The 288,358-nt window shown below is 40.5% G+C and overlaps 3 protein-coding genes and 1 long non-coding RNA gene across 10 annotated transcripts; all 4 read right to left on the bottom strand.

Annotated features, from left to right (window-relative positions):
- Positions 1-7,396: 7,396 nt before the first annotated feature.
- On the bottom strand, positions 7,397-29,963 carry ARPP19 (cAMP regulated phosphoprotein 19). The gene is made up of 4 exons (XM_012442196.2): positions 29,914-29,963; positions 29,625-29,679; positions 17,232-17,354; positions 7,397-12,510 (listed from the first exon to the last, which is right to left on the bottom strand). The coding sequence occupies exons 2-4, from the start codon at positions 29,667-29,669 to the stop codon at positions 12,340-12,342; spliced, it is 339 nt and encodes a 112-aa protein (XP_012297619.1). The 5' UTR covers positions 29,670-29,679; positions 29,914-29,963; the 3' UTR covers positions 7,397-12,339.
- A 10,383-nt stretch (positions 29,964-40,346) lies between these two features.
- Positions 40,347-157,299, bottom strand: ATOSA (atos homolog A). 6 transcript variants are annotated; one of them, XR_001105667.2, is made up of 13 exons: positions 128,937-129,262; positions 128,508-128,624; positions 72,507-72,691; positions 70,705-70,907; positions 70,263-70,388; positions 67,678-69,493; positions 64,993-65,106; positions 61,072-61,151; positions 60,108-60,216; positions 53,579-53,737; positions 46,734-46,897; positions 44,391-44,590; positions 40,347-41,344 (listed from the first exon to the last, which is right to left on the bottom strand). XR_001105667.2 is itself a non-coding variant. In XM_012442305.3 (13 exons), the coding sequence occupies exons 2-13, from the start codon at positions 128,521-128,523 to the stop codon at positions 41,191-41,193; spliced, it is 3,231 nt and encodes a 1,076-aa protein (XP_012297728.2). In that variant the 5' UTR covers positions 128,524-128,624; positions 157,208-157,299; the 3' UTR covers positions 40,347-41,190. The 6 variants fall into 6 exon arrangements, 5 of the variants coding, with proteins under 5 accessions (XP_012297728.2, XP_012297725.2, XP_012297727.2 ...); XM_012442305.3 differs by lacking the exon at positions 128,937-129,262 and adding an exon at positions 157,208-157,299 and having other exon boundaries at positions 46,829-46,897; XM_012442302.3 differs by lacking the exon at positions 128,937-129,262 and adding an exon at positions 129,781-129,893 and having other exon boundaries at positions 46,829-46,897.
- Positions 157,300-198,629: 41,330 nt separating this feature from the next.
- ONECUT1 (one cut homeobox 1) lies at positions 198,630-236,335 on the bottom strand. The gene is made up of 2 exons (XM_012442406.2): positions 234,972-236,335; positions 198,630-201,424 (listed from the first exon to the last, which is right to left on the bottom strand). The coding sequence occupies exons 1-2, from the start codon at positions 236,074-236,076 to the stop codon at positions 201,132-201,134; spliced, it is 1,398 nt and encodes a 465-aa protein (XP_012297829.1). The 5' UTR covers positions 236,077-236,335; the 3' UTR covers positions 198,630-201,131.
- Positions 236,336-240,436: 4,101 nt separating this feature from the next.
- On the bottom strand, positions 240,437-251,053 carry LOC105710125 (uncharacterized). 2 transcript variants are annotated; one of them, XR_001105688.2, is made up of 4 exons: positions 250,811-251,053; positions 250,600-250,715; positions 250,311-250,399; positions 240,437-240,879 (listed from the first exon to the last, which is right to left on the bottom strand). It is a non-coding gene; the product is annotated as an uncharacterized LOC105710125 (long non-coding RNA). The 2 variants fall into 2 exon arrangements; XR_001105687.2 differs by having other exon boundaries at positions 250,600-251,053.
- Positions 251,054-288,358: the final 37,305 nt, after the last annotated feature.

Genomic DNA, 288,358 nt, shown 5'->3' on the forward strand with positions numbered 1-288,358 from the left:
CTGGTTGAATAATCTTCATATATATTTTTTTATCCCTGCCTCTTTGTATTGCCCTCATCTCTCGTTTCTTTGAACTAAAACTAGTCCCCAGTGCCTATCATGGTCATCTGGGAGACCGTTTCTATCAAGAGCAACTCTCATGGCTGGGGCCCCTGGTTGTGTGTGTTGTGTGCGTATTTGGAGAAAGATCATTCACTGAAAAGAACAGGGGGCCAGTCCTCACTCGCTGAACTCAGACCTCTCCTCTTGGCCCACCATCCCCACAGAAATACTAGAGGGAATGGCTACAGAGTGAAAAGCCCTACAGATTTGTCTCTGTTCCTTCCCATTCTAAAACCAAAGCACTTTCATGTTTCTGGGTCCCACCCTGTCTTCACCAAGACATAAAAAGAGAAAACTTGGGCAGTGATGAGCAGCAGAACAGAAGGAGTACTGGCTTGAGATTTAGGAGGCCTGGCTCCTACGCCTTGCAGTTTCTTCAGGTTGTGTGCAAGGTGGTAACCACTTTGCCTGTTTTCTCACCTTCAGGTAATACCTACCTCTCTGGACTGTCGAGAAATGCTGACTATACAGAGGGAAAAAAAAACAAAACTAAAAAACTGAAACAGTTCTGATAGGTGTGAATGCTTTTTTCTTTTTCTTTTTTTTTTCAAGTGACAAGCAGAAAAAAAAAAAGGAATTATCCTCTTATAATTCCAGAACACATGCATTCGACCACTCAAATATCTGGCACCATACTAAGAAGAAGGTAATGGAGATGAGGAGGAGAATAGTTTTGTATTTGTATTTTTATTTTTTTAAGACTGAGTCTTGCTCTGTCACCCAGACTGGAGTGCAGTAGCACAATCTCGGCTCATTGCAACCTCCAACTCCCGGGTTCAAGTGATTTCTGGTGCCTCAGCCTCCCAAAGTGCTGGGATTATAGGTATGAGCCACTGCACCTGGCTGAGTTGTGTATTCTTGACCTTACCTTACTTCGTTCAGGAAAAAAAAGCAGAATCAAAAGCCAGAAGCAGCAAAGGGAAGCCCTGAGGGGTGACCTTCCCTAACTTCCATGTTCACATCCACAGACCCAAGCACTCTGCCACTAGTAAGTGTAGAAATCAGCAATAGATACAGCTTCCGAGGGTTTAGGATCCCCCTCTTAAAGAGTAGCCACAGGCCAGCATACTTTATTTTAAGCTAATAAAGTTCTCCATTATTGCTTTATTATTGGGAACTTTTTTTTAGGTTGTTTTCTAATGAAAACAATGTCTAGATTTATGTGAAAAATTCCATTCCTCATTTTCAACAAATAGTGAGAGCTATCATATACCAGACATTGTTCTACATGTTGAGAATTCATGCATGAGCAAAACGGAGGAAGAGCCCTGACCCCATGGAGCTTCCATGCTAGTCAGGGAGAAAGGCAATTATAGAGTTAGAACGTAAAGGTGGTAAGTGGTACATTAGTTTCCTAAGGCTGCTATGATAAAGTAATACAAACTGTGCTTAACCAATGGAGAGGTATTATCTCACAGTTCTGAAGGCTAAAAATCTGATGTCAAGGGGTCTGAAGGGTTGGTTCCTTCTGAGGACTGAGGGATAATGTGTTCCATGCTTCTCTCCTGCCATCTGATAGTTTGTGGACAATCTTTGGCATTTGACATTTTTTAGCTTCGGCTACATCCCCCAACCTTTGCCCTCGTCTTCATGTGGCAGGCTCCCTGTGTGTGTGTGCATGTCTCTATGTCCAAATTTCCCCTTTTTATAAGGACACAATCATATTGAATTAGGGCCCAATCCATAGCCCTCATCCTAACTTGATCATCTGCAAAGATGGTGTTTCCAAATAAGGTCAGTCACAGGGATGGTGGGGTGGGTAAAGGTCAGAACTTCAACATTTTTTGAGGGATACAACTCAAACCATAACAGTGTGCAATGAGAAAAACCATACAGAGAAGAGAGGATCTGGGGAAGGAAGCAATTTGAATTAGGGTAGTCATTGATAAATTCCAATTGAATTGTTTTAATTGAGGGCTTATCATATGCCAGCACTTAAAATAATGAAGCTATAGAAATGAGTGAAACATGGTCACTGGCCTGGAGGAGCTCACTGCAAGGGGTGGCTGGAAGGGTAGGGGAAGAGGCAGTCCATGCTGCATGATCATAGAAAAAGTAACTCTAATTCTGTAAGATTGGCCCAATTCTAGAAGTAGAAGCACAGTACTCTGTTACTGGTTATATATAGCACATCAGTGAGATTGACATATCCTAATATTTAATGCTTCAGAGGACTAGGTACTGCACATAGGTGACATTTAAGTCAGTGAGAAAGAACTCCAAATAGTTCATTGAGAGATCCAAGTGGTGATACGGATGGGAAGTCGTTTATGGTTGAAGGACATATGGAGAAACAGCATGAGGAAACAAAGATATGGAACAGAAAAAGTCAAGAATACAGTAAGGCTGATGGAAAAGACTTTTGAAAGATGGGAGGCAAGTACCAGGAAGTGCTTGGCTTCCCACCTCTTCCCTTCCCCAACTCCAGCTAGTTATCCTAGCTCCTCCCTCACCTGTGAGCTTAGGCAACCCTATGTAAGGAGGATAAAAAAGTGCAGTACTTAAATCCAAAGATACAATACTTAATTCAATATCAAACAGATAATATATGTGAAAATTTTATGTACAAAGTATATTGTAAATGTAAATTATTTTATTTTTTTTATTTTTTAAGACAGAGTCTCACTCTGTCACCCAGGCTGGAGTGCAGTGGTGCAATCTTGGCTCACTACAACCTCTACCTCCTGAGTTCAAGCAATTCTCCTGTCTCAGCCTCGTGAATAGCTGGGATTACAGGGACATGCCACCACACCCAGCTAGTTTTTGTATTTTGTGCTTCAGAGGACTAGGTACTGGGCATAGGTGACATTTAAGTCAGTAAGAAAGAATGCCAAATAGTTCACTGAGAGATCCCAGTGGTGATATGGATGGGAAGTTGTTCGTGGTTGAAGGACATATGGAGGAACAGCATGAGGAAATGAAGCTATGGAACAGAAAAACGTCAAGAATATAGTAAGGCTGAATGAAAAGACTTTTGAAAGATGGGAGGATTTCACCATGTAGAAACAGGGTTTCACCATGTTAGCTAGGCTGGTCTTGAACTGACCTCAAGTGATCCACCTGCCTCGTCCTCCCAAGGTGTAGGAATTACAGGCCTGAGCCACCGTGCCTGGCCTATTACTATTATTTTTATTTCCAATACCTATTACTATAATTCTAGATTCTAATCTCCTGTGTCCTAACATATCTGTCTGATCTCTGTTCTTTTGTCTCCCAGTCTTCTAGCCTGTGTCCTGACCACCTACTATTTGACCAGCTTCTATATCTCTACGCTTAGCTCCATGGCACCTGATTGCTTCAAACAGTTGATTTTTTGGGATCTTTAAATACCTCCAGCCCAATTCCATAGGCTTCATGTTGCCTTGATCTTCCTAAATGACATCATGTTATAGTACTTACCAAACCCGCTCATCCTGTACCTCCAACACCCACAGACACACACTTCCCTTATATGTCATGGTGATGGAAGCTCTTGAGTAGTGAAAATTATTTAGATCCAAATGACCTAGATTCTAGTCCCAGATCCAATCTAGAGCAAGTAAGGTGAATTTTTTTAAAAAATAAAAATAAATAAACTTTTCGCTGGGCGAGGTGGCTCACGCCTGTAATCCAGCACTTTGGGAGGCTGAGGTGGGCACATCACGAGGCCAGGAGATCAAGACCATCCTGGCTAACACAGTGAAACCCCATCTCTACTAAAAATACAAAAAACTAGCCAAGCATGGTGGTACGCGCCTGTAGTCCCAACTACTAGGGAGGCTGAGGCAGGAGAATCGCTTGAACCTGTAGGCAGAGGTTGCAGTGAGCCAAGATCGTGCCACTGCACTCCAGCCTGGCGACAGAGCAAGAGTCTGTCATAAATAAGTAAACTTTTTACTTTAGAACAGTTTTAGATTACAGAAAAATTGCATAGATAGTATAGAATTCCTATATGTCCTGCAACCAGTTTCCCCAATAAGGGCCTTAATATTGCCATCGTATGCAGTTCTTCTCCCTCAGCCTTCTAAGTAGCAAGGAGTACACACCACCATGCCCAGCTAATTGGAAAAAAAATTTCTTTCTTTCTTTTTTAGAGGGGAGTTCTCACAATGCTGCCCAGTTGGTCTGAACTCCCTGCCTCAAGCAATCCTCCCACCTTAGCTTCCCAAAGTCCCGGATTCCAGGCATGAGTCACTGCAGCTGTCCCCCATTAATTTATGTCTAAAGTTAAAAAAAGCAAGAAACAGTGGTATGAAATACTATTGAGAAATATGGAGGCAACTGTCAGGAAAGAAACCCCAAAACACGAAATAGCTTGAGTGTCCAAGTAGTTCTCCCTCTAGAGATCTAAACTTGGTGGCAGAGAGGTATATTTTCTAATTCTTGGGTTTTCACAATGTTCTTCTATACTATTCACTTCAAAATCACATGCAAGTACAATTTTTGATGAAGAAGATGAGAGGAGCAGAAAATGAAGTCTAATGGGAATTTAATTCAGAACCAAGTTTCAGTTCTATCATTCTATCTCATATTTTTCACCCTATGGTTGAGCCCCTTGCTTGATGGCATTTGCTGTATTTGATTCTCTCAAAAAAATAGTTAAGGTAGTTATGGATTTAAGCAGTGATCCCAAAGGAATCACTTTTACATTTTGAGATCCTTTCTGGATCTGTTCACGTACTTACGTGCTTTTACAAAGTTGTAAAGACCTTCTGACCCCTCAGGACGCTTCTCAAACCTCTCCCCTCTTCCCTTCACACCCCACCCTGGAAAACTACCTTACCAACCTCTCTCCTATGGATAAGACTCAGGTCATTCAGCAGGCACTGTCCTGTACTGTCCCTTGTCCCCACCTGACCTCTAGTCACTCACCGCTGACTAAAAAACATGCTAAAGGCTGATCATCCCAGTGCTTACCCCCTTGCCTCCTCTCTGTCCTTGGTTTGCCTTTTATACTTTTTGTTTTGCCTATAACCATAATTAAATATTTCCTACATTTAAAAGCAAAACAAAAAAATTTTTTTTTTTTTTTGAGACAGAATCTCAATCTGTCACCCAAGCTGGAGTTCAGTTGTGTGATCATGGCTTACTGCACCCTTGACCTCCTGGGCTCAAGGGATTCTCCCACCTCAGCCTCCTGAGTAGCTGGGACCACAGGTGTATGCTACAATGCCTGGCTAATTTTTATTATTTATTATTATTATTTTTTTATTTTTTGAGACAGAGTCTTACTTTCTTGCCCAGGATGCAGTGCAATGGCACAATCTCGGCTCCCTACAACCTCCACCTCCTCTGTTCGAGTGATTCTCCTGCCTCAGTTCCTGAGTAGCTGGGATTACAGATACATGCCACCATGCTATTTTTTTGTATTTTTAGTAGAGACGGGGGTTTCAACATGTTAGCCAGACTGGTCTCGAACTCCTGGCCTCAAGTGATCCACCTGCCATGGCCTCCCAAAGTGCTGGGATTACAGGCGTGAGCTGGGACGAAGTGGTGTCCAGCCCTTGGCTAATTTTTAAATTGTTTTGTAGAGACAGAGTCTCAATGTGTTGCCCAGGCTGGTCTCAAACTTTGGGCTCAAGTGATCCTCCTACCTCAGCCTCCCAAAGCATTGGGATTACAGATGTGAGCCACCTCACCCAGCCCCTTTCACTAACTTTGAGCTTGGTTTGATCATGCTTTTCTAGTTCTTTGAGGTGTATTATTAGATTGTTTATTTGGAAGCTTTCTACTTTTTTGTTGGGTTTATTGCTATAAACTTCCCTCTCAGCACTGCTTTTGCTATATCCCATAGGTTTGGTATGTTGGGTTTTGCATTGTCACCCAGGCTGGAGTGTAGTGGTGTGATCATGGCAACACTGCAGCCTCAATCTCCTGGACTGCAGCCATCCTTCCAATGTAACCTCCCAAGTATCTGGGACTACAGGTGTGCATCACTACAACCAGATAACTTTTTGTAGAGATGGAGTCTTCACCATGTTGCCCAGGATAGTCTCAAAATCCTGGGCTGAAGTGATCCTCCTGCCTTGGCCTCCCAAAATGCTGGGATTACCCACATGAGCCACCTTGCCTGGCTGGTATGTTTCGATTTTCATTTGTTTCAATAAATATTTTTATTTCCTCCTTAATTTGTTCCTTGACCCAATGGTCATTCAGGAGCATGTTGTTTAATTTCCACTGTATTTTTACAGTTTCCCAAGTTCCTCTTGTGATTTATTTCTAGTTTTATTCCATTGTGGTCTGAAAAGATACTTGATTTGATTTTGATTTTTAAAAATTTGTTGTGGCTTGTTTTGTATCCTAACATATGGTTATAATATGCTATGCTGCAGAATGTTGCATGTGCTAATGAGTATCTATTTTTTAACTGTTGGACTCAGCTGGCTGGACCCCCTGGATGGTGTGCTTGGACACGGGATGTGGAGGCAGGCTGGGTGGACCTGTTCTTAAGCTTCCTAGTGGTGCAGGTGCTGACTGTGGCAGGAAGGGAAATGGAATTTCAATGGTGATGGGGGAGGGAGGTGAGGGGACAGTAGCTACACTGCAGCCCTGATACCGTGGAGGGCAGGGTTGTTTTCAGTTGCAGCAGCCACACCCAGGAGGCTGTGAGCCTGCACTTCACTCATGCATTGGCCTTGGTTGCAGCAGCTTGCGGTCAGGCCACTGCAGGCAGGAGAGTTTGTCCTCGGGGCACACGAAAAGCTGCATGGCAGCTTTACTACTAAGGCAGCAAGGTCTTTGCCAATGGCTGGCACTTCAGCCCTGTAGGCAGCAGCCAGCTGTGGTAGTGGTGGCTATTGGTGGGGAACATCAATGGGGTTCTAGAGATGTGGAGATGCAAGGGCTGTAGGGCTTCTGGGCAGGATGCAGTCTGGTAGGGGCTAAGCTCTCCATATGGTGCCTTGCTGTAGCTGCTTAGGGTTTTGGGTTGGGGGACAGTGTAAACTCTCTCTCTGGAACAGTATCTTTTGTGGTCTCCAAACAGCTCCCTGTATTGTCTTCGGGCCTGTAAGGGTCTAGAGGCTTTCCTGTGGCTAGGATGCAGGAGTCTGGTGAGAACGTGGACTTCTGGGAGTCACTCATTTAATCTTTCCAGGCCCCCAGAAGATCCTGGCCAAGCAGGCTGCCTTGCTTCCTTCTCCCTTAAGTGTTTCTTGTCCTTTCTCTCTTTAATTCCTAAGTTTTCTCTTGTATGATCTAATTGAGGTGTTATCTCCTCACTATTGTGGCTTTGTGGAGGAGCTGGGTACCAGATGTCTCTAGTCAGCCATGTTGAAGCCCCTTCTCTGTAATGTTTCACAAATAAGATGAAGACTCACAATCTGAAAACATTTAATCCTCTCTTAAGTACAAAGCCTTTACTAATGCAAAAAAAAAAAAAAATCAAAGATTACAAGTCAATTTCTTTCTGCATACAGTAATAGCTGAAATGTAAAGAGATCAACTTCAGAAAGAGCACACTGAAAAACATACCACTTTAAGACAAAACTTCAAGTTAAACCAATAGAAATTAGGTAGATCCATTTATTTTTTTAAATACAAGTATAATTTTGGAAGGGCTATTTGACAAATTCAGCATTAACTGCCAACTCTATAGACATGTTTAACAAAAAAACAAAAACAAAAACAAGGCATTTACTCTTGGCCCTTTGAGTACAGGTGAAGTGTCCTATTGCATCACAAGTGGTAGTGATGCAGTAACAGATCCAAGGGCGTAATACTAAAGATGTTTTTTTCCAACTGCGATTTAGTTGAAAAATAACATAATACATATTAACGGCTATCAAGATCACCAGTAAGCTGCAAAATACCGAGATGCCTACCTACTTAGAAGGCTGAAACTAGTAAAACAGTATTAAAATCAGTGTTTTTATTCTTAGATTAACAATGACAGAACAAGGTATTTTGATTCCAATTTCATAAGGTGTGGTGGGGACCTAAGAGGAGATATTGGGGAGACTGGCAGTGTGTGCTGAGTTGGAGTTGGGAATGTGGCTCAAATTTGTCAATATTCAGATTAGGATATTGTTTTAGAAAATTTTAAATGTGTCCTAAATTGTGGCATATTGAAAATAATATTAAGGATCAATGATTCATTAGTCCTAAACACAATTTAATGAGTGCCATCAATGGGCTTAAGAAATAAGCAGGGATGGGGGATGGGGAGGCAAAATGAGGTGAAAGAGAAAATGGAAAGTGGAAAATATGCTTGAACATTGCAGAATGTGAAAAGGCCACCAGAGAAACTGCTTTAGTTATCATTCAGAAGTGCTCTTCCAATTGGCTACCTGCTCCTGATCACCCAACACCAATTTTAGAGCACAGGAGCAGTAACCCCCTTTATCTGCAATTTCTTTCTGTAGTTTGTTACCTGAGGCAACCTTGGTCCAAACATATTATGTGGAAAATTCCAGAAATAAACAATTCATGTTTTAAATCACAAGCCGGCTGGGCGCGGTGGTTCATGCCTGAATTCCCAGCACTTTGGGAGGACAAGGCAGGCGGATCACCTGAGGTCAGGAGTTCAAGACCAGCCTGGCCAACTTGGTGAAAACCCATCTCTTCTAAAAATACAAAAATTAGCTGGGCATGGTGGTGGGTGCCTGTAATCCCAGCTACTTGAGAGGCTGAGGCAAAAGAATCGCTTGAACCCAGAGGTGGAGATTCCAGTGAGTGAAGATCACACCACTACACTCCAACCTGGGCAACAGAGCAAGACTCTATCTCAAACAAAAATATTAATAAAAATAAAATCAATCACCAGCTATCCTGAGTGATGAAATCTTATCATCTCCTGCTCTGTCCTGCCCGGGATGTGAACCATCCCTTTTTCCTGCTTACCCACACCGTATACTACCTGCCCCTTAGTCGCTTAGCAGCCGCCTTGGTTGTCAGATTGAAAAAAACATAGTCTATAAAGGGTTCAGTACTATCTGAAGTTTCAGGCACCCACTAGGGATCTTGGAATGTACCTCCTGCAGATAGGGGGAGCCGACTGTATTATAAGGGGTTCAGTACTATCTGAGGTTTCAGGTATCCACTGGGGGTCTTGGAATGTGTCTCTTGCAGATAAGGGGAGACTACTGTATTACATTTCAGCTTCCATAAAACTTTACTCATTTGGATTACGAACACAAGCCTGATTTAGTAAAAAATATCCATAAATAATCAGAGGTATAGTTTCATTCCATCAAGTAAAAAGAGCAACTAATTCCAACTGTTGAAGTAGTAACAAGTAAAGGCTTCACCAGGCTTGCCTTGATGAATAGTTAAGACATATTTTTAGGTCAACAGCACAAGATGATTGAATAACTTGTATGCTACAAACATGCTGCTTCCACTCATCAAAACAACCGAACAATCCTTACCATTCCAACTTGCTGAGAACCATGTCAGATGTTACCTTCAAGAATGAAATGTTTCTCAAAACTGTTCTATCAAATGTAGTCGCTATTGGACATTAAAGTGATTTCAGACTTTAGCCAGTTTTCATGAAGTATTTATCTCCAACTTTAGTTTATTCCAACATTAATTTATGATAGGACAGTTATTAAAATTAGCCATTTCTCCGACTGTAACTTCGAAATCATAAGAAATGGACAATTAAGCTCACTAATCAAAATCTTGATTCAAGTGATGATTCAGTAGCTTACAAATGTCTTCAATAAACTGAGCTTTGAGGCAGAACATAAGACAGAAAAATCTAAAACCTCTCTATCCCAAGCACCAATAACGGAGGCTAAGCAATTATACCTACAAATCCTTAATGGCAGGTCTCTCCTAATGAAAACACCTGAGATTTAAGCACTGTGACTTACACAAGGCAGGTTGGCTTAATGAGGAAATTTACTTTTAATAAAAAGACAATCAGCAATATTTAATTTTGGGCACTTAGCATTTCACAGATCCTCAATACGTTTTGAGGTAGGTCAAATATTAAGAGCGTATTTTACAAACAAAATTCAAGCAGATGTTTTGTTACTTGTCCCCAACCACAGGAGCAGTTCTATCATGGTCTAATCTTTCAGATTAATCTTTCGTGTGTGAATTTAATGGTAATCGCTTGCATATATTCATGAAAACAAAAGACTAGATACAGAAATTCTACTTTGGGATATTTTAAACTTCTTAAATTGATCCTATAATGAGTATATTATACTGGCTCTCATTACAAATATATATATATATAACTGATCTTTACAATTACAGATGAGCACAGGACTGTGTTGCTTTTCTGCCTTTTGGGGTGAGTAGAGCAGGAAGATAATCACCAGGCTTTCCTCAGAGCACTAGGCAGCCTTTAACTGAAGGTGGTACGTTTGAGGCACCACTGACTATGATTTGGGATCATAGGAGAGCAGGTATACTAATGGAACCAGGATTCAGAAAAGATGCCTGGATCCAAAAAGGGGAGGCTCTCTCCAAGTCAAAGATGAAGAGAAAAATAGTAACATCTCAAGCTACTGATCCTGAGCATCATGCTACAGCATTACAACTACTTGTGAGAGGAGCTCCTACAAGAACAGTAAACTTGTCCCAATAAAATCTGTTAAAGTTCTTACTAACCAGATAGGCCACAAGTAAAACTAAATTGGTATTTTATTAAAGCAACATCGATAGAAGCAAATATCTAAACATTGTTAAGTTTTACCTGTCATGTATATTATTCTCACTGTCACAAGCCTAATTTAATTAGTTTGTCATAATTCTTAAAATAATTTCCCCAAATTCAGCTCATCTTGACACAGGTTCTTGAGCCAGCATTCTGAACTGTTTCATTATAAAGCTCGTTTTAAGCAATTGTAGAATATTAGTAATAAAGGTTTAAGAATAGTTAACTTGAGCCTAGGAGTAAAGCTGCAGTGAGCTATGATTGTACTACTGCAGTAGAGCCCAGGTGACAGAGCAAGATCCTATCTCAAAAAAAAAAAAAAAGAGGTTATTTAACAACTAAGACATTCAAAGGAAAACATCATTACTGTAATGTGTTATATAAAAGAGTAAGGATACAGACACCTAAGCTTCCATATAGAACAAACAGCCCAATACCATTTGAGTCAAAGAACAAAGCGGCAGGGGTGGGGTAGGGGAGGCAGGTGGCAGGGAGCATGGAATGCAGAGTATTGAAGCCTTTTACTCTAGTGTCTCCAAAGTTGAGTGTGGAAGTAAAAAGTTTCTACATTTAAAAAGTTTATATAAATTATATGAATTGCAACTTTCATACAAATCAAAATGAAAGGTTCTGCATAGGACAAAAGATATGCCTAAGCAACATATCGTATTTGCACAAGGCCACTGAATGTCATGGGTAGTAGTAACAAATGAAAAGCTTAAGTCTATGGCAGATTGAACTAAGATTTCAGTTTGGTATTCTATAAGCCCGAGATTGTAAACTACTGTTATTATACAAAAGCTGTAATAACTTACAGAGTTTTGTGTAAGAACTCTTGTGCTTCTGGTTGGCACATTATCCATTTTTTAAATATGTGAAATTAATACAGACATTTGTGAGAGGTTGTGCAAAACTACTGTATTTACAAAAATGGCACAAAAGTGAATTCAAGTCAATGCACATGCATACTTCATTCACATCTTCAACAACAAAAGGTATTCTAACTCTACAGAACTGAATAAGAGTATTAGCTTCAACGGCAGCTGTTAAGAACTAGAGTCACATAAGTTACACCAGAATGGGCAAATATTGCCCAAGTAAAATTCTACTGTTAAAGCTGAAACAGGTTTAAGGCCATTCAAGTTCAAGCACAGAGATACAAATCTTTCAGAGCCCCATCTGGTTGGTTTGAAATATGTGACCTTTCTTCTAACTTGTGGTCTTAAACTTCTGTTTTACAAAATCCAAAAGGTAAATACAGAATAAATCAATACAATAGATTATATTAAATAAGAGTAACATACAAAGCTATAATTAAGATGAAGTAATGAAAGCCAAAACATTAAAATTTTAAAACTTGCTTGTTACTTGTTAGAACCAGTACTACACTAGGAGTTAGGTAATATATACAGTTATTTTCAAGTAGATTACTTATGTTTCTCTAACACGTCCTCTTCACCAGTGCACTGTTAAACTAATCAAAAACTCTACACATGTATATTCCACATAGCAGCACACACTACTGCTACCTGCAAAGCTGTCAGTCTCAAATGACTTAGTGAATGAAAGGAAATAAAAAGTAGGTAAGTAACATATTAAGGAAAAATAATGGGAATTAGCAGATTCATGCAGTTCAGCTCTTTTAATCAGCCGGCCAGCTTGCTAGCAACAAGGGATGGTTTCCGTTGAGGAAGGTCCTGTGGAGTGGGAATGTGGTCACCAGTGACCTCTGTCTTATCCGGAGCTGCAGTAGGAAGTTGCTTGTTCTTCATTTTTGCTTTAGCCATGTTGTAATCCCCAGAATCAAAATATTTTTGCTATAAATAAAAAAAAAATTCACATTAGAGCTTAGCAATTACTGATGCAAACCCACACTGTCAGTATAAGGTTGGTCTAAAAAAATTTAAACAGAAATATTAATTAGATGAAATAGCTATGTGTCTGTATCGTGTTCCAGCATAAGTCAACAGCTGAGAAGCCCCCCTTCAGGCCGGGTGCAGTGGCTAATGCTTGAAATCCCAACGCTTCGGGAGGCCAAGATGGGCAAACCACTTGAGGTCAGGAGTTCGAGGCCAGCCTGGCCAATATGGTGAAACCCCACCTCTACTAAAAATACAAAAATTAGCTGGACGTGGTGGTACGTGCCTGTAACCCCAGCTACTCGGGAGGCTGAGACATGAGAATTGCTGGAACCTGGGGTGCAGAAGTTACAGAGAGCTACCCTGGCCTGGGCGACAGAGCAAGATTCTGTCTCAAAAACAAAAAAAATCCCACATAATTATAGTCATTAAAACTATTATTTATAGTTCCTGGTATTCTGTCATTTAGAATAAATGTTTCTGCAAGAATTTAAATCATATTTATTTGAACCAGAGCAGTTCACCAAAATAAAAATTAAGGTAAAAACATAAATATCAGAGTAATGAAAGAAATAAACTCACTAGAAATTATTACTTAAAATGTACATCCCTACCCTACACCTCTTCCATCTTTCACAGAGATACTAAGTATTACTACTGCTTTTTTTAGTTGCCCTTTGTCATCAACATGCAAATTGTGAAGAGAGCTAAATATCAACATCAATACAATCAATCTACTTGACTTCTAGAGTGAAAACATAAATTTGCATGGGTTCTGACTTACACCTGTCATGCTGAGCCCACCTTTACTGAGTGCCTGCTATACATGAGGTACTATGTGAGAGCTGGAATCAGATACAAAGTCAAGTAAATCAACAATTACAGTACTGCCTTAAGTATGCACAGTGCTGTGTGGCGCTCAAAGCAGGAGAATCTAATCTTAGTCTTGGGTTGGCAGAGGAAATAATCCAGGTATAAAATGAGGGCTTGGACAAAAGGGAAAAAAACAGGTAACATTTATGGAATATCTTCAGGGATACTTCTTGTGGTAAAACAAAATAGCTAGGAACTCACAGCTTAGTTTAAGATTGCTGAGCGGCCTGAGGAAAAAGTCTCACTGACTGCTTTATTCCACCATTCTTTGATAAGCCGAACCTAGCCTATGGCCCAAAGGCCTAAAGATAGAAACTGCTTTCATGTATTACTGTATATGTACCATACAAAATAGTAACAAGGAACCTTGGACCAGGCTCATTTAAAGCATGCTGCAGCTTCACTTCTGTGTTTCAAAACGAGCAGACAGAAAACCCTTGAAATTTTGATGTACTGCATTATATTAAAAAGCTACTTATGAATTTTGTAGCCTCTAGAGGAGAACAAAGCCGCCTGCCAAATTTCTTTTTTGTCAAAAGCACAAACTGAGAAATTTAACATACATGTAAGTTTTAGGCAGATTTCCCCACAATGTAATAAACTCAGTTTCTAATGATAACAATTTTATAGTAAGCAAAAGTTCATCACAAAGGGATCTCACTTAACTGTAGATTAGTCTACTCTGCCTAGGGGAAAGGAATTAAATTCAGTGTGACTAGAGATAAAACTAAAATCAATGTGTGACAATCAGAATTGCCTTACAAAGGAAAAGGTTACTGCAAAAGGTGGCAAATCCTCACAGAGATTCAGCAAAGACAATGATACAACAAAGACACCAGAGAAAGAAGTAAATGCCTTAAGGTAGAGAAGTGAGCTAAATTGTTTCTGAAATTGGGATCCACAGATAACAAAGATAATGACATTAGTTGTCTTTAATAATCTCTAAATTTCATGAGTTGTAATGAAAGTATTTAAAAATTAATTATGATCTAGATGATAAATCTTATAAAAGCTTCATCTCACCCAAATTTATAGGCCATACTTACATTGGCATTTACAACTACACTGACACTAAGTGATCACTTAAAGTGAAAATGTTCAACTGTAAAGCCATGTTTCTTACAAGTGGATTCTCTGTTTTCTTGGGACTTCACAACCCGTACAAATATGAAAAAATAAAAACCAAAAGGAAATAAAAAGAGTAAAAATGGGCCACACAGCTTCTTGATATCCCTCCCAGTTCTGATAATCTATGTAGTTATGCGTACATGGTCATACTGTTAAAAGCCTAATAACAACAGTAACCTCATAATAACATTAATGAGTACAACACAGAAAGAGACCTATTACAATAAATCATAATATCTAACCAAACCTTCTCAAATGGAGAAGCTACTTAAAGATGCTAAGGTAACTTGTCAAGTTTGCTAATTAGTGACAGAGGAAAATTGAAACCCAGAACCTGTGATCCAGAGTTTTAAAAAAATCAAAACTTCATATAAAAAATGGCTGGGTGTGGTGGCTCATGCCTGTAATCCCAGAGCTTTGAAAGGCTGAGGCGGGTGGATCACCTGAGGTCAGGACTTTAAGACCAGCCCAACTAACACGGTAAAACCCTGTCTCTGCTAAAAATACAAAATATTAGCCAGGCGTGGTGGCATGTGCCTGTAATCCCAGCTGCTCCGGAGGCTGAGGCAGGAGAATCACTTGAACCTGGGAGGCAGAGATTGCAGTGAGCTGAAATCGTGGCATTGCACCCCAACCTGGGCAACAACAACAAAATTGTCTCAAACAAAACAAAACAAACAAACAAACAAACTTTATTTACTGACATTCTGCTACAATACAGAATTATTCAAGAGCTTACTTCTCAAATTCTATATACTTATTTCTTGATTCAGTGGCATTTTCTAATATTTATATCTGTAACACCAACTTAAAGATATAATGTACATAAAATCTGACCTGAAGATACTTAAAAAGTAATAAATAGTTGAAGCTAGAGAGAAATTACAATGACAACAGCCCCAATATTGGAAGAAAGCCTATTAGTCAAAGTTATGCTGGAGATGAGCAAATAAAACATTTCCTAAACAATAATAATCAAATCAAAATAATTTAATAGCCGAAGATTACATAATTTATCTCATAACTAAAAACACAATCCTCATTCTGCTTTTTCTATTTATCCCCCATATTATGATCTTTATGTTTTTAAATAACTGCATACTGTATTTTGTTGACTTACTTCAATTTATTTAGTCATTTCTCTGCTGTTGAATAGTGGTGCTACTACTAATTATAGTTAAAGCTATAAGGAGGATCTTCCAACTTGAAGACTTTTTCCTTGTACTGAATTATACCCTTAATTATACCCTTATAAAAGATTAATTTACAAGAGATTATTCATTTGAAGAACGTTTTTATAAAGCTTGATCCATACCCCTTTAGAAACAAGTAATAATTTTAAATGTTTAAACACAACAAAGAGTGTATTAGTTTCATTCAACTTCAACCTTACCAACAGGTATTATTTGAAACATTTTTGTAATTTAGTTGTGTAAATACTATGATGTAATTGCATTTCATTGATTTCTCTGTTTATTGTATTTCCTGTTAAAATCCGTTATCTAGGAGCACCTTAAGTGTTTTTCTTGTATACTTAAAAGTTCCCTTTTGTATATTTAAAAGTTTCTTTATGTATTTTAGATATTAACTATCACTTACTTCCCTACTTGATTATATATTTTATGGTATAGGAATTTTACATATTTATAAATTTGCTGTAATTATTCCTTGTCACCCTACTATTTCAAAGCTGTGAATGTTATTCTTTCATATGAGATTAAAAATACCATTCTATCTTTTGCCACTTTAAAACAATCCATATGTAACTAGAGTTAATACACACATAGACATGTTTTTTTCTTAGCAAGCAGCTGATACCAGTATATGAATGTATTTAAGGAGAAACATGATTTAGCATCTCACTCAACAATTATCTTCCATAAGTAATATTTCATCCTTTTCTGTATAGTAAATAATTTGAATATGCTTAAGCTGAAGATGGAACTCTCTAATTTTTTATGGCAAAGGAAGGGGTCACAGGACAATATTTAGGGAACAAACAGGCCAGGATTATCTCAATCTCATTATTGAGAAATAATGGTATCTACCTCACAAAGCATGGCAAGAGTTTGAAAATATCTTCAGCAATATGGACTATTAAAATGGCAATGTTTAAATTCTATTAGGGTAAATTTGACTGTGAAACATATATAAAGGAGATAGTTGGGCTTTTATAAGTGATTATTTCATCCAAGTAAGTATTTTAAGTCTTTGAATGTTGTGTGGGAATCATCTGCAAAACAGATTCAAAATCTGTTTCAAAATATGGGCAGAAGGATAAAGACCAGCTTCTGGATAGTGGTTACTTTTGGAGAGATAAAGGAAAGGGCTCATATATACATACACGGTAGCTTTCAACTATATCTACAACATTATCTTTCTTAAGAAAGATAAAACTGAAACACGGCAAAATATAAACATTAAATCTGGGTTGGGGTACCTGGGTTCTGTTATATCTGTAATATTTCTACAAGCTTTAGTTTATTAAAAATGCTGAAGAGTTGTAGATTCTTATGCTTATTTATAAACAGTGCAAAATATTGAAAAAACCCATTATAGATACATATACACATATGTACATTAAAGTACAGCGCTATACGCACAGACATTCGTTTCATAATGCCAGCATACTGAATTTGTAGGGTTTAAGTATCTGAAAATCACCAATGAGAACTTACCCCTTTCTGCAATCGTTTCCTTAAGAAATCTGAACCTCCAGGCTTTTGTCCCAGATGAGGATATCTTGCTTTTAATTTTGCTTCTTCAGCTTTCTCTGGACTAGTTACTTTATCTTCCATTTCCTAAAATAATTTCAAATAAATTACTTCTTTATTACAACTCAGTTATTTAAAATAATTCACCTTTAAAAATCTGGATTCTGAATTCTAGTTGTTAAATGCCAAGTACCACAGCATCTGACTAAGAAATCAAACCCAGAAGCCTTTAAAACATCTCTATCTTGTTTTTCAAAAGATCCATGTGATAGCTCTATTATAGCTGTGATGCATGTATAACACCCCACACACTGGATAAAAATATCAAGATAGCTCAGCTCTGAAGTCTTGCTTCCCATTACTTTTCCAGTCATGTATAATACATTTATAGTTAGTCACCTTCTATGGAACTCTTCAGTTCTTTGCCTATATTTAGAGAATCTTCCTAATACTGTTAAAATATACAAGATTTTTTCTATTTATCCAAAATTATGTATGATTTGAAGTTACTTAGATTCTTTACTAGAATTAACAGCAGCCTCCTTAACAATACATTTCTCTTGAAGAAAGATGATCCAGATATTTGTTTTATATTTTTAATTTTAAATAATAGAGATGGGTATATCTCACTATATTGCCTAGGCTGGTCTTGAACTCCTGGGCTCAAACAATCCTGCCTCGGCCTCCCAAAGTCATAGGATTACAGGCATGACCCAACATGCCTGGCTCATCCTGATATTTTTAAAGAACAGAAATATCATTTTTGTCTTCTTTCAATATCATTGCCTAACTTTCCCCCATGTTTAAAATGACAAACTCTGTTCATATCAAACATCCTATTCTTTAATATATCAAAATCTGTTTTCTGACAGGACTATCAATTTCTTCTGTCTATTCTCTTTGAACATCAGTCTTAATTTAGTCTGCTTTCTTTCAAAGTGCTATATTTTATAGAGGTGCAGTGTTTATTGCTTCATGGCAAATACTGCAGAAGAATGAATCAAGAAAAACAGGCTGGGCATGGTGGCTCACTCCTGTAATCCCAACACTTTGGGAGCCGTGGGCGGATCACTTGAGGCCAGCAGTTTGAGACCAGCCTGGGCAATATGGACGAAACCCAATCTCTGTAAAAAATTTTAAAATTAGCTGGGCATGGTGGTACGTGTCTGCGGTCCCAACTACTCAAAAGGCTGAGGCAAAAGGACTGCTTAAGCCCAGGAGGTTGAGGCTGCACTCCAGCCTGGGTGACAGTGAGACCCTGTCCCAAAACAAAACAAAACAAAAAACAAACAAACAAACAAACAAAAAAAGCTGTCCTGAGATGAACTGGGCAGCTGGCAAGGCACATTTTCTAAGTAATGGGCTCATTTCTGCACATTAAATCAGCAAAATCACATACCTCTGCATATCTTGAGCCTTCCAGGTTACTTAGGAATAGTCAAAGCAGGAATGTTAAATCTATAAATGTCAAACCTATGTTCTTATACAGCAAGCAAATCATTTATCCAAGAATTGAAAAAAAACTTTATAAAATTTTGGCATATATTTCACTCAAAATTATATTCATATATTAAAAAAAATAGAGATGATGATCCTGTTTCCCTTACTTTTTTATCCACAGGAAGGAAAAAAATTAGAGGTCAGGTTATATTGCCCAGGCTAGTCTTGAACTCCTGGCCTCAAGCTATCCTCTCATCTCAGCCTCCCAATGTGCTGGGATTATAGGCATGCACCACCATGCTCAGCTCTCATACATGTTTTATAATCAGCTTCACTGACTTTACCTATTGTCAGTATTTCATCCTGAACTGCTCCTTCATGTTTTAGATCTTCTCATTTTCAGTCTTGGAGAATTTTGAGAAAAAAGCTGCTGCTGTCAAATACTTTGTTTCCTATGGAGCCTCTTTTTATGTTGCAGATTCATACATTTATGTTATCTCTTTACAGTGGTCACATCATTCACTCACTTGATGTAGACAAAATTCAATTATGTGCACTTAGCCAGAAATAGAGAATTTAAATATTAGTCGTGATTCTACTGGTCATTTCATTCAAGAAGGGTATGCCCCAGAGAGGTAAAGTATGAGGCATGTGATGTAAACCTGCTATTCCCACGTTAGTCTCTTGTTGGGTATCTTGCAGAGCTTACGTACATCAACATGCTGTTTATCACTGCAGTGTTTAAAATCTCAGCCCCTGTAACACAAGCCTATTACCTCAGCTAGCACTCAACTTAAGAATCACCCTAACCATCTGTTCAAACAGCGGACATAAAAGTGACTACCTGCTCTACTGAGAATTGATGGGGCAGTCTCCAAAATGATTATGCCTTCTCTAGAATTTTGTCAAGCATGATTTTAGGTATACGTGATTTTTTGCCTAACATTAGAACCTAACCCCGTGTAAGATATGACCACACCATATTCATCACAAAAGCCAGAAAAATAAACACAAATGTAAGATTACCAAGTTTAATGTAGGAAGGTGGGATGAGTCACTGCACAGCTTCTCTGTGGCTCAGCCCTCACTGCAGATATCTACTGCAGCCCAAGTGCTGCAATTTAGAAGTGGAAGTGGGAGAAGAAACCTACTTGGGTTTCTGTGCACAGATGGTTTCAAATAATACTGGCTGAAAAGGACCCCAAGCTAACTGTCACCCTTTAGTCCCTGCACCTGCAAATTAAGGGTGTTCTGGAGTCCTACATTTCCAATAAAAATTCAACTGTCTTGAGCCTAGGAAATGAGAGCTCTCCACTTCTTCCTTTGATTCGAAATAGTTCTCCGAATTGAAAACTTCTCTGAATTCCTTAAAAAATTTTTAAGGAAAATTGTATGGTATGTAGGTAGCAACCTACTCTAGTTTCCAGTGTTTCTGCAGGTTTCCTCCATTTGATACATCAAGGAAAACAATTCTGGCATTCCCTGATTTTCTTTTGCTTGAGACAAGAGTCTGTTCTGTCAACCAGGCTGGAGTGCAGTGGCATGATCTCAGCTCACCACAACCTCCGCCTCGCAGGTTCAACCAATTCTCTCGCCTCAGCCTCCTGAGTAGCTGGGATTACTAATTTTTGTATTTTTAGTAAAGATGATGTTTTGTCATGTTGGCCACGCTGGTCTCGAACTCCTGACATCAGGCAATCTGCCTGCCTCGGCCTCCCAAAGAGCTGGGACCAAAGGCGTGAGCTTCTGGGCCCTGATACATTCCCTTATTGTATTTTTTTTTTTTTGAGACAGAGTCTCGCTCCATCGCCAGGCTCCAGGCTGGAGTGCAGTGGCGCGATCTTGGTTCACTGCAATCTCTGCCTCCAGGGTTCAAGCAATTCTTCTGCCTCAGCCTCCCGAGTAGCTGGGACTACAGGTGCACAACACCACGTCCAGCTAATTTTTGTATTTTTAGTAGAAACGGGGTTTCACCATGTTGGCCAGGATGGTCTCGATCTCTCGACCTCATGATCCATCTGCCTTAGCCTCCCAAAGTGCTGAGATTACAGGTGTAAGCCACCGCACCCGGCCGCATTCCCTTATTTTCTTAATAAGGAGTACACTGATATATTAAGCATATTCAATTCAATTAAAAAATGTTTTGGGCAAAACAGCATCTACAAGTTGCAAATGTCATTTATATTTAGAATGAATTTATAACATGTTCTAGAAAAAAAGCCGGTTCTTGAACTTTCTTGCCAAATACTTCCTAACTGGATTCAGAATTTCAGTTGCATTTAACACTGAAAGGGGGAAAAGATATTATGATCTAATCTAGATTTTTTAACGTAGTAAATATCATTAAGACTTCCACAATACTTTTCATGAATCCTACAGAAACATTCTACATAGGTAGGCAGTTCTAGGACCTTAATGATAAGCTAGTTCAAGTGCTTGGACATGCATTAATATTCTGACAGTTACTGGGTTCCTATTAGGTTCTGCCAATGGCATCTATACCAGATTAAAAGGCATAAAGGAAAGAATCCATTCTGCTCCTGGTGATGCCACCACCACCAACAGACAGCAGTCACCCCTGTGAGCTCCTACATAGGGACATATAGCAGATAAATGGGGGATATAGTAGCAGCTACATGACAATGGAGGCAAATGATGGTGAACTCTGAACAGTACTCATCCTTGCAGGGTCAAAGGCTTTCTGTAATCCTTACCTCTAGAAACATCATCTCCCTCTCTTTTGTGCCTTTTCTATTTTTATTTTTTTGAGACACAGTCTTGTTCTTGTTGCCCAGGTTGGAGTGCAATGGTGCAATCTCGCCTCACCCCAACCTCTATCTCCCAGGTTCAAGTGATTTTGCTGCCTCAGCCTCCTGAGTAGAAGGGATTACAGGCATGTGCCACCATGCCTGGCTAATTTTGTATTTTTAGTAGAGATGGGGTTTCTCCATGTTAGTCAGGCTGGTCTGTTCCTCTATTCTTTGTTATACTTTGTAGCCTTATTCCCTAAAAATCATATTCTTTCCTGTTTAAAACACACAAAGTGGTTTCTGCTCCTGTCTCCCAACAGGACACTGATAAAAGCAGGTAAAATAAAAGATTTATCCGTACAGTCATGTTCAAAAATGCTAATTAGGCCACAATTCAATGTGACTTCATGTTTCTGGACCTCAAGAGAATTCCTAAACATTTTCTTAAGCTACAATGAAAACAAAGGGGAGATAAGCAAATAGTTATGTATTTGCTTATTTTTTCCAAAAATAATCACAGAAAGATGAAATCATAAACCAGTTAATCTTTGGGTTAACTAGGTTTGGATGTAAGGGATAAAGGGCAGGAATGACTATTACTAAACAAAGAAACTGGTACATATGCACATATAAGACAATATTGTAATTTTAATGTCTTTATCATATGGAGGTAAAAAAGGAAAAATATCCTATTTAACAGTACCATATTTTTAGTTTAAGTGTTCTATGGTCCTGTATAATTTAGAAAAGGGCTTATATGATTAGATTTAGTTAAAGGGAAAAAGAAAAAAAAAGTAAAGGTCTTATATTCTTAATTTTTACATCTTGTTAAGAATGCATGAAAAATTTCAAGGGAACCAATTAAATAGCAGAAATAAAAAGGAATGGAGGGGAAGGCAAGAATGGAAGAAAAATTTTAAGGACCCAAAAGAAGCAAAAAGACAGGAGAAACAAATCCCAGTATATTAATAACCACAATAACCATAATGAAGCAATAGACTGTCCATTTAAATACAGTAGCTGAATTAAAGGAAAAAAATCTAGCCACTTGTGGAGTACATATAAAAAAAAATCTATAAATAAGGACATAGGTTGAAAGTAAATAGACTGAGGGTGGGTGGTGGTGGTGACAAACCAGGCAAATCCTTACCAAAACGGAACTAGTACAGTGCACCTATTTTTTTTTTTGGTAGTTACATGGTCTTCCTATGTTGCCCAGGCTGGTCTAGAATTCCCGGACTCAAGCAATCCTCCTACGTTGGCCCCCCAAACTGCTGGGACTGCAGATGTGAGCCACTATGCTGGACTGTGCCACTAATAAAATGGCAAAATATGTAAAGCAAAAACTGACAGAACTACAGGGAACAAGTGGCAAGTCCAGTACCATGGAATTCAACATACCTTCCTCAATTATTGATAGCTATAAAAGATAAAGTAGTTAAGATACTTGATTTTAATTTTACACCTAACAATTAGGAAATGCATATTCTTCCAGAAATACAAACGGAAAAACTAACACTAGGCTATAAAGCAAATCTTAACTATTTTCTTCCAGACCACCGTCTACAACTGCAATTCCTTAAAGTCAGTAACAATAAAAAATTATGCATCTCTAATATTTAGAAATTAAAAACATACTTCTAAGTAATTCCTGGTTAAAAAAAGAAAGCATGAGAATTAAAAAAAAAAATAGTTCTAGACCTACCTGGGCAACACAGTAAGACCCTGTCTTTACAAAAAAATTTTAAAATTAGCTAGGTGTGCTGGCACATGCTTATATGCCTATAGTCCTAGCTATTTGTAAGGCTGAGGTGGGAGGGTCACTTAAGCCTACCCTGGGAGACAGAGTGAGACCCTGTTTCTTTAAAAACAAACTAACAAGACCCTACACATACCAAAACTTGTGGGATATAGCAAGTATCCCTGAAGGGCTTATATCAAAGAAGAAAGCTAAATCTCACTGAGCTATGCATCCAATTTAAGAAGTCAGATAAAGAAAGGAGCCCAAAAAATATGGAAAATTGAGACTCCATGCCCAGGCTGGAGTGCAGTGGCGCGATCTCAGGTCACTGCAATCTCTGCCTCCCAGGTTCAAGGGATTCACTTGCCTCAGCCTCTGGAGTAGCTGGGATTACAGGCGCCCGCTACTGTGCCTAGCTAATTTTTGTATTTTTAGTTGAGATGGGGTTTCATCATCTTGACCAGGCTGGTCTTGAATACCTGACCTCGTGATCCACCCACCTCAGCCTTCCAAAGTGTAGGATTACAGGCATGAGCCACCGCGAAGAAGTATTTTTTACAATTCAAATCTGGTTTTGAAGTTCTATTCGCCAAGAATACTTTGTGTTACACAGCAATTTTACTACATTTTAGAAATAGATGCTATAATGTAAGTGGATTTACTTGGGTAAGTAGCTTCTAAATTGATAATGGGGGCTGAAGGAGGCAGATTTCTGAACTTTTGGCTACTGGCTGCAAGTTGGGGAAGGAACCCAGGATATGGTAACACAGCCGTGTTTACACACAGATACATGTTTACGATATATCCGAAACCAAACCAAAAACCTTAAGAACAGTATTTTAAATAATAGTATTGCCTTGCCATGTGCATTTTTGAAAATTGTACAACTGAAATACATCAGAAATCCTTTCTGTGAGTAGGTGGGGTAATAGTCATAAATATATACACATAAAAAGGATATCCTAATAACTAAAGATCATTTTGTAGTCTACTATAGATTGATGATCATTATGTCTCAATGACTGACACTACTTTTCAGCCTTCAGCAGAGAGTTACACAGCAATATCAGCAATAAAAATCTGACTACTGTAAGCAAATTCTCTATCTGCTCAGCAATATGTTCACTGATGCATGGATTGATGAATAACTAGAACAGATTAATGAAAGTCAACAAATCCTTTGGGATATTGCCAGGAAGGTACCAATACTGTATCAAGCTCTATGGAAAATTACTGTTGTCATTCTATTAAGTCATTATTTGCCCAGTGCCTAGCATTTAATGAATATTCAATAAAAGTTCATTCATCTGAACTTGTTTCCATAAAGCTATAAAGCTCAGAAACTTTTTTTTTTTTTTTTGAGTTGGAGTTTCGCTCGTTACCCAGGCTGGAGGGCAATGGCGCATCTCGGCTCACCGCAACTTCCATCTCCTGGGTTCAAGCAATTCTCCTGCCTCAGCCTCCCGAGTAGCTGGGACTACAGGCATGTGCCACCATGCCTAGCCAATTTTTGTATTTTTAGTAGAGACGGGGTTTCACCATGTTGACCAGGATGGTCTCGATCTCTTGATCCACCCGTCTCGGCCTCCCAAAGTGCTAGGATTATAGGCATGAGCCACTGCGCCTGGCCTAGCTAAGAAACTTTCTACACACTTGGGGATTTCACCATCAGCTCATCTTTAATATTTTATGTTATAGTAAACACAGCTTCAGGATTAGAAGTATCAAAGTCTTACACAAACAAAAGAAGCAACCGTAACAAACTGTTGTATAGCATACTGCTAAGACAGCTAAGAGCAATATTTAAAAACTTTTCTTAGGTTTCCCTCTAGGAAATCAGTGGTGGCAGGGACCAAGCGAGCTTGTTGTTCACTCTGAATAAAAATAGAAAACATGGACTAGTGTGGTGGCTCACACCTGCAGTCCCAGCTACTCGAAGGCAGAGGTGGGAGGCTAGATAAGTCTAGGAATTGAAGGCTGCATTGTGCTATCACTGTGCCACTGCATCCCAGCTTGGGCGACAGAGCAAGACCCTGTCTCAAACATAACAAAAACATTCTTGAGCCTTTAAAGTAACAAAATACAGTGTCAAAAGAGGCCCTAAAAATACCAATTTGAACTCCTATTTTTAAAATACTGAAGCCTGGGAAAACAATTTATATCTCTTCTTTATGACTGATACATTAAAATAATTTAGTCAATAGTTCTTTTCCTCTTCTACCACTCACAAAGGCACCAATATGCATTTTACCTGACAAATAATTTTGTTGAGAGCTTTACTATAGGTATCCTTTCCAAGACATATTAGTTTGACTAGTCTTACAACCTCTAGAAAACCTGCTATTGAGATCTTTAAAAAAAAAAAAAACTAAGGCGGCAACACAAACGAAAAAATATATATACATATCCCTGTAGTCTCGTTCAGGAGTTCTTAAGTGGGCTAAGTCAAGGTTTTCATCCCACCACAGTCTATCCTTCTCTTAACTGTAGTACTAGCATTGTCATTTGTTTTGAAATAGTACGATGGCAAAGGTTTTAACAGAAAATTTCCGAGGAAAATCCAATCAGCCATTTTGTAAATAATGCCAAGCACAATGTTGAGTGCTGTTTGAGATAACAGATATATAAAACAGGGTCCCTGAGCATAAGCTGTTCACAGTGCAATTAAAATTACCATCTTTTTTTCTTTTTTTGAGACAGGGTCTCCCTGGGTTGCCCAGTGGTGCCATCAAAGCTCATTGTGGTCTAGACCTTGACCTCCTGGAGGGCAAGTGATCCTCCCCTCAGCCTCTGGAGGAGGTGGGACTACAAGTGTGGATTGATTATTATTTTTTAGAGATTGGGGTCTTGCTATGTTGCCCAGGCTGGTCTCAAACTCCTGGCCTCAAGTGATCTTCCAGCCTTGGCCTCCCAAAGTGCTGGGATTACAGGCATGAGCCACTCGGCAGGGCCAGAATTACCTGTTTTAAGTTCCCACTTGCCTCTTCTCCTCTCTAGGACTAGTATACATGCCTTTGTTAGCTTACTCATTGATAGATCCATGAGGTCTGTGCTCAAAACTTTTAAATGTTTTATTGTCACTTTAGTGGTTATCTCAAAGACAAATATAAGCTTATTCTGGGACATCTGAATCACTATGTCCCATCTAAGTATGCTATGTGGCTTCTGCATCTGCACTTTCTTTGACACAAACTCAGCAGATTACACCAACTGTCTAGGAAAATGAGAAAAGAATGGAGCTGAACTTAAGATGTGACTGTACCTATGACTCTGGAAACTTAATGACCCCATAGCTTACTATAAAAGGGGAACTGAGCCACCACATGGCCTAGAGGAGTGTTAACAAACTAAAAAACTCCCTTAACTTTTAACAGTTGCTGCCATATTCCTAATATATTGGAAATTTAGTTTCAGCAAAACACCAAGCACACAATCAAAAATTTAGACTGGCTTTGTTTGTATTTAATCTATTTTAGTTTAAATTTTATTTAAAATGGAGTCTCACTCTGTTGCCCAGGCTGGAGTGCAGTGGAGTGATCTCGGCTCACTGCAACCTCCGCCTTCTGGGTTCAAGCGATTCTCCTGCCTCAGCCTCCTGAGTAGCTGGGACTACAGGTGCGCGCCACCATGCCCGGATAATTTTTGTATTTTTCAGTAGAGATGGGGTTTCACCATATTGGCCAGGCTGGTCTCGAACTCCTAACCTCAAGTGATCTGTCCACCTCAGTCTCCCAAAGTGTTGGGATTACAGGCATCAGCCACAGCGACCAAGCCGGACAACTTTTATTTTATTTATTTATTTTTTGACACAGAATCTTGTTCTGTTGCCCAGGCTGGAGTACCGTGGTATGACCTCAGCTCACTGCAACCTCTGCCTCCTGGGTTCAAGCAATTCTTGTGCCACGGCCAGCCAAGTAGCTGGGATTACAGGTGCGGGCCACCATACCTGGCTAATTTTTGTACTTTTAGTACAGACAGGGTTTCACCATGTTGGCCAGGCTGGTCTCCAACTCCTGGCCTCAAGTAATCCACCTGTCCTGACCTCCGAAAGTGTTCGGATTACAGGTGTGAGGCACAGCACCCGGCCTCTTAAATTTTTAAAAATATTTTTAAAGTAGCTCACTGTAGCCTCAAACTCCTGGTCTCAAGTGATCCTTCCACCTCAGCCTCCCTAGTAGCTGGGACTACAGGGCTACAGGCATGCCATCACAGCTGGCTAATTTTTATTTTCTGTAGACACAAAATCTTGCCATGTTGAGCAGGATGGTCTCAAAGTCCTACAAGCAATCCTATTGCCTCAGCCTTCCAAAGTGCCAGAATTATAGGCGAGCCACCATGCCTGGCTGTTTAAGTTTTAGAGTGGTTTACAAGAGATAAGAATTTACACTTATTTTTTGTTTGTACATATTTAATTGCATCCTAATACAAAATAGGAATCTGGTTTTCTCCTCTTACCAAGGGTGCACACACTACTCAAGATAGAGAAAGTGACTTAGCTTTTACTCCCTGCGGGCCCAGCTATCTACCTTAATTCTTCAGAGGCAACAGGCAATCTACCAGTAAAGTATAAAGGTATTTTTCGCTGAATACTTTGGCTTTAAGTGGAAGGTCAATTGGGTACACAGACAATAACTCAATTTTTTAGGTCATCAAACTATCTTCCAAATAGAAGAAACAGATGATTTGGCCGACAGCACATAGAAGTGACTTTGCATATTTTCTTCACGGTTAGGGACACTATCCATGCCACAGACACTTAGAATTTACAGCCAATCCTCAATTTAAGAAGGAACATGATATTCCTAACACACTTTGGTTGGTTTCAATGACAGCAGCTAAAGTCAAAACACCTTAAATGTTTAATGTAGACAATAAGAAAAACGTTCGAGCTACCCTTAATATTGTTAAGAGATACATTAGGCTTTTCCAAGTCAAAGTTTTACACTCTAGAAATCAACACTGCATTCTTTGGCAACATACTAATAGAACTTACCAAAGGAAATTACGTAGCACACTATTGTGCACCTTAAGTTAATGCTAAGTTTGATGTCAGTGTTTACGGCAAAACACCAGATAGGGACTTGTTATTTTTCAGCGTTGCTAAATTTCAAGCAATAATGAACACAAACATTTTACAATAAGCAGCTGATGCTTAATACTACTGTTAACACTGCAATCCTTAATATTTGTACTTTTTGCCCCCCAAATCATTTTTTTTTGGCAATGTGTAAAAATATCTATTTTCACTGGATATTCTCAAATAATGTCGTAACTTAAGCTATTATCTATGCTATTGTTGTTTTCTTGTTTTTTCCTTCAATTACTTTAACATCCTAACAGAACCACACAACTCAAGTTAACACGGTTTTAAGAACATACGGAATGGGCTTAGAAAACTAACCCAATTCCCAACCTAATGAGGACAAGTGCAACATTAAGCAGAAACCCGCACGAAGGTCAAACATTAGACCAAAATCGTACTTTACAACACAACCTGATTTGTAAGAAAAATTATTTATTAGGAAACAAAGATACCTCGGCCCTTTCTCACTTCTCGGCCAGTCATACCAACCCAAGAGGGCAGGGCGGCAGAAATAATTATAATGGGAGAGACAAACGCTAGCCTAAAGATAAATCCTTTACGTTCGTAATTTGAACCAGGCTGACACTCTTGGCCTATTCCCCTACATCAAGAAGACACAAGTGCGTTTACAAAATATTCCCATGTTTCCAATAAAACCCTGATTAATTTCGTGAGTAAAATTTTTAAATTCCACCGTTTCGATTTTTAGTCAAGTACCGTAGGTGAGTCCCATTCACGGAAACCTTTTTGGACGCTGACTGCGCTTAACACTGACACGTGCCTGACCTCCTCCAGGCCTCACCGCCGCCGCGGGAAGCAAGCGCTAGTATTCGGCCTTTACAGGTGAAGACACTGAAGGCCGGACTTTACTCGCTGACGGTGGTTACACCGGTTGGCCCTGAAATGCCAATCCCGGCCCACATCGCGGCCCGCACGCGAGGCACTGCCTTTGGAGTGAACCGCACGCTTATAAGTCGTTGGAGAGTTCTTCAAAGGAAAAAAAATAAAACTTCCTAAGCAAATTGAAGCTCGCAGAAAAACTTCGGCTCTCCGCCCAAGGACTGCGTCCTGGGGTCTCGCATAAATCTAAGTGACTGCGGAACACCCGACCCACAGAGGCGTTGGAAAAGGCACGATTCGGAGAAAACGCGGGGCACGTTGGAACTCCCAATTAGTCGGCGCTCATCACCAGCCAGTGACGGCGGGAAGCCAAAGGTGGGGCGCAGGTGCCTCGGCCCCGCATCCCGGGCGCGCCCCTCCGCCCGGCGCGAGCAGGCCGCCCGCCAGACCCGACCCTGGGCAGGGCCCGCACCCTGGGCAGGGCCCGCGTCCTGCGCACTCACCTTCTGCTCCTCCGCGGAGGCCGCCTCGGGGACTTCCGCAGACATAGTGCTCCCTCTGCAGACGAGACGCCGGGAAAAGATGGAATTAGCGGGTGGCCGAGGCCGCCCGGCCGCCGCCGCCTTAGGCCCGCCCGCCGCCCGGCCCAGCTCTCCCAACGCCCGCCGGGCCGCCTCCGCCCGCGCAAATGGCGGCAGTTTTATGATGACACGGAACCGTGGGGCGCTCTGCCGGTAGAGGCCTCCGCTCGCCGGAGCCCGCCTGCCCGTCTCGCGCCGCGCCCCAACCTACTTGACCCCGCTTCTCCCGCTCGCTGTTGTCCAAGCACTTCCTTTTTTCCTTCAAAGGTCGCGGCTCCCGCCTCACCTCACATCCGTCTGTGGCTACCGAATGCTTCCTGGGAATTGTAGTTTCTAAGTGGAGCCGCCTCTCCCCGCCCTTTCCTGTCCACTCTGGCCCCCTGGTTCTAAGAGCTTTACTGTTTCTACTTCCCCAGCCTTGACTAGTTTTCTGTTCTGTTTGCTCTCTGCACCGTAGCCACACAGGCTGTCTTTTGGGCACACCAAAGTTTCTTCCTCCACTCTGCCACGCCTTCACATCTTCAGATCCGCGTCTCCGCCTCGGAACCTTTCCTTCCTAAGCCTCTGCACTAGGTCAGAGCCCTGAACAGTTCCTCAACAACACGAACTGTATCATTAGACAATTGTTGTGACTTTAGGTTACCTCTTCTGCTCAGATAAGCCGCACCAGGGCAGGGATCTCGTCTGTAATTACTTACCTTTTACTCAAGGTCCAGCACTTCCTAGATATCTAACGAAGGAATTCAGATTCATTTGTCCACTCCCAGGGGATCCACTCCCACAACTTTACCGAAACTGCTAGCCCAATGGAATTGCCAAGTCCTGCAATTAAAAACAACAACAACAACAACAAAACCTTTCTTTTTTTCTTTTTCTTTTTGAGACAGAGTCTCACTCTGTCACCCAGGCTGGAGTGCAGTAGTGCGATCTCGGCTCATTGCAACCTCCGCCTCCTGGGTTCAAGCAATTCTCCTGTTTCAGCCTCCCAAGTAGCTGGGATTACAGGCACCCACCACCACACCCGGATAATTTTTTGTATTTTTAGTAGAGACGGGGTTTCGCCATGTTGGCCAGGCTGATCTCGAACTCCTGGCCTCAAGTGATCCACCCACCTCGGCCTCCCAAAATGCTGGGATTACAGGTGTAAGCCACCATGCCCGGCCTTTTCTTCTTCTTCTTTTTTTTTTAATTGGCTATGCGACCTTGGATGAAAAGAATCTGTTTCTGATAGTGACACTCGCAGGGGGGCAAGTTTGAATTTTTGTGGGGCAGACTTCGGTCAAATGGAGAATTTACCATGGGCAACATTCTACTTTGAGGACCTGTCTGGAAAGTCATTCTTTCCCAACTAACACCACTCTGCATCATTATGAACCTTAATGTGTTAAACGGCACTGTGGTCTCCAGCACCCTGTTTCTTAAAAGTCCCTTCTCTTGGCCTCCAGGATACTATGGTCTCATGGATTTTCTCCTACTTCTCTGGCCTTTCCTTCTTAACCTCCTAGTTGAATCTTAACCTGCCTCTTAATGAGAAGATTCTAACAGTTCCGTCCTTGGATCCCCTTCACTTCTAGATTTACACAGCCTCCAGGAAATAACTTCCACCTTCATAGTTTTTGTTTTCGTTTTTTGAGACAAAGTGTCACTCTGCCACCCAAGCTAGGGTGCAGTGGCATGATCTCAGCTCACTGCATCCTCCACCTCCCAGATTCAAGTGATTCTCCTGCCTCAGCTTCCCAAGTAGCTGGGAACACAGGCATGTGCCACCATGCCTAGCTAATTTTTGTGTTTTTAGTAATTGTAGGCGAGGTGCGGTCGCTCATGCCTGTAAACCCAGCACTTTGGGAGGCCAAGGCGGGAGGATCACTTGAGGTCAGGAGTTCAAGACCAGCCTGGCCACATGGTAAAACCTCGTCTTTACTAAAAATACAAAAAATAGCTGGGTATAGTGGTGGGCACTTGTAATCCCAGCTACTTGGGAGACTGAGGCAGGAGAATTGCTTGAACCTACCAGGTGGAGGTTGCAGTAAGCCAAGATCATATCACTGCACTCCAGCCTGGGTGACAAGAGTGAAACTCTGTCTCAAAAAATAACAATAATAATAATAATAATTGTAGAGATGGAGTTTTGCTGTGTTGGCCAGGTTGGTCTCAAACTCCTGGCCTCAAGTGCTTTACCTGCCTCGGCCTCCCAAAATGCTGGGATTATAGTCTTGAGCCACTACGCCTGGTGGACAGTCATAGTTTAAACTGCCATCAGGCATACTTTATCTTTCTGGGCTTCATTTTATTGTACTTCCTAGATACTACATTTTTTACAAATTGAAGGTTTCTGGCAACCCTGCATCCATAGTCCATAGGCGCCATTTCTCTGACACCATGTGCTCACTTTGTGTCTCTGTGTAACATTTGGGTAATTCTTGCAATATTTCAAACATTTTCATTATTATTATATCCATTATAGTAATCTGTGATCAGTTATCTTTGATGTTACTGTTGTAATTTTGGGGGTTACCACAAACCACTTCCAAATAAGACTGAACTTAACCGATACATGTGTATGCTCTGACTGCTCTACCAACCAGCATTCCCCTGTCTCTGTCTCCTTGGGCCTCCCTATCCCCTGAGACACAACAATATTGAAATTAGACCAAATAATAACCCTAAAATTTCCTCTAAGTGTTCAAGTGAAAGGAAGAGTTGCATATCTTTTCCTTTAAATCAAAAGCTAGAAACGGCCAGGTGTGGTGGCTCATGCCTGAAATCCCAGTACTTTGAGAGGCTGGGGCTGGTGGATTGCTTGAGCCCAGGAGATTGAAACCAGCCTCGGCAATATGGTAAATTTCGTCTCTACCAAAGATACGAAAATTAGCCAGTCTCATAACCTGTTCTCTAAGTAAACAGATGAATAGATTAAAAAAATTTTAAAAGCTGGAAATGATTAAGCTTAGTGAGGAAGGCATGTCAAAAACTGAGACAGGACAAAAACTGGGCTTTTTTTTTTGCCAAAGAGTTAGCCAAGTTATGAAAGCAAAAAAAAAGTTTTTGAAGGAAATTAAATGTGCTACTCAGTGAACACATGAATGATATGAAAACGAGACAGCCTTTCTGCTGATGTGGACCAAGTTTTAGTGATCTGTATAGGAGATCAAACCAGCCACAACACTCCTGTAAGCCAAAGCCTAATCCGGAGCAAAGGCTTAACTGTCTTCAATTCTATGAAGCCTCAGAGAGGTGAAGAAGCTGCAGAAGAAAAGTTTGAAGCTAGCAGAGGTGAGTTCATGAAGTTGAAAGAAAGAAGCCATCTTCATAACATAAAAGTATAAGATAAAGTAGAAAGTGCCGATGGAGAAGCTGCAGGAAGTTATCCCGAAGACCTAGCTAAGCTAATTGACAAAGGGGGCTACAGTGAGCAACAGTTGCCCAATGTGGACAAAGCGACCTTCTGTTGGAAAATGTCATCTAGGACTTTCATACTAGTGAGATGTCAATGTCTGGCTTTGAAGCTTCAAAAGACAGGCTGACTCTCTTCTTAGGGGCTAATGCAGCTGGTGACTTTAAGCTGAAGCCAGTGCTCATTTACTATTCTGAAAATCCTAGGGTCCTTAAGAATTATACTCAATCTGCTCTACCTGTGCTCTGTAAATGGCACCACAAAGCCTGGATGACAGCACATTTTTTTATAACATGGTTTAGTTAATATTTTAAGTTCACTATTGAGACCTACTTCTCAGAAAAAAAATCCTTTCAAAATATTACAGTTTATTGACAATGCACTTGGTCATCTAAGAGCTCTGATGGAGATGTACAAGGAGATTAATGTCACAACATCCATCTTGTAGCCCACAGATCAAGGAATAATTTCAACTTTCAAATCTTAATAAGAAATACATTTTGTAAAGTTATAGCTGTCATAGACAGTGATTCCTCTTATAAATGTAGGAAAACTAAATTGAAAACCTTCTGGAAAGGGTTCACCATTCTAGATGCTATTAACATTTGTGATTCAAGGGAACAGGTCATTGTATCAACATTAACAGAAGTTTGGAAGAAGTTAATTCTAACCCTCATGGATGACTTTGAGAGGTTCAAGACTTCAGTGGAGGAAATCACTGCAGATGTGACAGACAAAAAGAGCAAGAAAAACTACAAGTGGATGCTGAAGATGTAACTGAATTACTGCAATATGATAAAATTTGAATGAAGAGTTGCTTCTTATGGATGAGCAAATAAACTGGTTTTCTTGAGATGGAATTTACTCCTGATGAAGATGCTGTGAATGTTGTTGAAATGACAACAAAATCTTCATCTGTACTCATTACCAACCTCTCTTCATCCTCCTCTCCCCACTTCCTTGGCAGCTTCTGGTAATCACCATTCCTCTCTCTACCTCCATAAGATCCAACTTTTCAGCTCCCATGTGAGTGAAAACGTGCTACATTTGACTTCCTCTATCTGGCTTACTTTACTGAACATAATGACCCCCAGTTCCATCCAATTGCTGCAAATGACATAATTTCATTCTTTTTTATGGCTGAATAATATTCCATTAGGTATGTATATTACATTTTCTATACTCATTCATCCGTTGATGGACACCTAGGTTGACTCCATATCTTTGCTATTGTGAATAGTGCTGCAGTAAACATGGGAGTGCAGATAGCTCTTTGACGTACTGATTTCCTTTTTTTTGAGACAGAGTCTTACTCTGCCATCCAGGCTGGAAAGCAGTGGCTCACAACCTCTGCCTCCTGGGTTCAAGTGATTCTTGTGCCTCAGCCACCCGAGTAGCTGGGATTACAGGCATGCACCGCCACACCTGGCTAATTTTTGTATTTTCATCAGAGATGGGGTTTCACCATATTGGCCAGGCTGGTCTTGAATTCCTGACCTCAAGTGATCCACCTACCTTGGCCTCCCAAAGTGCTGGAATTACAGACATGAGTCACTGCACCTGGCCAAGGATCTGAATTGTTTTCTTTTCTTTTTTTTTTTTTTTTAAATGAAACCTTTTTTTTTTTTTTTTTTTAGAATTAAAGCTTTTTTTTTTGAGAACCAAGTCTCACTTGGTTGTCCAGGCTGGAGTGCAGTGTTGCAGTCTCAGCTCATTACAACCTCTGCCTCCCAGGTTCAAACGATCCTCCTGCCTCAGCCTGCCAAGTAGCTGGGATTACAAGTGTGTGCCACCATGCCTAGCTAATTTTTGTGTTTTTTTTGGTAGAGACAGTCTCACTATGGTGTCCAGGCTGGTCTTGAATTCCTGAGCTCAAGTAATCTGCCCGCCTCAGCCTCCTAAAGTGCTGGGATTACAGGCGAAATGTCTAGTCAGTTCTTTTGTGCATTTTAAAATTGGATTATTTGGGGTTTTCTTTTTTTGCTATTGTTTGAGTTCCTTATATATTCTGGTCGTTAATCTCTTGTTTGATGGAAGTTTGCAAATGTTCTTTGTAGCTTCTCTTCACTTGTTCACTCTGCTATGCAGAAGATTTTTAGCTTGATGTAATCCCACTTGTATGTTGCGTGTGCTTTTTTTTTTTTTTTTGAGATGGAGTTTTGCTCTTGTCGCCCAGGCTGGAGTGCAATGGCGGGATCTTGACTCACTGCAACCTCTGCCTCCTGGGTTTAAGCAATTCTCCTGCCTCAGCCTCCCGAGTAGCTGGGATTACAGGCACACGTCACCATGCCCAGCTAATTTTTTTATCTTTAGTAGAGATGGGGTTTTATCATGTTGGTCAGGCTGGTCTCGAACTCTTGACCTCAGGTGATCCACCCGTCTCAGCCTCCCAAAGTGCTGTAATAAAGGCCATTGTGCCCAGCCTGTTGACTGTGCTTTGGAGGTGCTACCCAAAAAGTCTTTGCCCAGATCAATGTCCTGGAGCATTTACCCAATGTGTTTTTTTTTTAGTAGTTTCAGGTCTTACATTTAAATCTTTAATCCATTTTGACCTGATTTTTGTATATGGTGAAAGATAAGGATCTAATTTCGTTCTTCTGCATATGGATATCATTCTCCCAGCACCATTTACTAGAGAAACTGTCCTTTCCCAGTGTATGTTCTGGGCATCTTTGTCGAAAATGGGTTGGCTGTGTACGGACTTGTTTCTGGGTTCTTTATTCTGTTCCTTTGGTCTGTGTGTCTGTTTTTATGCCAATACTATTCTGTTTTGGTTACTATAGTTTTGTAGTACAATTTGGGTAGTACAGACATTTTAACAATATTAACTGTTTCAATCCATGAGCAAGGGCTATCTTTTCATTTTCGTGTGTGTTATCTTCAATTTTTTCATCAGTGTTTTATAAATTTCCTCCTAGAGATCTTTCACTTCTTTGCTTAAATTTATTCTTAGGTATTTTCCTTTTTTTTTGTAGCTATTGTAAATGTAATTGCTTTCTTTTTCAGATTGATTGCTACAACAAAAGATTAAAAAATATCACATAAACTTAGCTCATAAGGCAGTGGCAAGATTTGAGAGGATTGGTTCCAGTTTTGAAACAAGTTCTATTGTGGTTAGATAAAATGCTATCAAACAGCATTGCATGCTGCAGAGAAAGCTGGTCTCGAACTCCTGACCTCAGGTGATCGACCTGCCTCAGCCTCCCAAAGTGCTGGGATTACAGGTGTGCACCACCGTGCTCGGCCAAACTTAACTTTTATATGCACTGGAAACAAAATAATTTGTGTGACTTACTTTATTATTGTGGTCTGGAACAAACCTGCAATATCTCCAAGGTATATGTGTATTCTGGATTAATGCTGTCTAATAGCACTGTGTGTGATGGAAATATTCTATATATGTGCTCTCTAATACAGTAGCCACTAGCTACATATGACTGTTGAGCATTTGAAATGTAACTAGGACAACCAAGGAACTTTTTTTTTTTTTTTTTTTAGATGGAGTCTTGCTCTGTCACCCAGGCTGGAGTGCAGTGGTGCAATCTCGGCTTGCTGCAACCTCCGCCTCCCAGGTTCAAGCAATTCTCCTGCCTCAGCCTCCTGAGTAGTTGGGACTACAGGCACGTGCCACCACGCCTGGCTAATTTGTGTGTGTGTGTGTGTGTGTGTGTGTGTGTGTGTGTGTGTATATATATATATATATATTTTTTTTTTTTAGTAGAGACAGGGTTTCACCATGTTAGCCAGGATGGTCTTGATCTCCTGACCTAGTGATCTGCCCTGGCCTCCCAAAGTGCTGGGATTACAGGCATGAGCCACCGTGCCCGGCCAGGAACTTAATTTTTAATATTAGCCATACGGAATAGAATCACAGAGTTACCCTTTAGACAGAGATCCTCATTAAGTTTGGGGCAAGGTCCAAGAATTGATGTTTAACCAAAGCTCCCCCTGGTGATTCTGATGCATACATGCACAAAATATTTTTTTGACTTGGAACTTGGTAGGTGTATAAAAGTTTTAAAAAGAACAGAGTTCTTTTTGAGGTTTATTTGGCCTAGTTCAAGAGTTTATAGGAGTAAGGAGATGAAGTAATGTCTCCCTCCATTCGGTCCTCAAACAATTGAGAGAGGAAGTCTATCTGCATCATCAGAGTGTAGCAAACACCGAGAACATAATACATTTTGAATGAAAGGAAGAGATTAAAAAATCAACTCAGGGAAACCAAGTGAGATACCGAACACCAAAAATCCTAGGATGAGTGGTGATTTCTATGAGCAAATCCCAGAGATTATTAAATGAATCAACAGGTCAGATAACTGTAAACAGCAGTTTCAACAACTTGCGTGTTGAAAGTGGAACTTAAAAAGTGGATGATCCCACTTTTCTAGGGACTTAGTGGTTGGAACAGGAAAATTTTCAATAAATTAAAAAGAAAGGGCTAGGTGTGGTGGCTCATGCCTGCAATCCCAGCACTTTGGGAGGCTGAGGTGGGAGGATCACTTAAGGTCAGGAGTTCGAGACCAGTCTGACCAACATGGTGAAACCCTGTCTCTACTAAAAATACAAAAATTAGCTGGGCATGATGGCAGGTGCCTGTAATCCCAGCTACTCAGGAGGCTGAGGCAGGAGAATCATTCAAACCTGCAAGGTGGAGGTTGCAGTGAGCCAAGATGACGCCACTGTACTCCAGCCTGGGTGACAGAGTGAGACTCCATTTCAAAAAGAAGAAGAAGAAAAAGAAAGAAAGAACAGTGAACAATGGGATAAAAGGGGATCTGCCAGAGGCTGGAAAAACTGATTCTTTACCTCAAGCCTCCTGACAGTATATTAAGTTGAATAGCCTCTGAGTTGCATTAGGATATTCATTCCCAAAATCGTAGATTTAAAAAAAGTTGGTCACTTAAGGTAGGCATTTCCTTACGATATCTCACTTATCACATGGCAAGTTATAGACTTTATTTCCAAGAATACTGATGAAAAGTATATTTCTGGTGGAAAAATGTAATGGAAATGAGGAAAAAAGGCAAAATACCAGTGGAGTAGAGTGAAAAAGACAATCTTTAGCCCAGATTTGAATTCTGGTTCTTCTGCTTACTCCAGTATGACCTTGGGGAAGCTGTAAGCCCCTTTTTAACTGGAGAATAACTGTAGAATTTCCACTCTTTATCTGAAGTATGGTTGTAAGAGCATCAATATATGAATGCCTACCACATTGCAAGCATTCATATGTTCTCTTCCTTCTCCCCACGTCCACATTTTTGCCCTGTCTCCCACAGATAGCCCATGATGAAGTAGAATTGGCTGATTCCAATGCTCTATAGGGATAGTCTAGGGATTTAGAGTTAATGCTCACCAATGTGAAAAGCCTACTTCCATTTAGATTGATCCTGTTTTCCTAGGTCTAGCAAACCATATGGTGTATCACGTACCAAATTTTTAACCCTGTTAAAGCAGTAGCTGTAAAGGTCAACTTGAGAGAGGGGACTTTTACATTTACTTTATATACCTATATGGTGTGAACATTGTAAAATAATAAACATTATACATTTAAAAATTAAATTAGAAAAGAATCACCACTTTATACACAAAGTTAATTAGGAAAGAGTGAGGATTTCAAAGATGAGGCCTTTGAAGGAGAAATTTTCTCCTTCCTTAGCCCTCTGGGAATGACAGGTCTGGTGGGGGAAAATGGCAAGGGGGAGAACCTTCTGTTGGGTATTTTCCAGCTAGTCATTTCATCACTTTGATTTTTTTTATTCTCATGACTGATTTTAGCATTCTCATCAAATAAAATCTCCAAAGGTTATTTGAGATCTGTAGTTCCTTTTTAAAGGGAATTATCAGTTATGACTCATTTTATTGATCTACAACACTGCCAAGTGGGCCTGCAGTAAGATCTCTAGTATCTATCACAGGTAACATTGTTAGTTGTCTGCTGGTATCTTTCTATGCATGCCAACAGTCAACTATTATATAATCTAGTGACATAATCTTTGATACAGGTAATAGAGATGCGGTAATGCTTTGCCTATAACTACACGAGGGTAGAAAAATAACCAGTGTGATAGAGATAATGCCAGAGCAAATGAGTACAGACAGACGCTGGGTAATTATACCTCACAGAGGAAAAACCTAAGTGAAAAGGCCCTAAGAAGTAGAGGAGCAAAAGGTCAGCACATTCTTGCTCTGCACAAACTTACCAGGAAGCAAGCACAGGATGCACCTAGATGTTCCACTCAACTTCAAAGTTTCTGGCAAGTGCTCAGAAAGGTTGGAGGACCATGTACTAGGAAGAATTCTGCAAATACTGCAGTGTGGTATCCTTGCAAAAAGACACCTGAACACAAGTATGGGCCTATTTTTTGGGTAAACTTTACTGGAAAGGTTAAAAAAATCATAAAAATGTTTTTGATGTTTTCCAAGTTTTATATAAAATTATCAATATTGACTTTTGCCAAATGTATATCTAGATTTGTGTAATGAAATATTTATTTCAAGGATGAGATGACAGAATTTAAGAAGAGAAGGCACATTAATCATACCGTCACCACATTTTCTTAATCATACAGACCTGGAAACATTAGGGGATTCCTGGAGTCAGTTCCATCAGATACCATTAGAGCTGGGACTACAATCCAAACCTTTGGTCCCTGTCCCATCTGTTTTCCACAGAGTCTAAAGATTGACAACAATCTTCATAAATTTGCACCACTCAAATTTTTTTTAGTTTTATGGAATATAAATAGTCTTTTAAAACTGGTATTTTAAAATAAATTTATAAGAGGTATCTGCTTGCCATTCCACAGCCTGCTGGCCTGCAGCCACACGCTCATCACCTGGACAGATTCCCTTAAGTAGTCTGTCTAATGCCTGGGTTCCAAAGTAGATTTTCCCCTCTCCCAATTCCAGACTGCTTACCAGGTTCTAGATTCCCAGGTCTCCTGGGTGTGGCCTACTTGAGTGGTATGTTTAACCTGCAGCCATAGATTTCTACCAGCATTCCTAGTATTTTTGCCTTGTTACTTAATCTGCTGTTGCCCATTGTGTGAGCACAAACGTCTAAAAACCACCCCATTCTTTCCAAGGGTGTTGGAAGACAGACTTCTGACACACTGAGTGAGAAACTGGGACAAGACTCAAGACATCTTCCTCCTCCCTCTTTGGAGCTGTTGAGCTAGAAAGAAAATGCCTAATGATTAATTCATTCAATCACATAAATGTCTCATCTACAAATAAAAGCGAAATACACGTTTCTTAGTTTTTTGGCATATATTTACAATATAAATACTAATGTTTCCAAAGTACATATTCTTTTAACAATCTGAGAAAATTATCTAGCATAGGACAGCAATTTAATGTAAAGACTCTATAGTAGTGATTAAGGAAAAATAGAACTGTTTTGGGGATAAGGAATCCTGGCTATGAATGGGCATGATGATCTGAACTTGCAAAGGGAATGTGAAGCAGCTTAATCCACATTGCACTGCTAATACAGTATGTTAAAGGGCTACTATGTGATATAGCAACCTGGATATGGTTTTATAAAAACTAAACTTGAGAGATATAAAAAGTACACATGCTTGCATAGTGCGTTAATTTTAAAGAAGCTCAACATTTCATTCTCATTTTCAATAACTTAAATGAACAGCACTTAAAACACATCACACAAAATTAAAGACTTGTGCATATATTTCAGATTTCAACATTAATGTCAAAAATACATAGTATGATTTTACACAGGATTTGTGCTACATTAGAACACCAGAGACAAACATCACTTGAGTACTAAGGAAAACATTAAATATTAAATAACTGAGAAATAAAATGTGTAAACGCTAATCTAACTGGGGGGTTTGCTATTGCAACACGTCCAATGAAGTGGTTTCAACAGTACAAAAAGGATTAGGACATGAGTTTTTCCAGTCTACATGGAAAATATGGATTTCATTTCAGGAATCCTTTCATAAAAACTGGTCCAGGATAACAGGAGAGGATCCACTCTCCTGATGGTTAATTTGGTACACAATCCATTCTATGCTAATTTTTACTTGCAAACTTGGGTACTGAGTAAATACTTTATATCATCACTCCTTATCAACATCTTGGTGAAAACTGAGGGTTTGTTGGCGATTCAGTGTAAGATTTGAGTTCATATGCAGCACCGCTATCAACCTCCATTGACTTTCTAGAGAACAGGAGCCGTACATCTCTATGGAGGTAGATCTTTCCAGATTTAGAACTCTGGAACCTAAACAAATAAACAAAAAGATAAAACATTTCAGAGAATGAGTATTTAAAACAAACTAGAAAAATTAAAATTTGAAAGCAGGAAGAACTAATCTTGCAACAGTATTAGGTCAACACTAACTCTTTAACATGATATTTAAGATCTTTGTAAAGACCAAAGCATATGCTTTTATTTAAATGTTGTTCTCCTACCATTCCCCAAATACCTCATATTCCTTTTTCTTCTTACAATGCCTGAGATGCTTCTTCCTATAAATATGAGTGTCAAAAACAATCTTACTTTTTCTCCCAGGCTCCACAGTACATGCACCTTTCCTTGTCTGCAGGTTCACGAGGCAGTTCACATTACTCAGGAATATTACATTTGGGCTCTGCAGCCCTAGCATTTTCTGCCTACATAGACTGACCCATTTCACACAACAGCCTCCCATGATTTGGGGTAGATGATAATAAAATGTTATAATAAACAGTGGCTAGGCTAAGTAGAACCCAGCCACCATCTAAGTCAAGAGAAAAGTTAGCAGTAACATGAAAATGGCTATCAAAACTGTATATGAAACTGTTTCTATCCACTGCTAATATCTGTAATACAGTACAGGGATTTGGAGTCCTCAGTCACATTAACTTACCTACCAAACAGATGAATGTACCCTGTAGTGCCAATTTCTCTGTTTTTCCCTTGGCGTAGCATAAATACTCTTTGGGTTTGTGGATTTTACTCCTGAACTAGCTGAAAGATTTGGTGGTTACAGTTCTCTATGTTAAAGCAGACTGGCTCTGACTGGCTCACTCTTCCTTCCTCTCTGAAGTTTTCCACCTTCCCAATCTGAAGAAGATTCTTTGGGAAGTATAGCATTTTCCCCAAAAAGGTTTCTTTAAAGTGTCCTGACCTTATGTGGGGATTGTAAAAGCTAGGGTGGCTGATTTTTACTCTGGCCAGTATTGGTTACAAATAGCTATGGTTGTTAAACTTCAACAAGAATGGTGTCAAATGCAAGTTTAACCAGAGAGGGCTGAATCTTCTAGGCTGGGAGGTATGCTTATAGTCTACTATTTCATACCATGTTATTCATTCATTCATTCATTCATTTGTTCATTCATTTATTTTTGAGACAGAGTCTTGCTCCCTTGCCCAGGCTGGAGTGCAGTAGTGCGATCTTGGCTCCCTACAACGTCTCCCTCCCAGGTTCAAGCAATTCTCCTGCCTTGGCCTCCTGAGGAGCTAGGATGACAGGTGCTTACCATCATGCCCAGCTAATTTTTGTATTTTTAGTGGAGATGGGTTTCACCAAGTTGGCCAGGCTTGTCTTGAACTCCTGCCTCAGGTGATCTGCCCACCTTGGCCTGCCTAAGTGCTGGGATTATAGGTGTGAGCCACTGTGCCCGGACATACCATGTCTTTAAATTTTCCAATTGTGTTTTTCATAGATTTTTCATTCCCACAATCTGTGTAACATTTCCCATAAGGCTTACATCAGGTTTGGTTTAAATAAATTGTGCTGGCTCAACATGTCTTTTGAATACAGAACAACAGGCAGAAGACCAAGATGAAAGAACTAATTAAATAGTGCTTTGGGGGAGAATAATTAACAGACTTTCATGCATGGAATTTGAGTGTACAGCTCGCTGCTTATTCACTCCAGATCACCACTGCAAGGCATATATCAATAAAGATAGCAGGTGGTTACCATCAGCAATAAGAGATTAAAGAAGTCTTCTGCCTGAATCCGAGATGAAAAGTGATTCCTCCTGATGAATAACACTCCTTATTATAAGGAGTTAGACTAAGATAAATGTCACCGATGTGACTGAGGACTCTCTATGGAAGGGACCAGAAAATTATTAGAAACAGAGTTATAGGCAAAAGTCTACTGAGCCCTCTTTTAACCAATCACTTGCTCATTGGTCCTGAGAGCTAAACCAGGAGTTCAGGGCTGAAAACATTACCCTAGTATACTGACAACTTTGACCTCAAGAGCAAACAAGTGGCTTCTCACAACCTTAAACTATGAGTTGGGTAGTAAAAGTTAGCCAGAAAGATATTTATAATAGAAGGACTAGAGTATAAGCTCTATGAGAGCAGAGATTTTGTCACTGCTGTTTTGCTAGTGTCTAGAAGCATGCCTGGCCCATAAACATTAGTTGAAGAAATGAATAAAGTTTAAGAATTTCTCTTTCCAATACAGTAGCCATTAGCCATATGTGGCTATTGAGCATTTGAAATGAAACTAGTTCAAATAAGTGTAAAATACATACTTTATTTCAAGGAGTCAGGGATATAAAATAGCTCACTGATAATATTTATATCAGTTACATATTCAAATGATAAAATTTGGATAGGCTGGGCTAAATAAAATATATTAATTTACCTACTTACTACTTTTTAAATGTGGTATTGAAAAATACAGAATGATCTATATGGCTCATATTATCATTATTGTTTTTTGAGATGGAGTCTCACTCTTGTCACCCAGGCTGGAGTGCAATGGCACGATCTCGGCTCACTGCAACCTCCATCTCCCAGGTTCAGGAGATTCTCCTGCCTCAGCCTCCTGAGTGGCTGGGATTACAGGTGCCCAACACCATGCTCAGCTAATTTTTATATTTTTAGTAGAGGCAGGGTTCACCATGTTGGCCAGGCTGGTCTAAAACTCCTGACCTCAGGTGATCTGCCCACCTTGGCCTCCCAAAGTGCTGGCATCAAAGGAGTGAGCCATGGCACCCGGCCCTAATATTACATTTTTAAACAGCATTTGTTGAGAAAATGTGTTTCACTGCCCCACATGCATTTGTTTTGGCATAAAATATTTTACATTAAACAGCTATAAATGAAAACCTCCCTAATTCAACAAGTAATAATAACGACAGGAAGGTATGCTATGTACTTTCTGCATCTTGGCACATCATCAAGAGTTCCCAAGCTAAGCAAAGTCCCTAGGGACACTGGTCTAGTTAAAGTCACAGTTAAAAACAAAAATAAACAAACAAAAAACAACTAAAAATTTTAGAGTTGTTCTAAAGTAACATTTTCATATTTGAAACATTACCTCAGATGTATGAGGTAGCGTAATAACCGTTCTTCTGTGTGTCGGATGTTCTCCTTATTAACACTTCTCTTCATTTCTTGTTTAACAGGTACAGAAAAAGTTCTTTGTCGTAGGAATGTCTGATGATTGGCTGGCATAGCTCGTAAATCATATATCACAACAAACATCTTCACCACAGTCTTATTAGGATTAAATAAGGTCTGAAGAAACAATGTAGAAATTATTCTTTAAAAAGAATGATTCTTTGATGGGACTCAGAATGATTGTGCCAATAATCAAATAAGATTTTAAACAACAAGGTAATACCACTGAATATAATTCAGTTTCAGGGACTACAATTAACACAATTTCAAAAGTTTATAAAATAATATTCAGTATTTTTAAAAGGTTCAATTTGATTTTTTGTTTACAATAATATAAAGCCTTGTAATAAATCAAAATCTTTAGTCACAAATTCCATATATATAAATTTTACTCCTTGTTCAGAGGAGTAACTTTAAGGAATAATTCCACTAGCTTAAACAAAATACATCTTTATTGGGTTAAAATATTCCAGTTCAATTATTTTAAACATATTAGCTTTGCTAAAGAGTATCAACTTCAAACTTCTCGAAATAAGAGTTTTAATTTTTTCTCACATTTTAATAGTGAACAAATAGAATATCTCAAATAAAAATACAAGCTCAGTAAATTAGCATGTTTGATGTCTTAGGTACATAGAATTATTATACAATTTAAAATAGGTGCTCAAAGAAGAGACTTTTTCCTTTCTGGACATTTCCCCAAGTTTAGAAAACAAAGCTCAGTATTAACTAGATCTAAAGTGAGCTAATACTTAATTTACTCATACATAGAATCATTTCAAAATTTGCAGCAACACTAGGCTTTTTTAAAAAAAATCCTCAATATCGTTATAGATCAAAATATGTATCCATGGTGAAGACTGAATTAAGTTCAATTGTCGCTTGGTTATGAATAATTGAAGGAATATTATTTTTAAAGTATTAATTTTTAAACAAAACCCCAAGGTGCTGATCTGACTTTAACCAAATTACCAGCACATCAATAGGTAACTTGGTGCCCATGCTTTCAGAAGCTCATCCGTGGCACTGGACATCACTCACTGAATCAAAATAGAAATATATCAATATCATAATCCAATTTTTGAAATCTAGTGAGTCTTAAGATTAAGGCGAATACATTCAACAACCACAACTCATAAGCCAGGAGTTCATGTTTATACACAGTTAAACTGTATACGGAATAGAAGACATACCCAAATTTCGTACTTATAATTAACTACTAAAGTTGGCAGTCTCCAAACAAGAGGTAAATGTGTTACCTCTGGGTTTATGCCTCATTATTATGTCAACTGACAGCTAGCTTTCCACTGACCCACACTTTCTCATGAGCTACACAGCCAAAGGCAAGAGATCACTGTCACTCCTTTAGTTCTAGAAATCAGTTTGATATAAAATACTTGTGGTATTCTTGTGGTAATTCTTCCTTAGCAAAAATTATATAAATATGAATTACTATATATATGTATATATCAACACACATATACACATATATTGCATAGTTCTGTTTCATTCCCGTGGGATATGAAACAAATGTACAGACTCTTTGCAGTATTGGAACAATGATGATGAGTAAAAGTGATCTGACAAAGTACTGAACACACTGAGGTCAAAGGTCATAAAAAGGCTTGTTGAATTAGACCAGACCTTGAGTATGAGGAGCAAGCCTAGGCTAGATTCTCAGCCTGCAAACTCTGTAACAGATTTGAGGGCTTGCAGGATTATGCTGGGTGAGACCTAGAGTGAACTCAATTTCAAGCTGGACTTCATATCAAATTATTCTTCTGAGAACCCTGGACCAGGGATGAGGAAGGACTGTTCTGGGATAGAAGGACTATCCTGAGCCAAAAGGACATCAATGCCTAGACCAAAAGGAATGATGCCTTCTCTGCCCTGATATCTGTCAGATTACATTTCTGCTTTGTGTGATCATCTCATTAAATAATTTTAGAAACGATTACAGTAGAGATAAAATAATTTTGTTTCCAAGTTTTCCTGCCAAAGCAATACTAATATTTGAGGTCTCCTTTTAAATAGGTTCATCTCAATCTGGTTTATTAAAAAGAAGGCACCAGTAATATTAGGTTCTAAATACACTGAAAAGAGCCCTATTGAAGTTATGCAAACTGTCATATGCTATTTTTCTTAAGTATTCACCTTGATTAGCTTATTAATGCTTTCCTTTTATGGAGGTCCCCAAATGGTCATTCCTGGGGCAGAGCAGGGAAACTCCAAACAAAGCTGCAGCCCCACTGTTACTTACCAAAGTTGTTGCAGCAGCAGTAGCAGGAGAAAGGGCTAAGTTCTATATGTATGTGAGAGAATGATTATTGCAATTGTAGGCTATAAAACACATACCACTTGTATTGTTCCTGAAGGAGGTACTCGATAACCCCTTTTACCAAGGGACTCTAAAGTAATCACACCCTTGAAATAAAAGAAGACAAATTGAGTACAAACTGATACATATGTACATAAAAGACTAAAATAAGAATAACTCATGTAATTTACTAAAATTTCAAATTCTATTTCTATGGAAAAACATTAGAATTGAATTAAGAGAGATATATTCTATGTTTCTACCCTTAAAGAAACACTTTACTGTTCTTCCTGGTGATGTTGCTATAAATAATATATAACATAAATGGCCACGACACTTGAAATTATTATTAAAATACAGGAATAAAAGTCAGAAGTTTCTAACTACAAAGGAAATAAAGGAAGGTAATAGGACCCTTTCCATGTATCTTGAGGGAGAGGAGAAATGAAGAAGCAAATAATTTATTGGTCTTTGGGCCTGTAAAAACTCACAGGTGTAGGAAAATAAGTCTTGGCCAAAAATAAAGTCAATTCTTCAGTCTGGGATTTAAGTTACATATCTGGATTTCTGAATAAAGACAGGAAAAAAAAAAAAAAATAGAAAAGGAATTTGGAAGTCTGTAGTTCCCTGCCCGGTACTACTTTATGGGATAAGAGATGTTTTAAGACAAAAAGTGAAAAACGAAGGTTAAATCAGCAACTTTCAGGCTGTGAAATGTTCTATAGTAAAACTATTAAATCTCACTTTTATAAAGTTAAATATTTCTTCAGAAACAATCTTATGTCGTGTATCTTTATCCAGATATTAAGATATTTTGCTTTTGTTTGGTCATTTACTTATTAAGGAATCTAAGAATCAAAATTGATTCTGAATCAGAACACAATGGATTGAGGGCTGATTGGAGTCAAGGTTAAAGCTAAATTAAGGTCATTTCATTAGAGATGTCTAAAGGAGGATATTAGGAGTCCTCCAGTTAGTCTGCTACTCAAGGAATGATCCTTAGACGAGCATCATCAGCACCACTTAGGAACTCCCTAGGAATGGGAAATGTCTGACTTCTTCCCAGACCTACCAAGTCAAATATACATTTTAAAAAGATTCTCCATATGATATCAATTTACATTAAAGTTGGGGAATCACTGCTCTAGTACATGAAGTAGTTTTTCTCATTATGCTCTCATTACTGCAAAAATCCAGACAATAGGGAAAAATCGTAAGTTAAAACAAGGTAAATTCAAATTGAATGTGCAACAGTTTCTCAATAACCAGGATGACCAGACAGCTATAGGTAGTAATTGTGATACCTAATTATTATTTTTGAGATGGAGTCTCATTCTGTCACCCAAGCTGGAGTGCAGAGGTGCAATCTCGGCTCACTGCAACCTCTGCCTTCCAGGTTCAAGCGATTGTTCTGTCTCAGCCCCCCAAGTAGCTGGGACTACAGGCGTGCACCACCATGCCCAGCTAATTTTTGTATTTTTAGTAGAGATGGAGTTTCGCCATGTTGGCCAGGCTGGTCTCAAACTCCTGACCTCAGGTGATCTACCTGTCTTGGCCTCCCAAAGTGCTGGGATTACAGGTGTGAGCCACCATGCCCGGCCTGTGGTACTTAATTCTTAAACAGCTTTAAATGAATGCTGATTCACTTATTTTAACTGGGCTAATAATTATCTTTTAAGTAGTTACGGTAGTTAAGAAGAACAGTATGTTTTACATTTCATGATTCCATTATTATATATTATACATGCCAAGCTGTGTAAAACCAAATATAAAATAGGACTATTCTCTCAGGTGACATCTCTCTGTTGGGTTTGGAAGTTGGACCAGGGTTAGGAAGTAAAAAGGAGTGGATAAAGGTAAAAGGGAAAGCCACATTCTGACATATGAATTCCTCAGCTTCAAGTGAACAACACTTGACAATGGCTTATTAAATTAACACATTAAGCTTGGGAAATGTTCATGGAAATAGGCACTGAAAAGACATGTGGTTCTCGTGAGAAATCAATTTGTCACATGGTTATTTAAAACATGAAAAAAGCACATCAACAAACTGCAACCCTAACCAAAACAACAATAAAACTTTAACAATTTCTCTCTTACAACCTGCTCTACATGCCTAATGAGGTACTCTGCATACCACTCTTCTTCATGAGCAGAGTGTGGCTATTTACCCTACATGAAAAAGGTATGGTATATTATACCCGTCTTCTTCCTAGTTTCGAAAGAAAAAGTAAAATATACCTAAATAATGGCTCTTTTTAAAATCACATAACTACATGTAATAAATTACGTTTCTTCCTTGCCGGCCATCTGCCTCCCCACCAAATACATACAGTCAAACTGGTAAGACAACTACTAAGTTTATACCTGTTTCCTTTAATATATTCAATTACAATAGTTTTTAGAACACAATAACAGTAATTAAATCAATTTATTTAAAAAAGTAGCTTTTTGAAAATAAAAATTTAAGGCAACAATTTAAAACAATTTCTAAGCAATGTTTAGTAGCATTGGCAAGTTAGGAATTTTAGAAAGGGACTGGGAAATTATTTGGAATTTTATTATTCATCATTATTGTAATAATTTTATCATTTTAATTGATCAGCATATTAATATTTATACCTACAAAAAGTTACCATATTTAACACAAAAAAACACATTTTCTTCTGGCATTTGTATTTTTTTTTTGAGACGGAGCCTTGCTCTGTTATACAGACTAGAGTGCAGCAGCACGATCTCAGCTCAGTGTAGCCTCTGCCTCCTGGGTTCAAGCAATTCTCATGCCTCAGCCTCCTGAGTAGCTGTGATTACAGGCACCAACCACCACGCCCAGCTAATTTTTGTATTTTTAGTAGAGATGAGGTTTCATCATGTTGGCCAGGCTGGTCTCAAACTCCTGACCTCAAGTGATCCGCCCACCTCGGCCTCCCAAAGTGCTGGGATTACAGGCATGAGCCACTGCGCCCGGCCTTTCTTCTGGGATTTTAAAATGGAATAGTAGGGTTAAAATACATACGATCAAAATCTTATATAAAAACTCCTCAAATTATTATGTAATAAATATGCACAAAGAAGTGGAAAACTGAAATATATCTTGATCTGGTTAATTACAAATGAAAGGAAATCACACATGGCTCTGATAATATTATAATGCAAGTCATACTATAAATTTGCTACTGGCACACCTGCCTTAGACATTTCTGCCTGGTTTCACAATGCAACAGTTTCTAAACAGGTAAGTATTGCCATATAACACATGGAGAACATTTTTACCACTGATTCCAACTGGAGAATGATATTATATAGCTTTGAGTTAATCTTTAAGAAATTATTTAATGAGAAGTCCTATATCACCTTTATACCATAAAGATAAGATTTTCTGTGCTATAATTTTACCCTTGAGTTGTTTGTATAATCTGTGATAAGAGGTCCCCAAATTATTATTACAGTAACAAGGTTATGATAAAAGTAACAAATTGGAGTTTTGTGTCTTCGCCCTGCTGGCCTGTGGTATGTATAATCTTATCAAAACATAATCAGTTCTTTGAAAACAGACTCAACTATAAAAATATAGAGACTATTCCCTGAGGAACAAAATTAATTCAAAGCAGGAAAGATTTGTGGTCTAAGATTTGGATTGGGTCAGTTGCAAAAAGAATGCATTCCTAAGTAAACTTTTTATAGAAAAATATAGACTATTTTTCTAATTTTTCAATGAAAATACTCTATTTTCGTAGGAAAAACATAAAAGGGATAGTTTGTTGAAGAATGTTATCAGAGAAAAGAAAGTCAGAGATTCTCAAAAGTATAGATTAAACTCAGTAACCTAATTTACACCCTTGCCAGTATCTATTCAACAATATGCGTGTGTACATCCCTAGTACTTTCTGGAGTGACAAAAATCTTTTATCTCCCAATCCTTCATTTTTTAGGTATCAACTAAGATGAAAGATTAATGTTGTTTTGCTTTTTTTTGAGACAGTCTTGCTCCGTCACCAGGTGCCAGGCTGGAGTGCAGTGGAGCGATCTCAGCTCACTGTAACCTCCACCTCCCAGGTTCAAGCAATTCTCCTGCCTCAGCCTCCCAAGTAGCTGGGACTACAGGTGTGTGTCACCATCCCAGCTAATTTTTGTATTTTTAGTAGAGACAAGGTTTCACCATGTTGGCCAGGATGGTCTCCATCTCTTGACCTCACGATCCGCCCGCCTCGGCCTCCCAGAGTGCTGGGATTACAGGCGTGAGCCACCACACCCGGTCTTGTTTTGCTTTTTAAAAGTATAGTTCAAATTACCTCTTGCTCATTAATTTCCATCAAAGATATTTATATGAGCGATTTTCAGCCAGTTTACCCTTTCATCTTGTTTCCAAGCCAACCTAATGGCCAACAGGGACTCTGTTTACTAATGACAGATCACAGTATTTTATTTTATTTATTTATGTTGAAACGGAGTTTCACTCTTGTTGCCAAGGCTGGAGTGCAATGGCGTGATCTCAGCTCACTGCAACCACAGTCTCCCAGGTTCAAGATTCTCCTGCCTTAGCCTCCTGAGTAGCTGGAATTACAGGTGTGCGCCACCACACCTGGCTAATTTTTTGTATTATTAGTAGAGATGGGGTTTCACCATGTTGGCCAGGATGGTCTTGAACTCCTGGCCTCAGGTAATCCACCTGCCTCAGCCTCCCAAAGTGCTGGGATTACAGGTGTAAGCCACTGTACCCGGCCAGTTCACAGTAGTTTAGACCTTATCTTTCCATCCTCTATTATTGTGTGCCAATAAAAGGTGTGAAACTGATGAGATTCTTGATGTCCTGGTAAGGCAAAACAAGCTGTTGCTATATTCTCATATTGTAAGCATTTGAGTATGATATGCATTTATTCTTGTATTAAACTTATCTCAGTGGTAGTTTCCATTTTATTAATAGTCCAAAATTAGCAGTTATTTTTTCAAAATAACTCTGGAAAAGTGGGTACATCTTTATGGTCAATGAACAGGCAGCATATGTAATAACTGGGCAGGTTTGTTAAGTGGGGGGCCTCTGCTTTTGATAATAACCTATGCTGGACATCTTCACACTTATGACCCACAGATGTGAACACTGTTTGGAAAAGAAAACTTTGAATAAATGAGCAGACACCACTATGCTTTTTCTATCAAAGTGTGAAACACTGATCAAGGTCTTAACTAAAAGCTTCACCCTTAGAATGGAGTAAACCTTCCTTGAGCAAACTGGGCCAATAATGAGTAGGCCATATATAGGTTCCTAAAAAGTAGCTTCCTTTCGTCTCTGTTGTTTCTCAATTACGTACACGTATGTAGATGCCCCTTTTTACAGCTTTTATTAATAACAAAAGTCACTGTTGCTAATGTCCTTGAAAACCTAGAAGGTTGGGGAGAGGGATGTTAGGAGAGGAAGCAGTTGGGCCAGGTGGTAAGTTAGAAAATTCAAGCAGCAAGACTAGGCTGTAAAGTTCAGTGCCTGTAATCTACATTTCTCAAAAGTAACACCTAACATGAAAATCCAGATTTGACTCCATATTTAAAACCATCTCTGTAAACTTTTTACAGAGCTGCATGGCTAGCTACTTATCCCTCTTTGTCTTTTGGAAGAGGGCCGATACTAATCATATTCCAGTACTCATTATCATTTTACAAATGAAGACTAATATTATCCACAAGCTATTGGAATAAAAAATGGGAAAGGTGAAATCTTAAGATTGATCTTAAGACTCAACACTACACTCTATCTCAGAGGTGTCCAATCTTTTGGCTTCCCTGGGCCACGTTGGCAGAAGAAGGATTGTCTTGGGCCACACATAAAATATACTAACACTAGCAATATCTGATGAGGTAAAAAGAAAAAAAGAAAAAAAAAATCACAAAAATATCTTGTAACGTTTTAAGAATGTTTAGGAGTTTGTGTTGGGTTACACTCAAAGCCTTTCTGGGCTGCATGTGGGCCGCAGGCCGGACAAGCTCGCTCTAACTCTTCTCAGTTATCTCACTCTCCATTAAGACATTAGCATGATTCTGAAGCAGCTAGTATCCTAAAGAACTCTAGGATTAGACCAGTTGTGGTGGCTCATGACTCTAATCCCAACACTTGGAAGGTCAAAGTGGGAGCTCTGTTTGAGGCCAGGAGTTCAAGATCAGCCTGGGCAACATAGAGAGGCCGTGCCTCTACTAAAGATAAAAATTAGCTAGGCATGGTGGCGCCTATCTGTAGGCCCAGCTACTTAGGAGCTCTGAGGCAGGAGGATGGCTTGAGACCAGAAGTTTGAGGCTGCAGTGAGCTATGACTACACCACTGCACCCAGCCTAGGCAACGGAGATCCTGTCAAACAAACAAAGAACCCTAGGATTAGAAAAGAATAGGCTCAAAGACAAGCTGAACCAAACAGGAGAAAAGGGAGTGAAAAGGCTGTACAGAAGCCTTAGGTCACCAAACCCTTGTAGGACTGGAGGGCACAGTAAGCATTTGAGAATGTGTGTGAACTCAGCAAGATGGAATTACAGTGTCACTCATCAATTTTTATCACTTTTTCCAGACAAAGAGAAACAAGTAAATTTTTAGTACCATTCTTAAATGCAAAAGAGGTTATCTGTTGTGTGAACTAGCTTAGAAAGAAGTTGTGAGGTAATATTTTGGCATATTAGTTTGTATTCAGCTTTCAGTTTTCTCTTAGGAAATGATTTATACTTTCAAGTATTACACCAAAATACTTAAAGATATTTGTCATTAAGTTGGTTGATTTGTCAGGAAAACACACAATATAAAAAATACTTGCCATATAAGGAGAGGGAGCATTATCATCTGAAACACTGTAGAATGACACTTCAACTGGAAGAGTCAAATGTGTGGTGCAGAAAACACCACTTGCCCCTACCTCGGCAGTAAAGCCATCAACAATGCCAAGAGGATCTAAACGATAGTTCAAGACAGATTCCTGGAAGACAAAATAATTTTTAAAACTCAATTTAAAAAGCTAACACATTGATTTCTTTTCTATTTAAAGAAATATGCATTTAGCCAAAAGGCAGAGAAGCGATTAAAATAAATATATGACTATGCTTTCTGGTACGAACAGTGGTTGTTACTATTGCCATGTCCTCATTTCTGCTTTTCGTCTGACGTGAAGTCAACTCCATCTCCCATCAGTCTTCTACCATCCTACAAAGTTTGGCCTTCCATCACTATTTCAACTTACACTCAACTCTCCTGCAACTTTAGCATCAGTTAGGCCTAATTGTTTACTATGTTGTTTTTATATCTGCAAATCTAAAAATATGCTCTATCAGAGCAGGTATTTATCCCTCGCAGTGCCTGTTCATGGTGCTAGGCACAGAGAAACACTTAAAAACCTAACAGGTTATACATGGAAGTTCTATCAAAAGATGAAGTCAAGCACTTATAATTTTAACTGAGAAATAATTGCTTATTTTAAAAAGGCAGTAGTATGTGACATATGTTTTATTTAGTTTAATTTAAAACATAAAAGATGTGCATTTATAAAAAACTTAAAAGTACAGAAGCTCCTTATCCATCCCTCCCCCAAGGTCACTCACTGAAATAACTACTTTTAACAACTTAGTGGTTATCTTCCCAGTCATGACAAACATTTAAAACTTTTCACAAGCTTCATTTTATATACATTATATATTTTATATGTATCAATACATATATGCATACCTCATAAAATGTGATTAGCATTCCTTTAAGTAATTCTTTGAAAAGAAATGCTACAAAGCTTCATGATTCTAAAAGTTTATGTAGTCTAAATGAGAAACAGTGACATATCAGTAATTCTGATCTCCTGATGAAAAAGATAAAGCCAAAAGATGTGGGTCACAATCAACCTTCTATAGCTCCTTCTTGCCCTGTAATTAATCCAATTCATATTCTACTGATTTTACCTCACGGTCTCATGGCCTCATCTCTATCCCTACCACCACCACTATCCTTGTGACCCAGGTGATCCTCATAAGCTCTCCTCTGAATAAACGCTGCATCTTCTAATCAGTCTTTCCATCTGTAGTGTATCCCCTGTACTATTGCCAGAGTTCTTTTTTTAAAAAAGCCTTATAGTATCACCCACCACTTAAAAACTTTGTTTCCTGCTGTCTATAGGATGAGGTCAACATTCATGCCACAGCCCTTGAGCTCCACCATGCCATTCCTGTTTCATCTCTCCCAACATGTAGAGAGTCCCACGCTCCAGCTCCAGTGGATCCTTTCCAACATCACCATGCTCTTTTACATTTGCGCACGTGCCTTTGCACATACAGTTCCCTTTGTCTAGAGTCTCTGATTCCTGCACAAATTTACTTGACAAATTTCTTCTCATCTTTTGTGACCAAGCTCGAATGACATTTCCTCAGTAAAGCTTTTCCCAATCCCTTTAGCAAAGACAGTAGATATACAAGTACTAGGAAACTTCTATTACAATGATAATTACTTCAGTTTATAAATTATTTACCTGCCTGGGTAAATTATATGCCCACCGTCTCCAATAGACTATAAATGTCTCTAAGGCAGGAACTTTATCATTTAAACTTTGTATTCCTAGCACATAGTAAGTACTCAACAAATGTTTCCTAAATTAGAGGTCTATTCTGAAGATGCAAAAAGTTTTCATAGGAGGGGCACATACAAAAATGTTTCTGGACTAAGGCAAATGACCAGTATTACTTGCTGACTTTATCTGAGGTGATTTAGATTTTTGTAAATTTAATATACAAGCATATATGCTAGGCCCTACTCAGTGCAGTATGACAAGAAAAAAAAAAAGGCATACAAATAAAAAGCCAAAACTATCCCTATTTATAGATGACAAGACTGTCTATGTAGAAAAATCCCAAGGATTACTTTTAAAAATCTACTAAGTGAGTTGAGCAAGATAACTGGTGATTTTTTATGTATATCTACACACACACACACACACACACGCACACTTACACATTCATTTAAAAATATTAGCAATGAACAGTTGACAATTTTACAGTTTAAGTTACAATATCACCAGAAAACATGAAATACTTAGGTATACATCTACAAAAAGATATCCAAAATCTAGGCCAGGCGTGGTGGCTCACACTTGTAATCCCAGCAGTTTGGGAGACTGAGGTGAGAGGATTGCTTGAGGCCAGGAGTTTACGAAAAGCCTATGCAAACATAGCAAGGCCCCATTTTCACAAACTTTTTTAAAAAAATTAGCTGGGGGTCGTGGCACAAGTATGGAGTCCTAGCTACTGGGGAGGCGAGGTGGGATGAATGCTTCAGCCCGGGAGATCAAGGCTGCAATAACGTATGATCACGCAGCTACACTCCAGTGTGGGTGGCAGAGAAAGTCCCTACCCCTATTTAAAAAAAAAAAAAAAAAAGGTCTGAGATATGCATGCTAAAAACTATAAAACACTGATGAAAGAAATAAAAAAAACTTAATAAACAGATTTCATGGGTTCAAAGACTTCATATTTTTAAGATGTCAATTTTCCTCAAATTGATCTGTATTAATATAATCCAAACAAAATCTCAGTATGCTATTTTGTGGAAATAGACAAGTTGATTCAAAAATTTATATGAAAAAACAAATGAGCTAGTTTAAGCAATTATAAGAAAGAACAATAAAGTTAGGACTCACATTACCGAAATTTCAACAGTAGGAAACTGAACACCCATATGCATAAAAGGGAACTTTGACTGCACATCTCCTATTATGCAAAAATTAACTCAAAATAGATCATAGATCTAAACATATAAGCTAAAACAAACTTTTAGAAGAAAACAGAAAAAAATCTTTGTGACCTTGGGTTGGGCCAGTGGTTCTCAACCAGACGACATATGCTAATATATGAAGACATTTTTGGTTGCTAGAACTAGGCAGGGGGTTACTACTGGAATCAAGTGGGTAGAGGCCAGAGATTCTTAACCTACAATGCACAAAGAGTCCTCCAGAAGAATTATCTAACTCAAGTATCGTAAAGAAGCCTTGGGCTAGGCAATTTTTTTTAAGATTAAACATCAAAAGTAAGATTCATTAAAGAAAATGTTAATAAATTGGGAATCAAAAAATTTAAAATCTTTTAGTCTTGTAAATACACTGTCACAAAAATGTACAGTCAAACTTCACACCTGGAAAAAATATTTGGAAAACAAATTTGTTTATTTGGCAAGTAAGTGCAGAAAAAGAGAGTTAACATCAATAGTCATCAGGGAAATACAAATTAAAACCACAATAATTAAGATGAAAATGACTGATCATTGCAAACAATGGCAAGGATATGGAAGAACTAGAACTCTCATACAATGATGATGCAAGTTAAACATGGTATAATCACTTTGGAAAACAGCTTGACAGTTTCTTAACAGTTAAACATACATCTATCCTATTACCTATTCTATTCTGTTCTGGGTAGTTACCCAAGTGAAATGAAAATGTGTGTCCACATAAAAATTCATACACAAATGTTTATAGCAGCTTTATTTTTAATAACCCCAAACTGGTGATAACCCACAAGTCTAAAATAAGGTGAATGAATAAACAAACTGTGGAATATCTATACAACAACAATAAAAAGGAATGAACTCTTGATATACAGGACAACATGGATTATCTTAAAAACAGTGACACTGGGTTAAATAAATCCCCAAGCCACCTCCCTAAGAGTAAATACTGTGTGACTACATTTATATAAAATTCTAGAAGATACAAGCTATTTTATAGTGACAGAAAGCACTAAGATTTCCTCATAGAGGAAAAATAACTCATTTCCAATGGTTGTATTATGCTGGACTGAAATGACAGAAGAAAATCACAGGACAGATGAAGTGAACAGATGATGACAAGGTTTTGCAGTAGAAAACTCTAAATCAGGGGTGTCCAATCATTTGGCTTCCCTGGGCCACACTGGAAGAAGAAGAACTGTCTTGAGCCATATGTAAAATATGAATTGTCTCGGCCACATGTTAAATATACTAACATTGGCTGAGCGCAGTGACTCATGCCTATAATCCCAGCACTTTGGGAGGCCGAGGCAGGTGGATCACCTGAGATCAGGAGTTGGAGACTAGCCTAACCAACATGGTGAAACGCGTCTCTACTAAAAATACAAAAATTAGCTGGGTGTGGTGGCATGGGCCTGTAATCCCAGCTACTCAGGAGGCTGAGGCAGGAGAATCACTTGAACCCGGGATGTGGAAGTTGCAGTGAGCCAAGGTTGTGCCATTGCACTCAAGCCTGGGTGACAGAATAAGACTCTGTCATTAAAAAAAAAAAAGAAAAAAAAAAAATATATATATATATATATATATATATATATATAGAGAGAGAGAGAGAGAGAGAGAGAGAGAGAGAGAGAGAGACATTAACGCTAGCTGATGAGCTTAAAAAAAAATCACCAAAAAAAAAAAAATCTAACATTTTAAGAAAGTTTACAAATTTGTGTTGGGCTGCATTCAAAGCCGTCCTAGGCCACAGCTGGGCAAGCTTGCTCTAAATGGTAGCAAGAAAAGGTGACTATTAGCTATTAGACTATTTGGGTATTATTCTGTGCCCATGTGTTTCCAGACTTTAATTAATGCCCCATAAATAATGTCTAAGGATCATGATTTCCCCCAACATTACAGGGATAAGACTTTGTCCTGTTTCATTAAACAAATCTAATGTGTCTTTTTAGTGATTCAAGTCTAACCCCATCTTCTACTGCCACAGAATATCAAATTCACTAAGCAGAGGAAATATCTTCTGTAATTTACTTAAAACATTAAATTCATTACAAGTAAGACCTATGTGTTGGACAGTCTCAGAACATCTCTATTTCTTAAGTCACTTGAAAAATGTATGTATATTTGCACAAATAGAATCCTCTGATAACTGTGTACTGATCCTTAACTATCTTCTGTGATATGGTTTGGATATGGATATGTTTGTCCCCTTCAAATCTCATGTTGTAATGTAATCCCCAATGTTGAAGGTGGGGCCTGGTAGGAGGTGTTTGGGTCATGGAGGTCGATCCTTCATGAATGGCTTGTTCTGTCCTTGCAATAGTAGGTTCTTAATGAGATCTGGTTGTTTAAAAGCATATGGCACCTCCCCGCTCACTCTCTTGCTCCTGCTCTCACCATAGGATGTGCCTGCTCCCCCTTTGCCTACCACCATAAGTAAAAGCTCCTGAAGGCCTCATCAGAAGTGGATGCCCGCACCATGCTTCATGTAAAGCCTGCAGAACTGTGAGCCAATTAAACCTCTTTTCTTTATAAATTCCCCAGTCTCTGGTATTCGTTTACAGCAATGCAAAAACAGCCTTAATACTTTCCCTGTTCTAAAGTTTTCACATATCAGACTGCTCTTTTTCACTTATACATTTTTTGTAGTATATACCTCAGAAGGAGCCAAAAAAAAAATGTCTTGTAGTACAAAGGTTGCAGAGCACCTGACCCTCATAATGGCCTATGCAATTTTAATTTGATGACAAAGAGGAATAGAGAGCTTGACATCTCCGAAATGATACCTTCAAAGTGACATGAAAAGACTTACTCTTTAGTGGAAATGAGACATCTTTTCATTTCCACTAAAACTTTGAAAGATAGCTTCACTAGTGAAATAGTTACAAAGCATATGGTTAATATATCAAAACACAACTCCTGTAAAACTACTTATCTTAAAAATACAAAATTTTAATTATTTTCCCCTAAAAAACTCACCAGTTAAAATCACTTTAAAAATGTTATTTACAGATTCATGTTTAAGGTTAAACTCATTTCTAATTACAGATAACTGAAACAGATAACTGAAACCCATGATTTCTACTTGACCCCAAGTAGAAATTTTGGGAATAAACACATCAGAAATCTTATTTGAATTTAAAAAAAAAAACACCTCGTGGCTTTAGAATAGCTGTAGATTTACAAAGAAGTTGCAGATGAAGTGCACAGAAACGTTTGGTTTTGCAAACCAACTTCCCTGATTATGAAGGGGCTGCTGACAGTACACCATTATGTTCCCTGGGTCCTAGACCCAACTTTACCAAGTAAGAAGACGACAAATATATCCTCCTGACTAAAGTAACAGATTCCTCAATCCAACCTAATTTCACCAGTCTTCTATTCTCCACTATCAGCTACCCAATTCTAAGATGTCACTGCCAACAACTCTGACTTCTCTTCTTGTGAAAATAAAATTAAAAGGTAACGTCAACACTTGAAAAAAAGACAATTCCTTTTTTTCCCTTTCACGACCAAAGTTAAAGACATAAAATGACACCCTGGAACCTAGGATAAGAAATTTCCATTTAAAAAACAGTTTCAAAGCACATTACCTCAAAATTTCCTAGGAGACTAAGACTTGTTATAGGTGGAGCGCTAGAACTCAAAAATGGTTTTTCATGAATATCTGGATCATCTTCAATGTTTAAACATGGTCGAGGACTATTAAAAAAAACAAATCAGCAAAATAACACATTAGCCACAATACTTTTTTTTTTTTTTTTTTTTTTTGAGTCAGGGTCTTACTCTGTCACCCAGGCTGGAGTGCAGTGGTGCCATCATAGCTCATTACAGCCTCAAACTCCTAGCTTCAGGCAATCCACCTGCCTCAGCCTCCCAAAGTGCTGGGATTACAGGTGTAAGCCACCAAGCCGAGCCACAATATTATTTACTTTGGCACAAAATTAGGAAAATCTGAACAATTCTACTCAAACTACCATAATAAAACTAATGTTACCAAATTTTAAAATATAAAATTTCAAGTTTAAAATTCCCAATCAGATATTATTATCTTTGTTACAATATTTTATAAACACACATACACACATTCTAAAAGGTTTCAGGGTGGAATTTAGAACATATCAGATAGTGGCATCTACTGGAAATAAATAATAATGCAGACTTCTATATCAGTCTTATTTTCAGTTAATAATGAGAATACGAGGGCAAAATTGTGTGACTAAAGAATATAATCAGGGTATTATTTGCCAACATGGCAAAAAATGGCCAAGGTTGTTTTTATCCCCCGCAAAAGAGTAACAGGTAGTAGAGGTTAATGACTAGAAATATATAAAACCACTTAAATGCTAAAACCAATGTAAGAGTTTATGATAACCACTATATAGTTGCTACTCATTGACTTAATTTCTTCCACACTTAATAACTGTGTGTGTACATGGTATCATACTGTAAGATTCCTGTCACAATTCTGCTTTTTAAAATCAACATTATCTATTGTTAAAGACCAGAATTTTGTGAAATTGTTTGATACACACAAATGAATTTTGAGATAAATACCTTCTAGATGAGAAGCTTTTCAGATGCAGTAATGAAGAGTCCAGATCAAAGCAACCCGATTGTGTTTTTCTTTGAGGAACCTAAGGTCAAAATGATCATTTGTGATATTAAAAAAAATTAATTTTTTCTTGAATTGATAAAATACTTTTCAAATGAAAGTTAGGCGTATCTTTGAAATACAACTTCTCCTATAATAGCTTATTTAAAATCATGCTGTTCATTACATGTTGTTCTTATTTCTTATTTTATTAACTAGTGTTGAAAAAATAGATGATTAATAAAAGCACTTTTACTAGGTTTTGATTTTTATAAGAAGCAGAACCAGTTTTTTCCAAAACCAAATCCTGCATAGAATTCCAATATATAATATAAATAGGATTTGGCTTTTTTGTATACTTCTCTATTATTTTTTTTGGCGGGGGGATACTTCCAACTTTAAAATAAAGAGGAAAAAAAACAACAAAATAGAGATAGAAGCCTGAGGTCTTGCCAGCACAGCCCATCTTTTGCCCATTCCATCGACTGCAACATTTCCAAGAACTCTAATGCTTTACAGAGAATAGATTTGAAAAGTACTGCTCTCCTAGGTTTTCAACCATCATTGTATACCAGATTACTTTTAGGGCAAAACACCACCTAGCTCAAAATATCCTACAATGAAAGACCTACATGTTAATAAAGGTAAAATAATATACAACATACAAGTTAGATAGTTTTGTTTCTGTAATATTAAAGATGTGTATCTGACTCACTTGTCTAATTGGTGACTGAAGAAATAGATGATATTGAAAGTCTAAACCACCTCAACATTTTGGAGAGTTGTACAAGTGCACCATTTTATTTGCCGTAGTCAGAATTTACTGTGAAATTTTCAATCTAAACCCTCATGTCTTCAATTCTGGAAAGTTTTCTACCTTTACTTCTAATATTGCATTTCCCTAATCCATTTAGTCCTTCTTTTTAAATTTCTACTAGACTTACATTGAACATCTTATTTTCTTTTCTCTACAGCTTTTTCGTATTTTACTATTTCTCTTCCTTTTTGTGCTTCATTCTAGATGCTCCCTAAATATTTGCCAACTCACTCACAAAATCTCTATTGAGCTGATCCTAGTCTGCTGTTTAATTCATCTGCATGTATATGCTTCTGTGTGTATGGACTTCATATATTTTTCATATCTAGACTTTCTATTTAGTTCAAATCTAAGATGTTTCATCTAAATTCCCTATCTTTGCCTTCATTTATCTCCCAGAAACACTTTAAAGTTATTTTTAACTCTCAATTTGCTCTGATAACAGAGTTCCTATATGTGCAACATCCCATTTATTGCTCCTGCTGATTCTTTTAAGGTGTTTTGTAATTTTTTTTCCTCTAAGACCATCTTCAGTAAGAGGTATTTTCTATAAAAATAAATCCTTGCTGCTCTGTTTACAGATGTGGGACAGTTTCATGTTTCTCCTTCTAATACTAAATGGATTTCAAGGGTTCCAATTTAGTTTTCATGGCTTTTTCTTAGCTAGACATCTCTGAATTTCATAGGCAGCATAAATTCAGAACCCCTACTATGTGTGGCTTAGGTTTAGGCACAATTTCTTTCGGGTGCTTCCTTTTCTCCCACATACTCCACCCGATACACTTGTGAGTAAACAGATGAATATTTTTTCTCCTCCCTCATTTATAGAAAGCCCGTCTTCCCTGTTTCTGGCTTTATTAAGAATCTGGTCTCAGCTGAGATTGTTACAGACTTGTAGCCTGGACTTCTGTCTCAGCAGGGGCTACATATTTGAACCCTAGTAATATTTTAGGTTCAAATATCCTAGGGGACCAGGTTATATTTTAGGTTCAAATATCCTAGGGGACCAGGTTACTCCTTGGGAATTTTTCTTTCTTGCTCTTACATTATGCATTTGGAAATTATTATACTTCTTCCAGAATCTCTGTGTGGGGGAAGGGGCAAGTGTCTTCCTATACTGACTCAGTCCACCAGATTGACCAGAAGTCTGTGGTGCTTTTTATATTGGTATGACGCTGAAATTTTTTCCCCTGATCACTTAAGCATTTTAAATCACCTCATAGGTAGGTCAAACATTTGGAGTTTTCATTTTAAAATGGACAAAAAAAATCTGAACAGTCATTTCTCAAAAGACAACATACAAATGGCCAACAGGTATATGAAAAAATGCTCAACACCACTAATCAGAGAAATGCACATTAAAACCATAATGAGATGTTGTCTCACTCCAGTTAAAATGACTTCTATCCAAAACACAGGCAATAATGGATGCTGGCAAGGAGGGAACAATAGGGAAACCCTCATACACTGTTAGTGGGAATGTAAATTAGTACAGGCACTGTGGAGAAGAGCATGGAGGTTCCTCAAAAAACTAACAATAGAACTACCATATGATCCAGCAATCCCACTGCTGGGCACATATCTTAAGGGAAAAAAAGGGAAATTAGTATACTAAAGAGATAGCTGCACTCCAATGTTTACTGCAGCACCATTTGCAACAGCCAAGATATGGAAGCAACCTAAGTGTCCATCAGTAGATGGATGAAGAAAGAAAATGTAGTACAGATACAACAGAATATTATCCAGCCATAAGAAGGAGTGAATTCCTGTCTTTTGCAATAATCTGAATGAAATGGAAGGACATTATGCTAAGTGAAATAAGCCTGGCAAGAAAGACAAATATTCCATGTTCTTACTCAAATGGAGGAGCTTAAAAAAAATTGAACTAATGAAGATAAAGGGTGTAACAATGGTTGCCAGGGACTTGAAGAATTGTGAGTAGGGAAGGATAAAGTGGGAATGGTTAATGGGTTCAAAAACACTGTTGAATACAATGAATAAGATCTAGTATTTGGTAGTATAACAGGGTAACCATAGTAAAAAATAATTTATTGTATATTTAAAAATAAGAGTGAAATTGGAAGGTTCCTAACACAAAGAAATGATAAAGCCTTGAGGTGATAGGTAACCCATTTACCCTGATTTGATCATTACACATCACACGTACCCCATAAATATATACAACTATTATGTACCCATAAGAATTAAAAAAAAAAATTTGGAATTTTAAAAAGTTGTTTGGACTTCAACTTTTCTAAAATGGAACCCTGAGGTCCAAGTTATACATTTAAATTCTACATCTATTGTTCAGTAATTATTTTTTTGAACATATGCCAGATATTGTATTCTTTTAGTTACTAAAAAACACATACAACTAAAAATACATTTGTAGCAAATTACATAGGCTTTTAGTTCTGCTACAAAATTTACTGCTTACCCCATGTTTAACTGAAATGGTAGCCATACCAACTAACTACTGAGTGCTTATATGCAAGAGGAATGCTACTAATCCTCACAACACTAAGGTAGACATTATCATCCTGATCTGCAGATGAGGAAACTGAGACTCCATGAGATTGTGTTGCATAACTAGGGTGAAGTCAGTGTGACTCCAAAGTGATGCTTTTAACTACTGTACTCAGATCTCTAAATCTACATGTAATTGAGGAGTGCAGAGATTTTTATGTCTCAAAATAAGATGATTAAGTAAAGGGATTCCAAATCAAAAACAGCAATAGATTTAATTTGCAGATGACCCAGTTAGTGATATCATTAAGATACAAATCTACTTTATAGCTTTTGTTTTCACATCTAGTAACAATGAAAATTTTAGGCAAAATAATTTCAGAGAAATTTTGTAACTCTAGTAAATTTCATTTTTATTCACATTTTTGCCTTTTCCTATATTATCACATAGCTGTTAAATGTATTGTCAAAAAATAAAATGTTTGATAACTGGAAATTTATTTTAAAGATAAAGTTTTTCAATTAAAATCTGAATAAAATTATTTGTAAACCTTTCAGATATGTGCAAGTTCTAAGCATGAGATAAGAAAAAAATGCTTACAGGGCTTGAAAGAAGAGGCAATCCAGTTTGAGGATGAAAGGCTCTGGTTGAAGTTCCATCCAAGGAATGAAAATTATGTTTTCGCCAGACATTTGAATGTTTCAGTGTAGTCCTCTGTTAGGAAAATAATTATATTTTAATTATAATAATTTAATACCATTTAAAGAACTTGCACAGATTTTTTGTTTTTAGACTCATTCCCAACACAATCTGAGGTACTGCTGGTGAAGCTGGTGATATACAGGTTGAATATCCCTTATACAAAATACTTGGGGTCTAAAAGTGTTTAGAAGTTTGAATTCTTTTTCTCGATCTTGGAATATTTGCATCATACATACTTTACTGGTTAAGCACCCCAAATGCAAAAATCCCAAATCCAAAACATTCCAATGAAAATTTCCTTTGAGACCTTCTCAGCAATCAAAAGTTTGAATTTTGGAACATTTCAAATTTGGGATGCTCAAACTGTGTATCTGTAGCTTATATCTACACACATGTATATATTCTAATTAGAAAACAATGTCTAAAATGGTTTTTGTACTATGCTGAATAAACTAAGTTCTAAAGAAAATATCCCAGCATTTTGGGAGGCCGAGGCAGGCAGATCACGAAGTCAAGAGATTGAGACCATGTCTCTACTAAAAATACAAAAATTAGCTGGGTGTGGTGGCACGCGTCTGTAGTCCCAGCTACTTAGGAGGCTGAGGCAGGAGAATTGCTTGAACCCAGGAGGCGGAGGTTGCAGTGAGCCGAGATTGTGCCACTGCACTCCAGCCTGGTGCCTGGTGACGGAGCGAGACTGTCTCAAAAAAAAAAAAAAAAAAAGAAAAGAAAATATGTCCAAATGTAAATGCCTTACATGGTTATGTTTGTTCAGAATTTATCATCTAGCAAGCTAATATTTTATTATTTGGATTTGTGAAAAAACTACTATGGTAGTTCCCCCGAATTCTCAGGGGATACATTCCATAAACCCCAGTGGATGCCTGAAATCACGCATAGTACCAAACACTATATATATTTTTTCCTATACATACCTATCATAAAGTTTAATTTATAAATTAGGCACAATGAGATTAATGATAATAATAAAATATAATTATAACAATATACTGTAATAAAAGTCATGTGTCTCAAAAAACAAAAACAGAAAAAAACCAACCAACCAAAAAAAAGCAGAAGCACTCAACTTTTTAATATTTGACCTGTCATTTCAAGAGAAGGAATAGTATATAATATGTATAAAATAACACTTGGATTTTGTATGTTGCTTGTATATAATGTTCAGCTATAGTAGATAATAGGTTTGTGCAAAAGTAATTGAGTTTTTTGCCACTGAAAGTAATGGCAAATTGCAATTACTTTTGCACCAACTTAATAGAATACTTGGTTCTTTTGGTTTCACCATGGGACAGGGAGGACAGTTATGAGGAAACTGGGACTCAAAGAGAATAACAGACATACCAGTAGATGTACAAAGTCCTTAGTGATTCAACTGACAACCCCACCCCAGTCTCTTGACTCCTAATATGGACTTCTACTACCTCACAATAACCCAAGGCAAATCTGTGGACTACACAAGTCCTTGGTTCATTCCTCCTGTTGAGAAAATGAATGAATTCCTCTTGTTGCCTTTTTTATTTCAGTACTTATAAACAATTCTTGGAGAGTACACAGGAGTCAGAAATTAAATTTGTATTAGCTTAATGTATTATTTGTCAGCAAGTCGGACCAAATACTAGCAGTGTGACCACTGCGCTATGCTGTTGGTCAGTTAATGACTTTGAAAATATATACAGGGAAATCACTAAGCTACTGGTCCCAACACCTGAGTTATAGTCCTGGCTTCACAGTTTAGTCCTTGGGTGACAGTGAATTACTTTTAAAAACCTGATTTTATAAGACTCATGATAAATCTCTTTTGCCTATCTCAGAGTGGTAACAATCAAATAATTTGGTAAGTGTCTTGTAGACCTTAACGTACTATATGAATAAAAGATATCTTGTTATTTCCATTTCGTTTTTTGAGACAGGGTCTCACTTTGTTGCCCAGGCTGGAGTGTAGTGGCACAATCATAGCTCATTGCAATCTTGAACTCCTGGGCTCAAGTGGTCCCGCCACCTCAGCCTCCCAAATAGCTAGGCCTATAGGTGTGTAGCACCATGCCTGGCTAAATTTTAAATTTCTTTTTTTTTTTTGTAGAGACAGGGTCTCACTATGTTGCCCAGGCTGGTCTCCAACTCCTAAGCTCAAGTGATCCTTCTGCTTCAGACTCCCAAATTGTTGAGAGCCACCATGCCTGGCCTGGGTGCTTCTGACTAGAAGAAAAATAGGCTTTTAAGATGGAGGAGCAGGGAGAGAACAGAGCTAAAAGACCTAAATAATAGACCTAACACGTCATGAAAAGAATTACTGTCCTATTAACGGTTTTTTAAAAAAAGGTACCACTTCCTATTTTTTAAACCGCAAGATCTTCATTTCCTCCATTTACTTAGCATTTGTTCTTAGGAGAGTGGGTTATTTGCAAGGATGTTAATACTAGTTCTGTAGGTTTATTATTGTATCAGATTGTGTGTCCCATAGACAATGGAACCTTGGGCCTTTATAACTAGATCTCTCGCAAACAAAATTTAAACCACAACAAATATTTGAGAATCATATTTGACATATTAGATGCTACTTACCAATACCTCCGTATTTTTTGGTTGCTCACATGTAGACAAACAGTCTTTGAAACTTCTTCTCTGAGAACAGTTTTGGGACTTTTCATTAGTTGGATCTTCTTTCTTATCCTGTTCATTTTGTAATTGGTCTGACTTTTTACATTTGAAACCTTCATTATCTTTATTGAGATAATTTTCTGTGCTATTAAGTTCAGTATTTTGCTTACATGTCTTAGGCCTTTTTGAGTCTTTATTTGAGCACATGCTTTCATGTTTGTTCAAATATTCAGACATTTCCAACATAGTAACTTTTGTTTTTGAGTCATTTTTTTTTGAATCATCAGATTGAAGATTGCCAAAGTATTTTAGATGATCATTCTCATGTATTAATTTTTCCTTATACTTATTTACACAAATCTGTTTTTCAATACTATTGCAGTATGAATACTGTTTATCAATTCCATTGCTCATTTCTTGCTCCTTAAATCTGCTTGTCAAATCTAAGTTATTTTCTTTGCACTGAGACGTAATTGAGGAAGTCAATAAACTAGTACTTTTGTTCTGTGTCTCCTGATATGTATTTTGGATGATTTCACTAGGATTGTTTTGACACTGATTTCTTGTTTCAGGTTTCAAAGAACACTTTTCTTTACTATTGTATTTAAAGGAGCTAAAAGATTTATTAGGTATTAAGTTTTTCCCATCACTGGTGTCTCCTAAGAAGGAACATTTTGTGTGAGAAATGGAAACAGAGGACTCATCCTTATTTTTCTTCAACAAATTTTTGTCTTCATATGAACTCCTAAACACTTTAGATGCAACCGAACTGGAGTCCTGCATGTTGAATGACTGCCGGGGGATATGTGATGCTGCTGGATCAATGTGCTCCAAGTGTTGAGCAATCCTTGCAATAACATCTTGTCGCTCCTGGAGTAAAGAGCCTATCAAAGGATTAGTCTCTCCAACAGACAGATGAGAATGAAAGCCATTAGAAATACAAGTTTCACTTCGAGGAGTTTCTGGTTTTAGTCGAATTTTCCCTTCATTGGTGTCTTCTGGGGAGGTAAACTCTGGACTACCAAAAGACATGGAGAAAGTTTCTTTACATTTTCCCACATTCTCATTTTCTTGTGAAACCCGGAAAAATTTTGAATGACGTGAACTAGACTCTTGAGTATTAAATGGATGTCCAGAAACATGTGAAGTGCTTGGATCACAATGAATCAAATGCTGGGCAATTCTTGCAATGATTTCTTTCCGCTCCTGAATTAAACAGCCTATTAAAGGATTAGTCTCACCAGCTGCTTGCCAGAAACTCTGGCGGTTAGAGACACTGGAATCAATCACTGGAAATGATTTTAAAGTTCTCACTGATGTTTCACGTGATTTTATGTCACCTACACCACTAAAGCCCAGAATATTGGCTTGAGATGTCCCATGGTCAGAGTTAATGCCAGTGCCTGGATATAGTCTGACATTTTTGACAGCTGCAGTATATTCTGGAGTTGGGCCATTTTTTGCATGTAATACACTTTCAGGTGCCATGGTCCAAGTTTGTTTGCTACACAGACGCTGTGAACTGTTTGTACCACACTGTTCTGCTTCATTTGAATGATGGTGCTGATAGGTTTTAAGTTTATGTTGTTGAATTCTTTTCTCATAAAGGCCAATATTAGTGTGAATACTACAGGTCAAAACTGGATAATTAGATTGTCTGGGCAAGGACTGAACACTGACTTTCAAGGCAACACTGTGAGAAACATTGGGAACAGGAAACACATGCTCAGTCGGAGTCTGTGAAAAATTCCATTGTAGGTCTACGTCAGCAGCACTGATTCTAGAATCACACAGAAAAATACTGTGTTAACGGATTATAAAGGTTATATCCTTATTATTGCATATTATTTTAAAGGTAAAGCAGTCATACACTTATTTTTGTTTGCACTAATTACCACTGAAGCTTACTATTAGCCACTTTATCACGCACATCATTCTGATAAAACCAATGTAAGTGATATAATAGTTTATGCTTGGAAGAGATGATCTTTTTAAGAATATCAGATCACTTAAACATTAAAGCTCAAGAATATTATAATTTAAAAATATTTGTTAAAACAGAAAAAAAGACCTCATATTTACTAGTAGATATATGGATTCAGCTAATTCTATTGTGCAAAGTGATTAAGAGACACCCAATCTCACGGCCATCTGCCTAAAAAGCCAATCAGCTGTTTAGCAGCCTATACATTTACATTATTCAAGATGCCAAAAATTAAGTAAAACTAACATAGAAATTCAGCAGCTCAGAAAACTTTTCTACTTTATAACAGTAGCATTAAGTCTACTGGTTCTCTAAAGTAAGCTTAAAAGAAAGTTCTCTTGATATTACTCCATATCAAATTTAACACAACAAAATTCATACTGATTCAATCTAAATTTCTCTAACTTGTTTTGAAAAACCTCAGTAAATTTTATCCACATATATTTATAAGTGAAGGAAATGATCTATTTAAAAGATAAGATACCATTTGGTTGCTAACCAATGTGGCTGAATACGCAATGTCCTTTTTTTTTTTTTTTTTTTTTTTTTTTTGCCCTAGACATACCTGTAGAGAATATTTCGTGGAATAGCACCATGAGAAACACTCAGCCATGCACTTAACTGAGAAAAAAACACAAATGAGCGGACAGCCAACAGAAGCGTCTTCTCTTCAATAAATCGGTCACCATTCCTAAGGGAAGTAACAAAGCATAATTTAAATGTCAGCAAGTACAAAATGACTCAATTTTAGAATGGTAGAAGCTGACATAAACTTATCACTCAGGATGTGTGCTTTGAAGAGCATAGGAATGCACTTACGATGTCACTTGAAGTCACAATTAGTAAATGTAAGTACTATATTTACTTATATTTAGTGCCAAATATAAATACTATCTCAATTTTATTACACAGAGGAATTCAAAGATATATACTTAAATAATTTATCAGAATTAATAAAAAAAACTTGATTTACCAAGAACAACTTCGAACTATGTTCTACAACTTACTGTCGAGGAACTGGCTCCAAGATCCATCTTTCTAATAATAATGCATCTTGCTTAATGGCAGGATCATTTAGATCAATTCCTTCTGTGGTGGGCCCATCATCGCTGTAGCAGCAGTCTGGGAGTAGCATCACTTCCACCATGATTGGAAGGTTATTCTTCCACAACAATGTGACCTCAGACCTAGTTCGTCTGGCTTGGCGGCACTTAGAGAAAATGAATACAAGCAAAATGTCTCAAAAACCCACCTAATTTTGTATTTAAAATAGAAAATTATAATTGTAAAGTAGACATCTGTATGAGAAATGAGTCATCTATTGCAGAGTTTTGCTCAGAATTGGCTATCTAGGTGTCCTCATTTAATAATATATCTATGCTAGTGAGCTCTAGAGTGCAAGGATTAGTACTGAGCATTTATTTTATTTTTTTTATTTGACGCTAAGTCTCGCTGTGTCGCCCAGGCTGAAGTGCAGTGGCGTCATATCGGCTTGCTGCAACCTCCGCCTCCTGGGTTCAAGCAATTCTCCTGCCTCAGTCTCTTGAGTAGCTGGGATTACAGGTACCTATCCCCTACACCAGGCTAATTTTTGTACTTTTAGTAAAGATGGGGCTTCTCCATGTTGGCCAGGCTAGTCTCAAACTCCTGACCTCAGGTGATCTGCCTGCCTCGGCCTCCCAAAGTGCTGGAATTAGAGGTGTGAGCCACTGCACCTGGCCAGTATTGAACGTTATAATGCAAATTATCTTGAGGATTTTATCTTTGCTCTATCTTGTGGAAAAAGAACTACTATATATAATGTCTGAGAGGCCTCTCAGTTGACTCAGCCTTGCCTACTTTATTAATTTCATCATTTCACAGGAAAGATTACTACTTAAATCTGAACACCAAAATATTAAAAACTCATTTTCATTAAACACTCAAAGATACATATTTTTTGAGACGGAGTCTCACTCTTGTCACCCAGGTTGGAGTACAATGGCATGATCTCAGTTCACTGCAACCTCTGCCTCCCGGGTTCAAGCAATTCTCCTGCCTCAGCCTCCCAAGTAGCTGGGATTTACAGGCATGTACCACCATGTCCAGCTAATTGTGTATTTTTAGTAGAGATGGGGTTTCACCATGTTGGCCAGGCTGGTCTCGAACTACTGACTTCAGGTGATCTGCTTGCCTCAGCCTCCCAAAGTTCTGGAATGACAAGCGTGAGCCACTGTACTCGGCCTCAAAATAGACAAGATTTTTAAAGTTTAAATATTTGGACCACATTTGAGAAACTAGTAAGTGGAAGAAAAATTCTTAAAGCAAAGTATATGCTACCTGCACCAAAATATGTTTAACAATGCTACACAAAAACGTTAACAAAAAATATCCTCCCATTAAAAAAAATGAATACAAAAGGGAAATTGGTTAATGTGGGGAAAATAATCAAAACAACATCAGTTTACCAAATGAATAAGAACACAAAGTGGATGAGCCAGGGCTTAGACTCTAAAAATAACGCAAGCAAAATTCAACAGCAGAGAGTCTGAAATCTAGCTTATGAGATGGCAGGTATGAAATTGGGTACCCACCTCCCCACTGATCAGCAAAGCTATCTACCATGCCTTCAAGAGCCTTATTTGAGAGCCAAGGTTATTATCTATGGTCCAGGATTCAGATTTTTTTCCTTTATGATTATCATAAATTTTATATTGAAATGTGACAATTATAATTGTAATATAATAAAGATGATGATGGAACATAAACTAGTTTATATAAAAGATAAGGTTATATAAAAGATAAAAAGCATTCAACACAAGATTCTCACCTGGGCCAGCTTGTCACTACATTCATGTTTGGTAGTTACAGGATAACAAGACTGCGCTGGAGGGCAATGAAAGCTTTCTGTTCGACCTTTTACGGAACATTCAGGTGTTCGTCCTTCTGTTATCAGCAAGGCCAAAGAGACCAAGAACTCCTCTGCATCATATTCAAAATATTCATCCAGAGTATCTGAAATAAAAAAGGGACAAAGGGTTCTCAGTTTAATGTACTCTTAATAAGAACTCATCTGGCATGCCTAGAATAACCAATGTCACATTACACATTTAAGTATATTGATTAACAAGGAGTGAAAATAATAAAAATGAGATAATCAAAATATACTAAACTTTCGATTCACAAACTATTCAGAAGTGAGGAGATGATGGATAATTCCAAATTCTAGTTGAACTGGTTAAAATTATGGAATAAAATTGTTTTTATATGAACGTTAGTTAAAGCACTGAAGGTTTAGAAATACATTTATCGTCCTATATTACATGTTTGGATGTCAGGTATAATAGTTTTTGCACACAAATCATCACTAATAGTTAAAAGGTTAAAATGTCTTATGTCGTATTTTTAGCTAAGATGTTCTATTGCTACTATTTACATATTAGAAAAAGACACAGATCCAATTGCATGTTTCTCTTTCTCTCCCCCTCCCTTCCTTAACTAGTTCCTTATGCTCATACTGCTAATCCTGTGACATGAAAATTCATAGTCATGGGGTGCTCTGTGCTTTTACTGTATAGTAATAACGGTTTCTAAGGAAGAAATGCTATAATTATCAAGCAGTGGCAGAAAGTGTGATTTGTAATATATGGAGTATGGTATTTTGGTTATTACAGTTTCAAACAATCCAATCTGTAGATTTTTTTTCATGTAGTTATGGTAATTTAAGTATTTCTCATGAGTGCTGTTAGTTTTCTAACAGTTAATTTTAAAAACTGTTAACTTGCTATACAAGTTGAACATTCATACACAAAACTGCACACACTATTCAATTTTTTGTATAATTATTGTATAAAATGTTGCTCTTATCTCTGCTAATTAAGCAACAAATATTTCAAATGCCTATTATACCTTACCAGGTGATAGGGGAACACAGAGTCATATGTACATAGTTCCTAATTTTGTAACCTTTAGGATTCAGAGAATTTTTAAAACAAACAGAACAATGCAGCATGGAATGGGCAGAGAAAAGATGCAATTTGAGCAGAGATTTCATGTAGAGAAAGCATGCAAAAAGAAGGACTGGAGCCAGATTATGAATAGCTTTGAAGGGTATGATGAAGAATGGTCTTTTCTAGTTTCTGGAAGGCTTATCAGGAAAGGAAGAAGCCTTGGGAGTAAACTTTATTGAACTGGTATTTTAAGACCATTCTGTAAAGTTTCTCTAAAGTGACCATTTACAACATAAAATATAGCCAACATTTGCTAACTTATCACTGTCAGTTCTTAGTACTTTCTACACATCAACTCATTTAATCCTCAGAGCAGCTCTAGAAGGTGAGGACTATTACGTCTATTTTTCAGATAAATGAAGCATGGAGAGGTTAAGTAACTTGCCCAAGATCACCCAGCTAGGAAGTAGCAAAGGTGAATTTTTGGAGCTGGACAGTTTAGCTCCAGAATCTGGGCTCTAGTTCTAGTCTTAGTCAATTAATCCACTTTATCATACATCCCCAAAAGTTAAAAAATAAATGGATCATATACTTTAAAAATTCTTAGAGCAGTAGACACAACAAATACATATTATAATGTACTGTGATAACCACTAGTACAGAGGTTAGCAGTCTATATTATAACAGCACAAACTGATGGTCAGTAGTTGAGCAGGGGTATGTGGTGGAAGACAGTGGTGAGGAAGGGTTCTATGGTAGTGTTATGTTGCTTGAGACAGGCCACTTAATATTTTCTCCTGTTAAATGAAAGTAACAGCTGCCTAGCTATCTGAAAGAGCTTTAGGAAGACCACATAGAGCAAGGCTTTAACTGTGGCCATTGTCAAGAGTGAACACCGGCTGCCTTCTTTAAGTTGTGTGACCCCAGGTTGGAAGCTGAGGCAGGAGAATCCATTGAGCCTAGAAATTCAAGGCCAGCCTGGGCAACAGAGGGAGACCCTGTCTCTATTTATTTAAAAAAACAAAAACAAAAACAGTATGACCCTGTTCCCCAACCCCACCAAAGCCAATTGATTCAAAGTGAGCACCTGACCCATCCCGGGTCAAAGTCTCTTTCCTAGGACACTGGAGTTAGGATTCAGAGATGTTAGTTTTTCCCTGTCTGCTATGACTTAAACTGAGGCAATATACACCCAGGAGCTAAGCAATGACCATAGACTGCCATGGCATGGAACAGCAAAAAGGGGAGAATGAAGTAAGCTAGATAGTGAATGAGAGAGACAAGAGACTTTGTAGCCACAGAAAGCCAGAAAAGGTAGTAAAAGTAGGCTGGGTGCAGTGGCTCACACCTGTAATCCCAGCACTTTGAGAGGCCAAGGTGGGCAGATCACCTGAGGTAGAGAGTTCAAGACCAGCCTGACCAACACAGAAAAACCCCATCTCTACTTAAATAATACAAAATTAGCTGGGCAGTGGCACATGCCTGGAATCCCAACTACTCCAGAGGCTGAGGCATGAGAAGTGCTTGAACCTAGGAGAAGGAAGTTGCAGTGAGCTGAGATTGCACCATTCCACTCCAGCCTGGGCAACAAGAGCGAAACTATGTCAAAAAAAAAAAAAAATGAAAGAAACCCAGAAAAAGTAGTTGCCTGATTCCTCACAATGTTCCAGTCCCTCATAAGACCTACTGAGAGAGAACTCTGCATCCCTAGTAATCAATTCCTTTAAGCTTGTTGAGTAAATTATTTGCAATCAAAAGCACCTTGACTAGTAACTAAAATATACTGTTATGAAATTAGAGAAGATACTCATCAAAAAAAAATTGCTAGTCTGTAAAAGAGAATTTTGAGTGATGGGCTAAACTGAAATTCATATGTTGAAGCTGTAACTGCTACCATGAAGCTACTTGAAAATAAGGCTTTTAGGAGGCAATTACAATTAAATGAGGTCATAAGGGTGATAACGCAGGTGGCTTTAAAAGAAGAGAAAGTGATCTCTCTCCCTGCTCTCCCCCAGCTCCCACAGCCTGCATGTGACTCTCTCTTCCTTTCTTTCTCTTCAAGGAAAGGCCACATAAGCACACAGAGAGAAAGCAGCTGTCTGTCAACCAGAAGCGCTCTTGCCACGACCTGAACATGCTGGCAACCCGATCTTGGACTTCCAGCCTTTGGAACTGTGAGAAAATAAATTTCTGTTGTTTAAGCCACCCAAGTCTATAATATTTTATGGCAGCCTGAGCACACTAAAACATAGGGAAAAATAAAACTTTCCAAAAATGTGACTATTTCAAAATTTAAATAATGATTTTCTAATTAAAAAGTAACACATTCACTGAGAAATTTATAAAATTCAGAGAATAAGACAAATATAACTAATTATTCAGAGATATCTATTGTTAACTTTATAGCCTTATTTTTAGCATGTATACAACTTTTAAAACAAACTTGGGGCCAGGTGAGGTGGCTCATGCCTATAATCCCAGCACTTTGGGAGGCTGAGTGGGGTGGATCACGAGGTCAGAAGATCGAGACCATCCTGGCCAACGTAGTGAAATCCTATCTCTACTAAAATATAAAAAACTAGCTGGGTATGGCGGTGTGTGCCTGTAGTCCCAGTTACTCAAGAGGCTGAGGCAGGTGAATCGCTTGAACCTGGGAGGCGGAGGTTGCAGTGAGCCCAGATCGTGCCACTGCACTTTAGCCTGGTGACAGAGCAAGTCTCCGTCTCAAAACAAAACAAACAAAAAACTTAGGTTCATACAATATAGCTTTTAATCTTATTTTAATCTTAACATAAGACATAACATTATATAGTCTCTACTTTTGAGTATCATTAAACACTTTAAAGATGTAAAATTTGGCTGGGTGTGGTGGCTCATGGCCTCTAATCCCAGCACTTTGGGAGGCTGAGGAGGATGGATCATTTGAGGTTGAGAGTTTAAGATCAGCCTGACCAACATGGAGAAACCCTGTCTCTACTAAAAAAAATACAAAATTAGATAGGCATGGTGGCTCATGCCTGTAATCCCAGCTACTCGGGAGGCTGAGGCAGGAGAATTGCTTGAATCCAGGAGGCGGAGGTTGTGGTGAGCTGCGATTGCACCATTGCACTCCAGTCTGGAGCAACAAGAGCAAAACTTTGTCTCAAAAAAAAAAAAAAAAAAAGGTGTAAAATTCACTTTGTAAGATAGCCCATAATTCTTTTAGATCCAAATCCACATAACTGTAACACATAATTGGCTGACTACCTCTGCATTATCACCTTGGAATCAACTGTAACTCATCTGCAGGCCTCTAACCAGAGCATAAATGTATATGATCTCCCCAGATACTGTGTACCAAAGCCTGGCTAAAAACTCATCATTTCCCTCATCATTTTTTCTTTACTCTTAACAAGGATGTCTCTTAAAACTACTTTTTAAACACTACCACTACCACTGTACATATCCTAAAAGATCACCTGATCATTTCTGCAAGTGACAAAACTATGGGAAACTAACAGGTCAGGTTAGGAAAGGACATACAAAGTGGGGATGAGGTTGGGGAAAGTGCAATGAGAGAGCAACAGAAAGACAGGTATCACCAGGACTCTAAGACTTGTTATCCTTGTGCCTGCAAAACTGTAATGTATCTCCAAAGTTCCTAGCAGGGAGTGGCTAACTCTTGCAGCAGGAATTATCAAGTTTGAAGTAATAAAAACCAAACAGCTACTAAAAAGTATTTTCTTCTTCTTTTTAAATACACAGGGTCTTGCTTTGTTGCTCAGGCTGTAGTGCAGTGGTGTGATAATAGCTCACTGTAACCTCAAACTCCTGAGCAATTCTCCCACCTTGGCTTCCCAAAGTGCTGGGATTACAGGTGTGAGCCACTGCCCTAAGCCACTTTTAAATAATGTAACATTGACTAAATTTTGGTTGCTTTGGTCATTATCTCTGTAGGGAGTCAACTAAACAAACCCATAATTGGAGTTTACAATCCCTCAGATGACTTGCTGAACTTAGGGTATTAAATGTTTGGATGGAAAATATGAAACAAAGATTAGAGATGATACTAATTATCTGTTAATTACCAATGTAACTATTACATAAGTATTGAAAGGAATACTATGGATTATATAATGGTATTTTCAAACATATAAAATATTACCTGAGTACTAGCGATTTGTGATGACAAATTTTAGAAATTTGTCAAGAAGAATGTCTAATTTTAATAAATAAGAATACTAAATCATAGTAGTTCTCAGAAAAGTTACATAGTTATAGATTGTCCTTGAAAACTGGCAATAAAATTTTTTTTAAAGAAAAGTCACATCATTAAAATTTTTATAATGTCAACCTCTAAACACAAGAGCAGAATTTACTGAAGAAAATGACTAATAACTGAGAAATATGTCAGGCTAAAGACAATTCAATAGATATAACTTGGTATTTTGAGGACATAGAAATAAAGTCTGATTTTAGAACATCTGAAAAGGTCTACTTTTACAAAAACAAAATGTTTCAAATCTAGACAAATATGAACTGCTGGCCTTCTTACCAGTTACACATTAGGAGAAATAAATTATTTGGCCAGGTACAGTGGCTCACTCCTGGAATCTCAGCACTTTGGGAAGCTGAGGCGGGTGCAACACTTGAGATCAGGGGTTCGAGACCAGCCTGACCAACATGGTGAAACCCCATCTCTACTAAGAATACAAAAATTAGCAAGGCATGGTGGTGCACACTTGTAATCCCAGCTACTTGGGAGGCTGAGGTGGGAGGATCACTTGAACCCAGGAGGTGAAGGTTGCAGTGAGCTGAGATTATGCCACTGCATTCCTGCCTGGGCAACAGAGCGAGATTGTCTCAAAAAAAAAAAAAGAAAAGAAAAATTATTTGACATAAAATATTGAAGAGAACAGAAAGGATGTTATAAATTTTCATAGGCTATGAAGGACAGATCACTGGACAGTGGTGATTGGTAACCAATCAAAATACAGTTCTCGGGGTCCCTCTACCTAAGCCCCTCAATGAGGACTGTGCTTGCACCACGCTGTCTCAGAGCTATAATCAGACTGACTGCTTTTGCATGCTCTTCTGGTTCTGGAGTTTAGCAGCTTCTTAAAATTCCCAACCTGTTCTGTCCATCAAGAAATGTTAACAACTTTAGCCACTGGGAAAACTTTGAACAACTGGAGTGGTCCATAGATGAAGTAGACTAAGAAGTAAACTCTTCATTGCTAGAGGCGTTCAAGGAAAGTTTGATAAACACTTGGCAGAGTGTGGTTGAAGAGATTTATGTAAGTGAGTGGTTCAATTAGGCTTGTTGTCAGGTTTTTTCAACTCTGATAATTTATGATTCTTTGTTCTTCAGAAAAAACACAGGAGAAAGACCAGAAGCACTACCTCCTTCTTGAGAGACTCTAATCAGCAGCCCAGCTGAATCACTACTCATCATACACACATATTTCTTGATTTAGGAAAAAAACCCAGGATGGCTCAGAGCTACTTCAAAGCTATTTCAAAGAGAGTGAAAGAAGAGTGTCTTTCCCATTGCTGGGCTGTTATATATCTGTTTATTTCTAAAGCCTGCCAGGGTAGGAGAAAGAGTCCAGGCATCTTATACCATGGATTAACATGGAAAAGGAGGCCTGGGAACAACCTAGGGAATTGCTACTAAGAAAGTTTATCTAAAAATAATGTCCGGCCAGGTGCAGTGGCTCACACCTGTAATCCCAGCATGTTGGGAGGCTGAGACAGGCAGATTGCTTGAGCTCAGGAATTTGAAACCAGCCTGGGCAACATGGTAAAACCCCATCTCTATAAAAATTAGCCAGGTGTGGTGGCATATGCCTGCAGTCCCAGCTACTTGGGAGGCAGAGGAGAGAGGATCACTTGAGCCTAGAGGTTGAGGCTGTAGTGAGCTGGGACTGTGCCACTCCAGCCTGGGCAACAGTGTGAGACTCTATCTGAAAAAAAAAATTAAAATAATGTCCTTTTAACTTCATGACGTACAACTGAGTATTGTGAATAAAAATTCTCCATGAATTTATCCCCAGGAAATATCAGAACAAGTACACCAAGCCAAATGTTCAAGAACATTTATGAAAATATTTATGCCAACTTAAAAAAATTGGCATCAACCTAAATATTCAACAATACGAGACTGGTTAAATATACTGTGGTCCAGTTATATCCAAAATACTGACATATATCTACTTTTGACAAGGAAATGTGTCTACAACCTAAGTAAAAACACAATGCTTAAGAACAATGTTACGATTATGTGTCTGTGGAATCACGAGCATATACAAGCAATAGACAGACATATACACAACAAAATATTATCAGTCCTATAAAGCAAACACATAATCACATATATTAAATTGTAAATAAATCACTATTCTCTGGCTAGCATTAGATAAGTAACTCCTATTAACTGAAAAATAACATGTAATAACAGCAGTTCCAGTGTCATATATTTTTAATTAATCAAAGTTATTACTTTTTGTAACCCCTACTGATATGGTTTGCCTATTAACTGAAAAATAACATGTAATAACAGCAGTTCCAGTGTCATATATTTTTAGTTAATAAAGTTATTATTTTTGTAACCCCTACTGATATGGTTTGCCTCTGTGTCCCCACCCGAATCTCACCTTGAATTGTAATAATCCCCATGTGTCATGGGAGGGTCCCTGTGAGAGGTAACTGAATCATGGGGGTGGGTTTTTCCATTCTGTTATTGTGATAGTGAATAAGTCTCACGAGATCTGATGGTTTTATAAAGGGGAGTTCCCCTGAACACACTGTCTCTTGCCTGCTGCCTTTCACCTTCTGCCATGATTGTGAGGCCTCTCCAGCCATGTGGAACTGTGAGTCCATTAAACCTCTTTTTCTTATAAATTACCCAGTCTTGGTTATGTCTTTATTAGCAGCATGAGAACGCACTAATACACTTCCTTTTTTTTTTTTTTTTTTTTTTTTTTTTTTTGAGACAGAGTCTCACTCTATCACCCAGGCTGCAGAGCAGTGACATGATCTTGGCTCACTGCAACCTCTGCCTCTGGGGTTCAACTCTTGTTTCAGCTTCCTGAGTAGGAATCACAGGTGTGCTCCACCATATCCAGCTAATTTTTATATTTTTAGTAGAGATGGGGTTTCACCATGTTGGCCAGGCTGGTCTTGAACTCCTGACTTCAAGTGATCTACCAACCTCAGCCTCCCAAAGTGCTGGGATTACAGGCATAAGCCACTGAGCCTGGCCTACTATTAAAAGTAGGTCATAGTTTGGTTACTTAATACTGGCATTTGTGAAGACACACATAGGTAACAGTGTTCTGGTATTGAGAAATTGGAACTCAGTATTTCAATCACTTCTTCTTTTTAAAAACAAACATTTAAAAAATTAGGTAAGAACTGGAATCTCATACTGATAATATGAGAAACACATAAAAGTGAGTTGAGGCATCTGAGAAGGGATATTAAGAATGGATATAAGAATGGATATTAGTGGAAGAGGTTATGCTCAAAGAATGGGACTCTCAGTTAACATAACTATGATGTAGGTATTAAGACTTCATTTATTCAACAAATATTATAAAACTACCAAGTCCTGGGCACTTTTGTAGACACTGGGGCTTGGAGCTTATATTGTAGTGGTGGCAGAGAAAAACAAAAACAAACTAATAAAATATCAGATGCTAAGTACTACGTCATAATTATTGAAAGGGTGATGTGATATGAGAATGACTATGGCCATGCTTCATATCAATCAGGTGGTTAGGGAGGGCTTTTTGAGGCAGATAACATTTCAGTTGAGATCTGAATGACAAGGAGCTAGTCATTCAAAAATTACGGAAAAGAGCATTTTGAGCAGTGTCAAAGGAACAGACGAGTCAAATCCCAGGAACCAGAAGGTGAATGAGGCTGAAATTGCAGTGCGGGGAGAGGGAAAGCGGTAAGAGATGGACATTTAGCCAGGCATGGTGGCTCACATCCGCAATCCCAACACTTTGGGAAGCCAAGGTGGGTGGACTGCTTAAGCCCAGGAGTTTGAGACCAGCCTGGGCAACACAATGAGATCCTGTCTCTATTAAAAAAAAAAAAAAAAAAAAAAAGCCAGGTGTGGTGGCATATGCCTGTGGTTGGGAGGTTACTTGGGAGGCTGAGGCAGGAGGATTGCTTGAGCCCAGGAGTTCAAGGCTGCAGTGAACTATGATTGCACCACTGCACTCCAGCCTGGGCAACACAGCAAGACCCCGTCTCATAAAAAAAAAGTTTAGAAAGGTGGTCAGGGACTAGGATTTTGTAAGTAGGGTAAAAAGTTTAGATTTTATTCTAAATAGAATGGGGAGCCATTAGAGGGTTTTAACTAGAGAAACACATAATCTGATTTACATTTTAAAATAACCCTGGCTGCTATGTGGATAAAAGAGTAAGGGGAAAGAATGAAAATAGCTGTACTAATTAGGTTATTATAGTTGTCTGGGGTTCTAAGTATAGATCTGGAGATCACTGGCATTTGGATAGTATTTAGAATCAAGAGTTACCTAGAGGAGTATGTAGCTAGAGGACAGCAGGGAACTCATGACAGAGCTCTGGGGCACTCCAACAATTAGGGAAGAAGATGAACAGCAAAAGGAGCTGTCAGGTATGGTATAACAAAAGCTTCCAGAGGAAAAAAAAATTCAAGGAATGCATGTTCAATGGTCTCAAACACTGGTGAAGTTTAATAAAATATAAACAAAGAAGTGACCATTGAATTTGACAATAAGGAAGTCATTGGTGACCTTGAAAATAGTGAGCTCAGTAGATGGTGACGATGGAAGATTAGACAAATGTGACATACATTGTCAATTATTCTGAAGAGTATAAATGATAAATACAAAAGCCTACTTTCTTAGTCTTCTCTTAACACAATGGTCATTCATGTAATACAATAGCCCTTTCTAGAAAAGTATTAAATATGCAATATCATTACTCAGAGAATTATTTCCAAATCTCAAAATGAGACTAAAAGAAGGTTTAACTGCTTCCCTTCTAAGTCTATGGCACAAGTGGTAGGAGATTCTCCTGTATAATCCTGAAATTACTAAATCTTAATTTGTTTTAAATTGTTATTGGAATTAAACTCTTCCTTTTTATCCCCCAAACAGTTACCTAGTTAGGTTATTATTATTTTACACCTGAATTACTACAACAGTTTCCTAGCTATTGTCTAGGACTCTAGGCCTCTCCTTATCCATCTTGAACCCTAATGCAGATTAATCTTCCTGAAAAGCCATTCTATTACAATCCTCTCAAGTTTAAAGTTTTTTTTTTTCCCCAAACCTATCAAGTATGACTTCCTCCTTTCCCTTCCACCAACCCAAAGCTTTCTAGACTCCCAATCTTTTCCATGAAAGAGCCCATTCCTAACTCTTTTCCACACTGATCTTTCACTTACTTTGTACTCTTCCCCAGAATTTACAGAAGCCATCTAGGCTCTAAATGGTTACTGTAGGGTGTTGGCAAACCAACCTAAGGTCATGAATTTCACCTCTTTATGGGTAAATTTCACTCTGTTCCACAGACATACTGTACTGCTAACTTGAGCCAAACTTCTCCAAAATTTAGGGCGTTAATCACAAATGACCATGAAAAAGGAAAGGACACATCAGTGTAAATCAATCACTTCAGGAAAAAGTCAGCACTATTTGACAACTTTATAGTTATATCAACCTATTCATTTCTTTGGAATATTCTTAACAATTTACAGATGTATATCTACTAATGGGTTAAATTTCCACAAACACTGAAATATTTTTGGCTTCTCATTTATGTGTTCCAATCTCAAAGGAATATGCTACATTTATCTGGTTTTTTGTTTTGTTTTCAGACAGAGGTTTGCTCTGTCACCCAGGCTCGAGTGCAGTGGTGCGATCTCAGCTCACTGCAACCTCTGTCTCCTGGGTTCAAGTGATTTTCCTACCTCAGCCTCTGAGTAGCTGGGATTATATATACCTGCCACCATGCCCAGCTAATTTTTTGTTGTGTTTTTTTTTTTTTTGAGATGGAGTCTCACTCTGTTGCCCAGGCTGGAGTGCAATGGCATGCTCTTGACTCACCGCAACCTCCGCCTCCCGGGTTCAAGCAATTCCCCTGCCTTAGCCTCCCAGGTAGCTGGGATTACAGGTGCACGCTACCATACCCGGCTAATTTGTGTATTTTTAAGTACAGACGGGGTTTCACCATGTTGGTCAGGCTGGTCTCGAACCCCTGACCTCATGATCTGCCCGCCTCAGCCTCCCAAAGTGTTGGGATTACAGGCGTGAGCCACCGCGTCCAGCTAATTTTTTGTATTTTTAGTAGAGATGGGGTTTTACCATGTTGGTCAGGCTGGTCTCAAACTTCTGAACTCAAGTAATCCGCCCATTTTGGCCTCCCAAAGTGCTGGGATTATAGGCATGACCCACCGCACCCAGCCATGTGTATCTGGTTTAAGTGCGAATTGTAAAGGATCTTAGAAATCATCCTAACCTAATCTACTTTACTTCCAGATGAGGAAAATAAGGCACAAAGACATCAACTTCCTTGCTTAAATAATATACTAGAATCCAGGAAATAGCAAACTAGAATTCAGGTTTCTCAATACCTAGTACAAGTTATTTTATATACCATGAAAAGTCTTCAAGCAGAAAATAAGAGGTAAAGTTGACATTAGTGGAAAAATAGTGGCCATGGCTATAAGTGAAAGAGCAATTTTATGTGTACACTATTATTTTATTAATATTAGTTATACATATTCTTATCCACAGAACAGTATTTTCTAGTATGCAAATAGTCTTTATTCTCAGTCTTATTAATCCACAAAAAAACTATTTTAATCCTCAGCACTCTATTATGAAAAAAGGTAAGTGATCAACTTATTGACTAGGATAAGTAACCAACTTATTGACTATGATAAGTAACAAAATTACCATAGACTGACTTTTAAAAGCAACTTTCTGAAATTGAGTGTGGTTTAAATTCAAGTATCTCTGCTCTGTATCTACACAATAACCACCAAAGTTCAAAATTATGACTAAAACACTATAGTATCATAAGGTGCCATCTAAAAAACAAGTTGTATGTTTTTATAGTAATCTAACTCTTTGGAAATTGGCTATAAAATTCATTTTCATGTAAAACCCAAACCTTCAATTAAACAAAGATGATCTCCATCAACCTAAGTTGTGAAGTGTGCCTCCTCATTTTAGTCCTCATTAAGCAGCATACGGGAGTAGTAAAGAGCTGAACTCTGAAGTTTGTCAACCAGCTCTGCTACTTGCTAGTTGTTTGGATTTGTACAAGTTACACTCTTTCCTCAGTATTTTCACCTAATTAAATGGGGATAATAATAGTATCAACTTTCAGAGGGCAGTTACAAGGATTGAGTTATTATTTATATAACTTTTAGAATGCTGTAAAGCTCATAGTATACCTCATATGTGTTTGCTAAATTTAAAATAAAACTAAACGTTGTGACATACATCTTTCCCCATTTTACAGATGAGAATCCTAAATTTGTAAAATCATTTGCCCAAGGTCACACACTTTATCAGTAAGTAGAGAATCATCTTGAGGCCCACTGATAATTACATCAAAATGGACAGTTACTCCTTTTGTCTCCCCTTTTTAAGCTCTCAATTTAAGTACTATGGGAAAAGTCTCAATCATGGTTCTATTTACTTAAAAGTTTAAAAAACAAGCTAAACAACATCATTTATGGTTATATATGTGATAAAATATTTTAAAAGAGATAATTAACACTGAATTCAGAACAGTGGATATTTTGGGGATGTAACTTAGGAGAGGAACACAGGAATCAGCACATAAGGTTCTGCTTCTTAAGCTGTGTAGCAACTACATGGGAGATCATTTTGCTGTTTTCTAAACCATCTTTAATATATATACTGTTTGTAGCTATGATATGCCTCATAATTTAAAAAAATTTACCTTTTCTCACGTATGACAAAATAAACTTGTTTTTAAAATTTCAGCATGTATGTGGAAAACTGAAGTCTGGGAATTCTGCACTACATCTCACTCTTGCCTAGGTCTCACTGTCTGTAAGGCAGTACTAGTTACTGAAAAACAAGCACTGCGCTGGATTTCATGAGACTCACATTCTCCCGTATTACCTTCCTTTGCTCTGGGTTTCTATAACTACCAAAGCATACCACTTCTTAAAAAAATCTTCCAACTTTAAGATTTTATGAGTTGATGAAAATATTAAGGTGAAGAATTACGATATAAAGGGAAAAAGGACAATATTCAACTTATAATATTAACTTTCCGTAGGATACAAAGCTGATAAATCCAAGTAGCAACACAAACACCTAAGCCTCATTTGCCATATATATATATAATTTCTAGAATGCATTTTACATTTTTTAATATAAGAAACAAGTTTTAAAGCAAGCAAAATATCTCGAATTTAACACCCAAACTGAAAGCTACTGATAAAAAGTTAGATTTCCTTGTTGGCTGGACAAATAACTAAAATGTTCTAAAACACAATGCTGACCCAAGAAATTACAAGGCTCAAAATGTTTTTTGAAATTGAATAGGCAGTCCTCTTTTACATTAGCACATTATTTACTTTGGGGATAAATGTCAATAAATATGCAATAGACCTATTCCACCATAAAGTTGTACAACTACCACTTGCTTCACTAGGGTGTTGCCTGCATTGTGTAATGTAGTTCTCCAGAAGTCATGAACTTTTTTGTTTGTGGCAGAATTTAAATCAATTCTATCAGCAAGTGAATCCTTTTTACAAACTGTTATTATTTAGTTATTTAATATGGTTATTATCCATCTGCTTCCTGTAAATTCCACAGGGCAGAGATTTTGGTCAGTTCTGTTAACTGACACAGACCTAACAACTGGGAACATGACTGGCACACAATAGGCACTTAGAAATATTTATCAAAGTGATTATTTAATTCTACATTGTGAAGATGCTAGTTATATAAACCAAGACTACACCTAGCCAAGAATAACGATGGTATTTCCTTTTTCTTTTCTTTTCTTTTTTTTTTTTGGAGAAAAGATCTTGCTCTGTTGCCTAGGCTGCAGTGCAGAACGATCATAGCTCATTGTAACCTCACACTCCTGGACTCAAGTGATCCTCCTACCTCAGCCTCCCAAGTAGCTAGGACCACAGGCATGTGCTGCCATGCCCAACTACTTTTTTAAACTTTTCTGTAGAGACTGAAGCCTTGCTGTGTTGTTCAGGTTGGTCTCCAACTCCAGGCCTCAAGGGATCTTCCATCTTCAGCCTCCCAAAGTGCTGGGATTACAGGTGTAGGCTGACTGACAGTGCTGGGATTACACTGCACCCGGCCAGATAGTATTTCTTAAATAACTTTTCCTTCATTATAGGAAGGGAGCTGTATACCCATTAATTACATCTTAAAAGTGGAAAAGACCAATTTCACCTGAATTTTAGTTCATGATACTAAAAGTTATAGTTCAAAAGTTATAGTGCCTTAATTTAGTGAGCATAAAATATTGACTATGCCTTAAGCAAGTAGGTCTCTTAATCTTTATTTCTCTAGTAAGAAATGATCTCTTGCTAGAGAACCATGTTGCTTATAATAATTTCTTCCACTGGTTTAAATAAGTAATAATGTAAAGGTTAATTTTACTAAGGGTTAAATAAGATTCCAAAATCATAACAAATTTTAAACTTGAAATATTGAAATCTGATACTTTTCTATGGAACTGTCATAGTGAAACACTATAGCATAACTGGGAGGAAAAAAACAGGCTTTTTGATCAAGTAGGCATAAATCCAAATACTGAGTAATGCTGAGAAAGGTGAAATAATAATTCTTACCCCTAAGAAATCTGTGGGAAAAAAGACTCTGCCCTTTGATTTTTGGCACACTTTGCTATGGTAGGAATTAGATTTGTTTTCAGTTAATATTTAACCTTTAAATAGCAAGCCCGGTATAGTTGACAAGTATTTATTTTAAAACTGACTATAAACATACTGCTCCATACAGTCAGAAGATATTCTTAGTAAAGTTTTTATATAAAGGACCAGAATATAAATTAAGAAATTACTGATTTCATGAAGTATTTCATTCATAATACATTTTATTCAAGGAATGCCATGAAGCATACAATCTTCCCCCCTTAAGAAATGAGATGGGATTATATGTGATGGAACTGATGGCCAAGTTAAAGTGATAACTAAAATTCACGGAAAGATTTGAAAATAAAATTATCATTTAGTAACTGTTTTGTAACTGCAGTAAGTAAAACATTCACTGTAGAATTCAATTTTACAAAGAAGGGAGTAAGTGCCAGTAAATCCAATCTGAGCAAGTTCAGGCATGTTAGTTTGTTTCTTCATTTATGAAATGGAATGATATATTAGGGGAGAAGGGAACTTTTTCTCTTTACTCAGGCTGGGTCTGTGTACACAAAGAGAACAGGACTTCACCATAAAAGCCTTATCTTCCTACTGGGTGATAGGCTGGAGGGAAAACCTAATTTCTATATTCACCCCTTTTATGAATTCTTCCACAAGGCTGATGGGGTGGCTAACATGACTGTTGACTCTGATAATTACTGGGCTGTTTTTAGCCAGGACAGAGTAACAGATCTAATTTATTCTCATACCTTAAACCACTCAAAATACTTAAAAGAACTGTTTTCAGATGTTGGCCAGCAGACAGGTCAGGATTGTTACCCCAGATGGGGAAATAAACAGGTGAACCCAACTGCCCTACTTTACTGTCTGGAGCAAGTTTCCAGGCTGAAGCACTGGGAAAGTCACACAGAGGCCAGCAGTCTCCCTAAACTGGTGGCAAAAGAATGAGAACGGAAGGTTCTAAGTAGTTAAAGCACCAAAGAGAAGAGAGTAGCACACAGGAAGGAATCTCCAGAGAAATGAGAAGCAGTGAAAGAAAAAACATCCCGTCAATTTAGAGTTGTTTAAAAAACCAAAGTAGAATGCTTTCGTTAGACATCAAAACACTGAAAAAAAATCACTATCAGCAGACCTGCACTACCAAAAATGTTAAAGGAATTTCTTCTGACTGAAGGAAAATAACAGTCGAGAATCTGTATCTACATAAAGAGCACTGGAAATCACAAAATCATGTAGGTAAACATAAAGTAATTTTTTCTCAGTTTTAAAGTCACTTTTAAATATAATCGTTTAAAGGAAAAATAATCACAATGTATTGTGGGATTTATAACAGTCTGGATATAAAATGCATAACAATAGCACAAAGGTCCAAAGAAGGTAATGGAAGTTTCTTAATACTATAAACAAAGTGGTATTTGTTTATACCACTTAGAAGTAGCCTATAACAAGTTAAAAACAGTGTGCACCTTAAAGTAACTAGTAGTGAAAAACAAAACAAAACCTAAGAGGTATAATTAATAAATTAACAAATGGGATAAAATAGAATTAAAAAAATTCCAAATAGGTCAGAAGAACAGTGAAAAAGGGGCTGGGCACGGTGGGCCACACCTGTAATCCCAGCACTTGGAGAGGCCGGGCCAGGTGGATCACCTGAGGTCAGGAGTTTGAGACCAGACTGGCAAACATGGTGAAATCCTGTCTCTATTAAAAATACAAATATTAGTCAGGTATGGTGGTATGGGCCTGTAATCCCAGCTACTTTGCGAGGCTGAGACAAGAGAACCACTTGCCAGGATCGCACCACTGCACTCCAACCTGGGCAAAAAAGCAAGAAAAAAAGAAAGAGTAAAAAAGGCACAAAGAAAGATGGGACAAACAAAATTGTAAGATAGCGGATTTAAGCCCATCTACATCAACAATCACCTTAAATGTGAATAGTATCTTATTAAAAGGCAGAGGTTGTAAGATTAGATTTTTTAAAAGCAAGATACAACTATATACTACTTACAAGATGTCAATTTTTTTTTTTTTTTTTTTTTGAGACAGAGTATTGCTCTGTCACCCAGACTGGAGTACAGTGGCGTGATCTTGGCTCATTGCAACCTCTGCCTCCTGGGTTCAAGTGATTCTCCTGCCTCAGCCTTCCGAGTAGCTGGGACTACAGGCGTGCACCACCATACCTGACTAATTTTTTGTATTTTTAGTAGAGATGGAGTTTCACCATCTTGGTCAGGCTGGTCTTGAACTCCTGACATCAGGTGATCTGCCCCTCTTGGCCTCCCAAAGTGCTGGTATTACAGGCATGAGTTACTGTGCCCAGCCAGAGGTCAATTTTGAATACGAAGACATAATTTAAATATTAAAGGTTAAAAAAAGATACATCATGCTAACACTAATTTAAAAAAAAAGGTGGGGTGGTTATATTAATATCAGATTAAACAGGTTTCAGAAAAAAATGATATTGCTAATGATGAGGTCTATTTCATGATGATAAAAAAACCAATCACCAAGAGTGTATAACAGCCCTAAACATTTATGCACTTAACAACATAGCTTCAAAATATATGAAGCAAACAACAATAGAAATGTAAGGAGAAAAAGAAATACCCACAATTTTATTTGGAGACTTCAACATACCCTCTTTCAATAATAGTCCATAGAACAATTAACAAAGTATCACTAAAAATACAGAAAACTTGACCTGACATTTATGAAACACTCCACCATCAAAAGCAGAATGTAGATCCTTACCAGATACACACAAAACATTTACCATGATAGATCATATTCTGGGCCATGAAACAAGTCGCAATAAATTCAAAGAGACTTAGACCAGGCGCAGCGGCTCACACCTGTAATGCCAGCACTTTGGGAGGCTAAATCGGGAGGATCACTTGAGCTCAGGAGTTAAAGAACAACCTAGACAACAAAATAAGATCACTGCCTCGACACATACACACACAAAATTAGCCAGACTCAGGGATGTGAAACTGTAGTCCAGCTACTTGGGAGACTGAGATGGGAGGATAGCTTGAGCCTGAGAGTCTGAGGATTCAGTGAGCTAGGATTGTACCTCTGCACTTCAGCCTGGGCAACACAGTGAGATCCTAGCTCTAAAAAAATAAATAAAAATAAATTAATAAGAATTTAAATCATAAAGTGTGTTCTCCAACCACAAGGGAATTAAATTAGAAATCAGTAGGAGATATCTGGAAAATCTCCAAATATTTGGAAACTAAGTAACTGGTGATTTTAATAGTCACTGGACCACCCTTTACTCTGAAATGAGGTTACCAACTGCTATGGGCTAAATTGTGTCCCTTCTCAAATTTGTATGTTGAAGCCCTAAACCTCAAGGAGACTGTATTTGGAGATAGGGCGTTTAAGGAGGTAATTAAGAATAAATGGGCTTATACCAACAGGGTCCTACTCCCGTATAACTGATATTATAAAGAAATATTATATTCTTTATATTCTCTTAAAAGATGAAGGTTCATACAGAGGCTATGCAAGCAAGCCAGGAAGAGTGCCTCAGCAGAAATAAAATCAGCTGGCATCTTGATCTTGGGTTCCCAAACTCCACAACTATGGTAACATAAATTTCTGTTGTTTAAGTCACCCAGTCTGTAGTATTTTGTTATGGCAGCCTGACCTGATTAATGTGCCAAAGCTAAATAAAAGCCAGGAATTTGACTCCATATTTCCTGTTCCTTCCTGAAACTCAGGGGAAGTAATCTTGCACTTAGTTCTAGATTCCTGGATAAGGCAGAGTGGGGTCTGCACCTACAGCTAGGTGTTCTCAGTTAATAAAGAGGGAGTTAAAGTGCCAGGAATAAACTGGGGCTTCCAGAAGTCTTACACTTGGGGAGTTAGGGGATGCATGCTCAGATTAATAGTGTGGTACTGTATTCCACTACCAGTTATTTTGTGTATATACTTTTGGTTTATACTCCTCACTGCCAGTACCACTAAGGACATCATCACTTTCATTGGTCTCTCTGCATCTTGTCTCTTACCCTTCCCATCCATTTTCACCTCCCTTATTAGAATTCTATAAAATGTAAATATGATTATGTTGGATTAAATCTCCATAATGGACCCCACTATTTACTAATAAGAGCCCAAATTTACACTTTTTAGAGCAGTTTAAAAGTCACTTAGGGCCAGGTGCAGTGGCTCACACCTGTAATCCTAGCCCTTTGGTAGGCTGAGGCAGGCAGATAACCTGAAGTAAAGAGTTTGAGACCAGCCTGGCCAACATGGTGAAACCCTGTCTCTACTAAACATACAAAAATTAGCTGGGCATGGTGGTGAGCACCTGTAATCCCAGCTACTTGGGAGGTGGAGGCAGGAGAATCACTTGAACAGGGAGGCAGAGGTTGCAGTAAGCCAAGATCGTGCTACTGCACTCCAGCCTGGGTGACAGAGTGAGACTCTGCCTTAAAAAAAGAAAAAAGAAAGTACCACTGGCTGGGGTGGGTGGATATCAGTAATGGGAAGGTTGTGTGCATGTGGAGACAGCAGATATATGGGAAGGTTCTGTAGGGTTTTGCTGTGAACATAAAACTGCTCTAAAAACAAACCTTATTATTTAAAAAATTACCTCCTATAAAGGTCAGAAAAATATATACTTATTTTGTGCAGTTTTAAAAATGAAAATAATCGATTCACTTATTTTAAAATTATATTTAAGAAGCCTCCCTTGGGAAGCATAGATTATGAAGAAAAAAACAAAAATTACTGGAGAAAGTGACTTCAAGCAAAAAAGGAAAATATCAAAGCTCAGATGAGTCTTTACTGTCCCAAGACAGACACACAAAAAAGGCCACTTGAATAGGCTTAAATTAAAAGTGTATCTTTTATATTAAGTATTTTACTGTCTGATAAGTATGAATATACTTACAAATCTTCAGGTCCCGAAAATCAGACTAGATCAGTTACTAGAAGGGACAAGTGCTAATTCTATAATATCATCTGTTCCTGAACTTGTATTACAAGCAAAAATAATTGTTAAGTGGCTAAAGGAAGTACAGTTCTCACAGTAACTGACATTCTCAAAGTCTATTGACAACAACCTTGTTTCTCATATAACCTCTGGTGCTGAGTTTCTTGGACAAAACTCCCCTGGAATAGACTACTGAATATTTATATCAGGTTTCTGTATTTTAGAGATATGCCAGAATAAGAGTCTCTAATGACTAATATAATATACTGTACGATGATGGCTTTTAGCATTCTATAAATACAACAGTCCAGGAAATGGCAATTTAGTGTCAGTCAGATTTCTGTTTGTAAAAGGTCTTATCTATAGAAAATAGCTGAAAAAAAGTTGAATTATTTCATTCATATTGAAGTAAAGACTGCTGGTAACTGCTTTCTGGTTTGTGACTGTGGATCAATTGTGCAGTTTTAACACTGTTATAATGTTATAATAATGGCTAACACTTCTTAGGCTCTGAATATGTGCCAGATTCTGTGAGAATTTTTTTTTTTTTGACAGTCTTACTCTTGTAGCCCAGGTTGGAGTGCAATGGCATGATCTTGGCTCACTGCAACCTCCACCTTCTGGGTTCAAGTGATTCTCCTGCCTCAGGCTCCCATGTAGCTGGGATTAAAAACACCTGCCAGCACACCTGGCTAATTTTTTTTTTTTGTATTTTTAGTAGAGATGGGGTTTCGCCATGTTGGCCAGGCTGGTCTTGAAATCCTGATCTCATGATCCTCCTGCCTCAGCCTCCCAAAGTGCTAGAATCGATTACATGTGTGAGCCACCGCACCTGGCTGATGAATATCTTTCTTATTTAATCTTCACAAAATACTAAGAATACAGTAAAAGTTAAGTACTTGCCCAAAGCCCACATATTAACCATCATACTGTACTTCCAAGAATAGGCCCATCGTATACTTAACAGTCATTCATATACAATTACTATTGTTAACTAATCAAATCTAAAATGTCAATTTTAAGACATATTGCTCGTTTATCTTTTACTAACAAAAAAGCTTCCAATTAAACTACAGTGTTGGTCAGATGAGGCGGCTCATAACTGTAATCCCAGCACTTTGGGAGGCCAAGGCGGGCAGATCAAGAGTTCAAAACCAGCCTGGCCAACATGGTGAAATCCGTCTCTACTAAAAATACAAAAAATTAGCTGTGCATGCTGGTGGGTGCCCGTAATCCCAGCTACTCAGAAGGCCAAAGCACAAGAATCACTTGAACCCTGGAGGCGGAGGTTGTGGAGATTGCCAAGATTGCACACCGCACTCCAGCCTGGGCGAGAGGGCGAGACTAGGTCTCAAAAAAAAAAAAAAAAGCAGCAATCTTACATCAGAGATTTAAAATGTAGACTATGTACATTTTAAAATAAACCAAATATGATTATCTTAAAATTATCAGTTTTATCAGATTTTGACTTAAATGTAAAACATACAACTAGACCTGAAAACAAAGTGGGGAAAGTATTTGAATGATTTTCAGCTTCTTTTAAATTTTTATTTATAACTGACACATAATTATACATATTTATGGGGTAACAATGTGATGTTTCAGTGCATTTATACACTGCATTTATATGGAAAACACTATGACGGTTCTTCAAAAAATTAAAAATAGAACTACCATATGATCCAGCATACCATTATTGAATATATATTCAAAGGAAATGAAATCAGTATGTCAAAGGGATATCTGTACTCCCATGTTTACTGCAGCCCTTTTAAGCTTCTTTTGAAAAGATATCCAGTCTTGGAGAATAAAATCATTTACCACAAACCTCTTAATTGAAGAAAAAGTAAGAGAGATAGCTATAGGTACAGATGTGTAAGAACTGCATTCCTAATTTATGCTTATTTCTAGTCAAATGGTTTGTACATTAATAAGAGTAAAAATACTTCCATCAAAATGTATGTTTAATAAACATTGGTTAAGGTAAACATATATAATAAAAAATAGGATGAATTAACACTGGATATTTTATGAGAAAGGCCACCAAAAGGCACTGAGCTGAAAGTTATTTGACTTCACTCTGTGTGAGTAGTAACCAACAGCCCACCTACAGTGCTATGGGATCCTTCTCCTCCTTTCCACTGCTCCCATCTTGATCAGCCCAGGAGAAGGTTATCTGTCATTTGAAGGAGCAATGATGGGGAGGGTAGAGACCATTTTCCACAAAAATAGAAAACTGTCAATTCTAAAAAAGGGGGCAATGGACCAGAAGTGTATCAGAATGATAGCTTTCCAAAAAGAAAATGAGATAATGTAATCACATCAAGAAAGAATACCCACCAGTTCCTTCAGTCATTCAACCAGTTGAAGGAGGCAGGCAATGCCACCCTTGAGCGGATTCATTCATTGCCCTCTGTGCAAATATAGGAAGATCAATCATTTGGGATAGAAAATTAAATTGTAAATGGCAGTTGTAAAGATATCACCTTGCTATAAGGTTGGTAAGAACAGAAACTATACTTTTTCTGATTTTTTTCCCCACAAAATTAAGTTTCATATTGCTCTGTTTCCTCTTTGAAATAGTAACTCTGCCAAAGGCAGTATCCTTTGATAAAGATAACAATCAAGTAGTGGGATTTAACACTAAAGTAATGTTTTAATTAACGTTTTATTGGATGACTCTGTGATCATTATCATTAACTTCAGGCAGCCAAGTATAGAATATTTCCCAGAGCCAGATTAAACTGGTTTTAGTTCAACCAATTCTCACACAATGAGAATTGTAGTCAACTAAGCACAGCTATTATGATTAAGCACTTATTTGAGTTATTCCAAATCATCTGCTGAGAAGATAAATTTGCCAATCTGCTTAAATTCCATATTTAACTTAGATCTTTCCCCCAGATTTTGATAGCTAAATAACAGATCTTAAAAATCAGTATTTATAGTTGTAAATATCCTGAAATTTGCAGATCTCTCAATAAAACAAAAATCAAATGAAAACAATGCTAAGCAACTTGCAAAAAGTATCAAAACTGCTGTACTGGAAGCCAGAAGACCCAGATTCTAATTTCACCTTTGTAATACAAGAGGCCCTTTTCCCAAGGCTTTGGACACCTTGGGAAAAATCAAATGCTGTGAGCCTCAGCAAACTCACATGTAAAATGAAGGTATGTGAAACGAGATGTGCCCTTCCAATTCCAATTATCTAATTTTACTTAAGCCAAATTTTGAAGTTACAAAATACTGCAATCTAGTTTACTGTTAGTATCAGTTTGTTCACAAGCACAGACTAACCCTGCTACATCTAGCTTGTCACCAACTAATAATAATCATGGGGGTGTTGGTCAGAGAACAAAACTTGTTCTAACCACAGCTGTTTTGCTTTTTGTGACTTGAAATCTTAGAATCACTTATGCCTCCTCCCTTTCTCTTATTCTCAATAAGCCATCAATGGTAAAGTCTGACTGCTATTTCAACAACCTCCCATATCTGACTCCTCACATTCACAGACAGCACTGGATGCATAAAGGAGAGTAATAAGAAATGGATGAAAAAAGATCCTATTTATTTTTTTGAGACAAGGTCTCACTCCGTCACACAGGCTACAGTTCAGTCATAGCTCACTGTAACCTCAAATTCCTGAGCTCAAACAATCTTCCCACCTTGGCCTCCCAAACTGATGGGATTACTGGTGTGAGCCTCCACACACAGTCCGTATCTACCTTTCTTAACCTCACCTTCCATCACTCCCTTTTATGCTCCCATCACAGCTGCCAAACTCATTCTCTCCCAGAGGTACCTCAAGATGCCTCACCCTCTGTATTCCACTAAATCAGTAGAATTCCTCCTGTTTCCAGAACTCTCCCTCATGGTGGGCCTTATAAAGTCACACCATGGAAGAACTCTGTGGTCAGAAAGTGATTCATACTTAGCACATTAGGAGAGTACTCCAACTTTATTAACATACTTTCTACTTTTCCAATCTTCAGATTTAACAGTGCTTCCCAAAAATTATAGCTAGTGACTCAAAAAACACTTGAACTTTTTGTTGTTTTTTTTTTTTTTTGTAATTGAGACACCATCTTGCTCTGTAGCCCAGCCTGGAGTACAGTGGCACAATCATAGCTCACTGCAGCCTTGAACTCCTGTATTCAAGGGATCCTCCCGCCTCAGCATCCTGAGTAGCTGGGACTACAGGCATGCACCACCACACCTGGTTATTTCTTTTTTTTTGTGGAGACAGCATCTCACTATGTTGCCCAGACTGGTCTTGAACTCCTGGGCTCAAGTGATCCTCCTGCCTCAGCCTCACAAAGTGCTGGAGTTACAGGTGTGAGTCACAGTACCTGGCCTTGAACTAACTTTTTTGTGGAACTTTTTAAAAACTGCATTTTAAAGGTTTAAATCTCACCATTTATGAAAGTCTTTAAAAATATTATATATATTTAAATATTTATATATAATATATATAAATAATATATATATTATATATGTATAATATATATAAATAATATATATATTATATATGTATAATATATAAATAATATATATATTATATATGTATAATATATAAATAATATATATATTATATATGTATAATATATACATATTATACTAGAAAACATTGTCCTTTTCACTATCCTTTGTGGGAATATTCCTGATTATATGGTGTTATCACTCCACACCCCATAGAGAAAGAACTCTGAGACAAAGATCTGAGAAAACATTGTAACAGAAGGAAACAAACTCCTCTCTCAAAACCAAACTCTAGATTTACTTATACTCTTATAAGAATGTTCTGTGTTAAAAAGGCAACAACCTACTATTCCAGTGCTGTTTTTTTTTTTTAACAGCTTCATTAATCCTAGATAAATGGCACATAACTTTCCAAAATTATCCTTAAACTGAACCTAGTTTAGTCGTAATTTTTACCTCATGGGAAAATGGTTACAACATAGGCTGGTCCCCCCAAAATACACTGTGTCATTTCAACCTCCTTCCCCGCACCATATTAATGACCTCTACGTCTAGGTACTCTCAGCACCATATGAATGACCCCTACGTCTAGGTACTCTCAACATCATATTTCCCACTGAATGTGTGTATGTGTGAAATCTGAAACTCCTGAAGAAATAAAAAATGGACAGAAGACAGAGGTCTTTTTAATTAAGATGTGAGAAACTTGAGCACACACAGTAAGATCAGCTCTGTTTGATTCTCTTGAACAGAGATAGAACTGGGTGATATTCATAGCAGTGGACCTGTCATTTCTTGTGCAGAATGATCACTGGAAGAGATTCCAGGTGGCAGCGCAAGGCCAAAGGAGGTGTTATTAGATCTTCTCTAATCTCAGCCTACAACTTAAGAGATGTGGCATGTAGGTTCTCAAGACCTGAACACCGCATTCCAGGCTGGTCCTTTTGTGCTAGGTTTTCTATCAGAAGCCCATCTAGAATACAGGAGTTTGCAAAGGAATACTGGGTACTGTCCAGGGCAAACCCATCTGCTACAAAGGTACTAATGTATGGAGTACATTTAGGAACATTTTACCATATCCCCTGAAACAAACAAACAAACAAAAAACAACGAAAAACCCACCATGTGACACTTGGCTTTCGTACATCATTCTGAAAGTTGCATCTAGCTGTTTTAAGTCTCAATTTTTAAGCATTAATGCTTTTATACTCTGACTATAAACAAATTATGTTTAGCAAAATTTATTAACCTAAGGTAATGTATGATCCTCTTCGGTATTTTCCACATTATGTGTTTCCCGCAGCAAGGGGGTTGGTAGCATTCACCAGATTCTCAAAAGGGTCAGTAGAAGATGCTGACATAGAGCAATCGTTCTTTTTGTACATGAATATTTTTGAGAGAAGCAATTTAAGGTAAGTATGTATTACCCAAAAACATATACATCAATGCAATGTCATGAGTTAAAATCAGGATACCTCTTTCTAAAAGGATTCCCCTCCCCTTTTGTCAAATCCAAGTAGTTTCTGGGGCCAATGCAGAAGCTAATTGGTTAACATTACAGGATTCAGTGACGGTAATAAAACGTAGTATACTTGGAAAATACTTTTCACTTTGTTTTACATTTGTGTGTTCTCTCTCAGTAAGCTAACCTGCACCTTCAGCAAATTGGAGGGCTAAAAAAGTTTATGTAAAAAATCACAAAAATTTTACCCTTGATGAATATATGAAAAATAGAATAGAACCCAGATTAAACCTCACTCCCAAAATAACATATGTCAGCTCAAAGCAATGAAAATACTGTGGTCAGTTAAAAGAAGCTGAAATTTTGTATAATTATGAAAATGACAAAAGAGCATTTCAGCTTTGAAGTTTGAGTTTTCAAAACACCACTACATTTTTAGTCTGAAATTTTAATATTTTGAGACAATTACACTCATATCTGTGATGACATTTAATTTCTGGCTTCCAGGCAGCTGGCTTATCCCTTGTCATTAAATGGAAGGCAACTACAATGTCATCTTTAGATCAGTTCTAGCTGAGGAATTCAAATGAAAAGTCAGAAAGTTACTTCCCAGTAAATAAATCACTAAGCGATTCAGCAAGTTTAGTCAATCAGCTCAGCATCTGCTGGGGTCAGAGGCTTGTGGGAAGTTTGGGGGTGTTAGCACACACGAGTGTACATACACACACAACAGAAACAAAATAACACTATAGTAATTAAACTGTATGTTATCAAAACACTACAATCAAACAGAATATTTCTTCTGCCTTCTCTATGTCTCTTTTCATTTTACTCATGCTTTCCTTACACTATTGACTATTATCTTTCTTCAGAGATTTAGTCGTTTACTTCCCCATGAGCCCCGTTTTCTTTCTACCCCAATCCCTGTATTTCCATGGATTTCCAGTTGATGAAGTATCTCAGGAAACTGAGAACCTAGAAATTTATCTTAGGGGAAGATCTAAAAAAATATATTTAAAATTCTCAAAATACTGAGAAAACTCAACATATTCACATTTTTAAATATAGAGTAATTTTAAAGAAGAGGAAAGTTTTTATAAAATCTCACATTTCATTATAATAACTAATAACAAATCTAAGTAGTTTTGCACATTCTTTCATTTAAATCCCACAATCATCTTAACATCTCATGATACTGAGGGAGACACTAAGGACCAGAGGGTGAAACTATGCCCAATACTACACAGCAAAATAATAAATCATACAAGCAATCCACCCAAAATTGTTTTTCTTTTTAAATTTATTGATACACCATAGTTGTATGATTTTTGGGGGTACATGTGATATTTTAACACATGTATATGATGTATAATGATCAAATCAGGGTAACTGGAATATCCAACATCCATCACCTCAAACATTTATATTTTCATTGTGCTGGGCACATTACAATTCTTCTCTTCTAGGTATTTTGAAATACACAATAATTATCAACTATCATTTCCTACTATACTACTGGATGATAGAACTGATTCCTTCCAACTTTATTTTTGTACCCACCACCCAAAATATGAACCTCAAGAAAAAAAAAAAACACCTTCAAAATATCAAGAAAATAGAAACCAACTTAAATTTTAATGGTAAATATTTAGCAATATTAAAGAATGGAAACATATATAACTTATTGGTGTAGTATCCCTCTCACATGACAGATGATAAGAAGCTTATAGCAAAATCTGAGGCCCAACCGTCTATGAGCCTTAGGGGCTGATTATTTCTTATACCCTATCTTGACTACTTCCTGAAATTCATAATTTTACTGTCCCTGGGCTTATTATAAACCTTCTCTTCAAGTCCTATGATGTCCAGAAGTCTTTGAATGAGTAAAACTGAGGAATCCAGTGAAGAAAAGAACAGAAAGATATTTCTAGCTTCTCAGTTAATAGTCCTCATCATGTCACTTTTATAACTGAGCCTCACCACAAAGGATTATATAATAGATTCAAGTAATACTGCAAACAACTGTATTTTTTAAAATTAGATCTTTGATTTTTTGATACTATAAGATCTGAAGGTTAAAAAAAATTACTATAGTCCAGGCACGGTGGCTCATGCCTGCAATTCCAGCACTTTGGAACACTGAGGCGGGCAGATCACGAGGTCAGGAGATTGAGACCACCCTGACCAACATGGTAAAACCCTGTCTCTACTGAAAATATAAAAATTAGCCAGGTGTGGTGCCGTGCACCTGTGGTCCCAGCTACTCAGGAGGCTGAGGCAGGAGAATCACTTGAACCCGGGAAGCAGAGGGTGCAGTGAGCCGAGATCATGCCACTGCACTCCACCCTGGAGACAGAGCGAGACTCTGTCTCAAAAAAAAAAAAAAAAATTACTCCATACTTGCAAAAGCAATATAGTTTATGCAAAAACACTGTCGATATGTGAAAATGCCTGACAAAAAGTTGTCAAGACCAAACCTTCTTGCCATGCTGACTATGAAAAGCAAGTATTTCTTTGATTCAGACTATGAACAAATAATGACATTTCTGCAAGGAAGACTCAAGGAAATCTTTGTGTCATCCAACACTTAAGGCATACATACAGAAATCAAAGATTTGTGATAATACCTGAAGTAGAAAAGATTTTAAAAAAGATTTTCACAGAACACTTAGAGAAAAAGAAAAACTCAGATTGTTACCTTTTCCTAATCTGAGTTTTTAAGTTACAGATATTTTTTAAAACTGTAAAACAAAACAGCATTTATATATTACTGCTTTATATAACTTACATATTTAGAAATTATTTTCAAAATAAACAATCTGTTTTACCTTAAATCAACTGTAGGAATCACTGCATCTAGTAAATACTAGCACTTTATAAGGTATTTGCTATTCCTTATAAAGAGGCAAAGACAAAAAAGAAATCACTGTTTTTGAGAACTAAAGTATTTTTCCATAAGCACAATAGCCAATTTAGATTTGACACAAAGACAATAAAAATTATATTGTCAAATAGACAAATCCAAAAAATTGAAACATGCTAGTAATGTTATTATAATTGACCAGATTATAAACCTCAATTACCCTCGGTATATAAAACAATTTTAGGTGCTAAGCCCAGGAATAATGCCTGGAATTCTGCCAATAATATTCCTTCTAAACACAATGGCAAACCCTCTGTGTGACACAGCAGTACATTCAACTTTCTTACAATTTCATATTCCCCCATCTTTTGCAGAATATGAATGAGAAATAACCTTTCTCTTAGAGATTCTATTAAGTTTTATGAAATAAACCAACACAAAATGGGTAGCAAACCAACTGAAGCAAAACTTTGGTTTTTGTGGTTCTATAACTAGAAAATAAAATTAGTAATTCATGAGAGTGACAGCTCAAAAAATGAAAATTGCTAGACTGACCTTCATGTGGTTAGAGTCGTATTTAACGAACTTGAGTCCTCTCTGCCTATGTCTGCCTCTCACTCTAAACTCCCTCTCATACCCCTACCCCTTCTGCACACAGCTGCTCTTCTTGAAGTGAATGCTTTATATTGTGGAGGCCACCAAATCCAAATAATATAACTTTATTTTGCTGTAATTTTTATAACTTCTATCAAATACAAGTTTTTGGCTACACCTTACAAACCTGAAAATCTAAGAAATGCCAGTCTTTTAAAGTTCAGCCACATGTAGGTCTATGTAAAACACTTTTTTAATCTTTAAAGACTATTTTGTAAATTTTCATCTATTATTAGAAATCTTTTTAATACAAATATTATATACATAGTATTTTTAAAAAGGATCAGCAAAGGGCACAGAAGCATAAGATATATTTTGAGTTATTTTCAAAGAAAATAAATGTCTCTCCTTACGAGAAATGCTAACATTTATTGCTAAGACTTTCTAATGACAGGTACTTTTTGAAAAGAACAACAAAACTCATCCTATTCCAAACTATATAGTTTGTAGAGATCACAAAACCCTAATATTACTCCGAGCTTATACTAACTTTACTCATCAGACATAAATCGCTGAGTAAATTAAAAGCCACTTAGCCATGTGAAACAAAAAAGCAAAAGAAAAACTGGTTATTAGCTCAACACGGATTGTTCATAAAATGGGCAATATGCTAATTAGTCTGCTCTGCTTTAATTAAAACAATCATTAGCTAAATCACATATGTAAACTTTAATTTCACAGTATTTGAGAAAGATACGAAAATATCTTTTGTTTATCTAAAACATTTTAAAACTTTCCTATAATCTGTTGGACAGACTAATTTTTCCATTTCCTATATAAACAAATGATAACCTATATTCTATTCGATTATCACATACATTGTATTAGTGTAGTTTAATAAGATCTGAGTATATTGGAAGTATTAACTAAGTCAGATACGCAATTATTACATTTAGGAGGCCTACATAAATTTTAAAACACTAGCTTAACCTTGTATGTTGCCTTCAAAATCCTTTATTCTTCAGTTTTCTATATGGATGTTTAATAGAACACTACACTGATGTTGCAGTTGAATTATGACTCTTTAACTGAACCACACAGAACTAGTCAATCAATTAAATAATTAAGAGATTGCACAATTTGAGGTAGCATTTTCAGAAATGCTTTATAAAAACATTTTAGCACACCAATTCCTTAAACTATGTCAAAAATTTCACTTAGTTAAATTCTGACAATCTTCATCAAATTCAGAAACAATAAATTCAATTAAAAATATGTAGCTTATTTAAAACACATCTGTCTTAACAGCTTTAATTTAAAAAATACCTCTTGCCCCCGCATACAGTTAGTGCTTCTGGCTAATGCACATTCTCTTCCCTGTATTCTCATCATTTCTATCACATTTTTTCCCCATTAAAGTGAGCACATTGTATTTGGTTTCTTTTCTTCCTACTCATTGTTCAGTTCGCATTTTAATAATCTTTTCAGTACTGCTGTTCAAAGAAAGCAGGATATATGAAGCTAAAGAAAATTCTCTAAGTTCAATGGTTTTCAAAGTGAGCTAATTTTCCTAGACCTATTTATTAAAAATCTATGCAAAGCAAGCACCACAATCAACTGGTAAACAGCTACAGAAAATTGGAAGCTTAAAAATACAGCCGTTAAAAACACTTCACTACACACCTTCTCTGTGAAGCCCTTTGTTTCCACTGAAAACCATACTGGAATCCTCGTATAAAAGAAGTTGCCTTCTGGCTATCAATAGCTATACTGTCAGTAACTGAGGGATCCAGATGTCTGCAGCAGTTAAAACAAATGTTCAGCGTTGGGTGCTGATTTCGCTTCCCTCCGTGTAAGGTTTTTCACAAAGGCAGCAGAGTAAGAGTGCACATAGCAACAGCACTCACAGCTGATTGGACGGAGGGTGTGCTCAATCTCCACTGCTCGCTAGGTCCACTACAGCTTCCTGTCTACTTGGCAGCACTGTCATGTTTTCTTTGCTCCTCTTACGAACTCAGCTGTGTTTAGGCAACTCGAAAGGAAAGAATAGTAAACTGATAATGGCAAAGCATTCTAGTGTAAGCTCCTGAAATGCCTTTCTTTAGCTGCTTTTAAAACAGAGAGAAATTTATAAGACAAAAATTTATTTCAGTTAGTGATTCACCTAAAACCGAAGACAAAGAAGGGTTGTGGAGGGAATCAATTACTTCACATTTGAATTAAATCAGGTTCTACCCAGTGAAACCTTCTGAAAAATGTGAAAATACAAAAATTTACAACAATCAGAATAAAGCATCAACCTTCATATACCTAGAACTATGAAGTATTTTACAACTAACTTTAATTTCTAGAAAAGCACAACCTGTTACATATTTAAAATGGGATATGTCCTGAAATGGTCTCTCCTCAAATGCATACAGTGCCTTTTGAGAGGGCTAAGGAAAACAGGTTACCAGACTGACTAGAAAAAGATTCAGAAAGGAAAAATTATCAGTTCCTTAGGAATCTCTGACAATACAAGATTTAACTAAGTATTTACAATAAAATGTCTTTTGATACATAGAACAATGACATTTAGCTTAAATTCATTTACTTTTCCTCATCATAAAATTACCCAGAGATACAAAACTATAGACTTTTTTCAGGTTTCAAGTACTGGGCTTCAGTTTACCAGTTCAAACTGTCTCCATGAACTTCAATAGCAAAAATCCCTCCCCAGCTTACAAAGTTGTTTGGGAGAGTCAATGAAGGTAGTAGGGGATGAAGAGACGTGATAAATTAGAAAATTTTCTCATTTTAGAAATATTTCCCCTGAATGTCCCATCAACTAGGATGATGGTTTTCAAACTTTTAAAGGTTTTCAAACTTCTAAAGCAATGGAACTCTTTATTTGCTTTCTTCTTATAAAATGCATTATCACTGGTGGCTCTAGGATTTCTATGCAGGAAAGGTTTGTGGGAGTAGGCTGAGGCTGCAGCAGAAGCAAGCTGTTTATTACTCAAAGCTTTATCTTGGGTGTCTTGGGGTTAGGGAGCGGAGGCTGATGGAAATGTTGGAGTTACTAAAGTGCCCCATGAGCAATATGAGGCTATTTTTAAGTGGGAAGCCACAAATAGCACGCAATTTCCTATCAGTCCCAGAACCTACAAGATTCCTAGCCTTGAAGAACCTTCTAGGATTCCTGGAGTTCTATAGTACACAAGAAATAAAACCTGGAAGAGGTTTATTGCTTTATAGAAATCTCATTACTTTAAAAAAAGAATCTGATCACTGGCTCCACATTTAGCCAGAGGGAGAACTGCTAAGCCCCCTGAGAAATAACAATTCGAGTTTGGAAACACAGTAAGCCTGAGGTAGGTATCTCAGAGAAAGAACGGCATGGTAGAGAGAGCAAGGATTTTGGAGGTAGGCCAACCTGTGTTCAAAACATGAATCTAACATTTACTAACAGTGAGACCACGTATAAGATTATTAAACCACTATGAGCTTCAGTTTCCTCATCTGTACAACTTCCTAATTCAAAACTAGTAACAAGACTAGTCAATGTACCTTTTCCTTAATAATTAGCTCATAGAATGTAGACTGTTTACAAATGACTGGTTTAATGACAGTCTCATATACCATACTATAAGTGCTTTAAAGGTAGGTACTATGTCTACTTAATTGTTTACCTAGCACCAGGCCTGATTTATATCTTATATAGTATTTGATTTGATTTCACAATCGTGGGAGGTGACTAGCACAAGTAGAACATCTTATTTGACCATCTTCATTGTTCTAATAAGGAAGTTAGATCTAAAATTTACAAGTCACGACTAGAAGTTAAAGAAATCAAATTTAAAAATTTTTTGGATTAATAAATTTATATTACAAAATTAACCTTTTCCTATCTCCTATAATATATAGTCCCAAGGTTGTTTTGGAATATTTCCTTTCAGTTATAATCCTTAAACTTTAAAATTAAAGGCCAGTGATAGCATATATCTATAATATAAAACTATTGACTGATGTCATACAAAAAGAACTTATAGAAAAAACATTAAATGTATTTAGTCACAACATGCAATTACAAATGGTAAAAGACACTCCAAGTAGATGTGCCATCTTAAAAACTTAAATTCAAGTGAGACAGAATTTTATTTAGTGAAATACTCCCCTCTATGCTGCTAGTTTTCCAATAAATTTCAGAACAGCACTTCATATATTTTTGAAAAAATCTTGCTTTTCCCCAATTTGCTTATCCTGGTACACAAAATTAAATAATGGGTATGTTATAAAATGATGGCACATTATCTACTTTGTAAATCTCAAGGCTACAAACTAAGAATCTGAATAACATGAAATTCTACACAAGTGCTAGTCCCAGATTCTCAATTCTCAATCCCCAACCAGGACAAGCCTCCTTTCCCCACTGGAACCCACCTAGCATGGTTGTTAAGTATGTTCTCTAAATGGACCAGTTCAGGAAACGTACTATGCTCCTGTAAGGAAACAAATACAATAGTAGATCTTTTACAAAAGTTTTTAAAACTATATATTCCAAATATAAAATGGAAAAATTTCAAATAACTATTTCAGATCATCTATGCTTTCTGTTCGCAGAAATAATTGAGATCTACTGATAGGAAGATATTTTAAGAGATAATCATGCCATATTTGAGACTTTCTAAACAAAAAATATATTGTGGGTAGAAAAAAGAACCTTCAAATGTAATGATTAAATAGCTATTATACATATATGTATGTTAAATAATCATTATATATAGAGAGAGATATATAATATATATATATATTAAATAGCCACTACCTACTGGCCCATGAGCCAGGCATGATGCTAATCTCTTTACATACTCTTCTTGGATCCTTGGGTAGTCGTTACACTCACAGATGAGGAAACTCGCTTGTTACTTACCCAAGTAAACAGAACCAAGTGGATAAAGCCATGATTCAAACTTATGTCTTCCTGAATCTATTATGTGTGCTCTTAACCACTAGTATCCTTTCCTTAACAATTTTTTCTTACATATGTTTCCATAAGGCAAATATGGCATTACACAAAAATAGTTTAAATACAGAAATCTCATGTAAGCATTTTCCATTTATTATTCATTCAATAACCACAACTACAACCTCATTATATCTCAAAATTGCCATTAATACACTGCTTATAACACAGAAAAATAGGATTTGACTGCTAAACAGTCCAGTTGTAGCTGTAGTGTGATCACAAAGACGAAATAAAAGGTTCAATCTGTAAAACTTCACTACTTCATGATCACAGATCACCTAACGCAGAGAAAGTGAAAGGAACTCAAAAGGGACACTGAAATTAGGGACCACAGATGTGGGTTCTGGCCCAAATCCTACCTCTGATCTTAAGCACTTCTTTGAAACTCTTCATTCTTTGTCTGCAGTGTTGGTATGTTGTAAGGATCAAATAGGTCAGGATAAAATTATTTTGAAAGTAGCAATGTGCTACACAAATGGGATACTTCTATCCCTAATAATCTTTGAAGGATAGAGGAAAACGTTCAGATGTGGTAGTTTAAACATGTTTTACAAAATCCAACCTCATTATTGGAAAGACCCTTTAAAGCAGCAAGACATAATGGAGGAAAGCCACAAATTCAAGCTCTTTCCACTTACAGGATGTGTTACCAAATTATTTAACCTGTCTGAATCTATTTCTTTATTTGTAAAGTAGGAATAATAATTCTCTAAGTGCTATAAACCACCTAGGTCAGTACTTGGCTCTGAATTTTAAGTTTCCTCTTTCCCTTTGCAGACACCAGGTCTACAGATGTGACCATATGTCTGCATACACACACACACAAATAATGGCACTACATTAGCATACATTAGTCATATGCTGTATTAATAACAATGGGAATGACACAAAATCTTGAACAAAGAGAGATTTCCATGACGTTGATTTTTTAAAAGTTTCTTAAATAATGTCACATCTAACAACACATTTAACAGCTGAATAATTTGTAATGAAGATTGAACAATAGTTAAAATTTAACATTATTAACAGTTGTGGATAGAGAAATTGAGGATCTAATTAAATCAGTTTTTATTAACAAAATGTGATGTCAGTTCAGGGATAAATTAAGCTATATATTATACTGACTTCTACTTACAGGAGATTCCTAGCAATCATATTTGCTGCAATGATTATCCACTGACTTGCATTCATAATAACAAGGTACTAACAAACCAAATGGCCAAAAAGCAATGCAAATATACTGTTTTAAGAGTTAAACACATTCTTAAAATTAAAATACTAAGAAATACCTAAAAGACTTAATTTGAGCTCTCATCTTTAAAAAAATTTTGGGTTATGATGACCTAGATTCATTCCAGGAGCAGAGCCTTGTTTACAAAATCTAGGATCTTGAAAGAAGAAAATGTTCTAGCCTGTTTTTTTGGCATCATTCATATTACATTGTTTAAAATGAGCTAGAACAGGGTTATTTATAAGCTAAGCTACTGGACAAACACTTCGTCTAATAATATCTTGTACACACATTAGTCAGATTTTAAAAGGATCAAGATCAGGTATTAAGATTTTGGTTTTAATATCCTATATACTTTGTAAATGAATATCATTATTACATAAAATGTACATAATATTACATAAAGATATTACATAATATTACATAAAGACATATTCTAGGATGTTATTAATCTCCTGCTATTACAAAGAATGCTATGCTTGATTCAATCTTAAACTGAAAACCAATCATACATTTTTTATTATGATAAAATAACGTTTCACTAAACATTTTTCCAGGGATCCCATATTTACTTGTCCCTTTGACAATTGCAATTTCGTGAAATAATATTTTGTAGATGAAGAAACTGAATCATAGAAATTAAGGTAGTTGGTGGGTTACTTTGTAAGAATCATCTACTCTAGGTTTAATTCCAAGTCCTGTATTATTTTCCCATAACTACCTATCACTGATACATGTCATATCTCTGCTAATAGAGACAAACAGTCATATAAATGACTGATTCTGCAGTTTAAATTCTGGAGAATGTTAACAGAAATCTGGTACAGTGAAACAGTTGTACGTGTATTTAGTCAATCTTCTGTAGCTTTAAGAAGACTCAATCATTAAGTCTCCAAAGCTTTAATATTGTTTGGTTTGCATTTAACATTTTTTAAAAATTTGCTTATTTGAAACTATTTTACATTGGTTTGCTTCCAAGTGATATGACTAAACTCTAGCATGTCTAAACGGAATTAGTTTTCCTCTGAATAAGTGTCATCATTATTATCAGTGGCATCCTCCCAATTTCCTAAGCTAACAAACTTCAGAGAGAACATACCAATTGACTGTGTGTTTAGTAAGTGCCTGGAACAACCACTTCACTCAGGTTATGTCATTCTAACTAAGTTATAACATGGTGTAAAATACTATTATTATCCCAGTTTTAATCAATAAAATGGAAACTCAGAAAAGTTAGTAACTTTAAGCTTACACAGAGAAGGTAACAAAATCAAATCTTGAACACTTTTAGTTCTAAGTGCTAAAACAATCTGTGGAATTAATGTGCTGAACATTAATGTAAGGGGTTGAGACTATCATTTTCTTTTTAAATAAAGTAGGAAAAAGAAAACAAATCAGTCATCATTGCTTATAGCAAGATTGATAAATAACTTGTTTTTGGGTGGGGGTGGATAGGGATGTTGTCATGGGGCAGCAATGTGAAATGTCTAATTGTGGATTGCAGTCAAAAAAATTGTAAAGCCATTGCTCCATCTGACACTGTCTTTCAATTACTACCATCCCCTCCTCTGTCTCCAAATAAGTATTTGGTTTTTACCATATCATATTCAATAAGCATGGACTTTACTTTGGAAGCACATATTAACAACTGAAATTAAGTATAATTTTACTAAATAGAGTTGGAGAAAACAGTGACTAGAGACTTGCAGGCAAAATTCACATACATCACAGCCTGCCACCACTCAATTCTACAGGCCCTCTTTTACTAGAGGTGACACTACTTCTGAAGACACAGATGTTGAGATCCCTCAGGATTCACAATGTACAAACCTGTAACTACTGAATATAGCTTTCTGTGTAGAGGGAGACAAAAGTTGTCTTTTTCCTTATATAAATGCCAGGGTCAACCTTTCTATCAGAGCTCTCCATTTTCAATGCAATCTCAGTTCATGAAGTACTTATCCATTTGAATACCTAAATAGTTTTTACCATTATAGACCAGGAAGATTTTAACTGCAGTGCCTAGAGAGGAAACATCAGTAAGACCTCATAAACTGAGTGCTTCACTTAAAGCTTGCACTTACTGGGAATAAATTTTCATTTTCATTCACAAAAACAAAACAAGCCATCAAATATATATGCCGCCCTCCCATTCAAACTCAAAATATTTGAGACCACCACAAATAGAAAGGGATAGTGGAGGCTAGGCATGGTGGCTCATGCTTGTAATTTCAGCACTTTAGGAGGTTGAGACAGGAGGATCACTTGAGGACGGGAATTTAAGACAAGCCTAGGCAACAGAATGAGATCTTGTCTACACACACACACATACACACACACACGCACACACGCTGTAGTCCCAGCTTCTCAGGAATTGAGGCAGGAGGATTGCTTGAGCCCAGGAATTCGAGGCTGCAGTGAGCCACAATCAAGCAGGCAAGAGAGAGAGAACCTGCTCAAAAAACCAAAAAAGAAAGGGAGAGTAGAGTGTACAATTCCTGTAAGTCTATACAGGCCATCTGATACTCTCTTCTTCCTCTGGGCCAGCTCCCCTACCCTCAACAACCCCCATCTTTTCTAAAACATCATAGGGTAACCTCAGCTTCTGATTCACCTGTTGTCCCAGGAAGAAAGGACTTTCTTTTTTTTAAACTACAAGTTTCAGAGGGCAGAAGCCATGTTCTTGCTCATCACAGTACTTCCAGCACATATGTGCCAGGCACATTGAAATGTGAATACTTGTTTCAGTGAAGGAGAGGGAGAATGGTCTAAATGTCTAAGGTTTTACTATTTCTAACAGTAAGTTCTCAAAAAGTTGTCATATTTAACCAGTGTGACTATATAATCACAGCTATTTATTGCAGAACGAAACATTCGTAAGAATTCATATCACTTTAAAAAAACATTTTGTCAAAATATGGGCGTTTGGTAGAAACATTTTAGAAACAGAGCATTTCTAAAACAAAATCCAAGTGTTTTGTACTAAATCAAAACAAGCATCCCATGTTGTCAATCTCTTGGTTTCATACAAGGGCCCATGTAAATTATAAAACATTAGATGCAATATCCTACAAAACACAGCTGGGGCAAATCAGCTATTTAATCTATATTTAAGCTATTTAAGTACAGAATGAAATACCAGTTAATGAAAGACAAGATTTGAGTGCACTAGCGGAATAGCAAAACGACTATTAGGTTTATCATGAAATTCACTGTCCACTGAGGGGGAGGTTTGCTTGAGGCCAGGAGTTCAAAACTATCCTGGCCAACATAGCAAGACCTTGTCTCTAAAAAGAAAAAAATATATATTAAAAAATAAAAAAGTAAAATTCATGATCCAAACAGTAGTAACACATTTAGAGTGAAAGGAGACCATTATGAAATAGGATTGGACACAGGGACAACAGGAATAAACCAGGACCATCCTACATAGCATTTAACCCATCCTATCAAAGTAGTTTGAACTTAACGGTACAGTGAGAGATATAAAACAGCTAAATATTTTAAATTTTTTAAGCGTGACTTTTGTATTTTATGAAACTCACTGATATAAGCCCAAATATAAAATTATGATATCTTAGAACTTATTGGAATACTTTACACATGTACGTCCATTTCTTCAAATGACTTTTTTTTTTAAATTAAAAAGTTACCATATGCAACTTATGGCATGTTAGTTTATTCTTGTATGAAGGGAGGAGAAAGAAAGAAAAATCCTTACCCGTAAGGCACTCTAGTAGTTGTTAAATAAGCAATAAGCACTTAATTTTTTATCAAGCATCTAATAAATACTAATTCTGTGCCAACCTGTGACAGGTGTGAAGAAAACAGCTGGGAAGAAGTAAGATGTCATCACTGCCCTTGAAGAACAACTATTCTAGTGAAGTAGACAGTATAAAATGAAGAAATGAGGGAAGCACAAACTATCATATAGTTCCTGGCCTTCTTTCAGTTCCTAAAGCATCACAGCCTCTTTCTAAATTCAGGACTTTTGCACATATTACCCCTTTGGCCTGGAATGTTCTTCCCCCTTACACAGCTGGTACTTTCTCATCCTCTGTTCATTTTCTCAGGGGACTTAACCTAACCATTCTAACCAAAGAGGACTTCTCCTTGCTCACTCTCTTAGCCTTTGTGTATTTCCTTCAGCTCACTTGGAATGTGTTTATCTTACTTATTGAAGAGATGCTAATTTATTAACAATAACAACAGGCAAATTTACTAAGTATTCAGAATCAAATACTATTTTCTAAGCACCTTATATGGATTACCTCACTTAATTATTACAATAGCCCTTTTAAGAAGGTACTATCACCAGCCTCATTTTTTACATATTTAAACTAAAGATAAAAATATTGTCCTCTATATTTCTAAAAAATTAGTTTATACTATTTTCTGATTTTTAACTTTTTTGACAATTGTCTCTAATTTATTTCTTTATATTTATCTCTTTCTTAGCTTCCTAGTTTCAAGGATGAAATGTATTATTCACTTTGAGTCTACTTATTACTAGCTGACTTACTTCTGAGAGTCTGTATGTATTACTTTGAGAACAATGTCAAAATATAATCACTTAGCCTGTTTCTTTCCAGTTCCCTGATAAAAGCCAGATGATCATTATTTCATTTCTGGTGCCAAAACCTAGAGGCAATTGTGCTCTGCTAGGGTAAATACAAAATACAGAAAATAAGCAACTAGCAGGAAATTTGAGTTTTACTTTTTCAGTTGGACAGGATACTTTTCTTTGGGTCTTATGTTTTCTCGACTGTAAAAATGAAAGAAACTCACACTCTCCAAGGATCTTTCCAACTGTGGTTTCTAGAGACAGAGTGATTTTGGGAGTAATTTCAGAATAACAAAAGTATTTTCACATCTTGAACTTTTTAAAATGGAATTTAATATGTACCACTATGTAACCTGAATTTTGTTGCTGTTGTTAGGCACTTACAATACACTGGTAAATACCTGAATTCCACACCATAAGCTACAACAAAAGGCATAGGCCAGGATTAGACTACAACTTCCTGGATCATGGAAGTGTGCCTGCAGAATCAGCCTTCAATCAACACAATAATTACTCAAAGGCATAGGTATGTTCTTTACCTCAATTTCTGATTAGCTAGTATGTCAACTTAAGAAAGACACACATGCTCAGAAAAACAACATTTAAGAAAGGAGTTATGCCAGCAGAAATCTTACGAGCCAGACAAAAAAAATTAAAAAAAGGAGTAATGAATGATCGAATCTTAGACCTAGAAGGAATCTCCAAATTTATCAAATCTAATCTCTTATCAGATAGGCAACTGGTGGTCAAAGAGGTTGGTGATTATTCACACAGATGGTGGCAAACTAAGACTAAGAAACTGAGATCAGTTCTTAGTGCTCTTTCTACCATAATATACTGAACAAACCTCACTCTTACATGACCACAATTTTTTTTAAAGCGTTAGTGTGAAAGTGTCTATCTGTTTGGGAAGAGAAGGAGATACATCCCTACTCTTTTTAACACAGCTAGGAAAGCTTATCAGTATCATGGGGACTTCATTCTCAGATCTCATATGAAGCTGAATGGTATGAAAGTCTCTAATCCCATAGAAGTTAAGCTTCTGCCAGCAATTATCAGGAATGAGAGATGGAATCTCCAGTTTTACTATGTATTTTCTTCCATTTCTTATAACACACAGCTATTTAAAAATAACTAGTGCAGCTTACCACTCTGACAAAAAGAGTTTTATAAAACAGTAGACATAGACAGAGTATTGTTAGTATTCTGTGCCATGTTAACATTTCCAAGAATTTTTGTAAAACAATACACAAATCCTTCATATATTATAAGCAAAGAATGGTGGCAAAGGGAAAAAAATTAGCTAACAGTGTAGATGCATGTTAGGTAATTTTTATAACAGCAGGACATAATGTAAAACTGATTTTAAGACTGTCAGATACTAGCAAATGAATGAGGCTCAAGCTCCTTATTCCAAAGAAACCCTTCCCATTCATATTAGTCTGTCTGCCATCTGTTAAACACTGGAATTCTATCTTTACATCTTAACTCATTTCCTCTGATTCGAATGTCCTTCCTTCCATTCCCCTCCCTGCCCCAATCTCCATAAATGTTTTATCTATCCAAGTCATGCAGTTTTTGAAGGATCAACTCAGCTGATGTCTCTGCCAAGATAGTCCCAGCCCTAAATTAATTGTTCCAGCTAGAAGAGAAATTATCATTCCCTATGACCTTTGATAATAAACATTACTTTTACCATTAATTCAGTTCTCAAATGTCCTGCATTATACTTATCTTCTTTCTTGGATTATATTTTCTATAGTAGAGAGAATACAATACACATCTCAGAGGTCATACCACAGAATAGCTCATCAATAAATACTACTGAATGAAAAGAAAAATTTAGCCCAATGATCATGTGCACAAACCATCAGTTTTTTCAGATTACCTAATTGTTGGAAGATAAATTAAAAATAAGAGTTGTACATATTAAGATGACATGTATTACATGAATTTAACTATTTAATCAAAACTTTTTTTGAGACAAGTTTCCACTCTGTCGCCCAGGCTAGAGTGCAATGACATTATCATAGCTCACTACAGTTTCAAATTCTCAGCTCAAGTGATCCTCCCATCTCAGTATTCCAAGAGCTGGGACTATAGGTGTGCACTACCAAGCCCAGCTAATTTTTTTTATAGTTTTTTTGTAGAGATAGGGTCTCCCTATGTTATCCATGCTGGTCTCAAACTCCTGGGCTCAAGCAATCCTCCCACCTTGGTAATCAAAATTTTCCTTACTGAGATATTTTTAAATTTGGGGAATATTACAGTTCAAATAGATATACAAAGCTACATAAAATGAATGGCACCCAAATTCATTCCAGAGCAAATTTGAATTCTATCCATCTAGAGTAGGCATAAGTTTCCCTTATCCAAAGTCAGAGTAAGCTGAAACACTGTTCAATCAACAAAGGAAATTGATTCCAGAGTTTCACAGAAGACCACTCTGCCTTGTGCTCAGTACTTGCTAAAGTAGGAAACCATGGACTGATAGAATCTGCAGTTGAGCACAACTGTCATGACAGCAAATTCTCATATAATTACACAGCCCTAAAGACTTTAGACATTATCCCCCATAGATTTTCTAGATGTAAGTACTACCATTAGTAAACTTTATTAAAATTACAGTTCCAGAATCCTAGTTTGAATAAGTAGATTTAGGGGATACTGGCCCTGTATCCTCAGGATGGCAGCTTGTTTTCATAGAAAGCTGGTGCCCACCTTGTGCCCAGGCACTGAGATGGATGCTAACATGTACTGTTTCTTTCAATCCTCGTAGAAACCTTTGAGAAAAGAATTGCTATTCCCATTTTTACAGATTTCCGGGCAATTAAGACATAGAGAGTTTAACTTTACTAAACTCACCCACCTAGTAAGTAATGATGTTAATGTTTGAACAATGAGTTGTCCAGCTCAAAACCCATGTTCTTTCCACTGCACTAGCTGTCACACAATAATTCCTGAAAGTCAAATCAAGAATACCATCTAGAGTGCAGGCATAGTGGCTCACGCCTGTCATCTCAGCACTTGGGGACACTGAGGTGGGAGGATTGCTCAAGGACAGGAGTTCCAGACTTGGGCAATATAGCGAGACCTGCCTCTACAAAAAATTTAAAAGTTACCTTGGCAGGGTGGTGTGCGCCTGCAGTCCTAGCTGCTTTGGAGGCTGAGACAGAAGGAGTACTCGAGCCCAGGAGTTCAAGGCTGTAGTGACCTATGATCATGCCACTGCACTCCAGCTTGGGCAAGGGTGAAACCCTATTTTGGTGGAGGCGAGTGGGGAAGGGAGAGGAATACCAGCTAGAAATTGACCAAAAGAAAAAACTATTGGAACAGAAAACCAAATATTACATGTTCCAAGGTGAAAGTGAAAGTAAACACTGAGTATGTATGGACATAAAAGTGGGAACAATAGACACTGGGGACTAGAAGGGGAATGGAGAGAGTTAAGCAGGTGCATACTGAAAAAATACCTGTGGTACTATGCTCACCACCTGGGAGCATCAAGTTAAGCAAGTGTAAACTGAAAAAATACCTGTGGTACTATGCTCACCACCTGGGTGATGGGATCATCTGTATCCTAAATCCCAAGCATCACAAAATACACTCATGTAATGAACCTGCATGTGTGCCCTGTGAATCTAAAATAAAAGTTGAAATTATGGGGGTGAGGGGAGACTGAAGATTTCAGTTAGAATTTAGGTTGGGTATATAATGTTGGAGAATTGAAAACATGTCTACTATTTGTACAAATCAGACAGTAACCATTTTCTTTCAAAAATATCTATAAGAATGTGAATCAAATTTAGAATCATTTGTGTGAGTTCTGCCTGTACATTAAAGCTAACAAGAGTGTCAGGTAGGGGAAAAACTATTTTTATTCTCATATGCTGTTGGTAGGACCAAAAATCAGCACTTTTTTTTTTATAATAAAAAAACGTGATTTTACAATAATAAAAAAAGTTTGTACATATTTTTATCAAGTAATTCTACTTTTAGAACAACTTCTGGAAAAAATAAGGAAATATACCAGGATTTAAGTTACAGGAATATTCATTACAGTGCTGTTTATATTAGCCAAAACTTGGAACTTAATTATCCAACAAAAAGACTGTACACATGAAAATGGTTACGATAAATTTTATGTTAGGTACCTTTTACCACAGTTAATTAAAACATTATGAAGTATAAATTGGCTAAATGACATAAACATCCAAAAGATAGCTACACGGCTGGGCGCGGAGGCCCATGCCTGTAATCCCAGCACTTTGGGAAGCTGAGGTGGGTGGATCACCTGAGATCAGGAGTTTGAGACCAGCCTCACCAATGTGGAAAACCCCTGTCTCTCCTAAAAATACAAAAAATTAGCCGGGTGTGGTGGTGCATGCCTGTAATCCCAGCTACTTGGGAGGCTGAGACAGGAGCATCGCTTGAACCTAGGAGGTGGTGGTTGCGGTGAGCCAAGATCACACCATTGCACTCCAGCCTGGGCAACAAGAGCAAAACTCCGTTTCAAAATAAAAAAAAAGTTAGGTATGCAACCATAAAAGATACCATAATGGAAGAATATTTAATGACACAAAAATATACAAATTATATTAGGTAAAAAAATTGGTTTGCTAAATAGTACATATGGTTTAATATAACTACATAATATTAGTATGTACACAGATTTATAGACTAGAAGGATACACACACACACACACACACACACACACACACCCCAAAATGAGAACTCTCTACAAAGAATAGGAGAATTACTATTATTTTCTCCCTGTCTTTTGCTTACCTAAATTTTGTACTTCTTTGTCAGACTCGTATGACTAGTGTAATTTTTAAGAAGATAAAAGGAAAATTCCCTACTATTTCATAGGATTTGAAGGATGTTAATGTCCTAGTTTAGGGAACCAATATATCCAAGGCCATGATTCCTCAAACCACAAACACTACACCAGCAAGAGACATTTCCGAGGAGTTCAGAATTTTTCTAGTTGCCCCGAGACTCACACACAATATCCTGACGACTTATTCATCTGTACGTTTCCAGAACCTCACACAATAGCTGATATGTAAACATAAATGCTTATAGAATGAAGAGCTACTTATATTTACATAGCACTCTACCTTGTATATAGGGAGTTTATGTATATCATCTCATTGATTCCCCAATAACCTTGTGAACTGGGCATAACCATTCTCATTTAGAAGCAAAAAACTGCAACTAGAGAATTAGATCTTAGGGTTACTCAACTAACAAATCACAGAAAAGAGAATGCATAAAGTTGTCAAGTAATAAGTTTTATGCTTATTTATACAAAGATATTAAAATGTGTACAACTGTTCATTCAGTAAACACTGATTGAAGAGCCACTAAATACCAGGCACCTGTCTGTGTACAGGGAAATGTAGCAGTGAACAAGTGCCACTAAGTCCCTTTCCTGCCCTCATGAAGCTTATATTCCTATTGGGGAGAGAAGCAAAAAACAAAATAAACACAGAACATCAGGTTAAGCAGTGTAAGGACTTTGAAGAAGAGTAATGCAGAGTAAAGGGAGAATAAAATAGCTGTATTCTTTGAAGGATGATCTGAGAAGGCTTCTTTGAGAGCAGAAAGCCAAGATTAAAAAAAAAAAGACCCATGAGACTTATATTCTAAGAGAAGACATCAAATATAAAGACCCCAAGGTGTCAAATGTGCTTATAGTGACTGAAGAATAACAAGACCAATATGGCTAGACTGCAGGGAACCTTGGCAATTACTAAGAAATGAGGTTAGTCAGTCTGAGACTTTAGGTTTAAAAATGTAATTCTTTAATGTGTTATCAATGAAAAAAAATCTGGAATTTCAACAATATGTACCTTTCTCTTAAATCCATTTTGTCCACATAATATTTAAAGGCTAGAGGAAAAATCTACTAAAATATTAATTAGCTGTTCTATTTACATGATCTAATTTTTTTATCATATTCTTATGGTATACTCCAAAACTTTTGTAAATGTTGTCTAACATCAGGGTCTAACTCAATTTCTGTAAAAGGAAGCAATGCATAGCTTTAAAAGGCAATGTGACCAGAGATGTTATTGGAACAACTAGGAAAATATGAGTATAAATTGTACACTAGATATTAGTACTATGTAAGTATTAGATTTCTTGAATGTGGTAACTGTATTGCAGGTATGCAGAATAATATTTTTATTTTTAGAAGACACATGCAGTGTTATGACGGTAAATGTTTAACAATTGGCTCACAGAGGAAAAAAAAGCCTTGGTTTATAGCACTGCCGGTTTACATGGTATAAATACTGTTACCATGGCTGATTTCAAGTAACCAACTAGGTGTAGAGTTGAAAAGAAATATACACAATCAGCTTTTGCAAGCCGGTACCTGCCAGTTCTAGCATACCACTCAATTAATGTTTGAAGTATGTGGGGCTGAAGTGTCAGGATGTCTGCAACTTATACAAATGGCCAACAGGCATGTGAAAAACATGTTCAACATTACTAATAACCAGAGAAACACAAATCAAAACCACAGTGAGATACAACCTTACTCCAGTTAGAATGGCTGGAGACAAAAGAAAGACAAAAGAAAACAAGTGTTGGCAAGGATGTGGAGAAAAGGGAACAGTTACACATAGTTCAGACTGTAAGTTATTACAGCCATTATGGAAAACAGTATAGATAGAACTACGACATCATCCAGCAATTCCCCTACTGGGAATATACATCCAAAGGAAATATAATCAGCATGTTGAAGAGATATCTGTACTCCCATGTTAGTGCACAACCTAATTAACCTAAGTGTCCATAAAGAAAATGTGGCATACACCACACACACACACACACACACACACACACACACACACACACACAGGAATACTATAGAGCCTTAAAAGGAATAAAATCCTGTCATTTGCAACAACATGGATGAACCTGGAGGACACTGTGTTGAGTGAAATCAGCCAGGCACAGAAAGACAAATACTGCATGATCTCACTCATGTGGAATCTCAAAAAAAGTTGTATCATAGAAGCAAGCCAGTAGAATAGTGGTTTCCAGAAACTGGGGAAGGGGAAGGAGAGAACAGGGAGAGGTTGATCAACAGATACAAAGTTACAATTAGATAGGCGGAATAAGTTCTGGTGTTCTATTGCATGGGATGACTGAGGATAACCCTAAAGTATTATATATTATAAAATAGCTAGAAGAGTCCTTTGAATGTTCCCACCAAAAGGAAATTATAAATGCACAAGATGAAAGATATGCTAGATACCCTGATTTAATTATTACACAACATATATATATATAGGCACATCATATTGGACCTCATAAATATATACAATTGCAATGTGTCAATTGAAAAAAGTAGCAATTTGAAATAAACAAAAAGGTACTGCATTAAAAATAGAAAAATAGACAACAAAATTCCATATCTATCCATCCCACCCACCCATCCTACCCACTTATATAAAGATAAAAGCTCTAAAATCTTCACAATTAATCTATGAAAAGGTAAATGGATGTTAATTGTAGTATTTCAACTTTTCTGTGGGTTTGAAATTTTTAATTACATTTTTAATTATAATAATTGGTAGAGCAAGCAAAGTAGGGTAATTTAGAGAAATCATGTGGTCAATTCTTTTATAACATGAATAGTAATTTTTTTGTATAACAACATCCTTCTGTCAAATATACCAAATATGATATAGACCTTTAAGTTATTTTAATACCAAAACAAACAACAAGAAGTTTGCCAATATCAAGGGCTAAAATTATACATTCTCTTACTGCTATAAATTTAAGTAAAAATGGCCAACTAGATCATGATCTCTCTCACAAACCATGATCTCTCTTCACAAAAGAAAATTGCTAATTTGATGAAAAATATAAATGCATTTTCTAGACATTAGGATAAAGTTTTATAAATAGCCTAATTTCAGACAGTGATGCTAACTTAATTCCATTCAGGAATATATGTTTGGCAAGTGGGAAAACAAAATATGAAAACTTTAAATATTAATTTAAAATGTTTATTCCCAAATACAGATTGGTCATGTTCCCAAAAGGGATATATTTAAGTCTGACCATTATTTAGACTTAAATATTACTGACAAGCAACCTGAGTTATAATTACATTCCCAGAAAAATCTACCAAAGGTTTCTTAACCTATAATGGCCATCTTGCAGCATCATGGAATAAGTCTAAATTGTGGGTGACAGAAGTAGTAGGGCCATGCTCCAAGCACTCAATCAATCCTAGGTAATATTCTGAAATAAATAAAAAAGCAATTTTGGGCAACATCTTGCCATTCTGTATTTTCCATCAGCCTCTTTCTAGTTCCCACCTCTGCCTCATTCTCTGCCCTGACGCTGCTCTAAACTATTCATTACAGTCTACTAGCACCCAGAAATAGTTGGCTATGTTCAGAAATACCTACTTTCCCTCTCCCATTGCATCTGCATTAAAGACTGGATAGTTCAATGCTGGTTTCAGTTTTTTTCTATGTGGTTGTATATTTCAGAAGGCAAGGTTGACAGTGACATATTAAATGTATATTGATCTTTTATGCTTGTTACAACTAGTTTTCAAAACAGAATACTGAAACACTCATTTCCTCAGTGCAGCTGTTCCAAGTTGTATATTCCTGTTAGTAAAGGAAAACACTTACCAATCCCTACCCAGTGCTAGGCCTGTGTTAAATGCCAAACCATATGTTCTCAGTTTACCTTTCCCACAAGGCTTAAGGTTGATGGTATTAGAGCAAAAAAAAAAACAAAACCGTTGTTCAGAAAGGCTATGTAATTCTTTTTCAAGGTTCTGAAGTTAGAATTTCAATCTAAATTTGATCCTAAAGGCTTAGTGTCTTACCTTTTCTTGCATTATAGTATGCTGCTAAAAAGAAACCATTTTAACTAAAATATGACCATCATTTCAACAGTCTTTGAAAAATGTATAATTAAATACACATTTATTAATCCAAGTGAATCCCTAGTTGGTATAATTTGTCAGGATAACAAGATGAAACTAAAAATAATAAAATTTTCATACTGTGTTAATAGATATTTTTAGACAGAATAGCACTAACTAAGATGTAGCTGGCTGTATTTGGGAACACCTAGCCCTTTGCTCATCTGTACAAATAATCTTGCCTGCAGACTAAATTGGTCCACATTTATATAGCATTTCATGGCTTACTATGTTCTTTGACATATTACCTTAGTTAAAGTTCAGAACCAACCCCCTTAGCCAGCTATATCCTACAGATGAGAAAACAGGTTTGGGACTTAATCCAAGAATGGGTCCTAAATCTAAACTCTATATTCTTTGAGATTTTTCCCTATTATTCTATCTGACTTGTACTTTCTTATACTCATAAACCTGAGATTTGCCAATTTGAACATAAAGACATTCTGTCTCTCTCAGAAACAGCAACAAGAGCAAATTCAGCACAGGAGGTGGATGTCAGAGTGCTTCTAGCAAATGTTTGTGTATGAATCATTTGTTAGATGTATATAAACTGGAAACCATTGTCACCAAATGGCTATTGCCTACTTTTATTTTATAGTGTTTTAATTCAATAAGATATTATTAAGAAATATAACCCTTATTTAACTTATGGGCAGTATCTTTAAATGTATTTCAAAAAAGTTGGGTATAATCTTGCAATAATAGCCTAACAGTCATTAATTCAAATCAATCCCTAAATTGGCAGAATTTCAGCTGGTATCCATAAAACAATCAAAGATTGCTACCCAGCTGCTCCTATTCCTATTTGCTCCACAAACACAGAGACATACAAGTCATTCTTTCATTTAACAAATATGTATTAAACACCTATGCACCTATCATGTACAAGACTGCCTGCTAAAAGATGGAATACAGGTGTGAATAAGAGACAAGTTTTCTGGACTCACAAAACTTAATAACTAGCTGTAGGGACAGACAACAAACAAAAGAAATTGCAAAATGTGGTCAATGCTATGAAGGAAATACAGGCTGCTCAGACACAGAATAACAAGGGACATCTCATTTAATAAACAGTAACAGCAATTAACATTTACTGAGCACTTTAGATAGAGTAGTCAGAGAAAACCTCTCCGAAAAAATGACAGTTCTGTAATAAAAGAATGATAAGGAACCACCAATGTGATGACTGGGGAGAAAGGCTTTTTAGGCAAGATCCTGAGTGGTAATCAAAAACCTAAAAGACAGCCAGAGGGACTGGATATGGTAAACAAGGGAAAGAGATGAGTATCCTTTACATGGAAATGAAAATATGAGAAAGCTCAATTCAGATTATTGCTAGGAGTTGTGATATTACACATGGGCTCTTAGTCTAATATTTTGATTAACTACTGGCACTTTTTAAACTATTCCATCTAATAAGAGTCTGGGCCAGGTACCTCATACCTATAATCCCAGCACTTTGAGAGGCTGAGGCAGGAGGACTGCTTGAGCCCAGGAGAGTGAGACCAGCCTGGGCAACAAAGTGAAACCCCATTTCTCTAAAAAAAAAAAAAAATTAGCCAGGCATGGTGGCATGCACCTGTAGTCCCAGCTACTCTAGAGGCTTAAGCAGGATGATCTCTTGATCCCAGGAGTTGAAGGCTACAGAGTCATTATTGCATCACTGTACTCCAGCCTGAGTGACATAGTAAGACCCTGTCTCATAAGAAAGTAAAAGAAAAAGAAAGTCTGACATGAAGAACTATTCTGATTTTTCACCTGTTTGAGCAAAGATTGCATTAACTATTAACAAATGGACTTTGGTTTACTTACTAAGAAGTACTGCTTCCAAGTACTAAAATTTTGCTTTTCATTATCAAAAAAAAAATTCAGTAGTCTGAGTTTATTATTTCCAGTTTTTAAACTCCCCAGCCTCAAAGTGAAAGCGTTTTCATAATTAGATGCAGAGAAAGGCAAAATAAATATATTCTTTGTTCAACAACTAATGTTTTTCTGTATTTGTTCAAAATGCAGAATACTCAGTTCTTGAGAAAAGCAATTTTTAAGTCATTCTTCTTATATGCACATTAGCCTCTCAGTTCTGCCTTCCAATTATCTTTTTTTCTCATTCTTCAAAGAAATGACAGGGTTTAGTCCACTGAATCATTTCCTTCTTACTGGATGACAGGCAAAAATACAGGCGAGGGCCTCTATGTCAACCTCTTTAGTATCTGAATCTCAGAAGTTGTATCAAGCCAGTGATTATTTGACAGCTAGTGATCTCAAGACTCATCAACATAAATGGGTGAAAGACCAACAGTAGCCAGTTTTTAACTTGAGATCACAGTGAATATACAAAACATGCAGCTGAATTAGCCCCTTCTTTAGTCTTCCTCAGCTTTCGCTAACTGATTGGCTTCTTCTTTAGAAAATGTCCAAAGATAATAGCAGTTTACATTTGAATGCTAAGTGTCAGCCACTGTTTTAAGCACATTACATACATTAATTTGTTTAATCCTAGAAATAACCATGAGCCAAGGTACTATTACTTCCCCCATTGTAAAGATAAAGCTGAGGCAGAGAGGATAAGCAGTTTTTCAAGATCACAATACTTATCAAGTACCTGTTTTGAGTTTTCCTCAAGTATTTTTAAACCACTTTGGTCCCCATATCTTATGGTATTTTAACATTGCTTACTGCTACCAGTCAGGGAGCTAAAGAGCATATGCTCAAGTTCACTTCACATTTGAGCTTGCCCTTTTATTAGCTGTGTAACCTTGGGTAAGTTACCAAACTTCTCTCTGTGACTCAGTTTCATTTATCCATAAAACAGAGATGACAGCAGCATCTACTTCCTTGACTATCTGTGAGGATTAAATGAGTTACATATGTGAAGTACTTAAGACAGTGCCTGGCACATAGTATGAACAAGTATTAGCTGTTGTTATTGATACTATCACCACCACCTCCACCTGGGAATTTAGCAAAAGTCTGCTTTATTTAATCTAGTCAATATTTCTTCTCCTCCAACATCTGCCATTTCTTTTGTCTGATTTACATCAACTAACAATGAACTATTCTTAGTAAGCAATGCACCTAATTGCCTTGCTCTGTTTTTCTAGTCCTTAATACGTCTTTCCTCCTAATTCACCTGCCCAGGAAGAAATTGTTTGAGGTTAACAGGGTTGCATTATGCTATAGTTAAGTTCATAAGCCACTGGAATTCTAAGGCTAATGTCTGTAATAGAGCCAAAATGGAGGAAAAAACTAAGTACTTCTCTGTTTTAACCTCAAAACCAAACCCCAAAATAGTGTGGTGTTTTGTTTGTGGAACAGATTTTGCACTAATAGTTGTAACTTAAAGATCAATGGCCTATGATGTGTTTAAGTATGAATGGAAACAGTAGATTTAAATTACTAATTTATTGATGATTTATTTTATAGGTCTTAATCTTTCATAGCAGTTTTGATAAGCTCAGATATTAAAAATACAAAATTAGAAACATATTTAGAATATAATCTGGAATGTTTTTAATTGCCTCTACACTAAGACCACACTTTATTTATTTTTTAATAGAGATAAGGTCTTGTTAGGTTGCCCAGGCTGATCTCGAACTCCTAAGCTCAAGCAATCCACCTGCCTCGGTTTCCCAAAGTGCTGGGATTATAGGTAGGAGACACCGCAACAGGCTGTGGACCGCCCACTAGACTTCTCTTGAAACACCAGGCATTCAATATACACAAAGATCTGGAGCCAGGTCCAAACTTGTACATCCTTGAGTCTAAGGCAGAATAACATTAAGTTCTCCAGCTGCCCAGCTCTAGTCAGCTGTTAACATCACTTAAAGGCCTAATTATTCCAGAAAGCTTAGTCCACCCATGTCATCCTCTACATATAGAAGCCATAATTGTAATAGCAAACGACAATATAAACAAATACATTATACATATACTGCAAGTATCCTTTTGTAGCTTTTATATTTTCTCAGATAACTAGATATTAAAAAATTATTAATTTGCTCGAGCCTTGGCAGGTTGAACACTATCAATGCAAAACAAAACAAAACAAAATAGTGTTAGGTTATTAAACATTTGATTATTTCCTTACCTCTGTTGAGTCTATCTTGTAACTGACCAGTATATAAGCATCTGCCACGTCTTATTTAACATGATAAATGTTATTTATTTAATACCTGCTACGTGCCAGATACTGTCATTTTTCATTCTAACTGTGAGAAGTTGGAATTATTCCCATTTAATAGATAAAGAAATTGAGATTCTTAGAGATTAAGTAATGTGATGAAGATTAGAGAGCAAGCAAGTAATAAACAAGTATAAAAACACAGGTCTGATTCTAAAGCCTGTGCTAATGACAACATATAAGACTTATCTTTGGCAGTGTTACCCAAGTATATTATTGCTTAAAATTAATTTTTTTACCATAACGTACAGTAAAATACTATTGACTATTATGAAATGTAGCTGTCATGCTATACCATAACATCTTATTTGAAAGTGTAGTAGAAACTCCTGACCTTCAGAGGATTTTTTTCTACTGGCTATCAGTTTGTTTTTATGGAGGGTATGGGGAGCAGAATTGACCAATGTTCCCCATATACCCTCCATAAAAACAGATAGCCAATAGAAAAAGAACTAAAGCATTTTTCCTGACCCCCACCTTAAACTTTTACTGTTAGCCAACCAACTACCACATCCAGTCATGTAGGATAAGAGTTATTTAGAAACTTTAACTCTTTGAAGCACAGCTGTCTCCCATAAAACTAGCATCTGAGTCTCTACACTAAAATCCACACTTTACTCACATTCTGAATGATTATCTGAGAAGTTCTCCCATTTATGTGCATCTTAAGTATGATTATATAATTCTCCAGCTCAGAGACTAAAAGCAGGAAAATTAAAAGGTGGCAAGGGTAAGTATTTTAACAACAAAAACTATACACAGCAAGGGAACATAAAAATCAGATTTAAAAAGACAGGCTGATATGGTTTCAACTAGAGACAAAACAATCTCAACTAGAAACATGAACATTTAAAAAATTTCTCCATATATCATGATTACACCTGAAAATATTTTGACGTTTAAAAAGTTTCAATTATCCAGAAAATTCGTTTATATAGTTCTTTAGACCCTAATGTAGTAAAAAAAAAAAAAAAAGTGTAACTGTTTTCTTGCTAAGAGTTGTCCATAACTGTGCCTTTCAAATTGCAGGTCATCATGACCCATTAATTGGTGAAGAAATCAATTCAGTGGGTTGTGACAGCAACTTTTCAAAACGTGAAAGAGAGTAGAACATATAACACTACATTGCACACAGTAAGGATAAGTACATTTGTGAAAAGGTTATTTCAGTATTTCTGTACTAGTTTTCTAAGTAAAAGATTACTTACACTGAGTCTTAGTAAAAAAAAAAAAAAAAAAAAAGCCATGTGTCTAAAGGTTTATGTTATTATGGAAATATAATCACAATAGTAAACTCACGATCCCATCATCTTTACCTGAGAATGCTAAAGAAAGCTACAATTTTTAAGGGGAAAACTTCTTTGGAAATCATGATGAATAAATGTGTTTTCCCTAAAAATCTGTTTCAGTACATAACTAAATATTTTACTATGTTTAACACTAGTTTTCATTGCAAATACTATTTTAAAAACTGCTTATGACTATAAAGCAACATTTAACAACAATCCAAAACAAATAGTGACTTCGATTTTATTTGCTTGTTTATTCTGAGATTCAATTAGTGACCTTGGTGCCATTTTTCCAAAGCCACTGATGTAATCTAAAAATCTAAACTTAGCATTCCACACAAGCAATGTGCTCAGGAGCAATACACTTGCTAATACATGATACATACATAGCTGTTGCCTGATTTCATGTAAGAGCGAAACACCTAAAACTAATTTAAATCACTAAATTAAGTGTAGTTTTCTCCAATTCCTTCTGGTGCATTTCAATATACCTATTTTACATAGAGAATCTGTATAATCACTTTGAAAAATATATAGAAAACAATCTGTTTAATACATATAAATTTTAAAATAAGCATCTACTTTGTAGGATATATTAATATTTCCAATTCTAAAGTCTTGGACTTGGAAGGAAATCTGTCATCTAGTCCAGCTCCCTATCAAATAATCCCCACTTCACAATGTTCCTTGGAATCAAACTCGTATCTGACTGAAAAGCTTTCACTACTAACCACTACTACATTAACATCTTCTAAAATTGGTTCTTGCCATTAATCAGAAGACTGATAAACAATTACTTTGAGATCCTTGAAATGCAGTGTATACAATAGTCTTATAAATCCTGAAAATACAGGTTTAGAAAGGAAGTGACATCTACTTATCACTAGGGATTTCAGTGGCCCAAACTGTTCATATGCGGATGTATTGAATACTAGAGTACTCTGCAAACTTTTGGAGTTTGCTTAAAGCACAATAATCAACTAATCAAAGTAGTAATAATAAAATAATAGTTATCAACTCAATCTTAAGTTTTCTCTTCATTTTATCAAGTTCACATTCAAGTTTAAAAGGCTTATGAACTTAGTTGACGTTAGACGGACTACCTAAAAACAAGCAAGTACAACTCTAAGATGATGCCTGTATTGTGGATAGAAATACTGTTCTTTACTTTCATTTTGAGATACACTAGAATCTCTCTTGAAGCTACTGCTTCAAAAGCACTTTTGAAAAAAACGCTTAACCTTCTCTTCCATATGCCTTTCTCTACCTCACCAGCTGGAATCTGTCACAAAATCAGATAATCACATATGATACAGAAATAGTTGATCTTACTGCAGAATTAGGTTAACACTTCTAAATTGAGGCACAGAAAAGAAGGAGGTGGGGGAACAAGCCCTACTTAAATCATTTACCTCGGTCTGGCTTCATTTTCACATCCAATTTTCACCCAGAGTGCTGTGAAATGCACGTGTGGGTTCTTTCAACAGGCTCGCCGCTGATTCTACGGCTTCTGCTTCGTTTTCAAAAAGCTGAAAGAGATAAAAATAAAATTAATCTGGCCCTATTCTGATACCCGGACCTCGCAAGTAAACTACTGTTAAGTTAGGCCTCTTCCTGGCACCAACTGCGGTGACAGCACCCTCGGCTGGTCTGAAAAAAGCAAAACTCTCTCGGCACTGCCTCCCCCATCTCCTCTGGATCAAGCACCCTCTTCCCTGCCTCTGTGCTCTCCAGGCCAATGTGTCCTTCTCTGACACAGAGTCTCTGAACCAAGCAAGATCTATTTATAATCTGGAGGTACAGGCAAGAAGAAGAAAAAGATTCGAGCAACATAAACTAACCCCTTCGTACAAAAACGCCTCTGGAATCAGTGGCACCTCCGCAAGGGCTGGTATGGAAATTCTCCCACCTGGTGCCTGGGCGCAGCCAACTCTTCCAGTCCCCGGTGACTCCCAAGCGCTCCGCCCGCCCCGCCGGGCCTCACCTGTGTAATTACCCTCTGGCTAGCCTTCCTGCGGCACCGCCGCCAAGTTTACACCGAAACCCGAGCCACCTCCTGCTGCCCAGCCCCCAGCCCCAAACAAACTGTTCCGGGCTGTCCCGGAGCGACCCTACCAACTCCCAGCCAGTCCCCCGCGACCGGCTCCGAGGGAGGTGTTTTCAGCCGGGGGCTCGCCCCCTGCTCTGCGCAGCCCCTTCCGTCCCGCGGCGGCCCCGGATTTCCTTCAGCCCCGCCGCACCGAGCGCCGCGCCTGCCCCTCTCCCCGCGGGAGAGTTGTTTTCATGGCGCTCTCGGGCTGGCCGGCTCCTCGGCCCCCTCGGCCGACCTCTGCTGACTAACTCGCTCTCCTCTCCCGTCCCGAACCCGCCTCCTCTTGGCACTTCTCTCCGCCGCTCGCCCTGCGGCTCACATCACACTCCCACCTCAGACCCCAGGCTCCGAGAGGCGCAGGGCCGGCGGGAGCGGAATGTGCAGCGTAGCGGCCCCCGGGGCTGCCTCAGGGGACAGTGGGGGCCCGAGACGACCAGCCCGAAGCGGCTCCCCGGCGCCCCTGTGGCCATCCACCCGCGCCTCAGCCACCGCCTCGCTCGCTCTCTGCGCTCAGCCCTTCGCCCTGCCTGCCTGGCACCCGAGCCCGCGGCCCTCAGGCTTCCCCCGCCCGTTGCTCCGGCCGGCCCGCTTGCCCAGCGCCGCTGCCAGCTCCTTGCCCGCCTGCTGTCTCTAGCTCTGGCGCCCCGGCTCCCTGTCCCCCTCGCTCGGCCAGTTCTTTCTCTGCTGTTTGCCCTGTCAAAACACTGCCTAGGTCACGTGCCTCAACAACAGCCAACCCACCCAGCTCGTCACTTCCTCCCCGGCGGCCTCCGCGGCTCTGGCGCCCGGTTGCTGTGGTAACGCCGCCGCTCGCCCCGGGGCGCTAGTTTGGGGTCGGATTTTCGGTGCAGGTGCCCGGCGGGTGCGAGGGCGTTGGAGGCACCGGCGGAGCTCGGGAAGCCCGAGAGGCCCCAGGCACTTCGGTTGCACTCCTAGCCGGCCGAGGCGGGCCTGGATTCTGAGACCAGGAATTGGAGCTGCGATATTAGAGCGCAGGGTAACTGGGGAGATGTCATCCAAGGGCCTGCCCCAGACGTGGAGGATAATTATAGCCTCCTCCTCCTCCTCCACGCGGGATGTTGGCGCAGAGTTGTGATCGAGCCCCAAGTGTATTGCAGCACAAAATGGAACCAGGTTTAATGTGGCCGGGACAGGAGGGTGGGCAGCTCAGGTAGTGGGAGAATTTAAGAACCAGGAAGCCCACCCCCATCCTAGATTTTCCCAAATCACTAGGGATTTTAGTAGAATTCAGAACCCAAGCTTCCAAGATACTCACTGTGCTAAAAATAACCTTCATAACTTCTAAAACACTGACTCATGGGCAGGACACTTTGACAGCATGTTATTGTTGGGGAGCTGTAATTGTGTTGTTGTGCTATAACAATGTGACATGATGACATTTCGTGTTGTGATGTTGTCGTCATTTAAACACAAACAGATGACAAGAATCTGCTGTGCTTAAAAAAAGCAATCCTAACAAGCGCTGCAGCTATTAGCTACTCAGTTTATAGACAAAGTACATGTGGGGCGTGAGACCAAATGGTGACAAGTAAAAATTTGCAAGGCTGTTTAGTTTCATTAGAAAAAGGTTTTTTCAGATGTAATTTTGCATAAAAGGACCACAACAGGAAAGAACTAGGACAAGTCCAAAGACGGTTTTTTTTTTTTTATTTGTGCTCTTCTGTTTCAAAAACTTTTACAGTGAGTATGTACTGTTTTCACATCAGAAGAGTTCTGTCAAGTGCAAGATTGGCAATTCTATTTTTTTGGCCTCAGATAAAGTTCTTATGAAAAAAGCATTATGAAATATTTAAAAAGTATTATTTTCTAGTGTTTAGATATACACAGTAAAATAACATGTACAACTGAAATCATTACCCTTAATTCCATGATTATATCTAATTAGAGCAGAGAGGACATTCAGGAGGGTGACATTTCATTTTCTCTGAAATGTTCTGGCATCATGAAGATGAAACTGACAAATGGCAATAGTTCTTTAATCTATAAAATGCTACAAATGTTAAATCCCAGTGGATTTGACTTTGACATTATTGAATACTGTGTTTTGTAGTTTTAAAAAAAGGAACTGAAGTTTTACTAGTTCTACAATCACTTTGCAATTAACCTTGGTAATGGGAGACAGAACAGTTACAGATAAGCCAAAAACCTAAATTTAGCGCAACAGCTGGGACCAAATAACAGCTATTGTAAAAGACTTACTGGGTGAACAGGCAGCAAAATCTGGTTCAGCTTCTTTCTTCTTCTATCTAATGCAAAAGAGATATAAAGACCAGAAAGTGTTGAGAGCAGAAGCCAAGGCTATTAGTCTGTAGCACAAACTATTCTCTTTTAAATAATTTTTAACAGCACATGGGTAAATGATGTCAACATTTGTTAGACTAACCTGAAATTTTTTTTTTTATTTAGAATCTTAAACCTGTTAAAAAATTTCAAATTATTATGGCAGTAGAAAAAATATTTAAATGGTTTATTTCTGACTCATTATTTAAATTGTTTCATTCCATAATATGCATTTACTGGATATTACCTGCTAGCCACATACAAGTATCTGAGAATATAAAGGTCACCTAAGCCAGATAGGGTTACTACTCTCAGGGAGCTTATAGTACTATTACAGTTACATGGCCCTAATCAAGTCACATTCTAAAACCTTTGTTTCACCTATAAAAGCGAGGTATTTAGACTCTGATAATAGTTATTATCTATTTCTTTTATCCTATGATTATGTAACATTTTCAGAGTGTTTGGAAATAATGACTTGAAATGGCAACTTGCTCTAAGGTGCTCTGTTCACACCTCAGAGCACATAAGCAGAGCAAATGTCTCTAGTTCCTAGCTGGTGAGGGGTAAAGGTGACCAAGGGAATCAAGATAGCAGGCAAGAACCTTACCCTCTTTTCATCTGATTTGCTTTTCATTTTGCTTCCCCTAGGGTTCCAACGCCATATATGAGTAATTAACTTCAAAAAAAGTTAACTCATCTTCATTCCCTCAACTTTTACAGATTTTTGTTGAAATGGGTAGTGTATGATCAATCTGTAATGACTGTCTCTAAGTTCTTTTACTGATTGAGGTTATGAGGATAACTGGTTTGCTCACTTTGTGAATACAAGGCTGTTACTGTGACCAAAGTCATGGAAGCAGTCCAGGCTACCAGAATGAGCTCCACAAGAGCAGGGATTGGTACCTTTTTCTTTCTTCTATCCCTAGCACTTAGCAAAGAACTGGATATAAAGTAGGGGCTCAATACATGTTAACCTTTGTATTGACTAATATGCTTTTCTTGCAAGCCTGTAGTGTGCATGCTTAATACTGGCTGGCATTTTCTCCCTAGTGGGATAAAGCTAGAGTTGAGAAATTGGTGGGTAGCACAAATTTCATTTGTCAAGGATACATTTGCACTATACTTTTGGGGCAATGTATATATTTTACATTGTCTCATAATAGTAGGAACCCTTAAAAAAAAGATATGTTGTAGTCCTACTCCCATCCCCCATCTGTGAATGTGAACTTAGATAAGTACAGGAATGAAGTTAAGATGAGGTAGACCATTAGGGTAGGTTCCAAATCCAGGACTAGTGTTCTGATAAGAAGGGAGAGGTTGGAAGGCAGAAGACACACAGGAAAGATGTCCATGGGACTAAGAAAGAGAATAGAGGTTCTGAATGATTACTCAAACATGAATATCTTTAATTCTGTAAAAGTTACTAAGTGAGTGAAAAATGTCAAGATCTCTCTAGTATCTTTTTTTTTTTTATTTTTTTTGAGACGGAGTTTCGCTCTTGTTACCCAGGCTGGAGTGCAATGGCGCGATCTCGGCTCACCGCAACCTCCGCCTCCTGGGTTCAGGCAGTTCTCCTGCCTCAGCCTCCTGAGTAGCTGGGATTACAGGCACGCGCCACCATGCCCAGCTAATTTTTTGTATTTTTAGTAGAGACGGGGTTTCACCATGTTGACCAGGATGGTCTCGATCTCTTGACCTCGTGATCCACCCGCCTCGGCCTCCCAATCTCTAGTATCTTAAAAGAACAACTCTATGACACACAGCTAGAGGATAATCATGAGTAAGTGGTTGAGAATCAAATGAAGGTACATTATTTTAAAGATGTCAATCAGTACAACTTACTCACCATGAAATATTGTAGAAATAAAGATGAGAAGTAAAATGTATAGATAAATCTGTTCTTGCAAAGTTAAAAAAATCAAGCTGTGTACGTTTAGTACTTGTTGAAACAAGATGAAATGCAAGCTATCTTTTCCATATCTAAATCGTTTCTGATTATCCATTTAAATTCACTACAGTTCATTTCTGAGAGAGAAAGATCATGGCATCGTTGCTAAGGCACTGACTTCTGTAAACAACCATCTACCTTCACTTAAGTTGGTTGTCTGGTTTATTCTTTTTTGAGGTTCCTGTTTGTCCACCCTCTAAAACCACAGGTGTAAGGAAATAAAAATGTATTCTTTCTGGTCCCAGCCTGCATAAGTGCCTTAGGGCTTAGAAATACAAGGGCCTCTAAACTTCAAGGTGGATAAACCTTTAATTAATCTGAAGATTTTGCTGAGCTACTGGAGGTCTCTAAGCCACCAAGCCTTAAGGTATTTTTAAGGAATAATAATGGGCATTTTTTTGTGACAGTAACTGTGCTCAGCATTTTACATATATTTGATCCAAAGAAGATGATAACTATTTCTCAGATTAGGAAATTGAAGCTCAGAGAAACAGGTAACTTTCCCAAAGCTACACTTAATAAGTAGAAGCCACCTGCTTCCTGAATAGGCTCATTTAATTTCTACTACAATATTCTGAAGTTAAATAATTTCAGAAATTTCAGGTGGGGAAACTATGGCTCAGAAATGTTGAGAATGGTTCTGCATTTAGAATTTAAATTGGTTGATATAAACTTAGGCTTAATGCTTTAAGACACAAGTTCTAAATAAAATAGCTCTGGTTGGTTTGTTATATGTACACCCAAAGAGCAAATGGTCATGCTCAGATAATAGCAGCTGAAATTTCTTTAGCACTTAAGTCATAAGCACTACTCTGAATTATTTATATATTTGTTAGTTCACTTAATACAGCATCCATATTAAGTATTATTATCCCTGTTTTATAACCAAATAAACAGGAAAGGGGAAGTTAAATTATTTGCCCAAGGTTAAGCAGTTAGGTAGTAGCAGTGTCAGGATTCACACCCAGTGAGCATGACTTGAGAGCATATTTTTTTTCTTTTTTTGTTTTTTGAGATATAGTCTCACTCTGTCTCCCAGGCTGGAGTGCAGTGTCATGATCTCTGCTTACTGCAACCTTCACCTCCCAGGTTCAAGTGATTCTTCTGCCTCAGCCTCCTGAGTACCTGGGACTACAGGTGTGCACCACCACACCTGGCTAATTTTTTATTTTTAGTAGAGACAGGGTTTCACCATGTTGGCCAAGCTGGTCTCTAACTCCTGACCTCAGGTGATCCGCCTGCCTCAGCCTCCCAAAGTGCTGAGATTACAGGCGTGAGCCACTGCACCCACCCAGAGAGCATATGTTCTTACCCATTATCTGTTATTGGTCTCTTAGGTTGATTTTCCACCCAAACCCTGTACTTTCCTGACACTGGGCTTCTGCCCTACATGGGATCTCTTCTCAACTGCTATGGAAACCCTTCTGGACTTTCAGGTCTCAAAGTCTCACCTCACAATGTCTTTTAGAACCCATACACTCATACACACCATCTGTCTTTTTTCTGAACACATATTTATGATCTTAAAACCACATATTCCTTTATCTTTTAAGGGCAGATGGACTGACTTCTAATTCCTTTGTCTTTCCATGTTGAATGGCCCCAGTCTAGGCACAAAGATTCAAGTGATTGATCACTGAAGATCCAAGGCCATCACTATTCTCTAGAACTGCTCTGGCTAGTACAGTAGCTACGTCATCTGTGGCTGTTAAGTGCTTGAAATGTGACTAGTGAAACTGAGAAACTGAATCATGAACTTTAAGTATAAATTTTCAGCTGTAATTCTGGTACTTTAGGAGGTTCAGATGGGAGGCTTGCTTGAGGTCAGGAATTTGAGACCATCCTGGGCAACATAGGGAGACCGCTTTCTCTACAAAAAAAGTTAAAAAATTAGTCAGGCATGATGGCATGAGCCTGTAGCCCTAGCTACTCGGGAGGCTGAGGCAGGAGGATCATTTGAACCAAGGAGTTCATGGCTGCAGTGAGCTATGTTTGTGCCACTGCACTCCAACCTAGGTGACACTGCAAGATATTGTCTCTAAAATCAAACGAAGAAGTAAATAAATTTTCAATAATTGAATTCATTTTTAAAACTAAGTATGTTTAGAAAAACTGAATATTTAAATCTAATTTTTTACATTTGTTCTTAGCCAAAAGGCCAAGGAGTGAATCTAATTTTTTAACTGCAGATTTTAGGAAATCTAAATGCAGATCAATTTTTTTTCTTTTTTCAAATTTTTCATTTTTTTTTAAAAAGAGATGGGATATTGCTCTATCACTCAGGCTGGAGTACAGTGGTGTGATGCTCAAGCAGTCCTTCTGCCTCAGCCTCCCAACATGTTGGGGTTACAGGCATGAGCCATTGTGCCTGGCTCCATATCAGGTATTTCTTTTTTTCTTTTTTTTTTTTTGAGACACAATTTTGCTCTTATTGCCCAGACTGGAGTGCAATGGCAGAATCTCGGCTTACCACAACCTCCGCCTCCCAGGTTCAAGAGACTCTCCTGCCTCAACCTCCCGAGTAGCTGGAATTACAGGCATGCGCCACCACACCCAGCTAATTTTGTATTTTTAGTAGAGATGGGGTCTCCCCGTGTCGGTCAGGCTGGTCTCAAACTCCTGATTTTAAGTGATCCACCCACCTTGGCCTCCCAAAGTGCTGGGATTACAGGCGTGAGCCAACGTACCCGGCCCCACATCAGGTATTTCCAATGAGAATTTAGCCTACAAATTGAAATGTGCTGTAAATATGAAATATATAGCAGATTTCAAAGACAGTGTGAAAAAATGTACAGTATCTCTATTGATACTTTAAAAATATTTCTCACATGTTGAAACAGTAGTACTTTAGCTATGTTGGGTTTATTTTTAATTTTTCAAAATGTGGCTAATGGAAAATTTAAAGTTACATATGTGGCTTACATAATATTTCTATTTACTGTAGGACTCAGTGGCATACCCAACACCTCAAAGGACATTTGAAAATCAGCTATGTTCCTCAACCAAGTGATGCCTTTTAGCGGTGCAAATTCTGGGCTAAGGGAACTTGTGCTTGCCCTAATCTTTTTTTTTTTTTTTTTTTTTTTTAATGTGTCATGTGGTATTTAATTGCCCTGATCTTATCAAGGGTTCAGTGCACCCTAATGAGACTTGAATGCATCACAAAGTGGTAAAGGCACAACCTAGATACAGTAGGAACAATGGTGAACAACTCTTCTGAAAACAGGCTAGATTCAGTAGAGTTTTTTGTTTTTTCTAAGACAGGGTCTTGCTCGGTCACCCTGCTCCGCCTTCCTGGCTCAAATGATCCTCCTGCCTCAGCCTCCTGAGTCGCTGGGACTAAACGTACATGCCACCATACCCAGCTAATTTTTATATATTTTGTTGAGAAGGGTTTTTGTCATGTTATCCAGGCTAGTCTTGAACTGCTGAGCTCAAGTGATCTGCCTGGCCTCGGCCTCCCAAAGTGCTGGAATTACAGGCATTTGTTTTTTAGAGACAGGGTCTCACTCTGTCATCCAGGTGGCGTGCAGTGGAGTATCTTAGCTCATCGTAACCTTGCACTCCTGTGGGCAAATTTTCCTTCTGCCTCAGCCTCTGGAGTAGGTAGGACAATAGCTGCCTACCACAATCACCACCATGCCTCGCTAATTTTTTAACTTATTTGCCAGGGTGGGGCGGAGGAGTTCTTGCTATGTTGCCCAGGCTGGTCTCAAACTCCTGGACTCACTCAAGTGATCTTCTCACCTCAGCCTCCCTCTGGGATTATACAGATGAGCCACAGCACCCATTTTAGATTCAGTAGAGTTTTCGTAGAAATTATTTTTCTCTTCATGCTTGTTAGAGGGTGACACACAGAACTACCTACCCAAACAGTGTGAGCTATTTTCAGAAGCAGCGATGGGTAGACTTCACCAAACAGCTTCACTCTTCATGAGCTGATAGAGATATTGTTTATTATAAATGAAGTTACCAATTCTTTACATCTTTTCATCAGAATATATCAGTTCATTGCATTCTAATGAGAATTCTGCAATAGTACTTTTCATGGTTAAAAAGATTTAATACATTGAACTTGAAAAGTAGATATAAACAGTTCAGTGATCTCCATTTCAAAATGTGCAATATAAAATGATCAGGTATTTCAGAAAAGCATTTTTGAACAGAGTTCTGCCCTTCAAAAAGATTTGTAAGAGATATCTTTTCTAAGGTTGTTGTCTCAATTTAAGAAAGAAAAGGGTTTGTAAGAATGCATTAAAAACTACAGAAATTCCCTAACTCATTTTCACAAATGGGAAACTAATAATTGAGACTAAATTCTTCACATGTAGTAGAAAGAGCATGATACAACAACCTGTAATACCTTTTTGATAAATCCAGTTTCTGCTGCATCTATTAGAACCCCAGAGCTCAATTTGGCATAGAGAATTCTAGGAGATATTCCTTTATTTGCTGACTGTACATATCTCAGTTTTTCTTTGCATTTTCAGATGGGGTCTTGCAACGTTTCCCAGACTGGTCTCCAACTCCTGGGAGCTCAAGTGGTCGTTCTGCCTCAGCCTCCCTAGTAGCCATGATTGAAGGCATGCCCTACTGTGCCTGGCTCCAATAATTTCATGCTGCCATGCTTCAGCGAGAACATTAACCTTCTTATTTCAGATTGCACAGGCAAATTCTGTGCAATTTACCTGCAATTCCAAATAATTGGTCTTTACTTCCAAAATGTCATTTCTGTCTGATATAAGTTTAATTCAATTCCGTATTCATTGAACTTTGTATGCCAGATACTTTGCTGGGTCCTAGAAAAGCAAGTGTTTACCCCAAAAAGCTCTATCAATCTAGAAGGGAGACGGCCATGTTATAAAGAATTGCAATTTGGCTTTATAACAGCAAAAATATTTGTGCATAAGCAAAACACATGGGACAAAAAAGGAAAAGTTAATTCTCTCTAGGAGGGGGGTTGCTAAGGAAAGAAAAGGACTTATTAGCTGTATTTTGGAGGATAAAGAGTGAGGTTAAACAGGCAAAGTGGGGTAGGATGGAGGAAGTTATTCTTCTCAGATGAAACAGCATGTCACTGAGGCATGTTAGAACATATCAAAATGCCATTTTGGAAGGTCGGTTTCAAGGAGGTTAAACATAAACAATAGGTACAGAATTAGACAGAGGTTTTGTTTCTGTTTTTTTTGCCATTAGCCCCAGTCTTCATTCCTCCCAAACATCCATGCCTTTGGCAGGTAACTGCAGTCCCTCCAACTAATCCCACTAGTAGGTCAGAGTATACGTCCCAGCTCTTGGTTCAGCCACATGATTTGCTTTAATGATGAGAATGAGGCCAAAGGGAAAGTTTACTAGTTCTGAGCTAAATCTTAAGAAACTTTGCCTATTTCCTCTGTTGTCTCTGCCATTACCATGAAAAACAGATGCCTGGGCTAACCTGCTGTTTCCAGGAGGATGAGAGACAAGTGGAATTGACTGGAGCTGACTCACATATCAACCCAAATTTGATTAGCAGAACCATCACAGCTGACCCATAGATCCATAAGAATAAGTTATTGTTTAAAGCTGCTAATTTCTGGAATGGAATGTTAATTATTGCTGCAACAGCAAACCAAAGTAGCTGTAGTAGTGAATTTGGAATTTCTTGTAGATGACAGAAAACTATACAAGGTTGTTATAAATTGTTTCAGAAAGATGGCTTCAACAACAGAAGATGTAGATGGGAAGAGAATGGTGGGGGAGGCGATAGCAAAGAAGCTATTCCAGTGATCCAACCTCAAGATCATGCAAATGTGAACTAAAGCAACGGCAGGCAGCGGGACAGAGCAGAGAAGACAGACTGGAGAGACTTTTAGGAGGTCGAATTGGTAGAACTCTGGTGGTGACTGGCTGTAGGGAAAGATAGGTCAATCATCCATCCTCCTCAGAATAGTTGGCAGGCCATGGTGTACTTTAAGATAGGAAATACAAGAGAAAGAGGAGAAAAAGTACTTAGTTTCAGACATATTATGTTTGAAAAACCCATAAGCATCTAGACGGACATTCTGAAGACAGAAAAACATTCTGCTCCGGGACTTCAGGAAGAGGTCTTATCAGAATATATAGGACTCAGAAGCCATCAGCCTGTAAATGGTGGCTGCTCCATGGGAGTAGATGAACATATTGGTTCATGGGCTATCAGGAAGGAAAGGGAGTTTAGCTATGTTGGCTGCTGTGGAAAGTCAAATAAGATAAGAACTGAGAAATATCTTTTTGATCTAACAATCATATCACCCATAAGAGGAGGAACAATTTTGAAACTCTTGTTACAGATGGGGAAAGATAGCCTGGGCCCAAATGAACTCACTGTGTATTCGGAAAATAGCCCACAGTTGGGAAATTCACAGTGCCATTGCTTTAAATCAAATCCTTACTTCATACCAGGTCAGTATGGTATAATTCTGAGAATGGTTAGTAGCTTTATCCCAGGCACATATTTTGGGAATTCAACATCATTTGTACTATATCCAAAAAACAAACAGAAAAACATTATCCATGGTCTCGGTGTGTGCCAGCAAAATCCAACATGCAGAGATTTTCCAGAAATTGTTTTCTGAGAGTAATATACTTCAGAAATGTTTGATTTATAGGCAGCCACATATGAAAAACTAAGAAATGTCTCTACCTCTTATTCATAAATATCCATGTATTGACAGTGTGCTATATATGTGACATTTTCCTCTCAGTAAATTATGGCTCATTTCTGTTTCTTCATCAGGATATACCATGATTCTTGGAAACGTGACTGGGTATTGATGTCTTGTCTAGCCAATGAAATCCACATAGCAAAGATGTTATGAAGACATGGAATCATGAATATGAAATAAAATCAGTATGGCTATTTGGATGTTTAGATATCGACACAAGGCAGTGCCTGGTTATTGCCTTTAATAGTTAGGTAGCACTAGGCCATGAAATTTGCCTCTGTACCTGCCTCATTTGGCTGTCTTTCGGCCATGTGAGCCTAACTCCCTTGGCCACAAGTGGCTGAACCAGCAATGAATACCTGACCTGAAGGCAACCCTCTATAGGCTGACAAGCAGCCCACAAAGTTGCTCAGGGCTGTAGAACTGAGTCCAACAGAAGTGCATTCTAATGGTTAGTGATTGGCCAGTCATATTCTTTATGATGGTGCCGGTAGGAGGGTAGTTATGTGTGTCAGACATGCAGAGTTAGTAGCTGCTGGAGCAGACACAGAAGCCTCCCTAACAACAGGCAATGGAGAAAGGAGCAACCGACAGTTTTGAATGAATACCAAGTACTCCTAAGCCAGAAGCTACAGTTAGGTTGCTAGAGGTACTGCCAGTCCTGAATGATGGCAATGATGGTCCATTTTTCTGTGAAACTTGACTGTATACCTGTTGAATTTTTTTTTGTGTGTTCTTTTTAAGCCTCCATGAATCTTTCCAATAAACAAGTTTGTAACAAAGGCAACCTGAACATCTCTGATACTTGAAACTTGAAAATGTCAAATACAGTTTTACATCACTTTCAAATCATGAGTGAAGTTAATGCGTTATTGAATTAGATTCCCTATACATATGTCAGTTACTTATTCAATCAGTGATAGGTACTGATAACCTACTATGTGCCAGACATGTCCTAGCGTTAGGAATTTAGTAGTGAACAAGATTGACGTGACCCCTGTTTGGATTGTGCTATCGTCTAGTCTGGAATATTTAGACTCCTTGGGTCTTAATATGTACTGTATGGAGAAACCTAAACTTAATATATGTCAGAAGCATGTGATCTACATTTGTTTGCTTTTGTTTTAAATATTCATGGTTTCTGAATATATTACATCAAAAAGGATGCAACATTAAAATCCATGTGTTAACATTTTAATCTAAGGATACTTATATTAAAATACAGCTTACTTCAGAGCTTTCTAAAATTTAGCACATCTGAAACAAAGTGAACAACAGAAGGTTAACAAAACTATAAACTATTAAGTAGAACACGGCCCTTAAGCAGAGCCAGAAGTATAGTACCGCAACAAGCCGAGACTTGCAGAATCCAACAGAGGAAGAGAATAAAATAATGACATTTATATGCCAGCATTTTGCAAAAGTGGTAATGTGCCACCTGTAAATGAAGTGAATCCTGGAAATAAAAAGGCTAGCCATTCGTCCTCATCATAAGTAAAAGATAAACTGAAAAGTAATGGCATGGATTGCCGAAGATAACAGGCTGAAAATAAAGATACAGGTGATTCATTAAACTAGATGAAGAAAAATGGAGAAGATAGAATCTGATGCTTGGTGAAATTGAAATGTCAGGGAATTGACATTGATGCATTCTCTGATGGTCCTGCTAGTAACTCAAGAGTCAAGCAAAGGATTTTAATGTTATATTTCTTAGACCAACTAAAATTAAGAATGCATGTCTTTCCCAGTGGAGATAAGATGGCCCAGGGGGAGTGGAGAGTTGATGGAACCCTGTTAAGTGCTTCAGTTTCTAGGGCTTTTTAAAATTTTTCTAGTCAGTCTCTGCTTATCCATCTAGGACTCTTTAGCTATTATTTTAGTGGCGCATCAAGAGACTCAAAATGCTCTTATATTTTATCATTCAAACTTTTACAGGCTTTCTTTCCAAGATACCCAAATCCCTAAACACCTGAACTTCTAACTGCTGTACGACACTTAGTCTCATTGGTTGCTATAGTACTGCTGTGGAAATGCTCTACTTGTCTTCAATTAAATAGGTCGCAGTTTAAATGTCTGCAACTCTCTGAGAACACAAACAACATCAGAAATTAGAAAGATAATATAACTGTGGCTACAGCAGTTAATATTTAATTATCGGATTTATATGTAATTTTATACATTCAAATTTGAAAACTAAAATGAATGGATGACCTTAAGGACACTATAAACCATTAAATGGAATCAAGAAAAGATAGAGAACCTTTTCTTGATTCAAATAGATTGATCATCATCTAAGAAACTGAAAAGATTTGGGAGGCTGAGATGGGAGAGTAGCTTGAGCCCAGGGTTTGAAGACCAGCCTGGATAACATATTGAGAACCCGTCTCTACAAAAAGTTAAAAAACTAGGCAGGCATGGTGGTGCATACTTGTAGTCCCAGCTACTCAGGAAGCTGAGGTAGGAGGATCACTTGAGCCCGGGTTGTCAAGGCTGAAGTGAGACTTAATCATGCCACTGTACTCCAGCCTAGGCGACAGAGCAAGATCTGTCTCAAAAATAAATAAATAAATAAATAAATAAATAAATAAGAAAAAGAAATTGAAAAGTGAGTCAAGGATCTACCCCAAAAAGAGATACCAGGCCCAGAAGAGTTTGAGAAAGTTCTACTAAACCATCAAAGAACAGATCATGCCTTTTTTTTTTTTTAAATAAACTGACCAGAGCAAAGGAAAAGGATAAAAAGTTTCCCGTTTCATTTAGACCAACATAATTCTAATAAACCAAAATGAAAAGTAGTCCTCCATCTCCCAAAAACATAAGAAATAAATCTCAACTATAAACATGGAAGCAAAAATTCCAAATATTAGCACAGAATCCAGCAGTGCATTAAAGGAATATTACATAATGACCAAGAATTTATCCTAGGAATATAGGACTGCTTCAACATTATAAAATTTATTAATATGAATTGCCATACTATCTGATTAAAGAAAATAGAAAGCAAATGATTGTCTTATGCCGAAATCTACACTTGACAAAATTTAATATTCATTCCTATTAAAATGTCTTTGAGAGCTATGAAGAGAAGAAAACTTTTTTTTTTGACACAGGGTTTTGCTCCATTGCCCAGGCTGGAGTCCATGGCTTGATCACCACTCACTGCAACCTCTGCTTCCCAGGCTCAGGCAACCCTCCCGCCTCAGCCTCCTGAGTAACTAGGATTATAGGTCAGAACAACCACATCCAGCTAATGTTTGTATTTTTTTTTTTGTAGAGATGGGGTTTCACCATATTGCCCAGGCTGGTCTCAAACTCCTGAGCTCAAGCCGTCCTCCTGCCTCGGCCTCCCAAAGTGCTGGGATTACAGGCATGAGCCACTGCACCCAGCCCGAAAACTTTCTCTTTTTTTTCCTTCTTAGAGATGGGGTCTCAGTCTGTTGACCAGGCTGCAATGCAGTGGCTCAGTCAGGCTCGCTGCAGTCTAGAACCCCTGAACTCAAGCAATCTTCCTGTCTTTGCCTCCTGATTAGGTGAGACTACAGGCATGAGCAACTTTTTATTTTTTTTTTGGTAGAGTTGGAGTCTTACTTTGTTGACCAGGCTGGCCTCAAACTCCTGGCCTCAAGTGATCCTTACACCTTGGCCTCCCAAAGTCTTGGAATTGCAAACACGAGCCACCATTCCTGGTACAAAATTTTCTTACAGAGCATTTACCAAACCTTATGGTAAGCATCACACCAAACAGTGAAACATTCAAAGCAAGCACTCCTTGAAAGTCAAGAACAAGAATATCTTTTGCCATTTTAAGTTTTAGTCAATATTCTAAAACAGGAAAAGAGACCAAAAATACAAATGGAAAGATTGAAACAACAGCATTTTGGGCCAGGCATGGTGGCTCACGCCTGTAATCCCAGCATTTTGGGAGGCTGAGGCAGGTGGATCACTTGAGGTCAGGAGTTCGTGACCAGCCTGGCCAACATGGTGAAACCCTGTCTCTACTAAAAATACAAAAATTAGCCAGGTGTGGTGCTGCATGCCTGTAATCTCAGCTACTCAGGAGGCTGAGGCAGGAGGAGACTCACTGCCCTCTACCCAACCACAAGAGCCTCCATTCAGTCTTATCTTGATCACTGAAACAGCTTCCTAAATGGCCCTCCCTGCCTTTCACTTACCCCTGCTTCCAGTCTATCCTATCGGCTGGGGTACTCTTCTCATTATAGAGGGACTTAGCTTGGGATATATGCATAGAATTTACTGGGTCTGTGAACTAGTGAATTCTAGAAAAGTTTGTTATTTTCATTTACATGTAACTGAAATTTAGCATTTCCTTTATGCTTATGAACATAAGCAACAAACCACAGTACCTGTGACTGTCACCAACAGAAATTAGGTATTTTCATAGCATCAGTAAAGTCTACACACATCTCAAGATGTCATTTATATGCATTACCACTTTGAAATTATGATATTAGACCTACCACTAGATTTTTAAAAATGTGCTAATAATGGAGCAAATATCACAATTAAGAACTATTTTGTATTTCAATATTATTGGATTCCTTTTAATTCCTATATATTTTAATTTATACAAGGATTAAATATATACTATTTAACCTAACATAAATTATATTCTGAGGAATTCATGGGCTTTTTTCAAGGCCAGAAAAGATTAAAAACTCGTGTTCGAATCATATTTAATCTATTCGGACCTGATCTTATTAATTCCATAATTTGAAAATCCTGAAGTGTCTGGCTAGCATACAGGATCAAGTCTCAAGTTCTAACAGTGCTAACAAGGTTCTCTCATTTTCACTTGGCTAACTTTTTCTGCTTTATTACAAATCATTCCTTCTTTCTCCTGTCCTATGTTCTGACCATCCCAGACCCTGCTGCTCCTTGGCACGTGGCCATTTCATTCCTCTGGGCATTTGTTTTTTAAGTTCCCTTTTCCTGCAAAGCCTACACAACCATGGAAACTCCTGCTCCACCTTCAAAGACTTAACCTTCTTCTGATACTGCCCCCTCAGGCCAAATGAGTTTCTCCCTCATCCTTACTCTTGTAGCGTGTGGTACGCCGTTTTCCACATCCTACGCATCTTTCACGTCCTTTTTACATCTTGGTTGCCCACTCGCCTCTCTTGCTCCACAGTAACAATTCACGGGAAAACCTATCTTACATATCTCGGAATCCTTAGAGGATGTGAACAGATGCTTCATAAATGGCTAACTGAAATGAACTAAATACTTTTTAAAAATAATTTATCTGAAAAAATGCTCATCATCACTGGTCATTAGAGAAATGCAAATCAAAACTACATTGAGATACCATCTCACGTCAGTTAGAACGGATCATTAAAAAATCTGGAGACAACAGATGCTGGAGAGGATGTGGAGAAATAGGAACACTTTTACACTGTTGGTGGGAGTGTAAATTAGTTCAACCATTGTGGAAGACAGTGTGGCGATTCCTCAAGGACCTAGAAATAGAAATTCCATTTGACCCAGCAATCCCATTACTGGGTATATATCCAAAGGATTATAAATCGTTCTACTATAAGGACACATGCACACGAATGTTCATTGCAGCACAGTTTACGATAGCAAAGACCTGGAACCAACCCAAATGCCCATTGATGATAGGCTGGACAGGGAACATGTGGCACATATATACCATGGAATATTATGCAGCCATCAAAACGATGAGTTCGTGTCCTTTGTAGGGACATGGATGAACCTGGAAACCATCATTCTCAGCAAACTGACACAAGAACAGAAAATCAAACACCGCATGTTCTCACTCATAGGTGGGTATTGAACAATGAGAACCCATGGACACAGGGAGGGGAGCATCACACTACTGGGGTCTGTCGAGGGGAAATGGGGGAGGGACAGCGGGGAGTGGGGAGTTGGGGAGAGATAGCATGGGGAGAAATGCCAGATATAGGTGATGGGGAGGAAGGCAGCAAATCACACTGCCATGTGTGTACCTATGCAACAATCTTGCATGTTCTTCACATGTACCCCAAAACCTAAAATGCAATTTTAAAGATCCATAAAAAAAATAAAATAAAATAATTTATCTGAAACATGACTCACTTCTTTAACACATAGGAATATGACAAAATACGCCTTAGGATTTTTTCCCCAGTCTTATTACAACCTTTAGGTTAAGAACATGCTATATTTGCTTATAAATAAATGTTTGCAAACCAGACTAGAGGATACTTGCAATATATGTATCCAACAAACAATTTTTAACTACCATTAAAAAAAAGATTTCTACAAATTATTAAGAAAAATACCAACCAGCTCAATAAAAAATTGGACAAAGACTTGAACAGAAACTTGGAAAAGATAGCTATCCAAATGGTCAAAAATGTGAAATGAAGCTTACGAGGGCTTTATATGACTTGTCAGGGGAACACAAATTAAAAATCACAAGAAACCACTACTACCACCTCAGAAAGGCTCGAATTTAAAAGAGTGACAAACCGAAGTGTTTTCAAGGATGTAGAATTCTCATTCATGGCTGGCGAACATGTACAATCATACAATCGTTTTGAAAAGCCACTTAGTTTCTACTAGAGATAGCAGGCATCTGCTTTATGATCCAGCAATTCCATTCTTCATACTCAAAGGAAATTAGTACTATGTTCTCTCATTTGTACATTATATTCACAGCAGCTTTGTTCATAATATCCAAAAGATGAAACAATCCAAACGCTCAAATTGTGATAAATTTACATAACGGAATATTGTAAAATATTGATTATTACAAAAGAAATAATCAGCTCCAACAAGTTGGAGAACTCACATAGAAATACTATGCTGAGTGAAAGAAGTCAGACAAACAAGTTCTAGTATGAGATTCATTTATACAAAGTTTAAGAACGAGCACAACTAAAAGATGTTTATAGAAGTCAGAATAGGGATTAACCTTTCAAGGAACAGACTGAAAAGTACATAAGAGAATTTCATGCAGTACAGAAAATGTTGTAGAAGGAGGTTATGCAGATGTATACATAAGTAAAAATTCAAACTACACACTTAAGATTACCGTACTGTCTTCATTTTACCATGTGTATGTTGTCACTCACTAAACGAAATAAATAAACTTGGCCAAATCTGCCAAAGTAAGTGGTGGTGATATTGGAAACTTGAGCCATGGCAAAACTTTGGAAAATGGTTTTAATATAGTCCAGAACATACTGCCAGTTGACTCAGTGAAAATAAGAATGTTATTCTTGGACGAATAAAAAGGAGAATGAAAATAGAAGTACAGATACTGGAAATAAAAGCACTGCATAAACGCGCAATACTAGTATAAGCTTGCCCCAGCCTCGGACCAATAAAAACCTGGGTTAGGCCGGGCACTGTGGCTGACGCCTGTAATCCCAACACTTTGGGAGGCCGAGGTGGGTGGATCACGAGGTCAGGTGTTCGAGACCAGCCTGGCCAACATAGTGAAACTCCGTCTCTACTAAAAATACAAAAAATTAGCCGGGCGTGGTGGCAGGCGCCTGTTACTCCCAGTTACTTGGGAGACTGAGGCAGGAAAGTCACGTGAACTCGGGAGGCGGAGGTTGCAGTGAGCCGAGATCGCGCCACCACACTCCAGCCCCGGCGACAGTGCGAGACTCTGTCTCAAAAAACCAAAGAAAAACAAGAAAAAACCAAAGTAAAACAAAAACCCTGGGCGAAGCCACTAATGGCTCAGAAATCACTGAGCACCATGTCAAGGTGAGCCTCCTAACCATCAGTACCTGTCGGGTTTACTGCCAACTTTCTACTACCTCTCCTCTTTCTTGTCTGTGCCTTCACAGTGGTGGCAGTTGGGACTGAAGAACATTTTATTCCTGTTGTAGTCAGGCAGGAGATGGAAAAATGTCTTTGAGGGAGATTATTTGGCTAGAAAGAAAGGGACCTCCAGGTCCAGCATTCCCACATCCTCGTTAAGTATATATGGTCATCCTTGATGGGTCCTCCTCCTGGTCCAATCTCCAAATCTGTTTAATCCTATCTTGCGCTTGCACAGCCTTTTAAGACTTCACTATTGTTCTTGAGGCTTCCTAAGTCTTCTTGCCTCAGAAGGCCTCTTTAACCCTCCAGTTTCACTCTCCAACAGAGTAACTCATTCAAAAAAACAGATCTTATCATGCCGTTCCATTTGAGCGGTTCCTTTTGTCTCAGAGTAAAATCTAAACTCTATGGTGGTAAACAGGGCCTTTTATAATCTGTCCACACGTATCACCCTCTCCAGCCATATCTCCCCAGCAGGCATCCTGTGCAAGTCCTTAGAATGTGTTATCAAGTGGGAATGTGCCCAGGTTAGCCTGCAGAGGATCATCATGCCCCAGAATTCCATGAGTGTCTTACTGTTGCCCCTTACTATAGCATTTGGATTTAGTGTTTGAGGGAATCTGAAGGATCCTAGTGGCATCAGCAGCAATTCAGTCTTCTGCCTTCTTGCCTTTGTCTCTTAGAATTTTAAGCTCTAGAGTGAGATTTCCAAACCTAAGGATTAATCACTAGACATGGGGCATCCTAAAACACAGCTTCCTATTCCTTAATGCTTAGAATATGTATGGGTATGTCTCAACTACTTTATTTTCAATGTATACATTTTTCAAATCTAAAGTTTAGATTCTTAACATGCAATTAACTGAAAAGATTGACCATGAGTGGAGGACGAAGGTCGATGCTTATTCTCTTTTCTACTACTTTTTTTTTTTCTTTATAGGAACAGCTCTATGATCTTCTTGGTGAGACTTTACATACCAAATTAAAATTTGACTATAAACAAATTTAGGTTATAAACCCCTCAGAATAAATAGGGAGACATGAATAACATGTATTATTGTCCGTGTGTAAAGTCCCTAAACCCGGATATTGCCTACCTCCCTCTAGGTTTGTAAGACTAATATATAATCCCCAGTGCAGCAGTTCAAAACTAGTATCTAAGTATTGGCTTCGGGGAGTTCTCTGTCCCTTTCCACCCCTGTGAAAAATGTTGCAAGCTTATGTATTTTGAGGGAAAGAGTCCATAGCTTTCAGGTTCTCAAAAGGATCCACGACTACTTGAAAAAAAAAAAACCATTATTGTGACTAGGCTTTTCATACCTAGAAGCAACTACCCTTCATATTTATCTAGACCACACTTAAGGACGTGCTATCTAGCAGACTTGAATGCTGCAGACCAAGATGCCTGTAATTCCTCAGCACAATTAAAGATAATTAAGCAGTATGGTATTATTGTTTTTAAGTTGCCATTTTCCTTTATTGGAAAGCAAGCAAAATACACTTCTTGTTTTTTACCACTCTCATGGAACTAATTTCTGGTTCAGTTTTTGAATATATTTACCTCAACGTTATATTTAACAAAAGAAGACTTTAACAAATGGAAGGATATCCTTTGTTCTTGGTTAGAACACCTCATCATCAAAATGTCAGTTTTGATGTATAAGTTAACTTATACATTTAACATGATCCCAATAAAAATCCTAACAAGCTGTTTTATCTGGAGCCAGACAAGTTGATAAAATTAATGTAGAGAAACAAGCATACAAGAATAGATAGACAATGTGAAAAGGAAGATTAGCTGAGGGGAAGGGGAGAGAGATTAGTCCTACCACATAATTAAAATATACAACAAAGCCTCTATACTTAAAACAAGGTTGTACTAAAACATGAATTAGACTATAGAATAGAAAAAGAACATATAGAAATATGGCACATGGCCAGGCCTTGTGGCTCACACCTGTAATCCCAGCACTTCAGGAGGCCAAGGTGGGAGGATAGCTTGAGCCCAGGAGTTCAAGACAAGCCTGAGCTTGGCTTGAGACAAGCTTGTAGAGACGGTGAGACCCTGTCTCTACAAAGTATAAAAATATTAGCCAGGCATGGTGGCATGAACCTGCAATCCCAGCTATCAGGAAGCTAAGGCAGGAGGATCATTTGAGCCAAGTAGTTCAAGGTTGCAGTTAGCCATAATGGTGCCATGGCACTCCAGCATGGGCAACAGAATGAGACTCTGTCTCCAGTATGTATGTATATATGTGTGTAAATGACAGAGGTGATTTCTTCAATCACTAGGACAAAAATAAACGTTTGAGATCTCAGTACAACCAGTTAGCCATTTAGAAAGGATAAATTAGATCCTTTCTTCACAACACACACAATAAACTTCAAATGATCAGAAATCTAAATGTAAAAAGTAAAACTATACTAACAGAAGAACACATAGGCAAATTTCTCCATAATGTGGCAGAAGGAAAGGATTCCTAACTATGATTCAAAATTCAGATACTATTAAGAACAATACATTTGCCATCGTAAGAATTTTAAATTCTGCACAAAAACACTTGAAGAAAAATTAATATGCAAATGACAAATTGGAGGAGAATATCTGTAACATTTTAAGATAAAGATCTAATGTTCCTAATACAGAAAGAGCTTTAAAAATAGAGAAGACCAGGGCCAAGGTGGGAGGATCACTTGAGGCCAGGAGTTTGAGAGCACCTTGGGCAACATAGGAAGACCCCATCTCAACTAAAAAAATAAATTTTAAAAAAGAGAAGACCAAAAATCTTATAGAAAAATGGGCAAATAATAAAAACATGAAAAAATGCTCCACATCACTAATCAGAGAATGCAAGTCAAAATCACAAGATTTTGTATTAGATACTATTTCACACTGGTCTGAATGGCAATTTTTTTTTTTTTTTTTTTTTTTTTTTTTTTTTTTTGAGACGGAGTTTCACTCTTGTTACCCAGTCTGGAGTGCAATGGCGCGATCTCGGCTCACCACAACCTCCGCCTCCTGGGTTCAGGCAATTCTCCTGCCTCAGCCTCCTGGGTAGCTGGGATTACAGGCACGTGCCACCATGCCCAGCTAATTTTTTGTATTTTTAGTAGAGACGGGGTTTCACCATGTTGACCAGGATGGTCTCGATCTCTTGACCTCGTGATCCACCCGCCTCAGCCTCCCAAAGTGCTGGGATTACAGGCGTGAGCCACCGCGCCCGGCCCCTGAATGGCTATTATTAAAAAGTCAAAGAACGACAGATGCTGGCAAGGCTGCAGAGAAAGGGGGATGCATATACACTGTCGGTGGGAATGCAAATTAGTTCAGCCACTGTGGAAAGCAGTTTGGAGAGTTCTCAAAGAACTTAGAACTACCATTCAACCCAGAAATCCCCTTATAGGGTATATGTCCAAATGAAAAATCTTTCTACCAAAAAGACACATGCACGCACATGTTCATCACAGGACTATTCACAATACCAAGGACACAGAAGCAACCTAGGTGCTCAACGACAAGTGAGTTGGATAAAGATAATGTGGTGCATAGACACCACGGAATACCACACAGCCAGAAAAAGAGAACAACATCATGTCCTTTGCAGCAACATGGATACAGCTGGAGGCCATTATCCTAAGCAAATTAATGCAGGAACAGAAAACCAAATACCACATGTTCTTACTTATAAGTGGGAGCCAAAGATTGGGTACTCATGGACACAGAGATGGCAGCAGTAGAAACTGGGAACTACTGGGGGCCAGGGAGGGGGGAGGACAGGAGGTGAAAAAGTAACTATCGGATTCTCTGCTCAGTACCTGGGTAGCAGGATCAGCTGTACCCCACACCTCAGTATCATGCAATATACCCTGGTAACAAACTTGTGCATGTACATCCTGAATCTAAAAGTTGAAAAAAAAGTATTTCCAAAAAAAAAGAAAATGGGCAAAACACATGAATGGATAATTACAAATCACAAAATGACATTTAAAAGGTGCTCATTTTCACCCATAATAAGCCATCTGTCAGATACTTACCCAGGGAAACAAAAACCTATGTCCACACAACAACTTGTACACAAATTTTGATAGTAACTTTATTTGCAATAGTTCCAAACTAGAAAGAGCCTAAATGTCCATTATCAGATAAAGAGATAAACAAAATGTAGTACATCCACACAATGGAATACTATTCAGCGATAAAAAAGAACAGGGTAGTGATACACATTAACAATGTGGGTGAATCTCAGAATCACTATGCTGAAAGAAACCAGACAAAGAGTACACATGGTTTGATTTTTACATACAAATTTAAAAAGTGCAAACTAATCCACAATAACAAAAAGCAAATCAGTTGTTGCTTGGGCACAGGAGTGGAGGAAGAAATTTATTTTAAAAAGCCACAGGAAAAATTTTTAGGGGTGACAGAAATGTTTTATACTGATTGTATACTGATTAAATTTTATACAGTTCATAGGATTTCAACTATACTTAAAGTTCATAAAATTGCCTTTAAAAGATCAATTACATTCATAATAAGCAAGTTACAAATTAAATTACCCTAAGATACTATTTCTTGCCTATCAGTGTGACAAAATGATGCATTCTGTTAGCAAGGCTATGGAGAAACCCAACCCATATGAAGGGAATTTGCTATACCTAACAAAACGACCTGATGGTTGCTTAACCATCGACCAGCAATTTTACTCCTAGAAATCTAGTAAAGATATGCCTTCAAGCATCTGAAAATACATATGCACAAGGTTATTCATTGTAGAATAGGAGAATAGTTTAATAAAATATGGTACGTATACACAACGGAGTACTATATCGCTGTGTAAAAATGGGGAAAGGGAATGTCTTCTGAACTAATTTGGTGCGACTTTCAGGATATACTAATAAGAGAAAAAAGGCAAAAAGTCAAAGAATATCTATAGTATACTATCCTTCTATAGGTAATATATGGAAGAAAGAAAACACACATAGATCCATTATTTTGCAAAAAAGAAAAATAGGAAGGACATATCAGAAAATAAAGACATTGGTTACCTTCAAGGCATGCAAAAGGAATGGGTGAGGGGAGATAGGTCAGAGAATTACTTCTCTGAGTATGCACACTTTATTAGTTTTCACTTTTGGAAGCGTATTAATGTTCTACATAGTAAAAATTAAACTAAGGCAAGATGGAGTGAAAATTGTAACAATACAAACCAGTGAGCCCAATGTTCTCTCAAATGAGTAGTAAAACCACAGTGAAGGGGGAAAAAAGGAGTAATCCAGCCAATTTGTGAACACGGTTCCTCGACTAGCCTCAGTCTATGGAGAAAAGAACTACAAACAAATCTTTTACTCTGGTTACTAGATTAGCTTTCCATAGGGGTGTGGCTTTAGCAGTTGAGAAATCATTTTATACGTATTGCAGGACTGAACAATTGAATGCAATGTTGTTGTTGGGAGCCAAGATTTTCACTAGGAAGAAAGGAGACAAAAATGTTCATCAGACCAGTCTGTCTTATAAGAAAAAACAACAAAAAGAAAAATGTTCCAAAAAAGTGATAGGGACATGTCAAAAGGAAAAAAAACTAGCTTCAAAGACCCAAATCTGGGAAAGTTGAGCATCGAAAATAAATAAGGACAATAATGATTATAACTCACTGCCTAAAAAGGAATTCATAAGTCTATACAAAGAATAACAATTTAGCGATAAAAGGGAGAGATGTATTGGTGCACACCACAACATGGACGAACATCGAAAACATCATGCCAAGTAAAAGAAGCCAGATCACACACTGTATGATTCCACTGATACAAGATACTCAGAATAGGCAAGTCTGGAGAGAGAGAAGGTAGATTAGTGTTTCCCTAGGGCTGGGGGAAATGGGGGTAACTGCTAGCAGATATGGGGTTTCTTTCTGGGGTGCTGAAAGGTTCTAAAATTGATTGTGGTGGTGGCTACACAAGTCTGACTATACTAAAAACCACTGAGTTGCACACTTCCAAAGAGAAATCTGTGGTGTGTGAAATATATTAAGCTATAAACAAATGGCGCTAAAGACTTCCTTACAACAGAATGTCATTTGATAAATGTAGAGGCAGTGGTGATATAATTGGAAGGTCACCATTTTACAACCATCATGGTAAACATTGGTTTGAACAAGAATGGATGCTAAATCTAGAGGGAAATGTTTGATGAGGAGCAGGGTATTTACTTACACGGTCTCATTGTCTTTCCACAAATTGTTTATTGATTGCAAAGGAACAAGTAGTAAATATATAGTGGAAAAAACAGGCAGAAAATAGGTAATTAAAATTTACACCACTCAACAGAGACAGATACCACGTCTCCAGAAATGATATTCTGAGAAAAGCACCAAATCGTCTATGAAAAAATCCAGCTGGGGATGCAGACCAGATAAACACATCAAGAACATAAAATGACTGGCCTACATTCTTCAATCTTTCATGCCATTGCCATGAAAGACAAAGACAGGGTGAGGAGCGATTGCAGATTGAAGGAGATGAAAGAGACATGATTTAATCCTATGTTGGTGGGAGAAAAATGTTAGTGGTCGGACAAGTGAAATTGAAATAGTAGGTTAGATAAAAATAATGAGGCTGGGCACGGTGGCTCACGCCTGTAATCCCAGCATTTTGGTAGGCTGAGGTGGGTAGATCACGAGATCAAGAGATGGAGACCATTCTGGCCAACATGGTTAAACCCTGTCTCTACTAAAAGTACAAAAGTTAGCTGGGCACGGTGGCGCGTGCCTGTAATCTCAGCTGCTTGGGAGGCTGAGGTAGGAGAATCACTTGAACTGGCAGGCGGAGACTGCAGTGAGCCGCGATTGCACCATTGCACTCCAGCCTGGCCTAAAGAGCGAGACTCTGTCTCAAAAAAAAAATAATGATCAATATTAAATTTCTGGAATTTATGAATTTGTGGTTACATAAAAGAGTATCGTTGGTCTTAAAAAAATATACACTGAAGGAACATGATATTTGCCACCTACTGTCAAATGGTTCAGAAAAAAATAGTAAAATTGTGGAAAAGGGGAGAGAAGGAGGAAGAGAGAGAGTACGTTAAAGCAAAAGTTTAATAAAAGTTTGCTTGTAAGAATGAGAAATGCTCAGATACAAAATGGCATGGTTAAATGCCTTTCCTATGTGAGCCCCTGAATGCTGCTTTGCTTTGAATAGCCAGGAAAATCCCAGTCCCGAATCCACACCATTCCTATGTCATAGAAACCTCCTTAGCAGAGGCTGAAACTTCAGGAGGCTTAGGGAGGTTTTCCTGGACTTCAGGAAAGGAGCGTGAAGTTACCCGGGGAAAACCGCACTGAATATTAAATTAGAACCATAGTACATAGGACGAAATGAAAAATGAACAAAGCCAAGGGAAGGAGGTTGGGCAAGGCTGGGGTCAAACTCACTTTCAGCACCTTGGGAGACCGATTCCACAACCAGACAGCTTAGTCCTTCCGGAGCCACCTTCCCCTCTCACCGGCATGTCCCCACCCTCCTGTCTCTCAGCAGAAAAGGGAGGGAGAAGAGGACTTTCCTTCAGGTTCCAAAAGCACTTTTGGATCTAGCCCAAGTGTAAAGGCTGCTTCTGGATTCCCACTCCCTACCCTATGATTCCTAGGGCACCTAAATGCTTGATGGGATCATCGTTCTTAAACTGTAGGACACAAACTCTCCTGCTTGTGTGATTTATGAAGATGCGTTTGCTTATCAGACTGACTTTATAATGGAGTTCAAGGTTTTGGGCATGGTTTTTGAATCAAGGTATGGTTACAGCATTAAGGCACTCTCCATTGCCTTGTTTTTCAGATGGAGTCTTTCCCGGTGGGCCAGGCTGGAGTGCCGTGGAATGATCTCGGCTCATTGCAACTTCCTCCTCTTGGGTTCAAGTGATTCTCCTGCCTCAGCCTCCTGAGTAGCTGGGACTACAGGCCTGTGCCACACCATCCATGCCCAGCTAGGTTTTTTTTTTTTTTTTCTTTTCATATCTTTACTAGAGACAGGGTTTCACCATATCGGTCAGGATGGTTTCGATCTCTTGACCTCGTGATCTGCCCACCTCAGTCTCCAAAAGTGCTGAAATTACAGGCATGAGCCACAGCACCTGGCCTGTTTTTTCAATCCATAAAGTGAGAATAACTGCATTTGTAAAATGTACCTTGCAAAATCATTGGCACTGAAGAAATAGTTTCTGCTAAACCACATTGGGAAAGAAAAAATCCAGCACCCCTTTAAAATTGCATACATTTTTTTCTGTTCCAGTTGGTCAAAAACAAATTCTCCTTAGGGCCTCTCACCGAATGCCTAAGTCACTCACCACAGCATTATCCAGTTGTTTACAGATAGCTAACTGTGTTAGCAGCAGAGCTTGGAGGTTATCTCCCTTCCTTCCTGACAGAATGAGGTTTATATACTAGTTGTTTTACTAACACACACAGTTGTTTACGAGCACACTGTGGGAATCATCTCTCTTCCTTGCTGGTAGGATGAAGTTTCTGACTTAACCAGAGATCACAAACCCAAATGCCTCCAGGGCCCAATCAGGTAACACAATTCAGAGAAGCGGGCTGATGTGAAGGTGAATGATGAAGGGGTGGGAAGGACTGCACCCATGGGAGAGCACTCCCTGTCTGCAAGCCTTCACGTTAAAAAAAAAGAAAAAAGAAAGGTGAACCTCGGTAGACCAAACGAAGCACATCCAGGCAAGTGGGTCGGTTTTGCCCCCTCTTTATTAGAAGATGTCAACATTTCCTTTCACCTCCCAAAACCCACGATTGATTATTTTGAAGTCTTACATTTGTCTTGGAAACTGGCCCGGAGCCTCTTTCCTAGTATTTATTAACCTGGATGACGCTTGCTGGTCACCTATCATTGCAAAATCATCGGCTTTAATGTAGTAGAGTGATCACTGCTGAATGAGAAGTGTACATAAATGTTTCTCATATTTGCTGAACTTTACCCCAAAGGTCTAATTCTACCATCTCTCTTAAAGGACCATACTACTGGTTAAAAAACTACAAGGCACAGATTATTTTTCACACTGAGCTTTTAACATAAAATGCATACAAGTCCCTTTCACTTGTGTGTTCCCAAGACTGCACCCAGCTTCCACCTCACGACCCTTGAATACTCCGGGTGGCTGTCCCCCGCCTTCCACTTGCTAGCCCCTTTGCTCTCTTCACTCCCCATCACACACCACTTCTCACCTCTCATCTCCTTACTCCCATCACCCCTTTCCACTACCCACTTTCTCCGGACACATACCTCTTGGGTTGTTTCCTCACCAGCCAGGAGCTTTCCCTGATAGAGAAGAGACAGATGAGGATCTGAGCGCCTAAAGGCAGCAGCAGCAGCAGCAGCAGACTGTTCACTGCGCCTACTGTAAATAGAGCAAGGTAGAGGGTGGAGTCTGGGGGAGGGAGGAGCCCCGAGGGAAGCTAATTAGAGAGACTCACCCATCAGGAAGCCCAGGCTTGTTGAAGGAGGAGGGCCTTGGACTGTTACAGTCTGGCTAACTCAAAGACATCTTGCTGTTAAGGCCTGGTTCCCGATACTGCAGCCTTCTTCCTCTCAGGGTGTTTTTTATTGTTATAATCAGGTTGAACCTAATACCCTGACATTTGTGTTGATGAGTTGATCTCTGCCCTGCAAGAACTCAGATCCACAAATGTCTAGAGCAAGTGAGATGCTGACTAGTCCCTGCTGGGTTGTATTGCTGGCAGCTGATCCCAAAGAAAGGCAGAGGAAGGTCAGGTGTCCCAAAGTTGAGAGGCCCGGTGGGTGGGTGTGAGAGTTAGCAACTGGAAGATGGCAGCTGTTAGCAGTAAAATTTCTGTTCCTCTTGTTTGTGTATTTATGTGATTTTAGGTCCCTGAAACAGTCTGGGGCCTACCAGCTCCTTGGACTCTTAATACAGTCTGCTGCTGTGTACCTCCTGGAATCCAGTCTCTCTCCTGGCTACAAGGCTCTCTCCCTGCTCTGCCTCTGCCAACCTCTCAGGTTCCTCCCCTACCACGTGACCCTCTTTCGTTATACTTCTGCCACACTGTCTTCTCAATGTGTCCTGTAGCTTAAATAAGCCAAATGAGACCTGCCTCAGGGCCTTTGCACTGGCTATTTCTGCTACTGGAACATTCACCTCATTGCCCTCCCTGCTCTTTACTTAAATATCTGACTCCCCCTCATTTAGCAAACAGGGTCACAGTCTTTCTGAGGTTCCCCCAACTCTCCCCTCTATCACAGTAGACAGTTTTGTTATCTTCGTAGCTATCAACACTACCTGAAATTATTGAGTGTTTTTATTTACTTGGTCTCCATTACCCTCTCCCCACTAGATTGTTAATGCCACGAGTTGGGTCTGTATTGCTCATGACATTGTCCACACTTCTAGAATCAGTACCTGAAACATAGTAGGTGTTTAATGTGTGCAGTGACTAAATGAATGGACACCATTCATTCACTGACTAAATGTTATTGCATACTTGGTGTGTGCCATGCAGTAACTGGGTACTGGAGATACAAGACAGGCAAGGGCTCCCCCGAGGAGGCTTCTTGTCTAGAATGAAGAGGACCATTACATTAATAATCAATTGAAATTATGGTTTAAAAGAAATAAATAAGAAACCACGTTTGTTCACAGATTGAAATGAATGCATATACCAGAAGTTTTGGTGGGGTGGGGGGGGTGAATACCCAGTCATAGTGTCCATAATTCTTAGGAATCTGAGCCAAGCTTATGAATTGATGATGGCATTTTATTCCTGGAAACATGATGGGACCCCATGAAGCAAGGTCCCTATTTGTAGCTGTCAGACTCACTTTCTGCAGAGGAGTGTGATCAAGACTGCCCTGTAGCACCACAGATTTATCAGGCCCAGTGTGTTTTACTTGAGAATAACCTTTGAATCAACATTTTAACCTTCAAATAATACAAATTCTAGGGATGTCCTAGGGCTCTGAGTGTTTTTTGGAGCTTGTAAAAGAGATCTGCCATGAGGCTGGGCCTGTACTAGGCCAGTGGGGCTTCCTTTAATGTTTCAGAGGAGAATTGAGACCAGGTCATTTCCCTCTGGGAGAATTCACTTCAATAATCTTGTTGGAACCCTCCAGGACCCCAAATCTCCACTTGACTCATTTTTATTACCTGTCTGGCTCCTGAAGGAATTTGATTTTGTGGGCCCTTCGTCAAGACATTGTTTCTGGCATCCTGAGAGTTTTAGGATGCTGAAATACCTGGAAATTTTTTGCTAAAAAAATAAACTGTTATTCAGGTCCTGTATCTCCTGGAAAAATTCAGATGTTAAAATGCTGATAACTAGGGTACCAACCCAGAAATCTTTAATACACGGAGGTCTAAGATTCTAGTATTATAAATCTCAAATCCTAAAGATTCATAAAATAAAATTTTGGGGAATATTCTTTTGAATTTCCTCGACAGGAGCATTTTTTTTTTTTTAACACAGGGTCTCACTCTGTCACCAAGGCTGGAGTACAGCGGTACAATCTCAGCTGACTCCAACCAACAGGGCAAATTTTACCCTTTGCTGTTTGTTATTATTGCTGCCTAACAAATGACTCCAAAACTTAGGGGCATAAAACACTCATTTTATTGTGCTCCAAGGTTCTGTGGGTTAGGAATTCTGACAGGGTAGAGAAGGTACAGTTTGAGTCTGCTCTGTGATGTCTGGGTCCTCAACTGGAAAGAAGGCAGGGGTGACTCAGTGGCTGAAGGTTAGAATCAGCTGGAGATATCCTCACTCAGATATCTGGTGCTTCACGTGGACTACTGGGTAGGGAACTTTCACATGGTTTCTCAACGGGGTAGATGCACAGGCTGGTTTGGGCTTCCTTATAGCATGGCATCTGGGTTCCAAGAACAAGTATTTCAAGACAGTAAGGCATAAGTGCATGGCATTTTTATGATCTGGCCCAAGGTCTCATGGTAAGGAGATAATGTGGGATGGGATTGTTACAGCATTTTTGGAAAATACAATTTGCCACAGTAATAGATTTGACTTTTAAAAATAGCTAAAAGTCATTAGGAGTCAAGCTTGATGAATAATGTGAATGAAGCTATTTCGATTAAAAATTGAGGAGTATGACCATTAAATAATAAGAACATTTTCTTCTGTGGATCACATTTAGTCCAGAATGTATTTTTGAAAGAGCACTTCTAGAACTTTTCAAACAACCTGCATCATTCTACCAACTACCATGGTTGATTTGATTGGGCATTGTGTAACGTATATCATCTTCCAAGGAAGTATTTGAAGAAGAACTGCCATGCAGACAGGTACCTTCTTGAATTTTTATTGAAGGTGAACAAATAACCTCATCATCTTATATCACATTTAGTGCACACAGCCACCTTCACAAGCTACACTTTTCTTTTGGGATAAACTCTGAGATACCAGCAACAACAGTGGATCCGAAATGCTTTGTACTGCGTTTCCAAAACCTGTGTTCTGACAAGCACTAATTCCTGGAAGAAGGACATTCTCCTCCCAGAAATTAATAATTATCAATTCATATGAGTATTAAAGAATCTCCGCAAAAGAAACTTGTTCGACATTGTTAACCTAGTGACCAGAAAACTCCTTTTTCCAGGAGATCCTATTAATATCTCTTGGCACTAGCATACTGTGGAAAATACTGCCCTGTGGTTTTGTCCTTAAAACATGTTTGGAAAAAGCAACAACAACAAAAAAAACATACAGTTGGTTTTTGCCGTTTTGTCTCCAGTGTTCATTTTTAACTTCTGATTAAACTGGTGCCAGTTAATCTGATTAACTTGGGATGGAGGACACCTGGGGCCATTTGATAAAAAGCTCATTAATACAACACGACTGTGTTGCCTGGGTTTCAAGGCTGCTTTCACAAATGTGAAAAGCAATCTGGGGTATAGACTGTAAAAGAACCACAGAGCTGAAGGAAACCTTAGTGATTGTCTACTTTAACTCCTTTATCTTAAAGATGGAAACTAAGGCTTAACTTCTGCTGAACTTCCCCAAGAAACATTGGTCAATGCCAAATCAGAACTGGAAGCCACGTGTACTTTCCTAAGGCAGCTTTTCCAAATATTAAAAAGTGCATCTGTATATCTTAGAATAAGTCTAGATCCTGTGTCTCTTAGAAACAAGAATTTGGAATCAGGCCCTTATGAGAGACTTTTCCGTTTATTAGCTGTATATTTTTAGGTAACTTACTAACCCACTCACCTCCTCCAAGCCTCTGCTTTCTCATATATAAAATGAGAATGATATTGTGCCCTAGCTGCCTTATGGTATAGTTGTGAGGGTCAAATGAGGTAATGTTTTTGGAAGCACTTTGAAGGCACTTTGTGTGGAGCATTATGCAAATATAGGCAGTTGATTGCTGTCTGCTAATATGCAGCCCTCTCAGCCCATAGAACCATGACTCTGGGCTCCTTAGTAATTTGATTGGCTTGAGATGTTGATAGACTCCCTAGTGCAATTAGTCATTTAAACCAGCCACTGTCTTGTTTCTTTTTTTTTTTTTTAACCTCTCCTTTTTACCTCTTTTATCAAAATGAATCATTGAGGACAAAACCTCAAAGCACATTTCCAAAGATTCTTAGAGATAAAACCTAAGATACAACAGATGCCTTCTCATTGCACTTAGGAGTTGGAAAATCTAATGTTTGTCTTGAAAACTTCTGGGCATTGGGAGACTTGTTAGGCAGGCTGACCACTAAGATTTGTAGGGCTCAGGGCAAGAATACTGAGGCCCATACACCCTATGTCTACATATTTAAAAGCTGTAAATAAGTCTTACCAAGTGTTAAAAAAAAAATTCTTTTTTTTTTTTTTTTTTGAGACGGAGTCTCGCTCTTGTTACCCAGGCTGGAGTGCAATGGCGCGATCTCGGCTCACCGCAACCTCCGCCTCCTGGGTTCAGGCAATTCTCCTGCCTCAGCCTCCTGAGTAGCTGGGATTACAGGCACGCGCCACCGTGCCCAGCTAATTTTTTTGTATTAATAGAGACGGGGTTTCACAATGTTGACCAGGATGGTCTCGATCTCTCGACCTCGTGATCCACCCGCCTCGGCCTCCCAAAGTGCTGGGATTACAGGCTTGAGCCACCGCGCCCGGCCTTTTTTTTTTTTTTTTTTTTTTTGAGATAGAGACTTGCTCTATCACCTAGGCTGGTGTGTAGTGGTGCAATCTTGGCTCACTGCAACCTCGTACTCCTGGGTTCCAGTGATTCTCCTGCCTCAGCCTCCTGAGTAGCTGGGATTACAGGTGTGCACCACCACACCTGGCTAATTTTTGCATTTTTTTTGTAGAGATGGGGTTTCACTGTGTTGGCCAGGCTGGTCTTGAACTCCTGACCTCAAGTGATCCACCTACCTGGGCTTCCCAAAGTGCTGGGATTACAGGCGTGAGCCACTGTGCCTGGCCTGAATAAGCATTTCTAAGCAAAAGTGTTCTTATATTTCATATATTGGCATGGTTGCCAACTATTTGGGAGTACAGGTGCATGCAGAGCCCAGCTTCTGGCCTTGAAGGAAAAATTCTTAGAATTGTACACAAAATGTAGCATCACAGAGAGAGATAAACCTGGCTCCAAGACCCTGACACCATGCCCATAACTCACTCCCTTCTCTTCCCTGGACACCAGCTAGCACCATAAAGGCTTCTCTCATATATGGGAGGTGAACTCCTGCATCCAAATTGCATAACCACATTCTTTTCAAACAGCCACCCAGGCTACCCTTTAGACCTAAGGATTTGCAACATTCATTGCCAGCAGGCCGATACCCAGGAAAAAGCCTGCACAGCCTCTGGAAGCAAGCTCAGGACTGTTTGGACAAGGAATTTCAGAGTCCAAACAATGGTGTTCCAGTTGTGGTCTAGAAATAGGTGCTTAGACTCCAAGTGGCATGTCCCTCATCACTGTAGTATCCTTGCTTTGCCAAGAGAGGCAATGCCAGAGGATGGCCAGGACTGGGTCTGCTCTAAGAAGACCTGGGTCTAAGAAGGGGACTGGGTTAGAAGCCTCTTGCAAAAGTCTCAGTGAATGGCGACAAGGCTGTGACCAAAGAAGCAAAAGGGGTCAGCAATAGGGAAGGTCACATAGGGATTTCATGGTACTTAGAAACTACCAAGCCATGAGAGAACAAAACAGGAAGGAGGCAACAGAAGACACCCAGTGTTCAATCCTGGGTTATTGGTGGGGCTGGGGAAATCCTCTAACAGGACAATCTTCTAAGGTTTCTGTTAGCATTGTGATTTCCTGACTGAGCAACACTGTTTTCCAAATAGTTTTAAACAGAATTGTTGCCCATTCACATGTTTTCACAATCGTGCATATGTTTAAGCATTTTCTTCATGCATGAAATATAAGTACTTTTTTGCTGAGAAATGCTTATTCAGGCCAGGTGTCATGGCTCACACCTGTAATCCCAGCTATTTAGGAGACTGAGGTCAAAGGATAGCTTGAGGCCAGGAGTTTGAGACCAGCCTGAGCAACATAATGAGACCCCCCATTTCTAAAATAAATAAGCAAAAATAAAATAAAAATAATAAAAAGAAGGAAATGTTTATTCACAGCAATATCATATAGCTATATACTTTAGGAAAACGTGTGATTTCTATTTACATATTTTGTCACCTTAAGTCATACAAATGGACTTGATTCTATAGACTGTATGGCTAAGAATTCAATCAGCTGCAAAATAGGGCTATTGAAATTGCTTTATCACTGATTTTATTTTTTATTTTATTTTATTTTATTTTTTGAAACAGAGTATCACTCTGTCATCCAGGCTGGAGTGCAGTGGTGTGATCTCAGCTCACTGCAACCTCCGCCTCCTAGGTTCAGGTGATTCTTGTGCCTCAGCCTCCTGAATAGCTGGGATTACAGGCACATACCACCACGTCCAACTAACTTTTGTATTTTTTGTAGAGATGGAGTTTCGCCATGTTGGCCAGGTTGGTCTCAAACTCCTTACCTCAAGTGATCTGACTGCCTCAGCCTCCCAAAGTGCTGGGATTACAGGGGTGAGCCACTGTGCCTTTTCTATCACTAATTTTTAAAGTCCATTTCTAGAGTGTAATGGGGTAAGATTTTACTAAGCCTGAGTCCTCAAAAGTATGAGATATGGCTTTTTCTATTACAGGTTAATCCATCTGGGTCATAGGAAAGAAATATGTAAAAGCACTATAATTATTGTGGTTGAAACACAGCCATGACAGCTAGCTGACAATCCAGTCAGAAAAACAGGGTTTTGTTTCGTTTGTTTCATTGCTTTTTGTGAGACATCAGTTTGTGCCAGACAACTCTGAGAATGTAACTGAAATCTAGAGTTATTGTTCTAAACTCACTTATGAGAAATAAAAACATGTCTTTCTTTGAAAGTAATCCATTAAATGTTTGCTTGAAAGATAAAAATGTTTATTTAGTCTTATGAAAGTTTCCACTGATAAATAATAAATTGTAGAATTCCCAAGATGGTTTTTCCTTAGTAAAGATTTTTAAAACGTTTCACTCTTTCTCTTAATATTAATAACTGTATCAGGTAAACCACATAGAATTAAGTGCATCTTGGGTTGAAGGCCCTTAGAGCATTCCAGATACCCACAGTGTACCTCAAATCAGAGTCCAAGAGGCACTGAGAGGGACTGGAGCAGGACAGGACCACGGGTGACAAGATCTTCTCCAACTTCATGTGCTTTGCAGCTCACGGAATGAATTTGGTAAACCCAAGGTCTCAAATGGGAGTGATAAAAGCTAGGGGTAGGAGTTGGGAGCGATGTGGCTACTAAGAAAATGTATGGCAGGTATGGGGCTCATGCCTGTAATTCCAGCACTTTGGGAGTCCAAGGTGGGTGAATTGCTTGAAGTCAGGAGTTCGAGACCAGCCTGGCCAACATGGTGAAACCCCATCTCTTCTGAAATATAAAAATTAGATGGGCGTGGTGGTGGATGCCTGTAATCCTAGGTACTCGGGAGGCTGAGGTGGGAGAATTGCTTGAACCCGGGAAGCAGAGGTTGCAGTGAGCTGGAATCATGGCACTACATGCCAGCCTGGGAGTGTAGTGAGACTCTGTCAAACAAAAAAAAAAAAAGAAAAAGAAAATGTATCGCAGTAGATTCAGAGGGCACGGAGAAGCACAGGAGTAGAATTCCTTGCCAAGTCATTCCCTTCAATCTTTGTTGACATCTTAGGAATGCCAGGCAATCACATGCCTCCTCTTTTCTGGTTCTGAATCAGTTGAGAAATAGGCATACAAGTGTAATGAAAATCAAAATGCATCTTTACTCATGGTAAAGCTGCATCAGAGAACACAGCTTGCACCGTGGCTGGTTAGGGGCCACTACCAATCAAGTCTGGTCTGTCATTTCTACCTATGTGTAGAGAGAGTTCTCTTCAGAGCACACTTGACCTGCCTGTGCTGGGAAGGGAATCTCTGCTCTCATTCCCTGTGAAACACAGAAAAGAGAGCTGCGGGACATCAGCCTCCGGAAGGCAGGCCCTGAGCCCTCATCTTGCTCTGCTGGTTGCAAGGGAACAAAATTAGAGAGGACTGCATGTGGGCAGGTCTCACCGGGAAAGACAGCAGGCCGCTTGACCTTCGTTCCCATCTGCCTGAAGGTATTGGTCACTCCTCCCCACAGGGCAGAGCTGGAAGCAGTTTTCTTGCTCCTCTGAGAGGACAAAGTGTGGACAAAAGACACTATTTTAGGGCCCAATGATGTAACGCAAGAAGAAAGGGAGAAGTGTTCCATCGGATGTCATGTGACTCAGTGTTATCCTCTCAGAACGTTCCAGAATAGGTGGCTTCTGGAAGTTAGATTTCGAAATGAGCTCCAGTTGTAATCAGGGTAGCTCTGGCTAGTATCCACTCCCTGCTGCTCACCGGGGGATGAGCTGGGGGAGGCAGATATAATTTGTGGTTTGAGCACTTGTAGCTGCAATGCTGAGATCAGTCCCGGAAAGGAGCCAGAGATTCCCTCCTGAGAACAGCACAGGACATGTATGGAGAACTAAAGTAGTTTATATTTAATTTTACTTGAAACTGTGCTTAGGAGTAAATGGTGTCTCCCTTCTAAGGCTGTCAGTCAGGAGGAGAACAGCCTTGGTGAGGAGTGGGCATATCTGGCTATGCGTTTGAGGGCAAGGTTGAGTTTTAATGGTGTCTTCATTCTGCTTTCCGTTTCAGCAAAGCCCTTCCTTATCTTCAAGATGACCTTTGCTTCCACCTAAACTCGTCAAAACAGGCATTCCTTCATTCCTTTAAGTGTGCCTCATAGGTAGATGGTAGAAGAAAAATACATTAATAGCCACCTCAGATGCATTTGTATTTTAAAAGAACAGTGAGTCTACAGGAATAAATATCTCATTGGTTTAAATTTCAGGCAGAATTCTGAAGCTATTTGTCTGGGAATTGGTGATAGATAGAATTGTTCCCAGCGCCATGGAGACAATACAGCCTTCTACGATCATAGAATGAGTAAGGACCAGGCACAGATTGAGCAGAAAGCAAGGAGGATGAAGACAGAAATGACCATTGATTGGCATAGAATGAGGTCATTGGTCACTCAGAGGAGTCGGGGAGCGGTAGGGATTATGGAAGATAATGCAGGTAGTATAGTTCAATCCAACTAGTAGTAACGTTGGGGTATTATCTGCCAAGCTCTGGGCTGAACACAACCAAAGCATGAGGACAAGAATACACCCACCTGGAAGAATGAGACAATGCTTGGGAGAAGCAATAGAATGAAGCAATTTAATAGTCTGGATGTTTGAACTGGTGAGTAGACTTCTCTTTTTCTGAGCAAAACCCTAGCCTTGAACAAAGGGAAAGCCAGCCTCTTTCTTTCTGGCTGCAGACCTCATGCCCATCCTCCACCTAGATGGTGTGCCCTGGCCAGTCTTTTCATCCCTCTAAATATGCATTCTGTTCCTCCCCTAGGCAATCCTTCTGCTCAGCCAAGCTGGCACCCAGTTGGTGCCTCCCACCTTTCACACACCTCTCCTTGCCCCTGCTCTAGCTGTTCTCCCTTCCAGCTTCCCAGACGGGGCTCTTCATGCCCCTGCTGAATTCTGTACCTCCTTTGAAGCTGGCCCAAGTACTCAGGTACTTCCTTTTCTGGGCAGGCTTCCCTGAGTACCAGGATCCTTCCCTTCTCTGAACTCTAGATATAATCTGAATAATCACATGGCAATGATCACAGCAGTAATGATAATGCCTTATATTCAATAGGTACGAAGAGTTTTTCAAAGTGCTGCCACATACTTATCACACTTGTGGATCACAGGATGATTCAAGGATGGTAAGAGATTATTTCTGCCTAAAAACAAAATAAAAAATTAAACAAGGAGGCCAGGCACACTGGTTCATGCCTGTAATCCCAGCTCTTTAGGAGGGTGAGGCAGGAGGATCGCTCAAGCCTGGGAGCTCAAGATTACAGTGAGCTGTGATTATGCCACTACGTTCTAGCTTGGGCAACAGAGCAAGACTCTGTCTCAAAAAAATTCAGCAAGGAAACTGAGGTCCATAAAGAGCAAATACTTTTCTACTTTCCCCAGCGCCATATACTCCAGGATGTATTGCGTCTGTCATTTGGGTCTGACTTAACGTACAGTTTCTGATTAAACGTTGTTTTACACTGATTTCAGATAATTTTATGTTGCCAGTCTTGACCTTCTAATAAGACTATACTTTCTTTCAGGGCAGGAAAAGTCTCTTGTGTTTTTGGCATTTTCCTAGCACTCAGAATTACACTGAGAACACAACGGGGGCTTAAAAAATGCTTTAATGATGATGTTGATGGTCACGGGTTTACGTTCCTGCACATTGTATTAGCGTGAATATTTGAGTTTGCTGGGAGGTACCAAGGCACCGCAGTTCCGTCTGACCCTATTTCAAGTGTTGGAGATCACGGGGCATCAGGAGATCATGGGACACATGTAGACTGACACGTCAGTAGCTCTCTGAGATGAAGTTCTTTCAGACTGGGAATGGCAGCATGGTCTACTCCATCAGCAGACGATGACGTAGTACTGATGAATGGTGGTTCAAAAGGTCAGGGCACATACTTCCAAATTAAACTTAATATTGTAGGGGCTATGGAGGAAACATGTTAAGATATTTTATTCCTCCCCCTCTGTATGCCCGTGATGAAGTTCTTTGAGACTGGGAGCGGTAGCATTGTCTACTACATCAGCAGAAAATGATGCACTACTGATGCAGGAGCATGCAGTTCGTCCCTTGTGGTCAGGTCAGCCGTCTCCCCATGGTGGCCCCGTAGAACCACCCAACTTCCCGTCTGCTGAGGCCCATACATTCACTTCCTTGTTGCCATGTATTTATAATCAGTTCATCGGTAGACAATGATGTACTCCTGATGTAGCAGATGATGCTACCACTCCTAATCTAAACTTCCTCGTGGGTGTACAGATGGGGAGGAATAAAATATCTTATCGTGTTACCTCCATAGCCCCTACAATATTACGTTTAATTTGAAGTATGTGCCCTGATCTTTTGAACCATCTGATGTGAAAGTCCATGCCTCCCTCTCTCCTATCACTTGTGGCATTTTCGCCTGTGCCTGGTTTGGTGGGGAAGAGGGAAAGCACTTGATTCTACGGCATGGCGATAATGCTCACAGAGAGAATGTCCTGGGAGGCTGACCATCCTGCTGGTGCCTTTGGCCGTCTGAAAGGGAAACTGGGGAGGCATGAGATGGTTTTCTGTCTCCTGGGGCTTTGGGAAGGAAGGATGGTCTATGGATCACTCCCCTGGCTCCATGGGTGACCCATCAAGGAGAGGAGTGGAGCTCTGCGCAGGCTCTAAACCCAAGTCCTTGAGGGTAAAGCGTATGAAGATAATTGAGGTGACAGGGACAATCTGGGGTTCAGCTCGGGGATGGGCTGACTGCACATCCCAGGAGTGATGGAGCCGCTGCTTGATATATCGATTGGCTTGTTGCCATGTAGATTTATGTCCCACAATTATGGTATGCGGTCTCAAAATATGATGACATCATGAAGGTTTGCTTGTACATTAACATTATAGTTTCAATACTTACAGAAAACCCTACCAACTATTGATTACTGTATAAAGATTAATTGGAACCAGCATTCAAACTCAAGCATGTAGGCATGCCAGCAAGATTATTGAGGTAAAACATGTCAATGTGTGCCTCTCAGTTTCTGAATCACTCTTGTGGATCACTTTTAATAAACATGTGACACCTACTTCATTTCTAAATAATGACATCAAATGTTCCAGAGAACTTGATCTTTTCCGGAGGGAAATCAATCAAACTGTGACAATGTAACAAACATCCTGAGACAAACGTAACAGCAAGGGAAGTAAAAAGCAGATTTATTCTGCTAAGAATTATTTCCTTTTGCAGAATTCTTATCTTTGGGTTTATCAACTGAGAAGTCCTAGAACTGGCTGTGAGATGAAAACAAAGGAAGTAGTTAAAAAATTCTGAGTAAGAAAATATTTATTTTATACATATTAAAGTATAAACCTTGTGAAAGTAGAAAATCTTATTGCAGAGCCAACACTAGCAGCAAGAAAGAATTTTAAAACAGTGCAAGATGAGATTGAATCAGAAACCATAAATCAGAGAGACCAAGACGGCGGATATAATGCATGGGCTGGTATCTAGTTGTTTGACTCATGACTGAAGGGTGGTGCTGATTACATGCCAGATACTATTCTAAGTGATTTAAATATGCTAACTGACTTAACTCTCATAACAACCTGATAAAATAGGTCTTATGATACCCATTTTATAGATGAGGAAACTGTGGCACAGATCAGTTAAGTAATTTTCCCAAGGTCATACACCCAGTAAGCGACAGTGCTGGGGATATGACCCCAGGGAGTCTAATTCCAAAATCTGTGATCTTAACCACATAGCATCTCGTATGTCTACTACTAGTGGTAGTAATAATAACTCTTTTGTTATTATCATTATGTCAATACCTGAAACAAACCTTCATGTATTAAATGAAATGCATACATGCATGTTACTGACCATTGTTGTATAACCAGCCACATCCAGAATACCCCATCTCCACATATCCAGACTATAATGGGCACTGTACAAGTGTCCTGATCCTTATCCGGCTCATTTATGTGGAGCTGCGAATGGTTTGCCTGTCCACAGCCCATCCCCTATATGCAGGTCGCCATACTTGTGCCATGGAGGCACGACCACCCAGGCCACGCGTGGACACCTGCTCCAAAGGTAGCCATCTGGAGACTGGTCAGTGACCTGTGGCTGGCCTCAGCTGAGCCCTTGGACCAACATGGTGGTGATGGGACCCGTTATAACTCTCTCTCGGATGCTTTTCACACGAGGCCATAGAGCAGATGCTGAATGAGTGAACTGGTGTTGAATTAGAGAGAGACCCAGAGAAAGCACTGGAGAGAAGTCATGAGGCAGCAGAAGCCGTGAACAAGCGGGGGGCGTGGGGTAGACAAGGAGGGAGCGCGAGTCAGTCAGCTGCGAGTAGGAGGGAAAACACCAGCCAAGAGCAGGCTGTGACGAATGGAGTCACAAACTTAGTTGCTGATGGAGGATGCGGGTGAGCTCTGGGTTGACACTGGGTGACCAGAGCTATGTGGCATCTTGAAATGTCATGAGTGACACTTTCTCAGAAGCCAGCCAGTTCTGGAGATGGTTTCTTATCCCTCTTAGGTTATAAATAACCTCCCATTTACAGAAGTATTTTGAATTTTTTCCCCCCCGTCTTGCAACGTGAAAGAACCTAACTCAGTGACTCAACAATCCTAGCCTTTGCCTTCTCTTTGTTTCCTCAGCTAAGGTCTGCAGGGAGTTGTTGAATACCCCACCTCTCTTGCCCGCTAGGCAGGAAAACTGAGAATTCTCCACCTGGGCCCCAGGGTTCCTCAGTAAGGTTAAGCTCCGGTTGCTAATGGTGGTGACTTGCTTGATAATGAATCATTTTTGGCTGCCTTTCCTTTTTCCTCCCTCATTTTCCTACTTGCCTACAGCTATTTCCTGAGATCACCTCGCAAGTAAAATACTTGCACTCAAATCAGAGTATATTTTGGAGGAAACCCAGACTAAAACAAGATTCTTTATAAGTTCCCTTAGTGCAGGTCCGTTGGTGGGAAATTCAATTTTTGTTTATCTGAAAATGTTTTCATTTCATTCTTGTTGTTGGAAAATAGTTTTGATAGATGTACAGTCCTAGGTTGTCAGGTGTTTTCTCTCAAACTTTTGAAGTATAATTCTGCTGTCTATTTCATGCATCTTTATAGGTGAACTGTCTTTTCTCTCTGACAAAAGATCTTCCCTTTGTCTCTGGTGTTCCGTAAATTTTACTATGATATACCAAGTCTTATTTATTTTTTTTTTTGAGATGTCGCCAGGCGCCAGGCTGGAGTGCAATGGCGCGATCTCGGCTCACTGCAACCTCTGCCTCCTGGGTTCAAGCAATTCTCCTGCCTCAGCCTCCCGAGTAGCTGGGACTGCAGGCGCACGCTACCACGCCCCAGCTAATTTTTGTATTTTTAGTAGAGACGGGGTTTTACCATGTTGGCCAGGATGGTCTCGATCTCTTGACCTCGTGATCTGCCCTCCTCGGCCTCTCAAAGTGCTGGTATTACAGGCATGAGCCACTGTGCCTGGCCGGTTTAGATTTTTAAGAAATTTATTTTTCCTTTTGGGGATTGCTCTTACTGGATCTGTGGATTCTTATCTTTCATCATTCTGGAATGTTCTTAGCAATGATCTCTTCAGATATTGCCTCTCTTGCAGTTTTTCTGATCTCTCCTTCTGAGACTCTAGTTAGACATATGCTGAACATTTTCTCATGTCTAAACATTTTAAGATCTCACTTCCAGTTAGCACAGTTTTGCTTCAACTGTTTCTAATCTATTTAATCCCTACATTGAGCTTTTAAAAAATTCATATATATATATATATATATACACATACACACACACACATAGTAGATATCTTCAGAGTATATTAATGCAGTGGCTTCTATATTTATGTTTTTATTTTTAAAGTTCTATGTGAATCTTTTTTCAATCAGGTCTATCTTTTTAAAATTTTTTATTTTGTAGAGATGGGGTCTTACTGTGTTGTCCAGGCTGGTCTTAAACTCCTGGGCTTAAGCAATCCTCCTGCCTTGGCCTCCCACAGGTGTGAACCACTGTGCCTGGCTACTGTCATCATTTTTGATTGTCTCTTTTTTCTTTGTATGTGATTCTAAATTCTATTTCTTTAGACATTTCATACAGTATTATTTTATACTCTTTATCTGATAATTCTAGTATTTAAAGTTTTGGGAGGGTTCTAACTCTGTTTTTTTTGTTTTTTTTTTCTGAGGCTCACTCATGGTTTCTCTTCCCACTATTTTTGTTTTGTTTTGAGGCAGGGTCTTGCTCTGTTGCCCAGGCTGGAGTACAGTGGCTCAGTCACAGCTCATTGTAGCCTCAACCTCCTGGGCTCAAGCCAATCTCCTGCCTCAGCCTCCTGAGTAGCTGAGACTATAGGTACGCGCCACCATGCCTGGCTAATTTTAATTTTTTTGTAGAGAGCACATCACACCCTACGTTTCCCAGGCTGGGCTCAAGCGATCCTCCCACCTTGGCATCTCGAAGTGCTGGGATTACAGGCATGAGCCACTGCGCCAGGCCTCCTCTTCCCCCTGTTGATCTTTAGTAGTGATTATACATTTGTTTGATCGTAATCTGTAGGAGACCTCAGGTCTAAACTGAGACTGCTTTCTTTCAGAGGAAATTTTCATTTGCATCTGCACACAGGAGGCACTACCTACCTGGCAACCCCTGACCTCTTCATGGTCCTCGGCTTACTCTGAGGGCTAGGGTTCAGCCCCTTCACTTTGCTGCTGACCCAAGTCGTGCGTTCTGTTATGGCTTGAATTATGTCCTTTTCAAATTCACGTGTTAAAGTCCCAACCACCAGTACCTAAGAATGCAACCAAGTTAAGGCCTTTAAAGAAGTGATTAACTTAAAATGCGGCCCTTAGGGTTGGGCTGTAATTCAATATGATTGGTGTCCTTATAGAGGAAGAGACACCAGAGAGGTGTGTCCACGGAGTTGACCCTGGGAAGAGGCAGTAAGAGGGCCACCATCTGCAGACCCAGGAGAGCCGCCTCAGAAGAACCCAACCCTACCAGGATCTTGATTTTGTACTGCTAGGCTCCAGAACTGTGAGAAAATAAACTTCTATTGTGTAAGCCACCCAGTCTACGGTACTTTGTTATGGCAATTCAAGCAGACTAATACAGGCTCCATAGGGCAGTTTGCTAGGGTTTGCCCTTAGGGTAACTGCAGCTTTCCTGTGTACCTACTATTCATCACTTGGATTCAGTTCATATTTTGATCCCTGACCCTGGGAAATTTCCCTTACCTCCTACAAGCTCACTGATGCAAAGAAAAGTATGTTTCAGTGCAGGTCTGGTTGTCGTGCAGGAGCCTATTCGGAGTATCTGGTCTGCCACATTGCCTGAGGTGCCCGAGTCCACTGCTTCCGTAGGTGCTGATTCCACTCTTCTTTCTTCTGTGATATCTTCCTGAGAAATCTTTTCCCATGAGTGCTTCCCTCCTTAAACTCTTAGCACTTATATATGAATTATTTACTGCCACTTGGGCTTCCTTAGAATTAGTCACTGGCACATCTGTAAACCCAGCACTTTGAGAGCTCCAGGTGGGAGGATCACCTGGGGTCAGGAGTTCTAGACTTGCATGGTGAAACCCCAGCTCTACAAAAATACAAAAATTAGCCCTGATGATGGGTGCCTGTAATCCCAGCTACTGGGGAAGCTGAGGCAGGAGAATTGCTTGAACCCGGGAGGCGGAGGTTGCAGTAAACTGAGATCACGCTACTGCATTCCAGCCTGGGTGACAGAGCAAGACTAAAAAAAAAAGAAAAGAAAAGAAAAAGAATTAGTCACCAACTGTTTCCTTGAAAACAGAGGTTAGATCTTACACCTCTTCTCTCACGCAGCTCACAGGACAATCCTAGACACAGTATGTGCTGATTTCACATTTCTGGAATGAGTGAATATAAAATAAAAAACCAAGAACCAGAAACCCGTTCACTGGCAATATTACACTAAACAGACTGCATGAACCATAGAATTGATTGTGGTTATTAAGTGGTCCAAACATAGTTTTAACAACAAAAAAGATCACATCTCAGGCCTGATTCACAGACAGCCTTTGAGTAGTTATGAAAAGACCTCTCATTATTGGTAAGAAACACCCCTGAAAGGAAATGAAAATTGCAGTGGGTCAGATCAGTAATCCTAATTTACTTAGCAAGTTCTGATCTTCCTGAGAAACAAGACAAATAGTAGAAACTAAATTTTTCTCGCACTGCCTCATACCTGAAAGGAAAATACAGTCATCTGTTGTGACTCATTTACAGTCTATTTGGAAATGGTTTCCAGATTCCTCCTCCAATTAAAAAGCGGGGCAGAAGAACCAAGATTGTTTAGTTAAGTCTGGTAATAGGTTAGACCATAACTCCATAAAGTCACTTACAATAAGGGATCACAGTCTGTAAATGAATTCTGATTTAAAACAATTACTGAGATTTCAGGGTTCTGCAATGAATTGGTTCATTTAGTCTTGCTGAAGAAACAAAAAGGAATGAAGTGTAAAACAAATATTTTATGGTCATAGAGCCACATGGTCATAATCATTTTATTATATTGGGGCTTCATTTTTAAAAAGCTAACGCATGAATCCCAGTCGGGAAGAAGAGGGACGATGAGTAGTTAGGAAGCTGAAAGGGTGGGAAGAGAATGAATGGAGACGCAAAATGCAGGGACCGTAGCAGAGAGGAGTCGACTTCCAAGGCTACTGTTTTAAGGAGACTCAGAAATCTGGAAGTAGCCCTCCTCCCTTCCAGCCCTAAAGTGCTTCTTGAGGGGTTCCAGCAAGCATTTGGAGTCTGAACAGCTATAACCTGTATACCACCCTGTCCCTGCCTTGCAACTAGGTATATTCTATAACTGTGATACAAGAGAAGCCCATTCTTCATTGACTGAGAGACTGCCAGGAGGTCAGGGAAGTGTCTGCATCCCTCCTCTGTTCATCAGTTCTGTAAATCAACATCCCTCCGCTCCTTCTTTTGGTGAGAGAAAAATCCATCCTTCCCAAATCTGCAAAGACTGACTGTGTGGCACACATGCTTCATCTTTGGTCCTCATCTCACAGACAGGATGATCCATTTCCTGTTGACTTGGTTTGGCTCACGCACGTGCCATTACATCTTATGACTAAGGCATGCCACCTTCGGAAGAGAACCTAAATAACCTACCTGTCATTCTAGTTCTTTTGTAATAGACCTAAATTTGGTTTCTCTTCCTGGTCTAGTTAAGGCAGGTGCTATGGAGGCAATTTTTCTATCCCCTTCCCCAGCAGTGTGAGGGTAAGGTTAGCAAACCGCTGCACTGCCCTTCTGCTTCAGAAACAAAAGAAGGACAACAGCCAAAGGTTACTGGAGAAGCATAATAGTTTTCACTTATTATAGCTTTTACGGTCTAATTCTCCAAGGTGCATAAAACCAGCATATTGAGGTAGGGCAAATGATTCTAAGTGTCATATCTCAGCTTTCTGGTCTAATAGTATACACCCCGGAGAATACCTGAAACCCTGTGTAAGCCAACACCAAGGTTAAAAATGCCTCTCTCTCCTCTGGCTCGGGGGGAGAGCAGCCTTCACCTTGTAGAGGGACAGTAAAGGCCATAGCCACACTTGCTTGACTAGGACAGTCTCTTGCTGGAGAACTGCCCAAATATAAGTATAGGCCACCATACAATGTCTCCCAGAAGCATGGTCGGCTTCGTCTCGAACTGTTACCATAACTTCAGAAGTGTTGGGAAGGGCTTTCTTCTAGCAAAAGCTACCTCTTCTACCTTAATAGCCAGGTAGCCAGCCACCTGAAATTCTTTCTCTTTTTTCCTTAAAAAAAAAAAAAAAAAAAGTCAATCTTGCTATATTGCCCAGGGTAGTCTTGAACTCCTGCTTTCAAATGATCTTCCTGCCTAGTCCTCCCAAAGAGCTGGGATTACAGATGTGAGCCACCCTACTTGGTCAGCCACCTGAAATTCTATCAGTGACAGATTCCTTTAGCTGAAGTCATGTTCAAATGCAGTCCTCTCAAAAATGGTTACTTTATCCATCAATGTATCAAACAAAACAACATGTGGTTATTGAAAAAGTCATATATGCACATAGTAAAACAAAAATCAAATAGTACAAAAGGGTACATAGCTGAGCACAGTGACTCATGCCTGTAATCCCAGCACTTTGGGAGGCTGAGGTGGGAGGATCACTTGAAGCTAGGAGTTTAAGACCAGCGTGGGCAAAAAGCAAGACCCCTGTTTCTACAAAAAACAAAAATTAGCCTGACGTGGTGATGCATGCCTATGGTCCCGGCTAGGGGAGGCTGAAGTGGGCTATGACTGCACCACTGTACTCCAGCCCGTACCATGGAGTGATACCCTGTCTCTAAAGAAAAAAAAAAAAAAGACTATACATTAAAATTAGTCTTCTTCTTCCTTAATACTCTCAGTTTCCCAGTTACTCCCCATCCCCCAGCAATCATACTCAGCAGCTTTATCTGGGCTTCCTGAAATATCCTGAACATGTTCAGGCATATGTGTAATATATGCCCCTCCTTGCTTTTGCTCCAAGGGTAACTTAGCACTTGGAGAGGGATTTCATCCTTTCCAGCAGCAGCCCCATGCTCCATGGTCACCACAACAGAGGGCAGAAGCTGACCTGGCTTAAGGATGATTAAGAGGCTCAATATTTCCTTCAACAAACAAACAAAAAATGCCAAGGTCATCTTAAGGTAGCTCGCTTTAGTAAGACCTAAGCTCATCAAACGTGGTATTTACTCAGTAAAACCTGGTAAATGTTTTGGGCGTAAGTTAAGTTTTGCCCTGAGAAGTGCTTGTAAACTCTGAGAGCAAGGTGGATCTTCACGCATCTAGCCTTCTTCTACCTGACTTTGTTGCAGCTACAACAGTCAGTAGCCTTATGGTTTTGTCCCTTATGGGTTTAGGGCGCAGGTAGAGACCAGGCCGAGCCCTTGTGAAAGAAGGGGTTGGACCTGACCCAGAACCAGGAGTGGGATCAGGGTAGGGGTGTAAGTCAAAAATAAAAACAGACAAATCCATTTCCCAAGAGAACACAGGGGAGTTGCCTGAAGAAGACTGAAATATTCTGATTTCTGTATAAACATCGCATGCTTGTGACTTACCAGATTCTAGAGGTAGAGTTAAACAGACTGCATCCATATAATGAATAAGTAAGCAGGTTTTGTGTTTCGTGAGGTTAAGATAAATGTGGTCTAATCGAGCAGTACCAGTTTGATACATGTTTGATACTTTATATAACTTGTATAATTATCGTTTATGTCACTCAGCTTTTCTATGTGACACTTCCTCCATTTATAAGACACATTTAGAATTCTGTCAGATTAGAAATGTTTACCTCGAATCTCAAACTTTTAGATCTGACTTCCAGGTTACAAGAAATTCAAAGAATAGAGGAAAAGCTAAATAAGAAGCCATTAGACACATGCAGGAGGCCTGGCATTTGGCAGGTCAACTGACGCCGTGTCGACAGTTAGTAGCACGACAGAAAGAGACTGTTAGAGCTTGAGGGACTACAGGGGCATTAAAAAACAGGTGCAATGTCTAGTCTCATATTGGCTCTTAGTTTAGACAAATCAAGTATAAAGGACATTTTTAGGACAATTTGGGAAATTTGAGTTTTAACTAGGAACTATATATTAAAGAATACGATTATTTTATTTTAACATTAAAAACAAGTGCAATGTATGGTCTTTTATTGAATCTGAGTTTAGACAAACCAAGTACAAAGGACATTTTTAGGATAATTTGGGAAATTTGAGTTTTAACTAGGAATTATATATTAAATAATATAATTAATTTATTTCCTTTTCCCCCAGAAAATCCTTATGCAAAAAGGTGTATAATCATACCATTTGGCTAAATGTAAAAATGTTATTTTGTCTCTAAAAAAGTTTTATTTGCAAAAGATATACCCTGAGGTTTTAAAAAAGGTGTTTTTCCTCCCCTTGAACTTTGAGTTCTTAAAATAAAGGTTACCACACCAGGATAAACGTGGCTGTGCTACATTTTCATTTTTGTGCTGGTTGCTCAGAAGCAAGTGCCATTATTGACAACTAGGATGGGGTGTGTGGAGAGGAAACTACAGCAAATCAAAATGTTTGCAGCCATACGTGGCTATCATTCTCGAGTTACCTCTTCATGGGTATTGAGTTCTTGTATTAAGTTTTGCACCGTCAGCAGGGCAGGGCGTGTGTTATGTAAAGCCAGGGTTCTTGCATCACTGTATTCAAGCCCTCTCACCCACATCCTATCACATTCAGCTGCAGATGTAGCAAGAAGTTCCAAAGCAGCCAAAACTAAAACTAAAACAAAAACAAAAAGCATGCTCCGGGACTACAACCTGCACTCTGGGGCTCGGTGTATTATGAATCCAAATGAACAATGAAGACCCCCTGTTGGGAGGGAAGGCAGAGGGGAGTTACTTGGGGCTTCAGGGCCTTCCACGCATAGAAACCTCAGAATCATGTCTGAGCCTCTCGTTTCTAAGGAATCCTTTCTTAGGAGGAACCAGTGAGAAGAACCAACTATTATCTGGGCCCTCCAGCTTCCTGGGCTGGAAGATTTGGACCAGACCTTGAGGTTCCCGTAGAGACATCTGCCCCCAGTGGCCCCCAAGCTGAGCCTGGACCTGAGAGTTAGGAACCGCTCCCATTGGAACTGCCTCTTTAAGCTCCTTCCTGTCTGTCCTAACATCCCTCAAGCTGAGGCCCCAGGGATCCCCGCTGGACTGTGGCTGATTCAGAAGGCCGTGTCCTACACATCCTTCCAAGCGGTTGCTCTGCTGAGTGGGCTGGGAGGATGTGCAGCCTCTGGGCAGTGAAGGTTGACTGAGTATTTTGACAGCGCTGGGGAGTTCTCTGAGCAGGCACCACCATGCCCATCTGTCCATTAGCAGTAGGCTATGGATTAGGACTGGTAGAAAGGATATCTTTAAATAGATTTCTTTGTTTGGCTGGTTTGGGGCCTAGTGATTGAGGTCACTCTGGGAAGAGCTTCAGGAAGCTCTGGTCAGAAACTTTGGGTTTTACATTTCACAACCATTATCCTTCCACCGGGGGAAAGAAAGGTTAGTTAGACGGGGTAGAGAAATGAGGAGAAGGAAAATCAGAGTATGAAACATAAATGAAATACATATTAATATTTTATACGTCTAAGTCATGGCTGGGAGGGTTCGGCTTAGTTGGCAAACTCAGCTTCATCAGGGAATCCTTGCTATCTGCTGTTGAAATGCAACTCCGATCCTCGTCACCTTTGAGTCTGTCCTTCACAGATAAAAGACATGAATTTAGAATGGGTTTCTGCACTGTGGAAGGGGGGAATAGACTTATTCAACGTCTTGGCTGTAAGTCCTAGCTCTGGCACTTGCTAAGCTTGGTATTTTAAATAAATCTCTTGGCCACCACGGTGGCTCATGCTTGTCACCCTAGCACTTTAGGAGGCCAAGGTAGGAGATCCCTTGAGCCCAGGAGTTGGAGACCAGCCTGGGCAACCTAGCAGGACCATTTCTACAAAAAATTCTAAAATTAGTCGGGTGTGGTGGTGCACATCTGCAGTCCCAGCTACTCGAGAGGATAGCTTGAGTCCAGAAGGTCAAGGCCGCAGTGAGCTATGACCACACCACTGCACTCCAGCCTGGGTGACAGAGCAAGACCCTGACTCAAAACAAAGAAACAAAAAAACGAACAAAACAAGTTCCTTGACTTCCCTGGGGCTCAGGAGCTAACAGATAACTGAGATAACTGTGGTCAGGTATGGGCTCGGGCAGCTGCACATGGTGAGCAGATCTGGGGTTTGTGAGAGAAGACAGAAGAGAATTGAGTGGAGCTCCTTCCAGGCCCACAGCAAAAAATTATACATTTGGAGGCTGGGCACAGTGGTACACACCTGTAGTCCTTCCTACACGGGAGGCTGAGGCGGGAGGAGTGCTTGTGCTCAGTACCTTGAGGTTGCAGAGAGCTGTGATCACAGCACTGCACTCCAGCCTAGGTACTCGAGTGCTGCCCTCCTTCCTAGAGGAAGATATATATGTATACATACATATATATATATACACACAAATATATATGTGGCTATAGTTTTATTTTTAAAATATATTTTAAATGATGGAACTCCCTATACTAGCATATAATTTATTATTTCTTTGTAATTCATTTTTTGAAAGTATTAAACATTTGCAAGTTGCCATTTATTCTTCTTTCAACAGTGTGGTATTAATCACCCAGCAGAGACAGAGCCTGATGCCCCAGGCTAGGGCAAAGGGTCGGGGATAGGGTAGGGATGGGGCAGGGGTGGGTAATTTTTGCTCCAAGCCTTACATCGCTGTTTACAAGTTCATTCCTCTCTGCCTCATCGTGTTAATCCCCATAAAAATAGCATCTCCCTATGATGACTGTCCATCAAATAATGACTCTGTTACCCTCTGCTCCTGTGTTCAGGGTACGTCATTGTTGTACTTCCCTCTTTTTTTTTTTTTTTTTTTTGAGACGGAGTTTCGCTCTTGTTACCCAGGCTGGAGTGCAATGGCGCGATCTCGGCTCACCGCAACCTCCGCCTCCCGGGTTCAGGCAATTCTTCCTGCCTCAGCCTCCTGAGTAGCTGGGATTACAGGCACGCGCCACCATGCCCAGCTAATTCTTTGTATTTTTTAGTAGAGACGGGGTTTCACCATGTTGACCAGGATGGTCTCGATTTCTTGACCTCGTGATCCACCCGCCTCGGCCTCCCAAAGTACTGGGATTACAGGCATGAGCCACCGCGCCCGGCCCCCTCCCTCTTTTTAAGCTCCCTTTTCCCCTGGAGTTTGCTGACGGTAAACTGATCAAGTGCTGCCACCTACTGGCCACGGTGTATATAACTGAGGAGCTGCGGTCTGGAAAACGTTAAGGCCCAAGGTGCCCGTGTTACATACAAATGACTGGATTGCCGCTTGTTAGCAACCTGTCAGGCAAAGAAAGAGTTCACAACCGTGCTTTCAGGGAAAAATGAATTTTGACATAGTTGTCTAATGAGTGTTAAAACTTTTTATGTTTGAATAGTTTTAGATTCACAGAAAGGTTGCACAAATGATAACAAGTTCTGCTTGGCCTTTACTCGGTGTTCCCAAATATTAACATTCCTAATAGTAACTGCAGAACAATGATTGAAACCAGGAAATGAACATTTGTGCAATACAGTTAAATACTCCACAGGCATAATTTGAAGTTTTCCAGCTTTCTCACTTATGCTCTTTTTCTTGTCCGGGATCCAATGATTCAGGATCCTTTATTATATTTAGTTGTCATGTCTCCTGGACTCCTCTAACCTGTGACAGCTCCTCCATCTTTCTTGACCTTCACACTTTTTTTTTTTGAGACGGGGTCACCCAGGCTGAAGTGCAGTGGCATGACCATCAGGGTTCACTGCAGCCTCGACTTCCTGGGCTCAAGTGCTCCTCCCACCTCAGCCTCTTGAGTAGCTGGGACCACAGGTACCTGCCACCACACCTGGTGATACCACACCCATCCAAATCACATCTCAAATTGTAATTCCCATGTGTTCAGAGAGGGACCAGGTGGGAGGTGAAGGGATCATGGGGGTGGTTTCCTCCATGCTGTTCTCGTGATAGTGGCTGAGTTCTTACGAGATCTGATTTTTTTTTAGAGACGGGGTTTCACCATGTTGGACAGGATGGTCTTGAACTCTTGACCTTGTGATCCACCTGCCTTGGCCTCCCAAAGTGCTGAGATTACAGGCATGAGCCACTGTGCCCGGCTGATCCTTTGGTTTTATAACGCAGTTCATACACACATATATATACATACACACATATACATACATATATGTATATAAACACACACACACACACACACACACACACACATATACATATATTTGTTTTTTTTTGGTAGAGACAGAGTTTTCTTCTTTGTTGCCCAGGCTGGTCTTGAATTCCGGGGCTCAAGCCATTTGCCTGCCTTGGCCTCCCAAAGTACTGGGATTACAGGATTACAGGTATGAGCCACTGTATCCGGCGACCTTCACATTTTTGAAGAGCAATGATCAGTTATCTTATAGAATGTCCCTCAGTTTGTCTGCTATTTTCTCATGATTAGGTTGAGGTAAGCCTGTCTTTGTCGAGAATACTACCATGTTCTTAGTGCATCATACGAGGGGATGCCTGATGCTGATATGTCTTATTTATTATACTGATGCTAACTTTCATCTCTTGGTTAAAGTGGTGTCTGTCAAGTTTCTCAGGTTTACAGTTACTATTTTTCCTTTGGAATTAATGAGTATTTCTGGAAAACACTTTGAGATTATGCAAAAATCCTATCTCTTACCACACTTTACCTATTGACTTGAGAATTCCGGGATGATTCTTGCCTGCAGCAATTATTAATGTGGTATTTGTTTGCATAGTTGTGATTACCTATTTTCATCTCTCCTACATTCTTAAATAGAAATTCTACTATAAGGAAGAGCTGTTCCTTTAGAGACGGGAATAGCTCTTTTATTTATTTATTTATCTATTCAATTTGTTTATCTATTCAATTATATATTTAGCTCAGTATGAACTCACGCATATTTTATTCTGTGGGCTATAATTCAATGCTATCATTATTTATTTTGTCATTCAAATTATCCAAGCTTAGGCTTTGAGAGCTCTTTTAAGCCAGCTTCTGTGCCCTTTGACATACCCCATCATTTTTTAAAAACAGCTTTCTGGAGGTATAATTGACAAATACAGATTGTGCTAATTTACAGTGTATAACTTGATGTATTGATATATATACATCCATATCAAATACGCGTATATATGTCATATACATACATATCAAATACACGTATATATGTCATATACATACATATCAAATACGCGTATATATGTCATATATATATCTATGTCAGCTTTTCCAGGCACCTCACAGAGCACACCACGTCGTTCTCAATGTGTGTACTCAGAAAAGGGCATGTGAAATCCTATTCTCTGAGCACAATTACCCAATTACTACCCAATTATCACAATTACCCAACAAGTACCCAACACAATCATCACAAGTATCCAGCCCAGGACCTCAGGACCTTGGCATTTTACCCTGTGGAGAAGTCGACTTGGCATGACCACAGTAACAATTATGAAGAAGTTACATAGGTTTAAAAAAATCTTTGAGGATGGGTGCAGTGGCTCACGCCTGTAATCTCAGCACTTTGGGAGGCCAAGGTGGGTGGATCTCTTGAGGTCAGGAGTTTGAGACCAGCCTGGCCAACATGGAGAAACCCCGTCTCTACTAAAAATACAAAATTAGCTGGGTGTGGTGGTACATGCTTGTAACCCCAACTACTCGGGAGGCTGAGGCAGGAGAACTGCTTGAACCTGGCAGGTGGAGATTGTGGTGAGCTGAGATGGCACCATTGCACTCCAGCCTGGGCAACAAGAATGAAACTCCATCTCAAAAAAAAAAAAAAATAAATAAAAATAAAAATAATCTTTGAGTCCCGAAGCTTTCTGAAGCACTGACGTATGTGGTTGCTGGCTTCCCTGCTGAGCAGGCAGGTGAACATCAGCTTGGGGCTTTCATTTTTGGGCAGGGAGAAATGGCAGAGAAGGAGCTCTGAAAAGCATCTCCTCTACAAAGGCAACAAGAACGCTGGCAAAAATGGTCAAAATCAACTCTTTCAGAACTCTGGAAATTATCCAAAGGCTTGCAACAATTGGAGGAATGCTTAAGAAAAACAGGCTGAATCTCAGTAAGAACAGCCAGATAGGTGACATTTTAACTTGGGCTATTCCTATCCCCTCTGATATGGTAATACAGGAGTTATCAAGAAATTATTTTAGTCAGTTAGAGAGGGTAAACGAGTTCTCAGTGGGATTTTCCTTTAATAAAAAGCAGCCCCCAAACCACTTCTTTACTAACAGAAAGCAGCCTGAGAAATGGAGCTGCAAGCACAGACAGCTGGAAGCCGGGCACATTCAATATGGCAGTTTCTGCTCCCTTTTCTGTGTTGCCACACGTGTGGGTATCACAGCACCGGCCAGGTAAAACCACATGTACAGGTGTCATGGTGACAGCCAGGTGGAAGTCACATTTGCATAATAAATGATTAGGGTGGGAGGGCCAGTTTCTTCCCTGGCTATGTAAATGGCACACCTGCTCAAACCAATCCCATGGGCCCTACGTAAATGAATCACTGCCCCGCAAGCCTCTCTACAAAACCAATCACGTTCTGCCCCGAACTCAGAAACCCTCTCTGGGCAACCTGTTTTCTTAATACGAGGAAGCTTTTTCTCTCTGTCCTCTTCTTTTTCTTTTATACTTTCTGCTCCTAAACCCACTCCTCGTGTGTGTCCGTGTCCTTAATTTTCTTGGTGCATGACAATGAACCCTGGGTATTCACAATGGAACTGTTTTTATTCGCGGGTTCATCCAGGATCAGGATCAGGACGGAAGGTAGAAACATCAAAGCAGTGAGTAAGGAGTGAACCTCAAATCTGTCTTTGAATCTCAAGGCTCTCAGCTTCCATTTTAATATGCTTTGAACCAGTTTCCTTTCACGATGGAGTACGTTGCCATTGTGTGAGGCTGGGAGAATTCCTGGAGCAACTAAGGATTTCTGAACAGGGCACACCCTGATGTTATGGACCCAGCCTGTGACAGCACATTGGGGAGTTGGTAATGGATCTCCAGCTGTCTTGTCACAAGATGTTTCTTCTTTTCTATCCCTGATGGCTATGTCTCCTATCCTCTCTGTGTATGCAATGTGCAGGAAGCTTTGCAGTTCAGAGAAACAGTTCTGTTAGGAAGGATTGGTAAATGCCACAGGACTGGTGAGCACATGGTATTTCTAAGCGAATAGGCCACCCAATACAAGTAGAAATTCTCTTCATGAGGCACATTGTAGGTCCTTTGCTGCAACATTGTAGTTTCCCCAATTCTCCTCCCCATTTGCACCTCTAGAAATCAGACTTTATGCCCCGTTCTGTGAGTGGGAAAGCTCTGCCTTTAACAATTAAGAGTAAAATGTCCTTCATAGCCAAATTTAGTTCCAATACTGTCCCATCAGCAGGAAAATCGCCATTAGGTTTCTACATTCCTTTAAGGCACCTATTCTGTGTCCAATTGGAATAGTACTTAATTAGTAAGGGTATTTAAGTCTGGAAGTTAACCAGAACCATTTTCTAAGGGTAAATGCTTTAGCAGGGCCATCATAGCAGGCAATCTAGCACATTCCCTCTATTAAAGGAGCCTTGCCCAAAAGTGACTGTCACATAGTCTCTCTAGAGATCCAGTTTTTGGGGGAGGCACTTAGATCATGCACATTTAGGAAGTCAAAAGGGAATCACAAGCAGATAACTAAGGCTATGTGGATAATTGTGGTTAAATCTCTTTACTTAGTTCATCTGGTTCCACGGCTTGGAGGGCCACACCTACAACCATGGGTGGCTCATTTAATACGGTGCTGGGACCCAGGAACCAAGGAGAGAAAACAGTTGTGGGGACATTCCCACTGTCTTCCTCTCCAACCTGGGTCACAGTGAAAGGAGGGAGACTAAAAGGATGCTTTTATTCTCACTTCCTTTTCTAGATGGGTAATAGACCAACTTCAGCTTTCACCCCTCTGGAGTGCACTCCAAAACACTGGACCCTGTCCAGCCTGTCGTGCAGACCACCGGAGATCAAACTCTCCCAGGAGACAGAGGTGACCAGGGTTAAGAACCAGTCTCAGAGAACTCCTTTAACCTCAGAACTTTAAAGAGAAAAGTGACTCACTGTCTTTTGCACAAGGGCGTGGCATTTTTACTAAACCTTTTCAGCCTTGTAAGATTAACCCAGCTTTTTTTTTTAACAGTCACATCAGGCAGGCATATAGAGAATCATTCCCCAGAATTAGAAAAGCAACTGCCAGCGGAACCATCCAAGAATCCCCCTTATTTGGGGCCACTTCAAGTTCCCTTCTCATTGTAGGACCTTAGGCAAATGAAGACTTAGGCCAACTTTCTGATAACCCCCATAGGTATATAGAAGTTGTTCAAAATTGAACTCAGGCGTTTCACCTCACATGGAAGGATGTTTTGCTGCTCCGAAACCAAACCCTAACCACAGCTGAAAAGCAGGCACTCTGCAGGGAGCAGAGAATTTCAGAGACGAGCAATGTATCTCCTATAACGCAACAAAAGGGGAAAAAGGAGATAGGGAAAGTGAAGAAATAGTAGAAACACCATTCCCAATAAAAACGGAAGCAGTTACTCTTAACAACCCTGACTGGAACTCCAATAACTCTGCAGATTAGTGGAAAAGGAAACACTTATTACTACGCATTTTAGGGCGCCTACGAAGAGGCCAAACCTCTCAATTATCTAAACTGTCTACGAGAGACCTAAAGCCAGATGAGAATCCTGTAGCCTTTATGGAAAAGCTGACAGAGGCACTAAAAAACACACCTCCTTATGCCCTGATTCAGTCGAGGGACGGCTTATTCTAAAGAACAAGTTTATTACACAGGCAGCCCCGATATTAAAAGGAAACTACAGAGGCAAGCTACAGGACCAGATAGCACCTTAGACAGCCTCCTGAAGGTGACCGCTTCAGTCTTTTATAACAGGGACATGGAGGAGGCCCAAGAGAAAGAGAAGAAGCACAGGAGGACAGAGGCTCTAGACTTAAGCTTTGCAGGCTTTTTTTTAACTGTCCTCTAGGGGGAGCTCTTAGCTAACAAACAGCCGATACAGCAAGCAATACATAAGGCAGGATAAGCAGTAGTCACTCTAAATAACATCTCTCCCCAGACACAGGCACTCAATTAGCTGGACTAATAGCTCTTACAAGATGCACTTGTATTAAACAAGGAAAGGTAGCTGAAATTTACCCTGACTCCAAGTAGGCTTTAGTTCTCCAGGATCACGCTGCCATTTGAAAGGAAAGGCATTTTCGTACTACTAGCGGATCTCCTATAAAATACACCCAGGAAATTAACAGGTTATTATCTTCAGTTTTCCTTCCATGAGAAATAGCAGTATGCATTATAGGGAACCTCAAAAGGGAACAGATGAAGTAGCGTAACAAAATAGGTTAGCTGATTAGGCAGCTAAGTCAGCAGCAAGGAAGCCTCACACTTCAAGCCTTTCTGGTCTAGGAAGGCTCCATAAGAGAAATTAAACCTCAGTAACCCCCTGCAGAAATAAAGTAGGCCACTTCTTGAGAGTATACTTTCTAGACCTCAGGATGGCTATGGTCAGAGGATGGCAAACGCCATTTGCCAGTCTCCAGTCAACGGAAAGTCCTTAAAATCCTTCACCAAGCTTTTCACTTAGGAAAGGATAGAACTTACCACCGTGCTCACTGATCGTTTTCAGGCAGAAAACCTCTAAACTGGTTAAGCATGTGACGTCTCCGGCTCGCTTCCAACAGTAATTGGCACAACTGGCAGAAGCCCAACCCCAAGAAACAGGACCGCCTTGACTTCACCCAGGAGATTTGGCATTAGTGAAAACTCTCCCCTTTCTCTCCTTCCCTAAGTCAAGCTGGGAAGGGGCCTACACTGTTCCTCTTTCGACACCCCCTCGGCAATAAAAGTCACAGGTATCACCTTCTGAATACATCACACTCAAGTGAAAGCCTGAAGAGCTGAGGGAGCAACCCCTGACAGCCCAGAGGAATGTCCTGAATATCAATGTGAAGAAATAGAAGACCTTGGGCTTCCAATCATAAAAGATGGGTAACTCAGTGAGAGTAGGCTTCTTACTCACTCCCACCTTTACCTCAACAAATACTTTTTTTCACTTCTACCCTTTCCTCTCACACTTCACTGCCAGATATTAGAACTTCTTTTTAATGCATATTAAATGTATATATATTAACATATATATAAATACTATATGTAATATATATAACGTATTAATATATATATTTACAAGGAAATTTTAAATATTCATAGAATTGCATTAGTAACTCCACAGAACTCCAAAGGGAAATTATATATCCTGGAAAGTAAAATTTTAAATGGAAATTTTCTACTACACCGCTGTTGCAGGAATTGTTATACTCTACTATTCGCAATAGGACTATACACTGTGGCACCACGAGGTGGAATTCTGGTTGTAAAATTCTACTTGCTGTAACATTTTGCCTAATTATCATCTTTATAACAGGATTAGTAATTGCAGAAAAAAGTTAGTCAAGGTTGTTTTGCTTATTATCTTTATAGCAGGAGTAAGAGTCAGAGACGAGTAAGCATGAACGTGTTACTATCACTGAGCTCGATGGAACTTTCTAGTGCAGATTGGTAACAAGGTGCACTCTAAGCTATGGAAAGAAGGTTATAAAGAAGGAGATTGTATATAAGGAAGGATCTTGTATGCTAAATTCTTGTCCTGAAATGAAATAACTAGTTGTTTAAGGAAAGATGTTTAGGGCAAGACAGAAAGTTTAAGTATGTTGTATGATTGTCTGTGGAAGTCACGAAAAATTTTAATGATTAAAGAAAAGGAATGGCCAAGATTAACACTAAAATTAGTCACCCAATGATGTATTTCTCCCAATCATATTGCAAGTTATAAAAAATAGCCTAAACCTAAAATTATCTCCTACTAGCAAATCAAATAGGGAAAATGTATGTTTTTATCAAAGAAAAATGTTACTTTTATATTAATGGTTCCGGTAATGTACAGCAACATCTAGTGGAGGCCAACTGGTATTACAACCCATTGGGTTAACTAACGGGTATCAAGCTCTACTGTCATAGTTCAGGTCTATAATTCCCCCACTACTAGTGGTAATCTTAATACCCATATTATAACCCTATATTTTAAACCTTCTTGTAAAATTTATCTCTTTTTGCCTAGAAGCAATCAAACTCCAAATGGTGCTACAGACAGAGCCACATGTGGACACACCATTCTTCCGAAAACCCTTAGATCAATCTCAGGAGGAGTCCCAGCTGCTGTTCCCCCACACGACACTTCTTTTCAGCAGGAAGTAGCCAGAAAGAATCTTCATCTGACATACCCTAACAGCAGTTAGCGTTGCATCTCCTGACGGGGGAATGATACGGGAATTATTAAGAATTATTTTGGTCAGTTAGAGAGGGTAAAAGAGTTCTCAGTGGAATTTTCCTTTAGTGAAAAGCAGCCCCCAAACCATTTATTTACTAACAGAAAGCAGCCTGAAAGGTCAGGCTGCAAGCATAGATGTGCAAGCTTTCAGCTTGCATTATGTAGATGCCAGGAGGTGTACCCGGAAGCCAGGTGCATTCAATATGGTGATTCCCGCTCCCTTCTCTTTGTTGCCACATGTGCGGGTGTCATGGCACTGGCCACGTACAAGTCACATTTCCATAATAAACAATTAGGGTGGGAGGGCCAGTTGCTTAGCGGGCTATGTAAATGACAACCTGGTCAAGCCAATCCCCTGGCCCCTATGTAAATTGATCACTGTCTCCTCAAGCCTCTCTACGAAATCAATTATGTTCTGCCCCAAACCCTCTCTTGGGCAACCCGCTTTCTGAACACGAGGAAGCGTTCTCTTCCTGTCCTCTTATTTGTCTATTAGAATTTGCGGTCCTAAACCCACTCCTTGGGTGTGTCTGTGTCCTTACTTTTCTTGGTGTGAAACAACAAACCCCGGGTATTTGCCCCAGACAACGGAGCCATTTCAATGGTTTGGCTGTGTCCCCACCCAAGTCTCATCTTGAACTGCAATCCCCATAATCCCCACATGACTAAGGAGAGAGCTGGTGGGAGGTGATTGGATCGGGGGAGGTTCCCCCATGGTGTTCTCAGGATAGTGAGTTCTCACAAGATCTGATGATTTACTTTATAGGGGCTCTTCCTCCTTCACTCCTCACTCTCTCTCTTGCCTGCCACCGTGTGAAGAAGGTGGCGCTTCTTTGCTTCCCCTTCCGCCCTGATTGTGTTTTTTGAGGCCTCCCCAGTGATGCGGAACCGTGAGTTAATTAAATCTCCTTCCTTTCTAAATTACTCAGTCTCGGGTAGTATCTTTATTGCAGTGTGAGAATGGACTCATATACCCTCCTCCCCAGCTTTGCAGACTCCTTAAAACCTAGCAGCTGTGCAGCCGCTGGAGGGGGAGGAGAGGGGAGAAGGGGCTTGGCTGTCTCTCAAAACACCATTCTCAGATGATTGTCATTATTTGACTTACCTGGAAGTTCTCTGGGAACCTCCATTCACTTTGAACATTTTACCTTGCTCTGATGCTGGTGGGCTGAGGGAGGCCCCCAAATGCAGGTGGGACCTTGACTCCATTCAGTGTCCACGATGTTGACATTATCGTGAGAAGGAATTCAAGGATGTGTCAGAAAAGAGGGAAACCATGGAGATTCATTGTAAAGGGAAAACTCAGAAAAGGGCAGTGTGCATACTCAAGAGAGTCTCATAGTGGGGTTGGGGGTTTCTATCTTCATTGGTTTCTTTCACCAAAGGGGTGGAATATTCATGAAGATTCCTGGGAAAAGGTAGAGATCTCTTGGACCTCTGGTGCCACTCAGTTTTACACCAAATATAGGTGTTCCCGTAACTGTCATGGTACTGGTGGGCATGGGATTGAGTATGTTGATGAACATATAATGAAATCCTAGGAGAAACCAGGTCCAATCCAGAGCCATGTTGGGTCCGGTCAGTCTTAGCCATCTTGGTTCACACCCTGGCTCAGTCCCTAACTTCTGCAGCTATTTTGACAGTTTCCTTTTGCTTAGTCATGGGAAACTACTGCCTGGAATTTTCTCTTCTCTTGTGACCACTGTGTACTATTCCCGTCTCATCTCAGTTTCCACCATTCCTGAGGCATTTGTCAAAACCAGTCAGGGGGCTGGGTGTGGTGGCTTATGCAAGTAATCCCAGCACTTTGGGAGGCCGAGGTGGGAGGATTACTTGAGCCCAGGAGTTTGAGACCAGTCTGGGCAATAAGGCGAGACTCTGTCCCCCACAAAAAACAAACAACAAAAACCAAAAACAGTCAGGAGTGATTGTTTAAAACTGCAGTTGCCTGAGCCGGTAACAACAGTTGAGACCAACTGAAAAGCTCACCAGAAATCTTAAAGGAAAAGTTGGGGAATGAGATGTGAAATGTGAAAGGAAAGTAAAAACTTGAGACCCCAATTCGCTCTACCAAAAGGAAAAAATTAATCTGAAAGCTGAGTCATGCAAGAAGCTGCCTTTTCTTTAGTTCCTCAGCAGATAGCTACAGATCAAAGGTGACGTATCGTCACAGGTAGCTGCTCTTTGTTCACCTTATCTTATATGACGAGCTGATTTACTGAGAGTGAGAGGAATATACGACTTTCCCTTACTGCTCCTTTTCTCTTGCAACATGTGAGCCACCATGCCTTCCTTCTTTCCCCTCAGTCCACTTTTCCCCTTTAAATACTGATGTGCTCAAATTAATCTTTGGAAAAAGGCACAGACCACAGATTGTTTCTGTGATTCTGTGTTTTTTTCTTCCAGGCACGTCCTTAAACTTGGCCAAATGAACTGCTAAACTGATGGAGACCTGTCTCGGATACTTTTTGCTTTACACCACTGAGCGCTTTGAAAAGTTTCAATAGATTCCTGAGAATCTGGACTGCTCTGCACACCTGTGTGAGATAATCTCCTTTATTTAAAGTCAGCTGATTATGAACAGCAATCACATCCACAAAATATCTTCGTGGTAACACCTAGATTAGTGTTAGATTGAGTAACTGGGGACCAGAGACCAGTCAAGGTGACACATAAAACTGATCATCACAAGAGAGAACAGAGCTATATAGGAACAAAATGTTTATATAGCATTGCAATTAATATTAGTCATCCTTGAGGCAGAGTTCAGCATACCTCCCACCGTCCCACTGGTATGCCCCAAAGCCCACTCATGACTATATATGTGAAAGTATTGAGAGATAAATGGGCATGTTATACACAACCTATTCTCCAAAGGTTCCAGGAGCATAATTATGTAAACATATTCATAGAGAATGATAAAGCAAATGTGACAAAATATAAAGCATTGTTAAATCTGGCTAACAGGAACGCAGGAATTCTTTATGCTATCCTTGCAATTTTTCTGTGAGTTTGAAATTATTTCAAAATAAAGCCTTTAAGCAAATGTCCACAAAAAGCTTTGTACAAGAACATTAATATCGCTATGATGAAAAATAGCCAAGGCTGGGTTCAGTGGCTCATGCCTAGAATCCCAGCTCTTTGGGAGTTCAAGACAAGCTTGGGCAACATTGGCAAGAACCTGTCTCTATTAAAAAAAAAAACCCAAAAACCAAAAAAACAAAAATTAGTGGGGTATGGTGACATGTGCCTGTAGTTGCAGCCACTTGGAAGGCTGAGGCAGGAGGATCACTTTAGCCCAGGAGGTCCAGGTTGCAGTGAGCGGTGATCACGCCACTGCACTCCAGCCTGGGTGACACAGGGAGACCGTAACTCAAAATAAATAAATAAATAAATAAATAAATAAATAAAGAAGAGAAAGCAGTCCCGCTCCTGTATTTAAAAAATGAAAAACCTTAGAAATTTTTTTTTTTTAATTGGAAAACATCTACATTTTAAGATAGTTGATGAACCTGTAATCCCAGCTACTAGGGAGGCTGAGGCCTGGGATGATGAGCCTAGGAGTTTGACACTAGCCTGGGCAACATAGCAAGACCTTGTCTCTGACTCAATGTATCAATCTATCTATCTATCTATCTAATCTGCTGATAATTAATATAGCTAAGATTTATTGAGGATTTATATGCCAGACACTGGGCTAAGCTTTATCTACTTCTAGTGTCTAATCCTCACAACCACCTTGTAATGTAGATATGTATGCCCATTTTACAGATGAGGAAACTGAGACTGAAGGAAGTTAAGTAATTTGCCCAAGGTCTTACAGTTAGTAATCAACACAGCAGGAAAGCCAAACCTGGTTTCCCTGTTCCCTGAGCCAGGCCTCTTGATCAGTCACTACATTCTATTAAAGAGGACCTCTATTTCCTTGCCCGCCCCCAACCCTAAGCTTCTGAGACACATGAATACCCACACAAGTTATTTCACTGAGGAGGCCTTTTGAGGTCCATCCTCTCTAATAATAATTTTTACTTCTTCTGAGAGTCAATCAGGTTAATATAAGTGGCTAATGTCTAGAAACAGAATGTCCACTTTCATTTAAAAGCATTATTTTGCTACACTAGAGAACACCTCTTTTTATTTCCCTGAATTAATCTTTCTTTGACCAGGGCACTGGGTTTTGTTCTCCAGCGCGTTGTCCTCTCCGTTTCACCCTTCCTCCGAAGAAAATCGATGAGCTACTTGCTTAGGATTTCAGGTAGAACAAAAACAAAAGAAGGCAAGAATTGTCTAAATTTAAAGTGCTGGAAAATCCAACCTTTTATTTACTACATTTTGGTGACTACATAAATGCTGAAACATTTTAACACTGAAAAGCATGATGGCATCATCACTTGCTTTTTTTTCTTTTTTGCTTAGCAAACACAGCAGATGATATTGCACGGCATAAAGTGAGAACAGTAGCGAAGCTTAAAATAAATGAAAGAAACCTTAATGCAGTACAGGAGATACTCATAAACAAACCAGAATAATGCCTAATGCATTACGCTTTTTGGTTGCTACACACAAAAATACAGAAGAAGCATTGGACAGGGAGAAAGAGAGAGAGACACAAAATATTAGCAAACAACCATAACTGGGTACAATAATCATTTAGTCTGAAATGTAGATGCAACGTAGAAACTACCACTGTTTTCTAATTGACAAAGAAAATGACAGCAACATTTGTCTTTTATCAAAAAATCTTCTAAGCCCCTCATGGTTAGGTTTTTAATTAATTATTTAATTACGTATTTACCCTTTTTTTTTTTTTTTGTCTTTTTTCTTCATTGCTAAGGAAGAACTCCCTCTGCTCTTGGAAGATTTTCTACTCTACCGATCTTTTTTTTATTTTAATTTATTTTTACCTGATGATTGTCTTAGGCACCCTCCTTACATAATAAACCATCAAGCTAACTTGCACAGGGAAACTGAGTCACACTCAAACAATAGCTAAGGTCAAAGATGTAGTGGGAACAGAGAAAGGGAGGGGCGGGCACAGGTCTCAGTGGATGACAGATGGGCTGATTCAGACAGGACAATAAGCACAGGGAGATATGAAGACAACTACCAAAGCGAGTGGAAGACAAGGTTTTCAACTTTATTTTTTTGGAAAATACTTGTCACTTGGTTCAGACGGCAAATCTAAAATGAGCCCACAGTGATTATGTGATAAATGCAGAACATAACACAAAAAATCGAGACTAACACAGAAACAGAAGATGTGACCTTGTGAATACAATGCCGCTCAGCGCTTCACTGCTGATGTTAAGAGTTGACTCCTTCAACCATCGTCCTAGGTTTTGATAACTCAACGCCCAGCACTGGTGTTAAAAACAAATAATTCGTCAATGCTTTCCAACAGAGCACTGAGTGAGCCTGCAACCCAAAGCAGATTTATTGCCCTATTAAAATACATAATGAGTATAAAAATGTTCCTAAGAAAATGTAACATTTGACCTGAAGTCTAAGCCCTCTCTTTCCTTCCCCACCACAAACACCCCCGTGGGGAAAAAAAAAGAGGTAACATTTGTATGTTGAGAGGGAACATATTTACATCTATGGGTTTATGATGTGTAGTCGGAGCAACTTATTTCAGCAAAATAAAACAAAATAGTGGGCACCGACTCTTCCGGGGATGCCACTCTCAGTTGAGAATTCTGGGTGTGTGTGCTCATCTCAAGTGGCGCCAAGTATCTGAACTGCCTCCAAGAAGGGAGCTGAGGGCAGGGGTCATCTCTAGTGCAGAAAAGAAGCCAGTGGGAAGACGAAGAGTGAGTGGAGACAAACTCAAAGACGCATGGAGAACATCCACTCCAGGACTGACATTTGAGGATGGTTCCCGTGACTTTGGTAGGGGCGTGTGGGGAGAGGAGGGGCAGTTGTGAGTAGCAGATTCCAAGAAACTGATGTGGAGAGGGGTGTGTAACTTTGATTTTTCTCTTCAGTTCTATTGATAACTGAGGGCAAGCAATCGAGTTTTGCGTCTACTGTGGGCTGGCCAGAGGGCGGGGCCAGCTGCTCCCCAGACTTGACTTTCTGTTCAAGGGCAGGAAGCCATTACACTCTTCTCTCAGCTTTGCAAAAGGTACTGCACCTCCATGCCCTGCCCCCTGCCTTGAAGCAATTCAGAAACTTGGGAAAACCTAGAGGATTTCCAAATTCAAGTTAGCTTGTCTGTTTGAATTTTTACACTCTACTTCTCATACCCGTGCGAATGGCTAAAAAAAAAAAAAAAAGTAGCAAAGTATCTCACAAATGCCGGTGCTTTGAAATATTAAAAAAGTCTTAACTTCTTTGGAATTGCAGGTCTTACCTGCAAAGTAATCTTTTCTAAAAAAATTAATAAATTAAAGGAAGAACACGAATAATGCCTTTCTTCTTTCTAAATGACAAAAAGGACTATCTTGAAACACTCACTTTGGCATGTACAGGCTTCTGAGGGGGGACCTGGCAGTGTTTACAGCACACATTGAAGTACCTACTAAGAAAAAGCTAAAGACACACCCTGCAGTTAAGAGAAGCTCTTGCTTTCAGCTTATCTTAGCATCGAGAACAAAAAGATTGTAACGTAAAGCTTTGGCCATTTCGATTCTACTATATACATTTTAAAAACTACACAGTCATAAATTAAAGCAGTGATTAAATAAGCTCATATAAAATGTAATTAAATTAAAAAAATCACAGCACATTATAGAGAAAAATAGGAACCAGCTTCACAAAAAAGAGATTATATATATATATATAATTTTTTTTTTTTTTACCCTGTGGAAACAAATTTTCTACGGAACACAAAAACTTCATAAGTAACCATCAAAATGAAAATCATTTCTTATTCCATTCTTGCATTTTTACACAACCCTTAACTCACCGGGGGAACGTTTCCAGAAATTAAGTCTTCCTTGAGCAACAGAGCAGTTCTGGCAAGAAAATAAACCCCAAACCAAAGGGGAGGGGGACATCTCAGACACACAAACTACAAAATAAATAAGAATTATAAAGTGTTTTTAAAGTAACCTTAACAATTATCAAACTAGTAAGTTCCGCCTTATCACATAGACTCTCTATACAACATAACCCTAAAACTTCATTACTATGAGGTATTTGGAGGAATTGGTAAAAGTTATGCGCGGCCTGCCTGGTAGAGGGGTGGGTGAAGTCAGGTGGGGGGAACTTGAGGGGGAACAAGGAGGAGGAGCTTTGGTTTATCAGCAAGAAATTGGGAAAAAAAAGTCATCCTTTGGTATCAAAGAAAGTTTCATTGCATGGTTGCACGGAAAAAGCACCACGGTGAATAATTATTCCTTTTTTTTTTTTTCATTAGTGGCCTTTCTAAGAGGCTGAGGTATTCAAAGAGTATAAGGTGAAAGAGGTCAACAGCGGTTTAACACTTTGGTTCAAGCAAGGCACTCGTCCTAGGAGTTTACAAAGTTTGCAACATGTTTGCCTAGAGATTTACAAGTAGAACTAGCAGTAATAAGAGTAGTATTTCCTAATGTTGTTGTTGTCATTATTGTATCATTATTAAGAATGAAGACAAGTTTCCACACTGAGTGAAGAGTGAGGAAGGGGGCGAGGGAGGGGAAGGGAAGGGGCGGAGTTCCCTCTGCAGACAAGACCGTGCATGTAAATATCTTTGGTATTCTTTGGTATCATCAATGTGATTAAAATCACCAATGGAAATTGAGTGAGGTAGCGTCTTTGGTTCACACTATAAATAGTAGATCTTTACACTTTTTTTTCTTTTTTTCTTTCTTTCTTTTTTTTTCTTTTTTTCTGTTTTTCTTTTTTTTTTTTTTACACATGGAAGTAGCTATTTCTTACCTTCTGCTTCTTTGTCCTTACTATTTAGGAAATAGTTACCAAATGTACTGTAAAGCTAACCACACCACAGTAATAACCCAGAAGGCCAAACATGTCTCAAAACAGCCTCTGGTGTTTGAATGCACCCTAAACAACTAGATAGAAAAAGGAGAAGTGCTTTCTCTTTGTTTGCTAAATGCATAGTTTTCATCCTTTATGTACAAAGGAGGGAGGACCTTTCTTAGGGAAAATGCCTTTATAGCTCATGTGAAAATGTCCTAGGACTCTTTGGTATAGCGAAGTTTGCATTTAACCTGCAACAACCGTCATTCACCTGGGGCAGCAATGGGAGTGGAATGAATCCAAAAGTAGCATAGTGCTTTTATATTTTCCTGGAAAAATAATTTTGCTTTTTTGAGGGGGCATAGTGAGTGACATGTTCATTTAGAACTTCTGGATTTCCCACATTTTCTTTGGTCTTTAGAGTCTATTCCAGCTGCATCCAGGGACTGGAATACTCAATTCCTGACATCCAGAGCTCTTTACCTGAACATTTACTGAAGTCTGGGGTTTCGGGGTGTCCAGACTTCACACCTCCCTGCCCTCTACAGGAAAGCTTCCCGTCATGAGAGGACTTGAATGACTTATGGCCAAAAACAGACTAACTTCCATAGTAACCAAAAAAAAAAAGGATTACTTTAAGTGCAGTTTTGGAATAAACACACATACAAATAAAGAGTAAGATAGATACCTTTTTCTGGTTAATTTTGGAAAAGAATTGAGAAATGATGGGTGAACAAATGGCACGTGATCTGCTCTGTGAAATGTAGGTTAAAAAACTCGAGCCAGAATTAATGTTACACTAAATAGGAATGGAGGCATTGTGTTTTTCTACGTGCTAGTTCAGGAGCAAGTAAAGAATCAGTCATACATGATGTAATAAGTGTATTGCTTGTGAGAAGCTGAGTTTGTCTATCATGATTTCTAAAAAGCAAAGGATGTGAATATGCTTAAAACAGTCAAGTAAAAGAATTGCTTTTCAGGCTCTGATTTGTGCATCTGTTTATGAGAAAATACATCTCTAAGCCCTGAAATTGCATAATGGGTGCAAATTCAATGCTGGTATGAAAATTATCTTTGGTGTTAGCAAATAGGATAACTGGTTGGATTTTTAAAAAACCATTATGGTGGGATACTGAAAATGAAGCAAGATTCTATGAGACTATGCCTACATAGTACCAAAATAATTGGTCAAAAATGTAACATGGGCCAGGCGCAGTGGCTCATGCCTGTAATCCCAGCACTTTGGGAGGCCGAGGCAGGTGGATTACCTGAGGTCAGGAGTTCAAGACCAGCCAGGCCAACATGGTAAAACCCTATCTCTACTAAAAATTTAAAAATTAGCTGGGCATGGTGGCACCTGTAATCCCAACTACTTGGGAGGCTGAGGCAGGAGAATCACTTGAACCAGGGAGGCAGAGGTTGCAGTGAGCTGAGATCATGTCACTGCACTCCAGCCTGGGTGAGAGAGTGAGATTCTGTCTCAAAAAAAAAAAAAAAAAAAAAAAAGTAACATGCAGTTGGATTAATTTTGAGGGTAATACATAGTAACAAAAAATAAAAAAAACATGTTGTCTGAATTCTGCTGAATTCTGCTTTTCTTTTCTTGGGATGTTGAATTTGTTAAGATTGTGTGTAGACACAGCTAGAATTTCCCTGCATTCAGAATTATCACGTTTTAAATAAATAAGGCTTTCCTCCCTCCTAAATTATAAATACATTATGTAGCTGTATCCCCGGCTCCCTCCATTCCTGGAGAGAGAGAAATGTCAATCAGTTGTTTCCTTGTTGTTTATGTCATTGGCAAGATTCTATTTTTTAGTAAATCCTGAAGGGTGGCCATTTAAATGGTCTCTTTCAATAGCTGAACTAGAATTGTGCCATATTTAGAAGGGAAATTTTTAAGCTGGAATTGTGGGTGAAATAAAAAAAAGACAAAATATGTCAAGGCAAATGCAGTATTTCATTGAAAGAGAAGTATGTGTTGGTTTCCTCTTCTCATTCTACAGCAGACGTGAAGGAGACACAGATCGATGGCTTGTTGGTTTTGCTTCACCTGTCTAGTTGGCTGCTTGTTACAGACATAGACAAGGTGCTGAGATTTGATGCTAAGGAGTTAGGTTTTGTGTCAAGATGGTTCGGTTGTATTCTTTGGCATTTTAATGCATTTCAAAAAAAACCCAGCTTATCATTAGGATAACATTTGAATTTTATAGTTCTAGGTAGGGGTGGTAATTAAGAGTATCCAATTCTTTACCTAATGGCATAATAGGTATCCACTTAGATAAGTTTCAGTCCAAATGAATTCAGAGAGAATTTTTCTGCATATCAAGTGATTCACTGGGGTACCACTTCATTGTCCCCCTTTTTTTTTTGGCTTTATTTCTACAGCTCTGGTTAAGTGATTTGGAAAAATATAAACTTAAAATTTTGTATTTGTAAGCTCAGGTCTAGTTTTTTAATCTGTCCCTGTTACAGAGTGAAATCTATATTATAAAATTTCCAGCTTAATGTAGTAGCAAGAAAGAATGCAGAATGCTTTGGAGGCTATTCTTAGTTAAATAAATTGATTAATACCAATAGATCAAATGTCTTGTCATCTACCAGAACACTGGCTTTTTCTATGCAGTTCCACTAATTCCATCATTTCTCAGTTGCACCTGCCGTTTTATTGATTTCCAAGTCATAAAATTTCTGGGATTGGCAATAAGTTAATTTGATTACTTTTTAGGATAGTTACAAGTACTGAATAGTTCATTTTAATAATAATGTTGTTTTCACTGTAATTATATTTGTAAAGTATTTAAAAGAGGTATTTGGTGCCAAATGCATAAAGCAAATATAAGTCAATTAATCTAAGGATAGTTCTTTATTTAGTGACCTTTTACTAAAAAGCATTACTTTGAACAAATTTTCTAATTTAGTTACCCGCCCCGTTAAACTTAGTTTTCTAGTGTAAAAATGGGGTCCTATTTGGAAAGATCCCCAGGTTTTCTCAGCTAGAAACAGATTATGGAATCATGTCTTTCTCTCGACTTAAGTGACATTTATGGATCCCGAAAAGGAGTGTGCCATCTGGATGTACACGTGTACTGCATCGACCTCTCTGCCATGATATTAATTGCTTCCCTGAAGCTACATTCTTTCTTGCCAGTTCTGAAAACTCATATTTCAAATGCTTCAAGAGTCATAAATAATAGTCATGGTTCTATGTGGCATGTGTATTATAGCTAGATCAGTTCATACGTATAACTTTACATAGTATCTTGTGTAAAAATAGCTTTGGTTATTAAAATCATTGCAATAAAATACCTGCACTATAATATTAAGTGTGTTCTTTGGTACCTAGGTGATTTTTTTTTAATGGATGGACTCTTGTTTCATCTCTTAAAAAATATCTGAACATTCCTTAACAAACAAAGAGAATGCACTGGTTTAGGTGTCATTCAAATTTTCTTTGCTGGGTTTGAATCTGCATTTAGGTTGCGGGCCTGGCAGGTTCAAACGCTAGGCTAGATGAGCAAAATCCCACTCCTAATCCAATGAACTCAGACAACCCCACACCATGTTGGTTGCACTCCTAAAGCACAACCATTTCTGAAGACCAGCTTTGCCTAAGTCTCTAACCACTGGTGGTGGTGGTTGTGTGTGTGTGTGTGCTTATGTGCACGCACACACACACGCACACACACACACAGTACTGAGACACCATACACCTTCGTGGCATGGTAGAACAGATGAGAAAGTCCAATCTTAAAAGATGTCCACTCAATGGCTCAAAATCACTATGCTCCAAACCACTAAACAGCCAAGCACAGTGAGAATGGTCATGGATTGAGGGTGTGAGATCCAGTGGTGTTTTCCTGCTCATCATTTGTCTTGCCAAGTCGTCGCCCCGCTGAAGTGTGTGTCTCCAAACAAAGTCAGAATGCAGGTGAGCTAAGTCTTTGGTTTCTTTGGACTATAAATAACACTTTTTTTCTTCTTCAAATATTTCTAAGTATAAACCTGCTATCTTGAGGTCCTGGTCTTTAAAAAATTTTTTTTTTAATTTAAAGCTTTTCCACCGAGGTTTTAGTTTGTGGTTGTTCCTTCATGCTTTGGTACAAGTGCTTGATGAAGAAGATGAGTTGCCTGAATTGGAGCTGCCCTCATCCTGCCACTTGTCCAGACTCCTCCTCCTTGCGTTCATGAAGAAGTTGCTGACAGTGCTCAGCTCCAACCCCAGCTGCTGGGAAATGGTGATTTGCAATTCTTTGGATGGACGCTTATTTTCCTTGAATATTGCATGTAGAGTTCGACGCTGGACATCTGTGAAGACCAACCTGGGCTTTTTGGGTGTGTTGCCTCTATCCTTCCCATGTTCTTGTTCTTTCCTTTTGCATGCTGTGAAGAAACACAGATGATGTTAGAGCAAATTATCTAAGGGAGGATCAAGAATAGAAAGACAGAGCTCCAAAATTTGTCAGCCATTTCCTCATGGCCTGCTTTCTGTTTGCTGACCTCTGCTTTAAACACCATGGGGACTGGGAGGGAAGTGTAATAAAAGATGGGGAACTGGGATGCAGGTGTAGTTCTGTGAGACCTGGGTGTGGGTTGTGGCTTTGATGAGTATCTGCTCTTTGTCCTGGGTAAGTTAGTTAACTCCGTCTGGGCCTCAGATTCCTTACCTGTAGAAGGTGAGTTTCTGGCTTAATGAACTTATCACTTTGAACTTTTATTTCTTCATCTACAAAATGCATATAAGAATACCTACCTTGCTGGCTTGTGGTATTAAATAATGTATGTAAAAGTTTATGCTAACTTTACAAATGCAATGCCTTGTCAGCAAGTAGTGACTGCAGCCCTCAAAGGGTTTATAGTCTGCTGCTAGTAGAATATTAAGAGCCTAATCAGAGTCTAAAAACATAATAGAAAGGAACTGCATTTGTTTCCCTTCTGATCTTTTTTGTTTTCCAGGAAAATCTGTATATAAGAAAGTTCAGTATACAGTTTTCTTTCGTGGCCATCTAACTGTCTTCTACTGATTCTCTAGTGGAGCCAGGAACTGTGGAGGTGTGAACCACTTCCTCGCCATTGAGACTAACCCTGCCGAGTTAGCCATGTTCATCTCTGGGGTCCCTCTGTGCCTCCTTTTTGTTCTTTTTGCAAGTCATGCTCTTGGAATCCCCCTCATCCCTTACCTGGTCTCCCACTGAGGGGCCCATTCCCTGCCCATGCATGTCTGGTCCTGTATTATGAAGCTGCTTCTTGGCTGCTAGAGCTATTCTAACATATCATCCCAATGCAGCCCTTAGGCCCCAGGGTTTGGCACCAGATCAAGGTCTCTCCTGATGCCATAATACTGTTTCCACCCTAATGCGGCTCACTAGCTTCCACCTGCTAAAGGATTCTCAAGGCTGCATTGCTAACAATGCATAACGCCCCTCCATCCAATCTCCACCATCAATCAATCCCCACAACCATCCACAAATAACCATACAACCCAAGTAAAAACAGTGCTCTCATATGCAAATACAGCCTTAAGACAAGGCTCCAATGCCCTCACTGCAGTCATATTGCTGCGGCTTAGCTCCCCACGTAGGTGTTCTAGAGCAGCCACTGCCACCTTTATATCTGGCTGGCTGCACCTCTCACCCTGACCATAGTGGAAGATGGATGGGGCATGCTTCATGGTGGAGGGAGGGACTGCTACTCTTCCATACCCCATACCTCCCATTGCTGTTCTGCCTGCTGCTGCCTCCTGCTGAACCGAATGCCTCTGTGTATTCCAGGTTCTCAATTCTTTACCCGATGGTTCACCATCTAACCAGCTCTGGTTAGATTCAGCCTCTGTGCTCTCCTCAGCCCGCCCCTCCCTCTCATTCCTAGCTGGATAGATCCTGGACTTTAGAGTTCTTCTAAAACTTTAGGTGCCTGTTGGTACAAATTAGCCCTGCAGCAGATCAGCTGCAGAGCTCATAGGTGAAAGCAGGAGAGGACTCAAGACTTTAGAGTCCGATCCAGAGGGCTCCAATTTTTTAAAACAATGCACTCCTTAGTAAAGAAAGTTCTGAGTGTATCCTCCCTTATATTATTTATAAATCATGCACATGTGTTAGTATAGTACTATATTATGCACATTATGAAACATACACAATACAGAAAAATTTTTTTGACATAGGATCTCACTTGGTTGCCCAGGTTGGAGTGCAATGGTGCAACCTTGGTGCACTGCAACCTCTGCCTCCCTGGGCTTAAGTGATCCTCTCACCTCAGTCTCTGGAGTAGCTGGGACCACAGGTATATGCCGCCATACCCAGCTAATTTTTTGTATTTTTTATAGAGATGGGGTTTCACTATGTTGGCCCAGGCTGGTCTTGAGCTCCTGGTCTCAAGCAATCTGCCCACCTCGTCCTCCCATTAGAGGTGTGAGCCACTGCCCCCAGCCCACAATATTAAAATTTTTTTTTTTTTTTTTTTTGAGACGGAGTTTTGCTCGTTACCCAGGCTGGAGTGCAATGGCGCAATCTCGGCTCACCGCAACCTCTGCCTCCTGGGTTCAGGCAATTCTCCTGCCTCAGCCTCCTGAGTAGCTGGGATTACAGGCATGCGCCACCATGCCCAGCTAATTTTTTGTATTAGTAGAGACGGGGTTTCACCATGTTGACCAGGATGGTCTCGATCTCTTGACCTCGTGATCCACCCGCCTCGGCCTCCCAAAGTGCTGGGATTACAGGCTTGAGCCACCGCGCCCGGCCACAATATTAAAATTTTTAAGGGGATAAAATAAAAATAAATAGACATGGAATTCTCTTCTAGAGATGCATCTGCTTGCCCAGGCTCTGGAGTGTATTGATGTCACTTACGAGGCCACTGGTCCAACCATCAGTAAATATAAGTGTGAGAATTTCAGAACAGACATGAAGGGAGGGCTCAGTCATGAAACAGATTTGCAGGCAAGGCAGGCCTTGTGATTCCTTTTATAACATGTCCTGTAGGTCACTTGCTATGCCTCTTGCCCACCATGAGGGGCAGTATCAACCTAGTGGGCAGTATTGTTAAATGCCCAAATCCCTCAGAGCCTTGAGTTATATATATATCCTGAGCCAGGTGAGAGTCTGCAAATCGAGTTCCTTCTCCCAGGGGCCTACAGCCCTCACTGGGTACCTAGATTAAGTCCCGGAAAAAAATAACTAAAGTCAACTCCAGTTAGTTTGAGTCAGCCCATGTAGACACCGCTTCATACAATAGTGATGCAGATGGCTGACTGATTCATTGACTTACAAATAAATATAACACAGGTTTTGCCCTTAAGGAGCCTAGATTTAAGAAAATAACTGCACATAAGCAAATAACTACAAGAGTATAAAAAAAGTATACAGAGTCTACTGCTTGAAGATATTCGGGAAGGCATCATAGAGAAGGTGCTTCAGATGGGCCCTAAAGGATAAATGGAGGCTTGCTAGTGAGAGGAGTGGGAAAGCTCCTTCCCTGCAGAGGGAGTAGTATTGTGAAGGACTGATAAGTATTAGTAGATGGGTATTTGTGAGGCAAGAGGGCACGCAAGAAGGAAAGCTGTGCGAGATGGCTTCATGTGCAGACAGAGATTAGATATGAATCATCTTGTAGGTGAGGAGGAGGAATGGAGATGTATAAGGGTGTAGTGTGATTACATTTGGGCTTAGAAAAACTCCTCTGGTGGTGTTGTGGAGGGAGAACCGGAAAGCAGCAAGATCAGGGCCAAGGATGCCGCAGTGGGTGCTGTGGTCCTCCACCCAGGTCCCTCTTCAGGACTGAGGCACTCGTTCCTCCAGTCGACGGAAGGGTTGGTGACATGTGGCTCTCAGAAGAGGCTCATTGTTGGAATTGCAACAATGCTTGGCCAGAGGTTATGCCACCCTCGGAGGGGTGGGAGTTTGCTCACATCTAGTGAGGGTGGGTGGGGTAGGAGATGGGAATATGGAAGGTGGTGGTCTAGGAGAGTGGAAATGTATTGGTTTAAGGCCCCTCAACCCAACCCCTTGCATCAAGTGGGACAACTCTAAAGGGTCATCCAGTTGAGGCTATTCTTGCACCTACATTGACGTTCAACTTCTCCTTCCGTCCAGTCTTACTTCCTTCACTACCCCCAGGGGGGTTATTCTCCATAACATGCTCCAAAAGCCTTTCTGCACGCACATCTCAGAAACCAGAGTCTGTTTCGCAGAGAACCGGACCTAAGATAGAAGTCAGAAAACCACTGTAGGGCCAGAAGCAGTTGCTCACGCCTGTCATCTCAGCACTTTGGGAGGCCGAGGCAAGCAGATTAGTTGAGGTCAAGAGTTCAAGACCAACCTGGCCAACGTGGTAAAACCCTGTGCCTACTAAAAATACAAAAAATTAGCTGGGTATCGTGGCGGGTGCCTGTAGTCCCAGCTACTCGGGAGGCTGAGGCAGGAGAATCACTTGAACCCAGGAGGTGGAGGTTGCAGTGAGTGGATATTGCACCACGGCACTCCAGCCTGGGTGACAGAGCGAGACTCTATCTCAAAAAAAGAAAAGAAAACCACTGTAATGGGGACCCAAAATTAGATAATGGCAGTTGAGAATGGAGAAGAACTTCTTGGGAGGTCAAATGAAGAAGACTTACTGACGACTTGGCTAAGAAGGTGTAGTCGGGAACATCTGCCAGGTTTCTGGTTGGATGATAGTAATGGGGCCATTAGGAAATGCAGATGGAGAAATCACTTCGATATGGAACAAACTGCACTGGATGTGCTTGCTGGACATTCTGTTAAAAATCTCCAATAGGTGATTGTCCAGCAGACAGTGGGATGTATGGGATCTGGAGTTCAGGGGGAGGTCTGGGCTAGAAATATAGACTCGGAAGTCATTATGCCTCTAGATGGTAAATTACACAGAACACACATCAGTGGGAAAGTAAATAACTGAGCATTGGGTACAGACTGGACTTATTTATCATTCAAAAGGCAGAGCTAAGGGAAATCAGAAAGAGACATTCATTTTCCTCATAACCAGGATGTATGTTTAGATGACTTCAGTCTGGCCCTTGGCATTTGGCAGGACTGTCCACTGAAGCTACCCCTGAGCCAGCATTTCCCAAATGGCATCAGAGGAATGATACTCTCTCAAACAAGGGTTCCCTGAAAAGATGGTTTGCAGATAATCAAGGATATTTTAAAAAATCTATTATATATTGCCTCTTTCTCAAGATTCATAATATATGTAAGCACACATAATTCTGTTTCCCGAATCTGTTTGACCCCAGAACCCTTTAGTGGAGACTGTCAATTAATATCTTATACAATATTAATATTGGGGAAATGCAGTTTGGAAGTTCCTGCCCCGGGACCTCGATCACTGTAGACATTGCAATACCAGAACCTGGGAAGTGAGATTCTCTTGGAGCAGGGACCCTGGCTGGCTCGCTCTATATCATCTCCAGGGCACCCTGGCCTAGTACCTGGTTGTAAGGGCAGATCAGTATTCTGCCCATGTGTGTATGGGCAGGGGTCTGTCTGTGAATAAGTAGACGTGATTAGATCAGGAGGAAATGCTGCCGAAGTTGGAGGTGCTGAAGAAGAAAGCAGAGATATCAGTAAAATGGAGAGCAGACTAAAGCTTATTGAGAGTCACTGAATGACCAGAGGAGGCCAGGAGGAGCAACCCACAGAAACAAGTCAGACTTCTAGGAGCTTTCACCAACTATAGCTGTGAGAGCTGGAATTTCCACGGAATGGATTTCAGAGTAGAGAGTAACCATCGCAAGGTAGGAAACCTCCAATTAGAGATTATGAGAGTCCACATGAGTGTGCAAGATTGGTGGTGGGGGGGAGAGAGAGATTGAGAAAGGGAATGAAAAGGGAGTATGACAAGAAGTACTGCTGCTTAGGGAACAGCAACACACACGTTTTATGTGAATGTAGTATCTTTTATGTAGGTGTACAGTTTCCATTAAAAATAGAGAAACACTTGTCAGTGAACTGGATTAAGGGGAAGGAGACGGCCATTGTTGGTGAAAGGTAGTACTAACGATGAAGACCTGTCATGAGTCACCTCGAGGTGGGCAAGCAGACAGATCTGCAGGGCGCACTGGCAAAGTGCAGTGGGGGCTGCTTCAGACAAGTGACTGATGTTTATGGGTGAGGTCACCCAGAGTGAGTACGATGTAGGAGGTAGAAGTAGGCATGAAAGACGGTAAGAGTCAGAGCATGACTTTCTATGCCACAGGAATAAAAGATTATAAAGAAAAAAAAGACAGAGCATGAGGGTGTAAGCAAAGGACAGAGGCTTCTAGTTCAGGCACGCCTGGGGACTGTTTTGCCCATAGTAGGCAAGGCAGAGCCAAGTGGGTTTCAAGAAATATAACTCTGCTGGAGGTTGAAAGGTATTTTGTGAACAATGAGTTGTGAGGTCAGATTAGATTGGGAAATGGTGAGTTAATTAATGATTAACCAAGCTTCTTGAATGCAGGACGTCTCATAGCCTTTAATATGTTAATGAACATCAACAGTTTCTAGCTTATAGGGTCTCTCAAACTTAACTTGATCAAAGAACTCTTTATTCAAGGAATTTCTCTCAGAAACAATGTTCCTTAGAACAGTTTCTCAAAGTATGGTCGGCAGACCTGCGCTGGTCTGTGAGCCATTAGTGACCTGCAACAAGATTAGTACAAAAAATTGAGAGTGAGCAATTAGAAATGTTCACGGCAGCCGGGCGCGGTGGCTCAAGCCTGTAATCCCAGCACTTTGGGAGGCCGAGGCGGGTGGATCACGAGGTCAAGAGATCGAGACCATCCTGGTCAACATGGTGAAACCCCGTCTCTACTAATACAAAAAATTAGCTGGGCACGGTGGCGCGTGCCTGTAATCCCAGCTACTCAGGAGGCTGAGGCAGGAGAATTGCCTGAACCCAGGAGACGGAGGTTGCGGTGAGCCGAGATCGCGCCATTGCGCTCCAGCCTGGGTAACGAGCGAAACTCCGTCTCAAAAAAAAAAAAAAAAAAAAAAAAAAAAGAAATGTTCATGGCAGTTTGACATTGCTGTGAAATTCAAATGTGTGATTATTTTTCTAGTAAGTTTTTATAGTCTTATCAAAATCACCCATTCAGGACAGACAGAAGTTAGAAGCAAACCAACAAACGAGTCCTTCACTACCTAGAGTTTAAGAAGCCCTGCCTTACAACACGCTTTCTGAAACACGGTGTATGGTAGCATCGTAGGATCAGTTGTCACTCAGGCATTCGTATACCACCTTATATCCATTTTCCTGACTTAACGATACAAAGGACTTAACAACATATAAAGTGCTGATTGAATTATGCAAAAGTCTGCCAAGAATTTGTCTGGGAATATGTGGGCACAGATGTATTGGCCTGGGAGGCATTAATGAAGCCAGATGAGTTTATGATACAACTTCTTGAATGAGCCTGGACTCAGAAGACACAAACACTGGCCCAGCTCTGTGGATATGCACCTGCAAATACCACCAACACTATGAATTTGGGGATTACGTTTCCAAAACATGAAATTTGGAAGACACATTCAAACCATAGCGAATATATTATCTTTAATGCTTAGTACTGTTTTCTGAGGTAAGAGAAGCCATCGTATTCCATTTTGCAGCTGGAGACACTAAGCTTAAAGAAGGCGAGAGACTTGGCCAAGATCACACATCTATCAGTGGCCACAGGGCTGGGCTTGAGCTGTGTGCTGGCAGCTTATCCACTCATATGTGGTTTGCTCTTGTGAGTCCTTAGACTCTAGCCAAGTATTTTCTCCCTCAAAATAGCTGCCCGAGAGTATGTTGTGGATTACATCGCAGAGAAAGTGGATTACAGAGCAGTAAAGGGGAAAGGCTGAGATGTCCAGGACACCATGAAACTGACCTGACATCTAAAGACAGCTTGTCATTTTCGTGAGGGCCTGCTGGAGATGCAGCATCTTCACCCTAAAGGCTGATGTAGTGCTGACAACTGCAACCCCTCAGCAGCCTGCAGGGCCAAGTGTTCTCGCACAGGTAAGCCTGTCATGTCTGAGTCACACAAGGGGAGTCTGGCCTGGATTTAGAAGAGAAACATCCAGGCGGCCTTCAGCTACTTTGCTGCTCCTGTGCCTCTGGGTCGGATGGGGGTGCACTGGTAAGGCAAGACACATCTTGAAGTTCTCAAGAGCCAGCCCAGGGCTGCTACCTAGGTTCCTGATGGGCTTGGCTGTGACATCCCTGCAAACCCTGCTCAGGAGAGCTTGGGGCTTCAGGGGTAGGGAACAAAAATATCAAAAAGCATGTGGGCCAGAATACGCAAGTCCATAGGAATAGACAGCAGGCTGGTGGTTGCTTATGGCTGAAGGGGTGGTGGTGGGAAATGGGAGTGATTAATAGGTATTTCTTTTTGGGGGGGTGATGAAAAAGTTCCAAAATTGACTGTGGTTGCAAAACTCTGTGACTAACTGGATGATTTCAGATGGGTGAATTTTATGTTATGTGAATTCCATCTCTCCATCAAGTTGTAAGAACAGTGGCAGCCAGGCAGGCACACAGGGTGAGCTCTCTGCACTCACCCCTACCTGCTAACTGAGAGAGACCCTTTTCTGGGCTGTGGCAAAGGACAAGAGGTAGTTGGCTGTTCATGTGCATTGAGCCCCGAAGACCCTCTCTTCTCAGCTGAAGCTGTTTCTCAAAGTAAACTCTTAGAGACAATATATGTGAACAAGCGAGCACACAAATAAACAGATTTCAGTAAATCACAATGCGGGTAGGGAGAGACACACGAAGGGGGAACCTTGCAAGAAAACGTCGCAGGACTGTTCCTGAGCTTGTATTCCAGGCTGGTATCTACGTGTGGAGATTAAAGAGCCATTGGATTGACCGAGACAGTCAAGATTAGAGCTCAGACTCTGGGAGTCCTAGGTCAGAATGTTATCTGCTTTGCCTTGAGTGATCTTACTGTGCTGTGTATATTTTTATAAGCTGGATCCCCAGTTGTTTGGGGGATAAAGAGAGCACAGTCCAATGTGCAGTCTGAAAAGCAACACCGGTGAGTTCTAACTGATATGGCTAAGGACAGCCTTCGCATGGGAAGCAAAGTCTTGCACAGATTGTCTGGAAACAGATGGTTAGCAGAGGGAGGTGGAGCCCAAACAACCTGCTGGACACGAGCTACGTTTGCTGTGTCTCTGTGGATAGCCAGAGCAACTACGGAAACTCTTTTGGTCACACACATGGAAAGCCTAATAGAAACATGCCAAGAGCAGACATCCCCAGTGGGGAATAATCACTGTAACTCACCCTCCTGTCTTGCTTTACGGTGCTAAAAACACCTCCATGAAACCTTACCATGTGATTCCCCACAAAACTCAGGTAAGGTAGAAATGGATATTTTTCCTTTTTTTTTTTGAGACAGAGTCTCGCTCTGTTGCCCAGGCTGGAGTGCAGTGGCATGATCTTGGCTCACAACAATCTCTGCCCCCTGGGTTCAAGCAATTCTCCTGCTTCAGCCTCCCAAGTAGCTGGGACTACAGCTGGGACTGACACCATGCCTGGCTAATTTTTTTTTTTTCATATTTTTAGTAGAGATGGGGTTTCACCGTGTTAGCCAGGATGGTCTCGATCTGACCTCGTGATCTGCCTGCCTTGGCCTCCCAAAGTGCTGGGATTACAGGCGTGAGCCATGGCACCCAGCCTATTCTTCCTTTTTTTTGTAAGTGAAACCCTGTCAGAGAGGTTCAGTGACTTGCCTGTGGGCACACAGCTGCTTAGGGGGGCAGTTGGGCCTCCAACTTCACTAGATCCTGGAAGCAGAGGGCAGCACCAGTGGACACATCATGGAAACTTTCCTCAGGATGGTGAAACGGGCAGGAGCTGAGGCAGTGGGTGAAGTGGAGCTCAGAGAACTTGCACCCAAGGTGAACAGAACAGCAGCAGTTGGTCAGCCAAGCGGCAGGGCAGTTGTCAGCCAGACCTATCTTGATGTGGCTCAAAGGACTGCAGTTTGGCCTTTCAGGAAAGTGGGCTGGATGGAAGTTGAGACGAGGGAGTTCTGGCAGCGTAGCAGACAGCATATCCATGCTGGCCTGGGAGAGGGACTGGAGCCGTCCCATGTCAGAAAGGGTGCAGGGGAGCATGGGATGGCTGTCTGCTTGTGTGTCTCAGCTTTGAGAAGAAGCTGAAGGAAACAGCTCAACCGGTGGAAAAGGGAAGAGCAGGAGGCTTTGGCTAAAGGCAGGTCAGGGAAGTCACTGCAGCCTCTCCCTGCCCCTGGTCTGCTTCCCTAGCAGAGCTGTCCAGGACAGAATCCTGCCACCCACGGTCTGCTGCCTGGAGTCCTTCCTGAGTCAGTGAATAAGGCACGGTGATGGACCTGTCTCCTCCAGGCGAAGCTCCACAGCCGCATCCCAGGAGAGAAGGGAACCCCAGACAAAGTTGCCTGGGCTTGGGAGGGGTGGACAGCATCTCCTGAGCTAAGCCCCATTCAGAATCGCCTTACCAGTCCTCACAACACTGACTTGAGGGAGGTACTATTCTCTCTCGTCGACGAATGAGCAGCCTGAAGCTCAGCGAGGTTAAGGGACTGGCCCAAGTCACCCCAACAGCAAAACGGTACAGCTGGGATTTGAACCAGTGCAGGGCCCCATAACTGCACTGGAGGATATCGGGAGGTGCACTCCCTGCCCCAACCCACTTTTCTACAGGTATAGGCTGCGGAGAAACAGAACCATACCAGCTTTCACTTTCTCTGACCTCGCTAACAGCTGCTTTGGTGTGATTTTAGACTATCTCAGTTCTTCTCTCCACAAACTTTGACTTCCCTCCTTTGTTCTGTTTTCCCTGTGATAGACGCTGAACCTTAACTGGAAGAGTAACTGCAGCTGAGAATTCTCACTGAAAGAATGCGTTTCATACCCAATGACACTGGCATCGTCCTCTCGCTGGCTGTTCATGCTCACATGCACACACTTTCTTGAGCCCAGGCTGACCAGTTTTTATACTCATAGGAAGAGACACCCATCAACCTGACCCTTCCCTCCATCAAGCTCTCCCCCTGCTCTGCAGCTTCAAAGGAACTGGTGGGAAGAGAGAAGCTGCGGCCTTGCACCTGCTAGTTTGGTCAGCAGCAAAGGGCTATATGGCTCTTTTCTGGAAGGTTGGCTCAAGAATTTTGATTTCTATCAGTATATTGAAGGGGTATCTGCATTGCCATGTTCATTGCAGCACTATTCACAATAGGCTAGATGTGGCATCAACCTAAGTGTCCATCAGAGGGTGAATGGATAAAGAAAATGTGTTACATGTACATATATACATATTATTCAGCCATAAAAACAATAAAATATTGTCATTTGCAGCAACACGGATGGAACGGGAGGGTATTACATTCAGTGAAACAAGCCCGGCACAGAAAGGTAAATATTGCATGTTCTCACTCACATGTAGGAGCTAAACAAAATTGAACTCATGGAGATGGAGAGTAGAATGATGGTTGCCAGAGGCTGGGAAGGGTAGTGGGCCATGGGGGACAAAGAGGTGTTACTTAATGGGTACAAAAATACAGTTAGATAGGATGCATAAGATCTAGTGTTAGGTGGCACATTAGGGCAACTACAGTTAATCAGAATTTTTTTTTTAAACGGAGTTTTGCTCTTCTTGCCCAGGATGGAGTGCAATGGCGTGATCACGGCTCGCTGCAACCTCCGCCTCCTGGGTTCAAGCGATTCTCCTGTGTCAGCCTCCCTAGCAACTGGGATTACAGGTATGTGCCACCATGCCTGGCTAATTTTGTATTTTTAGTAGAGATGGGGTTTCCTCCATGTTGGTCAGGCTGGTCTCGAACTCCCAACCTCAGGTGATCCACCCACCTCGGGCTCCCAAAGTGCTGGGATTACAGGCATGAGCCACTGTGCCTGGCTTTTTTTTTTTTTTGAGAGTTTCGCTCTTGTCATCTAGGCTGGAGTACAATGATGTGATCTTGGCTCACTGCAACCTCTACCTCCTGGGTTCAAGCGTTCCTCCTGCCTCAGCCTCCTGAGTAGCTGAGATTACAGATGTGCCTCACCATGCCCAGCTGATTTTTTGTATTATTAGTAGAGACAGGGTTTCTCCATGTTGGCCAGGCTAGTCTCAAACTTCTGACCTAGGTGATCAACCCGCCTCGGCCTCCCTAAGTGCTGGGATTATAGGCATGAGCCACTGTGCCCGGCCAATTATAATTTATTGTATATTTCAAAATTGCTAAAGGAATAGAATTGGAATGTTCCTAACATGAAGAAATGATAAATACTTGAAGTGATGGATACCCTAGTTACCCCGATTTTATCATTACACATTGTATGCTTGTATCAAAATATCACATGTACCCCATAAATATATACAACTATTATGTATCCATAATTAAAAAGTAAAACTAAAAAGTGTTTTTCTAAATTCTTTTAGAATTCTAAATTCCTAAACTTCTGTTAGTGGCTGATCAGTTGGAGTTTTAATACATCAGTATCCCTCACTTAAAAATGACTCTCAATAGTTTGTCCCCAATAATTGGAAATATGTGATATGAATGCTCTAGTTATAATGATGATTCCACAAAACAGTCAAAACAAATAGCATGCCTGATTAATTACATGCTTATTATGCATTTTTACCTCATATAGGCCTATTGTGAATTGTAAGTCAGCTTATTGACCCCATTTTTTAATTAATAGATGTATTGTTACTTTCTAGTATTTACAGTAATTGAAAGTTATAAGACAGAATTTCTTTAAAAAACCTACAATCTTGAGTTTTCACTAAGTCATCAGACATTTTCTCTCATTAATTTCAAATTAGTGAAATTTTCCTTCTTCACGTTTCTGGAAAGTTGTCTATAGAATCAAACTGTAAATGCTGTCCTTCCAATGACATGCATTATACCATTAATTTCACAAGGGGCTCCCAAAAGCCTGAGATGAAAGCCCTTGGCAACTGTTCTACCATGATATTCAAGGACCTTGACACTCTGACCTCAACCACCTTTCCCATCTCACCTCCTACTGCCCACTCACTACCTATCACCTGCCGTACTGCTCAGAAGTCATTCCTAGATATGAACCTCTGCACCCCCACTGCTTTGCCCAAGATATTTCCTGCACCCAGAATGTCCTTCCTTTTCTCTTTTCCATACAAAAAAGCTCCTTATGCAATCAAGGCCAACCTCAAGCATCTTCTTTTCTGCTGCCTTCTCTGTCCCCTCTCCCATCCAGGGAGAATTGTGTTCTGTGCCTGCAGAGCACCTTCTCCACAATGTAATTAGTTAGTTACCTACCCATCTCTCTCACACAGTCCGTAACACTAGACCATGGATTATTTTCTTGGCATACTCAGAACCCTTGTTGGAAAGCAAGTTGGAAGGGGCTTCAGGGAAAATAGAGACACAAATGACGCAAGTCTTTTAAGTTTTGAAAATGTGTACATAGAATGAAGTTCCATGAGATATCCTTAGTCCCTTTACTGGATAGTGATTTTCGTAGTAGTTTAATGGCACCGTGCGTATGTTTCTGAAATGTCACTGGGAAGTCAGTGAAAGCTGACTGAGCCCTTGGCGAAGGAAGCTGTATTGTCACCACTTCCATGACTGGGTCTGAAGTGGGCTTAGGGACAGGTAAGCAACAGGCTGGAGCAACAGAGCTGGAGGAGCAGAAGGTGCAGAGGAAATTAATTCAGGCTGAGACATCGACATTAGTTGGGAGGAGGAAATCAGCCCCCTTTCCCATGATTAGGTGCCCAGGTGGGGCCACTGAGTACCAGAGGGCAGAGGTGTACTGTCTGCATTTGTCCTTGCTAAGTCTGTGTGGTGACTGGTCCATATCTGCCTTAAGTAGAGAGGAGATAAGGATCAGATTTATGGATAAGGTCAGCAAATATCCAGAGAGTCAGTGTGGTAGAAACCTTAACAATAAATTGATGAGATGACCCAGCAGGCTAGTCTTGAAGAAATTCAAGGACTCAGACAAAGAATGCTTTATAAATAAGGTGAAATGATACCCCATTTTGCTTCTTTTTCTTCTGGCAACTGCCAAATCATTGGGCTTTTTGAGTAGGACCTCTGGCTATTACAGAGCCCTGGATCCATGGGTTGGGGTGTCATTTCTTTCTCCTGGGCTTCAGGGCTGGCCTGCATTCTGCAATGGGAGAGACTGGAAGGACCCTCAGAAGTTTAGTCTTCTCTGTAAATGGGAACCACTGAGAAACTTTAAAAGCACTCGTGCCTGGGATCTGTCTCCAGAGATAATGATTTATTCAGTCTCTCAGAGGCCTAAGCCTGGGATTTTTGAAAGCTCCCTAGGTGATTCTAATACTTAGCCAAGGCTCAGAACCACTACTCTAAATCAGTCTTCTCAAACTTAAATCACCTGGACGTCTTGTTAAGACGATGATTCTGATTCGGCAGGTCGGGGTGGGCCCTGAGATTCTGACTGTCTAACAAGCTCCCAGGTGACGTCTTTCTGCTGGTCCAGGACCGCAGTCTGAGTAACAAGCGCTGAGAGTCCCCAGCACGAGCTCTAATAAAGGTGCAGCTCAAATACATCAACATCACCTGGGAGCACAAAGGGGCGGCTTGTTCACGATGCACATTTTGGAACCCCATCCTATACCTACTGTCTCTGAGAGTGAGATTCACAAGCAGATATTTCATTTTTTAATTAATTAATTTTTTAATGTGGAAAAAAATGAACTTTAATATGGCTTTAAAATACCACAAACCAAATTCAAAGACAAAAAGAAACGGTTGTAAAATACACGATAATTTCTTTATAGAAATCACTCAGAAATATGAGAATATCCAGTGAAAAGGATATGAACTCTCTGTCAGTTTATGTGAGAGACAGACAGACAGAAAGAGAGAGAAAGAGAAATTTTATTTTATTTTTTTGCCTATCAGATTGGCAAAGATTTAAAACCTTGCTAATACCAAATGTTGACAAGAATAAGGAGCAATAGGCACTTTTGATGGGAACATCAATTGGAACAACTGTTCTGAAAGACGATCTGCATTTATATCAATATTAAAATATATTTACTTTTGATCAAGTAATTAATACTTCCAGGAATTTAGTATTCTAAGGCTATATTCAGGCAAGAGCTCAAAAATTTAAGTACACATATTCATCATAGATCTTTTTATAGTAGTGAAAACTATAGGGAGTTAATGAATTATGGTAAATTTGTGTTTACAAAGACTTGCTGATCTATGACTACATCCCCAGAATCTAGCTCAGTGCTTGGTCTGCATATAAACATTTATTGAATAAATGAACAAATAAATATAGTAGAAAATTCTATCGCCATTAAGAATGATGCTGTACATGTACATTTATTGTGCTGGAAAACTATTCATCATATGCTAAGAAAAGGAAAATCAGATGACAAAACTGCATAGATAGAATCATCTCATTTTTGCATAAAGAGCAAATGTATGTGTGTATGTATCTATGGAAAAAAGTTTAGAAGAATGTATACCAAAATATAAACTGTGGTTCTTCCTAAATGGTCAGATTATAGTTGTTTACTTTCTTATTTATACCTTTAAGTAATGTCTGGATTTTTTTTTTTTTTTTTTTTTTTTTTACAATGAGCATGTATCAACAGATGTGATTTTGGTAATCACAAAATTTTCTTTCATTTTTGTTCCATAGGTTATTTTCTGAGGTACAGGTTGTGTTTCGTTGCATGAGTAAGTTCTTTATCGGTGATTCCTGAGATTTTGGTGCACCCATCATAGGCACATATTTTAAACAAGCTTCCTGGTAATTTATACACCCAATAAATCGGAGAGCCACTTGCTCCTAGGGCAGTATTTTAAAACTTTCCAAGATCAAGAGAATCACTCCATACTTTGACAAAAACACAGACCGACTAAATCAGAATTTTTGGAGTGGCCTGGGAATCTGTACTTTAAGAATACCAGATAACTCCTGTGATTTCAGGTCCAGGAAAGCCTGCTTTGTGGGATCTTTCTGTGGGACTGGGCAAAGCCCAGGTAACCCTTCTCTCTCCCCTCAATGAGACTGGACTTGTAAAACCCAGCCGCATTGATTGTCATAGACAGTCTGGCAGAGGAAATAAAAAAAGGGAGATGCGTGTGAAGTGTCCACGGAGTTCATTGCTGGAGGCAGAGGGTTTTGTTCTGTGATTGTGATGAAAGAGGAAGTTGGGTGAGAATGGAGGAGGGTATCAGAGTAATGGCTGTGAGCTTTTTAGCACTACTTGACAGGGCTCCTTCATCTTGACTTGTCTGAATTTACTGCCAAGTGCCCGACGTGGAAGTGAGGGAGCTGTGGGACTGGAAGGCACCTTTGTGGGCAAGTAAGGGTATCTCATGCCCAGAAAGAGGAAGAACAAGGTTTCTGTGCCAGCCCTTATTACCCACCGCTGGCACCAAGAGAAGAACTAAAGAACTGGAGGGTTTTTTTTTTTTTATTTAAATTTCAGCACCTCCATATCCATGCTGTGACAGGACACCTGTTAGTCTGCACTGGGCTTGTTTTAAGGTTGTTACATTTACAGTATGTTTAAAGTGTTACATAACACGTGGCACGAGTGCACACGCACACATACACAAATAACAAACACATGCTGTGAATATCGGGCTGCATTTCTCAAACTGTAACATACATTGGAATTGCTTCCAGGGCTTGTTAAAATGCAACAAGCCAGAGTTTCTGATTCTGTAGAATTTCTAACAAGCTCCTAAGTGATGCTGGGGCGTGGATATGGTGGGTGGGGTGGGGAGAGAGAAGAGCAAATGAATCTTAACTAAAACATGTTTGAGCAGGTTTGTTTGTTTTATGGGTATAGGCAAAGCAATTTTGAAGTGACTTTAGATGTATTACAGGATTAAGTAAATGAGTAAATCCGTGTGTGAGAAAAAGAAAGCCAGAAAGAGAGGTAGGTTACTGGGTATCAGAGTTCTCACTGTGCAGGAAAGGACATATAAATAGGGAATGGGGGAAGGCAGAAAAAACTCCTGTAAGGATATATTGCAATTGGAGGTGGAGGTGCTGGTATGAACTCATGATTTTAGAAGTACGGACATGAGCATGTATATAAGAATGTTTATGTGTACACGAGTATTATGTATGTATGAATATGTATATGCATATTTGTATGAGTGTGTAAATAAATGTATATGTATCTGTTTCCCGACTTTGAGAGGGTAGAAAACCAAAGTCATCCTAATAGCTGTGAGCACACTTAGTACCCAGGTGGACTCTAACGTTGCTCCCCACCAGGATAAACCAGGGCTTGTCAAAGAAGTGGCACATTCTTGCACTGGGGCAGAATATGTACCAAATGAGTATAGAACATCTGATGACAGAAAGTTAAAAAAAAAAAAGAAAAAGAAAAACCTGAGCATGTCACAGGGACACAGGAGTCAGAATGAAAGGGCTCTCATCAGTCAAATCTGGGAGAATTTGAGCATCAAAATAGTTAAGTACAGTAATGAATTGTAAACCACTAAGGAAAAAAAAAAAGGAATGCCTGAGTCCACTCCAATAATAAATGGAGAATGAGAGGGAAGGAAGGCTCTTATTCACTGTAGAAAGCTAAAGGCTGACTGGTAAACATGGCAGGAGTGCTAGAGAGGGAAAATCATTTTAAAACCATGATGACAAAGATTAGATCAGGCAAGAATCAATAGAAGCTAAATCCATGGGGAATTTTGATGAGGGGTCGAATATTTGCATGATCTGAAAGCATTTCCCCATAGCCTGCTTATTAGTTGTAAGGAAGAAAATAAAACAGTGATTATATAGTAGAGAAATCAGACAACACCTTGATCCCCTTGACTGAGTGATCCAAATGAACTCACCAGTAAAGTGAGGGGGAGACAGACATTGTGGGCTTTCAGATGCCATCCACTGAAAAAACGACACTGTCACCTATCCAGCTTTCTGGGTAAGAAAGCACAACCTCGAACTAATCTCGAGGAAACATCAGGTAAACATGAAATTAGAACAATCTTATTTTAAAAGAGAGCATGTCAATATTGTAAAAGACAAAGATTGTGGAAATGTTTCATATTAAAAGCTTTAAAAGAGATATGACAGCCAAACCCGGGACTGAATCCTGTATCGGAGAACAATGCTGGGAAGGACATGACTGGGTCAGCTCAAAAAACTGAACTGTGGCGATCTAAGAGAATACCCCTATTGTTAGGAAATATACTCAGATATTTAGGGGTAAGGGGCCATGATGTATGTAACTTACCCTCAAGTGGTTCCGTGAAGAAAGTCTGTGTGAGAATGAAGGCAAGAGCACGTGCGCAAACGATAAAGCCAGTGGGTAAAATGTTAACGACTGGTCAGTGCTCAATGCTGACAGTGGGGTAAAGGGAATACCGATGCTTTCTGTAGGGTTTTAGTTTTGCAACTTTTATAAACTTGACATGATTACCGAATAAAAATGTGAAACACCATGTTTTTGAATGTTTAATGACATCGAGCTAGAGGTTTAATTGTAAATTCCCTTTTTCAATTTTGTGAAAAATAAAAATTTTAAATGTTTTTGTATGTGTACTTTAAAAAAGCTAGAAGGAAACAAACTAATATATGAGCAACTATTATCTCTGGGTTGTAGGATTATGGGTATTTTGATTCTGTTTTATTGTTTACAATGTTTCATAGTTTCCACAGTTTCTACATGGAGAATGTCTTACTTTAATAATTTGATAAATAATTTCTCAAATAATAATTTGAGAAAAATTATTTTTGAAAGAGGAAAACAACTAGTCTGTAGAGTTTCATGTATAGCGTTGCTGACTGCTATGCCATTCATTAATAATAGCAAAAACAAAATGAAAAACCCTTGAAAACAACTGAAATGTCCCATGATAGGAAAGGTTGTTGGAAAGATTATGTAAAGAAGATATTTCTAAAATATTATAAAATCAAAAAAATTTGATTCCAAACCAATTTATGGACCAAGTTAAGTGCCTAAACATAGGGGAATGGTTAAAGAAATTATAGCATAGCATAGCTGTGAAATAGAAGATCTGTAGAATATTTTCTAGTACAGAGTGATGAAGGAACAAAGGAATAGCTTTTGCCTCTTCCTCTGCTATCTTGCAAATATCGTCTCTCTATGTATATATGTTAAATAAATGAATGTTATTCATGATGTATTTGGGAAAGGGATGATGGAATTACCAGAGATTCTTAATTGTCTCCATTATTCTCTTATGTATTTTCAAAAACTCCACCATAAATTTAATAACATGGGATTTTTTAAATTTAAAAAGTAACAAAATAGTATGTACCATCTCATAGGGAAAGATTGGAAGGATACACACACACACACACACACACACGCGCACACACACGGTTATCTGTGTGGGGTGCTGTGGGTGATTCCTGTATTTTTTTGTTAGTATTTTGCCCAGCAGCTCCAGCTCAAAGGATGTATATAATTATTTTACAACAAGAAACAAAGTTACTTATTTAATTTTTTGAGATGGAGTTTCTCTCTTGTTGCCCAGGCTGGAGTACAGTGGTATGATCTTGGCTCACTGCAACTTCTGCCTCCAAGATTCAAGTGATTCTCCTGCCTTAGCCTCCCAAATGGCTGGGACTACGGGCATGCACCACCATGCCCAGATAATTTTGCATTTTTAGTAGAGACAGGGTTTCACCGTGTTACCCAGGCTGGTCTTGAAATCCTGATCTCAGGTGATCCACCCACCTTGGTCTGCCAGAGTGCTGGGATTAAAGGAGTAAGCCACCATACCCAGCCAAAAGTTACTTTTTAAAAAACCATTGGAATTTAAAAATACATTATGAAATAAGATACAAGGCCTTAAACATGGTAAGTATCCAGTAAATGTTTAAAAAAAGTTACTAAGGCTATGTCATGACAAAAGCAGGATTCAGAAAAGTATATATATGCAGTATAATAATTAACTTTTTGGAAAAAATCACCACCCTTGTGTTGAAGGCAGTGCTCTAAAATGATATTGTAGTTGTGTCTGAGTACAGTTATTACTTTAAAAGAAGAAACTGTATGGTAGATAGAATGTTTTAGAAGCTTGCATTTTGACCATCTTTCACACAGTGAATTGTCTTTCATAAAAGAGTTAGAATAAGAGGCTGAGGTGGGCAGATAACCTCAGGTCAGGAGTTTGAGACCAGCCTGGCCAACATAGTGAAACCCCGTCTCTACTAAAATACAAAGTAGCCTGGCGAGGTGGTACACACCTGTAATCCCAGCTACTCGGGAGGCTGAGGCAGGAGAATCACTTGAATCCTGGAGGTGGAGGTTGCAATGATTAGAAATTGCGCCATTGCACTCCAGCCTGGGTGACAGAGCATGACTGTCTCAAAAAAAAAAAAAAAAAAAAAAAAAAGAACTAGAATAAGGGGACCACCCCTGAAACACTTGGGACCATTTTCAACCTAGGAGGAGGGTGGTCACCCTGTGCTATTTTTCTTTTAATTTTAGTACTCAGATAATTGCACTGGGCAGTACCTTCTAGGGAGGCAATTTTCAGGCAAAATAATTAAAATAAGTAAGAGCCATTTAGTACTTTCCCTAGAAAGTGATCTTTTGGGATATGGGAGAGGCCCTTGATTATTTTAAAAGAGGAAGACACACACACACACACACACGCACACACACACCCCACACGAGAAAAGCCATAGACCATCTCTTAAGAATATATAAGAAACTGGTAAAAGGGGTTTCTTCTAAGGGATAGGGACTTGGGGACTAGAAAAGGAGGGAACACAGTTGGGAGGAAAGCTTTTTTTTTCTGTATATCTTTTTATGCTGTCCAACTTTAAAAAAAAGTGGTGCATATAGTATATGTTCAAAATATTTATTAATTAAAAACAATTCTTTAAAAAAATCTGTTGCTCATGGAACAACTGTGAAAATACCGACACTGGAGGAAAGCAAAATTTGTTTTCCTATGAAAATATGTTTTCCTTTAAACTGCTTAGTTTCCAACACAGAGAGATTTCTAAGTGACTCAGACCAGGACTTTCCAACACTTGTCTGCCCCACCCACATGTCTGTGCTTCTGTCTCCTCTGCTGTTTTCTTTGTTTATAGATAGCTCTTGGGCTACCATTACTGGGGACTTACTTTTGTTTCTCTAACAGCAGAGATGGATTTGGGCTAACCCCTTCCACTGGTTCTTCAGGGCTCCTTGTACCCAGGGAAGTGGCCGGCTGGAATGTGAGTAACCATCACTGCCCACCAACACTGGGAAGTGAAAACTTGACCCAAAGGACCCACAATCTTCACCTCCTTAGCATCATGCTTACATCATGTCTCTCCCAGTAAGTGACAGTTTCCAATGAGGCAGAAACAATCTACCTGATTAGATACCTCAAATCTGTACAGAAGCCAGAGAGCCCACCTATTGTATTCGAGAAGGTGGGCTATCCTGAAACATTCCATCTTTATATTGACATCCACATAGCCACTCTGCGGTTAAAGGTATATCCAAGCCCCCAGCTTCCCATGCCAGAAGGAAGGAGCCGGTTCTGCTTCCATTTTCACTCTCCATCAGGTCTACTCAACATTAGAAATAGCTCTCAAATTTTGCCACCCATTTTCTCCACCTTTGCTGACAATGACACACAATCAGACTCTCAGAATCTATTGCCACTTCTAGCTAGTCACCTGTGACTTCTCCTCCCATTATCTCCCACTCCAGCATGCTTTCAAAAGCACAAATCGGACCATTTCACGCCTTGACAGGTCACAACTTCCTCTGGGCTGCACAAACACACCAAATCCTTTGTCATCTCCTTTCAGTTTTATTTCCAGTTTCCCTGCCTGCACCCACAGAACTTTGTTCCTACCCAGATCGGAGATGTTGTCAGTATTTATTTTCCTGCATGCTTCCTCCCTGTGAGCTCCCCCAGGATACAATAGACACCTCATTCCTCTTTCATGCTTTCATACTCAGCCTAGTGCCTGGCACACGGGAGGGACTTGATTAGCGTTTGGGCAAATAAAGAAAAACAGAACTTTTGAGTGATATAACATGGCCGTCAGTGGTGCTTCTCAGACTTTAAGCGACACAGGAATTTCCTGGGGATCTTGTTGAAATGCAGTTTCATTTTCAGTAGGTCTAGGGTGGAACCTGAGGTCGACAGTTCTTAGAAGTTCCCAGCTGAGGTCAATACTGCTGTTCAGGGAGCCACACTTTGAGTAGTGAGGGCCTATCGAACATTAATAGCTTTTTTAGATGGAGGAGCATGTTGAATCAATGATTCCTCTAAGGATCTTGACGTTTTGAGTGAACTTTTGATTTCAAAAATATCAAAAGAAGTAACAGATTTTATAAACACACACAAACACAGAGTTATATAGAGTTAGTTATGGAGCTATAGGTTATTCCAGAAATAAGGGTAAAATAAATAAGATAAGGGAGTAAAAATAAGAGTCATCTGCCCTTAAATTCTCAACACCATTATTCTAATTTGCCCCTTCAATTTACATTAGAATCAGCTAGGAAGCTTTTTAAGCAGCACACATTCTTCCCCTTCTGCTGCTCCAATGTGATTTGCTCTTCTAGAGAAATAGGAAACCCTCAGTCAATGTCTCCCACTACTGAATAAAACAGCTTTGGAGAATGCTTTTGTAACTGATGGCAATGTATTGTGTCACTCAGATGTGCTGGGGAAGAAACAAGCTTTTAGCTTCATGGTAATTCCAGTCTGCGAACTCTTCTGCAAAAGGAGTTTAGCCAGGACCTCCACACACGCTGTTGTTCCCTCTGCCTGGAAGCCTCTTCCTCCATTTCTGTCCCAAGTCCTACTTATCCTCCAGATCTTCAAAATGGTCCCTTCATCACACCTTAAACTTCTCCTTCCTGAAACACACGCATGCGCGCGCACACGCACACACACGTGCTCATGAAACATGTGAACAGCTATTTGTTCTCTTCCCTGCTAGACTGTGAGTTTCAAAGAAAAAGTGTGTTGTACATTCCATTCCCAGTCCTAAGCACGGAACTTGCTACAGCAGGTGCTCAAATGAGTAAAAAAATTAACTCTTCTTTCCATATTTAATGAAGTTCCCTCTTTTACTTATTTTATTCTCCTGTCCACAATTGGCTGAATATAATTCCTATGAGCTGACATTTAGTATGGAGCTAGGACCTGCTTAAAGGACAATACAATACGTCTTGAGGTTTGTTTGGTCCGAATTGCTTGGGTTGGGGAATCAGACAAAAACAATGTTTCTTTCTCCACAATGTTAAAAATAAATAATTAGTGCCAACCAACAATATGTATCATATGTGTAAGATATGAAGCCCAGTAACAAAATGAACAGCTATGAGCTCACCACCCGATAAAAGAACTAGAATATTTGTTGCCTGGTGAAGCTACAGGGTGTTCTCGACTCATCTCCCTGTCTTCCCCTATCAGAGGTAACTACTCTTCTAAATTTATGTTTATTACTCATTTTAAAAAATAGTTTTTATAAATCACAATTAACATATGCATTCCTTGTCAGTGAATGTTTAGAGTCTTTCTGTGCGTGTGTGTGTGTGTGTTTCTCTTAGGAACAATGCTGCCATGGACAGTCTTTGCATGTCCCTAGGAGCATTTAGGAATTTGCCTATAATATATGCCAAAGAGTGGAATTGCTAGATATATGCAGGTCCAGGTTGATACGATGATGCCAAGTCATTGGCATCTTTTCTATTTTTTTGTAGTGAAAGTGCCAATTTACTTTCCTTTCCACCAGCAGTGGATAAGAGTTCCTAGTGACACATAATCCTTGCCAACAGCTTGTCTTGCTAGAACACAAGCAATAGAATCTCAAGCTGCAGCACTTTGGGGCCAGAAGGTATAGCTCCTGCCTGGATAGGCTATTTCCTTCTGGCCACCTGACAAGAGATTGGCCCCCTGAGCCTTACACCTTGTTAAGTCCTGAACTGCGGACGCGGCACTAAACTTAGAAGAGAGTAGGGCTCCAACTAAGCTTCCCCATGGATAGATACACAGTCATCATAGAAGGCAATCAATCATAGACTGTGGCACCTGGAGGGGACCCTAAAGCCAAATCCTTCATTCTACATTTATTGAGACTGAGGCCCAGAGGTTAATTACTACAGGAACCTTTTTCTGGGGCACTTGATTCTTAATCCAGAGAAGGTTTCTTTGTTTTTTTTTTTTTTGGTAATTGAAGATGGTGTAATATGATCCATTACATTAATAGTGACTCTAAATATTCAAATAACTGACCAGTTTATTTTTATTGATTGATTTTGATTGATTGAGACAGAATCTCACTGTCGCCCAGGCTGGAGTGCAGTGGCGTGATCTCGGCTCACTGCAACCTCTGCCTCTCGGGTTCAAGCGATTCCTTTGCCTCAACCTCCTGAGTAGCTGGGACTACAGGCGTACACCACTACCCTGGCTAATTTTTGTATTTTTAGAAGAGACGGGGTTTCACCTTTTTGGCCAAGATGATCTCAATCTCCTGACCTTGTCATCTACCTGGCTTGGCCTCCCAAAGTGCTGGGATTTCAGATGTGAGCCAGGGTACCTGGCTGACGAGTTTATTTTTAAAAGGTGCTTATGTGACACAAATTTGATAACTTTTATTTCTTTGGTTATGAAATAAACAGGAGAGATATTATTCGATGGGATAAAGAAACCATAATTGTAGTTTCAATATGTAAATTTAACTATACTGAGACACTGGTCTCACGGGGGGAAACAGTCCCCAGTTATCTGATTGATCATTCTCGTCCTTGGATCATTCTCCATACCCCACCAGGCAAATACTAGGTAACTCTTTAAAAAGCCATTTTTGTGAGTAATGAAAACATACAGTTCATTAAGTTTAAAATCATCTTCCTCTTAGGAGCACTCATAATTAGGCTATACTAATATTCTGGGAACGATCTGTGGAGATTATGGCAAAGTAGCCTCAGTAACTTGTTGGTTTCTAATCCACACGTGAACGTGAAAAAACGCCGAAAAGAGACCAATCTGCAGCAGAGGTGCTTAGCGCTCTTCAGAGAGTGCACAATAACCGAATGCGGAAAAGTCCAGGCAGAGGCATCTGTCTCCATCCATTAGACAGTAAATATGGAGCTGGGAGGAGGAGGAGTGCTTCCTAACAGGATGGGTGTTGGTGTGAAGAAAGGGGGCTTTCGAAGCCTATTGTGGAAATTTTCCTTCTGGAGCTGTGTCCTCCAGGAATTCTCTTCTTCCCTACCCCTTCCCGTCTGTCTGGTCCTCTCTACACCAAGTCCCCTTTTACCATTTAAGGATATCTTTTGGTTTAACAACGTCTACAGGCAGATGCTAAAAGCTTTCTGTGAGGCAACCCTTTTTAATGTCAGGATAAAACTCAAGAGCTTTTTATTACTTTGGGGTGGGGGGCTTGGAGGAAAAGAACACCAGGTAATTTTGTGCAGGAATGCTGACCAAACAGTACTGAGGTACTTCTGGTTCCAGTTTTCCTCCTAGCAGTCATTTTAATCAGCACTTCCCCTTTTAATGAGCTGGTAGTGCCATTACATAATCACCCAGCGCACTGGATTAATGATGAAAAGAGGAACTGATTTTTCCAGTTGCATCATTTGAAGTAAATGTTAACTTTCTTTCTGAGTCCTTAGTTAACCGCATTAGTGTGACAAATATGTCTTTGTCTAGCATAAGTAATTAGAATTTAATCACTTTAACTGCATCTTAATTACCCCAAATGAATTGAAAGGACATTTAATAGCAAAGATTAAATTGCCTTAATGAACGATTTTTGTGACTCCATCAATACTCGAATCGCGTTAGCCACTCCTCTCACGCACTCCAGTCGCAGAATCTGCAGCGAGCACAGAGGTCACTAGGTGGCGCGCTTCGCTCGTTTGTTTATTTAATTTTCCCCATTGATCTGTTTTAGAAGACAACAGGAAAGAAAGCAAAAGGCACATAGTTTATTGTGTTCCTTCGATAACCTCTCTTTGGGACTATGAGATCACCACCAGATGTGAAAACGAAAGCAGTGATTTCAGAAACCGTAGATTCTGAGTACCCCATGGCACAGGCAAAGGAAGATGAGACACACATGGTGACTGGAAACATGCAGTGTTTGACAGAAATTGCAAGATGCCCTCTAGACAACTGCCAGCCTATATACAGAGTTTTGGTCAATTTATTATTTTTTAGTGCAGAGCCCTAAAATATGAGTTACAGACAAGCTTTGAAATAGCAAGGCAGGCACTGACGTGGAGCCAAGAAACGTAATTGCTGTCCAAGTGCAGATCAGAACACCAATTCCTGAAAGTACGGGAGGATCTGGGCCCTTGGACCCTCCTCCAAGGCAAGGGACCCAATGGACCAGCTCCACGCACAGGCACATCTAATGAGATGGGTCTTGTCCATCCATAAGTAAGTGAACAAATGGACAGGAAGCCTGGGGTTCCACATCTACCTCTAGTACTCCCTCACATTTTCTGGCTGCTGCTTCAAAAAAGAGTAATAAAAAAAATCTCTTTTACAACTCTTGAGTGTAACAGAAATAAGTTTTTTTAAGTGACTTTCTTTGAGAGTCCCAGAGGAAAGACACACTTTCTCTAATTGCAAGAGCTTTATTATGTAGAGACTTTTGAATCAGTTATTTCCACATTCTGGGCTCCACTAACCTGGTGGAGCTGCCCTGGCAACAGAAGCATTGGGTAGAGGATAAAAGGTTCTGGGCTTTGAACTGGGAAAGCTGAGTTCAGGGTATCAGTGTTTTCCAGTGGTGTTGTCACAAGTAGATTATTTAACCTCACTGAAGACAGCAACAGGGAAAAAAGCAGTAACTACCACATAGTCTGATGGCTCCCAAACTTGGCCACACATCAAAATCACCTGGGAGTTCATAAAAATCCCAATGCCCATGTCACATCCCGTACCAATTACATTAAAATATCTGGAGCTGCAGCTAGACATCAGTTTTTTAAAGGTCTCTAAGTAATTCCAATGTATAGCAACATTTGGGAGCCACTGGTATCAAGGGTGAGTACTCAATGAGTACATCTATGTTCCTATCACAGTATCCAACAAACAGAATGTGCATAAAAAACTTGAGCTTCTTCCTTATCAGTTACTATGACAAATGAGATGTGTTGTACTTTAGGATCTAGTTCTGCCCAGCTGTTGTATTATTAAATTGCCTCATCTAAAAGAGAAGAAAATTTCTTTTTTTTCTTCAACTTTTAAGTTCAAGGGTACATGTGCAAGATGTGCAGGTCTGTTGCACAGGTAAACATGTCCCATGGTGGTTTGCTGCACAGATCAACCCATCATCTTGGTAGTAAGCCCAGCATCCATTAGCTACTAAGAGAAGAAATTTTCTAGAAGTTAATTTGTTCCAATTTTATGATAATGTAACATCTCTTGGGAGAGACATATGTGGATGATTCTATAGCAAGACCCTGTGATAAATAATTTTTATATTTGTATCAAAATAAACAGATTGCCTGTGATTGGTCTAGTCACCTTGCTCAGTCTTATCTCAGGAGGAAACTAAGCTTCATTAGTATTAACACACTTGTATTAAAATAAAAACCTGTACAACCCTATTGATAGAAGGTAGGAATTTATGATTGTGCACTAAATCCATTCATATAAGAAATACTTTAAAAAAATGTTTTACTGACCTCTATGAGACTGACATTTTTTCATGTAGAAATAATGTGCCTTTATTCTCCCAAAGATGTCCATGTCATGTTCTATATGAATTACATAAAAATATCTATTTAAATAAATGCCATCTTATTTAAATAGAGATTCAATGAGATTATTATTTATTAAATATGTGTCGAATGTTTTTCTCCAGCATTATAAGAAATGCACCCTTTAACAACCACAACTTCATGAACACCTTTCTTCTGTTGCTACCGTAGGTTGGGGGCCATTCAATTTTACCAAGAGTGTGGAAAATAGGGGATGAAATGAAACTAGTCATTTCTCATTCAACCCATCAAGGCTCCTAGATTGATATAAAATATTAAGTTGGTGTTTACATATTTCAATATGTGGACTTTACAAAGAGCACGAACACTGTCACTTGAGGAACAAGGCCTGGAGCTGAGAAGCAGGATACTGGAGAGCCTCCTTTTTAATTACCCACCTTTACTACACTTGAGGATTTTCTGTCTTACAAGAAAATCCGGAATAAATTTTGTTGGTATGCTCTGTAAGAACGACTTCTTCTGATAACCTGGGGTAGCAGCATTTGTTTGATTAGCAGAATTTGCCAAGAATGTGGAAATGATGACATCAAAACAGCTCGTGTAACAGCCTCCTTAAAGACCTCGTAGATTAGAGATGACTATAGATTTTCCCCAGCGCGGATCAAAGGGACTGAATTGAACGTTTTAGCTTAATGATCCAACCCCTGTCACACCCACAGGGACGTGAATTCCGATTTTATAAGCAGGTGCGCACGTGTACTCAGATGCACAAAGCCGCGCGGAGGGACGAAAAGATCAACCATTGAATCGACGAGGATAGGTTTGATATTTTCGATTACCTCACTGTGCCAGTGTATATTCTTGGTTGGGCCTTGTGCCCTTATAAACTTTGGAACTTTAGCTGTTAATTTTTGTTTTCTTACTATGACTCCCCAAAGACATTCTATCTGCCCACCAGGGGCGAAGAGAAATGGGACAAGGTCACAGGGCAGTGGGACCCTGTCCAGGGTCCTGACGCCGAGCCAGGGCTCCAGGCCAGTCGGCCTCCGAAGGCCCTTTCACCCACCCTACACGAGAGGAAACAAAGACTTCCCAGCTCAAGGCCTCAGGGCTGCTTCCTGACTCCGGTCAGTTTGCAGGAAGAGGAAACAACAAAACAAAGGAACGACCGACCCACCGGGTATTATATCCCTCAGCTCCAACGTCGGACTTCAGACTGCCAGGGTCACCTTCTCTACTCTAACCCTGCTTTTCTTAAATGAAAACATGCCAACAAAAGCATACTTCGGATACAAACTCCAACCACGCATCTTGTTTGGGGAGGTTAGAGCTAGGCTGTACTTCGGGGGATGAGAATTTTATCTTCATGAATTGGGTAATACCCAGGCATTGTTGGGGAGCTCAACAGACCCTCTAGATACCCTTCTCTTCCTCCTTCACACCTTCTTCCTATTACAATAGTTATTGTTTTTAAATTCACTAGGACACCGACGTTCTAAAAACAAAGGCGCAGCAAGCATCCCTTTCCTTTCCTCAGCGGGCTGAACCACTGACGCTTGCCGGGCGCCAGGCCCCGACGGCCCGCAGGGGGCGCGCGCCGCTCCCGCAGCTCAGTCAGGCTACCCCAAGAAGGGGAGCGGCAAGGAGGGAAGCAGGGAGTGCGGAGGGCTCGAGGCTTGCAGATAAGGAGAGGAGCATCCTGGGATTTGGGTCCTCTGTGCTACAACTCAACCGTGCTATTGTTGGCACTGCCCGACCCAAGTGTCGGTTGTAAGCGGTGACATCGGGGCTGAGCCTTTAGCGACCGCGGTGCCCTGGGCAAGGAGAGTCACCCCAGTTACCGGAATCCCTCTCCGGATGCTTCCAAGGTGATAGGGGCTGCACCCGCTGACGGGATAGCCGCATACTCTCTGAACAGGTAGTGGAATTTGTCTCTGGCAGGTGTCCTAGCTGCGCTGACACCAAGGTCGTCACACAATAGCCATCAGGCCCCCTCAAGCCCCAGAAGTAGATTTCCTCTGCCCCAGCCATACTAGCGGCTCCAGTCGTCCCCACGAGCCCACTTCTTCTTATTCCCAAGCGCAACCTCCTCTCCTCACCGGGGTTTGTGGCCGTTACACGGAGGGAACTATGGTCCCGTACCCTAGAGGGGACAGACACTGGCCGAGAGACAGGCACCACGCAGAGCCTTCTGGTGACTGTCTTCAAGAGCGAGACCTTTTGGCTTCGCAATCGGCAGGTGTGTGTGTGTGTGTGTGTGTGTGTGTGTGTGTGAGGGTCCCCAGCCCACTTCCAGGACGCAGTGCCACTTTTCGGCCTGGCGGGCTCTGGGACTCCTTGGTCTCCGCAGGTAGCCATCACAGGCCTTCGGAAGAGGCCCTCCCCGCAGGCAGCGCCCCTCGCCCCCGGCTCCGAGGCTGACATGGATGGTCGCGCCCTGTCGGCCCTTTGTTCGCGCTGCAGCCAGCTGGGAGCAGCTGCGCGGCTCCAGAACCCGAGACGCGAAGCCCGAGGAAACCGCTGCGCTTGACGCCTTCTCCCCCTCCCCGCTCTTGGGCCCAGAAACCCTTCCAGCTCCTGCGTCCCACACGCCCAGTCCTGGCTTCTCTCCCCGCCCAGGAGTCTTCCAGGATTTAAGGGCGCTGCCTAGGGGCCCGCACTCCTGCCTGGCTCCCATGGCCCAGAAAAGCGGGGGACAGTTGAAATGTTACCCCTGGGATAAATATTAACAAAAAAGTAAATGGACTTCTGCGGGGGTCAGTTATCAATCAACCAGGCCGCAAGGCCACTCAGGGCAAACACAGCCCAGGTTGGGCCGGGCGAGACTTTCTCATGGCCGCTTCCCGACCGAACCCCTTCCCCCGGGCTCAGGTCTTTCTGGGGCAAACACCGGACAGGAAGGGGGCGCATTCCGGGTGCTGGAGGCCCCGCCGACTCCTCCGCGTGGTTTGGAGGTTTCCTTGCCTCCAAGTCTAGCAGGGTAGGCGTGCCCAACACCCACCCCCGCCCGAACCTCGGGCCTGCGCGCCGCCTTCTCCTGGGTCCGCGGTGCTTTGCTTGCTGGTGGGTGTGTGTCGCAGTCTCTTTCCGAGCCGGCAGCCCCCGCCGTGGCTGAAGCCCTCTGGAATCTTTAATTGGAAACTAATCTTGCATCTTGATAGGCGCCCACGTCAGAGGCGGGCCACCCACCTACCCGCCCGCCTCATCCGGGAGGAGACGCGGTGAGAACCTTGTCGCTCTGCTCTTTAATGGGGCTGCAGCAAATAGTACATGGAGGGAACATATATTGATTTTTAAAAGGTAGTTAATTTGGTGAGAATTTCCTCCTGTCGCCGGTCTTCCACCAGCCACTGTTATTTCGTGACCAGAAGGCACCTGCCCAAACACAGTGCCACGTGCAGAGGGTTTTGACCCTCTGCAACAGGCTGCTGGGACCTGGAGGACAGAGGGGCGTGGAGAAGCCACCACTCTCCCGCTGTGTAGCCAAGGAACGGAACTCAGTGAGCTCTGACCTCGAAAAGCGGTTGGAACGAGACTCGGGGAGGGTCTCTGAGCGCAACAGCAAGGAATGCTACCAGGGGCACTTCCCCATATGGGAGCTGGTAGTGGGGGCAGGCACTAATATCCCATAGCAACTAGCAACGGCCAAGCGCTCTTCAATCCGTTTCAAGGCCCTTGCACTCGGCCCGCTAGAGATCACTTGGAAAGTTCGGAAAACAACCCACTCTTTTTAAAATATGAAAATGTTAATGAGATGGCTCGTTCTTCAATAACTTAAAAATAGGTTGTGAAGGGACTGCTCCTGGTTCCTTGCAGGAGACCCTCCTCGACCAGCACAGCACCCTGAATCCTAGCCCTCTCCGCCATCCCTTTTAAGTTAAGGAAACAAAAATTTAATAGACATGCTTCCTCAGGGTCTCAGGACACAGGTCTGCTTGGTGTTTGGTGCGAAATGGAGACTCCCTGCTGGAGTCTCCAATGTTTCAGTTTTTCGAGGAAAAGGCCATGGATCTGGGGCTGAGGGCTGCATGGCTCTCCAAAGGTTGCCTGGTACCCAGGCAGGCGCTCCTTTGATAGCCCCCTGGGTGCCATAAGCATCTGCCAAGCACCAGGTTTGCTCCTCTAGTATGTGAGACCCAGCACTCGGGCTCCCTCCCCCTCCACAGTGCTGTCCCCTGAGCTCAGCTCTGTAGCTTTCCACGCTTGGAGGTCAGAGGGCGCTCCCGCGGCCAGGTTTCCAAGGCTCAGAGGTCGCCTCTGAACGGAACGTGTCAGTCTGTCCTTCCAGGGGGCGACAGCAGGCGGAGGAAGGGGGGAGGCGGTACATGGAAGTCCAGAGCAAGAGCCTCCCGGGGGTGGGGGTGGGGATGGGGACCTAGTTTTCTCGGAGAGGTACCCTTCTCCACTTCTATCTTCTTCCCACATTCCCCTGCCCCACTCCTTGGCTTCCGCAGGCACTGCCTGGGTTAGAGGCCCTGAAGTGGGGCTCTGGGGTGGTGTGGGTGTGTGAAAAGTCACTACCTTGGGCTCCGGAGAGGTGGAGCAGTCAGGGAGTGGAGCAGCCCCTTGGCCCACTCCCTCCGAAACCTCAACTGCTCGCGGGGTCTCGGTTAGCCCACGGGTGGAGATATGGTGGTGGCAGCACCAGGGCTAGAGAGTGGAACTCGGGAGCCAGCAATTCGAGGAGGCACCCAGCCAGCCTCTTTTCCCCAGACTGGCTCCAGGGCGGCGCAGGCTGCAGGAACCAGCCTAAGGACTTTGCCTGGGGCGAATGAAGGCAGGGCTGGGCTGGAAAACTTGGCAGGGCAGTCTCAGCCAGCGTAGCGCTTTGGGACCGGAGGCCTGGAGCGCTGAAACCCAAAGAAAGCTTTGGGTTGCTTTGGGGCACGAATCGCAGGCTGGTCGGCACCTGCCACCCCCTAGCTTCTTATTGGCAGGCACGAGTTGGGGGAGGGGGCCTTGGCCTCACGCTTTGATTTTAGACTGTGAAACGGCTCAGTGCCCCCGGCTCAGAGCGGATTGACTGTCTCTCGTTCTCCAGGGACGAATTAATGGAGAACGATCAGTTAATTAACAAACCCTCATTCCGACTTTTACCTTTTCTTTACGCCAAGGCTCAGGCCTGGGCGCTGGGCTGAGGTGAAGGTGGAGGGGGGTTGGGGGATGGACCCAGGAGTCAATCAACTTGGCAACCGCTGCCCGGATCTCAGCAACCAGGCCACCCTCCGCTGTCCTTAGCACTATCTCCCCTCCTGTTCTCTTTCCTCAAGTGTCGCCGAATCCTCCTGAAATTCTCGGTGGGGTTTGGGCTGGGCTCAGCCGCCTTCCCGCCTATCCTCAGTCTCCTGGAGCCAGGCGCCGTATCTGCGCCGCGCCAAGGAGACCTTCCCGCTGAACTCAGAAACACCTGGGGCTTGAGGTTTTGGGCAGGAGACCTCTGCTCGTCATTTACACACTCCCATCCCCAAATACCCACCCGCCCCGCACGGAGATTCAGACGAAAATTGCGAAGAGGAATAATAAAATGAAATGCAAAGTCCTAAGGGAGTCGGCAGCAAAGGCGGTCTCAGGACTTGGCTATCGCTTTGCAGCTCTCAGTGGGACCTTGGGACGGTCAGCCTCCCTCTCCTTTCCACAGCCGATTCCATGCTCAGAGAGAGTGCTAACCCTTACACCTCGTCTGTACCACACACCTGTCGCCCAGTGGCTTCGAAACTTCTTGCCCACACTCTTAGATTGCCGTCACCCCAGCCAGCGTCAAAAGAATGAGCGCGGGAGAGGGTCACAGCAGCTAGTTCAGCCAAACATCGACGCAGCTCCGGCACGCTCCAGCCCAGTGCCGGCGATGTGTCAGAGGTACCTGCGAGGAACATCTGCGTGGAGTTCTACGCATGAATTGCCTCCCTCTTCCCAAACCTAGAGCGCTAAACTGAGAAGCGGTGCAGTGTCTCGCCAGATGCGGGGATTTCTCTCCGCCTCAGGCGGTGCCAGCGCTTCCCTCGCTGTTCCTGAACACAACTGCGCCTCTTCAGTCTCCGAGGCCCTACCGCTTAGCTCTCAGAGCCTTCCACAGCCCAACACACTGAGCCTTGGAATAGGCAGTTTTCTCCCGCAGCCTCGTGCTGGCCCCTCCAGGCACAGGGAGTCCCCTTACTGGGGGTAGGGGTCGGCCGGGATGAAGCGCACCCAGCCCTCTTTCCTACCCTCCCTCCTTTGGTCCCTTCGGCTTTCGGGTCCCTTATCTCCCGCGCGCCCAGCACCTTGGCCGGCTCACCTGCTAAGCGGAGCGCGGACATGCGCTGGAACTCCGGCTCCTGCAGCCACTTCCACATTCTCCGGAAGGTCTCCCGGCCGGATTTGAGTTTGCTCCAGGGTTTGGGGTTGCGCAGCAGGTCCGAGAGGGTCCCCTGGGAGCGGCAGAGCACCCTCTGCGCGAAGATGGCCTGCGGGATGCTGTAGCGCTTGAGCTCGGTGGTGATACGCTGCGCCACCTCTTTGGTATTGATCTCTTCCATCTGCCCTGAATTACTTCCATTGCTGACCTGCGCGCCGGTCACCGAAGGGTTGGGCTCCCGGGCTGTGCCCAGGAGCTGCCCGTGGCCCTGGGCGTTCAGGTGGGCGTGGGGATGGTGCGGAGGAAGGCCGTTGATGGGCACCATGCCGGCCGAGGTGGGCGTGAGGTGCTGCTCCCCGTGGCGGCCGAGCATGGCTGGGTGGTGGGCTTCGAAGCCGTTGGGGGTGAGCATCTTGTCGGTGGGCATGGCGGCACCCGGGTGGGCATAGTGGGGGAGCCCTTGCTGGGAGTTGTGGATGCTGCCCAGACCGGAGCCGGAGAGGGGAGAGAGGCTCTGGCCCATGCCGGCCACGTCCTTGTGGTAGGGGGTATAGAGGTTATTCATGGAGGCCAGCCCGCGCTCATCCCGCATGAGTGTGAAGCTACCGCTCACGTTGCCCGCCAGGCGCTGGTGGTGGTGCGGGTGGTGGTGGTGATGGTGGTGGTGGTGATGGTGGGGGAACTTGTCCGAGACTGTGGAGATGGGCGGCAGCGGCTGCAGAGGGGTCAAGGTGGTGTAGGTGGTGGGCATGCTCATACCTGGGGGAGTCTCGCAGGCCATGGTCATGGTGGGGTGCAGGGGGCCGGCCAGGCTGTGCTCGGGGGCCCGGTGGTGGTGGTGGTAATCGCCGCCGCCGCTGCCGCCGTCCAGGAGGGACGCCATGCCCATAGAGCGCGGGTGCGCGGGGGGCAGGTGGCTGCCGCGGTGCGCCACGGAGCTTCGCGCGTGGGGGCTGCCGCCCAGCAGGTCGGCAGGGGCGGGCACCGGCTCATGGCTCACCCCGTGCAGCTCGCCGATCGCCTCCATGGTCAGCTGCGCGTTCATCGTGATCCGGGCGAGCGGGCGGCGGACACAACATCGATGTGGCCAGGCAGAGGCGGCGAGGGGCGCACGGAGTCCGGTCTTCACATCGGCTGCTGGCGACTGTTGCCTTCCTTCCTCTCACTGTGGGGCTCTGTCTCTCTCTCCGTGTGTGTGTGTGTGTGTGTGTGAGAGAGAGAGTGTGTGTGCGCGGGCGTGTGTGTGTGTGTGTGTCTCGCCTTCCCTCTTACCCCCCACCTTCCCCTCTGCGTCCTCGGCTTTTTTTTTTTTTTTAAATATTAATTTCCAAAAAGGATCCGCGCCGTTGGGAGAGCGCAGTGCCCCAGCCCACCCGTCCCGGCCACCTCTCGCCCTCTCTTTCTTAAAATTGTGAGGCCCCCGGCTCCCCGGCAGCGGCCCGCGCGCCTGCCGAGGCTGCTGCCTGCTCGCGCCGCTCACCAGCTCGAGCCATGGCTCGGTTACTGTTGCAGACCCTGGCCGCGGTTCGGTAGCCGCCGCCGCCGCCGCCACCGCCGCTGCGGCCCGCCCTCACGCCCGCCGGGCGCAGCGCGCATGCGCTCGGCCCGGCCCCGCCCCCTTGATCCCCGCGCGCCGGGCCCAGGACGTCCCGGTACAAATGAAGGAGGGGGCCTAGCACCTTCCCAGCGGCGCCGGATGGCCCGGGAGCTGCGGGCACGTGCGAAAGACTGGCACAGAGAGCGACTCGGGGCCGCCGCTGCAATCCCGGGAGACTCGCGCCTGGCTGCCTCCCTAGCTAGGGTGGTCTCTCTCCTCCCAGGCCCGGGACGCTCCGGTCGGGCTCCCAGCAGCTGGAGCGCTATGCTTAGAGACATTGCCCCTCTCCCTCCAGTTGCTGCTTCCCGGTGCAGGTTGCCCGGGGAGCTGGGGACTGTGTCAGCACCCCTTTGGCTCTGGTCCACTAAGATTTAATTTCCTGTGGGGCTGCTGGGAGTGCGCTTTCCCACCCTTGAATGCTCGGCCTATTGCGGGTAGGAGCTGGGGTGGGGTGGGTGCAAATTGCTTCAAGGGCTGGGTCCGCTTGGCAGCCGTAGACTCGGCACCCTTCGTCCTCCCGGATACATATCTGCTCACCATTTCTCATCCATGCCCTGTGCAATGGCGCACTCAGTGCCAAGAGTCCTAGTTTGGGCCATACCTCACTGTCCCCCGCCGCCTGGCTCCTTCTCCTGCTCAGCTCATAATTAAAGCTGTGCGTCCGCTTCGCCAATGACTCGGCCTGTGGAGGGAGGCGAGGGAGAGCGGAGGGAGTGCCCTGGTGGGTACTCGTGTTAACTTCCGGGTGCTGGTGAGGCCGCGGAGGCTCGGGCGGTTCCTGCGGTTACTCCCAAGGCCCTCCTGCTAAAGCGCCCAGAGGCGGTTGCTTTCCAGGAGTACTGATGCAGGCAGCGTGGACGCCGGCGCGCGGGTCTCTGCTTGGCCCATAGGGACGCCCTTTTCCCGGCGTCCCCGAGAGAAGCCTCCACATTTGAAAATCAATTCAGCTTCGGGAGTAATTTCGCTCTTCCCAGAGTCACGCTCCAATCCGGAATCGAACCTGGTCTTTGGGCCTGGTGGAGACTCGTGCGGAGGCCCCCAGTTTGAGACGTACACCCGGCCGCCACATGCCGCGGCTTTCTTTCATTTACAAAAGAGAGAAAAAAAAATCCGCAACAAAAGGCAGAGCCCTGTCTGCTTAGGTGCTTTCATCCTTTGGAGAAAGGACAGATGTGCCCATTGTCCAGCCCGTGGCAGTTATGGCCGGGTCAGCGCCGAGCCTCAGCCCCAGGCAAGCGGTGGTCACAATGAGAACGGCCTCTTAGAGCCGGGGTATCTGGACTCAGATATGGAATAAAGTGTGTGTGGCATGTGCTGCGTCAAACTCAGACTGTAGGTTTGCTTGCTGGGGCAGGAACTACAGCCCACCAGTGGTGTTTCCACTGCAAATGCTCCCAAGGCCTCAGAGACCTCAAGGCTGTGGTAGAGGCAGTAGTTAGGTTTCCAAGGCAAAAGTTTGGGCTGGACAACCCTTGGGGGAAAAGTCCCCACTGGCTGAGGCATGAGTAGGCCTATCTCTTTTTCCAGGTCCCTGCTACCACCAGGGCAACATCCTGATCCATAGGTCAAGTTCAGTGGGTACAGTCAATGTGGTTTCCTTGAAAGTGGCCATGTCCTGGGACTGGATACTCTGGCTGGTTTTATCACCAGAGACACTCCCATTCTGTCCAAACACTGTATATGGAGGCTCTGCAAATAATTCATCTCAATGGATTTCATGCCTACTTGCATAATGAACATTTAGGAATTTAGGAACCTCCACAGAAGAAAAGACATTTGGATGAAAATACACTTATGTAAAGAAACTCAGAAAACACAATCACTCTTTAAACTTATATCTATATCTACCTATTCATACATGCATATGCACCAACACAAACATGTATTTCCTGCCTAGTACATTACAATATGTTGGTGGAAAGCTGCATCTTTGGTTTTTTGTTTCTGTTCTCATTTCCTACAGCATAGAGCATGGGGCTTTCATAAGAGACCAAACAATCGGTTAAAGTAGCAGGCAGTCTTCCAGCTAAATGGTTGTCCCCCGACCCCCAACATTTTAATCCCACTGAAATGATTGATTTGCCCTTATGACAACTCTTTTCCCAAAAGGCAGTTTGTTAAAAGAAAGAAAGAAGTAGATATCACCAAGTGCACAAATTGTTCATGGTTTTTTCTTTGTGTAGCTAATTAGGAACCTGATCTTGGAAACCCTCCTTCATGTGAGGCTCTCAGCTGAGCCTCTGGAGTCCACCTGAAGAAGGCTGGCATCATATGAGCTCAACTTCCCCCTTTCCCCAAGGGGATTTATGAAAAGGGGGCCTGGCTCTGTGTTGGTCCTTAAAGAAGGAGCCAAAGAAAAGATCTGAACAAGCATGGGCTTGCTCAGTAATTTTTGATTTTTTTTCTAAAACCTTTAAAAAAATCGTATGTGCAGGATTTGCTTGGGTTTGCAAATCTCCCTAATCTTTCTTGGCTATTCACACCATTTATCTAACCATTGTTCTCCCCTAATTGACTGAGTTGCAGTGGTTTCTCAGTCAGAAACAACAAACTACTGTATTCTTACTTGACCTCTCAAAATTTGTCTTCTTACTAAGGAAGTGATGGGTAGGAAGAATGCTCTTCTTAGGCCTAGTTGAGGTGAATCTACATGTGTAGAGGGAGGAGGGGCACTAGAGATATTGTCAACTGCTGGAAGGCTGGGACTGCTTTTTGTCATTTTATCCCTCTCCTTCTTTCCCCCTTCCAGTGCTCAGAACAAAGCCTGGCACCCATTAGGTACACTATGGGGATTGAAGGAATTAGAGTCCACCGAGGAGTCCCTGGAAATTTGGTAGGTGTAGGTCAATATGTGTGATTGAGGAGGAGGAGTTATTTTTAGCTGCTTAGATTTTGAGTAGCTGCAGGAAATTTAAAGAAAAAAAAATGGTGTCAATCACTAGCAAAAAAATTACATACATGTATATATGTAAGAAAAAAGGAAATAAGACTATGACTGGATGCTTGTTGCTGACAGTATTTTCAGTGTGAAAACAAGGAATTGAGGATGTTTATTTTGTAAATGTCAGGAGGAGAACCTGGGATGTGGGGTGGGCAGGTGCTGTCCTTCTTACGCTGGTTAGGCTAGAGCTTACCAGGCAACCCTACCAGGTTCAGCAAAGAAAAAGTGAAATGAGAATAAAACCATTCCTCCAAATGCTGGCCACATGAGCTTCTCTGAAGACCTTACATCGGTTTCAGAATTAATGCTTTAGTTCTTTTTGTGAGTAGTAGAGATGTAACACATGGTTCAGTCCCAGTTCTCAGGACCATTCCAAAGAAATGTTTCTAGCTCCTGCAAACCATGAAATGTCTACTTCCTATTTGTGGAACTCACAAAGACCGAGATCCTGGATGTCGGGGCAAATTCCTCCACCCAGGGATCCATGGGGAGGCTACCTCCTTGGCTAGAGCCCTAGGACATAATTCACTAGCATTTCTGATGCCAGTAGCTAGTCTAAAATTAAACTCTTGGGGAGGAATCATTTCTTTGGTGTCTGGCTACAGTAGAGCACTAGCTAACTGGAGAGTGAAGGATTCGGTCCTGGGTGCTTTCTGTCAAGCTCTCCTGTTTCATCTCTGGAGAAATTTTATTCGGAAAAGTGCTGTTGGCTTACAGTAGAACACCAAGAAATTCAGAATGGGGTGGCCTGGTGATTCACTATTGAAAACCATTTTTAAAAATCCCTCAATGACGTCTCTCCACTCTCTGGGGACCGCGGAAGTGGTAATTAATTATGCTAGCCCCTTACTTTAATCTTTGATACTCTTTTTAGCATATAATTTTATTCATACGTTTGGTAACATTTTTCCTTCTCAAATTACAATTTTTGCCAGAGAAAATATTTTTAATTGGGCACTTTTCTCTGTTTTATCTACTTCTTTCCCTTCCATATTCCTAAGAGAAGATGCTCCATCGAAGGGCTGTCAGCTCGTGCCATCCGTGACTGACTCCAGGTTCTGGGAGTTGCCGAGGGCTGCCTGGGCGGCCATCCGAGGACATCAGACCACTCCGTTCATATCTCTGGTTACTTCATGGGCAGATTAAAAAACAAAACAAACAAACAAACAAAAACAAACAAACAATAAAACCAAAAACGCTTGCTCTCCTGGGTCCTCGGGTAAACTAGAGGCGGCATCTCTTGGGTTGGAATCTGTTTTGGCGGTCTCCTACTTCCTCAAGGGCTTTCTCACGGCTTCAAGACAAGAGCGCTGTAGGGAGAAAGGGCATTGATGCCTTAGGGCTGAGGGAGGGGTTCCAGGCTCCTGGACTGCTCTCCTGCAGCAGGACCCCGAGCTGGCTACGGCCAGCCCAATTCCGAGGGAGTCGGCCTCCTCTCACCAACAGTTCAGTGGGTTTTCTTTCTTGATCATAACTTCATATCGTTGACATAGTCTACAAAGGACACCAGCTCAGGCCGCGAGGGCTGAATTATCCAGATTTGGGATGGCAGTTAATGCTCCTCTTTTTCTGCCTCCCCCCGCTGGGGCTCTGCGTTCCCTTAGTCGCGCGCTGGGGTAGGCAGTGCCACGTTTAGGGGCTGGAGAGGACGAGGGAAAGGACGAGAGAACCTTGCACTGACTGATGCAGTTTCAGGCGACCCGAAATGAGGAAAACCCAGAGGGGGCGGACGGAGGGCAAAGTCGGCCCATGACGATCTTCAGGTGCACCGTTCTCTTGCCCTGAAGGAATAGAGAAGGGCGGAAACTGAGGGTGGCGATCCAGCTCGGAGCCTCGGATCCGCGGGGCTTGGACCAGCCACCCCATCCTAGGACTGGGGACTGGACTGCCGGGCCCGTGGCCCACTTAGCCAACGCCAGATAATGCCGACCCCGGCCCAAGAGCAGCAGCTGCACTTGGGAGGGAAAATTCTTTAAACAAATCATTTTGGTGTCTAATCAATTAGTGTTTGCGCAGTCAAGTACCGTAGATTTAACAGAATAATCGTTATCGCCCTTGTCTTTATTTGACCCGCAGACACCTAGAAGATTTAAAAATGAAACGCCAGTGTTCCCGGCTCCCCACCCCTTGCCTTCGCCTCGCTCCAGGACCTGCTCGGCGGGATCCGGGCTTTTGCTTTCTCCAGGCCTAACCTCCTCTTTGCCTCTCTCTTCAGCCCTCCTTCCTCGTCATACTTTTCCACACTTTACCTTCTTTCCTTGCCCTTCCGGCCCTGTCGGCCTTCCGAGCCTCGGTTTCCTCGTCCCTCCATTCTTCACCCCCTTGACTGGCGCTAGAACCGGCCTCTAGGTGTCGGACACCTGGGACTCTACGCGAGCGCACTCACCTTTTGGCCCGAGAGCCATCTGGGCGTAGGATTAGGGAGTCGCCAAGCATCCAGTTGTCTTTTCCCTGGACCCTCACTCTCTTATCTCTTCCTGAACCAGCCCAAGACCTGAGGGGTTCTGTGCGGCTGTTTAGCTTCTGTGGCGCTTTGAAGAAACCTTTACCTGCTGTGTGGGGGTGGGGGCTGCCTGAGTCTCTCCTAGTAAATGCCGTGACCCAGGGCACAGGAAGGGGGTTGAGAGGAAAAGCTAAGAGTACAGTCTTGGTCCCTAAAACCCGTTTGCCGGCCCGGAGTTGGGCCTAGGGGCGGGAGAGAAGACGTTAGGGGCGGGGGGAATGCGTGGGGGCTTCCCAGCTGCCTGTTGTGTGGTAACTGCAGTCTCTGATACATGCTTCTCTGGGCCAGGTTAGCTTCCAAGGTTCAGGAGTTGTAGCTAGGAGGTTCTCCAGGCCCTTCTGAATAGCTGCTCCTGCATCTCTCTCCTCACCCGGTGTCTTTTTCAGGCCTAACAGGTGTGGACGCCTGTGTATGTGTAGACAGTCTGGTTGTGCGCCATGCTTGACCCTCAGGTCTTCAACGCTGGGATGCAGGAGCTCCCCCAGATATGAATCGAGGCTCCAGAGGGATGGAAGGATGCTCACTAGGGCCAAGAGACCTGGAGGTGGGGCTGTGGGGCAGATGGACGGGTGGGGTGAGGAGCTTTGGGTCACCCCAGTGGCCATGAACACCCCCACTCCTTAATTCCACTAATCATTTAGCTCAGCAGGGATGTTGAGGTTGGAGGCTGATGCACCGTGGTAGTAGGTTGGTTAAATAAGAGGCTGTAATTCTAAAATGGGGAAGGGGGAGTGAGCTGGAGGTAAAGCTGTATCTTCCTCTTCACAGTTGGGGCTCTGGCTGCCCCAGATTGAGCCTGGAATGTTTATATACCACCAGAGCTGCCTCACAGTTCCCTGTCTCTATCACCCACCTGAGAACCTTCGCTCTCAACAATAGATGATTATAATGTACTTGACTAATGCCTGTATTTTCCTGTTTAACATACATTAATCTGAGTAACAAAAAAAATCAATATTGCTAACAACATTGCAAACAAATCCTGGTCGCTCTCACACAAAAACCTCCTCCAATTTTCAGTCACTCTTACCCCCTAGAATTTTGTTATTCCTCTTTAGTCTACTGGCAGTCCCTGGCTAGTCTGGAAACCAATCCTGGGTGTCAACAGCCCTTCTCTAAAACTTCCAATTTCTCTCCCTCTCTCTCTTTTCTTTCTTTCTTTTCTTTTCTTTCCCCGGCCATGAGTGGAATCTGGGACCCTTCAAATTCCATCCTCCTTTCTCTTGGGCCATTTAAGACCTCGATTTTACCTCAAACTTCATCACTTCCAGCACCTGCAAATGCCCAAAGTCACTAGCCAATGACTTACACTTCTGTTATTTTCCTTCCCTGGCAATTTCCCCTGTGCAACAGCCACCAGCACCTCCCTAGGGCAGGAGACCCCACATTCTGCTCTCCTGTAGCTGCCACCTGCAGCTAATCTCAGCTGGCAATTGTTGGTGAGAGTTTCTGCTTCTTATTTTGATTATTTTTAAAAATTGGTGTTTTCCACCTGGAAGGAACAGACCGGAAGGGCTGGCTAATGAAGGAACTTCGGTTTGCAAAACACTGTAAATAATTTAGTATTGTATTTCAAGGAAAAAAAATAGCTTTCTTAAATCATCCCCGCAATATAAATTGCAGACTTATAGTATGGTCCTGGTAAGTCTAAATTTTTAAAGGAGCAATATTCAAAGAGACATAGATGTCTGTATTAATTATTTATTCGCTGGTGCCTTCCTTCGTTTCTAACTTATTATTAATTAGGCGCCTCTAGTCTTTCGCAGAGCGCTCCACTGAGCCGGTTGCAGCTTTAAATATGAATTAAAAGCAAATCCAAGCTACTGTAATGCGAAAATTATTCCGTGTCTTGCATGGCAGAGATGAATAGCTGCGTGGATCAATACCGTGAAACTCGGCTCCCAACGACAGGGTTATTGATAGCTTATATTAATGATGTTAATGATGGAAAAAGGAAAACAACGGCCCACCCGACTTAGAAACTTTTTAGCCTCTGAAACCCCGCAATAAAAACGGGAAGGGGCAGGATTCGGGCTTAAGTGTAATAAGAAAATTATTTATGAAACCGGATAAATGACTTCAGAGCCTTGATGCATTTGAACCTAACGCTCTTGGCTCCTGGCGGCCCCGGCTCCAGCTGGGGAGACCGCGAAAACCCCAAGCCACGGAGAGCTGGGGGGCGGGGGGCGCTCCGATTGCCTATGCAGACTCCGGCTTTCCGCCCCTCTTCCTCCGTCCCTGCCGGGAGAGCCCTCTGGGGCGCTGGTCGCAGAAGCTTTGGGAAGTTGGTGGAATGGGGCAGGGACAGGGTTGGTCCCTACTGTCCAGGAGGGCACAAAAAGCCGGGTCGGTGGGGCCCAGCAGTCTGGAATTTTGGCTTGCTTTTTTCACTGGTTCTTTTGGCACCCTCTCAAATGCTGCGGCTTTGTCAGGGACCCAGGTCGGGCTCTGCACTGTGGCCTCCTGCCCATCTGATCAAGGATCTTGGGATCCCCCAAATGCAAACGGGTGGCTAGTACCTGGGCGGGAGAGGGAAGGCTTTATATGAAGAGAATCCATTCTAAACACGGTAGGAAAACTGGAGAAGGTGCTCACCCTTCTCCCCCCTCCTCTGTGCCTCCGTGGATTCTTTACCAGGCCTTGGGTTTAACTGGGTCTGGGCATAAGGCTCCCAGCAAGCGCGGGACATTCCAGGTTAGCTGTTCCCGGGCTAGAGGAGGAGAGTGAGCGCTCAGGTCTGCGCCCCATTCTCCTGTAATTAGACACAGGCGCCGCCCCCTCTTGCCCGCTGGCCCCAAATATCGACCCCCTCTCCGTTTTCTCTAGTCAAGGGCCACTGAGAGGGAGGAGGGGAAGCGGAGGGGGTGGGGGAGCGAAAGGTTAAATCCCGACCCGGGAGGACCGCGGGAAAGGTCAGAGCCCGAGGGTCAATCTCAGGCTCGAGGTCACATCCCACACTGCTGGGGGGAGAGCCGCCAGGTACCCTCCCCCCAGCTAGGGTCCCGGGCCCTCGGAGTCGAAGCTAGGTGAGGGAGCGGGGCGACCCCTGGCCGCGGTGGGATGGGGGCGGTGCAGCAATGCTAGCGTAGCCCGCGGCGTCCCGGCCTGGCGGTACGGTCCGGGGTGCCCTGAGCCGTCTTTCGGATTGGTGTGGGAAGTTGAGGGGCTTTTATTGTAAGCCTGGGCTATTTGTTCTGTGCCTCAGAAGGGAGGAGAGGCCGTCTGGTACTGCAGGCAAAGGCCCAAGTGGTCCACCAGGGCAATTACGATTTCCTGGAAAAGACGGGGAAATTTTGTGTTTTTTTCTCTATTAGGTCTTTTAAGATCTGTTTTTCTTCCTTCTGTCCCTCGAGTCTTCCTTACTCTCTCTCCCTTTTCCTCCCTCCCTTTCTTTCTCTCTCCTTGGTTCCCTCCCTCCATTCCTTTCTTCCTTCTCTACCACTCCTTTCCTATTTTCTTTTCCCTTTCCTCCCTCTCCTCCTTTTTCCTTCTTTTTCTCCACCCCATCTTATTCTTTCCTTCTCCCTAGCTTTCTTCCCTCATCCCCTCCCTCTTTCTCTACATGGGAGCCTCGTGCACATCTCTGCACCTCCAGACTTTCATATGAAAGGTACCAGTTCATTTGGCATGAGAAACGAATCCTGTTTCTGAAAAAAGGAGAAAGACGGGAAAGCACGAGGTAAGCAGAGGGGGTACCTAAGCTTCTGGGGCCCTTTCGCTGTAACTGGCCTTTCCTGATGTTTCTCAGCTAGGCTTCAGTCCATGCCCCGGGCAGGGTCCTGCCGCTTTCCTGAGCCTGGTATATTTCTGACATCTGTAGAGGATGCATCCCTCTTGCGAAGTAATATTCCCATGGTACCATCTGGGCCCCTGACATCAGCAAGATTTGGGGTTGTTTGTATTTTTATTTATTTGATTTTATTTTGAGAAAAACTTAAACCTGTCAACTCAAACACTGTAACCCCTAAAAGCACCATCGGAGTCTTGAATCTAGTCTAGGGCACCAGGGGCAGCCCATTCAGATCACTATCTCTGACAAAACCCAAACTTCCTGCCACCCAGGAAGAATACCCTGTCAGCTATCTGGCTTCAAAGTCCACAGCATGTTTCAGATAAGCACCAGCCTGCATAGACGCAGGCCCACTGCCACACAATCTACCAGAAAACAGCCCTTCTTCAGAAAGGAAACACAACAACCACTACAAAAAAATCACTGGATTCTGGAAAAAAATCAATATCAAAATTAGATTTATTGTCTGCTTATGCGATTAAAAATGACAAAGTGTTGCCTTTTATTTTGATAAAAAGAGAGAAGGCTGAACAAAATAATTTACTATTGAGTTCTGTTTGTTTCATTTGCCTGGCAAAACCTGGAGGTGGCCTGTAGGGCCATTGTGGAGTGCAGTGGCAGGACCAGAAACCCACTGCTCAGGAGTGAGCTCGCTGTCAGAGGATGTGTGTGCTAATGTGTGTGAGAATAATTTCCTAATCCCCAATATGTGGCAATGCTGGTCCAGCTGGGCAGGTCTCAGTTCTGTCTCATTCCAAAGAAGTACTGCGTGATCTGTCCCTTGCTCATAATTTTTCGATTCAAATCCAGACCCCAGGTCCTGTTCTTCCAAGTAACTTTCAAGATGACACTGCTGTATTGGCTTCTGTCACAGTCTTCCTGGCCCGTGTAGTCACTGCCTCCCAGATTCGCATCCAGCCTTCGATTCTGCGAGGAGCTACATTGTCCTGTCCGTGTGTGTGTGTGTGTGTGTGTGTGTGTGTGTGTGTGTGACCGGCTGCCTGGCCCGGGCCGGACTCCCTTTCCTGGGAGGCTTGTGGAGTTTCAGTCTAGGCTGGAATCACTCAAACGGGGTTTCTGAAACCTCTGTGGGCTGGATTCCTCAAGTGTGGCAGGCAGAGTGCATTCGAGGAAAACGACTTCATTGGGAACGGGATGATTACACGGACGCTGGGGTTATTTATCTATTTTAAAAACAAAAAAAGAAAAACTAAAAAAATCCAGTGTGTATCTCATCTTACACCCCGCTCCCTCTCCCCATGCCGAATCAGACTACCGCGTCTTTCCGATGCTGCTGCTGCTGCTCTTCAGTTAGGGTCCAGGGTGCGCTGCCAGAGCTCCTATTTATCTGCTGCCTTCTTCCAGAACAAAGTGGCTCCCCATCGCGCCAGGAGTCTTGGAGCGAGGCCGGCGGGAGTGCAAATAGCTTCACTCACACTTAATAGCACCGTTGGAAACATAACTACCAAGCCGGGTCCCTGAGAGCCCCTAAATGCGCCTTCCAATTTGGAACTGGCATTGTTTGGCGGGTTGCACACACCAGGGACTAATTTGTACAGTCGTTAATTTGTCCTCCGTTTGTTCTGAAACCAAACCGAGAGGGTCCATTCCCTGTTACTGGTGCAAATGAAACCCAACCAAACCATCTCCTCCAAAGAACCCCAGGGGGCTTGGCTCCTGCGAGGTCGTCCTGGTCTCCTCCTGGGGTCGAGGGTTTAGGGAGAAGCGGACGTATTCCCTGTCACTTGTAAATGTGACAGGCCCCGCTGGGCACCAACGCTGGACTAGCAGTGGCCCGAGCTCCACCAGCTCAGCTGCCACCTGCTTCTTGGCTCGACTTCTGTCTCTCTTCACCCCTGTCGTGTGGGGCCAGAACACCCTCAAGTCCGGGCGCCTTTTCCCCAGATACTGGAAGGGAGGCGGCAAGGGAGCATGGGTCCCAACAGACAGGCCTGACCTCGCTGCCTCTGGGATGGTGAAGGCAGCCAGAGGGTCAGGCGTTGGGTGACTCCTGCTGTGGGGCAGCTCCAGCTCCTTTCGCATCAAGGTAAATTCCTCCACCAGCTTCCCGGGAGAACCCGGCCTCACCTATTGCCCAGAGGGGCTCTCTCTCTAGCCTCCTCTCCCTACCAGCCTCCCTCGGCGGACTCTAGTGTCCTGGAGCTGTCAGGCCAAGGGTCAAAGGTCAGGTCTTCTCTAGGCCCAGGCTTCCTTTCCGCTCGGCGGCTGGTGTGAGTGCACCAGTCGCCCAGGCCTGTCATTCCCGCTGGACGCCCATTTCCAGAAAGAACAGACGCATATCTCAGAGCTTAATCTTCACTTCCCAACTTAGCCGTCTTTGATTATGTGGGGTCTTGATGGGGGTGGAGCAGTTTAATTTAGGCAATTATATCCAGACCATAAAGTCAGTTATCCGGACATTTTAGGAGGGGTTTTTTTTTTTTTTGAGATTTTAATGATTTCTCTAAGCTTAAGCAAGTAGAGGTGGCTTTGATCACAGGGCTGAGGAGCAGCCTCCCATTGCATCATTTCATTGCCCCAACCTGGTCAGAGCTGGAAAGAAGTTGCCCGAAGGGATACAGGTAAAGCAAAAGAATGCCCAGCCCTTCAAATGGGCAGTTCTGTTCCAAAGGGGCTGACCTATTGTCTGAGTGGGGGCAAGTCTGGGAGAGTAAAAAGCAGATTTCTATGCATGTTCACGTGGCACAATGTAATGAACACATCTCTATCAATTTCTGGAGGCAGAAGGCTCAATTTAGTTTAGTTTCAGTCGCGGAAAGTCCTCAGCTTTAGCTCTGACAGAGCAGCCGAGTAGTTAGAATTCTCTCTCCAACGAAAGGGATGGTCAATAGAATTCTCAGTATCAAATGAGCAATAATTTGCTGTGGCTACATGCTGGATAATGAAAGATGTTAGCGGGATCAATAAAAAATGAAAACACTTTTACTTACATCTTGAGTTACTGTTTTAAGAGAGCGAGAGATGCAACAAACCCAAAGTCAGGTTCAGAGCCTCCCAACATACCCCTCAAAATCCCAAGGCAGAGAGTTTTGTCACCACCTGACTGGCCCTTCTAGAATGCCAGGCCTCACCTTCTCCCCCAAGAGAGTAGATTATTTACATCAAATTAATCCTGTAGAAACCAGTAATAATTTAACTGCCAGGGTTTAAAATTTTTCTTTTGTCCCCTAAAGCCAGGAATAAATTTTAAATTGTTTTCCACCAGGACTAAAGGTCACCTAATTGGCTGCAGTTTATCAAAAAAGTATGGAAGTGTCCCAAAGTTTATCTGTCCTTCAAACTGCCCCAAAATGTGCACCTGACCCAGATGACTAGGAGGGCAAAAGAATAGATATAATTCCTTTGGATTTGTTCTGTGTTGCCATTACATCTGTAAAGTTCAGATTACAAGCTCGATTTTCCTAGACAATTTAATCCCCCATCTTCTTTCATAATAATTTCATCTGTCTAATTTCTTTTCAATTTGGATTGGGTTCATTTGTACTTTTCAGTCTGCTTTTCTCACCACTCAATTTCAAATGTTCTTATACAAATCTGGTTATTAAAGAACATACTGTGAACCAGAGACACATTCTACATTTTTAAAAGATACCAAAACGTAAAAGATCAGAAAAACATCCCGGGTGCTCCGCATAAACCACGCGCAACGAAAAAGCTCACCGCCAGACAGCTTTCAGCACTCGAACCAATATAAGCAAAACACATTTGGAAATGTGTGTGGCTGTTTTTGTAGGTTTAAGACTACATTTTTCTGACCATTCAAGCAAACTAACACGAATTCAGCCGCTGCTTTAATGCCCTCTGACCAGAGGAGCTGGTTTTGCCACCGAGTTAACGGTCAGCGCTGCAAGGTCAGTGGCCTGTGATCATGTTTATAGCAGGTTTGGCTTGGATTTGGTGAGACAGCCAGCAAACCTGGGAGATTATGAAACCGTGAAAAAGCCCTGGGAAGTGTAGTCAAGTTTCAGTTTGGGGGTTTCTCCGGGTGAGGGAATCCGGCGGGCTCCATTTCTACAAGGCTCACAAACGCAGGTGCAGTTCGGCCACCGCATGCTGCCTGGCGGGAGAAGCACGCACAAACCGCAGACGCGTGCTCGCGTACTGGCCACTAGCTCGGGGCACGCCCGTGTTATTTACACCCTGCTCAGGCGGTGGTGGGGGAGGCTCTCATTTGTTACTTTAAACTCGCGGGGAGGAACTGTTAGCTGCCGTGGCGGGACTGGCAAGCTGGGAGGGGGGCACCCCCGCTCGGCTCCAGGGGCGTGACGCTGCTGCTGCCCTCCGCCCCTGGCTTCCACCCTGTTTGCGTGGCCACAAGCTCAGCGGTGGACCAGCGTGGCCGAGTCCCCGGAGCCCTTGCCCCGGCCTACCGCCCCCTGCTTCTCCCCCACACTCCACCCCTTCATACGCCCGTGAGACTGGCTTACCCTGGTGGGCGAGTAGCGGCGCATTAGCGGATTTCATGGCAAGTTGCTTCTGTGACATAAGATCAGGTTCGTGTTCGAGGATTTGCCCCCTAGGAGGGAGGGAAAGAGGAGTCAATCTTCATAATTTCAAATGAGAAAGAAATAGGGAAATAGCTGAATTTCGAGCCCCCTAATTTCTCCCTTCCCCCGAACCTATAATTACCCGGCCCCCCCACCCACACACCCCTTGCACAGCAAAAAAAAAAAAAAAAAAAAAAAAAAGGTAATCAGCACACGTCGCAGGTGATACCTTTTATTGTGCTCATTTTAAAGACAGGGACGGGATGGCCTCCTGCCCGAAGACTTTCTCTGCAGCCGGGCCTGGGGCTGGAGGGTCAGCTGGGTTGCATCCGGGCCCGCGGATTCCTGCAAGGTCGCGGGACGAGAGGTGCGTGGAGGATAGACCTCAGGCTTGGCGCCCAGCGGCCCCCCTAGGCGCCCAGGGTCTGAGCCAGACGCACAAGCCCAAATTCCCTCTAGCTTCTTCGGCTCCATCTTTAAGTCCAGGCAAAGATCAATTCCCTCTCTCTCTTGCACACACACATTTGCAGCCATAAATAAACAGCTCCCAGCTAAATCAGGAACCAGAGAGGAGAAAGGGAAAAAGAAAGGAGAAAAGAGAAGGATGAGAACCCGAGCGCTAGTCTCGCCTCTCCCGCGCGCCGAGTGGCTCTTTTTGGTCAGGCCAGCCTCGCATTTGGGGATGCAACTTGCATTTGAATAGCTGCCTGGGCTTGTTATGGACCCGGGAAAGCTCTGAAAGGGAATCACTATGCAAATTGTCCCAGTTACAATCGAAAGGTTCGATCTCCAGGAGCTGCCTGACGGAAGTTGATGTCAGCTATCTATGCATTAGGGTTGCATTACCGCCTTCGTCGGCCTCCTCGCCACCCCCGCTTGCGCTTGCAGGGGAGGCTTTTTTTTTTTTTTGCTTATGTGTATATTTTCCCTCAGTAATTAAAAAAAAAGAAAAAGAAAAGAAAAGAAAAGGCTGAAGGTGGTGGCGTAGCTGACTTGGGCCTGGGAGGCCCAGGGACTGAGACGGGAGGAGGTGCAGTCGCTTCGACTGTGGCGGGGGTGGGGGGTGGTCATTCTTTTGCAGCAGGTGTTGATGGTGCGTTTGAAATCAAAGATTTAGAAAATTTTTTTTTTTTTTTTTTTTGCGTTTTGCCGGATGAGGCAGCGGCGGCGGGGGGTTGGGGCGGCGATGTCTGCCTCCGCCCGCTGGCTTGATCCTACAATGCCGCTGCAGATCAATACCCGCTCACTGTAATCCCAGTAATTGTAGGGCTCGCAGCTTTTATTTTAAAGAAATAGGACACTAGGGCGCCGGCAGGCGGCTGAGGCAGCGTGGTTGGGCTGCGGTGCCTCCGGGGGCCTTTTGGGGCGCCTGTCTTTTACCCCAGAGCTCAGAAAGCTCCGGGCAGCTGGGTGGTGGCGCGATGGCAGCGCCAGGCCATTAGCAAGGGCCCACCTGGCGGCCCGCGGGGACCTGGAGGCCCACGTGGGTTCCGGCCCGGCAAGGCGCTGGCGAGAAGGCGCTGCGGGGCGCGTAGCGAAGGCAGCACGCGGGATCTGGTCTTTCCCCGCCTGGCGCGCGGTCCCTGGCGGGAGGGCCAGGTCCGGGATCGGCGTCTTGGGCTTGGACGCCGACAGTGGGCGGACTTGGCCCCAGACCTCGACGCGTGAGGACCCAGGATGCTGGAACTCAGGCCTTCGACCTAGAAAGACTGAGGTTTTGTCCCCTTTTTGCTGCCTTCCAGGGCCGGAGGCCGGGCCAAGCTCCTGGGTGGCCTAGCTCGGGCCTCGGTGTGGGAATTGGCAGGGACGCTAGGACCCAGTGATCTACCGCCCGCGCGGCCCCTTAGGCCGGGGTTTCCTCCAGGTGCGCGTTGTCGCACGTTCGCCCGACTCCCGCAGACCGCGTCGTGCCCGGGGGCCGGGTCGATCCCGCAAGCCTCCTGCTACCTCTGCCGCCCGCCCCTTGCTGGCAGAGCCCGGGCAGGACCGCTGGGGCCTGGGGCAGCAGCCCCCTCGCCACTGGCCGCCCGCAGCTTCTGGCGCCCCCGAAAATGACCATCTGTCATTCAATTAAGGTTTCAGGGCAGCTGATGGGGGAGCCAGGGTCAGCGACCCCAGGACAAAACGGCCTGCTGCCTCGGATATGAGAAGTTCAAATGTTAAATGCAGAACATTGTGCCCTCTCTCAGTCCGGGGCCCCACCGGGCCGCGGGTCCGGCCGGTGGACAGCAGTGGGGTGAAGGGCAGCGGTCATTAGCACTTAGATTTCAGCTCTGGGCCCAGCTCCTTCTGTTGGGCTATTTTGACCGGAGAACCTTTAACCCTTTCAGCCCTCCATCTAGAGGAGGCCAGATTGTCCAAAGGGGGAAAGAGAGAGGGAGATCAGATGCACCCATGTAAAGTGGGTTCAAACTTTTTTTGTGTGTGTTCACTTCTTCATAGGAAAAGCAGATAACATACCTACAAGATAGAAGAACGTTCATTAAAGCCAAAACAAACGAAAAGTCCTCAGAAAGTTTTATTTAAAGATTTTTAGTTTTGGGGAAGAAGTACATTTATTAAATATGACCCTGAATTTGCTGTGCCAGTGTGGAGAGAGTGAGTCTGTAAAATATTCCAGGCTTTTCTCCCATAATTGTGTTTACCCAAACGTGTATGAGTGGTGATGAGAGTCAGCTAGCTACAGACAACTCCGTTTATGTGCTGGTGATGGGATCTCCATTGCAGCCAGTCTCATCTACAGTTGAAATTAAGTTAGATAGTGGCTCTTCCCTTTTGAGACGTTCCTATAATAAAACGAGGTAAAAATAATTGAAACTCATGGAATTCATAAAATACATTCATTAAGCATGTACATAATGTCTACAAGCTGTGGGCATTTAGGATTTAATATGCTTGGCTTTTCCACACTAATCTGAGGAGAAGCAGCCAGACATCTAGTAGTTTTCAGTGGAAGATCCAACTAGTCCTCTTAATTATTAACCACGAAGCCTGAAAACCGCTCTATTAGCAAGATACCGTTTCAAGGCTTGGAAATCTAAGTCCTTCAGCAGGCTAGTTAGCAATAGAGGAAGAACTCAGGGCTTCTGGCTTCCAGGGCCTGGTTCTAAACGTTAAATCTAGTCCTTACTTTTTGGAAGTAACTATCAAGCAATCAATTAATCAATCAGACATTCAGCATTGAAGCACCTTAGAAATTTTTTCATTGGATAACAATGAATAATGCATGGCCCTCCAGTATATTGACTGTGGTAAATGGTCTTTAAGGTAAGGTGCTGCAACAAGTACCTTTAAATAAAATCAAAATAAAAAGTTTACCACAATCATAATAAATTGTTCAGTCATCTTCTTATTGACCCATGTAGTGTCTTTCTTCAGGGGCATTTGGAGTTATTTTTTCCCCCTTACAAACAGACCAGAGCAAATTGATGAATTGAGCTTTCACTATGCTAATTTAGACATTATAAATATTTAATTAACATCCCTAATAGCCAGTCATAGAGCCCTCCCTCCCCACTGCTTTACACTCTTCTTAATCTAAAGTAAATGCTTTTCCCATTAATAGCCTGATGCCATATTAGCGCTTCCTCGGTAAAAGGGCCCCATTTAGTCCAAAAGGAGGGAGCATTGAGTAGTCTGCATTAGGTAGGGGTTTATTCCTGTTTGTAAAGGATCCTGGGAGCCATTACAAGTCTCTGCAAATTCAACCTTTCCTGGTTCTTGCTTAAGTGAGACCTTTCTAAGAATGGGAGAGCCTCTCAATTTCATTTTTTGAGGCACATTTGAGGTTGTAGTAAAATAGAACTATTTATTTTAGTAAGCCCTAGAAGTGGGTCCTAGATGATAGATAACAAATTTCTAACCAGGGGCTGTGCTAGTCTTTTCAGCAAAAGTTATGTAGTTAAAATGATTCTAAACCAGGAGTCAAAGGACCTAACTTCAAATCCTATCACAGGACTCTTGGGCAAGGGATTTAACCCCTTAGAACTTCAGTTTTCTCTTTTAAAGTGGAGATAATGTCTATGCCGCAGAGTTAAAGATTGAATGGGAGAATGTATGTGAAATTGCTTGGCATACAGTAGACAAGAAATTTTAGGTTAATTCCTAAATGACTGCCCCAAATTCATGAATCCTTCTCTCCCCTTATATTGATTCTTGTCATCTTTAACATACCCTGTTATCATAATTTAACATGGTAACAGCACTTTATATTTGCAAACATTGTTTGTCCTATTAATCCTTTGATTTGGTTTCTGCAATGTAAAATTGAGAGAAACTAGAAGACCTAAACTCTGACCAAGAGGCAGTTTAAAAACAAATATGTGAACTTAGATGTTCAAAAGCTCTGAGTCATAAACTCTGATGACTGAAATGTCCTTCCACAACAGTCCTTGTGTGGTTTCGAAAGATTCCAGAAGCTGCATTATACTTCCCTGGGGGCAGGAATCAGGTCAGAACTGAGAGTTCAAGAAATTAGAAGCTCTCCAGGCTGATCTAAGTCTGGAACTAGAATCTGCAGATGCTTAACATTAAATAGCTGAAGAAAGGAAAAGAAGCTTCTGACAATTTAAATGAAAAATGTTGGAATGGTAAGCCATTTGATTCTGAGAATATTTCTCAATCTGAGAAAAAATAGACTTAATTTGTGGAATGTTGCTGGTTACAGAGAGAGATGAAACTCTAAGTTATTCTTTTTGTTTGCTAGCACAAAATACATACCACTTAATGTAATATGCACATTAATACTGACAAGAGAGATATTTATCTAGATAATTATCCTAGTAAAATCACGTAGTTCTGACTTTTGGTGCAAATGAAATTTTTCTTTTTCTTTTTAGTTAGCAATGGAAAGGCCCAGATAGAAAAAATAATGGGAAAAGGGCAAGAAATTGGCTGGGACTGTTTTCTAAGTACCAGGGAGTGGCAGGAGGTGTGAGCTGACAGGTGTGAGACTGTCCTTGGATAGCTCCCTGTTTCTTTCATGCTCTGCTCTTCCAATCTTCTGTTCTCTGTCTCTTACCCTCTCATTTTCTCTTTCTAAGCTGTGCTGATCCATTGAATAGAAAGGGAGACATTTTTGCACCCAGCATTTTGCTTGAGATACCTATGGGGAAAGTTTTTGACAAGTGCTTCCAGGGGTGTGTCCCACAGTACTACTCCCCCAAAACACCATCATGGTGTAAGCCCAGAGAACTCTCATTACGTACTTCTTGGGGCTTCCATGTGAAGACAAGGGGCCTATTGGAGTTAGGTTATGGAAAGCTGCTCGGAAGCTCTTAGAAACAAGGCAGAAAGTGATTTGCAGAATGAAAAAGTCATGTTTCTTAACCATTCACTGCCCACTATGTGCCAGTCTCCTTGCTGGGTGTACAGGGGTTCAGAGAAAGTAAGAAATAGGACCTGTTCTTTTTCTGAGGGAAGTGACAGACATTTAGATAGTATTTCAGAGATCTGAAGAAAGCTGTGAGAGAGGTTGGGAGCTGCCTGTAGTTCTGGGGACAGGGACTTTGTCACCAGAGGCTTTACCCAGGAGGATGAGATGGAGCTGGGCGGGTTAGGATGAAGGTAGAGGAAGAACCCACAGACAAACAGAATGAATGAAGTGTCTAAGCCTGGCGGACATGAGGGTAACATCTCCAAGAGAAAGTCAGCTGGGGCCTGGGAAGGGCCTTTTGCCAAGCTGAGTTTGGATTTTCTCATTTACTCAGCAGGGAACCAATAGAAGTTTTTAAGCAGGAAAATGAAGTAATAGGATTTATTACTTAGGAAAATAACTGATGTAAGAGTGAGGAGATTGAAGACAGGGAGGCCAGTATAAACACAATAACACACACAAAGTTGGTGTTCATGTTGTTGGTATATAAAGCCCTAGTTTATTAAATCATTTTCCAAATCTTCATTTTTTTCTTAAGTACAGAAATCATGGTATCAAATTTATCTGAGGAGAATAAGTGTGACAACTTTCTATTTACTATTATTGTTGGTTTAATTTTCCCTTCTATTACTATAAGCACCCTATCATTTTGCATCTGAATTTTGTTGTTCCCTGATGAACTCGATTGGCTTGTTTTGAGGGGACAACCATTGCCTCAGAACTGAGGTTCTGCCTCTGTCTGAAGCTTGTTTTTAGTGGCTATGTGAGCTGGTCACATTCGAACAAAACACACAGCAACTAAAACAGCCTTGAAAAACAATGTGATTCTTCACTCTGTCTTCTTTTTTTTCCCCGATGTTTATTTTTAGAGATGAAGTTTCACTTTGTCCCAGGTGGGAGTGCAGTGGTGCGATCATGGCTCACTACCACCTCGAATTCCTGGGCTCAAGGAATCCTCCTGCCTCAGCCTCACAAGTAGCTGGGACTACACCTTGCCATGTGTTGCTAATTTCTTTTCTTTTTTTTCCTTTGTAGAGATGGGGTTTCACCATCTTACCCAGGCTGCTCTTGAACTGGGCTCAAGCGATCCTCCTGCCTCGGCCTCCCAAAGTGCTGGGATTACACGTGTCAGCCACTGCACCTGACCCTCTTTGTTTTCTTGAAAGTGTTTAAAAACCTGTACTGCCCTTTCTTAAATGACACTCTACACAATAAACTTGCCAAAGTTCATCTTTAGGTGTCTGTTCTTCCTCGCTAGTTTCCCTGTGTCGCTAACCGAGCTCTCCTCATCTCTCTGCCAGTCCGTTTTCAGCCGTCTTGCTCTTCTGTTGGCGTTCATCTTTGCTCCCTTGCTGCTTACATTCCACCAGGTCTAGAAGCCCATTCCCCCAAGGCAGTCCTGTGGGAGCGTCTCCTTCACCAGCTGCTTTTCTTAAGAGAATTTTCCCTGGGATTTTTGGGGAAAAGCCTCTACCTTCTTATATTTGGGAAATATAGTACTTGCACCCACAAAACAGCAGAGAACATTGAACTGCTAACAGGTGTGATAGACTCTGTGTAGTGAGAATTCAGAGAGGGGAAGATCAACTGGACTAGAGTAATCAGAGAAGGTTTGAGCCAAGATTGGTAGGATTTGGGGAAGAGGAAGGGAAGCCACAGAACATTCTGGATGTGAGAACTAGCCCACAAAATGAGCAAAGGTACAGGCCTAGGAACTGAACATTTTCTGTGTCTTATACCAGAAAATGAAGTACAGAGTTAAGCAAAACTATAGAGCAGAGTTGGGAGACCCTCGGAAGATCACCTGGTCTGTCTGTCCTTGAAAAAGAGAGCTCAAGTAGGCAACGATTAATCATTATTTTCAATACCTGTAGATGGCTTAAGTCTCCCATCCTCAGGGGAATCTGTAATTTCTAAGCAGTGAGCAAACGAACTGTCCAGTCAATATCCATATTCCTATTCTTCCATATTATCAAAACTTCTGTATTGTTGGATGCAGCCACGTGCCTAGACATGCAACTGTTATCTCCTAGTCTGTCTTACAGAAAGATGTTTTGGTCCATGAGAGGTAAGCAGGTGTCTTATTGTGAGAATTCCAGAAAAGTACTTTAAAGAAGTATGAATTACCTAGAATGTATGACTTAGTCCTTGCCCCTTTCTTCATCCTGATGCCTGGGTCATGGGCTTGATGTTTGGAGCTGCAGTGATCGTCTTGCAAGTATGAGGCGGTTTTCAGGATAAAAGCTATGTGCTAAAGATGGCACAGCAGAAATACAGAAAGAGGCTCATTCCTGATGACCACGGAGCCATCATTTCAGCCCTTGGTGTGCATCTCTGGATTTTTTTTCATGAGAGAGATATAGGTCTCTATTTATCTAGGTCTTCTTCCAATGTGTTACTAGAAGTTGAATATATTTCTAAGTGATATAACTCCTAGAAATGTTGAAAGTAGGTTCTAAACTCTGGCAATCCTGGCAGGAGTGTATTTGTATTATTAATAACTCAATCAAAAGAATATAATATTTCCTCTTTGCTTCATTAGGTATTCTAATATAGTAATGTACTTAAAAAAATTTCGGCTCACACCTGTAATCCCAACACTTTGGGAGGCTGAGACAGAGGCATCACCTGAAGTCAGGAGTTCAAGACCAGCCCGGCCAACATGGTGAAACCCCATCTCTACTAAAAATACAAAAATTAGCTGGGTGTGGTGGTGTGAGCCTATAATCCCAGTTACTCAGGAGGCAGAGGTAGGAGAATTGCTTGAACCCAGGACGCAGAGGTTGCAGTGAGCTGAGATAGCGCCACTGTACTCCAGCCTGGGAGACAGAGCGAGACTCCATCTGAAAAAAAACAAGTTTGAATTATAGGGCTAGGGTCTCACTCTGTCACCCAGGCTGGACTGCAGTAGCATGATCATAGCTTACTGCAGCCTCGAAGTCCTGGGCTCAAGCCATCCTTCCACCTCAGCCTCCCACATAGCTGAGACTACAGGCATATGCCAGCATGCCCAGCTAATTTAAACATTTTTTTTTTCTGTAGAGACAAAGTCTCCCTATGTTGCCCAGCTGGTTTTGAACTCCGAGCCTCAAGTGATCCTCCAACCTTGGCCTCACAAAGCGCTGGACTTGTAGGCATGAGCCACTGTGCTCTGCCCTCATATATGGACTAATGTTGTCATCACGAATATAGGTTTGTTATCAAATCAGGTTTGTCCCCCATCCCCTTGCTCCTGCTCTTGCCCTCTCTTGCCCTTCTGCTGGGAGATGATGCAGTAAGAAGGCTCTTGGACTTCCTCATCTCTGGAACTATGAGCACAATAAATTTCTATTCTTTAAAAATTGCCCAGTCTCAGTTTTCTGATATAGCAGTACAAAAGGACTGACATCATGTCTGAGCATTTACCTTTTCAAGTACGTTTTCTAAAAAGATAAGTTACTTTTTATTTCTTCTTTACATCTCTCAGAGCCTTATAAAATGCATACATTAGTGGTTTAATTATCAATGAATTTTACTTTAGGATAGTAAAGGAGACATAAGAAAATTTCCCCTTTTTTTTTTTTTTAAGAAAAAGGAAGAAAGAGAGAAAAAAAGAAAAAAGAAAAAAAAAGATGAAGAAGAGGAAGAAAAAGGAAGAGAAAGAGGGAGAGAGAACGGGAATATTGCTTTATTGCCCAGGCTAGAATGCAGTTTAAAAATGGGAATTGAAGACCTCTTTTATGCCAATAATTGTGCTTAACAATGGAGACAGGAAGGAATAAGGGAAGAAAATAACAAAAACAAGCAGCCAACCAATATTTCATTTAAACCTATGAAATGCTATGCAATTATTGAGGAGTGATTTACTTGCAATTATGCAGTCACTTTTGGAATAGGTGTGATATGGTACTGATAAGAATGTATGTTTTGTGTATTTGAAGTGGAGAGTTCTATAAATGTTTATTAAGTTTACTTGTTCTGGGTCTGAGTTCAAGTCCTGGATATCCTTGTTAATTTTCTATCTCGTTGATCAGTCTAATATTGACAATGTGATGTTACAGTCTCCCACTATTATTGTTTGGGAGGCTAAGTCTCTTTATAAGTCATTAAGAACTTGTCTTGCTCCTGTATTGGGTACGTGTATATATAGGATCGTTAGCTTTTCTTGTTGCATTGATCCTTTTACCATTATGTAATGTCCTTCTTTGCCTCTTTTGATCTTTGTTGCTTTAAGGTCTATTTTATAAGAGGTGAGAATTGCAACTCCTGCTTTTTATTTATTTATTTATGTTTGCTCTCTGTTTGGTTGGTAAATCTTCCTCTGTCCCTTTGAGTCTTTGTGTATCGTTGCATGTGAGATGGGTCTGGATACAGCGTACCGATGGGTTTTGGCTTTTTATCCAGTTAATAATATATATGAGTTTAATACTGCCATTTGATGCTAGCTGGATATATTTTTGGAAAGGATGATACTGGTTGTTCATTTATATGTGTAGTGCTTCTTTCAGAAGCTTCTGCAAAGCAGGCCTGGTGATGGTGAAATCTCTAAGTACTTGCTTGTTTGCAAAAGATTTTATTTTTCCTTTGCTTTTGAAGCTCAGTTTGGCTGGATATGAAATTCTGGGTTGAAAGTTCTTTTCTTTAAGGATGCTGAATATTGGCCCCACTCTTTTCTGGCTTGTAGGGTTTCTGCTGAGAGATCTGCTGTAAGTCTGATAGGCTTCCCTTTGTGGGTAACCTGACCTTTCTCTCTAGCTGCTCTTAGTATTTTCTCCTTCATTTCAACCCTAGTGATCTGACAATTATGTGCCTTCGGGTTGGTCTTCTTGAGGAATATCTTTGTGGTGTTCTCTGTGTTACCTGGAGTTGAATATTGTCCTGTCTCACTAGGTTGGGAAAGTTTTCCTGAATAATCTCCTGAAGAGTATTTTCCAACTTGGATTCATTCTCTTCGTCACATTCAGGTACACCTATCAAATGTAGATTAGGTCTTTTCACGTAGTCCCGTATTTCTTGGAGACTTTGCTCATTCTTTTTTATCCTTTTTTCTCTAATCTTGACTTCTCGTTTTATTTCGTTAAGTTGGTCTTCGAACTCTGATATCCTTTTTTCTGCTTGATCAATTTGACTGTTAAAACTTGTGCATTCTTCGCGAAGGTCTTGTGTTGTGTTTTTCAGCTCCATTAATTCACGTATATTCCTCTCCAAATTGTCTATTCTTGTTAGCATTTCGTCAAACCTTTTTTCAAAGTTCTTAGTTTCTTTGCATTGGGTTAGAACAAGTTCTTTTAATTCACAGAAATTTCTTATCATCCACCTTCTGAAGTCTACTTCTGTTAATGGAACGCACTCGTTCTCCATCAGGGCTTGTTCCATTGCTGATCAGGAACTGTGATCACCTGCAGAGGGAGAGGCATTCTGATTTTGGGTATTCTCAGCCTTTTTACGCTGGTTTCTTCCCATCATTGTAAATTTATCCACCTGTCGTCTTTGTGATTTCTGACTTTCAAATTAGGTTTCTGAGTGGACGTCAAACTTGTTGATTCCCAGCGCCGAAATCTGAGCAATCCACTGCTCCGGCCAAAACAGCTGTGTTAAGATTGATGGTGCTTTTCTGCCCGGGAATCAGCCAAAAGGGGACCCAGTCCCACTCACCCTGCACCAAGAACTGCTGCACTGAGGTGTCAGCAAAACCACCGCGCCGGCCACAAGAGTCGCACTAGCGACCCGTGGGGCTCCTCCACTGGGAATCTCCTGGTCCGTGAGCAACAAAAATTCATCTGAAATTGTGGCGTCCTCTCATTCTCTGCACTTTCACTAGGAGCTACTATCCTGAGCTGCTAGTGGTCAGCCATCTTGGATCTCTCTCCCGAAAATTTCTCTTAATAAAGAGGGTATTGGGTGTAATTGGGCTGAGCAATGCTCTTTAGACCTATGCCACACAAAATGTCTACTTACCCAGACTGTCCCAGGCTGCTCACTAAGGCAGGGGAGGTGCATCCAGGTGGGGCTCAAAGTGACGAAGACTGTTATGTACCCATGGAAAAGAACGAAACAGCACTTAGTGGAGAGGCTGCTCTAAATGATCTTGTCCACAAGGCGTGCAATTAAGGTTTTCTCCTGTGCTTGAGTTTATCTATTTCTATGCTTCTTTGAAACTTATAGCATTATTTTTTCCTATGATATACCCTCTTCCATTTCAGATTTATTGATATAAAATAGTAAAATCTCCAAATCTGTAGAAAGCTGTAGGAAGCTGTGTTCACACGCCTTCTTCTGTTATTGCTCTTCTTATTTCAGTACCTGGGAATTTGGCTTCAAGCCATTGACTTTTACTGTCATTACCAAGTGTAGTGCCTAGTCATTCATTAGCGGGCAGCGTCTTATGGCTCATTTGATTTAAAACAAAGTCATTCTCCTAAAAAAATATTGAATACATAAAAATACTGAATCTATCCCTTGAAATATGGGTTCTTTCCCCTTTGTGTTTTAGGAATTCAAAACTCATTGTCACTGCAATTGTAGTGTCTGGAAACAGAATAAAAACAGAGTAAATGGAGTATAAGGAGCATAAAAACAGAATGTAAGGAGATGGAGAGAAAGTCACATTGAAATAGAAATAGAACTAAGACTAACTCAAAAACAAAATTAAACATCTGACGCTTCTTAAACATATGTTATAAAATCTGTCATTTTTAACAGGACCCAAAGTAAAATTCCAGCAACTTTTGTGGATTATAAAGAGTGAATTTTATAAACCTTAGATGTTTCTTAGGAAAACTGGCGTGAGGGGATGGCTCAGCAGGTGGAGCTCCGGATTTTTACCCCATTCAAACCAGAGTAGTTCTATTTTATAAAATATTTTGGGTATGAATTTCTTTGGGTATATGCTTTTTCTGCAAGAGCAATAGGAAATCAGTTCAGTATTATTTTGGTTGAACTGAAGTGGGCGTAAGTAATCAGTATTTAGCATGTCTGGGTAATTCAGTTCTCCCAATTTTTAGGAAAATCTGTGGTTACTAGCAAATGAGAAAGTACAATGAAAATTCTCTTTTACAAAGTAATTTTAGCATCCATACAAAAATAAATCTTGACTCATATTGGTAAAAATATTCCACTTGATTTTCTGAATTTTTATTTTTGTTTTGAAATGTTAAAGATTCCCAATTAGATATTTGACATTAGGAAAAACTAGTGATAGTTTCTTACTTACCTAGATGGTTTATGTATTTCAAGACCTTCTTTGCCATAATGGCAACACAAATACAATTTTTCTCAGTAGAGATAATCCTGAATGGGAATAATATCACAATTTTCAGGGATATTAGAGGATGACACAGACATTTTAAACATGCTTTAAAAAATGAATTTAAGAGATGTAACATTCTAGGTTCTTAAGACTTTTTGGAAAATAGGGCATATATTTGATGCTGACTTAATATAACTCTGTAGGATGAATTGTAGCCTGAAATTCCATTAATGCTTAATTCACAGTTAAGTTGAGGTAGACATGGCTATTTTATGCATTATGACCTCTCTGCATGTTTCAGTTTTCCACTTGTCAGAAAAGAACAATGGTATCTGCCAGTAGGATGACATCTATCAGTTTCAAATTTTATCTATGAGGCAAAAATAAAGGAATATAAATGTTAGATTTAAAAAAAGGACAGAGATGAAAGGTACCAGGATAATCATTTCTTTTGGATGTAGACAGTATGCCACCCTCCTTCTGCTGATTCCAGCAAAGTTGAAATATGTTTGCTCAAAATCAATAAATGTGTCTGTTAAGATAGACTAATTTTTTGGTTAAAGCGTAGTAGTTGAGGGCTACAGTGGCACAAGACAGGAATGGAGAGTTGGCAGAGGCATGATGTGGGCTGTGATAAAAACATTGGTGTTGGAGTTCAAATGCAATAGAAGCTCTTGAAGACTTTTTTAAAATAAAATCTTGGTTTATTCATTGAATTACCATTTTTCATTGTAAATATTAGGTAAATATGTAGCACCTCAAAAAAATCTGATGTTACTGTATGTTAAAATCATCAAAGGTTTTTAAGGGTTTCTTTTTTTTTTTTTAAATTATACTTAAAGTTCTGAAATACATCTGCAGAACATGCAAGTTTGTTATATAGGTATGCACGTTCCATCATCTACATTAGGTATTTCTCCTCGAGCTATCCTTCCTCTAGCACTCCATCCCCTGACAGGCCCTTGTGTGTCATGTTCCCCTCCCTGTGTTCATGTGTTCTCATTGTTCATTGCTCACTTATGAGTGAGAACATGCAGTGTTTGATTTTCTGTTCTTGTGTCAGTTTGCTGAGAATGATGGTTTCTAGCTTCATCCATATCCCTGCAAAGGACATGACTGCATCCTTTTTTATGGTCGCATAGTATTCCATGGTGTATATGTGACACATTTTCTTTATTCAGTCTATCATTGATGGACATTTGGGTTGGTTCCAAGTCTTTGCTATTGTGAATAGTGCTGCAGTAAACATACGTGTGCATGTGTCTTTATAGTAGAATGATTTATAATTCTTTGGGTATATACCCAGTAATGGGATTTCTGGGTCAAATGGTATTTCTTGTTCTAGATCCTTGAGGAATTGCCACAGTGTCTTCCATAACGGTTGAACTAATTTACACCCCTACCAACAATGTAAAAGCATTCCTGGCCGGGTGTAGTGGCTCATGCATGCCTGTAATCCCCACAGTTTGGGAGGCCAAGGTGGGTGGATCATCTGAGGACAGGAGTTCGAGGCCATCTTGACCAACATGGAGAAACCCTGTCTCTACTAAAAATACAAAATTAGCTGAGCGGTGGTGGTGTATGCCTATAATCTCAGCTACTTGGGAAGGCTGAGGCAGGAGAATTGCTTGAACCCGGGCGGCACAGGTTGCAGTGAGCCGAGATTGTGCCATTGCACTCCAGCCTAGGCAACAAGAGCGAAACTGTCTAAAAAAGAAAAAAAAAAGGCATTCCTATTTCTCTACATCCTCTCTAGCATCTGTTATTTCCTGACTTTTTAATGATCACCATTCTAACTGGAGTGAGATTGTGTCTTATTGTGGTTTTGATTTGCATTTCTCTAATGACCAATGATGTTGAGCTTTCTTTTCATATGTTTGTTGGTTGCATAAATGTCTTCTTTTTAGAAGTGTCTGTTCATAGCCTTCACCCACTTTTTGATGGGGCTGTTTGTTTTTTTCTTGTAAATTTAAGTTCCTTGTCGATTCTGGATATTAGCCCTTCGTGAAATGGATAGATTGCAAAAAATTTCTCCCATTCTGTATCTTTTCTGTTCACTGTGATGATAGTTTCTTTTGCTGTGCAGAAACTCTTTAGTTTAATTAGATCCCATTTTTCAATTTTGGCTTTTGTTGCCATTGCTTTTGGTGTTTTAGTCATGAAAGTCTTTGGCAATACCTCAATGGTATTGCCTAACTTTTCTTCTAGGGTTTTTATGGTTTTAGGTCTTATGTTTAAGTCTTTAATCCATCTTGAGTTAATTTTTGTATAAGGTGTAAGGAAGGGGCCCAGTTTCAGTTTTCTGTATATGGCTAGCCAGTTTTCCCAACATCATTTATTAAATAGGGAATCCTTTCCCTATTGCTTGTTTTTGTCAGGTTTGTCAAAGATCAGATGGTTGTAGATGTGTGGTGTTATTTCTGAGGCCTCTGTTCTGTTCCACTGGTCTACATATCGGTTTTGGTACCAGTACCATGCTGTTTTGGTTACTGTAGCCTTGTAGTATAGTTTGAAGTCAGGTAGTCTTGGCTATGTGGGCTTTTTTTTGGTTCTACATAAAATTTAAAGTAGTTTTTTTTCTAATTATGTGAAGAAAGTCAATGGTAGCTTGATGGGGATAGCATTGAATCTATAAATTACTTTGGGCAGTTTGGCCATTCTCATGGTATTGATTCTTCCTATCCATGAAAATGGAATGTTTTTGCATTTGTTAGTGTCCTCTCTTATTTCCTTGAGCAGTGGTTTGTAGTTCTCCTTGAAGAGGTCCTTCACATCCTTTGTAAGTTGTATTCCTAGATATTTTATTCTGTTTGTCACAGTTGTGAATGTGAGTACCCTCATGATTTGGCCCTTTTGTTTATTGTTGGTGTATATGAATGCTTGTGATTTTTGCACATTAATTTTGTATTCTGAGACTTTGCTGAAGTTGCTTTTCAGCTTAAGGAGATTTTGGACTGAGAAGTTGGGGTTTTCTAAATATACAATCACGTCATCTGCAAACAGATGCAATTTGACTCTCTGTTTTCCTATTTGAATACCCTTTATGTCTTTCTCTTGACTGATCGTTCTGGCCAGAACTTCCAATACTATGTTAAATAGGAATGATGAGACAGGGCATCCTTTTCTCGTGTTGATTTTCAAAGGGAATGCTTCCGGCTTTTGCTGATTCATTATGATATTGGTTGTCGGTTTGTCACAAATAGCTCTTATTATTTTGAGATACTTTCCATCAATACCTAGTTTATTGAGAGTTTTTAGCATGAAGGGGGGTTGGATTTTATTGAAGGCCTTTTCTGCATCTATTGAGATAACCATGTGGCTTTTGTTTTTGGTTCTGTTTATGTGATGGATTACGTTTACTGATTTGCATATGTTGAACCAGCCTTGCATCCCAGGGATGAATCTGACTTGATCATGGTGGATAAGCTTTTTGATGTGCTGCTGGATTTGTTTTGCAAGTATTTTATTGAGGATTTTTGCATTGATTTTCATCAGGGATATTGGCCTGAAATTTTCTTTTTTTTGTTATGTCTCTGCCAGGTTTTGGTATCAAGATGATGCTGGCCTCATAAAATGAATTATGGAGGAGTACCTCTTTTTCTATTGTTTGGAATAGTTTCAGAAGGAATGGTACTGGCTCCCCTTTGTACCTCTGGTAGAATTTGGCTGTGAATCCGTCTAGTCCTGGGCTTTTTTTGGTTGGTAGGCTATTAATTACTGCCTCACTTTCAGAAGTTGCCATTGGTCTATTCAAGGATTCAGCTTCTTTTTGGTTTAGTCTTGGGAGGCTGTATGTGTCCAGGAATTTATCCATTTCTTCTAGATTTTCTAGCTTATTTGTGTAGAGGTGTTTATAGTATTCTCTGATAGTAGTTTGTATTTGTGTTTAAAAAGCCTTTTTTGGGCTGTTCCCTGGTGAATGAATAGTGGAGGTTCAAGAGTGGGAAGCTTTTAGGAGGAGATTGCAGCTTTAGGTGAGAAAGAATGATTTGGACAAGGTAATGGCAGTGGAGAGGCAAAAAAATGGAGATTTTTGGAATATGATTCAGAAGTGGAGGTGGTAGCAATTGTTGGTGAATTGGAAGTACAGAGGTGGCAGTGAGGGAAACAATTTAAAAGATAACTCTCAGATGGTTGGCTGAAGCCACCAGATGGAAGGTGGTGGCATTTTACAGAGATAAGGAGAGTAGGGGAGGAGCAGAGTATTCTTTTGAGAAGGGGAGGGAGGAGAAAATAGTCCCTATTTCACATTTTACATTTGAGAAATCTTTTATATGTCCTCATTTCTTCCTATGAGAGATGATAAAAGACAGTGAATCCATCATGTCAGTTTAATGCTGTGAAACCAGTGAAATGGATACATTGAATTATGAAATCACTGTGTGGTATACTGTATCTAATTAGTTTTTCTGAAGATCCTACATTGAAAAGGATTTGTTTATTGTTTTAAGAATTTTGTTGAAGTGCTGTGAGGTGTCAGTTTGATCAGACTCTTTCAGGGAAGAGAGTGGCCTGTACTCAAAAAACCCTAGGAGCACACTCATGTGTGAGGAAAGTGCTGTTGGAACATAACCATAGATTTACTCTTCTCGCAGTGACTGTGAAGAAGGCAATACTGATGCACGGTGGCAAAGAAGTGGTTGCCCAAAGTCATTGGCTATCCGTTAAAGATATTTTATCAGTCAGGTACACTATCTGTTGTAGCAAACTAATCTCAAAAATCACAATAGCTTACCCCAATAAAAGTTTACTTTTTTGTTCAAACAAAGCCCAACATGGTTATTCTTGGTCGCTGGGTAGCCTTCACTGTGGTCACTCAGGGACATAGGTGCTTTCCAGCTTGGTGTTCTCTGATGGAGTTTCTGTATTGGCTTGGGAGATAGAGAAGTGAATGAATGGGGGGTTTTATGGGCCAGGTCCAGGAATGCCACATAACACTTCCATTAGACAGCCACATCGAACGGCAAGGGAGGAAAGGGAATGGAGTTTAGCTTTATGTTCAGGAGGAAAAGGGAACCATGGTGAGCATTAGATACAGGTCTTTTATTTTGTTTTTTTCTTGAGACGGGTTCTTGCTCTGTTGCCCAGGCTGGAGTGCAGTGGCATGATTATGGCTTATTGAAAACTTGACCTCCTAGGTTCAAGTGATCCTGTCACCTCAGCCTCTGGAGTAGCTAGGACTACAGTGTACACCACCATGCCTGGCTAATTTTAAATTTTTTGGAGAAAAGAGGTCTCACTATTTGCCCAGGCTGGTCTGGAAACTCCTGGTCACAAGTGATCCTCCCCCTTTGGCCTCCCAAAGTGTTGGGATTACAGACATGAGTGCCCCTGCACCCGGATATACATCTTTTTGTTCTGAAAGACCCTACTCTTGAGTTCTCTGTTCATCCTGTAACCTTTTCTGAAGTCATCTTGGATTTAAGAGAAAGGTGGTAGAGAATACTCACACTTGCCAAGGTTTCTCTCTAAGCTTTCCTTTTGAAAATTGGAAATTAACCCTTCTTTTGTCTAATAAAAATCATGTCTTAACTCCCAAACAGGCTGTTCCACCTGTTTTCTGTATCTTGCTTAATAGAAGCAAGAAGGAAACAACAGATGCTGGAGAGGATGTGGAGAAATAGGAACATTTTTACACTGTTGGAGGGAGTGTAAATTAGTTCAACCATTGTGGAAGACAGTGTGGCAATTCCTCAAGGATCTAGAACGAGAAATACCACTGGACCCAGCAATCTTATTACTGAGTATATACCCGAAGGATTATAAATCATTGTAGTGTAAAGACACATGGACATGTATGTTTATTGTGGCACTATTCACTATAGCAAAGACTTGGAACCAACCCAAATGTCCATCAATGATAGACTGGATAAAGAAAATGTGGCACATATACACCATGGAATACTATGCAGCCATAAAAAAGATGCATTCATGTCCTTTGCAGGGACATGGATGAAGCCAGAAACCATCATTCTCAGCAAACTAATACAAGATCTGAAAACCAAACACTGCATGTTCTCACTCATAAGTGGGCATCGAACAGTAGGAACACATGAACACAGGGAGGGGAACATCACACACTGGGGCTTGTTAGGGGGTGGGGTGCTAGGGGAGGGATAGCATTAGGAGAAATACCTAATGTAGATGACAGGTTCACGAGTGTAGTAAACCACCATGACACATATATACCTATGTAATAAACCTGCACGTTCTGCACATGTATCCCAGAACTTAAAGTATAATAATAATAATAAACCACCCAAAATCTAAGTGGAATATGAATAATCCTTTAGAAACATACATTGAAAGTGTTGTGAGAGACGTGACCTGATATGGTGAGACACAGATTCTGGTTCAACAGACCGGGGTACAAGTACTGCGGTCGCCTCTGGAGTTGTGTGGCTGTAGGAGACTCGCTTAATTCCCCTGGATCTTGATTTCTTCTTTGTGGCATGAGGGAGGGAGTTGTGCCAAATAGTCTCTAGCTTCCTTTTCTTTTGCATGTTTCTGAATCTATGCAGATGTGTATTGTTGAATCCTTAGGCTTGTGATTATAAATCGTGTAGGAATTTCGAGCATATTTGCCTTCTCCAACACAATTTAATTTGCTGATGTGAAAAAGTTGTAGACAATTTGAAAAAATGCTGTGGCACATATTTCCGGATCTGAAACCCACAGTTTACATTTTAAATAAGCTGTACTATTCTATTTTTGTTCTCTTCACCCCTTGGACCTGAGTGAAAATCATTTATTTGAAATGCCAGTATGCCTGTGGCCTGGTACTTAGATTGATGAGCTAATTCCTCAAAACACACATGTGTTCACTGTGGTATGAAGAACACTGGGCTTCAATCATCTTATAGAATGTCTTTTCTGTAAGCCAGAAATAAAATGCAAACAAGTAATACTTTCTTCTTTGATCATATGCTTAGAACATGGAATAATTTTGGCAGAGGTTGTTATTGAACAAAAGGAGGTGGGGAGCTTAAGAGGGCACAAGGTTACTAAGTAGGGAAATTTTCACCTATCGGAATAACTTGGCCCACAACTCAGTTTCCCTACCTCCCTTGAAAATCAAAGTGCTTTGTTTCTGATGTAATCCTTATAAACAAAGCACCCATGTGACTCCTTCTTGGAATGGCCAATAAACAGTCAAGTAACCACCAATTCAGAATAGCTCAGATCCTTTACTTATATTTCCAAAAAATGTGGAAGGGATTCACAGATGTAGCTCATTAAAACACTTCTTAGTATCCCCTTTCCTTTCCCACCCACTTCTCTTGCATTCCCCAGCTCCGCCAGTCACCTCAAACCTCCTCCTCACTCCAGCTGGCTGCTGTTCCCCCTTCCCACTTCACTTTTGAAATCTTTGGTGTGTAGATTGGTCTTTCTTTAAAAATGAGGAGGAGGGGAAATTGGGTTAAAAATTACAGTGTTTTCGTGGACACAGAGAAGGGAGCATCACACACTGGGGTCTGTTGGTGGGGGCTAGGGGAGGGACAGTGGGAAGGAGGGTGGGGATGGATAACGAGGGGAGAAATGTCAGGTATAGGTGATAGGGGGATGGAGGCAGCAAACCACCTTGCCATGAATGTACCTATGCAACAATCTTGCATGATCTGCGCTTGCACTGCAGAAGCTAAAGTACAATAAAAATAATTATGGTGTTGCTGTTGTTGTTGTTTTTTTTTTTTTGGCAGGGTGGGGTTAGAAAAACAGACTGTGATAACTCCTATATTAACAGTTTTGATTATATTAACAGTAAATGCTACACAAAGTAGATGCTCTGTAAATATTTCTTGAATAAGTGAATGAATTCTGATAATTCTCATATCCCAGAAATTGCCCTACTTAGTTTTAAAGAAATCTAAATATATTATGAAATATGAACTCTATCCTGCTATCAACTTGGGTAGATCTTAAATAGATTCCATTGTAATCATCTTGACTGGCATGTTACAAGCGTTTTCTTCTAGGTCCAGAGTACGCTAAGTCTCACAAACCCCTGTCATTTTGCTTTGAGGGACAGAATATGGAAATAGTGTAATTAATGGCTAAGTTGAATTTATATTGCTGGTATTAAAAATCATAGAAGCTACAGCAAGTATCTTAATTTTATTTATAATGCTCCACAATTATGTTTCAGAGACATGTTTCTAAGGATATCTGTATTCATTATCTCTCTTTTCTATCTATCTATCCATCCATCTATCTTTCTATCTATCTTCTCTGTGTTAGGGTGTCCAACTTGTTCCTGGTTTGCCTGGAGTGTCCTAGTTTTAGACCTGAAAGTCCTGAATTCCAAGAACCTCCTCAGTCCCAGGTAAATTTGAATGATTGGTCACCCTGATTTGTGTAAGAGTGTGTGTGCGTGTGTGTGTGTGTGTCTGTGTGTGTAAGTGTATGATCCTATTCAAAGAGGTTTTTAAAGAATGCAGCAGACAAATCCAGTTTTGTCCACTTTTAACTGAGATTGCTTTAACTGATCTACCCAGGGTATAGATTTATAATCCTATGATGTTTCATAGATAATTCCACCTAACATCTTTTCAGTATCTCATTTCATCAAATAATTGCTGTTCTTTTAAAGACCTTGGGAAGTCTCTGGGAGTTTTTTCCAGCTTTACGATTCTATCTTTCCAAATCTAGTCTATTCAAACCCTGTCATATCTTAATGTCCTTCCTGTCAAGTTTCAGTTACAGAGAAACACCCCTTCCCTTGTAAGCACATTTACTTCTCACAAATCTTCACCACAGACACAGAACTGTTTTCCTGTCTTGTCCAGTTTTTTCTTTTCAATTTTCACCTTCTTGCCTAAATATTCTCTCTTTCTCCTGTAACTGCCCTTCTACTTAGTCATCAGTTGTTGTTTTGAATACTCATATTCTTCAAAACCCCTCCATAATAATAGATACCTTGGGGTATGATTAATTTGAATTATTTATTTGAAATTTGTGACAGTTGGATCGGGCTTTATATTATCCACTAAAAACATTTTGTCATTCTAATGAAAAGTGCAAACAAAATGTACAGAGGTGGTAGGTAGAGAAGTGGGAAGAATGTTTAAGAAATTGAATTGTATACTCAAGTTTAAGAAGGTAGTATCATTTAATGTTGCCAATAATACCGTGTAATATTTGTGTCTTTGCAGTGCAGATCCAATGACACATCTTTTTTCTGTTTATCATCTTAATCTAAACATGTATATGTACATATGTACATAATACACACATATGCATGTTTACCCAATATATATCTATATATGTATTTGAAAAATGCAATTAAAGCTACTTATTTCTAAACAAATCAGAGAAATTTATTTAAAATTAAAACAATAGCTAAAGCTAATATATACACATGTTAAAAACCCAAGGCTGGGTGCAGTGGCTCACGCCTGAAATCCCAGCCCTTTGAGAGGCTGAGGCGTGTCAATCACTTGAGGTCAGGAGTTCAATACTAGCCTGGCCAACACGGTGAAACCCCATCTCTACTGAAAATACAGAAATTAGTCGGGTGTGGTGGCAGGCACCTGTAATCCTAACTACTCGGGAGGCAGGTGAATCTCTTGAATCTAGGAGGTCGAGGTTGCAGTGAGTCGAGATTGTGCCACTGCACTCCAGTCTGGATGACAGAATGAGAGTCCATCTCAAAAACAGTAACAACAACCCCAGCCCCCCTGCAAAAAACCCTCAAAACATAGTAAGGTATGAAATGAAAAATGAAACTCTTTCTCTGTATGCTCCTCACCCCTAGGAATTACTGTCAGTTACTCATGTAGTCTTTTAAACTTTAAAAAATTAAAAATATTTCCCCATGTGTATGCAGGCATATGCTTTTAAACATTTATACAAATGGAATATGCTACAACTACTCTTGTGAATCTTTTTCATTTTTGTTTGATAATGTATCTTAAAGATATTTCCAGTCCATATCAACTAGATCTACCTAATGTTTGTCAGAACTGTGAAGTATTCAATTGTTTGGATATGCTATGATTTATTTAACTAGACACCTAATTATGGATTTTGAGTTTTTTTCCTGATTATTTTCTATTGCAAACAACACTGTCACTCATAGTTCTATGTGAGTATGTGTATATTCTGAGCTGGTGAATTGCAGGGTTAGAGTAGACACATTGAAAAATTTTTTAGCAGATTTTTCCAAAACATTCCTGCCCGAAATGTACTGATTTTTCCTTTCCAACAGGGTATGAGAATGCCCATTGCCCACTTATCATAAAAAAGTATGCATTTTCAGTAATAAAACATTTGATATTCTGGCAAAAAATCCAAGTCAGGCATTACACTGTTATTTCGACTTTTAATATTGAAAACTGTCTTCATTAAGTACTTGCAGCTCCCAGCAAGAGCCACTTCCTCCTCCTCTGGCATTGACTAGAGATTCCTGCACTGAGAACTAATTTTCTCACTCAACCTTTCCCCAGAATAAGTCACTTGAACGAAAGGTGGTGATTGGTGGGGTGTTGGGGCTGGGTTCTGGGAGGGTCAGTAAGTGGTTTTAGGCCAGGTAAGGCTCATGATCCTTGGTGAGTCCTTAGGGAGAGGAAATGGGTCATACTATTGGTTTCAGGTTAGAAAACTCTGGATTTGTAAAAAAGCAGTGATTTCCTGGAAAAAGTAATGGAATATGGAGATTTGTTTCTGTTTGACATTGCTCACAAGCTCATTTGCATGGGGCAGTAGCCCAGCATGGTGGTGAGAAGCTGGGATTCTAAAACCTGGTTGTGTGGGCCTGGGTCCCGCTACCACTACCTGGCAGCTATGTGAACTTGTGCCTCAGTTTCCTCATTCATAACATGATGAGGATACGAATCATGCCTACCTCACAGAATTGTTATGAGGACTCAACATGTTAGTATCTGTGAAGTACTAAGAGCTGTATGTGGCACATGGTGAGCCCTGTACAAAGGTTTTTTCAGTGAGATAAATGGGCTAGTTGGTGACTGGCTTTTCCCTTCTAGCAAGTTTGGAAGTGCACACTTTTATTTTTTTCCTTCTGTTCTTCAATGACCTTTTGGCTGTTTTCAGAATGTTCTCTTTCTAAACTCATTAGCAACAATAAACAGTTGAGTAAAATTGACGAAGTCTAAATATGATTGCCATGGAGGTGAGCAGCTGGTATTTTGGAGTATTTTATTTGGTTTGGAAAAGAGCCCAGAGTAGTGTGATATCAAGTGGAGCTTCCTGTGCACCTTTACATGGGAATAATGCCTGTGGGTTAACTCCCATTGCACTGCATTGCTAGGTAGATGCATTTTGATTCACTAGGTCCTGTCTCAGGACAGGGCTGGCCTGATCATGGAAGTTATGGAAGAAACTCGGGGCAGATTAATAGAGAAAGAACTGGGCCTTTAGCCTGCAATGAGTAGGCACTTGGAGGAAGACAAGGCAAGTTTTCTCTGTTGTGCCAGGTACATTGTAGGCCTTCATGTTATGTTTGACTAACTTAATTGAGCTCAGAGGAACTGCAGAAATTTCCTGTGGTGTTCTGAGCCTGGTCCGTTCAAGCCAATTGAGAGAGGGGTTACTCAGAGGAAAGGGACTTCCTGGTTGGGATTAAAAAAGGATGTGCTCTTGTCCTTACTTTGGATGCGCTCTTCTATATGTCTGTTGTCTCTGTAGTTCCTGGCTCTGGCTGGTGCCTCTTTATCTGTAAATAAATTCTATGTTTTCCAGATTGTGCTTAGTCAGCAAATGGTGAAGAGTAGAAAGAAGAAAAATCTCATCTTCATTCTTACCGTCAAGAGGTAACCATTGTATTACTGGATGTAGCTAATTCAATTCCTTGTTGTGTCATGTAACCATTTATTCTATGTTTTTAAACTGTTGTAAAATATTTAAGATGTACCTAAAGTATAAGGAATAGTACAACTAACGCCCAGGTAGCTACCATCCTGCTTAAGAAATGAAACATTCAGCTGTACTATTGAGACTCCCTTTGTGCCTTCTCCTGTCACGTCTCTCTCTCTCTCTCTAACAGATAAGCATTATGCTACATTTCTTTATATTCTTACTCTACATACATCTATTACTACTAATTAGTATAAAGTATTACTTTGTATATTTTAAAGGTTTACAAAGCTATTTTTTCCTGCATTTATATTTGATGCTCAGTATTATGTTTATAAGATTTAGCCATTTGATGTCACTCTAATTCCTCCAGTTTCATTGCTGTATAGTATTCCTTCATATGACTTGACTGCCATTTATTAATCTATTCTCTTATTAATATAAATTAATAATTAACTGATGAGTTGCTTTTATGATTCTCTTTTACAAACAGTAAACTTTTCTGTGACTGTCTCTTTCTGTATATGTAGATTTCTTGTGGATATATACCCAGAAAGGGAAATTCTTCAAGTTTACTAGATGTTGTCAAATTATGGTACCAGTTTCCATTGTTCCATAACATCACCAACACTTGGAATTTTCAGACTTTAAATTCTGAGGGTGTGAAATTCTCTCTCATTGGAATTTCTATGTGCATTTCCTCTAGTGAGTTGAGCACCTTGTCTTTATGCGTACATTTTATATAGTTAAAACCATCTTGTATACATACTTTGTGTATATTTTATACTTACAATTGAAACGCAAATATTTTTCCTTAATTATGTGACCTTCACAAAAAATTTCCTTTTCTTTTTCTTTGTTTTTTTTGTTTTTTTTTGTTTTTTTTTTTTTGAGATGGAGTTGTCTTGCTCTGCTGTCCAGGAGGCTGGAGTGCAGTGGCACAGTCTTGGCTCACTGCAATCTCTGCCTCTTGGGTTCAAGTGATTGTTGTGCCACAGCCTCCTGAGTAACTGGGACTATAGGCACATGCCACCCTGCCTGGCTAATCTTTGTGGTTTTTTTTTTAGTAGAGATGGTATTTCACCATGTTGGTCAGGCTAGTCTTGAACTCCTGACCTCAAGTGATCCATCCATCTTGGCTTCCCAAAGTGCTGGGATTGCAGACATGAGGCATCAAGCCTGGCATTCATAAACAATTTTTAATGGCTGGATGATGTTCCAACATATGAATGGAATAAAACATTCTTCTATTACTAGAAATTCAGATTGCATCCAGATTTCCACTGTTATAGCTGAGATGCTGAGAGAATTTAACTAGAAAGTCTTTTACGTATTTTGAATTATTTCCTTAGGTTGACTTTTCAGAAGGTGAATTTTTGGGCCAAATAGTATGCACAAATCTAGAGCTCTTGCTATAAATCTTGCCAAATTGCTCTTCAAAATGTTTGCACTGATATTCTTTCCATCCAGCAGTAGACAATTAGAACCTGGAATTTGAAGGGCATTGCTGATGTCTTTTCCCAATTCTGGAAAAAGTGGTTCCAAATACTTTCTGTAAGCGATTCAGAGTATATCCCGGACTGGAAGGCACAGAAGGAAAAGGCTCTAAAGGGAAAGGCTAGAGGATGAGATATTACATGGCATCTTGCCCAGGGAAGAGGTCTGCTCCTTGTCCCTTTCCAGGGAGGACTGACTGCAGGAACCTGGGGCAAGCATGGCTGCTCAGAAGGCCCCTTCTCTTCCTCTATTTTTCTCTTCTGTTGTAGCCCTTGTCTGACTTCTTTTCTGTCTTCTTTTAAATTTTCAAGTAAATGATGATTTCTGCAGACCAAAATATATGGGAATCAGAATTCACTTTTTAAGAAATTGAGTCAATTCCATTTTTTCCTTGGAAATAAGACAGTATATTATCTATCGTATTATATATAATAAATCTGACAAATATTAGGCACCTGTCATATCTCAGTTTAGTCCCTGAGAATACAATGGTGGACAAAATATCTTACAACAGTTTATTATTAGTGGGAATCCTATTGTAGTATATTTATTATACATATACTCTATGATATTCATACTGGTCATAGAAAGTAATTACAGCCATATCTATTAGCAATAATACTTCAGATTGCTATTATGACTAGCAATGGCTGAGAATATGTTGTTATGAAAAAGTGTTTTTCCGGGCACTGCTGGAAACGAGTTGTTACAGTATAGGAGGGTAATTTTTCCCAAGTTTCCAGATCTTTCATAGCTGAGCTGGCGTGCCAGATTCGTTGCTTATTAAAACTGGCACGGTGCCCTGCAGGGCTAATGTGTTAATAAGAAGTAGTGCTCCTCTCGGGCACTGGCCCTGCCCCTCATTAATGTCCCCCAGGATGTGCTGCTGCCGTGTGGGGTCTCCGTTCTGCCCCCAGTGTTCCACTGAGAGCCTCCAGGAGAGGGGTTTCAGAGCCACTCATACATCATAGGTGACTCTTTAAAAAGAGATCTTAGAGATGGCAGGATAATTTAATGTCCATGTGTAACATTTGTAGCTACAGAGGCTATGATAATGATGAAAGCAATGAAACCTTGGGGTCCAGAGCAGGGTCTTTTCACCTGAGAGGGTGAAGAAGGCACCTGGTCGTCCATGCATGCTGCAGAGGGGGTTCTTTTAATGTTTTCATCTTCCTTTGAAGGTTCACATACTTGCTAACAGGTTATGAAGGAAAGAAGGGTATAGAAGTAGCTAGAGAGCACTGTGATGCTTTGAGTTGGGATGACAGTGTCAGTCCTTTCACCTGTAGGGTGGAAACTAGAAGAGGAATGAACAGATCTAGGCAAACCTGGCCACACAGCCCAGCCTGGGAACCTCTCAGCTACAAATACCGTGCTCCAATTCTTTATGAAGATGGCTTTCTCAAGCTCTACCACACCCTGAACTCTAAGAATTATTTTTATTCCCTTTGTGCACACATTCCCAACAAGGATTTGCCGATATAATTTATGCAAGTGTAAGATTTAGTGATACACATTTTGCGACGTTTCAATTTTGCTATTTGGCAATGCTTTCCAATAATAATGCAGGGCAAAAAAAGGTGTAACCTCTGAGAGCCCACCTTGTCAGTGAACTGATTTTGTTAGCCAATAGAATTTAAAATACTCCTGGATAAAATTTCTCAATAAGGAAAAATCATGTCTGAGTTATTAATTTTATAAGTATATTCATTATTATTACTATTACTGAAACTAATGAATTCCACTTGGCCTTGGATTGCCATATAATTAGAGAAATAAAATTCTCTCTTTGCATTCTGAATTCATTGGCAATGGGTAATTTGACAACTCCAGCTAGTTCTGTTATTAATTTCAGGCCTGTTCAATTCAGCTTCAATTAAAATCAAACATTTATTTTATTACTTTCAATTGAATTGAATTGAACTGTTATCTTTGAATGGGTAATGTGGGTAATATATGCACGAGGTAATATATGCAATGGTAATAAAATTCAAACAGTTTAAATGGTACACAGAGAAAGGAAGTTTCGGTTTCACCACTGACCCTGCACGTCTGCCCCCTCCTCAGTGGTAACTGCTGTCGTCAGGGTTTTTTTTTTTTTGTGTGTCCTTTGAAAGATTTATCAGAGATCTATCTACTTATATCTATATATAACTCTATTTATATGATTTTATTTTGTATAAATGGGAACATAGTATTATCCTTTTCTGCCTTTGCTTTTTACTTAATGTAATACTTTGTCCATAGTTTCATCTGTTTTTTGGGAACGGTAACCCCAAAATGTGTAAGGCACCTACCATGTGTTGGGTGCTGCCTTGGAAGTAAAGATAAATATGACAGGCCTCTGTCTCCCTGGTGCCCATGTTGTCAGGGAGGAGAAGGTATGTGCCTAGGTAATTATAAAAAAGATTAGACTGTAGATGTGCTGTAAGGGAGGTGTAAGCAGAGTTCAAAGAACGAACCTGGGAGGAAGAGATTAACCCTCTTTAGAAGACATGAGCAGTCCTGTTAGAACTGGAAGATTTGAACAACATACCAGGTAATTGGTAGATCTCTGACAGGTGCTGATGTGGGCTAAGGAAACCCATGGTGGGGATGGTTGCATGCTAAATCTGTTCAGGGCATGGTAACTGTGGCATGTGGGTGGGACATCAAGTGGGTGGTGATTGTGGGGATGTTGGTGGGAGGATGGGTGTGGGGACAAAACTGGAAAGATGGTTTAATGCTTTGAATGTCAGAGTGAAGGACAAAGCAGTGTGTGTGAGTGAGAGTGTGTGTATGTTGAATGTGTGTGAGAGTGTGTGTATGTAGTGTACTGTTTAGAGGCCTGGAGAAGTGGGTGGAGGAGGAAGAGGGAAGGCTTTCGTGTAGGTCCGATGTAGGGAGGGCCTGGATTAGAGGAAGTTTTGTGGAAGGGGAACAAAAGATATGAATTCCTGAGACATCACAGAGCTAATTTTTCTTATGAATAAGGATTGGCAGCTTTGTAACATCATTAGCCATTCTAAATCTATTCCCTGATGAACTTGGAGTTTTGAATTCCTAATGAGGACAATCTGACTGACAACCCATTTAGGATAATATACTTTAATAGAAAAGTCAAACACACTTATTTCAGCAGAGACATGCAACACCATTAATTTGCAGAAGAAAAATAACTGTGGGGTGGCATTCTCTGCTATGCCGCTGTCACGGACATAGCTGATTGGAAAAGTCACTGAATAATTGTGTATGTGGGATTCCGAATTAGAACAGAGAGCACACTTCTATGTTCAATGTGTCAGTGCTTGCAAAGGTGATTTTACAGGCTAAAGTGCTCGAAAACCTCTAATGGGCAAAAAATCAAGGAAAATAAAATGCTCCAGATAACCTCAAGTAAGTATAAATGACATTTTGCAAGCCAACTTCACGAGCCGGTCTCCAGCATAAGCACAGTAGTGCTAAAGGAACAATACTTGTTTTTCGTCTTTATTTTGTAATCTCTCAAAATTCCAAATGGTTCTCTGTTAGCAAATTGTTAGGAAATGGGGAACTAGACAATTGGTACAGGAATTTATTTGCCAAATTCAAATCGACTAGATTTGTAAGACAGTATACTATATTTCTCTTAGCCCATAATAGTGCTTTTTTTTTTTTTTTTTAAGCTAGACCTCTCCTTGCCCTCCAGGGAGAAATACATGTAGCAAGTAAGTGAAATTAATATCCTTTTCTATGTACCCCTAATAAATAGTTTCTTGCCCTGAGCAAGTGGCTGTTTGCAAGGCCTGTCAAATATTTCAAACTGCCGGCTGTAAGGATGCTCAGGTGAGTGATCCACTGCCTTTGTTTGGCAGAAGCCACGTTAAAAGTTCAAAGTGGGTGGTGGGTGAGTCGCAGCAAAGATTCCATGAGTCCTCACCATACTCCAGTTTGGGGATTTTCTTTAACCTGAGAGTCGTGACTATGTTGAGTGATGACAAGTGGTTGGAACTTGACAACTTTCATATTCCTTGGAGACCAGGGTGGCCAGAAGTGGTGAAGGGAACGTGTTGACGTGCATAAGCTGCTGGCTAGGTGAGACTTTGTCCAGCCTCCAAAACAATGCAGAAAACCCTTCTGCAGTTTGCTTTATTCCTGACCTTCCCTGAACACTCCCAGAGTCTGCCATATCTAACTATTAGAAATGGTGAGTTGATTTCTCCTTCTTTATAACCCACTTGTCCTAGCTCTACCCAAAGAGCAGAACCTCAGGGTGCATGAGAATCAACTGGGGTTGCTTTTTCCTTTTCTCTTCTCTTAAATGTTTTTATTATGGAAAATTTTAAACATAATGCAAAAGCAGAGAAAATTATATTACAAAACTATGTACTCATCATCCACTCTCAACTGTCACCAGCATTTTGAAAACATTACTTCATTGATCTCTTCTGCTTTTTAATGGAGTTATTTAAAGCAAACCTCAGTCATCATATAATTTCACATGTATATACTTCAATACACTTCTCTGCCAGATGACAATTTTTTCTACATATTCACAATGTCATTATCACACATAACAAAATTAACAATAATTCCCTACCATTATCTAGTACCCAATACATACATTATCCTGATGGCCTTTAAAATGCCTTTTAAACGTGGGTTGTTCGAATTAAGATTCAAACAATATCTATACATTATACATTGCACTTGATTTCATATTTCTTAAGCATCTGTTAATCTATGAAAGTCTGCTGATCCATTAAAAAATACCATATATATGTTGAGGAAACCAAATCATTTATCTTGTAGAATGTGCTGCATTTTGGCTTTGACTGAGTGTTTCCTCATGGTGAATTTGAACTCATTTGCCTCTATTTCTTGTAAACTGATAATCAGACCTGAGAGTTGTTTAGATTTAGTTCCATTTTTTGTTGTTGTTGTTGGGGAAGACATGACAGGTGGTGCTATGTGTTTCCTAGTGTGTGACAGGGAGACGTACCCCACTTTTAGTGGTGCAGAGATTGATCTGTGAGTTCAAGTGTTGGAGGCCAAAAAGTGCTGATTCCTGGGTCCAGCCTAGAGCTCTGAGTCGGTGTCTCTAAAAGAGCAGTGCAGGTGATTCTGAGACAGGTGACCCATGGACCACCAGTGTCTCAGGAACACTGTTCTTGAGAACCATTTGCAGGTGGAAGAAGTTTTGGAAGATTCTGTGTATGATGATTAATTTTGTGTGTCAACCTGACTGGGCCACAAGTGCCCAGATATTTAGTCAAATCTTATTCTGGGTGTGTCTGCGAGGATGTTTCTGGCTGAGACTAACATCAGAATTGTTAGGCTGAATAAAGCAGATCGTTCTCCCTAACAGGGCTGGGTCTCATCCAAACAATTGTAGACCTGAATAGAACAAAAAATCTAAGTAAGAGGAAGCTCCTCCTGTCTGACTGGTTGAGTAGGACATTAGTCTTTCCTGGCCTTCAGATTCAATTGAAAAATCAGGTCTTCTTGGGTCTCAAGTCTGATGGTTTTCAGACTGGAACCCACACCATTGGTTTCCCTGGTTCTCAGCCCTTTGGATTCAGATTGGAGCTATACCCTGGGCTCTCCTGCACCTCTAGCCTGCTGACTTCAGATCCTGGGGCTTCCGTAATCACGTGAGTCAATTCCTTATAATAAATCTCTCTCTCTGTCCATATCTATATATCTGTATTTATATCTATAGCTGTACCTATATTTCCATATCCTATTTGTTCTTTCTCTGGAGAACCCTAACTAGTCACTGTGCTAAATAGTATAAAACTTGTTTTTTTACTGCAGGACTTCTCAGATCCTTTAATATATGCTAATGTGTATTATGATATTCCAAGCAGGGGGATGTTTCATAGTGTTTTCCAAACTACTTTGACCAAGTGATATGATTTGGATATTTGTCCCCTCCAAATCTCCTGTGAAAATGTGGTCCCCAATGTTGGAGGTGGTGCCTGGTGGGAAATATTTGCATCATGGGGGAGGATCCCTCATGAATGGTTTAGCACTATTCCCTTGGTTCTCACTCAGTTAGTTCATGCCAAATCTGATCGTTGAAAAGTGTGGCACTTCCTGTCTACCGCCCCCCCCACCCCACACCCACCGGCCCCCTTGCTCCTGCTCTGGCCATGTGACATGCTGGCTCTCTGTCACCTTCTGCCATGATTGTAAGCTTCCTGAGGCCTCATCAGAAGCAGATGCCAGCACTATGCTTCCTGTAAAGCCTGCAGCACTGTGAGCTAATTCAACCTCTTTTTAAAATTTATTATTTATTTTTAATTTAATTTAATATTTTAAGTTCCGGGATATATGTGCAGGTTTGTTACATAGGTAAATGTGTGCCATGGTGGCTTGCTGCACCTATCAACCCATTACCTAGGTATTAAACCCTGTATGCAATAGCTATTCATCCTGATGCTCTCCCTCCCCCTGCCCTGCCAACAGGCCCCAATGTGTGTTGTTTTCCACCCTGTGTCCATGTGTTTTCATTGTTCAGCTCCCACTTATAAGTGAGAACATGTGGTGTTTGATTTTCTGTTCCTGTGTTACTTTGCTGAGGATAATGGCTTCCAGTTCCATCCATGTCCCTGCAAAGGACATGATCTCATTCCTTTTAATGGCTGCATAGTATTCTGAGTAAACCTCTTTTCTTTATAAATCACTCAGCCTCAGGTATTTCTTTGTGGCATTGCACATGAGCTAGTACACCAAGGAACTCACTGTAATCATGCATTTTGCAGGTCTGGTGTTCCAAAGGATCTTTTGATAATAAAGCTTTGGTATAACACAGAATAAATCTCCTTCCTTTTCCATCCACCAGTCCTTCACATTATTTGAAGGCAGCAGTTTCTGTGCTTGGATTTCTCTTGTTTGGGGTGAATGTCCCCAGTACCTTCAGGTTTTCCTCTTGGGGCTTGCTCTAGCAGCTTCTGTTTCCTTTTCTCTTCTTGGCATGTTCTCTGGTTGGTGAGGGGGCCTCTTCCATGGCTGTGACTCACCTCCCACACAGTGTGGGGACTCTGAGGAAGGCCTTCTGAAACAGCTGGTGTCTACCTGGCCCAGAAAGAGAAGGACCTCCAGCTGGCCAAGAGGAACTTTCAGTGATTCAAATTTTATTCTGCGATCTTTTCAGCGTTGTCTTTATAGATTCTCAGTGCCATAATTTCTTCTTTAATTTTTTAACAGTGAAGGGAATTTGTTCACAAAATGGAACTTTCAGGCACAGCTTGATCTAGAGCTCACAGGATGTGAACAGGCCCGATGTCTCTCCATTTTTCAGCTTTTCTTCCTTATTCCTTCATTCTCAGGCAGATTCTCTCTGGTGGTTACAAGATGGCTGCAGCTGCCTCTCTGGCCACATCCTTTGTCATTCATGTCCAGCAGGAAAGGGCAGGTTCTGCTTCATGCGATACTTCTAATCTTCAGAGACTTCTGACTGCTGAGAATGTATCTGGATTAAAACAGGCCTTTCCTTTAGTTTATTTCCTGACTGACTGAGTGTATTTCTGAACACACCGACTCTTTCCCATGCGTCAGCACCTAGAGGTGGCTGAGTTTGCTGGGAAACAAGAGAAACGCAGCAACAATAAATGGAAAGGACCTCAAATGTTATCTTGGTCGGCCTCTGGTCTTTGGTAGCTCTATAATTTCTCTTCCTTTTTTTGGCTGAGGCTCAGAGAGGTTAGGTCATTTTCTAGAGGTCCCACAGATGGTTGTGAGAGCTGTATCAGAAGCTCTATTCTGTGGAGGCTGAAACTCCATATCATAAGGGAAATCCCACTCAGGGACTTCATTCCTTGGGCAAATGTTTGATGGTGCCTTTCTATTCTACAACATCTGAAACTGCTTTTCTGTTACCAGCCCTGAGCATGCCGATTGTTTTGGAGGCTGTCGGAAGGGACAGCTGCTACCACTCACGGCCTCTTTTGAACCTTGGCTTCAGGAGATGGGGGCCTGTGAGGCTTCCTCAGTGGGCAGGGTTTGTGATCTTGTGGGTAGTTTTACATCAAGCCTCTTAAAAGCACAGACCTTAGAAAGTTCAGTGTAAGAAACTCTGGGATGCAAAATATGAACAACTTACCCTAAGTGTAATATATATGTGTACACACACACACACACACACACACACACAGAAGTATATGTAAAAACTGATATTTGTTAGACCAATACTATTAAAATAATAAAATTAAATAACCCACAACTTTCCCATGCTTTTCAGCTCATCTATTTTAATTTTGCCTTGCTTCCTCGCAGTCCCTATACATACTTATTCATGGAGTGAGATTGCTAAAGAATGGTCAAGGACAGGGCCTCTAACATCAGGCCTGGGTTCAAATCCCAGTGCAGCAATTTATTAGGGGAACTTAGGTAAATTACCTAATTTGCACATTTTCATTTTTGTTCTGCAAAGTGGGGATAATAATAATAATATACACATCAAGTAATTTTTGTGAGTGTTAATTGAGAGAATGCTTGTAAAAAGTTAGTACTCTTTCCCATGCGTCAGCACCTAGAGGTGGCTGAGTTTGCTGGGAAACAAGAGAAACGCAGCATAAATAAATGGAAAGGACCTCAGATGTTATCTTGGTCAGCCTCTGGTCTTCAGTAGCTCTATAATTTCTCTTCCTTTTTTCGGCTGAGGATCAGAGAGGTTAGGTAATTTTCTAGAGGTCCCACAGACGGTTGTGGGCAGAGCTGTATCAGAAGCTCTCTTCTGTGAAGGCTGAAACTCCATATCATAAGGGAAATCCCACTCATGGACCCTATTTCTTGGGCAAATGACCCATGTACTCTAAGGACATGAGCTATTTTGATACTACCATAATTATATTTTTATATAGTTATGATAATATAGATATATTTTTTGCTATGTTCATGTAATATGGAACATGAAACAATTCATATGAAATAATCACAAATTTTTGCAGAAAGAACTTCCTGGGAAATTCAGGATGTATACTCCTTTGCTGCCCAGCTTAAATTCCCTGCCCCGATATCACATTTTGAATCCTCTGGAGCCCTTGATTGTCTTCGGCCCACTCATGGCAACTAGTCAGCAGCTCTGCCTCTCCTTTCCTTGGCAGCTGGGCTAGAACTCGGAGGGGTCAGGATGCACAGATGCTGCCTTGCTGCCAGTGAGAGGCTCCCAGGGTGCTTGGCTAGACCAGAGCCATGGCTGTGTTAAGTCAGGCCCAATGAGTCTGTTCCACTTGGTCTTTCTAGGAAGTCCCAGCTGTTTCCTCCCCACTGTTTACGGTATGTGTACGAGCACAATGGGATCTTGTATTTAGTGTTGCTTTGTCTCTCTCTTTCTCTATTATTCTAAGGTGCTCTCTCAAAAAGGCAAAGTTTTTTTAGAGAGGAAGAGAGAGAATCAACTCCAAGGTAATTCCATATGGCTGGGCCAGGGGATGGCTGTGGGAGTTGAGGATCAGAGGAAAGCTGACTGTCAAAGGCTCCTGCCCCAAGGATCCCCCAGCATCTGCTCATCTAGAAGATGCTACCTGAGCATTCAGAGATGTAAGGACCTGACATCTTTATCTAGCTTAGCTCCAGGGGCCTGGGCAAAATGAACAAAGCAGTAAAACTTGGCTCTCGCATGCTTCTAGGTCCTGTGGGTGTCTCCCCACCTCTCCTCTACTCACCTTCCCACCAGCCCAGTCATGGACTGTGCTGCTGTTCATGAAATCATGGATAAAACTCAATCACAGGTGATAGTGATGTGTCATGCTACCCTCCCTGGGAAGTTCATGCCTGTAAAGGGGCATCTGGAGAGAGGGAAATGCTTACTACTTGGAATCTGGAGATTTGGACAAAAATTTTGTTAACTGGTGGGTTGTTTTTGGACTAAATCTCAAGTACTTGGGCCTCATTTTCTCATCTGCCTAGCAAAAAAACGTAATGAGACGATCTGGATATCCAGAACTTAGTTTTCCATGAATATCTGTAGGTATGAAACAGGACAGAGAACAGACACTTTTGAGTAGAAAGTCTTTCTAAGTCAGTCACAATCTATGCATCCTGCTTCGTGTTCTTGCCCTGAGAGCTGCCAGGAATCTGAGGGGCTCAGAGTGAGGGCAGGAGGTACCATGGTTGAGATCTGTACCCTCTATGGCCACGAGCTGAGGATCACTAGATGGAATACTCTTTGGCAAGGATAAGAGCAACTAGGTCCTGCAGAGGACCTAGCCCAGTGCAGGTTAAACATGTGCGAAATGGCAGTTTGTATGCCTGTCAGGTCAGGTCAGGCATGCAAACTGCCACTTCACACGTTTAACCTGCACTGGGCTAGGTCCTCTGGAAGGAAGGTGACATACTGTCTCTGCCTTCCACCAGCTTTGAAATTAAAGGACACAACTTTACCAATGGAAGCATGAGTGTTCTTGAAAAAGATTTGCCTCTTGAGCGACATCTCCTTTTCTGTCTGATGGTTTTGTCTTTTGCATGGCATTGCATCAGTGGGCCCTGGTGAGTCTTTTGGCTTGACTCCTGGTTTCATTTGCCTCCTCTGCTGTTTTTAAATTTCTCACAGGTTTGGCTTGCTGGAATTTCTCCCTTTTTCTTCCTCTTTCCCTGTTTTCCTTTTCTGTCGCTTTTTTTCCCATTGACTCTCCCTTCTTTTATCTCCCTTTCTTTCTTACTCCCTTCCAATACAGTGTTATTAGATTCCAACACAATTTTACCTACTATGTGAACAAGGGCAAATAAACCACAGATAAATAGTAAAATTCAAAGCAGTCTGTGCTATTGTAAATTTAAATGCAAAGTGCTTTAAGTTGTAAAACTGAGAGTAACTGACTTTGAATCAGGGTTGGGGGAAGTGTTTCACAGAGGATGTGAAATTTGATGTGCGTCTTGAAGGATATCTAGGAGTTCTCCGAGTGTGTATTGGCGGGAAGAGATACCTGTATGTGTTATGGAGCCAGTGAATCTGGAGAGCAGCAGGAAGTCTGGAGTGACAGACAGGTAAAGCAGTAAGTAAGATAGGAAGGGAGAGGTCAAACCCATATTCTGGGGTTTTGTAAGTGATGCTGAGTTTAGAACATTATTCTAGTCAAAAGCTTCCAATGATGCTGCAGACTTCCTAAACAGTTTGCAACATCAGAGTTGAAAATACATCATCAGTTCTGAATTTTAGTTAAAATCTCAACATGATAGTATAAAAATAGACAACAAATATAATAGTATTAGCCAGCATTTGTTGTGCATTTGTTACGTGTTAGAGATCCTGTGTTAGCCATTTTATATTAATCATTGCACTTGATTCTTTCCATCACATCACAATGTGGGCATTTTATGGGCTAAATTATGTCCACTTCAAATTCATTGGTTGAAGTCTGAACCCCTAGAACCTCAGAATGTAATCGCTTTTGGAGACAAGCTCTTCAAAGAGGTAATTAAGTTGAAATGAGCCTGTTAGGGTAGGCCCTAATCCAGGCTAACTGGTGTCAGAAATTTGGACACACAAGACACTAGAAATGTGTGCACCCCACGGACAGGCCATGTGAGGATGCAAGCCAAGGAGAGAGGCCTCCAAATGAAAACAACCTTGCCAAAACTTTGAGCTTGGACTTCAAGCCTCCAGAACTGTGAGAAGAAACTACTGTTTTTTAAGCCATTCAGTCTGTAGTATTCTGTTTTGGCAGCCCTAGCAAAGTTATTCAGGGAGGCTGTTATCCCTACTTTGTAGCTGCAGTGACCAAAGTATGGAAAGTCATTTTCCCATGATTGCATAGCAAACCCACGGCAAAGTGGATCCGGCCCGGAGTCACTACACTTCAGGGCCTTCTCAGAGTCCCCAAGGGACCCAGAGACTATGAGGGCACCCAAGGCATTAGTCCACTTGGAGTTTTAAAGATGATATGAAGGGGTGGTAGAAGGATGGGCTTGAGGGGCCCATAAAAAAGGGCAGTGGCATTTCCCAGGCCCTGCTTTCATTCAGAAATATGCCACTAACTCATCTCTTTTTTCTATCTAGTAACATCAAGAAGAAATCCTAGTTTCTCTCTAGATCAAGGGTGAAAATCTATAAATGTATTTTAAAACTCAGGAAACAGTTCATATTAAGATGATCAAAAAAGATTTATGAGGCCT

Source organism: Aotus nancymaae, unplaced genomic scaffold, assembly GCF_030222135.1.
Source record: "Aotus nancymaae isolate 86718 unplaced genomic scaffold, 86718_ANA_hifiasm-v0.15.2.pri h1tg000062l, whole genome shotgun sequence".
NCBI classification, from domain to species: Eukaryota; Metazoa; Chordata; class Mammalia; order Primates; family Aotidae; genus Aotus; species Aotus nancymaae.

Excerpts from the sequence above, each read along its gene's own strand:
- ARPP19 (XM_012442196.2), bottom strand. The coding sequence starts at position 29,669 with ATGTCTGCGGAAGTCCCCGAGGCGGCCTCCGCGGAGGAGCAGAAG. Across the intron at positions 17,355-29,624 it reads CCTCCGCGGAGGAGCAGAAG|GAAATGGAAGATAAAGTAAC; the intron begins GTGAGTGCGCAG and ends AAATTATTTTAG. Across the intron at positions 12,511-17,231 it reads GGAAACGATTGCAGAAAGGG|CAAAAATATTTTGATTCTGG; the intron begins GTAAGTTCTCAT and ends TTTTATTTATAG.
- ATOSA (XM_012442305.3), bottom strand. Across the intron at positions 70,908-72,506 it reads GTAGTGACAAGCTGGCCCAG|TGCCGCCAAGCCAGACGAAC; the intron begins GTGAGAATCTTG and ends ATTTTCTCTAAG. Across the intron at positions 44,591-46,828 it reads CTTCAGGAACAATACAAGTG|ACCTTATTTAATCCTAATAA; the intron begins GTATGTGTTTTA and ends TTGTTTCTTCAG.
- ONECUT1 (XM_012442406.2), bottom strand. The coding sequence starts at position 236,076 with ATGAACGCGCAGCTGACCATGGAGGCGATCGGCGAGCTGCACGGGGTG. Across the intron at positions 201,425-234,971 it reads GTCCGCGCTCCGCTTAGCAG|CATGCAAAAGGAAAGAACAA; the intron begins GTGAGCCGGCCA and ends GTTTCTTCACAG.